Source organism: Ochlerotatus camptorhynchus, unplaced genomic scaffold (genome assembly GCF_037179485.1).
Source record: "Ochlerotatus camptorhynchus isolate MF236.1 unplaced genomic scaffold, CSIRO-AGI_Acam_v1.1 ptg000507l, whole genome shotgun sequence".
NCBI classification, from domain to species: Eukaryota; Metazoa; Arthropoda; class Insecta; order Diptera; family Culicidae; genus Ochlerotatus; species Ochlerotatus camptorhynchus.
In genome coordinates this window covers 57,742-346,099 of record NW_027040991.1, presented here as the reverse complement: position 1 = coordinate 346,099, position 288,358 = coordinate 57,742, and the positions used below count along the sequence as shown (strand labels likewise).

General features: G+C 38.5%; 2 protein-coding genes across 2 annotated transcripts; one reads left to right on the top strand and one right to left on the bottom strand.

Annotated features, from left to right (window-relative positions):
- Positions 1-38,021: 38,021 nt before the first annotated feature.
- Positions 38,022-40,973, top strand: Mad1 (Mitotic arrest-deficient 1). Its single transcript, XM_065235910.1, has 5 exons — positions 38,022-38,393; positions 38,475-38,650; positions 38,710-39,799; positions 39,865-40,005; positions 40,067-40,973. Exons 1-5 carry the CDS (start codon positions 38,276-38,278, stop codon positions 40,765-40,767), a joined length of 2,226 nt encoding a protein of 741 aa, XP_065091982.1. The 5' UTR covers positions 38,022-38,275; the 3' UTR covers positions 40,768-40,973.
- Positions 40,974-83,907: 42,934 nt separating this feature from the next.
- On the bottom strand, positions 83,908-277,876 carry Syn2 (Syntrophin-like 2). Its single transcript, XM_065235911.1, has 10 exons — positions 276,914-277,876; positions 144,284-144,354; positions 144,048-144,203; positions 129,809-129,967; positions 99,568-99,694; positions 98,882-99,022; positions 86,456-86,640; positions 85,951-86,334; positions 85,685-85,888; positions 83,908-85,379 (listed from the first exon to the last, which is right to left on the bottom strand). The coding sequence occupies exons 2-10, from the start codon at positions 144,347-144,349 to the stop codon at positions 85,269-85,271; spliced, it is 1,533 nt and encodes a 510-aa protein (XP_065091983.1). The 5' UTR covers positions 144,350-144,354; positions 276,914-277,876; the 3' UTR covers positions 83,908-85,268.
- Positions 277,877-288,358: the final 10,482 nt, after the last annotated feature.

Below are 288,358 nucleotides of genomic sequence, written 5' to 3'. Positions count from 1 at the left end.
AAGACCCAGCTTAAGGAAGAATTCCATTAGCTTGAGCTTCTGAAAAGTGCTATCCAATTTTCGTTCAGTACAATTTTTAACTACGCTTGCAAAGAAACGACCTACCAGCCAAACCTAGTTTCACAAACAGATCAATAGCACAAACCCCGTCCACCCGACCCATAGCACTTTTGAAGATTCACTTCCCAACGCCCACGCGCGCTACGTCATGGCTGCATTAGAAGGAGTAGCAGAGGTAGAAGCTTTGAATCGTGTCATGACCCGGTCAAACCACATCAAAAAGGATTCCCCTTTCGTCACCCACACGTAGACATAACAATCGAAGCTAACACGTGCTGCTTCCACTCTCTCTCTTTCTCTCTCCATCCGGCCTTGAGAGGTGGCTTTGAACTCGTTCGAAGAAATCGCCAGCTTTTGATCTGGATCGTCGTCGTCGTCGCAGTCAAACCAAACGCTGTCAGGCAACTACCTACCGGCTAAGCCGGAAACGTGACCAAATGGTGCGATGGCCCATGAACCACCAAGCCGCGTCTAAAAACAACCCACATTGCGCTCTGTCCGGGGTTGCAGTGTAGACATACCCAGCGGGAAAAAAATACATTCCACCTCGACGAGTTATCTGCAAAATAAACAACATCGATTCCTGCTAGAGTGATAAGGGAGCATTCACAAACGATGTAGCATTTTAGTAGGGAGGGGGTCTGCAGAAGTTGTTACCGGCCACGTATTAGATCTAGCAAAACACGCTACGAGTGGAAGGAGGGAGTCAAAAATTGGTCAAAAATAGGCTACGTCATTTATGCATGGGCCCAAAGGAAATCAAAAAGTTTCGTTTGGCATGTTCCCGGAAAAAAACGACAGTGGGAATTTAATCAGATTGTATGGTGAATGGTTGCGGCTTATTATTGTGATGGGTAAAAAAATCCTATAGAGGTTTTTATTTTGATTTTCACTGGATCCATTGCAGTGGCTGGATTGGGTTTCCGCTCAGCCTGAGAATCAAGTGGTGGTAAGTCCGAGAAATGGGAAAGTATAAGCATTCAATTTCAGGCGATATTGGTTTTGTGGAATGGCATCGGTTTGATATTCAATTTCCGAGAAGGGAATGCAAATCGTTTCTGTGAACTGTGAATTGACTATTTGAAATTTTTAAATTGATTACTTTAGATAAAATTGCGGGAAATTTTACACTTTGTTATTGCTACTTTCAGTATCTGAATTCGAGGATCTTCAATTATTTAAGGATCACTGAAGATTTTTCAGTAGCACATTTCCATTTTTTCCGCTTTATAGCGTGACGTACTTAATAGATGCTCCCTTACGAGCCAGGATTTAAAACACTTTGTTTTACTTACGGATCCAGCTTACGTTATTCAATAATAAAAATTGCTGGGATTTGGGAGGGTAATCATTTAGCGCTCTTTTCCCCACTCACGGGGATGTTATTCTTGGTAAATCGGTCAGAGTTTGGAAAGTGAGAAATTGTAAATTCTTCTTGAAATTTTGGGCTCGTACAAAAAATGAAATCCCTGGTTTTCAACAGTTGAACAACAATTGACTACTAAAAATATTGAGGATGTCGAACTATGAAATTTTCCAGAATTTCACACGAGGGACCTGCAAATTTGTCAAGGCTTTTGGACATTGATGAAATTAAAATTTTCAAAGCAATTTTAATGAGGATTGGAATAATTCTAAGGCATCCTGGATAGTATTCTAATAGAATCCCGAGGAAATATGCATGGTAATTTTTAAAAGAACTCCATGCGTTTTGTGAGAAGCATTTCAGATGAATTTTATTGAAAATTTCAAGGAATTGTATAAGTAGAATTACCCGGTAATTGATAGGAGAATTCCATGAAGATTGTGAAAAGAATTCCTCGAGGTTTGTGAGTAGGAGTTCAGGAGAAGCCAGACGCTGGTTCATCTCCGAGCACCAAAGAAATCTGAATGTGAACACAGTTTAAAAGAAATCTAGATAGAATTTATTTTTTTCAGCAACATTCCAATGGGATATTGCTTTGTAGTAGTTTTGAGTTGAATACCAAGGTTGCTCTGCGGAAATGTCTATGGAGAATATAAAGTGAAATGTAAGGAGAATGCCAAATTATTTTTTTGAAATTTCCAACGCAGATATCAAAGGAAATTCTATAATAACTCTGTATATAATTCCAAATAAATTAATGAGTATTTCAATCTCCGAAGTAAATATTGATAAGAATCTAAGTGAATTTGATTGCAGGATTGCTTCCAATCACTTCGATATAAACATTTTTTTTTAAATTATGAGATCCTTAGATGTTACCTATAATGATATTTGGCACTTGCAAGTTACAAGCAAAGGATGCAAAATATGTTGACTCATAAAACCGGTCAATTTTGCTTTCAGAGAGTCACAATTAACGATTTTATGATTCGATTATGAATCATAAAATCGGTGTTGCGTCGCTCTGAACGTGAAAATGGTAGGTTTTATGTGTTAATTACATACTTTACTATCCTTTCTTGTAATTTACAAGCACAATTGACAATAATAACATCTGATGATTTCATAATTCCGAAAAAAATAATTATTGCAAAGTGAGCGGAAGCAACGTTGATTCTTTGGACAGTTCCAAAGGAATTGTAAGAAGAATTTCTATTCTTAGAATAATTTCAAGACGATAACGGGTCATGAAATTCTAAGGAGAATATCTGATTTATTTATTTATTTATTATTTTATTGAAGAGGTTTTGAATTTTAACAAATTCATTCGCCTCTAGAATATCTGATACTTTCTTGGAGCATTCTAAGGAAATTTTGAAAAAATACTTACGGCATCCTGATGAGAATTCCTAAGAAATATAAATCATTAGAGTTTCAGATTTCTGATTTCAGATTATGACAAAAAATGATTCTGTGGATATTCTCTTAGCATATTACTCATAATTTAGCATTAGTTTCTACCATCAAATCCAACAGATGTCGTCCAGTGCTGGATAAACCAGTTTTACTGTATGTAGATTTTCAGAAAATGGATGATTTATCATCAAATATTAGTTCTATCGATGAGGATATTTCTACATTTTGTTGCTTGTTTAAATAGTGATATTATGCTGAAATAAATATATGTCCATCCAAGCGGACCAATACCGATATATTGTAACTCCACTGTCTGTTCCTGATTAAAGTTATGGAAACAATGCAACTGTGGATGATGGAAAGCTTTTATTTCTTTTCGACACCTTTCACACGCGAACGCCTGGATAGTTATGAGGAATGGCGGGTCATTCGTGGGCTATCTGACCTCTGTCCCTTCGCTTTTATATCCCTCCATCATATATCAAAATCTAAAAAATCCTTCCTCCAAATTTCCCGCCTGCATCTCCCTAGCAAGCATTTTTATAGCAGTTGATAAAACCAAATTATAAAACCTTCACGGACGGCCACATTGCTTTAACAAACTCCTGTCAACCGCTGTAAAGCCATGTCATGGCCAATTGTCCCAGTTTTAATGCAGTCATTAAAACTTGATATGCGAACTACCTTAGGAGAATAGGTTTTATGTCAGTTTTATCACACTCTTTACGTGGTTGTTACAGTGTTCACTCGGCTGTCGACAAAAGCAGGCCACTCTCGATGTGTGCCACACGATCGTCTGTTTTCTCGGCAGCAACCATTCTGTGGTCCTCCTCATTGTTCTTCATCTGCAGTTCTTTCGGTCGATGCGTCGTCGACTTTGGAAAGCAACCGTTTTGTGATGAGTGTGTGAGTGCTGACCACGTTTTGCGTCCATTGCTGCAACGGACGCGCTCTGACCCTCGTTGGCGTAACCGCCATACAATGAAACTACTGCAAGCGGTTCCAGTTCTGATGGAGGAGGCTTTTTGGATAGCGGAAGATAAAGTGTTTATTGTGTTGTACCTTTTGACAATAGTTTTAAGATGTTTTGTATAGTGACCAAGAATCCTCGGCTCTGTAAAGTTAATTCGTTTGAGCCTTATCAAATAAATTAATAAACGTGGTTGTTAAAAATTAAAGCATAAAACCGCCTCAGTCAGAAAGTTTTAACAACCTCTTGATGACTACCATATAATTACATTGCACCCGCATTAATCGCTCTTGAAAAAGTTGATAAAACATGATATGCAAAACATTTTGACATCGTTGAAGGTTTTAAGTTGGGTTTATTTGGACGATAGTTAATATTGAGAAATATCTCATTGTGGTTTTATTCTTTCGATGTTTGATATGAAATCATGGTCAATGTCAGTTGGTAATAATAGCTGATATTGTTTTATATTGAAAATAAGACGACTTTTTCTACAATTTTGAACCAATCTGTATATGCTTCAGAGAATGCCGTGCAATATTTATGGTGATTATTATACCAAATAGGAGCACAAATTCAGTACGCCATATGAATCCTAAAATATAGGGATATTTTCAATTTGTCTACATTAGTACCATACATTAAAGAATCATTTAAAGATTATCTATTTAGTACAATGCTGTTCCTACTGTTGAACAATAACCAGTCACATATGATTTAATTATACATAGTGCTGTTAATTTTCATATCATTCGATTGAAGATGAACCAATACAATCATTCAAACAATTCTGTGAAAACGAATTCTCACATAACCATAATTTGAAGAGCCTCATTCTCATTCGAAGCTCATCGTCAATCTCAATTGAGTCACTCACTATGATTTGATATACGACAGTGGAGTATGGAAGTAACCCAGCAAAATGGTCCCAAACGAGTCAACCCTATGTCGGATCAATGTACGGTAAATTTAAGGTCGATGTCAACCCAATGTCATGTTGTTATCGAATCAATTTTAGGTTCATGTCGGGTCAACATCGGGTTGGGGTTTGGTAGAAGTCAAGTTTTGTGTCGACTTGGCTTAGCTTTTTCGCCGGAATGTCGACCAGAGCTTCCCCAACAAACATTGAAAGCTGAATAAGAGCTTATTCAGGCAAAAATATGCTTCTTCAGCTAAAAAATAGCTTATTCGACTATTAATCAACTCAAATTGTTTGTTGGGTCGTTTATGTGTCACGCAAACCAAAAATCTATTACAATGAATGTTAGTTCCGTTTCCTATCATCCTCTGTTCATGAACATCGCAAAGAATGTTAGTAATTGACCATGCGGGCGATGTAATGGTTTTTTGTCTTTTTTATTTCGTGTTCTATCTACGCTTTCGACTATACCAGTAAGCTTGTAGAACGACGCACATTGTAGAACATTGTAGAACGACGCACACACTTGCCTCGAATCTCTCCAGCAGAAAAAGCATACGGAGTCGAGTATGCGAGAAAATGAGCGCTTCATGTTTGCTTTTAGGGTATCCATATTCAGAAGCATGGAGAGAGCAGTGGAGAAAGCACAGGTTTGAAAATCGCAACGTTCGTGGTTCGAGTCCAGTCGGTAATCTGTTTCCTATTTTTTCGACATAACTAATTTACCTCACTAATACACTCTACATTTTTCGATCTCCAATTTTCTTGCATTGGACCGCAGCTAGGTGTATCGCATCCTCGGTTCATGCGGTCTCCACTAACATCCTCTGATGATGAATCCCACATAATTGTAAGCGAAACTTACATCCCCCGGTTGGGTGTATATTTCGTTTAACGTGGTGTTTAGGCTTATATCTGGAAAGCTTTTTTTTTCTTGTAAGAGCAGCAGAGCAGCTGCAATTTACTTCTTTTGATAGCTTATGCTAATGCCTACAACATATGAAGAAGCTTTTGAATTCAGTGTTTGTAAATCAATGGAAAATATCCCCATGATCATAAACGACTGCTTCTGAATTCACCTTATGTCTTTCCGCGATATAATGAACTTTTTGAATTCTTAATCAACAATTTTGAACTTTTTCATGAACGGAACTGAGGGGGAGAGAGGGAATCAAAACATCGCTAACCATCACATAATTATATTTCTATAAATGAGTAAGCTTGCTAATGCTCATTTCGCATAAAATACTAATATTCGGAATTATGAAACTATGATATGTGATGTGGATTTTTTCTTAAGATACAATAAGCGGTTGCAAACTAGTTTATTTAGTACACTGCAAAAGTTGCCTCACTAATACAAACAACTTTGCTGAAGACAGCAGTTCGCTTCACTTAAGAGTTATTATTTTTCCCTGAAAATCAATAACTGGCTCACGGTGGCCAGGATCATCTCCTACACAGAAAAAATCTGAATTTTACTGGTGATGTAAGCATCCATGCATGCAAACATTCATGCATGTAAACTTCCTATTCACGTAAACCAGCAACTTGCTTACAAAAATGGACGGTTGCAAACAATGTATGGAATATCTCATGACAAGTCTTATAAATCTACGCGATTTGTAATGTAAACTTGAATGAAATATGACAGTCAATTTATGTACATCATAGTAACGTAAATTTACACTACTTTTTTGTACTGTGTACCTAAAATTATCGTTTCATTTCATAGGTTTTTTTTTTTCTTATCTGTGGAGCCTTTTTACAACTGCGTCCATTACTTAGGAATATTGATGTCTGACCCATTTTATTTTGGTGAAAGTGACTCTCACAATTAAGATGTGATAGACATTTGTTGACATTGCACGCTGTCCCAATCAGGCACAATTCGTCTTATAAAGACTTATCTAATATCCCTTTTCCAAATATTGACACTTTTTGATTGAACAATGCTCCACAGCTGCAGAATATATGTTCAGCAGTTTCATTTTCAAATTGACAAAACCGACATTCGCTAGACGGAATTTTTCCTATTTTATATAAGTGATATCTGTTAGGGTAGTGATCAGTCATCAGACCAGTTATTACCCGGAGATCTCTTGTACTGATATTAAGCAAAATCCGGGCTTTTGCTGCACTTGGTCTTATAAATCTTTTCGCCTGCCTGGATACATCTGTGGCGTTCCAGTTGGATTCTACTATTGTTCGTTTCCCAACTTTTTTAGTTCCATTCTTATAGTACACTCAGGGACTCCACAAAATGGTTCCGGATCGATGAAGTTTGATGCAGAAGCTCGTCTTGCTACACTGCCGGCATTTTCATTTCCTTGCCACAATAACCGGGCAGCCAGTAAAATATGACTTCGTTCCACATTAAGAGCAGCTTGGCTATCCAAGAATATAGAGATCTTGGCAAACCTTTTCTCGTAAATCAGATGTTTGCACATTCTATGATTGCTTGAATTTCTGCTTGAAATATTGTGGGACTATGTCCCATTGGTATAATTTTACTGACTCCAGGGCCAAAGACCCCACCTCCAGTATCTTCACCCATTTTCGAGCCGTCGTTGTAAAATAAATAGATCCTATACGAATGTTTGGCACACCAGACCAGGGCTAGCAAATGTCATTTTCAATGAAAGATTTCACGCGATATTTACAGAGATACTTCTTTCGCTATCATCGGATGAGAAAACAATGATAGAGATTTTTTTTTTCCAAATCTCATCGACTTTTTTTGTCATGACAGAACGCGACAGTGTTGGGATCATTGCACAGTTGTCCAGAATGCAGATTTAGGTGGAATGATATGTTTTGAGCCTGAAATTGAAACTTTAGACTAAAAGTTTCTTCAACAAAGTTGTTCCTTATAGTCATGCCCTCATTTTTATGACAATGGACTAGGGTGCTAATTTCAAGCAACTTTGTTGAAAACAACTTTTTTGTATCTCTTAAATTGGCCGATTTACAGCTATTTTCTTGAATTAAGTTAGGGTGGCTCTAAAAAAAAACAGTTGTTTTGCTCTAGTTTTCTTATTTCGAATTTCTCAGCAAAGTTGTCTTCAAATAACTTTTAGATCTTAAGAAGACGCAAATTGTTGCCGCACAAAGCTTGTCAATATCTTTCGCCGATCAAGAGTTATTGACGTTTTTATACTAAAAATATGCACTTTTCAAATGTTGAAATCTCTGGTTGGGGCAAACAAAAAAAAAAGTTTTTATACGGCATTTGAAAGGGCGTATGTTATTCTGAATAACATTTGAAACAAATGTACTAGCCCATTTTATTTAAATTTGTCATTAGAGTGGTCCTATGAAATCCATCTTTTGCCAATAACTTTTTTATTTGAAATTTCTCATGAAAGTCATCTTCTAGAGACTTTTAAAACTCTTTAAGACGAATGTTTTATAGCGAAATTTGTTGCCTGTATCTCTTCTAATAAAAAAGATATACATGAATATAGTAAAATAATATGAATAAATTCAACTTGATTTTATACGAGTTTAAAAAATAACATACCTCCAATTTTTTTCATATTATTGAAAATAACATGTGCCCTTTCAAATGCCGTAGAAAAACTTTTTTTTTTGTTTGCCCCAACCAGAGATATTAACATTTTAAAAGTGCATATTTTTAGTATAAAAACGTCAATAACTCTTGATCGGCGAAAGATATTGACAAGCTTTGTGCGGTAAAAGTTGCGATTTTTTAAGATCTAAAAGTCATTTGAAGACACTTTTGCTGAGAAATTCGAAATAAGAAAACTAGAGCAAAACAACTGTTTTTTTTTAGAGCCACCTTAACTTAATTCAAGAAAATAGCTCTAAATCGGCCAATTTAAGAGATACAAAAAAGTTGTTTTCAACAAAGTTGCTTTAAATTAGCTCAGCTATAACTTTGCTGAAAAATGTATACCTTAATTTATTCAAACAATTAAGTTAGATTTTTGATTTTAATGATAATTGGAACAACCCTAGAATTAATTGTCATAAAAATGAGGGCATAACTATAATGAACAACTTTGTACAAGAGACTTTTAGTCTAAAGTTTCATTTTCAGGCTTAAAACATATAATTTCACCTAAATCTGCATTCTGGACCACTGTGCATTGCATTGACTACACTCAAAAAATTCCACACGTTTGATTGAAGTGTTTAAACACTTGATTTTTTAAATGCACAATCACATTTACTTTAAGTGTATTTCACCTTGGTTCAATGTGTTATACACGTTAATTTCTAGTGTTTCAAACTTTGAAATATTGAAAATCTTTCACTATCTATTCAAGTGTTACTGTTCAAAACAGATGGATTTAAAGTGTTTTGCATTTCAATACGATGTGAATTGCTTGCTCAGAAAGGTAAACATCGAAAACAAGAGTTGTGACTTTATCCTATCAACCCGCCTCATATATCCAGAACAACATGTGAAAAGGGCATACAAGCTTTTTGTAAACAAACCTTCTTATGCCCTTTTCTCGCCACCCATATGACACCAACGCAAACCTTTAACATCACCGGGTAGGGGACACTTTCCCCTTCCCGATGATATTGCTGGTTTGCGTGGGCGACCCTCGGTTGGTGAAAAAAGGGCCTACAAAGGTTTGTTTACAAAAAGCTTGTATGCCCTTTTCACATGTTGTTCTGGATATGAGAAAAACCGTGGCACAGTGAGATTGAATGAAGACTCCAACAGCAGCACACCCCAACAGTCCATGATCGAATCCCAAATCAGACCCATGCATTACAAATATATGTGAAAGCTCTGGCCTCTGGAATCTTTGTTTATGTATTTTTCGATTCATTTTAGAGTCGGTAATGTAGAAGTCGATAAAGTAGAATATTGAATTATGATGTGCAAAGCTATTGATATCACCATATGAGGCACATAGAATCCAAATGTGTCACAATTCAAATCCATAGTGTTCAGGCATGATTCATAGCATAAGATTCACACATGAAATGGATGTGTTTCACAATATGCGCAAAATTAAGTGTGAGACACATGATGATGACGTGTGGAATTTTTTAAGTGTAGCTCATTTATAGATATTATTGTTATATGCACCGCGACAAGCTTAAGAATATAATCACTCAACAGATTACATACTGTTGCTTGCCAAAATTCGACCCATCAACTCATCAGCGCTGCCATTTATACAGATTTATCTGTATTATACAGATTGTTTAATCTTAATACAGACCCGATACAGAATACAGATTTATCACAGATTTTTAAATTACAATACAGATTTATACAGATTTTTATAAAATGCTTGAGAAAAAAAATCTATATCAAAATAAGTTATCAAGCAGTTCTCACTAATATCAATATATGTTATAATTTTGATATTCTTCGCATATCTTTTAGCTCTCAGTTTTGTTCTGTTAGTAATCAACTCCATCAAAATGAAATCAATTTGAGTTATCAGGAATAATGAAAACAACATAATTCTTGTTTTCATTTTGTTCTCACCCTCTGCTCGGGAACCTATCAATTTTCCATCGACAATTAATCATGTTATGGTGTTTTTGACAGCATTCACAACCAGAGGACCAACCGCTTTCGGATGCATATGGAGCTGGTAGTAAACGATTTGAGATTGTATGGGGATTTACAGTATTAATTGAATATTTCCAATATAAGCATGTATGTTAAATACAAGAAAAGTGCCCGAGCACATTAAAATGGTACAAATACAAGTACTCGTAAACATTTTACTTGCATTGAAAATGTATTTCGTAAGAAATTGCGGATTTTCTGATATTCTCCATACTGCAAAAATGATTTTACCAGCACTGGTGGGGCGACATCTCTCGACTTTTCGGTGTAACTACCACACAAATGATGTAATTAATTGTATTCATCTATATTAAAAATATCAAATAGTAATGAACTCGTGCACTTTTTTGCATTTAAAACTGCTTATCAGGAAGATAATGAATAGAAACTTAAATCTCCATACATTTTCAAACGGCTTCATATCACTCTTATAAATAAGTACGACCGATATCACAAATGGCGCAATTATATCCCGTATGGTTAGTACGATAGCCCGAATAGGTGGTTAAGCACTTTTTATGGTTATTTTGTATGCACTGTATTTGTAAAACAACAAAACATGATTAATTAAGAAAAAAATCGTCAATACAGAAAATACAGATTTTTTAATAGAGTGGATACAGATTTTTTATAAAACCACCTGGCAGCTCTGCAACTCATGAACCGGAGACCAACGGCTTTACTTCCCATCCGAAGGAAGGCGTGATCAGAGATGTTATGCCTCAGAACATCCCGGCGGCGCCGACTGGGATTGAACCCAGGCTTGCTGGGGTGAGAGGTAATCACGATTACCACTACACCACCGGCGCCGTTTCTCATTGTCACATGTCGGCCATGATATTAACCAGCTCTGCACCAGACTCCCGTGTAAGGCGGCTTGATTTAACCACTTTGAAGGGAACATCGTAGTTTGTCTTTGTTACCATCCAATCTTCTATTGTTTTTATAACTGAATTTAACTTGAAATCCTTAAGGATCTTTAGATGTCCTACCAAGTCACCATCTAAACGTTTATTTTGACGGTTAAACTGTAAAGCACTTTTTGCTGCCTGTAGTTTAACAAATTGGTGTAAGGGCAAAATATAGAGAACGGCATCCAAAGCATCCGATGATGGGCTTCTCATTGCTCCTGTCATTGATATACAAGCAAGTCTTTGTATTTTTCTTAACTTCTTTTGGGCGGTTATTTCATTTGTTTTGTGGCCACCATATCAGTGAAGCATAGATAGTTTTTGGTCGAACTATGGCCGAATATATCCAGTGTACCATATTCTGTCGTAGTTCCCACGTTTTCCCCCACAGCTTTACTACAGACCCACAGCACATTTGTAGCCTTAGTGATAACCTTGTCAAGTTGAGAGTTCCAGTTCAGTTTCCTATCCAAGGTAACTCCTAGGTATTTAACTTCATCCGCGAACTGAATTCGAAGTACATCTAGAGTAGGCTGTGTCAACCTTTTTTTTTCCTTTTGGTGAAAGGAACTATGACAATTTTTGAAGGGTTTACATTTTAGCCCTCTCTCATACACCAATGTCATGTTTAGGGCAGTTTGTAACCGATTTGAAATCGTGTTCTCAAACTTTCTCCGCACTATAATGGCCACCTCGAAACCCTGCTCCGCTCAACTTTTAAGGAGTTCGTCCACTACTAAATAAAGACCACAATAAGGGTGATAGTACCCCTCCTTGTGGACAACCCTTCATCGATCTTATAGTTAATCCACCTTCAAGATCAGCAGAAATTTAAAAAAAAATCCCCTTGCTTCCATAGCTGAGCGTATTGAGCTGTAGGATGCATTATCGAATGCTCCTTCAATATCAAGAAAAGCAACTGCGGCTATTTCCTTGGCTTCAAGCGATTTCTCGATTTTATTGATTTTGTTGATGTAATGAAGTCATCCACAATTTTTTCCATTGTCTTCAACAGAACAGAGGAAAGGCTTATGGGTCTGAAGGCTTTCGGAGTCGTTTTATCCCTTTTTCCAGCTTTTGGAATGAAGACAACTCGAACCTTTCTACATGTTTTTTTTAATGTGGCTCAAAGCAACACTGGCTTTAAATACTTCAGTTAAGAGAAGAATGAGTACTTCTTTTTCCTGTGGAAGTAATGCTGGGAATATTTCATCTTTCTCGGCAGAGTTGAAAAGTTGAAAAGAACTCAACGTCCATTCAACTCTAGATGGTGTGAAGATTTCACAAGCTTTCAGATAGGCATCTTCAGACCATGCATGGCTTGCCTTGTCAAAGTCCTGTTCTTCTTCAGCCATCAAAGGAGTCGACCCTGGGAAGTGAGTCCTTATCATTTCTTCCAATGTTTCAGAAGAGTCAGCAGTAAATGTCCCATCTTCTTTTTGAGGCTACCAGGACCATTTGAATGGTCTTTTGAAAGAACTTTATGCATCCTCGCAGCTGTTGGAGCGCTATTGATGTCTACACTAACCCGTCTCGAGTCCTTCCGTTTGGCTCGGTTTCATAGATTGTATAGCTGCTCAAGTTGAGAGCAGGCGCAACGTTCCAGTTGCAAGTAATAGCCTAGTGCCATGCTTGGTTTCTAGACTGAAACCAAGTCTTTCTCTCAATCCAAACCCGCTCCTAGGCAGCTAGAGCAGATGCCGCAAAATCTTCCCATTCCCGCAAGTCAACGGAACCATTGCTGGCTGCGCACACTACGAAAGAAGATTAAAAACTTTGTTGCGAACTGCAGTGAATTATTAATTGCAAAAGTTGTGCCGCCCTTCGTCTGTATCGTTACTATATTTCATGTAGTGCTGGAAAGTGTCTGCTACTCTGTCCTAGACAAAGTTATGCTGCGTAAAAACATTCTCTTCCGGCGGAGTTGGTAAGTATATGTGAAGCACCTATTTAGGCTCGAAGCGTCAACTACACAGATAGCAAAAGCAATTAGCATCCGAGAAAGATGCAAATTAGGGGCAAAGTTGGTTAGGTTTTTTTTACGTGTTATCAATTACAAGCCTAGCAACATGTTTATGGGAAACACGTGATTTCCTTATGTGGTTGAGGTGAAGGAAATAACTGTTGCTGCCTCGCACCAAAAACTGTGATTGACTGTGGTTCATTTTCTCCAGAAACGTAAAATAATCGATAACAGGTTTCAGGTCACAAATTTATATAATACTGCTGCCGGTCGGTGCTATTGACTACCAAAGCAAGGCTAAGATGAAATTGCGAAAATAGACATAAAAAGAAAATTGTGTCGTTAGAATGACGTAGTCTTCAACCGTTACGACACTTTTTCGTAATCATTTTCTGCCAGTGTGGAAACGGATCTTAGCTTTTCATTCGAAAGCGTTGCATTACGAAATAGGAGGTAACAGCTTTGCTAGCAGAACGTTAGGTAATAAACGGGAAGCAAAATGACGGAAGCTAAATTTAGAGTAATACAATTATGTAAAATGAAAACGCTTTAGGTTTTTCTCTGAGAAAATTTTCAAGCATTTGCTCATGTTTCCGATTAACATAAGCAAGGGCATGACATACCTGTGAAACATTACACGAAAACCTGTCACTGTTTACTGAACGTTCAGCTGTTGAGATTTCGGTAAAATTTCACAGAAATTTATGAAATAATCATAGAGTGTGGTGGGTGTGATACCTACACGAAAACAAAAAGCTACCTAAACATTGAGATTAAAAACATCAAAATTTGGGATAGTCCGTTTTGAGAAGATTTTAAATTAACATTTAAATCATTTTTACTCGACGAATTTCACGCTAACTCGACAAATGGTTGGCAGCACCCTCTCAAATGTCAATGAAACTTTGTAAGTGTATATATTTCGTCTACTTAAGCACCTTTGCATACTTATTTTCTTTAAAAAAAAATCTAGACCAACATTTGGAAAAGGCAGAACATTTTCGTCATCATTTTCTTCAAAAAAATATAATTCAATAATGTCAAGTCCTAAAAAAATGTTGCCAAAGGATGATTTGTAGAGAAATAAATGTGCTTTTGTAAGAAAATATAATAAAAAATAAATGTTTTTTTTTTCTACACTGAAAAAAAAAATAAAACTTTAAAATGAGAATTTTCAAAAACACATTTTTTTTTAAATCTGGTATTGTTTCTAAAGATAGACATACCATTTATCTACAGCTCGTTAATACATTCCAAGATGGGCATTTTTAAAGGAAAAAAACTATTCAACAAAAAGTTTTTCGTGTTCGCACTGTATAAAATCTATGATTTTTTTTTCAGGGTGGGAACGACAAATTTAAACATTTTGAAAGTCACGTCTACCACTAAATAAGATTGAGTTAAACTCCAAATGAAAAATAAAATGATCTTTTATAAAGCTTTTGAATATTAAAGAAGGGTCAACTAGTTTCGGAGATATGGACGGAACATGTTATGGTAAATATGGGTGTCGATATATCAAATCACATAAATCACAAACAAGATATTTTTAACGAGTGAGAAAACCAGTTTCAATGCACAGTGGTCCAGAATGCAGATTTAGGTGGAATGATATGTTTTGAGCCTGAAATTGAAACTTTAGACTGAAAGTCTCTTCTACAAAGTTGTTCCTTATAGTTAGGCTTTTATTTTTATGACAATGAATTATAAGGTGGTTCTTATTGTCATTAAAATCAAAAAAGTAACATTTTTCTTTGAATAAATTAAGGTATACATTTTTCGGCAAAGTTATAGCTGAGCTAATTTCAAACAACTTTGTTGGAAACAACTTTTTTTTGTATCCTCTAAATTGGCTGATTTAGAGCTATTTTCTTGAATAAAGTTAGGGTGGCGTCAAAAAAATAGTTATTTTGCTCTTGTTTTCTTATTTAAAATTTCTCAGCAAAAGTGTCTTCAAATGACTTTTAGATCTTTAGAAGGCGCAAATTTTTGCTGCAGAAAGCTTGTAAATATCTTTCGCCGATCAAGAGTTATTGACGTTTTTGTACTAAAAATATGCACTTTTCAAATGTTAATATCTCTGGTTGGGGATACAAAAAAGTTGTTTTCAACTAAGTTGCTTGAAATTGTATACCTTAATTTATTAAAACAAAAAAGTTAAATTTTTAATTTTAATGATAATAAGAACCACCCTAGATTTCATTGTCATAAAAATGAGGGCCTTACTATAAGGAACATCTTTGTACAAGAGACTTTTAGTCTAAAGTTTCAATTTCAGTCTCATAACATATCATTCCACCTAAATCTGCATTCTGGACCACTGTGCAATGTCACAAAATGTACCTAGAAAATATATATTATTTCTCGTTTAAGATGTAGGTACAAAAAAGGTACGATGTAGGTACGACCACAAGCCTGTCTGTCTGTAGGTATACATTATTTGCTATTTAAGTGAATATGACCCTATTCAATGTAGTGTAGAAACAGTGACAGTGAGAAAGTAAATTACTGTAACGTTTAATAACAATTATTCTCATGGATGCCTTAAGTGTTTTTAAATGCAGTGCTGGTATTTCGAATCCCAAGTGCAACTGAAACAAACTACATTACTTAAACACCAGCATTAATTAAAAAAATGTAATCTATGGGATATACTCACCAACTGAATGTACAGATGTGCATTTGTGAGTCATGCCGTGCAATGGATATAATCATTGATTTTATTCAGTGCGAACACGAAAAAGTTTTTGTTAAAAGTGCCCATCTTGAGATATATGAACGAGTTATAGATAAATGGTCTGCCTATCTGTAGAAAAAATTTCCGATTTTTAAAAAATGGTATTTTTGAGAATTTCCTAATTTTAAATTTTAAACATTTTTTCTTCAGCGTAGCAATAACATTTTTAATGTTTTGGCATTTTATCATGCAAGCTCATTTATTTATCTACAAACCATTTGCGGGCATCATTTTTGTAGGACTTGACATTATTGAGTTATAATTTTTTGAAGAAAGTATTAAAAAAAAAAGTTCCGCCCTTTTTAAATGTTGGTCTAGCGTTTAAAAAAAAATAAGTATGCAAAGTTGCTTAAGTAGACGAAATCTACACACCCACAAAGTTTCATTGAAATCTGAGAGGGTGTTGTCAATTCCTTTGTCGAGTTAGTGTGAAATTCGTCTCATCTTTTGAGTATACTATATTATACTCAATTTTGGATAAAAATAAACTTATACTTTTCAGCGACGGCACATCAACATGTTTCAATTGTCTAAGTTCAAAACTACTCATTATCGACTATTTCAGCATTTTTTCTCAAGTGCGCAATTTTCACTTTTTTTTGCGACGTTTTGCTGTGCAATAAGCGGGTTCGCTTCGTTTTTCTCCGTTTACGGTTGCTGTAAGTGTTAATTTTAAATTTTAAAACGATAATTTGTGTCGCGTCTTAGTAAGACAGGTAATGGAGTTAAATTGGTTCTTTTTAGTTTAAGGATGTTTGCATCTAACCAGCCAGATTTCTACTTAGTCGGAAGTTTTCACTAGAGTGATGCCCCATCGTGGAATCGGTCCCAGGAACCCCGCACCTTTCGAATTTTGCCGAGTGATGACAATTTCCCAGTGGCCAAATCACCACCCGATCGATAAATTTCATTTTGCTGTGATCCAACATTAAACGAAATAGGTTCCGGGAATCGAGCACTTTTTTAATTCAGCCGAGGGGTGTTAATATTCAAGTCGCCAGATTAAGGATTAACACTACATTATTCCTTGATTCTAACACTAAACCGATTCCGAGAATTGACTTTCAGACACCGAATTTGCCCGCTGAAAATTTAACATCCATTGGTGAATGCCAAAGTTACTGAGTTCTTGGATCCAATTTTGCAAAAGAGAAACCCCTTAGTGGAAACTTCTCACTGGGTGGGGATTTGGTTGGTTGAGTATTATCACTAAGTAGGACATGATCATCCCTCAGCTAAATTCCAGATGCGCTGGATTCCCGAAATTGATTTCGAGTCAGAGAAATGACGAAGTGATTGAGATTTGGCTGCTTCGAGATTGAATCGCATTTCGTTTCAGTTCTAGTTGGGAATATTGCACATGTTGCTTTTTTGTATAATTACAGCTGTTCCGACAATAACGGACCGTGACATACTGATCAGTTCGAAAAAAAAAACTTTCAGAACTTAAAGTTGGATAGCGGTTCCTATCGAAAGCTTACCTCTGCTCGAAAGAAATACTAACTTTGTTTTGGAACGATCAAATGTACCTATTTGCGATAAAAAATAAAAATGCATGCAAGTTTTTTTTCGTTAACACTTACAACAACAGGAACGTAATGCAACGTAAAAAAAAAACAGAAGAAAGAAGAAAGATAAGGACGTGGAAAATAAAAGCAAGTACCAACTAGCAAGTCGCCTCCCAGAAAAAAATTAACGCTCAATATGACCTTCAATTTTGTATTGTTATAAATTGGTATTACTCGGCTCGAGTTCAAACAAAAATTTGAACCTGCTCATAAAAAAAAGAATGAAAAATAAACCAAATTTGGTATTAGTCTTCATCTTCTTCGCATTTCAAGCTTATTGCTTATCGCATATTAGCTTATTGTATGCTATCAACTTAGTGTTTCAGATGCACTCCCACAGTTATTAATTGAGAGCTTTCGATGCCTGAACAATTTCTGCATTTGTTTAATTGTATGGCAAGTCCAATCATACTTCTATGCCCAGGGAAGTCAAGAAATTTTCCAACCCGATTTTTTTTAAATCGGACCGGAAATCGAACCAAGCCACCTCCAGCATGGTCTTGCTCTGTAGCTGCACCTTTACTTTACTGACTTTCTTTGTCTATGGTGAAGTTTGAAAAATTCTGTAGGTAGGGTAGAGCACTACTTCGTCGTAATCGCCCATTTCCGTTCTATCGACCAGAAAAGATCAAAAATATCAATGATTTTACCGTGCACAAATCCATAATAGGTTTGTTCCGATGCGTTAGTTCATTAGCTACAACATAAATCCTGTTAGAGCGCAGTGTATGAATATTTGCGCTCATTGTTCTCAAAACAAAAGAAGTACTCCTAGCGAATCCCCCTTTCTACATTTATCCGTAGGACGAAGGAAATCTAATGGCGTCAATGCGTTAGGACGGAATTGAAACTCGTAGAACGAATTTAGAATCAAGAAGCAATATGAGACTTTAAACAATATCTCAACAATTTGTGACTCTTTATCAAATTCAACGGTACGTATGGAAAGGTTAAAAAATTTAGAAGTCATCTTTGACAGAAATATTCCATTTTTTGAACAAACCCGTTCAAAAAAGAGAGGTAAACCGCGGGTTGTGCTTAGTAGGACGGAAATTAGATCAAAAACCTTACCATGTTTTTCTTTGATTGTTTTCTGATTTTTTGACACTAAGATAAACGCTCCTATAGTTGCAATTCGTTAGAAGTGTTAGGTGCTTGTATTTAGTTGTGTATTAAGTCACCATGCACAACTATAGGAACCTAACGCTTTTAACTATAGGAGCGTTTCCCCTATGATATATGACGCTCCATGTGTATGCATCACATTGAACAGAAATTTACTAATAGACTGAGTGAAACCTCTCTCGATTTTCTTCATATTCGAAAAGTTTTTCCTGGAAAATTGATGAAAATTTTACTTAGTCTATGAGTAACCTACGTTTTTGCGATTTCGGGTGAACGAAACTCTTATGATAAGTGGCTTTATCCAAGTGACTTGTCTTGACTAAAAATATACTGAGATAGCATGATTATGCCAACCGAGACACATTTATTACAATAATTTTAATTTACCCACTAGCAGTGTTGGCAAAATCATCATTCAAATGATATTTTTCCGCTCTCCTACGCTCTCAATATCACGCGTGATATTGGAAAAAATATCATGCTTGGTATTGATTTTACAAGCTCCTTTGACATTGTGAGACTAAATTCACAACATGCAAAAAATCAAGCTGAGCGTTGACTCGACACAAAAATGATTCCGTTGCACATCGTTTTCTTAAAAAGAGAAAGTATAGCTTGCTATCTCTCTTTATTCCTACCGATGGCAGACACGTAGCAGTAGCTACCAGCAGTGACGGTAGGTTTGAGTCGCGTTCGGCAGTAAAGCAAAAATCATGAAACTCAAATTCACCTCGGTTTGGATAGATTTTTTTTAATAATTACTTTATTTGTATAAGCTTAATCGAATAAACTTTACTGAGCCGAGTTATCATTTTTGATATACATTATTAATGTCTTATATTTAAAGTTAAAGGAACTGGACCGAATACTCGCGGTTGTCTCGAGGTTAGCGGTGTGGTTGTGGTGGATGCGCAAACCAATTGAAAAACAGTTTGATTAAGACGCAATCATTTCATTCATTGCACCGTCTGCGTGCGTTGTTGATCGTCTTGCGCTTGACCTAGTAAACATGTTTATTGCATTTGGGATTTCTTAGGAATGTTTATTTGAGACCCAGTGGAAATGCTTGGTATACAATAATGTCATTTTGATTTACAAGTTTGTTTTTCGTTTATGTTGCGCATCGACACTTTTAACGGAAATGATTGCGTCTTAATCAAACTGTTTTTCAATTGGTTTGCGCATCCACCACAGCGGAGATTTACAATATTTTGGATGGGAAAAGGGAGAAGGAGTTTTGAAATGTGATTACGATACAAATATTTGATTAATCCTAAAACATGAACTTATTTCTATTCATCTTGAAAACAAACATTTAAAAAAACCCACACGTATAAAATACAAACTAAACCCAAGGTTGATCAAACTTACAATCTAAGGTTAATATTCTTAAAGCAAACATAATATGAGTTTCATAAACTCCAGATCGCGTTTAGCCAAAAAAAATCCCGAACTGGAACTTCAGGTTCCAGGTTTGGTTAGAATAGTAGCTGGTGAGTTTTGTGAGCTTGATATTCGTAGCTACGATATGACAGGAAAACTTTCGAAAGTAAAGCTGAAGTGTTGCTGAAAACCCGAAGCGATTGCATTTATTCTAATGTTCTAAAAAATTAACAAAAAATACCCTCTTTTTAGAAATATCCACAAGCCCTCTTACAATATGAAACCACAATCTAGTTCAATCTCCAAGTGTCTTCACGTGTCTTCATAAGTCTTCATAAAACATGAAATTTCTTGAGAATTTCTGCTGAAAATAAAAGTTTTCACGGGTTTTTAAGATGTCTTCAAATCTGGCATCCCTGGCTCTGCCCAGGCTGAGTGTGAAAGCACTGCAGTATATTCAATCCATTGCGCTGTGCAGACCGTTTGTACCAAACGGTAAAGGACGAGACAATGAAAGAGCCAACAAAAACATTCAGTCACCCACGAGCAGGCGACGCACAGTTGCTCACACAGCATGTAATTGAGTCATTTTTCCATAGAAAATGTACGCTCAGTCATTCAAAACAAATATTGGATACCATCACGGCAGAATAAACGTGTTGACTGAGCTACTGACTGAGTGCTCGGCTGTCAGTGACTCGTTTACCTCTCAATCATTCAGACTCTCACGAGGCATTGAATGATGAGGCAGATGGCAGTTCATATTCATATCAAAATGACTCAATGAACCTGACTGTTTTGCGCACTGAGCACTTGAAACTTTTACGAATCAGTTTTTTTTTCAGTGTACAATGTGCAAGAGAATTTTAGCAGGGGCGGAATATGCTGTGAAATCTACTATTGATCATCCATCCACGATATGTAAATACACATATTGTGTTGGAGTGTTCGACTGTGAGGTTTTACAATAAACAGTTTCGGCTTGGCAGTCTGGCAATCACTCAATCAGAACAAATTAATTTTGTAATTTCTCCCTACGTCCCAAAACAAACTAGGTCAACGATTATCGGGACACCAATCACTAGTAAACAAACTACAAACAATACTATCATCCGGCGCTGATGAAACACAATTAGCTGATCTAACAAACAAAACAGCTATGATCGAACACTGTATACCCTAATAAAAAATTACCATAAACGAACGATTATCGAAATGATTGAACTATTCCACAAATGGTTTGGATGATACCCCGAACACGTCGTTAAGCAAATTAACCATAACATTTTTATTAGGGTAACCCACGAACACAGATTCAATTTGGAGAAAACAGCAATAGTTGATCGAAGCAACAATACAAATACACTTGCATTCCTTGAAATGTGCTATATATATAGTACACCCCATGCAGTCAATAGAAGAACAGACGTAGACAATTTGAACACAGCTTACGCAGCAATCTTACACTCACTAAAAGCTAAATCAATCAATGCCCAACAGCAATATAAATTATGCCCACCTGAATCCAACTAAAAAGCTCAAATATAATACCCGTTCCCACCATTTCACCATAGCCACCATAACCCTCGAAGAGTGCACAACCGCAAAAAAAAATTATACCCGGCACAAATTATATAAAAAAATTAAAAAAAAAACTTTGAATATTCAACTAAAAACCGCTATGTATAAAAACTTACCACCTGAAAAACAGACGTTAGACTTCAAACAGTATTTAGACAAAGAACAAATCCAACAATTGTGAGTGTAAAATATTTATTAAATGTGAAACAATTAATTCTAAAAATAAAATTCCCCTCAGTTTCCCCTGAAGAAGGCCCTAATCAGAGCCGAAACGTAGGGACAAATTACAAAATTAATTTGTTCTGATTGAGTGATTGCCAGACTGCCAAGTCGAAACTGTTTATTGTAAATACACACATAGAAAAATTCATGAAAATTTAGGTGACATACCCGAGCGTCATTTTTGACATAAAGTTTAGTCATAACAGACGCAAAATAATGCTCAATCAAACGTGCTTTTCGTCGATCAACGAACTTTTCAGTCTCGGGGCACTAAATATTACATGACATGTTTGTTTACGTCTCATATTTTATGTCAAAGATCGATTCCGTCACGTGTTAAATTAGTTATTTCTAAGAGTGTAGGTAAGGCGCAGTGAATTTTCCGTCTCTTTTATTCTCTTGCTTTTTAATGGTTGTGTGACGTCCAACTCCGTCATCCATTTATACAGCCGAAGAACGAAAAAGACGACAAATTCACTTGGCGTCACATGTTTGCCGAAGACAACATATCAAGAAGACTGGCATCTCTTTCATTTTCTCATACGACCGCTATGAAACCGACACAATCGCGTCATCTACCGCTCAAAGATAAATGCTTCGAACGATTTGACAGCAAAGATTACAACCTCAGACGAAAGGTTTATGTAGGGGAAATTGATGTAATGTCGGACTAAATGGCCCTAATTTGGGCGCATACATAAATTCAGCATTCGACTCAATTTTCAATAGTGACCAAAACTATCCCTTAGTACCGTCCCAATGACGCGTTCATCTAGATAAAATTGATAAATAGCAGATTTTTAGCGATGGGCCCAATCTTAGATCCATAGGCTGACATTAGAGCCATTTCCCCTACTTACTCACTTTTATATGCAGTACTTCCAAATTCGCTCGAGCGCAGCGCTACTGTATCTGTCGCTTTGATTCTGGCAGAGCTGCCAGTCTTCTTGATTTAATGTCTTCGTGTTTACGCTGATTGATTTTCCATATGTGAATTTGAATCGAAACATAAACAAACCATTGTTGAGCCAGTTATGCGAGGTAGGAGACGAGTGTTCGTATTTGACAGTCACCTCCCCATCTTGAGTTTTACAGGCAATCAACATACTAAACCGTTCTGAAGATACGTAGCATGCAAACATATTATTTGGTTAAAAAGTCACCATCAATTTAAAAAAAAAACCCTTTTTCTACTCTGAATAGCGGAAATTGGGAGAAGCCGGGGCGTTTAATCTGTAAGCTATTTTGAAGCTTGAAACTAGTAGGTATTACAAAAAAGTAAAAGAATTATTCGTCTGACTCACCACATCTTGAAGAACGAACATTAGTAACAATTTAGAATTCAGCATTAGGTGGGGCACCACTAAGTAGCGCAAGTTTTCTAATCTCATCTCATATTCGTCAGGTAGGTATCTGCGGAGCACTAGGACTAAATTAAATGACTAATGAATGGCTGCACAGAGTTCTACCATAGAGGTAACTCCAGACCAGAAGGTCCCGAAGAAGCGAGCTCAACTTTTTGGCTCAGCTCTGGTACTCTCTTCGGTCCCAAGCTAATCGATTCACCCCTCGAAACATAGGAAAATCCTTTAACCCCTCATTTTATCTGTCAAACTTTCATAGCGAATCAAAACAAACATAGTGTAGTAGTAGAATTTCGACTAGAATGGGGTACGTTAATCGATTTGCTTGGGACCAATAGGCTAGTCAAGTTGTGAGCCAATTTAAAATCTTTAGTTTCCACCGGTTGGTTCTACGGTACGATTCAAATAAGACGTCCACAACTTTTTCGAATGTTTTACCATAGTATGCCATGCTTTATATAGCATATTTCCTAAGAGGAAGAGAAGACAATAGGGGGCTTTTTTTAATCAATATTCTGTCAAACGAGAACCAGCGTCTGAGAAACGCGAGAATTTTTACAACAGGAAATCTATTTTCTTGTATTTTGACAGTCGACTGCGTCACCCATAATGAAATAGTTTTTGCACGGTCGTTTCTGCGAGTGAAGAATAACACGTCACCGACAAAAAGAAGCCAGTTGTTTCCTCTTCCTCTTACCATATTTCATTAATGTCGTGAACTTCAATGTGAACAATTCATCTGAGGACATTGGGACCATATAGTCAAGCACTAAGCCGATATTGAATTTAATTCATGGCATTGTACTGGCTTTGTATTTCTGATGAAATTGGATTGTAATGAAATTGTGTTGTTAGTGGAATGCTTAAATAAAACAGCAAAAAAAAGGTTATTTCCATTTAATTCCACTTAATTAATTTTGGTATCCATGACAGATACGTATTTCGACTACAATGTGCAGTCTTCATCAGTGTCATTCCCACTAAAGAACTTATTAAAATCTAACCCCCTTAAGTACTCATCCCCTAGCAAATAAGTTTTATGACTGATCGCTAACCTTTTACGGACCACTCAGGGTCTATTATAGGATTATTTGCATGCTATGATTGATCGTCTAGAAAAATTCATATTAAACATATAAAAATATGTGATGATAAGCTGTAGTAAATTCAAGCCAAGGTCAATACTCTCTTCAGCTAAAACAATGTTTTTCTGAATTATGAAATAATTAGATGCTATGATCATATTTTGTATTGGTACGGTACAAGAAGAGGTTGCAAAGAATGCGTTTGCCACATTAAACCTTTTTTCAATTCATGAGAGGCACAATCAGCGATTTTTCACTCACTCACTCACTCTGCGATCAACAACTCGCTGATTGTGACTCATACAAAGAAAAATTTACAGGTTTCAAGTGTCAAATACATACTTTGTTATCACTTCTTGTACCTTACTAGTAAAACATGTGATCATAGGGTAGAGCGCTACTTCGTCATAATCGCTCATTTCCGTTATATAGATCAGAAAAGATCAATAATATCAATGATTTAACCGTGCACAAATCAATACTAGGTTTGTTTCGATGCGTTAGGTCATTAGCTACAACATAAATCCTATTAGAGCGCATTGTATAAATATTTACGCTCATTGTTCTCAAAACAAAAGAAGCGCGCCTAGCGAATCCCCTTTTTCTACGTTTGTTCGTAGGACGAAGAAAATCTAATGGCATTTCAATGCATAAGGACGGAATTGTGACTCCTAAAGAGCCTAAATTTATAAAGAGACGACGTGTCAAAATTGGAACAATCGATTGTCTGTCAAAGTCATAGGAAAAGTCATTCCTATCGAGCAGAAGACCTGTCAAATGGATAAGATGTTGTCTCTTTATAAATTCAGGCTCTTTAGTGACTCCTAGGACGAATGTAGAATCAAGAAGCAGTAGGGTTAACTAAGCCATTTCCGGCCTATTAAACACTTAGTCTTCCTTAATCTAGCGTAGTTTAGCACCAAACGGAATGTTATTATTGCTGATGGCTTCCAAATTTATTTACCTTTCCGTACGTACCGTATGATTTGATAAAGAGAAACAAATTGTTGAGATATTGTTAAAAGTCTAACACTGCTGCTTGACGCCAAAATTGGTCTACGGATTCTAAACTCGGCCTGACACATTGAAACGCCATTGAAATGCCAACGAATTCACTTCGGCCTATCGGATGAAGATAAAGATTGATTCGGTGGGAGCGCTTCATTTGTATATGAGTATATTGGGTGCAAACATTCAGATCACGCGTTCTCATTGACTTCGTTCGGTAGCATTTGAACTAAAGTATCGTATAAAAAGCATAATTTACCTGTTAACACCGAAATCATGGATTTATTTGATGTTTTCTGCTTGATAGGCCCAAAATGGGTGCTTAGGCCGAAGCAGTTCTCTACCCTATTAGATTTTAAACAATATCTCAACAATTAGTGACTCTTTATCAAATCCAACGCTACGTTTGGAAAGAAAAATAAATTTAAAAGTCATCTGTGATAGAAATATTTCATTTTTTGTGCGAACCCGTTCAAAAAAGAGAGGTAAAGCGCGGTTTGTGCTTAACAGGACGGAAATTAGATCAAAAATCATTCCAGCTTTTAGTGTTATTATTCCGAAAAACATGTTTTAGCTTAAATGAGTATTTGCAACCTTGATTCATGCCAAATACAGGCAAAAATGTCTTATATTTTGTTTGAATATCATCTACTAGTGGACCATTTCACTAATGAAACATTGATGTTTCAAGCCCTAATTTGTACCTTTGACAGCTCCTTTATTTTGTTTTAGTATTTCACCAATATTTGCTGTGAATTAGATGCAGATGAGCTGGCGAATGTATTTCCTTGAGAAATCTTCCGATAAATTGCTTAAATGTTTGTATAAAGCTTGATTTATTCATAAATAGTCAACTAAAGGAAGGGCTCCATAAAAGGCTAATTTTCAATATTTAACAGCATTAGAACAACTAAAACCACAGTTAGAGCAATATTCACGAGCTTGTAAAATCTCCCACAGTAATTCACTAAAATCTCCAATCAAACTTTAAACTTTTGTGCGACTTCTAAACCATCATCAATCTCTACCATTTTTGCACAGGCCCTGATATTGTGGTTATGAAGTCAACTGGAGACTGGTTGCTTAGCTTGCACACAAAAAATCTAAAATGAACCACCCTACTACACGTACAGCAGAGATCCTAGGAGGATTGCTTCAAATTTCAACAAACCAACTCTGTTCCGAACGCCAAGGAATAGTTTGGAAGTTTTCATTTGATTATATTGGTTTGCTGTGAGGGATAGGACCACTTACCTTCTGCGTTGTATTCCTCGCTTTTCCAAACTGGCTGTGGTTTTTCAGGATCTCACTTTCCCCCTTTTTTTTTTGTTTGATGCTCGGTTTGCGAAAAAGTAATTCTCTTCAATGTTCACACCACCGTTTTTGCTGCTCCATTGGAATTTATGTGTGGCTAAATTTCGCGGTTTGCTATGCGTTCACAACTTGGTGCTGCTGGTACAAAAACTCAATCACTGATGCTGATGCTGATTTTCTCACTCTTAAACAGAACTTAAATTTTCTAACACTCTCACTCTATAGCAGTTAATTTTGGACTTTGGTTGCATTTTCCCAAAAGAAATAGATTTGTTAAACACTTGATACAACAAATAATCATTCAATCATCACCAAATTGACTGCGTTCGCCCAGGAATTCTGCAACAGCTATTTGTCGTGTACTGTATGTGCTATCGATTATATCCACTGAAGCGTAAAAAAGGATAAAACAGCGCAAAATAATGACGAGGAACCTTCGTTGAGAGCGGGCAGAGCGACCAGGACGAAATGTTTTGCCGTCGTTGCCATTTCACTGGCCTTCCTGCTGGGCCAAAATACTATACTATACACATTGAGCACTAGTAGTACCGCTTCTGTTGTCAAGACCCCGCAGGGCTTTAGGCAGAAACATAACACACAAATGATAACGATACGATGCTGATGGTGGCGTTGGAGGTGATAGTGATGATGATGATGATTATGGTGATGAACTAAACCGTACCATGTTTTGCAATGTAGAGAGAGTAAGAGAGCAAGTTCGACAAACACAAAGCTTCACGATGGAATGATGGTGGCACACTGACTGGTAGACAGTCGGCAGCTAGCAAGCAGAGTTCTGCCTTCCAGCTAGATTGGAGTTCTGCAGCAGTGTAGCGGAGCGATTCAATGCATATCTCTACACACATATACACCCGGGATGGAACGGCAAGCATACCGATCCTTCTCCGTAGTAAAGAGCTCCCAGATATGCAGGCCGCTCACTCTCAGCACAATCAGCACTATCCGAATCCGCCACTGATTAGATGATCCATGGAAGGCCCGGCTGGTTGTTAACAGCAAGTTGTTTTCAAACCGTCCTTGTCCTAGGTTTTAGTTCTAGAAGCTTTAACACACACAAAACACCACAAGAAAGCAACACACAACACCCAGAGCAACAGAAGAAAGCAGTTAAGAAAAACTTTATGTTCAACCACTGTATGCTGGTAGACACGGAGCACAAACAGCGTAGCACGTGGTGGTTACGTCTACGACAACCGCCTACGCACTGCAATAGAGACAATGTTACTCACTCGAAAGTACCCTGGCGTTGGCGAAAATGGCCCCCGACTAATGTACTCTCGTGTCTCGGAGTTTTCACTTTCGGTCGTACTCGTCGGTTGTCGTCGGCTAGATGAACACGACGAGCCCGACAGATCTCTCACAGCTGCCTGCGCTTCCGACGGCCGCTCGGTGATGGATCCTAGCCAGGTCTCCAAATAAGAGCGAGAGTGTTTCTCGTTCCCAAAAAATCCAGCCTTGTTTACCACCTACCGCCCACGCGCATCAGCAGACCATCATCGCATCAACCATGTGTTCGTCCTTACGCGACACTCCACTCCGACTCCACTCTCGCTCGCAGTCCAATTTTCTCCGAGAGAACAAGCTCACGATTACCGTGATAATATAGCTCCATCAGATGCTGCAAATCGAATAGAATTCCATCACGTAGTGATACTAGTACTAACAATAGGTATGTAGTAGTAGTAGTAGTAGAAGCATATAGCAGCAAGAACGAATCGAGCCTGGCTTCAGGTCCCTGAAATTTGCACAGAATGCGTCCAGCGCCTATCCGGCATTGATCTGCAGCAGCTGGTTTTTCCTAGAGAAGATACGTGCCCACACTTATACACCATCAACTCGGGGACAGTTTACGATTCTTATGACCGTGAATGTTTTTGATTTCTGCTATAACAATATAGGTAGGTGGTCTTTTCGGGAGGCTCGTGTGATGTTTCTTGGTGGAGAGACCTTGGCAGCCGGTTGTGGAGCTCAGCATTTGGAGTTGAGCTGTCGAGAGCTTCGATTGCATTGCAAAATTGAATACGTGCGGGCAATTGCAAGAAATGACATTGATCTTGAAATGTTGCTTTCCAGTGGTACTCAATGACAGAACGAACCTTAGTTCATTGCATAATCGATTCCCGTATCAGGTCTAATTGAAAGCATTTCTCCCACATGCGAGCCAACATGGCCTATGAGAACGACCCAATTTTGAGTTTAGTTCACCCATAAATCACATAAAGTGCAGGAACTCAACGATGAGTAGGTTTGCCTCATATTTTTCCAGGTTTGTTCAGGAAATAATTCCCGAATATGAGAAAAGTAAAGATTGCATTCACTTAGTCTATTGGTAGACTGAGTAAAATTTTCGTCAATTTTTGTCATTTTCCGGCAGATTTTTAAGGTTTTCCACAGAAAAACATGAAGCAAATTTATTCATCTTTTTGGCGATTATGAGTAAACTAAACTCAAATTTAGGTCGTTCTCATTGGCCGTGCAGAACCACTGTCTATTGGACGCATCAATTTTCCCGGGTATGCTGCTATGTATTCCAGGGGCCTCCCGATAGCTATGTCAGCAAGACGCATCATGCCACGCCAGATGTGGTGGATTCGATGGAAATGTTTTCAACTTGATTGGATGTGCTTCATAATAAAAAAATTCATGCAATGGTTTCCTTTTTTTAGATCTATTTTTTTACAAATTCAAATTAAATTACATTTCATTTTATTTATTTATTGCACACCGTCTTCGATTACGTTACGATTACAGACTGATTACTTAAAACTAAAACTTGTTTAATCTAAAACTCTTATTCTATTACTAAACACATATTACGACATAGTAAAATCAAATTCGTTACAAATATCATTTTATTCTAGGTGCTCCAGCTAGTACAGTAACTTACCAACCTTAATTGTTAAGATATATATCTAAGTGTGTTAGAATTTTTCCAGCTTTGGCAATTAAAAGATTTAAAGAAGTTTCTTTACTTACAATTCCGTATAACAATTTTCACTTCAAAACTAAAAACTAAAACTAAATCATATCCAAATATAATGGGAATTTATGGTTGCAATTGAGAATTGCTATGAATTATGCACTAATTTGGTTGAAAATTTATTCTAAAGTCTCAACATTCGAAATTCTATGAATCTCGGTAGTACTGTACCAGGGAGGCAACTTCAAAATCATCTTCAGAACTTTGTTCTGAACCCTTTGAAGAGTTTTTTTTCTTGGTAGTGCAAAAACTGGACCAGCGTTAAGGATAGCCGGTCTACTAACTTGTTTAAATATTAGAAATTTATTCTTCAGGCAAAGTTTGGATTTTCTGTTCATAAGAGGATACAAACATTTTATATATATGGTACATTTGGATTGAATGCCCTCAATGTGATATTTAAAAGTTAATTTTTGGTGAAGTACTAATCCAAGATATTTCACTCCATTTCTGTCCAAGAAATTGGAACTTCGTTCATAGTGACTATGTGACTACTAATAGGTTTCAAAAAGGAAGCTCTAGACTTATGTGGAAATATTATAAGTTGAGTTTTGGAAGCATTGGGAGAAATCATCCATTTTTGTAAATAAGAAGAGAAAATATTTAAACTTTTCTGTAGTCTGCTGCAAATAACTCGAAGACTTCTTACTTTAGCGGAAATACCTCTGTCATCAGTAAACAAATATTTGTGACAGCCCTGTGGCAAATCAGGGAAAACCGAAGTGAAAATGTTATACAATTTAGGCCCAAGAATGCTACTCTGAGAAACTCCTGCTCAAATAGACAGTCGTTCAGATTTGGAATCCTGATAATTTCTCTGCAGAGTTCTATGAGTTAAACAATGCTGAATTTATTTCATAATATAGAGTGGAAAATTTCATGCCAAACAGTGTCGAATGCTTTTCTAGTCTTTTTTTTTAGCTTTACATATGAGATTTTGTCTAGAAGAGTAACTCTAGTTGAGTAGCCTGCAGAATTGTTTGAACGAATTAAAGTGGTAACTCTTAAGAGTTGAAACCTCATGGCGAAATCCAAACAGATCATCTGCAAGAATTGAGTTCGTATTGATGTGAATCATCATTCTTATCAACATTATCTTTTCAAAAATTTTACTTATTGATGAAACTAAACTTATTGGACGATAGCTAGAAGCTTCAGCTGGATTTTTATCCGGCTTAAAAATTGGAACAACTTTTGCATTTGTCCAGTTATCCCTGGGAATTTTTTATGATAATGATATAGAAAATTCCTATCATATTTTGAAACTTTTTAAGTATAGATCTTACACAAACCGATGATAAGTTTAAGGACACCCCAAAAAACCATGCAAATATGTTTTGTTCAATTTTCGATATCCAAAGGTTATTTGAATGGTATGAATGGTATAGCATAAGGGAAGGTCCATTAATTATGTCACGCAAATTTGACCCATTTTCAACCCCCCCCCCCTTTGCCAGATTTTTTATATGGACCTTAATTGTTTTTGTAAGGCTCGTCACAGTTTCCAAAAACCCCCCTCTCCCTAAAAGTGTTACATAATTAATGGGCGGTCCCTAAGTGTTCTACTACTTGTTTTATTTCAAAATTTGGCCAACCCAATTCTGAGAAAATCAGTCGCGATTCTTCAGAGTAAATTTTGAAAAATATTGTAACTTTGGGTGAACTTTTAGCACACAAAATTTAAAAATTATATTGAACAATTTACCTACGAGAAAAGTTCTATTCAATACCTTTCAAATGATCGCAAGAGAACGAAAACTGACACTATGAGAACTCTCGAATTGCTTAGGAAGCTTCTTAAGTTATTCAGAATTTGTGATCAAAATTTTACCACCTTCTAATTCAGGCTATATAATTCTATAATTGTGACTATCTGAAAGAGAATTTGACAGGTTTTATGTGTCAAACACTTGCCTTTCAACCTCTTCTTGTATGTAACAAGTACAGAATTCAAAAATCAGATAATCATTTTTTTATAGCAAGCGAGGGGAAGCAGCCTGCTGGCGTGTAGCAATTTTTGGTTCCGTGACCAGATCCCTGGCACTTACGGCACTGGGTGAAGTTTTGTAAATTTCCTACAGTCTTCCTTAAGTGTTCCCACTTCACTTGGACATGGAGCATAAGGTTAACTTTTTCTAAGGCCTTAAGGTTGTTTACTTCACTAGACTTGAAGTGAACTATATAGAAGTCATTGGTAATCCCGTTGCTTGAATCACCAGGACGGGATTTCATTTTCACTTTGATTACTTGCATAGGCTCAACTCCAAGTAATTTAGTCAATTCATCTTTGCTCTGATCCACCACTGGACAACATTGAACAGACGTTGTGTTTTAGTGTCGTAAGTAAAAAATATGTGTTGCTTCTCAGTAAGGTACTTGAGAAGACGTTTAAGTCCGTCCATGGTTTCAGCCAATACACGGCATTCACCCGACGGCCAATTTGAAGTGAAAACTTAAATTGAACGAAGTTCAAAAGATCCTTGCGACGAGCATGGAAATCGGAAGTAGTTATAAAAATAGGAGGAACCTTTTACTTTTTGACACTAAGCCTGGAATGTTTAATGGATTTTGCCAGGATGATGCATCATTCTCATCATCCGTAAGCATATCAAATTGATCGCTCAATTGAATTTCATCAGAAGTCGGAACAAGCGATTGCCCTTTTCTTTTGCAATTAGGCGCCATGGTAGCAGTACAAAGTTTCTACAAATGGACTTCCAAGCAGATAACTATTAGAGTCCGAAGGATCGAAGAGGAGTTTTCCAAATAGATATCCAAGCAGGATTACCATGGGTAGGGTACAAACAAGGATCGAAGAGGAATAAGAGTCAAATAAGGTAGAAGATTTGCAGGTAATTTTGAACACTGAAAAGTGCTTTTAAAAAATTGTGTAACTTTAGGTAGCAGTAACACTTCTTTCAGCAAAAGGCAAGTACAGTAATGACCCGATTTTGTCAGCACCCTCATACCGATTTCTATCTATGTTCGGTGTCGGAGGAGGATCCGGAATGGATTCAGAATCCATTTCGGATTTTCGTTGTTCTTTCGAAGTCACCAAAGTAAATTAATTTTTATTTTATATCAACCATATCACATACACTACAGCGTGGAGGAGGATGATATAGGAATCAGCATTAGAAACGACGGAGTGAAGTTGATACTGTGTGGTCCGGCTTTGTCGAGCTGGTTTCCGGATCCGAATATAAAGAAAATAAAGCACGCTGAAACCCGTTTACCCAAATCCTATTAGGTTTTGCACCGTCGGGGTTAACCTCAATCTGATGACAGTTCAGTGGTACTGTTTACGTGGACTTAGTTGATTTTTTCTTGGGTAGATTTTCTCGATAATTTTTTAGACTGCAGTGAGATGTAAACCACATATCTGCAATGTCCACGAGCAACATCCTTTCACCGCGCTTTTCCTCGGCAATTTTCATGTTAAAATTCGGAAATTTTAGATTTTTTTTTAGAAAAAACGACTAAGTGCTTGTAAACAGTACCACTGAACTGTCAAAAAGGTTCAGCCGATTAACACTGAGTTCATTCGTGACGTCACGCTACAGAACCTAATTAGGTACTGTTACGATACCACAGGGCAGGCTCATTGGTAGCGAGGTGAGTTCCGTACCTCCCAAGATCTGGCAACCAGCAAACGTCAAACAGAGCATAGCCGGTGACGTGTCACTCAAACGTCACTTACAGCAAAAAACAACAATGTGATCATGAAAGTGGAGTAAATTCGAGAGTAAATTCTTTCAATAAAATTGAATATAATAATAAGTAAATCCTACCTAAAGCTTGTAAATCTAGATTTGGTGAGCTATTGTCAAGTGAATTTAATGAAATTATCAACCTAGGTAAAATAATATACATTTATTGCCTATTTACGCAAAGAAAATCCTAACCCTAAATTTATTATAGATAACTAGTTCTACCTTCTACTCTAAGACTAGAAGGTCCCGAAATAACGTGCTCAACTTTTTGGCTCAGCTCTGGTACTCTCTTTGGTCCCAAGCTAATCGATCACCCCTCGAAACATACGAAAAACCAATAACCCCTCATTTTATCTGTCAAACTTTCATAGCGAATCAAAACAAACATTGCGTAGTACTAGAATGTCGACTAGAATAGGGTACGTTAATCGTTTGCTTGGGACCAATAGGCTTCTAAAGTGGTGAGCCAATTTAAAATCGTTAGTTTCGTATTGATTGTTGGTTCTACCATTAGTACGGCTGGATTTATACCAATTGCTTAATATTACTAACCTAAGAGTAAGTACTTAATTAAACTTATCCTAACATGCGAAATTTGTAAAACCTAATCAATATTTATTAAACCTAGGGCAATTTGTTGCTAGCGATAATTCACGTTCATATAGAGTTTCGGGTTTGAACAGGAAAAACAACACGAAAATGTAAGTGAAAACCTTTATTTAAAATCCATTAAAACTAAAACAAATATACAATTACAGCTTTGAAGCTGCTTATGCTGCTATCAAAACGTGTTTACGTCTGCCCGAAAATCTATCCGAACAATCTTCAAAGATTTTCTGGAGGTTCTAGTCGAACCGAAAAATGAGCGAAAGTAATGCAAAACACTGTGCCAAATGCGATCGGCTGGACACAGCAAACCATCTCGTTGGATGCGATATGTGTAAGACGTGGGTGCACTTCGACTGCGTGGGTGTTACGGACTCCATCGCCGATCCGGATCGCACTTGGAAGTGTGATCGATGCCGATCGCTGGAAGATGATGTTGTTTCCCATTCGAGGACGTCCGTCAGTCGTTCGTCTATGAGTAAACGCTCGACCCGAGTAGAGCTAAGCCTGCAGATGATTGAAGAGCAGAAAGCGTTGTGGATGAGGAGAATCCTTGAGGAACAGGCGGCTCAAGCAGTAGCGCGAAACAAGCTAGCCGAAGAGGAGGAGCGGTTTTTGAGGCAGAAGTACGATCTGCTCATGACCGAAGCGGATGATGCGGAAGAAGGAGCCAGTAGGAAATCAAGACTGAGCAGTCGAACTAGTCGAGAGAAGGTTCGGTCGTGGCTTAGCAGACAGGAAGACAGCACAGCACAGCAAGTGACAGTAGTGCCCCCCAGTAGCATGAAGTCAACGGTCGTAGCCACAGAAGCAGTTCAACAGTCTACAATTCCAGCTCCCATCACATCAAGTCCGATCACGTCAAACGTTCCCGCCATAGTAACTTCGGATCCAGCGTCAACTTCCACGCCATATTCAGTGGATGGTTCCAGAAGCGTGAAGCGTTCATTGGCAACGATGGTACCTCAAATTCCGATTCGAGTGAGGTCAGACGGCAGCTTCGTATCACGCACCGAAATCACATTCGACGTTCCCCAACGGCCTCTGGTAAGTTCCTCCTTGCTTACGAGATGCAATTCTACTGTCGGGATCGACACTTCAGCTACGATGGATGGTCTGCGGAAAGTCAACAGTAGTGCTCCGCCTCCGAATATAGAAATTCACCCTATGTCCAGTAGTCATTACCCACGAATTAATAAAGTACCAATAAGTGGGAGTAGGGCATCAGGATGTGGTGATTATGCCGTCACATTTCCCTCAAGTAGTAGGCCAATATTGCAGGTTAGCATAGTAATTACAAGCGTACCACAAGTCTCTTCCATAAACTATGGGTGTACGCCAATTGTTAGCTACAATTCCGCATTTCCGACCGCAGTATCAGGACAGAGTCAACCGTGCGCTACAAGCATTCCGGCACGAAACTATAGTAGTAGCGTCGCCTTTCAAAACGTTGGTACTAATCCAAGAACGTCATTAGTCACCGGGGGTCAAGGGTCATCCCAGAATCCCGTCTCATCAGTACCACTGGTACACTCCCGACCAGTGTTAAGTTCCGGTTGTCAATCAACGTGGATCAATAACAATCTGGCCAATTCGGATGTCGGTGGGATACAATCGGGAAATGTAAGTCACCTTCCAGTTCCATCGCAGCGTGAAAGAACGTTTGTCAACAATGGGGGGCCCAGTAACTTCTAATGGAACGGTGCCACCTGCATACATCGTTGATCCACTTCAGTTCGAGATTCCGGTGACGCAATCAGCGGCGGGCTCAAGAGATTCCCGCATTCCCTGGTTTAGCCAACAACCACCATCTCAACCGCAACATCCACAACATCAGCATCTTGTCGATCCAGCTAGAAGTGGGCCATCTAGTGGACAACTGGCAGCGAGACAGGTGATGCCACGAGAGTTGCCGAACTTTTCAGGAGATCCTCAAGATTGGCCGCTGTTCTATAGCTCGTTTTGTAACTCTACGGAAACATGCGGGTACACTGACTCCGAAAACTTGGCGCGATTGCAGCGCTGTTTGAAGGGGAATGCATTGGAAGCAGTTAAAAGCCGATTGCTGATGCCACAGTCGGTACCCTCTGTAATTTATATATTACGGAGGTTGTATGGTCGACCGGAAATTCTGATACATTCTCTCCTCCAAAAATTGCGTTCAGTTCCCTCTCCGAAGACCGATAACTTGCAGTCACAGATAACCTTCGGTCTCGTGGTGCAAAACGTTGTGGACCATATGTCTATCGCCAATCTTCATGACCATCTGTGGAATCCGACACTGCTTCATGAGCTAATAGAGAAACTGCCATCTCAGCTCAAAATGCAGTGGTCCTATTACAAGAGCAGATGCGCTTATGTCAACCTAGCGACCTTCAGCGCTTTCATGTCCGAACTAGTGGTGATGGCTTCGGACGTTACGCTTCCAATAGATGCTCTCACCATGAACGCGAGATCCATCAAACCGGGGAAGGAAAAACCGAAGCTGTACGTACACTCCGAGGAAACGAAAACTGGACAAGCAGTGGACTACGACAAGAAGCCGTCAGTGGAGTCGATAAAGAAGACCTGCACGTACTGTGCCTGTGCGATTCATGAAATCGTGAACTGCGTACAGTTTAAGGGACTCGATCTGGATGGGAGATGGAAGGCGATCAAACAAAAGAATTTGTGCAGAAGCTGTCTCATACCACATCGGAAGTGGCCCTGCCGTTCCAACAAGGAGTGCGGCGTCGATGGATGCAGAGTTCATCATCACAAGCTACTGCATTCAACTAGGAATCCCTCGCAAAACAGAGTGGAAGCAGGAAGCTCGTCGCGGTCTACGAATAACGTTGTGCGCCAAAATCTCCACTCTTCGGTTGCATACTCTTTGTTTCGATATTTACCCGTGACTATCCATGGTAACGGTCAGCAAATCAACACCTATGCTTTTCTGGATGATGGTTCGTCGTCTACCCTCCTTGAATCCAGTATTGCATCGGCGCTGGGTATCACGGGGCCAACCGACAACTTTTGTTTGAGTTGGACCGGAAATATTTCGAGGGAGGAGAAAGGATCTCAACGTGTGACCGTGGTTATTTCTAGCGTTAGAGAGAAGTTCAAACTCAGCAACGTTCGGACAGTGCACGAGCTTCAACTTCCAAGTCAAACAATGCAGTATGAAGAGTTGCAGCAGACCTACCCGCACCTGAGGGGTCCGCCAGTTCGCAGTTATACCACCATGTAGAAATCCGTTGGGACGAAGCTCTTCACCAGCACGAAGCTCCGAAGAGAATCCAGATGTTGTTTTTCCTATCGTTTTAGTAAACACTGATCGAATTCCACTCCGTTATTCGGACTTAGTATAATTTTGACGAAAATTTTAATCGAACCAATGAATAAATTTTGAAAAACCTTAAAATGCATAAAATTTAATCTATATTCTAGAGTCGGTGTATAATGAGTCACGCCAAGAGTGAAGCCAAGTCTACCTATCGAACTGTCAAACCAGCTACTTATCGTGCAAAGTAAACAAACATTACGATGCTATGAAAGGTCCACGAAAGGTATTGCAATAAAATATAAAATATAATCGAAGAAATGATAATAAACACGCAGAGAGCATTCAATTGTCATGGGATACGTTTGGTAATGATCGGTAATGATAATTTCTAATATTTTTTGTTAAGATAATTTGACAAAATTACTGATATAATGGGCCGTATGAATAAAAAGAGTTTACTTTACTTTCCCGTGCTTTTCTTACGGGAAAAGTAAAGTAAACGCTTTTATTCATACGACCTAATGATTTACTACAGCCGTTATTATTTTTTCTCGCTAGAAGTCATTTGAAGTTGATGTAGAAGTCCTCTGTTGCCAAGTTAAATGAAAGGGAATCTTTCGAAAACCGTGATGCGAGTTCAACTGTTTTTCTCTTGGCGTGACTCATTATACACCGACTCAACTATATTCGTTTCGTTTTTGATTCGTTTTGTAATATTTTTGAGTGTGCAGTTTCGCATGAACTTTATAGCGAGTCAATCTGTGCTATAAAACTTGTACGCAAGATTGGTTTGCCATATCAGTGCACCCCTGCAAGTTATGGTGCCAAAACAAAAAAAAAGACAACGATTGTAGAAGTTGAAACGTCAAAACTTGCACCGATCCTGGCTTGGAACGCGAATTTTACTTGTTTCTTTCGGGACTTTAGCCCTAAAAATCGTATAAAACCGATCTATTGTGAATATTTCTCAGTGATCCACACTGCATCCATTGGGCATTGAGTGGAAATTCCCTGGCAGAATTGTGTTTAGTCGAATTCCGATCAGAAAAGTAGTGCGGCATTTGTCGGTTGATTCGGGAGTTAGCTTCATAACAGCTTTCAACGAAAGAGAGGATCCATCCACGGAAAAGCGATGGAGCACAATCGCAACGAAAACACCGGTCCCGGTGAAAATGCCGACAATAGTCTGACTTCTGGCACCATCCCAAAGCGGCTGAGTTTCGATTACATGAACGCATCTTTCGAGATAAGTAAGTAACGAATCTGAAGCTGCTTGGGAGAGTCTGGATGGGTGAGGTTAGAACCACCTAATGTTTATTTTTTGTGTTCAGGTCGGAAGAAGCGTAAACTGTACGAAATGAATGATATCTCAATGGATGTGAGTCATTCCACCGGGGAGGATAACGCAAGTCAGGAGTCGTTGACGGGGTCGCATTGCTCGATGGCAGTGCAGAGTCCCTGGGAGACGCGGCGGATGAAGGCGGATCTGATTGAAGCGCGGTCCAGGGTAACTTTTTGTTTTGATTATTTCGGGTGCGTTTCCATTAAACACAATCTTCTCCGTAGGTAACGATGCTGAAGAAAGAGATCGAACACCAGAACACGGAGATGGCGACGTCGCAGCTTAAGAATCAGCACAAAATTTCATCCTTGGAGAAGGAGCTGAGTCACAGCGTGAAGAAAGTGTCTGACCTTGAGAAGCATCTGTCGGCTGTTCGTAAACGTGAGCAGTCAGCGAAAGAAGAGCTGGTTAAGACGAAGAATCAGTTTAACATTCTCAAGCAGTCCAGTGACGACCAGTTGTATGAGCTTAGACGGGCTTTGAAGGATTTGGAACAGAAGTACAACTTTGAGACGGGAGAGCTCCATTCGGAGGTGCGGGATTTAAACCATCAAATGCTGGATCTTGAAGATCAACTATCGATGACCCAAGAAGAGTTAGATACTTATAAGGAGCTAACTGAAACGCTGCAGTCGAAGGCGAATTCGTTTGATGCTACCAGCAAAGAGCTGGATGAGGTTAAGGAAAGGCTTTGTGAAACCGAATCCAAAATCAAATCGTTGGAATATGAGATCGGCAGTTATGAAGATTGGAAAAACCTGTCGAAGGTGAGCACTTCTCGTTTGGCGAACTACGCTGAGTTGGAGAAGGAGAACGTTCGTTTGAAGGAGGAATCGAAAAATCTGCATGGCATAATTGGTAACAAAATGTTGCTGGAAGAGCAGGTGGCCAGTTTGAAAAGTCGGTTGGAGAATTTCGAGAAGAACGAAGTGGATGCCGCTGCTTTGACCGTTAAGGTAAAGGAAGTGGAGCAGGAACTGGCAGACTGGCGCAAGCTGGCGGTTGATTTTTGCCCCAAGAAGTCGGCATGTACTCCGATTGTGTTGCGATCTCACATCGAGCAAATTTTGCAGAAGGATGTAATTTTAACTAGCGAGAAATCCTCGGTCAAAAACGAAAAGAATCAGATTCAGGCTGCGATTGACGAGACGAAGGGGGAGAATGGACAGCTCCAAAAACAGCTGGAAGACCTTAAACGTTCGCTGAAGCATCATCAGACAATATTGCATCGAGTGCAGAAGAAGCTGCATCTGGTAGTTGGCGAGAGAGACTGCTGGAAGCAACTGTTGGACAGCTATGAGAAGGATTTGACAAGTAAGTTGAAGATTTGCGTTAATTCAATCGGTGAAATGATTAATTATTTACGTTTTTACACTCAGTCAACCCAACTAACGTGAGCAATCAGGAAGTTCAGATGCGCACTCGAATTGAAATGTTGGAAAAGCAGTTGGTCGGATATCGCGAGCTCAACTCCAAACTGGAAGGTGAACTGCAATCGTCCAAATGCATGCCCGATATGAGTGAGTATTCTGTCGTTTTCACATCAAACTGTTTGTACCTAAATATTTACGTTCCACCTAGGTATGGACTCGGCTCTAACCAGCGAACAGTACGAAAAGCTTCGTCGAGAGATCGATTCGCTCCGATTGGACAATGAAAGATTGAACAGGCGCAAGGACGAACTGGAACTTGAGTTGGAAAATGTCACCCTCCGAGCGGAAATCAACCGGGATCGCTACAAGGTGGTTCAGTATACCGACAGCCCCGCTAACGAGGCTTACGAAGCGCACAGGAATGAAATAGAAAAACTCCAAGCGGAAATCGAACGGCTCAAGATGCGCAATCGAAGGCTCGAGGAAGGAAACGAGGAGCTCACGATGCGTCTTAACGACACCAACATGACGATGAACGTGATGGAAGTGAACAATCTAAAAGCGCAAGTCCAGTCGCTTGAAGCGAAGAATCAGCACATCAAGGAAATCTACAAATCCGCCAGCAATGAGTTCCGTGAGGTATGCTACATGCTATTCGGCTATCGCGTCGATCGGGTCGGCAACACCAACTATCGGATTTCCAGCATGTACGCCGAAAGCGAGGAAGAGTACCTCAACTTCCGGTTGAACGAATCCGGCACGGTCCTCAACATGCTGGAGACGGCGTACAGCGAATCGATTTCCGACATGGTAACAACTCACCTGGGAACGCATGGCTCACTACCGGCCTTCCTAAGCACCCTCACCATGGACCTGTTCAATCGAACAACGGTCATGGTGCAAGGTTGAGCTCAATTACGACGTACGACTACTTTAGAGGTAGGGTCATTTGGTAAATACTTTCCACTCTTCGATGTAGATATTCCGTCGCATATGGAGTGAATTTGAAATACAGAAAAGTTGCACTGAGCATATATTAGCGCACTTTAAGAAAAATCGCCATCAACAGCGATTACATCAATAATAAACCTAACTTATCCAGAAGGATTTTCGGATTTGTTTCTATCAATCAGAGAAAGCCTTGGGTTCGGGTTTGATTTCGGGATTCAACCATTTATTCCATCGTCATCATCATTTTTAGTGCTTAATCGCTATTAATTTGAAGATTCCTTATATGAGCTTCCTTTTCTTAGTAGTAAACATTAGCTATAAGATTTATTCTAATATTCATAAACAATGAAGTTTGTTTTTAAAGTTTCTTGTGTTCACCTTATCACTTATTATATTCGAAGAAAGAATGAGTCTCTTAGATATTTTTCTCGGGGTTTCTCTACGGAAATAGATATCACGTGGCCGATTCTCGTTTGTTTTCTTTGTTTCGCTCGTTTCAGTTTGTTGTTTGTCGAATTGACAATGGATGTTTTTTTTTTCTTTTGGGTAGTGCGTGTTAATCGATGCGGATTGTTTTTACTCAAACGATACATGTTTTAAAGGGAGAAAAGAGTTCAGTCATTGTTTTTTTCGACGTACTTGAAAAAAAAAGCCTGGTTTCAAAGGGGCAAACATTTGATACTTATAACAAAAGAAACACTCAACAATAGCCAGGTAAAGCAGGTGCATAAGAACGCCTATCAATGGTTGTTGGGTTCTGCCCTGACCGGCGATTCGCGACCACTGTGCACCTGAACTCCGATTCTTACCTCCACGCGGTGCCCGGTGGGGTTGCTTACGGTGATATTTGCCGTCGGTAATGCGAACAAGAACGGGGGATCATCGTTGTCACTAATGTACTATTGTCAATAAATCGGTAGTGCCCGTGATGACGATGACAGAGCCAACTCTAAGTAGCCTGTGATTATCGCTACCTGGCGATGCTAACCGGCTGGGTGCTGGTTACGACTTGGCCGTCCTGAATGAACTTTTTCCACCTCTTCAAGGTGGTTCGTTTAAAAGGACGTTAATAAATGGAAGCACTAAACAATAATAATTTCAAGATAGAGCTGGAATTAGGGCCTAACAGCTTTTGTAAACAATGATTTATCTCGATGATTTCTATAAATTCAAGGCTCGTTCATCGGGTAAGAAGACTTCACCGCCGATGGTTGATTTGCTTGCATAGTTAGTAATGACCAATTGACATCAATTCCTAAAGTGTTCGGCACAGAAGTCCTATAGGTCTATAGACTGGAGAAAATTTCTAGGGAATGCCGTTCATAATCATTTTCTTCATAACAGCCTCGGAATTATGTACAAAACTCTTCAGAAATTCCTTGCAGAAAACTCTTGAAATTCACTGTTGATTTATCTTTGCATTCTTAATAACAATAATTTAATTAATTTGTCTTCATAATTTTCCTACACTCAAAATAATCGACACGTTATAGTTAGGTACGTGAAAAATCACGTAGAGTTTCTCTTTTTGGTTTGCCGTCAACTTTACATGACCCAAGTAGAATCTACATGATACCATTTTTATATGAGGGGAAATTCCATTGGAAACCGCTACATTTTTTAATGAAGTTTACGTGATTTGCCCATACATAGATTCTATGTGCGTTTCACGTAAAATAAATGAGTAACACTCAATATGACACTAGTTCAGTGGGCATATTTCATGCCAGTGTAAATTCAGATTATTTTAGATGTAACTTTTTTGTGGGACAATTTAATGTGGTAAGTTTAATAAATTAAACATTTACATAGACAATAATTAAGTCTGTTTCTTTTTTAGTGTGACAGCATCATTCATGGTGTAAGATCAAGTGCAGGATAGGCATTTGAATTACATGAATGTTTTCCCGTTCCTGATCCATGGCCCGATCGAATCTAATTTCAATATGTTTTTGTTACCGATGTATATATTTGATGACAAAATAAAGGCATATGCATAAAATAATACTACTTTTAGTATTTAGTAGATCTATGCCTTATGCTAAATCAAGAATACATTTTATTTAAATCGTAGCAGATTTAACATCATTAAAAACCACTATGAGCTGTACTGGAATAATCACGTAACTTCTATGTGATAATCCAGTGACGTTGAAGCTCACTGATATGAGTGCTTCTATGAGAATCACGTAACGTCTATATGTGAAAAGTGCTTCGGAAAAATCTATGTATATTTTAACGTAGAATTGACGTGAAGATTATTTTGAGTGTAGAATTCGCTTGGAATACTGGAGTCTTTTTTGATTGGGTCGTATGTAACATTTATGTCAACTAGAGAGACGGGGTGTTTTGTTTTGGTGAACAAAAAATTGTTTCTATTTTCAATGAGAAGGATAATTCTTTCAAAATTTCCATTCACTAACATCTCAAGAGTGTTGCTATCAACTGAGTAAGGTATTGATAGCGTATCTGTTGAAAATCAAACGTTTTTTAACCAATCAATATTATAAAACCTTTCGCATGCCGTGTTTTTACATTCGACCGTGCGCTTTTTAGCGGTTTAAAAATGTATTATTATGAGTAATTACTCACAAAAAACGTAGTTATCTTTTTATAGACCACCCACAACCGTTTAACCACAGACAAACAGACATAACAGTCGCAAGTTGTTCATCGAACAAGCATTTAACGGTCAATTTAAAAGTATCGTAGTTGGTAGTACTGCCACCTGTGGCGCACATAGTCAATTCCCTTGCGTTTGACGTTTACACACTACCGCCATCTGTTCAGCATACTACCCACCACACTATACTCAACAGATGGCGGTAATGTTTTAGCAACGATGTTTTACAGTGAGAAATTTTCAATGTGTTATGTCTGTTGGTCTGTGGTTTAACATTGAATATTTGCAAAATTTGCAATTTTATTAGGAAAAAACAACAGGTTTTATGTACAGTTTTTACGCTTCTGTGAGATTTGTTACATATGACGATTGACACCCCCATAGAAATTAGGTGTCGTATGTAAAATTGAGCTATGTTTTGATCAGTTGGCACATACGACGAATAGTTTTTTGACGATAAAATGAAACAGAAACGAGGTAGCGGGAGCAAATTTTACCTACACGGTGTTTCGCGAAAACCCATTAATGGGTATAAAAATACCCATTTCCGCTAAAAGTGCCCCTCCTCATTTAATGGGTAAACTATGGTTTACTCATAAATGGGTAAATGGGTGATCTGTCAATAAATGGGTGTTTTTACACCCATTTTATTAAATTGTGTTTATCGTAAAATGGGTGAAAATATACCCATTTTTACAAATGGAGGATGCAAGCGCTCATTGATGTAAAAAACTTTCTAATACATTGAGAACAAATGCAGGTGTTCCTCTCAAATTTTACACGAAATATTATAATACCATATTGGATTATTTGTATTGACTTATCCGTAAGCCTCTCCAACGTTTCGGATTCTAACATTTTCCGGAGATCGCCTATTTTTGCTAAATATGTTTGCATTCCCAATGAATCGGTGACGGAAAGGAGACGATGAAATTTCGAAGTGTTTTTTCACCCATTAGTGGGTTAAAAATATACCCATTATTCAACCGTGAAGTGATTCTTTAAATGGGTATTTACACCCATTTTATGATTTAAAAATTCCCCCATTTTTAGACAACTGTTAATGGGTTTACACGAAACACCGTGTATAGTAAGAGTAAGCAGCGTAGTGTCTGGTACACTCAAAAAATAAATCACATTTCCAATGGAAAATATCCATTAGAATTTCACTTAACTTTCATGTGATCTCATAATTGGGAATCGCATCACAAAATCACATGAACCTTATGTGTCCAATGAAGTTTATATGATTTGTCATATACAATTCATGTGATCGTATGAACGTTATTTGAATTTCAGATAAAAATCATTAATTTTGTTATTGGAAAAATATCATGCGCGTTAGAGTGATGCAAATTTTGAAATTTTCGCTCCACAATACTTAAACGATTCCAAATCGGATCCTGACCAACCTCTCAAAATTTGAACCCATTTGGTGAGAAACTGAGATGGCACAAACCATTTGAAGTTTGTATGGGAATTACTATGGTAAAACCAAGATTTTTGTTCATGTCTATCTAATAATTCACCATATCGGTCTGCCTCAAAAGCTTTCAACTTTACTTGTAGGAAATTTTCCCAGCTACAACTTGCTCAAGACCACTTTTTGATTAAATGCAAGGATCGAAAGTTATTAATGGTTCAATGCACTAATGTCTTATGATCATGCTCAATCAACTGCACAGCAGGCAACATTGGTGTTTCTGGGGCGTTGAATAGGACACAAAAATTATGGCTACTATGTCACACTGCAAAATACAGTGTTGCCTACAGAGCAGCTGCTTGATCATGTCATAAGTTTACCAATCTCTTAAATAATTAATAACTATTTTCTGTCTCGTTTTACATAGAAACGATCTTCAGCAAAGTTGTAGCTGAGAAAATTTTCTATAAGAATAGCTATCGAGCTGTTTTGCAGCTCAATATGGAAAAAGACTAGAAGGCAATGAACAAAAAGTTGAGATTTCCCATAGTAATTTACATGTAAACTTCAAATGGTTTGTGCGAAGTCTGTTTCTAACCAAATGAGTTGTAACTTTTGGAGGCTAATCACGACCCGATTTGAAACCATTTAAGCACTGTGGAGCGAAAAAGTCAAATTTTGCATCAGTCTAATGCGCGTTCCCAATGGAAACTATATGAAAACTTTTTTCAGTGTAGCATTAAAATGCCATTTACATTTGTTACATACGACCCAATCAAAAAGGACTCTACTTCTATTAGGAACGCACATAGTATTTGTCCAATAACAAAAATAATGATTTTTATCTGAATATCACATAGCATAAGAAATTCTATATGAGAAATCATATAGATTTTATTGGACACATAACGTTTATGTGATTTAGTGGGGCAATTTCCAATAATGCGACCACATGAAAGTTATGTGAGATTCACATGGATATTTTCCACTGGTTATGTGATTTATTTTATAAGTGTATGCACACAGAAAAAAAAACATTAAATTTAAGTTCTTTTGACGTAGGACTACGTCTTTAATTTGTATACTGGGGGTCACATTTAAAAAAAATCAAAATTCAGACATGTAACGAAAAATCCCAAACACGGACGCAACGAAAGAGTGCAAATCGAACACATTCCCCTTTCTCACTTGAGCGAGCTCAATACTCGGTTAACCGCTCACAATTTCACCAATGAAAGGAAGGGAGGAGAAAAGCAGCGGTTATAAAAACGCTTGCCATATCGTTTTTTTTTTGTCATTTGCTTTCGAGCAACGGACGGGTTAGCGTCGGACACGACGTCCGAGTGGAACAGCACGCATCGCACCAATACGAAGACGACGACGACGAAAACACCCGCATCGACCGGAGGAAATGCTTTCCGCAAAAGGAAGCATGGCTAGGCCGCAGTCATTCGGTCGGCATTGACTATTGCACTGGTGTGGCCACCATTTGAAAAACAACCGGCCATTTTCAGGGCCACCAATTTAAAAACAGAAATAGTTAAGAACTAAATGATCAACATATTTGTTCCGTCCACTAGCGGTCCTACGTCAAGCTTCCGTTTGTGCCTCTTCTGCTTCTTTACTTATTTTTGAGTTTTGCATCTCACTCTTGTTGTTGTCAAAAACGGAACGAGAAATTCGACTTTCTAATGACTATCGTTCAATAAGCTACTACCATAGAGGTAACTCTATAAGACCAGAAGGTCCCGAAGAAACGAGTTCAACTTTTTGGGTCAGCTCTGGTACTTTCTTCGGTCCCAAGCTAATCGATTCACCCCTCGAAACATAGGAAAATCCACTAACCCCTCATTTTATCTGTCAAACTTTCAAAGAGGATCAAAACAAACATAGTGTAGTACTGGAAGTTATACAAGAATGGAGTACGTTAGTCGATTTGCTTGGGACCAATAGGCTAGTCAAGTAGTGAGCCAATTTATAATCGTTAGTTTTGTATTGATTGTTGCTACTACTTAGCCTATTGGTCTCAAGCAAATCGGTTAACGTACCCTATTCTAGTCAGTATTCTAGTACTACACTATGTTTGTTCTGATTCGCTTTGAAAGTTTGACAGATAAAATGAGGGGTTCGTGGATTTTCCTATGTTTCGAGGGGTGCATCGATTAGCTTGGGAGCGAAGATAGTACCAGAGCTGAGCCAAAAAGTTGAGCACGTTTATTCGGGACCTTCTAGTCTTAGAGTTACCTCTTTGGTTATACGTAAGAAATCAATAAAACCGTTTTTTGTTTATCATTAAATGGGGTTAAACGAGCTAATTCTTTACGGAATAAATCATGTTTTTTTTTCACTGGTATTTAAACTTTTACCGATTTAATTTGTCATACACTGCCGCTCTTCGTATGTCGGTCCCATAGTCGTTTTACTGGATTAACTCAAAAACTTTGTTCTGAAAAAGGTTGGAAAGGCAGTCAAATTGGTTGTCCCATCACATAAGAACCTAGAACCAATGATACGAAGCAAACTTAAAACGCGATTTTTTCGGCTTGCTGATTTTAGCTATGGGACGGACATGTGAAGAGCGACAGTACAGTACCATGGAAAATAATTCATCATAAGTTAGAAATTTGCATTCTATACGGTTTAACATAAACATGCAATGTCATTCTTATATGCAATGTTTACTTAAACTGTAACAATTTACGATACTGTCTGCACATTGTTATATCACTTCTGGTTGTCTGGGTTCTGAATCTCCCTCAGTATTTATTTGAAATTGTCCTCAGAAAACCCATTAAATTCTGAAGCAATGAAATGGGGTTGTTAGTGGAATGCTTAAATAAAACAGCAAAAAAAAAGGTTATCTTCCATTTAATTCCACTTAATTAATTTTGGTATCCATAACAGATACGTATTTCGACTACAATGTGCCTATGGGATGAGTACTTAAGGGGATCAGATTTTGATAAGTTCTTTAGTGGGAATGACACTGATGAAGACTGTACATTGTAGTTGAAATACGTATCTGTCATGGATTCCAAAATTGATTAAGTGGAATTAAATGGAAGATAACCTTTTTTTACTATTTAATTTTTAACCATTAAATTCTGTTTATATGTATCTTGAAATTCTCTTTAAAATTCACCTGCTATTCTCCTCAAAGTTCCCATACAATTCTCCTCTGAATCACCTAGGAATTCTCCTCACAACTCCCTTGTAATTCTTTGAAGCATTCCTTACGACTTAATTCTCCGAGTTCTTCTTAGAATGTGGTAGAAATAATTCAATAACTCTTTGAAATTTAAAAATTCTATAAAAAATCTTCAAACCATTAGAACTTTGTACATTTTTCTAAGCCTTCAAAATTTTAAAGGAACTTTTTCCCTAAACTAGGATTTTGGAAGTGTTTCAAAATCTGGATTATAGGAAGTATTTTTAGTTTCTCAGACCCATATTGTTGGAAAAAAAAAACTACAAGGGACAGCCCTACAGGGTTGTACGCAATGGTGACGTAGGACTACGTGGACTTATATAATAAATCTTATTTGTTAACTGCAGCAGGATCTTGTGATTTGTGTAGAAATTGGAATTTGAGCAGGGTTCTCTTTGTTTATACTCTTTAGTATGACGCGCTTGACATAGATGGCCCACAATGACTCACGAAGAGCTACTTATTCCGATCAATAGCTGTGCGGCTTCTTCCTCCTTCTATGGATGCTCATGTCGGCTGCAGCTCGCTGCTTGCAGGCAGCCTTTCGTTGTGTACTGGAGAACACCACCACTCACCAATAAATACCGTTTGGTCAGACCGGATCGAATTCAACTTTGAAATCTGTGTTAGGGAAATTGCTTTTCGCAGGCAATCGACGATAATTTTCATTCGTGCAATTTTCAATAGTGAAATGTTTAAAAATGATAAAGTCTTAAATTTAACAGATGCGTAGAAATATTTCTGATCGATTGGTAATAACATTATTGAAATTGGTCCAGGGGTGAGTTATTAATGTTCAAAATCTTTCATAATTTTGTTACATGTTCCATTTTCGGTTTTCACAAAGTGCACCCCCATATAGAAATCACAGACGTAGTCCTACGTCTAAAAACCCAATCCTGTTTTTTTTTTCTAAATCTATGATAGATTTTTTTAAGTCTCAAAGACTCTAAACAATTGTCACAACGACAGAATCTTAGAAATTTCTTACACTTTTTGTTTTAGTAATTTAGTACCGATGCGTTAAAACATTGTCTTGCTCTGAGATCTTTGCACCAAGACCAAGATTTCTAAAACCATTTCTTAATTTAATATATCCCTCTAAAATTCGGTATAAGACACATTCATCCCGCTAAAAGGACTCGAATATAAAAAAAATATTCAAATTGATTTTAAGTACCTTGAAAATAACGTAATATTTCAACCACAGACAAACAGACATAACACATTGAATATTTCTCACTGTAAAACATCGTCGCTAAAACATTACCGCCATCTGTTGAGTACACTCTGGTGGGCACTACACTGAACAGATGGCGGCAGTGTGTAAACGTCAAACGCAAGGGAATTGACTATGCGCGCCACAGGTGGCGGTACTACCAACTACGATACTTTTAAATTGTCCGTTAAATGCTTGTTCGACGAACAACTTGCAAGTGTTATGTCTGTTTGTCTGTGTTTCAACCATTTCAACACATTACATTTTTATTGAACTTACCTAATTTATTGAACATTTTCGGAACATGGTTTATAAATCGAGATATCGAGACTTTGGAGGTAACAGGTGATAACAAAAAATGAGATAGTTTCAACTCTCTCATACACGGCAAGAAGAAAATACTCAAAATTAAGTTTAAAAAAACTCAACGTTGGGTTCTATCATTTGAGGTCCGCCGTTGAGTGAATCAGAAAAACGGCGTTGGTTTAAATTTACTCAACTATTGAGCAATAATAAATGAACTCAAATATAAGTTTATTTTCATTGAAGTTGCTCTTATGCGCCTTTAACCATTTCAGTTTTACAAGCGTTGATAGACGAGTGGTCAACACACGGGCCCCGTAATCTCAACGTCCATGGTTCGGTTCCAGTCTGCTCCGTTTTATTATTTTTTGTCAACTTGGTCAACGATCAGGATTACTCGAAATTGAGTTTTCTTCTTTAACTTAATTTTACCTAGCCCCACGGAAGCCACGTGAAGAGTGAAAGGAACTCAATTTTGGGTACTTTTTTCTTACCGTGTACCGAACCGCAAATCAAGCTGAACAATGCATTAGGTCCTAAGTAACATTGATCGATTCTCTTCATCGACTTTCTCTTTCGTTAATAACTTGTGTACTGAACCGTTTCTTGTCGTATTAGAAGCTTTTTTCGTCTATAGGCCTGTATAGAGATCAAAGCGAAGCGAAAATCTCATACAAAATACTACATTTTTCACCTGCGTGAAAAACGCAATGTGCAAATATTTCACTTCGCTTTGAACTGTAAACAGATACGATCCAGCGAAATCTAATTTTGTGGATCGCATCTTTTTCGCTTACGTTTATTTTTTTTCGCTCATGCAGCGCTCGCGAAAAGAGCAGCAGCTAAGCGAAAAGTTGACGTTTCGGGAGAGCGTATCTGTCAGATTTTCACTTCACCGGAGGTGTAAACTGATCGATTTCGTTTCACATGAACTATAAACTGCGAAAAAAGGAAACTGGAAAATGTTCCACAAACATTTTTTCACAACCTTTTTCGCTACCCGCATAAACGCGAACCATAAATTGACCTTACCTAAAATGGTTAAAAATTGTTTATAATCCCTGCTAAACTTTAACTGAAATGGTTATGGAACTTTACATGAACGTTTAATGATAAAGTTTCAACCTTATGTATTATGGTTTTTTGGAACTGGACCTTACAAATAATGGGTTGTTAAGAACCATTACCGTTCCAAATTCTTGTTTTCTCCATACATTTTCGGAAAGAGAACTATATTAGAACCTTTTAACTTATGGTTTGAGAACTTTAATGGTAATGGTTATGGTAGTCAGTAAGGTCCACGAATGGTTTTGTAACATCGATCAACTTTATGTGGAATATATCGCGAATTGGTTGCCAGTAATTTACTGATTACCAATTCACGATATATTCCACGTAAAGTTGAGCGATAATACAAAACCATTAATGGACCTTACTGACTACCATAACCATTACCATTAATGTTCTCAAATCATAAGTAAAAACGTTCTTATATAGTTCTCTTTCTGAAAATGTATGGAGAAAACAAGAATTTGGAATGGTAATGGTTCTTAACAACCCATTATTTGTAAGATCCAGTTCCAAAAAACCATAATACATAAGGTTGAAACTTTATCATTAAACGTTCATGTAAAGTTCCATAACCATTTCAGTTAAAGTTTAGCAGGGATTATAAACAATTTTTAACCATTTTAGGTAAGGTCAATTTATGGTTCGCGTTTATGCGGGTAGCGAAATTTCATGATTTTTCGCGTGCTTCAATTTTCGTTTCGCTTCGATCTGTATACTAGGCTTATCTGTGTGTTGAAAATAGCAGGGAATGTCTTAACGTGGCCGTGTGGATGCAAAGAGAAAGTCGACGAAGAGAATCTGTCAATGTTACTTAGGACCTAATGCAATATTCAGCATGAAATTTCCACAAACCTCACATCTATAAAACGTTGAAAAGGATAGGAATAGATTGTCGAAAGAAATACATACATAACATTTCAAGTGATATAGAAAGACATCGATATGTCATTGTAAGCTATCTTAACTGTTTACCGTGAGGTATGAAAGAAACTATCTCAAACGATTTCCACCGATCTCTAGCCTATCAAGCCTAGCGATCGCAATTTCGTGGTTCAGCTTATCGAAGGCTGCCGTAAGATCTGTGTAGATAACGTCCGTTTGGGTCCAAGCAATCAAACTGTCTGTGATGTAAGACGTTAGGCACAACAGATTCGTAGTTGTGGAACGCCCAGTTATGAATCCGTGTTGATCTATACTTAGATGTTGCTTGAAATGCGCATTTAGGGACTCTATGACAACCAATTCAAACAGTTTTTATACAGCACTCAGCGACGTGATTCCCCGGTAGTTGTTTACGTTGCGTTTGCTTCCCTTTTTATGAACAGGAAACATATCCGCAGTCTTCCAGCAAGACGGAAAGATGCTGCTGGAAAGAAATAGCAGGAATATGCAGCGCAGTGGATCTAAAAGACAAACGATGTTCTTTTTAAGAATAATCGACGGAACACCATCGGGTCCAGCCTTAGCTGAAGTCTTAAGTTTAGATTCTGATAAATCGTATCGGTATTTAGACCAAAGGAACATTACTGGCCGCGGAAGTAATGAGATTAGCGGAGAGTTGCCCGTCTTCAAACACACTAGCAAATTTAGCTGAGAACAGGTTGCAAATGTCTTGTTGATTGCCAGCAGTTTCAGCATTAAAAATCATGGAAGAAGGTAAGCCGACTTCCCTGCGTTGCTTATTTACGAAGTTCCAGAAGGATCTCGGGTGTGATTTTAGCCGCCGTTCAATTCTCCTTTGATAGCGATGAAAACAGAGACGACTTAACCGCTTATACTCGTGGTCGAGTCTGACATAGTAGCATTTCAGCGGCAGTGTGCTGAATTTAGTAAATCTTCTGAGAGCAGTCTTCTTAGTTTTTATATGGATAATCTTTTTGGAAATGTGCCTGTCAATGACATATGCCAAGACGTGAGAAAAGGTTTGTGCAGCAATGTTGACGTCTACAGGATCTATAATATACTCCCAATCTAGGTTAGACTGCACATGGACAATACTGAGATGGTCAGCTGGAATATACATAAAACACCTATCAAAGTTACCTCGTTTTACGGTACTTATTTATGCTTCTCCGTTGGATTATTGTTTTTGTCCGCATATATTCTTGAGGATTCTACTGAGCAACTAGTGAAAAACAATTAAAATACTTTTGATTTCAAACAACAACTGTTACACTGTACTTCCCAAAAACTCATTGCATTTCAAAACAACGAAAAACTTTTTGGGTAGGAAAAGGTTAGGTAGAAACAAAATTGAGACAACTACCTGAACATAATAAGTTAATGTTAATAATAATTAATGTTACAATTGTTAAGATGAGTTCCGAACAAACCAAACGTTTTCAATGACTGACTCTTATGCTCTCCCTTATTGCGTTGGTTGGAGAATTCATATGAAAGGTTTGAGAAATCAAGAATGCTAAATTCCACAGAATACTAAATTGACAATTTATCAGCACTAATCCTATCGGAATGCAGAATTTGATGCATCCCGTATCCACTATCAGAAGGTACATTGAATTCGTTCGCAACTGCGCCTACAGTATGAATCTATACTACTGTACATAGCTAATTGGTACGCAGTCGGTCATGCCTTATAATTGCATTCTTTCTCTGTACCGGTGCTTTCTTGTTTATGTGAGTTAAAGTTTAATTATCTTTTTGGTTATTTTGATTTCTTGCCGGTCGATTTAATTCGTTATCTTGTATTTGAGCTTTCATCCGATAGATTTCATAATGTTTCGATTGGTGTTTCCTCCATCGACGACATACAAAATTGTTTAGTCGTTTATTTGAACCAGCACACAATTGCAGGACATTGGAATTTTCGAATGAAAACTGGTGCAATGGGAATGCATGTGTTTGCTAAAATGTTTGTGGTTGTAAGGGTAAAGAAGGTCTTCTACGTGACGACGTGTGGTGCATGTAAATTTACTAAAATATAAACACTATTATGTGGTTCGACACTTAGTACATATCGCTGCGGTGCGTGCGAGTGTTTATGTGTAAATATAAATACTTTGTTTGCAATAAATATAAATACTATCTCTGTGAGTAATGACTTCTTCAACATGTGTTTTCTAAAGCTTACATTTAAATAAAGTTTTTCTTCCTCATTTAGAATACAGAACTTTGGCTTGATATTCAAACAATGGTAAAGCGAGAAAGCCTTTGCGAATACGAATAAACCTACTTGATTTAGATTCAAACTTGAACAATATGCAAATCAGTTGTTGATTCGTTAATGTGCTATACATTTTAGGGCCAAACTTTTCAATTGCCTGGAACACTGCGCTTGTTTGCTATAGATTTGTTTTTGTCGCGGTTAATTTGTCCAAAATGCGTCTTATGAAGACCATCGTAATTACTGATTTATCCGAACCGTGTTATGATATCCGTGTACGTGTGAAGTTGAGAGTGTGCATCAGGTGCATTTAGATCTAGAAAAGAAACCGTTGACGTTGGTTAGTGTTGAAGAAACTCGAATCGGAACCCATATAATGAAAGACTGTTTCATATTCGAACGCAATTCCAATGAAAAAAGTTTCGCGGAAGCAATTCACTAGCGTGTATAAGGTAATTGAATGTAGGGTAAGGCGGGGAAAAGTGTGTCAGCCGCGTTGGGGGTCTGTTAGGTGACGTGACTCGCCTCTTTTTACACAATTTTTTCGGCAATATTTGTATATCTATACTTCACAACTGCTGAATATCCGACTGACTAACCAACTGTCACAGTCAGGCTTGCTTCCACTCACTTGCTATAAAAACACGATTTTCTGTATTTTGAAATCATTCGATGTTATAATGATATTTTGTACTTGTGAGATACAAGAAGTGGTTGAAATGCAAGTGTTTGACATATGAAACCTGTCAAATTTGCTTTCAGATAGGCACAATCAGCGATTTTACGACTCGCGAGCGCTCACTCTGAGTGAACGCTCACGAATCATAAAATCGCTTACTGTAACACTGTGGTAGCGAAATTGACAGGTTTTATGAGTCAAACACTTGCCTTTGATCCTCTTCTTGTATCTAACAAGTACGAAATATCATTATAACATCGAATGATTTCAAAATTCAGAAAATCATTTTTTTATAGCAACTGAGTGGAAGCAACCCTGGTCACAGTACAGCAGTTCTATTTGTATTATTCCGAATTTAATCGGAACCAGTTGAATATTTAATAGTCATCCATTTGTAGTACTTGAAGAACGTTTTGTTTTGTTGAAAGAAAGGTTGGTAAACTCAATTTTTTGCACACATTGCACATTTGTTAGCACTTACTTGACGAAACATAGATTTTTTTGAAGCTACTGATAGAAAAGTTCCTATAGGTACGTAAATCACAGTAGATTTGTATTTGGACGAAAAGCTGTTCTCAAATTTGCGTCACAAAAACGAAAATAGCTGCTCATTTCAGATTTTCTATGAAAAAACTCATTGGTGTGAATTCAAATGTTGCGATTTAACTACTCTATGTGTATCTACTGTGAACTCTGATAATACTTTACCAATTGCTTAAAGTAAAATCAAGTGTCATCAAATGAGTGAAAAGTTATTAAAAAAAGAGCAATTTGTGATAAAAATGAGCATGCCAACCATGTTATCAAAGGTGTCTAAAAAAACAGAGTTTTAAATCATTCCAAAAGCTAGCAAAATTCAAACTTTCGTGACCAAATTTACTATTATATAGTATTTATCGTTCACTATTAGATCTGTAGTAAAAAGCTGTTGGACTGTTTTTGTAACAGTCGCTTCACAGGTGACACACTTGGCCCTGCCTTGCCTAATGTATGATGCTTTTTCGGTTTCGTTGAAGATTAGTGTTTGTTTCGTTCTTGGAAGTTTAGTCACATTACCTGCTACTCTACTACACTCTGTAAGATTAATCTGCTTGAGTAGTTATTGGTTTAGCTTTAAAATATATTTGTGCCCATTTAAATTTCCGTTCACGGTTTAGTTTTAGACGCCTTTACAGTTGATTTTTTTTAAACTTTTCGATTGCATTTTTATCATTGGTTATATACTCTAACTACACTCTTCTCTGGTTAAAACGTATCTTTTTCTGGTGGGACTATTCGATGAGCCAACGGTGTGACGGGCCATCTGGTTCAAGATTAAAAATTGGTCAAAACTAATAAAAAGGTAAATTGAATTCCTGCGTTGACACCGAATTGAAATGATTGATTGGAGTGCGATTGGGGCTGCTGCTGCCTGAATAGACCAGAAAAATTCAATCACCCAGTCCAACGCCTGGCTGTATGCTACCTGTTCGTCATCCATTCGACTGTCGGCACTGTGGCTCGAATTCATTCTGTCACGTTGCAGAAAAGTTAATTACCGGCGAAAATTCAATTCAATCTGTCTAACGACAACGGTATGGGAGCTGTTTGCTTACAGTTGGTCTCTGTCGTTGCGCTGTGGCGTCGGTTGATGATAGGCACGCTTTTTAACGAGGCTTTGCGAACGTGCTTTTTGGGTGATAATTTTCGCCTCTCGTGGTGCTGCAACAACCACCAACGGTGAGCAGCAGCTTTTGCGGGATTCAAAGAATATTGACATTTTAGAAAATAGCAGGATTGGATAGGCTGTGCAGATGGTCTCTTTGGGGAAGTCTGAAAAGAAGCGTTTTTCGTATGAACGCTTGTATGAACAAGTCGATTCGTCTTGGTTACATAATGTGGTTCCAGATATCTGACAATTATTTAACTTTTTATGTTTCAATCACTTCCTAACGTTGACGAATTCGGAGCCAGTAAACCTAAGTTCAGTGAAAAATGTAAATTAGAAGCTAATAATTTAAATCGCTACATTCTTTTGATCGTCTACTTGAGGCTCAAATTATAAACAGGTGAATAAATGTGAATATATTCAGGATTAGGTTCCAGATGCCCTGGAACTAGAAGCATCGTCATACAAACAATGAACACTCTCGGACTTATTTTCCCCCGCTATGGTATTCTACATTTAAATCTCAATTATAGGGCACTAATTTCATGCAACAGGAATGCTTCTAGTCAACATCAGACGATTTATTTGATTTGAAAATTGTGAAATCCTTTCCTCCTTACTGAATTAGTCTTTCCGGGAAACATAGTTCGTCAAAATTAAGTATTTAAAGAGTTAGATCGCGCTGCTGAAGAGTTTCATATTAATTCCCCATACCTGATTATAAAAACGAAAGAATGATGGGTGGCCTAGCACCCCAATAGTCTGCTCAAAAGTATTAGTATGTGCATATATTAAGGCGTTTCCTTTTAGAGTACTTTTTTTATCACAGTTCACAATTCTTTTTAGTGCGTAAAAAACCTCGTTATTTGGGATTTACTTCGTAAAAAGAGGTTATTGAAAATATTGTCAAATACCCCACAATATTGTTATTTTTGGAATCGAGGAGACGTGAAGGTACCGGAAATCAACGTCTGACGCCATTTTGAAATCCAAGCTGACGGCTTCCGGCTACAGAAATACTTGAAAATTTTGGCAAATACCCTATAATATGGATATTTTTGGAATCAGAGTGATGTTTAGGAACCGGAAATCGATGTCTGTCGCCATTTTTAAATCAAAGATGGCGACTTCAGGTTACATAAAAAACAGAACAATAATTTTAAATAACCCACAATATGGGTATCTTAAGTATCGTGGTGACCTGTTAGAACCGGAAATCCATGTCTGACGCCATTTGAAATCAAAAATGGTGACTTCCGGTTACAGAAAAACAGGCAAATAATGTTAAATACCCAACAATATGGGTGTTTTTGGAATCGGGGTGACGTGTGAGAACCGAAAATCAATGTCTGACCCCATTTTGAAATCCAAGATGGTGGCAACAGGTTAGAGAAAAGCTGGGAAATACTGTCAAATACCTCACAATATGGGTATTTCTTAATCTGGATGACATGCATCCACCATTTTTGATCTAAATGGCATCATACATCGATTTCCGGTTCCTATACGTCACCCCGATTCCAAAAATACCTATATTTGGCAGAATTTACAAGCTTTTCTCTAACCGGAAACGGTCATCTTGCATTTCAAAATGGCGTCAGACATCGATTTCTGGTCCCTACACACCACTTCGCTTCCAAAAATACCCATATTGTGGGATAGTTATCAGATTTTCTTAGTTTTCTGTTACCGGAAGCTGCCATCTTGGATTTCAAAATGGCGTCATACAGGGATTTGGGGCTTAGGTAGTGATGAAAACGTCGCTAGAACTATTCCACAGCCGCAGTCAGTTTATGAGCAAAAGAGGGACGCACATTTTTTGCCTGTAGACTTGGAGACATAGGGTAAATTATGGCTTCGGCACCCATTGACTGTTTTCGGCAACCGAAATTGAAACGTTTATTTCACTGTATTTTCCCATCAAAACTCTTCGCTGAATGTATTAAGCCGATTCCTTACCTTTTCAGCTTAAATCTGATTACATTTTTACGACTGTGAATTCCTGTTATACCATATTTTTCTTTAAATGAAATATACATACTACAAAATACGGCTGATTTCGAGTTGCCGATAATAGAACAGCTGGTTAACACGCAGTTCAAATGGAAAGGGTGCCGAAGAAAAAGAGACTGCCGACAATAGTCACTCTCACCTGAGAAGTTTGGAGCGTTGTAAAAACATGTTCAACCCGTTTTGATCAATTCTGTCGATTGGAATTGGTAGAACAGCAAGCAGCAGATTAATTTCAACAAACAAACCTGTCATGTATGTGTGTGACGCTGAGAAATCGCTAATAGAAGTTCGGACGCAGCTTGGATTGACGAGAATACGTAAATTCCCCTACTTCAAGTCTCCGCGTACATCGTACGGGTTAGGCAAAAGATGTGCGTCTATCTTCAAAAAACTGTCGCATTAATGGCCCTTCACTCATTTTCAACTTCTATTCCATTTTCATACTGCCGTACTCTAACGGAACTATCCACCTACCCTCTTCTAAAGATCATTCTCTAGCTAATAAATCATCACACTAAAGCTTCATGTTAGCATTTCCAACCAACTCTGAGGGATTTGAGGTTCCTTCACGTCACCCCGATTCCAACAATACCCGTATCGTGGGGTATTTCACAGTATATCCCAGTTTCCCATAATCGCAAAAAAAAAACTCGTTATTTGAAATTTACTTCGTAAAAAGAAAACACGTTATTTGGGATTTACTTCGTAAAAAGAGGATTGTAAAGTAAATTGAATACTGCGTAAAAAAGACTTCGTAAACGAAGGTTTCAGTGTAATAGTTCACAAAAATATTAATATTTTGACTTAAGAAATTGGAAAGTGACTTTAAAGGATCCAGTTTAATTGTGTTGTATAAGTTTGATGCAAAAAATAACAGTATTATACTCCCCCAGAGGGGCATGTAATACCTGGACCACACTATGGGCAGGTCTGAATTTGAGAAGGGTGCTGATTTATTTTTTAATTTATTATATTGAGTAATGTAGTTTTGTTTATTTTTTTGGGCATTTTTGACATCTCAAATTGGAAAATATTGGGTGACATTGATAAGCCCCTTAAATGGCCCTTAAGCGATTTTCTATGAGATATTCTTATTAAATTTTTGGTTCCCGACATCCTTGTACAAAATTTATTTTTCCTTGTACAATGGATTTTTTTAAATGCGATTGCACCTAAATGTAGGAATTTGTTTATACCACTGGTAATTCCACAGAAAATCAGGCAGACCATTATTAATTTCAAACATTGGAAATGTTTTACCATATTTTAGTTCAAAACTAAGCTGAGTTTTCATTGTAAGATTACTTAACCACTATCGCTACTAATCATGGATCTAAGTAAATATGTAGATACGTCACTTATGATATGATAAATAATGGATTCCAAACTGTGCTTATTAAATAAACTATGTTTGTTTAACTTGTATCATTTTTTATTCAACGCTAAGCCTAATTTAAGCATTGTTTACAGGTTTACAGGTTAAGCAGGTTTCTAGAGTTGCACAGCAGCAAGGTATTTTATGCCTAACGTCCATTATGCCTAACGTATATTATGCCTAACGTCATTATGCCTAATGACTTTATGCCTAACGTCCATTATGCCTAACGTCCGTATGCCAAACGTCCGTATGCCTAACGTCCGTATGCCTAACGTATTTATGCCTAATGGGGTACACTCGTATAATAACTACCTCATGTTAGTCGACAATCATTCATAACTTTCGTTTATGAAATGATACTGAGTGGTTGTGATACAAGCACATATCGTCGGTATCCCCATGGCTGAAAGTCTATATAATAAAGGAAAAAAAAATTATCTTCGATAATAGATGATTGTTGTATATTAGAGAACGCTTGTGCTAAAAAATATACTAGGATGGGAAACGGATTCGAAGCCACGTAACGTGGGTAGATCACCTATTCGTGGTACGTTACGGAATGTACACACTTAGAAATTATCGCCGACTTCGGAATTTTTACCAAAATTTGAACAGCTGAACCGTTCGGTTAAATTTATGCTATTCAATTCAATTGCTTTTCAGCTACTTTTATACTAAATCTTCACTAAAATGACAAGATTTGATCATTTAAGCAAGGTTAAACATGTTTTGAAATTATTTTCAAATTCAATAGCCTTTAAAATGAAGGTCAAAGTTTTACCGAACGTTCAGCTGTTCTGATTTCGGTAAAATTTACCGAACACGAAAACAAAATCTTAGTGTGTAAGATCTACCACCGATTCCTAGTCCTGACTACTTCAAACTAGGGGGAAAAGGATTTTTCAGTAATCAAAGGGACACATCTTAGTCCTTGTTACTTTTTATGCCTTGTTGATAGTGATAAGACTCGGCTTTGTCCACCGAGGATGATCTTGAAACAAGGAAAAATGAGCTAGTTAGTCGTCATCTATGTGATTCCTATTGGTTGTGCCCTAGTTGGAAGTGGTGAAGACTAGGGTTCCGATACATGGTCATTATCGGTGTCATTGTTTAATTTTGTTGCAAAGGAATCCAATTTTGACTGACAAAGGGCTTTTGGAAGGTGTTTCAACACTCCGAAGGGTATAAATAGCGGAACCTTTCAATTAGTGTCGGATCCTTGCGATAAATGCAAGAATGACAATTGTAAAAAAACGAATACTTCATCATTTCTCAATAGTGTTATCCGGTGGAAACTAACGATTTTAAATTGGCTCACTACTTGACTAGCCTATTGGTCCCAAGCAAACGATTAACGTACCCCATTCTAGTCACAATTCTAGTACTACACAATGTTTGTTTTGATTCGCTATGAAAGATTGACAGATAAAATGAGGGGTTATTGGATTTTCCTATGATTCGAGGGGTGAATCGATTAGCTTGGGACCGAAGAGAGTACCAGAGCTGAGCCAAAAAGTTGAGTTCGTTTCTTCGGGACCTTCTGGTCTTAGAGTTACCCCTATGGTAATACAACATGCACTAAACCTAGGACCAGTGATGCCACATTTTTTCAAAGTTCAATTTGTATTTTCCTCGCAAATTTTTTTTTAATCTGTATCTGGCTGACAAAAATCTGTAAAAAAATCTTTATAATTTCTATATTATGATCTCAGTGCGGATTCACGTAAATATCCATTGAGCAGATTCAGCTCCCTGTTTTTCAATGTTTAGAGTCACGAAAAATTACTAAAATTTGCTTTCTAAAGAATTTGTCTTTTTTAAAAATCTTGAAATCCTACAATCTTGGTTTTTTAAAGTGTTTTGTATCTCTTCTACTGTCTGAAAATGCAAAACTTTAAGTACCAGTTGTAAGAGACAAATCTGTTTCCGACTGAAAATTTCCTTAATGAAGTAACTATCACAATTCCCAAAAATTTGTTTGAATGTTTGAGAATTTGGAAACCTTTATCTGGACATTGCACATAACACAGAGCTTTTACAGGAAGTTTAGTCGAATTGCATGCAATATTCTTTATTTCTGTAATGACGCTTTTTAAATATAAAAATATCCAGTTGAATCTTCGACTCACAAACTGTAATCAACTACTCTGTGGGTTTTCTAAAATGGCTTGTTTACCGAGTTGACAAATAAATTTAATCAACCTTCGTATCTGTCACCATGTGACATGGTTGATTAAACAAATAGAAAGGAAAACTAATATTCCTTCCAACGAGAAATCAGAACATCTGATCATCAGAAGCCATTCGAAAGATTCCAACCCAACAAACAATTTGAGCTTATTAACAGCTGAACAATCCATTTCTTTTAGCGGAAGAAGCAAATTTTTACCTGAATAAGCTCTTATTCAGCTTTCAATGTTTGTTGAGAAGTCCATTCGAAGCTAAAACAATAATAATTTTTTAATTCAAAAAACGATTTGGGTTTGATGCTCAGATTTAATTCAAGCTGCTCAAACAAAAGGAAGAAACGATTAGTAATCGGAATTAATTAATATAAAAAGCAATACAAAATATATTCCCTTTATTTGAAAAATCTTAAAATTCTGTATATTTTTCAAAATTCTATAATCTGTATATACAGATATCTGTATCAAAATATTGAAAAAAATCTGTATAATTACAGATAAATCTGTATATGTGGCATCACTGGATATAACTACAATAGATCAAATTACTGATCGTAGTTGTGTTAGGTCCCGAACAGAGCAAAACAAAAAAAAAAACGGATTGGAAACTCAAATATCATTAGTCAAATACATCCATACACCATATAGGTCTACCATTGTACCGTTGTAATCCCACCGGTGCCCTTAGATTGTTTGGCTTATTTTCTCTCATACACGTCTTTTAGCGATGATATGTGCTTACCTGTCAGTATGTTCAAACTTTCACATAAACAATTAAATTGACTACAAAGTCGTTAAACAGTAAATCAATGAAATTCATATGTGTCGTTTATAAGTCGAGCCTTATGAATTTCTTATGGTTATTTGCCTCAGTGTGTCGTCGTTCTACAATGTTATAAATAAAAAGTTTGGTGATATAGTCGATTGCATAGGTAGAACACGAAATAATAAAAAAAAAAACCATTACATTGTCTGCGAGGTCAACTTATATCATTCTCTGTGGAGGATGATAGGAAAAGCAACTAACATTGAATGTAATAAATTTTTGGTTTGCGTGTACCTCTACTAATTTAACATAGCATTTGCAATGCAAAATTAGACGAGTTTATGTTCCCCCGTATACAATGTATATTCGTTATGAAAGCATGATCACTGTCGTGGACTGGGCATTTTTCCAGGTGTTGCCATCCAGGTTTATGACTCCAGAACAATTCTTATGTCCAGTGACGGCATGATCATTAGCAAATTTATATTTTACTGCTCTCATACGCTCTCAATATCACGCGTGATATTGGAGCAAAATATAATGCTTGATGTTGATTTTTACAACCTCCTTTGCTATTGCGAGACTATTCACAACGTGTTCTAGTTGAAGTCTCGACAGAAGCTGAGAGTTGAATCGACGCAATAATGATTCCGTTGCACCTCGTTTTCTTAGAAAGAGATAGTATAATAATGCTATCTCTTTTTTATCTTCACCAATGACTGTGACTGCTGCTAGCCGCTGTGGATGTTTCGGTTGCGTTCGGGTGTAAAGCAAAAGTCATGAAACTCATAGCGAATTCGTTTATTATCGGGATTGGAACTAGAGATGGGCGATCCGCTCCCGAGCTGTTCTATAGACCGATTCTCTAAAGTGAGCTGATGACCCGCAGTTCATTTTTTAGGAATCGCAGCTCATCAGCTCACTGATATCACAAGTCTAAACAATTCAATCCATCACTTATAGCGGAACGTTTAAAAAAACGACTCATTACCGCGTAAACCAAGACGCGCGCCTAATACAACATGTGCCTACTGCTCGATAGCACCAACGGTAAAAGCAAACTTCCAAGTGGCTGTTTGGGAGAGAGAGAGAGAAGTATGTACATGCGCTTATTGCTGATGTTATTCCTCTAGTATATGTGCTCTCACCTCTCCTCCCGTCATTCTCTGGGGGAGTGGAAGATCCGCACAAAAACAAATAACCGAAAAGCGAAATGCAGCTCTCCAGCTTATCAGCTCAGCTCCGGATCCGAATCATTGACTCGAATGATTATTCACTGGGAGCTGTTTAGGATAACAACTCTCGGATCCGTCTAGCTCTTCGTTTTTTTCCATTCTCGATTCTTCACGATTCAGCTTCGGATCCGGATCCAAGCTGATGATCTGGAGCTGATGCCGAGAATAGTGAGAGAAATTATGCTGGAGAATTAACATCAGAAATAAAATATGAATGTAGACTGGATTGCATAGCTTGAAAAAAGGCGTAACATCGTGTGTCACGATGTGAATCATATCATCGCGTGTGACATAGGTGTAGCTCTATCGCATACATTTTTTGTTTCACTGTTATGTTTTTGGCACATTTTGCGCGCTTTTTCGTTTACGCGATGGTTGATCAGTTGTTGCGTTAGTAGCGTTTTCCATTGAAAAGTAAAGCCATGTTGTAAGGTACGGATTTATTGGTTAAGACTACTTTTACGATTTGCATAAAATCGTAAACCACTAATTAATTTTCCGATTTTGAAGTTGTGTCATAATTTCTATTATTTCAATGTGAGCTGAAGAGCTGTTCAAAAGAATCGGCTCCCTTTAGTGAGCTGGATGGGTTTTTTTTCCACTCAGCCAGATGAGCTGTTTTGCCCACCTCTAGTTGGAACCAGTTCCAACCAAACCGAGCTTTTTGTCAGTGCGAATCTCAACCTGAGCTAGGTTTTAAAAACAAACGAGCAAACTGACGTTTGTCAGAAAACAAGCAGATCCAATCTTGATACCCGATCCAGGTTGGAACTGAATAATAAACGAATTCGCTATCAATCTCACCACAGTTTGGAGAGATTTGCAGCTGGTGAGTTTTGTTAGCTTGATATTCCGAGCTGCGACATCACAGCTTGCAATATCAACCGCAGTTGTGTGCTTGCCGATTTTTGTCAACGAAAATCATCCGTGATCTTGGGCTTTGGTGAGATTTGATTTTTTAATATTTTTCCAACACTGCTTATATCACAGCTCAATTTTACGGATGTTCAAGATCTTCCAGAGGACGGTCTCATGGCTATCTAGGTCCATGTTTATGCCACGACCCCACATTCATACTGCTGAAATCCCTCTAGTTGGAGCAGCTAGAGTGTGTTTCGTGGTTGATGGGGATTAACGCTACTGTGTGGGGAAGGAAAGGCAAGAGTGCTGTTTTTAACACCGGTTGAAGAATTAGCGGCAGCATATCTATAGGAGCTCTATGAAATCATCCTGATGTCATGGATTCCAACATATCGGGTGAGATCTTTCCTTTATTTTTCTCCTAAATTTCATTCCATTATTATATGAAACATTATATGCTGGGTAAGGGAGGGTCCAGGTGAAGCGAAATGGATGGAGAGGGTGGAAATGCCAACTCCCTGTCTTTAACATTTCGTGAACAGAGGGTGGGCTCTTCTCCCCACTCATTGGGGCATCCTTCTGTTGGATGGCCTGTTTTTTGTATGATCCTGTTGTTGGAAGGAGATTCTCATTTATCCCGTGGATGCACGTAGACGATGCTGCCCACGGATTCATCCAAAGCCGTTTTTGGCAGGTTGAGTACAATTAGAGGCTATTAAACTTGATAAAGTCGAACAGCGAGGATAGTCCACAGTCTACAGACAGTTGTCTTGCTACAGGGAGTGGTGGTTCCATATCCATATCCACATCATATTAAGCCACTGGTAAACCAACAAACATAACATAAAAGAACGTGTAACGACTCTTTCCGGTGACCCTATTTTCAACCTATTTACAATCAAAATAATCTACAGACCCTAGGAAACGTTACGGGTTTTTCGAAGGCATCGTTATGGAAACCTCATTTCCGATTGATCCTCATATCACCTCGACATTTTAAGATCACAAATATCAGGTCCCACTAAACAAACAACAATGAAACAGGAACTCCACGTTTTCTGCAATGTATCAAACAGAGAGGCCCAATAAATGTCAATCATACAAGGTCTGACCCAACTGGATTTTTGGTATTAGTGAAATGTGACAATGTTTAGTATATCATCACAACGTTTATCTTTTTTCGCGGAAAAGCTGTTTTCTTTGACGTCACGTCTGCATTTCGCAGTATGAAATTTTGTGCTGACATGACTTTGTCATTCGCTTGCTCAGTAATGTTTACAACATTTCTGCTTCTACCAACAGCAAGCTGTCAGTTGTTCCAGACCTTGTATGATTGACATCGAGTTCCAATCTCATGAGCGATGTCACAACAGGGTCCGAGATTTGTGCTGCAAAAAACTCGTAGTGATAGGAATCTGTCATTCACTGAAAAAAGATTATACATAGTTCTATTGATAACTCACATAATATTTTTCCAACAAAATCGATGAATTATATATGTATATCACATGACATATGTGTGAGTAATAGACTGATGCAAAATTTGAAATTTTCGCTCCACAGTGCTCAAACGGTTCCAAATTGGGTCCTGATTATCCTCCCAAAATTTGAACTCCATTAGTAAGAACCTGACTTGGCACAAACCATTTGAAGTTTATATATGGAAATTACTATGGGGAAACCTTAATTTCGGTTCATATCAATCTCATAATTCACCAGTTCACTCTACTTTAGAAAATGATAACTGAGCTTGTTGAAAATTTTCTCAGCTACAACTTTGTTGAAGATCACTTTTCGATATAGTGTAAGGAACAAAAATTATTAATGATTCCAGTTACTGATGTCTTATGATTATGCTCAAACAACTGTTTAGCAGGCAACATTGGTGTTTATGGCGCGTAGAATAGAGGACACAAATTATGGCTACTATGTCACACTAGAGAATACTGTGTAGCCCACAATACACTTGCTTAATCTTGCCATAAGATTATCAATCTCTTAAACAATTAATAACTATTTAATTTGACGTTTGCCTGAAAAACGATTTTCTGCAAAGCTGTAGCTGATAAAAATACCCATAATAATAGCAATAGAACTTGTTAACAGTACAATATGGAAAAAAGCTAGAAGACAATGAACAAAAAGTTTGGTTTTCTTATAGTAATTTCAATATAAACTTCAAATGGTTTGATCCAAGTCAGTTTCTTATCAAATCAGGTTAAACTTTCGGAGGCTAATCAGGACCCGATTTGAAACCGTTTGAACACTGTGGAGCGAAAAATTCAAATTTTGTATCAGTCTAGTGAGTAATCATGTAGATTTCATTGGACACAGAACGGTCTTAGTAGCCAAATTTAAAAAAAATAGATAATGGGCCTTGTCATTAACTACATAGACAGTTTTTTTTGGGATTCTTGACCCCCCCCCCCTCCCGCTGCGAAGACAATTGTCCTTCCTTTTTTTTATTTTAATGGGCTGTGGATAATTGCCAACCCCCCCCCCCCCCTCAAACTCTGTCTACGTAGTTTATGAACAGCCCCTCTTACAGGTGACACTACACAGTGATAAGTAAGTGAATAAGAGCCGTGATTGCCGTACAAATCAAATGGGTATCACTTCAAGCTTTCACCATGAAGTGACATCCGTAAGAAGTCCCAATGACTGCATTGTATCGGGAGTTTCCTCAGCTACATTTCAATATTGTCTGATTTAGTAAATGTTACAAACATTAAGGGGAAACAGCAAAACTGGTTGTCCCATTACAGCTGAATTTCGCTCGTTGGGCAATCTTTAAGTAGGCTACGGTCTAGTTAGGCTCCCGTTAGTTGGGCTGTAGCCCTTTTAAATCTAAGTCAATCGTCATTTCTGACAGTGTTGATTCCCTTTCGAGGCGCTCATGGATGAACTAGGGGAAATGACGGCTTCGGCATGACAGACTACTTTCGGCAACCCAAATTGAAACACTATTTTCAGAGGATTTTCTTACGAAAACACTTCGCTGAATGCATGCAAACGATTCTTTATGCCTTCAGCTTCAATTTGACTATATTTTTACCACTGAGAAAAAGCAATCTAGCAAGGTTTTCTTGAAATGCAACACACGCACTACAAATTGTAGCTGATTTCGAGTTGCCGATAATAGAACAGCAGATTTACATGCAGTTCAAATGGAACGTTTGCCGAAGAAAAACTGGTTGCCGACAATACTCGCTCTCACTAGAGAAGATTGGAGCTTTGTAAAAGCGTTTCAAAACAGTTTTTGACAGTTCTTTCGACTGAAATTGTTAGAGCAGCTGGCAGCAAAAGATTGTAAACAAACCAATACTGCATATGTGTGCGTTCCTTAGAGAAAAAGGCTATAGAAAGAAGTTCGCTGCTTAGGTTGCCGAGAATACGTAAATTCCCCTATTTGGATAGTTCCTAAACGATTGTGGTGATTATAAACAATCGGTGTATCCCTCGACAAATGTTTAGCTTTGACAGCTCAGTCCAACTAACGAAAGTCTTTCACTAAGTGGGCTATGGGTTTATCCCAACGAGCAAAAGTACATAAGAAGCCAACTTTAAATTTGTTTTTCTCGAAATCAAACAGATGACACTTAGTCCGGTCGTGTTTAATACCGAACACATGAAAGTTATGTGAAATTCGCGTGGATATTTTCCACTGGTTATGTGATTTATTTAATGAGTGAAGTGAATTTCTACACGCTATTTTAAAACTACCCAAATTTTGGTAGAATCCACCCAGATCGGTCAAAACTGAACCTACCCAAAAATGGGTAAACTATTTTGGGAGTGACAAGTTGATAAATTGACAACATCGACATGAATCCGATCGACTTTGTTCATTTGTCAACTTGTCACTTCGAACATAGTTTACCGATTTTTATGGTAGAGTAGATAGAAAGAAAATTGATGACGATTCTGATGATTTCCTGCAAAAATATGATGCACGATGCAATTAGATGCGAGAAATGAAAGAAGATTTTTCGTAGATTGATTCGGTATTGTGAGATTTTTCGAGCATCTAGAATTGAGATTTAGATGTGACGCCTCCTCGGCAAGCACCATAAGTTGAACAGTGCTTAATTGTGAACAGTTCGATATTCACCCGGTTTATTTTTAGAATCACCGAGTACGATTATCATTAGTTGCTGGATCAGGATAATTAAAATATACAGATATGCACAAACGTACAGTTTCATCTGAAAATATTTAATAAACATCAAACTGTCCAATATTAAGCACTGTTGTTCAACCTTGCACAGTAACTAAAAAAATATATATCAGGGTTAAATTTTCAAAGTGACGTATCTCCGTGTGTAAACATAGATTCAAACGTTAATTTATCGAAACTCTTAGCTCGCCCATGCAAACTAACACCACCATCAGGTAAAGTTTCCTCAACCTGATGGTCGTGTTAGTTTGCGTAGGCTACGATAAATTAACGCAATGTTTATTTTTTTTAATTCGTCATTGATATCTTAGTGGTCCACCAAAAATCTACAGTTGCTTACCTTTGTGGTTGCTTTAATTTCAAAATACACTCACATGTATGTTAGGAAGTTTAGTCGAATTGCATGCAATATTCTTTATTTCTGTAATGACGCTTTTTAAATATAAAAATATCCAGTTGAATCTTCGACTCACAAACTGTAATCAACTACTCTGTGGGTTTTCTAAAATGGCTTGTTTACCGAGTTGACAAATAAATTTAATCAACCTTCGTATCTGTCACCATGTGACATGGTTGATTAAACAAATAGAAAGGAAAACTAATATTCCTTCCAACGAGAAATCAGAACATCTGATCATCAGAAGCCATTCGAAAGATTCCAACCCAACAAACAATTTGAGCTTATTAACAGCTGAACAATCCATTTCTTTTAGCGGAAGAAGCAAATTTTTACCTGAATAAGCTCTTATTCAGCTTTCAATGTTTGTTGAGAAGTCCATTCGAAGCTAAAACAATAATAATTTTTTAATTCAAAAAACGATTTGGGTTTGATGCTCAGATTTAATTCAAGCTGCTCAAACAAAAGGAAGAAACGATTAGTAATCGGAATTAATTAATATAAAAAGCAATACAAAATATATTCCCTTTATTTGAAAAATCTTAAAATTCTGTATATTTTTCAAAATTCTATAATCTGTATATACAGATATCTGTATCAAAATATTGAAAAAAATCTGTATAATTACAGATAAATCTGTATATGTGGCATCACTGGATATAACTACAATAGATCAAATTACTGATCGTAGTTGTGTTAGGTCCCGAACAGAGCAAAACAAAAAAAAAAACGGATTGGAAACTCAAATATCATTAGTCAAATACATCCATACACCATATAGGTCTACCATTGTACCGTTGTAATCCCACCGGTGCCCTTAGATTGTTTGGCTTATTTTCTCTCATACACGTCTTTTAGCGATGATATGTGCTTACCTGTCAGTATGTTCAAACTTTCACATAAACAATTAAATTGACTACAAAGTCGTTAAACAGTAAATCAATGAAATTCATATGTGTCGTTTATAAGTCGAGCCTTATGAATTTCTTATGGTTATTTGCCTCAGTGTGTCGTCGTTCTACAATGTTATAAATAAAAAGTTTGGTGATATAGTCGATTGCATAGGTAGAACACGAAATAATAAAAAAAAAAACCATTACATTGTCTGCGAGGTCAACTTATATCATTCTCTGTGGAGGATGATAGGAAAAGCAACTAACATTGAATGTAATAAATTTTTGGTTTGCGTGTACCTCTACTAATTTAACATAGCATTTGCAATGCAAAATTAGACGAGTTTATGTTCCCCCGTATACAATGTATATTCGTTATGAAAGCATGATCACTGTCGTGGACTGGGCATTTTTCCAGGTGTTGCCATCCAGGTTTATGACTCCAGAACAATTCTTATGTCCAGTGACGGCATGATCATTAGCAAATTTATATTTTACTGCTCTCATACGCTCTCAATATCACGCGTGATATTGGAGCAAAATATAATGCTTGATGTTGATTTTTACAACCTCCTTTGCTATTGCGAGACTATTCACAACGTGTTCTAGTTGAAGTCTCGACAGAAGCTGAGAGTTGAATCGACGCAATAATGATTCCGTTGCACCTCGTTTTCTTAGAAAGAGATAGTATAATAATGCTATCTCTTTTTTATCTTCACCAATGACTGTGACTGCTGCTAGCCGCTGTGGATGTTTCGGTTGCGTTCGGGTGTAAAGCAAAAGTCATGAAACTCATAGCGAATTCGTTTATTATCGGGATTGGAACTAGAGATGGGCGATCCGCTCCCGAGCTGTTCTATAGACCGATTCTCTAAAGTGAGCTGATGACCCGCAGTTCATTTTTTAGGAATCGCAGCTCATCAGCTCACTGATATCACAAGTCTAAACAATTCAATCCATCACTTATAGCGGAACGTTTAAAAAAACGACTCATTACCGCGTAAACCAAGACGCGCGCCTAATACAACATGTGCCTACTGCTCGATAGCACCAACGGTAAAAGCAAACTTCCAAGTGGCTGTTTGGGAGAGAGAGAGAGAAGTATGTACATGCGCTTATTGCTGATGTTATTCCTCTAGTATATGTGCTCTCACCTCTCCTCCCGTCATTCTCTGGGGGAGTGGAAGATCCGCACAAAAACAAATAACCGAAAAGCGAAATGCAGCTCTCCAGCTTATCAGCTCAGCTCCGGATCCGAATCATTGACTCGAATGATTATTCACTGGGAGCTGTTTAGGATAACAACTCTCGGATCCGTCTAGCTCTTCGTTTTTTTCCATTCTCGATTCTTCACGATTCAGCTTCGGATCCGGATCCAAGCTGATGATCTGGAGCTGATGCCGAGAATAGTGAGAGAAATTATGCTGGAGAATTAACATCAGAAATAAAATATGAATGTAGACTGGATTGCATAGCTTGAAAAAAGGCGTAACATCGTGTGTCACGATGTGAATCATATCATCGCGTGTGACATAGGTGTAGCTCTATCGCATACATTTTTTGTTTCACTGTTATGTTTTTGGCACATTTTGCGCGCTTTTTCGTTTACGCGATGGTTGATCAGTTGTTGCGTTAGTAGCGTTTTCCATTGAAAAGTAAAGCCATGTTGTAAGGTACGGATTTATTGGTTAAGACTACTTTTACGATTTGCATAAAATCGTAAACCACTAATTAATTTTCCGATTTTGAAGTTGTGTCATAATTTCTATTATTTCAATGTGAGCTGAAGAGCTGTTCAAAAGAATCGGCTCCCTTTAGTGAGCTGGATGGGTTTTTTTTCCACTCAGCCAGATGAGCTGTTTTGCCCACCTCTAGTTGGAACCAGTTCCAACCAAACCGAGCTTTTTGTCAGTGCGAATCTCAACCTGAGCTAGGTTTTAAAAACAAACGAGCAAACTGACGTTTGTCAGAAAACAAGCAGATCCAATCTTGATACCCGATCCAGGTTGGAACTGAATAATAAACGAATTCGCTATCAATCTCACCACAGTTTGGAGAGATTTGCAGCTGGTGAGTTTTGTTAGCTTGATATTCCGAGCTGCGACATCACAGCTTGCAATATCAACCGCAGTTGTGTGCTTGCCGATTTTTGTCAACGAAAATCATCCGTGATCTTGGGCTTTGGTGAGATTTGATTTTTTAATATTTTTCCAACACTGCTTATATCACAGCTCAATTTTACGGATGTTCAAGATCTTCCAGAGGACGGTCTCATGGCTATCTAGGTCCATGTTTATGCCACGACCCCACATTCATACTGCTGAAATCCCTCTAGTTGGAGCAGCTAGAGTGTGTTTCGTGGTTGATGGGGATTAACGCTACTGTGTGGGGAAGGAAAGGCAAGAGTGCTGTTTTTAACACCGGTTGAAGAATTAGCGGCAGCATATCTATAGGAGCTCTATGAAATCATCCTGATGTCATGGATTCCAACATATCGGGTGAGATCTTTCCTTTATTTTTCTCCTAAATTTCATTCCATTATTATATGAAACATTATATGCTGGGTAAGGGAGGGTCCAGGTGAAGCGAAATGGATGGAGAGGGTGGAAATGCCAACTCCCTGTCTTTAACATTTCGTGAACAGAGGGTGGGCTCTTCTCCCCACTCATTGGGGCATCCTTCTGTTGGATGGCCTGTTTTTTGTATGATCCTGTTGTTGGAAGGAGATTCTCATTTATCCCGTGGATGCACGTAGACGATGCTGCCCACGGATTCATCCAAAGCCGTTTTTGGCAGGTTGAGTACAATTAGAGGCTATTAAACTTGATAAAGTCGAACAGCGAGGATAGTCCACAGTCTACAGACAGTTGTCTTGCTACAGGGAGTGGTGGTTCCATATCCATATCCACATCATATTAAGCCACTGGTAAACCAACAAACATAACATAAAAGAACGTGTAACGACTCTTTCCGGTGACCCTATTTTCAACCTATTTACAATCAAAATAATCTACAGACCCTAGGAAACGTTACGGGTTTTTCGAAGGCATCGTTATGGAAACCTCATTTCCGATTGATCCTCATATCACCTCGACATTTTAAGATCACAAATATCAGGTCCCACTAAACAAACAACAATGAAACAGGAACTCCACGTTTTCTGCAATGTATCAAACAGAGAGGCCCAATAAATGTCAATCATACAAGGTCTGACCCAACTGGATTTTTGGTATTAGTGAAATGTGACAATGTTTAGTATATCATCACAACGTTTATCTTTTTTCGCGGAAAAGCTGTTTTCTTTGACGTCACGTCTGCATTTCGCAGTATGAAATTTTGTGCTGACATGACTTTGTCATTCGCTTGCTCAGTAATGTTTACAACATTTCTGCTTCTACCAACAGCAAGCTGTCAGTTGTTCCAGACCTTGTATGATTGACATCGAGTTCCAATCTCATGAGCGATGTCACAACAGGGTCCGAGATTTGTGCTGCAAAAAACTCGTAGTGATAGGAATCTGTCATTCACTGAAAAAAGATTATACATAGTTCTATTGATAACTCACATAATATTTTTCCAACAAAATCGATGAATTATATATGTATATCACATGACATATGTGTGAGTAATAGACTGATGCAAAATTTGAAATTTTCGCTCCACAGTGCTCAAACGGTTCCAAATTGGGTCCTGATTATCCTCCCAAAATTTGAACTCCATTAGTAAGAACCTGACTTGGCACAAACCATTTGAAGTTTATATATGGAAATTACTATGGGGAAACCTTAATTTCGGTTCATATCAATCTCATAATTCACCAGTTCACTCTACTTTAGAAAATGATAACTGAGCTTGTTGAAAATTTTCTCAGCTACAACTTTGTTGAAGATCACTTTTCGATATAGTGTAAGGAACAAAAATTATTAATGATTCCAGTTACTGATGTCTTATGATTATGCTCAAACAACTGTTTAGCAGGCAACATTGGTGTTTATGGCGCGTAGAATAGAGGACACAAATTATGGCTACTATGTCACACTAGAGAATACTGTGTAGCCCACAATACACTTGCTTAATCTTGCCATAAGATTATCAATCTCTTAAACAATTAATAACTATTTAATTTGACGTTTGCCTGAAAAACGATTTTCTGCAAAGCTGTAGCTGATAAAAATACCCATAATAATAGCAATAGAACTTGTTAACAGTACAATATGGAAAAAAGCTAGAAGACAATGAACAAAAAGTTTGGTTTTCTTATAGTAATTTCAATATAAACTTCAAATGGTTTGATCCAAGTCAGTTTCTTATCAAATCAGGTTAAACTTTCGGAGGCTAATCAGGACCCGATTTGAAACCGTTTGAACACTGTGGAGCGAAAAATTCAAATTTTGTATCAGTCTAGTGAGTAATCATGTAGATTTCATTGGACACAGAACGGTCTTAGTAGCCAAATTTAAAAAAAATAGATAATGGGCCTTGTCATTAACTACATAGACAGTTTTTTTTGGGATTCTTGACCCCCCCCCCCTCCCGCTGCGAAGACAATTGTCCTTCCTTTTTTTTATTTTAATGGGCTGTGGATAATTGCCAACCCCCCCCCCCCCCCCTCAAACTCTGTCTACGTAGTTTATGAACAGCCCCTCTTACAGGTGACACTACACAGTGATAAGTAAGTGAATAAGAGCCGTGATTGCCGTACAAATCAAATGGGTATCACTTCAAGCTTTCACCATGAAGTGACATCCGTAAGAAGTCCCAATGACTGCATTGTATCGGGAGTTTCCTCAGCTACATTTCAATATTGTCTGATTTAGTAAATGTTACAAACATTAAGGGGAAACAGCAAAACTGGTTGTCCCATTACAGCTGAATTTCGCTCGTTGGGCAATCTTTAAGTAGGCTACGGTCTAGTTAGGCTCCCGTTAGTTGGGCTGTAGCCCTTTTAAATCTAAGTCAATCGTCATTTCTGACAGTGTTGATTCCCTTTCGAGGCGCTCATGGATGAACTAGGGGAAATGACGGCTTCGGCATGACAGACTACTTTCGGCAACCCAAATTGAAACACTATTTTCAGAGGATTTTCTTACGAAAACACTTCGCTGAATGCATGCAAACGATTCTTTATGCCTTCAGCTTCAATTTGACTATATTTTTACCACTGAGAAAAAGCAATCTAGCAAGGTTTTCTTGAAATGCAACACACGCACTACAAATTGTAGCTGATTTCGAGTTGCCGATAATAGAACAGCAGATTTACATGCAGTTCAAATGGAACGTTTGCCGAAGAAAAACTGGTTGCCGACAATACTCGCTCTCACTAGAGAAGATTGGAGCTTTGTAAAAGCGTTTCAAAACAGTTTTTGACAGTTCTTTCGACTGAAATTGTTAGAGCAGCTGGCAGCAAAAGATTGTAAACAAACCAATACTGCATATGTGTGCGTTCCTTAGAGAAAAAGGCTATAGAAAGAAGTTCGCTGCTTAGGTTGCCGAGAATACGTAAATTCCCCTATTTGGATAGTTCCTAAACGATTGTGGTGATTATAAACAATCGGTGTATCCCTCGACAAATGTTTAGCTTTGACAGCTCAGTCCAACTAACGAAAGTCTTTCACTAAGTGGGCTATGGGTTTATCCCAACGAGCAAAAGTACATAAGAAGCCAACTTTAAATTTGTTTTTCTCGAAATCAAACAGATGACACTTAGTCCGGTCGTGTTTAATACCGAACACATGAAAGTTATGTGAAATTCGCGTGGATATTTTCCACTGGTTATGTGATTTATTTAATGAGTGAAGTGAATTTCTACACGCTATTTTAAAACTACCCAAATTTTGGTAGAATCCACCCAGATCGGTCAAAACTGAACCTACCCAAAAATGGGTAAACTATTTTGGGAGTGACAAGTTGATAAATTGACAACATCGACATGAATCCGATCGACTTTGTTCATTTGTCAACTTGTCACTTCGAACATAGTTTACCGATTTTTATGGTAGAGTAGATAGAAAGAAAATTGATGACGATTCTGATGATTTCCTGCAAAAATATGATGCACGATGCAATTAGATGCGAGAAATGAAAGAAGATTTTTCGTAGATTGATTCGGTATTGTGAGATTTTTCGAGCATCTAGAATTGAGATTTAGATGTGACGCCTCCTCGGCAAGCACCATAAGTTGAACAGTGCTTAATTGTGAACAGTTCGATATTCACCCGGTTTATTTTTAGAATCACCGAGTACGATTATCATTAGTTGCTGGATCAGGATAATTAAAATATACAGATATGCACAAACGTACAGTTTCATCTGAAAATATTTAATAAACATCAAACTGTCCAATATTAAGCACTGTTGTTCAACCTTGCACAGTAACTAAAAAAATATATATCAGGGTTAAATTTTCAAAGTGACGTATCTCCGTGTGTAAACATAGATTCAAACGTTAATTTATCGAAACTCTTAGCTCGCCCATGCAAACTAACACCACCATCAGGTAAAGTTTCCTCAACCTGATGGTCGTGTTAGTTTGCGTAGGCTACGATAAATTAACGCAATGTTTATTTTTTTTAATTCGTCATTGATATCTTAGTGGTCCACCAAAAATCTACAGTTGCTTACCTTTGTGGTTGCTTTAATTTCAAAATACACTCACATGTATGTTAGGAAGTTTAGTCGAATTGCATGCAATATTCTTTATTTCTGTAATGACGCTTTTTAAATATAAAAATATCCAGTTGAATCTTCGACTCACAAACTGTAATCAACTACTCTGTGGGTTTTCTAAAATGGCTTGTTTACCGAGTTGACAAATAAATTTAATCAACCTTCGTATCTGTCACCATGTGACATGGTTGATTAAACAAATAGAAAGGAAAACTAATATTCCTTCCAACGAGAAATCAGAACATCTGATCATCAGAAGCCATTCGAAAGATTCCAACCCAACAAACAATTTGAGCTTATTAACAGCTGAACAATCCATTTCTTTTAGCGGAAGAAGCAAATTTTTACCTGAATAAGCTCTTATTCAGCTTTCAATGTTTGTTGAGAAGTCCATTCGAAGCTAAAACAATAATAATTTTTTAATTCAAAAAACGATTTGGGTTTGATGCTCAGATTTAATTCAAGCTGCTCAAACAAAAGGAAGAAACGATTAGTAATCGGAATTAATTAATATAAAAAGCAATACAAAATATATTCCCTTTATTTGAAAAATCTTAAAATTCTGTATATTTTTCAAAATTCTATAATCTGTATATACAGATATCTGTATCAAAATATTGAAAAAAATCTGTATAATTACAGATAAATCTGTATATGTGGCATCACTGGATATAACTACAATAGATCAAATTACTGATCGTAGTTGTGTTAGGTCCCGAACAGAGCAAAACAAAAAAAAAAACGGATTGGAAACTCAAATATCATTAGTCAAATACATCCATACACCATATAGGTCTACCATTGTACCGTTGTAATCCCACCGGTGCCCTTAGATTGTTTGGCTTATTTTCTCTCATACACGTCTTTTAGCGATGATATGTGCTTACCTGTCAGTATGTTCAAACTTTCACATAAACAATTAAATTGACTACAAAGTCGTTAAACAGTAAATCAATGAAATTCATATGTGTCGTTTATAAGTCGAGCCTTATGAATTTCTTATGGTTATTTGCCTCAGTGTGTCGTCGTTCTACAATGTTATAAATAAAAAGTTTGGTGATATAGTCGATTGCATAGGTAGAACACGAAATAATAAAAAAAAAAACCATTACATTGTCTGCGAGGTCAACTTATATCATTCTCTGTGGAGGATGATAGGAAAAGCAACTAACATTGAATGTAATAAATTTTTGGTTTGCGTGTACCTCTACTAATTTAACATAGCATTTGCAATGCAAAATTAGACGAGTTTATGTTCCCCCGTATACAATGTATATTCGTTATGAAAGCATGATCACTGTCGTGGACTGGGCATTTTTCCAGGTGTTGCCATCCAGGTTTATGACTCCAGAACAATTCTTATGTCCAGTGACGGCATGATCATTAGCAAATTTATATTTTACTGCTCTCATACGCTCTCAATATCACGCGTGATATTGGAGCAAAATATAATGCTTGATGTTGATTTTTACAACCTCCTTTGCTATTGCGAGACTATTCACAACGTGTTCTAGTTGAAGTCTCGACAGAAGCTGAGAGTTGAATCGACGCAATAATGATTCCGTTGCACCTCGTTTTCTTAGAAAGAGATAGTATAATAATGCTATCTCTTTTTTATCTTCACCAATGACTGTGACTGCTGCTAGCCGCTGTGGATGTTTCGGTTGCGTTCGGGTGTAAAGCAAAAGTCATGAAACTCATAGCGAATTCGTTTATTATCGGGATTGGAACTAGAGATGGGCGATCCGCTCCCGAGCTGTTCTATAGACCGATTCTCTAAAGTGAGCTGATGACCCGCAGTTCATTTTTTAGGAATCGCAGCTCATCAGCTCACTGATATCACAAGTCTAAACAATTCAATCCATCACTTATAGCGGAACGTTTAAAAAAACGACTCATTACCGCGTAAACCAAGACGCGCGCCTAATACAACATGTGCCTACTGCTCGATAGCACCAACGGTAAAAGCAAACTTCCAAGTGGCTGTTTGGGAGAGAGAGAGAGAAGTATGTACATGCGCTTATTGCTGATGTTATTCCTCTAGTATATGTGCTCTCACCTCTCCTCCCGTCATTCTCTGGGGGAGTGGAAGATCCGCACAAAAACAAATAACCGAAAAGCGAAATGCAGCTCTCCAGCTTATCAGCTCAGCTCCGGATCCGAATCATTGACTCGAATGATTATTCACTGGGAGCTGTTTAGGATAACAACTCTCGGATCCGTCTAGCTCTTCGTTTTTTTCCATTCTCGATTCTTCACGATTCAGCTTCGGATCCGGATCCAAGCTGATGATCTGGAGCTGATGCCGAGAATAGTGAGAGAAATTATGCTGGAGAATTAACATCAGAAATAAAATATGAATGTAGACTGGATTGCATAGCTTGAAAAAAGGCGTAACATCGTGTGTCACGATGTGAATCATATCATCGCGTGTGACATAGGTGTAGCTCTATCGCATACATTTTTTGTTTCACTGTTATGTTTTTGGCACATTTTGCGCGCTTTTTCGTTTACGCGATGGTTGATCAGTTGTTGCGTTAGTAGCGTTTTCCATTGAAAAGTAAAGCCATGTTGTAAGGTACGGATTTATTGGTTAAGACTACTTTTACGATTTGCATAAAATCGTAAACCACTAATTAATTTTCCGATTTTGAAGTTGTGTCATAATTTCTATTATTTCAATGTGAGCTGAAGAGCTGTTCAAAAGAATCGGCTCCCTTTAGTGAGCTGGATGGGTTTTTTTTCCACTCAGCCAGATGAGCTGTTTTGCCCACCTCTAGTTGGAACCAGTTCCAACCAAACCGAGCTTTTTGTCAGTGCGAATCTCAACCTGAGCTAGGTTTTAAAAACAAACGAGCAAACTGACGTTTGTCAGAAAACAAGCAGATCCAATCTTGATACCCGATCCAGGTTGGAACTGAATAATAAACGAATTCGCTATCAATCTCACCACAGTTTGGAGAGATTTGCAGCTGGTGAGTTTTGTTAGCTTGATATTCCGAGCTGCGACATCACAGCTTGCAATATCAACCGCAGTTGTGTGCTTGCCGATTTTTGTCAACGAAAATCATCCGTGATCTTGGGCTTTGGTGAGATTTGATTTTTTAATATTTTTCCAACACTGCTTATATCACAGCTCAATTTTACGGATGTTCAAGATCTTCCAGAGGACGGTCTCATGGCTATCTAGGTCCATGTTTATGCCACGACCCCACATTCATACTGCTGAAATCCCTCTAGTTGGAGCAGCTAGAGTGTGTTTCGTGGTTGATGGGGATTAACGCTACTGTGTGGGGAAGGAAAGGCAAGAGTGCTGTTTTTAACACCGGTTGAAGAATTAGCGGCAGCATATCTATAGGAGCTCTATGAAATCATCCTGATGTCATGGATTCCAACATATCGGGTGAGATCTTTCCTTTATTTTTCTCCTAAATTTCATTCCATTATTATATGAAACATTATATGCTGGGTAAGGGAGGGTCCAGGTGAAGCGAAATGGATGGAGAGGGTGGAAATGCCAACTCCCTGTCTTTAACATTTCGTGAACAGAGGGTGGGCTCTTCTCCCCACTCATTGGGGCATCCTTCTGTTGGATGGCCTGTTTTTTGTATGATCCTGTTGTTGGAAGGAGATTCTCATTTATCCCGTGGATGCACGTAGACGATGCTGCCCACGGATTCATCCAAAGCCGTTTTTGGCAGGTTGAGTACAATTAGAGGCTATTAAACTTGATAAAGTCGAACAGCGAGGATAGTCCACAGTCTACAGACAGTTGTCTTGCTACAGGGAGTGGTGGTTCCATATCCATATCCACATCATATTAAGCCACTGGTAAACCAACAAACATAACATAAAAGAACGTGTAACGACTCTTTCCGGTGACCCTATTTTCAACCTATTTACAATCAAAATAATCTACAGACCCTAGGAAACGTTACGGGTTTTTCGAAGGCATCGTTATGGAAACCTCATTTCCGATTGATCCTCATATCACCTCGACATTTTAAGATCACAAATATCAGGTCCCACTAAACAAACAACAATGAAACAGGAACTCCACGTTTTCTGCAATGTATCAAACAGAGAGGCCCAATAAATGTCAATCATACAAGGTCTGACCCAACTGGATTTTTGGTATTAGTGAAATGTGACAATGTTTAGTATATCATCACAACGTTTATCTTTTTTCGCGGAAAAGCTGTTTTCTTTGACGTCACGTCTGCATTTCGCAGTATGAAATTTTGTGCTGACATGACTTTGTCATTCGCTTGCTCAGTAATGTTTACAACATTTCTGCTTCTACCAACAGCAAGCTGTCAGTTGTTCCAGACCTTGTATGATTGACATCGAGTTCCAATCTCATGAGCGATGTCACAACAGGGTCCGAGATTTGTGCTGCAAAAAACTCGTAGTGATAGGAATCTGTCATTCACTGAAAAAAGATTATACATAGTTCTATTGATAACTCACATAATATTTTTCCAACAAAATCGATGAATTATATATGTATATCACATGACATATGTGTGAGTAATAGACTGATGCAAAATTTGAAATTTTCGCTCCACAGTGCTCAAACGGTTCCAAATTGGGTCCTGATTATCCTCCCAAAATTTGAACTCCATTAGTAAGAACCTGACTTGGCACAAACCATTTGAAGTTTATATATGGAAATTACTATGGGGAAACCTTAATTTCGGTTCATATCAATCTCATAATTCACCAGTTCACTCTACTTTAGAAAATGATAACTGAGCTTGTTGAAAATTTTCTCAGCTACAACTTTGTTGAAGATCACTTTTCGATATAGTGTAAGGAACAAAAATTATTAATGATTCCAGTTACTGATGTCTTATGATTATGCTCAAACAACTGTTTAGCAGGCAACATTGGTGTTTATGGCGCGTAGAATAGAGGACACAAATTATGGCTACTATGTCACACTAGAGAATACTGTGTAGCCCACAATACACTTGCTTAATCTTGCCATAAGATTATCAATCTCTTAAACAATTAATAACTATTTAATTTGACGTTTGCCTGAAAAACGATTTTCTGCAAAGCTGTAGCTGATAAAAATACCCATAATAATAGCAATAGAACTTGTTAACAGTACAATATGGAAAAAAGCTAGAAGACAATGAACAAAAAGTTTGGTTTTCTTATAGTAATTTCAATATAAACTTCAAATGGTTTGATCCAAGTCAGTTTCTTATCAAATCAGGTTAAACTTTCGGAGGCTAATCAGGACCCGATTTGAAACCGTTTGAACACTGTGGAGCGAAAAATTCAAATTTTGTATCAGTCTAGTGAGTAATCATGTAGATTTCATTGGACACAGAACGGTCTTAGTAGCCAAATTTAAAAAAAATAGATAATGGGCCTTGTCATTAACTACATAGACAGTTTTTTTTGGGATTCTTGACCCCCCCCCCTCCCGCTGCGAAGACAATTGTCCTTCCTTTTTTTTATTTTAATGGGCTGTGGATAATTGCCAACCCCCCCCCCCTCAAACTCTGTCTACGTAGTTTATGAACAGCCCCTCTTACAGGTGACACTACACAGTGATAAGTAAGTGAATAAGAGCCGTGATTGCCGTACAAATCAAATGGGTATCACTTCAAGTTTTCACCATGAAGTGACATCCGTAAGAAGTCCCAATGACTGCATTGTATCGGGAGTTTCCTCAGCTACATTTCAATATTGTCTGATTTAGTAAATGTTACAAACATTAAGGGGAAACAGCAAAACTGGTTGTCCCATTACAGCTGAATTTCGCTCGTTGGGCAATCTTTAAGTAGGCTACGGTCTAGTTAGGCTCCCGTTAGTTGGGCTGTAGCCCTTTTAAATCTAAGTCAATCGTCATTTCTGACAGTGTTGATTCCCTTTCGAGGCGCTCATGGATGAACTAGGGGAAATGACGGCTTCGGCATGACAGACTACTTTCGGCAACCCAAATTGAAACACTATTTTCAGAGGATTTTCTTACGAAAACACTTCGCTGAATGCATGCAAACGATTCTTTATGCCTTCAGCTTCAATTTGACTATATTTTTACCACTGAGAAAAAGCAATCTAGCAAGGTTTTCTTGAAATGCAACACACGCACTACAAATTGTAGCTGATTTCGAGTTGCCGATAATAGAACAGCAGATTTACATGCAGTTCAAATGGAACGTTTGCCGAAGAAAAACTGGTTGCCGACAATACTCGCTCTCACTAGAGAAGATTGGAGCTTTGTAAAAGCGTTTCAAAACAGTTTTTGACAGTTCTTTCGACTGAAATTGTTAGAGCAGCTGGCAGCAAAAGATTGTAAATAAACCAATACTGCATATGTGTGCGTTCCTTAGAGAAAAAGGCTATAGAAAGAAGTTCGCTGCTTAGGTTGCCGAGAATACGTAAATTCCCCTATTTGGATAGTTCCTAAACGATTGTGGTGATTATAAACAATCGGTGTATCCCTCGACAAATGTTTAGCTTTGACAGCTCAGTCCAACTAACGAAAGTCTTTCACTAAGTGGGCTATGGGTTTATCCCAACGAGCAAAAGTACATAAGAAGCCAACTTTAAATTTGTTTTTCTCGAAATCAAACAGATGACACTTAGTCCGGTCGTGTTTAATACCGAACACATGAAAGTTATGTGAAATTCGCGTGGATATTTTCCACTGGTTATGTGATTTATTTAATGAGTGAAGTGAATTTCTACACGCTATTTTAAAACTACCCAAATTTTGGTAGAATCCACCCAGATCGGTCAAAACTGAACCTACCCAAAAATGGGTAAACTATTTTGGGAGTGACAAGTTGATAAATTGACAACATCGACATGAATCCGATCGACTTTGTTCATTTGTCAACTTGTCACTTCGAACATAGTTTACCGATTTTTATGGTAGAGTAGATAGAAAGAAAATTGATGACGATTCTGATGATTTCCTGCAAAAATATGATGCACGATGCAATTAGATGCGAGAAATGAAAGAAGATTTTTCGTAGATTGATTCGGTATTGTGAGATTTTTCGAGCATCTAGAATTGAGATTTAGATGTGACGCCTCCTCGGCAAGCACCATAAGTTGAACAGTGCTTAATTGTGAACAGTTCGATATTCACCCGGTTTATTTTTAGAATCACCGAGTACGATTATCATTAGTTGCTGGATCAGGATAATTAAAATATACAGATATGCACAAACGTACAGTTTCATCTGAAAATATTTAATAAACATCAAACTGTCCAATATTAAGCACTGTTGTTCAACCTTGCACAGTAACTAAAAAAATATATATCAGGGTTAAATTTTCAAAGTGACGTATCTCCGTGTGTAAACATAGATTCAAACGTTAATTTATCGAAACTCTTAGCTCGCCCATGCAAACTAACACCACCATCAGGTAAAGTTTCCTCAACCTGATGGTCGTGTTAGTTTGCGTAGGCTACGATAAATTAACGCAATGTTTATTTTTTTTAATTCGTCATTGATATCTTAGTGGTCCACCAAAAATCTACAGTTGCTTACCTTTGTGGTTGCTTTAATTTCAAAATACACTCACATGTATGTTAGAAAACAAAACATAGATCAGCTTTCGTTTCTTTCGTGACGTGCGCTAGAACCAACAACGGCCAGTGCCCGTTTGAACTCAATCAATCATTCCAACCGATAACCACGGAACAATTTTCCATTCGGTATGCTTATCGTTCGCCTTCGCTGATTCATTTGCCTTAAATTCTCACTTTCTACGCCGTATATCATCACTTTATTATCATAAAAAAAACTGTATTTATTTCTTATGCAAACTACGCTGCGCTTAACGTCCTAACTGCTTTGGTTAGCACAATATTTCGTTCAATTACATTCTACATGACGGTTCGTGTTACACGTGGGTACTTTTACACGCATTCCGGTACCTTTCGTTACCGTACCTTTACTTGTTGGTTCTCGCGTGAGTCCATTTCTATTCAAATTTATTTGGTTTTCAATTACATTGCCCCCTGTCACGTTCGATTAATGTTGTTTTATTTTCAACAGCCTTCGACCTGATTAGGCTATTCCTTTTGGATTCCAAACGTCGATTGATGATCTTTGTTTTTTCGTAATTAGCACCTTTCTATACATGAAAAACATAAAAGATCCAACCGTCACCCACCAGTTGGCTGCAATCCGTTTCTTCGTCTGCTCTAGGATGAGCTAAATTCTAAATAAAAACTAGTTCTACTAAATACCTTGTTCCGTTTAGAAACTAAAGCAAATACTTGTGAAAATCAGTCAATTTTAGTTCTAGTCACTTACATATGTATCAATTCTGGAAAACTCGACTGAATATCATTCTTTTGTGTTGCTTTCTTTGTGACTGGGTAACCTATTCGAACACACCTATCATTTTTTTTGACTTTGCCATCAGTTCTCACTTGCTGAGACTAGTGTAATTTTGATTGTTTGATTCCGTGTAGGTTCAACCCTCCCCTAATTAGCGCTCTACTCTACTAATTGCTTACGATTCTACAATTGTAATCTGAAGTACGCTGCCTGCGTCATCATCGTCACAATCACCGGCACCTCGACCAACCGCAGCAGCTTCAGCGCAAATTCAAGCCTGCTGAATCGAACTCAAAAAGGCCGGATCAACCGAAGCAACTTTAGCCGTTAAAAACGCATGCATACAAAAGAGCAAACTTTGTAGAACTTGGCATTCGAGCTCCTAGAAATAAGGAAGAAGAAAAAAGAAAATGAAAAAAAATAAAACGATTGGAAAAGTTTTCGAAAAAAGAGAAGTGAGAACAAGAATTGAAAAACGAAGTTGAACGTATATAGAAAATCAATAGCATTTTATATGCGTAGGCATACGAACAGTAAGCAAAGAGCGGTCGCAAAACTTTCGGTAGAATTTTTCCTATCCGGCGCTGATTGATATCAGATATATGTTTCCTACATTCCAATCAAAATTCCAATCTTTCAAGCGAACGCAATGTGATAGCTATCTGTTCGAGCACTACGCTTACATACCTTTGTCTCGATGGAGCGCGTTTCGTGGTCCTGAAAGTGTAGTTTCAGTTTGGATTTACCATCGTCGCTCGAACCTCGCAGCTGTGAAAATTTGTACTGCCAAATAATGTTAGCATCGGCGCCCTCGGTCAGTGAGAATCCGGCCTGCCAGTCCAAGGTCAAACCACCAGTCTTACCGTGATGAGATACCGCAAATGTTTTACGCTAAAAACAAACAATTAAACAATTACCAAACCCCAACACTGGATACTTTCCCACACACTTACCCCTAATTTGATAACACTAGTAACGATGGCAGCATTCCAACTGTTTTCAATTCGCAGCAGCTCCTGGCGCGTTTCCACACTCAAATAGCGCGGTTCGTGGCCGGAACTCTGCAGCAGGAAGCAATGCTGCCGGGAGTCCACCGTCTCGGACTCCTTCACCACCCGGAACATCGTCTGGTAGACCTTGTACGCTACGGTTGCCTTCTGCAGGTTGGCCACGTTGAGCGGAGGCGCATCGAACAGCATCACCTCGGTGCCCTTCAGTACCAGGAAGCGTGGTTTATAGCTCTGCCACGAGATGTGATTGCTGATGACACCTTCGTTCACCCAACCCATGTACTCGATCCGTTCGCCGACGGGAAAGTTGCGATTGTACAGCTTCATCTGCCATTGACGTTGATACATAGATGAACAGAGAGAAGATACGTATTGAAGCGGTATGATTGAGCAGTGAAAAATCCCTTTTCCAACATTGGGATGGGGAATGCTGGTTGTATGTATGTACCTGCAGATTGGTCAGTCCCACAATGTTGTCGGTGATGTACTTGAGCCAGTGACTGAGGATTGCCAGCTCGTCACAGTGAATTATTCCGGTTGTGGTTCCATTGAGGCCGCGCACTTCGAATGCATTCGGTCGAAGCTTGTCCGTACCGTAGATGTAGCGGGTCACGTAGGCCATCATGAGGGGAACTGGTGGGTGGAAACGAATGATCAAAGGGTTGAATTCTCATATTTGTTTGTTTGTTTTTTTTTGTTATGCATGGTGCTTGTTATTCTTTATTTCAGCATACCTACTGCTAGTCCTCATCGTTCGAGTGAACTGTTTTTTTTTTATCAAGTAAAACAACCACGGCTTGTTCAGCCGGAAAATATTGCGTTAGCTTAAGTTGTTACCGTGAAGGCATGATATTGGACCAAACTTGACGCGTGGTTAGTGGACAGCCCCTATGCTAAATGAGTAAATTGTCTTCCAGATAAACATAAAGCTACCGACCGAACTCCAAGCATTCAAAACTTCCTCAAAGTACCAAGGCTGCAAAATGCTTGTCGATTCATGGTTGACATGGCTGGTTCCCGGCAATGCGATGATCAATCGTTGTGATTCAGTGATTCGAAAGGTTTGGCTATCTACTTTCATATGTATCAGGTAGGAACCCAATTGGACCTGTGGTTGGCCATCCGGAACGGGAAACCCGTGAGAGGTGGCTCTGCGGAAATTCGGATTCACCGGGAAAATGGTCAATTCCTGAAAGTAGACCTGGAGATCCGCGTTTTTTTCTAAATTGCATACAATCATGAGCATAGAAGAAATGTATCATCAATATATCGATTCTGCTACCAGATGGCCAGAAAACGGTCCTTTGTGTATCCGGAATCACCAGTAAAATGGTCAATTCCTGAAATTGGATGTAGAGATCTGCGGGTCTTCTGGGTATCCGGAATCACGCCCCGTAACGTGGGTAGATCACCTTTTCGTGGTACGTTACGGCATGTAAGATCTACCACCGATTCCTAGTCCTGCACCCAACCGAGGGATGTAAGATTCGCTTACAATTATGTGGGATTCATCATCAGAGGATGTTAGTGGAGACCGCATGAACCGAGGATGCGATATACCTAGCTGCGGTCCAATGCAAGAAAATTGGAGACCGAAAAATGTAGAGTGTATTAGTGAGGTCAATTAGTTATGTCGAAAAAAATATGAATCCGATTGCCGACTGGACTCGAACCAAGAACGCTTCGATTATCAGACCTGTGCTTTCTCCACTGCTCTCTCCATGCTCCTGAATATGGATAACCTAAAAGCAAACATGAAGCGCTCATTTTCTCGCATACTCGACTTCGTATGCTTTTTCTGCTGGAGAGATTCGAGGCAAGTGTGTGCGTCGTTCTACAATGTTCTACAATGTGCGTCGTTCTACAAGCTTACTGGTATAGTCGAAAGCGTAGATAGAACACGAAATGAAAAAGACGAAAAACCATTACATCGCCCGTAAGGTCAACTTCTAACATTCGCTGCGATGTTCATGAACAGAGGATGATAGGAAACGGAACTAACATTCATGTAATAGATTTTTGGTTTGCGTGTGACTACTTTAAACTAGGGGAACAGGATTTTTCAGTAACCCAAGGAACACATCTTAGTCCTTGCTACTTTTTATGCTTTGTTGATAGTGACAAGACTCGTCCACCGAGGATGATCTTGAAACAAGGAAAAATGAGTTAGTTAGTCTTGATCTATGTGATTCCTAATCTTCCATTCGTTGTTCCCTAGTTTGAAGTGGTTAAGACTAGGGTTCTGATGCATGGTCATAACCGGTTTCATTCCTTAATTTTGTTGCTAAGGAATCCAATTTTGACTGACAAAGGTATGAATAGCGGGACCTTTCAATTAGAGTCGGATCCTTGCGATAAATGCAATAATGACAACTGTAAAAAAATCGAATACTTCATCATTTCTCAATAGTGATGGAGTAATACGACATGCACTAAACTAAGGACACGGGATATACTACAATAGATCAAATTACTGGTCGCAGTGGTGTTAGTTCCCGAACAGAGGAAAAAAGTAGAAGGGTCTGTGCCTAGGGGCACGAACGGAAGCTTGACGTAGGATCGCTAGTGGACGGAATAAATGTGAAGAGCATTTAGTTATTTTAATTGATCAATCATTTATTATCTCAACTCTTTCCGTTTTTGAATTGTAGGCGTACCAAATTTGTAAAAATCTTTTTCAAAGAGAAAGTTGATTAAGAGAATCAATCAAAATCACTTGCATCCCTGCTTCCAAGTTGGGTTACAAGATTACAACTCTGGAGAGCATTTTGTGTGGTTGTTGAGGGCTTGTGGTTCTGAATATGGACAAACAAGCACAGATAAATTCTATTCCAACTCTTTACTAATGTAAGCTTGATGGCGCATCTTTGACCTCATTTTCCAGGAACACCTTCAGCACACCTCGTAGATCAGACCGGAAAAACGTTTGACACCACCACGGCGAGCCAGACGACCGATGGCGGTTATCTCGAAGAACTTTGCGATGACGCTTGGCGCCTCCTTTACCAGACCTTTTCCTCCTTTGCCACGACCAGTCAATTGTTGCTTGTTAGATGTGAAGGAGTGGACTAGCTACCACCTTCCTACTGCTGCTATTGCTGTTCACCAAGCCGTCCGAAGCGAAAATGAGCTAATGACATAAAGCAGCGCTCTTTATATCTTTTCAGGTTAAAGCAGAATGATGTACAACCAAGTGGTATAAAAGCTACAAAGACTCCTCCCATTATGAGTAGTTTGCTATCAAGTAGCGACACTGGCTCTTTTCCTATGTCCCCGCTCTTTGATTACCTGTGGATTAAATGTTAATCACTGTCTATACTTATTAAGTAGACATGGTAAACATTCACTTCCACATAAATTAACTAAACGCTACACAGTAGGCCTGGCCGCTTTATTGTTTGTTTCACATCCTTGATGTGCAGCAGGCATTAATAATGACAAGAAAAATGATAGATGTATCATTTTCCAGGATTATTTCAAGTACTGGCTGTGTATGTGTAGACTAGACTAGACTAGACTAGAAGTAGCGACACTGGCTCTTTTCCTTTTGCGTACACGGCGAATGAAAACGACCCATATTTGAGTTTAGTTCACTCATAATCGCCAAAAGTGCAGGAACTCAGCTATGAGTAAATTTGTAAATTTGGAAAATCCTGGAAAAACCTGGGAAACCATGAGGCAAATTTACTCATCGCTGAATTCCTGCACTTTATTTCTTATTTCTGAGATAACTAAACTCAAATTTGGGTCGATCTCATTCACCGTGATATCACCTTGAAAGATATCGGCGCCGGTGGTTAGAGTGATTACCTCTCACCCCAGCAGGCCTGGGTCCAATTCTAAGGCATAACATCTCTGATCACGCCTTCCTTCGGGAAGTAAAGCCGTTGGTCCCCGGTTGAGATGATGGGTCGATTGGTAGGGTCCAGGTGTGGGAGCTGCCTCCATGGCGTCGGTAGCATTGGAGCTCAGTATGGAAAACAAATCTCGCGACACTTTTCAATAGGTCCTATCTACATAGATCGATTCTCGTCATCGACACTCTATTTCGTAAATAACTCAGCTTCACAAATGTTTCCTGGCGTCCTGCTTCCAGTTTGATTACATGAGCATTTTGTGTGATCGTTGGTTCTGAATATAGACAAACAGGCAGATGAATTCTAATCCTACTCTTTACTGTAATAAGCTTGGTGGCCCTGAAAAGAACCATTTTGTTGCCCAAGTTGGTGATGATTTAACCTTCGAAACCAAACAGAATGCGTCTCTGTCACTTCAAAACGTAGATGACATCCATGGCCGCTTACGCTTGGCATGTTTAGTGTAGGTGACAGCATCACGGATCTCACTTTTTAGGAACACCTTCAGCACACCTCGTAAATCAGACCGAAGATACGTCAGACACCGCCGTCAGCACGAGCCAGACGACGGATGGTGGTTATCTCGAAGAATCTACGTTTGGTTCAGAATATGGCGATGAGTGTGCAAAATATTACGCAATTCCATCCTCCCTATTCGCACGCGCCCGAGGATCGGAGGCGAATGCCACTTCGACTTGTTTCGTCTACTAACTACTCTCTGACGACTGTGCTGGGGAAGCAGCATATGCATGTAGGTAATTGGTGGATTTGTTAGTTAATTCGACGCTTTTGGACAATGCTGGACATTTACCAGTTTTGCAATAGTTTCTTTTTGAAAATCAACATTCAAAAGCACTGTTATCGATGCGTAGCCATATTTCTGATCGATTGGTGATAAAATTATTGAAATTGGACCAGGGACAGCTGAGTTATTAACGTTCAAAATCTTTCTTAATTTGTTACATGTTCCATTTTCGGTTTTCACAAAGTGTACCCCCATATAGAAATCAAAAACGTAGTCCTACGTCAAAAATCCGGAATCACCGGAAAAATTGTCAATTCATAAAATAGACCTATAAATCCACGATTTTTTTTAATTGCATACAATCATGAGTGTAGAGGAAACATAAAACATCAACATATCAATTTTGCTACCTGGTGGTCAGGAAACGGTCCTGTGGATATCCGGAATCAATGAAAAAAAAAAATACCATATCTGAAACTAGACCTTGAGATGCTTGATTTTTTTTCAGAATTGCAAGCAATCATGAGCATAGAGGAAATATGTTATCACCATATCGATTCTGCTACCAGGAGGTCAGAAAACTGTCCTCTGGATATCTGAAATTACCAGAAAAATGATTAATTCATATAAGTTGACTAGGAGAACGCTATTTCTGCTAAATTGCAGACTATCTTGAGCATAGAGGAAATATGCCAAAACTTGATCGATTCTGCTACTAAAGGGTGTCCCACATCAATGTGCTCCCCTTTCCGACATTGTGAACATTATTGAAAATGCAATTCAATATGACCAACATGCCTACAAATCGGCACCCGAGCAAAGTTCAGCATCAAAATGACAGGAAATTGAAATCAAGTTTTGATATCAACATAAAACTGAAATCATAATTTGATTCCAGTTTATGCAATCAGCAAACAACGGTCAGTAAACAAAACCAAACAGAACGCCCCAAATTCGATACTTGGTGTACAATCCGGCTATTGAAACCCCGTGACGTGATATACTCTCGAGCGGATAAGGGAAACACCGTGGTGATCATGGACAGGGAGGACTATGACTCACGGCCCGTACGAAGAATGCAAATTCAAGAATGACAAGTCTAAAGATCCTCTCAATGCTCGAGGAAGCAAATTTTGCACGGCACAATGTAGCGCGTCTGATGGGAGAAGATAAGTTTGTCAGAAAGTTCAACGTCTTCAATCCGATGGTGGCATCGCCATACTGTCTACCGAAGATTCACAAATATCCGTCAAATATCCGCACACCCACCGAGAAAATGGTAGCTTGGCTAGTGGATGAAATGAAGAACTACCCCGTAAAGCATGGAAAAAGCGTTAAAAATTCGGTAGATCTGGTTGAGCAGCTAGAAGGGTTCAAGTTGAGACGAGGTGAGATATTGGTATCGTTTGATGTTGCAGCACTATTCCCAAGCGTACCAATCACCGATGCTTTAAGTAGCCTGCGTCGGCATCTGGGAGGTCGTCGAGCGCCACACAATCACATTGAGGCTTATCTGCTTGTGGCTGAGGTACACTCTCCCCCCGAAGAACACGAACTCTTTCTACACGTTGGTCCATTTACGTTGGTCTCGAATGATTCCGTTTACGCGAGGGAATCGCGTAAATGGAGTACCCGTAGCATATGGGATTTGACCTAATAGGGACCAACATGGAATATCTCGCAATCCATGACATTTATAAGGTTACTGTCTTGGGCAAAGTTGTTAAGTAGATCAAGACCTAATGGTTTGTGGACAGAAGTTTGGAATTTAATCACTACGCGGCACTAATGTGCTTGAATTTGTGATTTCCTTGTTTATGTGATATCTTGAAATCCTTACCATCTAGAAACTTGCTGTTTGGGGTGATGTTGTTCAGTGGATCAAGACATAATGGTTGGTGGACAGAAGTTCGGAATTTAATACTACGCGGCACTAATGTGCTTGAATTTGTGATTTCCTTGTTCATGTGATTTCTTGAAATCCTTGCCATATAGGGAGTCGCTGCCTTTGGCAAAGTTGTTTAGTGGATCAAGATTTTCATTTTTAAAAATAAATTAGTTGATAATTCGGCAACTTTGTCCTGCTGCTGTATATATTTATATTTATTTATCACCGTCTTCGACCAGTCATACAGACTGAATTATTTTACTTATAAACTAGAAATTACTACTATTTCTAAAAACGGTTTTAGTCAAGTTAAAATCGAATTCGCCACAGACAACATTGAACAAGCGAAGACACAAATCGAAAGGGTTGTTGTAGCCGTAGTTTGTTCTGTGGTATGGGACTGCTATTAAAGCTGAGCTCCGAAACCGTCGAGGAGGAATGTTGAGCGGGATCTGTGCGAGAAGTTTAGGGCAATATATAGATCCTCAAATGACATCGTTACTCGTCTGACAGATAGTGGTTCCAATCCTTTGAGCTTGCATCGGTCAGAATAAGGAGGAAGATTGGTCGGATCGTTCCAAGGAAGTTGCCTCAGTGCAAACCGTAAGAACCTTTTCTGCACCCGTTCAATCGTGAGAACATGAGCTACTCCAGAATGCTACGAACCAACGAGCAATATGGAGTTTTTAAAGCGTGGATGTCGGTGAACTCGGAAGCGTGGCGACGGATGAATCCCAGCACAGAAAAAGCTTTGGCAGTGGTAATGCTCACGTGTTCGTTGAATCTGAGCCTCGAATCGATGGTAACGCCAAGGTCACAGATGGACGACACACGTTCCAATGATGCAGTTTCCATTCTGTATTGATGAAGAATGGGGTTATTGCAGCAACCGAAGGTAATAACTTTGCACTTCATGTTATTGACGCGCATGCCATTATCGCCACACCATACCAGTATAGTATCAATATCTTCTTGTAGGGCAATACAATCCGGAAGAGAAGCTATGACACGATACATTTTTAGGTCATCAGCGAATGAAAGCTTAAACGAGGAAAGCAGCAGACACAGGTCATTTATAAAAATGTTGAATATTAATGGTCCCAGAACGCTTCCTTGGGGTACACCAGACGTGATTTTGAAAGGGCGGGATCAAGTCGAGTTGACCGCAACATATGCAGTACGATCGCACAAGTACGAATGTATCCACTCTGTAATCCAATCTGGAAAACCTATGTGCTTCAGTTTTTCCACGGCTAGAATGTGCGGTACAGTGTCGAAGGCTTTCGCAAAGTCAACATACACCGCGTCAACTTGCCGCCTCTTTTCTACTTCGCGAGACAGTGCTGTGACGTAACACATGAGGTTCGTTGTTGTAGAACGATGCTTCATAAAGCCATGCTGACCATCAAAGATGATGGGAGACGCTACGTTGTATAGAACGTTGTGCACCAGTCTTTCAAACACTTTGCTGAGACAGCAAAGTATAGATACGCCGCGATAATTTGTCACCTGATTACAGTTGCCAGATTTGTGAATAGGAAGGATGCAAGCAGCTTTCCATGCTGTCGGAAAGGTTCTTTCGTGAAGTGATCGGTTGAATAAGCGAGCAATTGGGTTTGCTAGTTCTCTTGAACAAATGTAGTGAGATGTTCTTCGTGCTATATATATATAAAGGGTGATACGGTCAAAATTTGGTCAATATCAACTTGACGTATTTCTTTCAATTTGACATTTAAAAAACCTGAACACCCCTCATTTTGAAGGTGTGTGTGTGTAGAATGTTGCTCCTATTTTGATTTTGGAATTCACTCTTCAGTTGTCAAAATGCCGTCCAAGCAAGAAGAGTAGCGTATCAAAATTTTGCTCGCGCATCGCGAAAATCCGAGCTACTCGCACGCAAAGTTGGCAAAATCGCTAAAAGTTGCCAAATCAACCGTTACATATGTAATTAAAGTGTTTGGGGAACGTTTGTCGACAGCCAGGAAGTCTGGATCGGGGGGAAATCGAAAACCGGAAGCCGCTGAGACGACAAAGAGAGTTGCCGGTAGTTTCAAGCGAAACCCTAACCTCTCTCTCCGAGATGCCGCAAATAAGCTGGGTGTATCGTCTACAACCGTGCATCGAGCCAAAAAACGAGCCGGACTATCGACTTACAAGAAGGTAGTGACTCCAAATCGCGATGATAAACAAAATACGACGGCCAAAGCGCGATCCCGGGGGCTGTACACGACGATGCTGACGAAGTTTGACTGCGTGGTAATGGACGACGAAACCTACGTCAAAGCCGACTACAAGCAGCTTCCGGGACAGGAGTTTTATACGGCAAAAGGAAGGGGAAAGGTAGCAGATGTTTTCAAGCACATGAAACTGTCAAAGTTCGCAAAGAAATATCTGGTTTGGCAAGCCATCTGTACCTGTGGCTTGAAAAGCAGCATTTTCATAGCTTCCGGGACTGTCAACCAAGAAATTTACGTGAAAGAGTGTTTGAATAAACGTCTGCTGCCTTTCCTGAAGAAACACGGTTGTTCCGTACTGTTTTGGCCGGATTTGGCATCTTGCCATTACGGTAAAAAGGCCATGGAGTGGTACGCCGCCAACAACGTGCAGGTGGTTCCCAAGGACAAGAACCCTCCCAACACGCCAGAGCTCCGCCCAATTGAGAAATACTGGGCTATTGTCAAGCGGAACCTAAAGAAGACCAAAAAAACTGCTAAGGGCGAGCAGCAATTCAAGGCAAACTGGCTTTTTGCGGCGAAGAAGGCTGTACAAAATCTGATGGCAGGGGTCAAGCGTAAGGCCCGGAAATTCGGATTTGGAAAAGCGGAAGCCTAACTGAATATTTTTCCTGAATTTTATACTAATTGAACTTGAAAAAGAAATTTAATTTGATTTTTTAAATAAACGATTTCACCGATTTACACGCGTTTTCCCTTGACCAAATTTTGACCGTATCACCCTTTAATATAACATTATCAAATTTCCCCTTAAACATTGTTTGCTGCAAGAGATGACTTCGAGCAGCACAATAGTCTAACATGGAAAGTAGTCAAGGAGAGTCGACTTCGTCATTCAGCAATATCACTTCTATCATTCCTTCGTAATTTTCACCCAGCTGCTATTTTTAGTTTGCGTGTAGATAGTTGATATTTAAATAACAATCATATTTGGTATGGTTGTAAAAAACAATCAATTGAATTGTAATGATCCTATGAACAACTTTACCGAAGACAGCAACTTCCTAGATGGCAAAGATTTCATGATTTCACGTAAAATAGGAAATCATCGATACATTTACACTAGCGCCACGTTGTGAAAAAATACCGAAATTATGTCCACCAACCATTAGGTCATGATCCACTGAACAACTTTGCCGAAGGCAGCGATCTCCTAAATGCGAAGGATTTTAAGATATCGAAAGCCAGTAAGAATCGAGTTCAAATTCATCCCGGCAAGATCACCAAATTTCGGAGGTTTATGGGAAGCTGCCGTAAAATGCTTCAAGAACGCCTTCAAGAAAACCATCGGAACAAGAACTCTGCTTTAACGACGAGATGCAGACAGTACTCGTACAGATCGAAGCGGTTTTGAACTCCAGACTGCAGTTAGCAACGATCCTGGAGACTTTGAAGCGCTCACACCAGGTCATTTTTTAGTTCAACGATCGCTGAGCCGAACCTGGAGCATCTTTTTGCTAATCGGTTCTCAGTTTGGCAAAGATCGCAGAACTACGTCCAGATGCTGTGGAAAAAATTGACTACTCTGTATCTCTCGGACCTGCATAATCGCACGAAATGGACAATATCACAGTAGGAACTATGGTCTTGCTAATGGATGAGCGTTTACCGCCGCTGAAGTGGAATCTTGGTCGAGTCATCGAAGTATTCCGAGGCTCTGACGACAACATCCGGGTAGTAGCAGTGCGCACAAGCAATGGGGTCTTCCGAAGAGCCATCTCGAAGTTTTGCGTGCTTCCATTTCGGGATAACGCAACATCTATCAACGACGAGCACTAATGCTTCTCAATCGGTGGTGCTAAAGCACCCGCGGAGGTCCGTGCGGCCTCCACGAACCAGTTAATTTTTGTATTATATCACTATTTCAAAAAGTTAATAGAAGTTTCATACCTCATAGCCACGGGCCCCCGGGACGTTCAACAGCACGGAGCCAACTTTCGAATTGGAGTCCAAGCCTTTGTCCACTTGAGTTCTATTTCCGAGGTACAAGCATGCGTTGGTGAAGGTAGATGTGTGATCGTCCAGACAAGAAGCTCTGTGAAGCCCCTAGTCAAGAAACCAATGGAGTAGCCAGTTTGTTTCTGGGTCCATCTCCATGCAAGTATGAAAATAACCACTTCCATTTCGTCGAGGTCAATCCTGACAGCATCCCGTGGTCTAGTAACCTGCAGTGTCTAGAATGGAGTTTGGCCTGTCAATACAGCCCTTAAAGCGGTAAGAGCTCAACGCTACCGTCAGGATTCAACCTCGTGAGTCATTAAGAGCGATCAGTACCATACTGAATTCTGTTGGGGCATCGTCATCGCCACTGGAAGCGGTCGGCAAGTTGATTTATGATTCACAAATTCAAGTCAAAAAGCACCCTATTTTTTCTAGCGACGGATGATGCCCGTGTACACTGTCATTGAGGGCAACCGCAGGACAACCAGAAGGATCTCCTACCGTAGATTGATGTCCAAGGAATCGATCGAACCCCGAAGGCACATTACTAACGCACCGACATGCAAGTCGACGTACCGAAGGATAGCAGGAAGAATCACAGAAGTGAAACGAAGAAGAATTCCACCGGCCGTGATGAAACGGTATCCCATGGCACACGGCATCTCGACGCAGGCGTTCGTCGCACGTCGTCGAGAAAGCAGTCATCGATGAACAGTATCAGCAGCAAGAAGAAGAAAACAAGTGGACTAATAGAATAATTAGCTAAGACCATAACATTGACTGGAAAGGGGTAAAAATCATCAAAACCGTCAGAAAAACTTCACATCTAAACGCATGGGAATCATCATTTATCACCAATACTGCTGAACCATTGATGAATGAAGACGACCCCCCATTATATCCTGCCTTTTCAAGCTGACAAATCTGAGAATCCAGTAGCGTCTCTTTTCTTCTTATTGGACGTGTACGGAACAACGTATGAACATCCTAAGTGATCAGTCGGACATTGTCCCGTAGATGGGGCCGAAACCGAGCGACAGAGAGGTAAATTTTAATTTATTTTAATTTTGTATGAACTATAAGTGTTGTGTCTTGTCTCGCGTCGTGTCTTGTGAGTGAAACTATTATTGTACACTGAAAACATATTTTCGTTAATACTATTACGCTCATTTCGTAAATATGGGTTTCGTAGATAAAACAAATATTTCCTTAGCAAGTTTAAGGAAACTTGGAAGACACATTCTGGGCAAGTCAGTAGGATTCATGGGGGAAGTCAAAAGGAGCTTTCAAATTGCATAGTCAACTTTCCCGTACTTGATATTGAAGGAATCATCGAGCTACGGAGATAAATTCAGGAAATTTGTATGGGAAAAGTGGTCGACTTAGACTGCACGGCAAATTAATCCGACTCATATTTGAGTCCCGTTGACTCAAATTCGCTCAAATGTAGGTCATTCATATAATAAGTAAATTTTTATGAGTGAATTTCGCTCATATTTGAGTGAAATTTACTCATAAATGAGTGATATTTACTCATATTTGAGTAAATATTTACTACGTTTTAACGGGACTCAAATATTAGTCTGATTAATTTGCCGTGTGGATTTCCATCGAGTTAGGGAAAGATCGTGTTAATTTTAAAAGAAATGTTTAGATTTTTTTTTCAAGCCTCAGGGAGATCTCCCAATTTACTACGCCAGAACGGTTTGATACCCCTACTTGCTACGCCACTGCAAAGTGATACATGAGCTTATAAGTCGACTATAATGATCGATAATCAGCATATTGTTTTGGACCAATGCAATCGAATAACGGAGCTAGCAACCATTTATTAGACATCTAATAAGAAAAGTAGTTAACTGATTTTGGTGCCAAGTTGCACATATAGTATCTATTCAGTTTATAATTTAGATCAAACTTCAGATATCGAGCCAGATAGATAGACAACATAATAACATTTAATAAGCAAATTATTCAGATCAGAGCAATGAACGTAAGCTTTCTTTAGCACTATGTGGCTTATTTTCTGCTCTGAATTGTTTGTTGGGCATTATACAATTTAGAAACACGATATTACAGCTTGAACCCTGCACTTTTCCCAGCCGAGATAGATTATGCTTTTGGACCAGTTCCGGTGAACCGAGGGCTTGCAGCAGGAATCCCGATAGAGAACAGCAAAACCTCAAAAATGAAACATTTCTCCACTCACCCGACACTAAATCAATCCATCGATTTTCCGGCTCGGAGCTGATTGAAACTGGTCTGCTGTTGTTTGCCGATTTCCAAACCTCGTCCGCCTTCAGCTCGGCGCATGTTGCATCGTTGTCCGACTCGGGAGTCTCTCTACTCACTGTGGTCCGCGAGTTTCCACGTCGATCGTTGTCACCGGTGACGATGATGATGATGATGATAGACCCCCAAGTCCGGGTAGGGGATACAATGCAAACAACAATGATGAAATTATCCGGAACCGAACCGCGTTGATGTTGATGAAGTTGAAAACCAGAACAGGTCGCAGGAAACCATACACAATGGTCACAACAGGCAGGTGGTGGTGCACGATGTCAAAAGAATTGCGGAAAATGAAACAAGAAAAATGGAAACGTGTCATAAAATAAATCCTGTGGAATGGAAATACGGCATCTGGTTCAGGCCTGTGGTTGGCAGAATGGTTGTCATCTGTAGGATGACAAGATGGATTGGGGAATTTGGGGATTTGCTGGAATGTTGTTGCTCGGCTCAGATGTGGTCGATATGGGATGACAGTTTTTGTTAATCCCTTTTTTGTACTGCTTTCTTGAGGATTAAACTCAAGCTTTCTTCGAGGAATTTTGCTAATAAGCAAAAAAGCTTGATTCGTCGACATTTTTCACGTTTGGAATTGGGTATACTCACGTTGCTTCTGCAGGAATGGCGTTGCCGCTCGGTAATGTTTGACTGTTAGTACTACGATGTCACCAGCGTTCCGGAGGATGTTCACCGCATCATCGTGTGGGCATGCTGTGATGTATTCACCGTTGACCTGTAAAATAAATAAAAAAAAAGATGATGATTCACCATGGACAGAGAAAAAACGCCGCTAAAATGAGTATCCTTTGTTGTGTACACTGTAACGTTATAATTACTGCTTCTGTTTATGGCGCCCTAGCGAAAGGATGTTTAATATTTTAAAATTCTTCAAATATTCATAACAGAGAAATATTCCTCTTCTACTAGCATCCTTCCTCCGGATGTTCCATTCATGCAGATCTGTTTTTCTAGGTGACCTATTTTGAGAGGATGATTTTCCCAACCCGGACCAACAACTTAAGCTGGAAAATCGTTTTGAATGTTCCCTCAAGGGCCTTTCATTTGTGTAGGGATTTTTTGACCCCGCAATAACGAAGCTAAGTTAGCTAACTAAAAAGTTTATCTCATACACGAATTCCCTCTTTCGAATGGCAACTGAATCCTTTATGTCTTCCATGGCTGTAGCAGAAATCCTTTGCATAAACCCCAAGGGTAAGGATACTAATTTAAATTGTGCAGGAGAGAACATTTTCAATTCATCCGACCTTTCCTGCTTTTTATTTTCGTAATTTTGTTGTGTTTTGTTTTTGCCACATGGAAGCCTAAAAATCGACTGTTGAAATGCCAGATCCGGAGATTAGTATTTTTTGTAGATAATTGGGGCTCGCTTCAGGCTCGCTATCAAATTGTGCCCGTTCATTACGCATAATATCAGTTTTCCGAATATTGTTCATAATTTTGCAGCATAAGATGCACATCCACCAAATCTGGGTATTACTGTTGCAGAAAATCAGCTCCCCTGCAGTCATTACAATACTTGTCATATCATACAGACTTAAAGAGAATCGCAGGAAATTATTTTTTATGTAGGGGAAATGAAGGCTTCGGCATGACAGACTATTTTCGGCAACCCAAATTGAAACACTATTTTCACTGGATTTTCTTACGAAAACACTTCGCTGAATGCAGACAAACGATTCTTTATGCTTTCAGCTTCAATTTGAATATATTTTTACCACTGAGAAAAAGCAATCTAGCAAGGTTTTCTTGAAATGCAACACACGCACTACAAATTGTAGCTGATTTCGAGTTGCCGATAATAGAACAGCAGATTTACATGCAGTTTAAATGGAACGGTTGCCGAAGAAAAACTGGTTGCCGACAATACTCGCTCTCACTAGAGAAGATTGGGGCTTTGTAAAAGCGTTTCAAAACAGTTTTTGACAATTCTTTCGACTGAAATTGTTAGAGCAGCTGGCAGCAAAAGATTGTAAACAAACCAATACTGCATATGTGTGCGTTCCTTAGAGAAAAAGGCTATAGAAAGAACGTCGCTGCTTAGGTTGCCGAGAATACGTAAATTCCCCTATCACAAATTAGTTGAGAACAATGCTGAAGTATCATTTCACTGGGTGAGCGTTCAGAGTAATTGTTTACAGGCTTTGACCAAAGGTGATCGAAGAATTGTATTCAGCAAGTGCGATACCAAAACATGTATACTGTTGCTTAGAATTTACAGTACATACGAACAAAAACACACAGCAGGAGAAAATAACTTATGAATACCAAATTCAGGGATGATATTAGCATAACTGGCAACCTAAATATGGTATTCAAGTGAGTTTCTATTTGATTTCATTTCACAGCATAATGTTGATATATGTAACAAGGGGAATTCCCCGACATTTGGGAATGTGATAAGCGAATTTGTTTTGGAGCTTATTCTTTGTAGTTCAATACTTTCTAATCGATTAATAAATTGGCATGTATCAAACGAAAGTTATTTATCTGATCACAAACAAATTTTGTTTGAATGCAAGACTAATGATATAGGGCTTAGATCTAATGTTGGGTCCACGAAGCACAACCCTCTATTTTTTCCTCTATTTTTCGAACGGATTTTTTGACAAAATGGAATTTTCTCACTGCAGATGCCTTCCAAATTTATTTAACTCTCCGTACGTATCGTGAGATTTGATAAAGAGTAGCACATTGTTGAGATATTGTTAAAAATCTAACACTGCTTCTTGACCCCAAACTCGGCCTACGGATTCTTACCTCGGCCTAACGCATTGAAACGCCATTAAAAGGAATTTAATTCACTTCGGTCTATTGGATGAAGATAAAAATTGATTCGGTCAGAGCGCCTCGTATGTTTATGAGAATAATGGGTGCTTCACAAGTTCTTATTGACTTCGTTCGGTAGATTTTGAACAGAAGTATCATGGTTCATGGAAATCATGGTTTTATTTCAGTCCGCATCGTACTTCCTTGCCGTGCGGATCTATTTGCTTTTTGCTGAAGGAAGTGTTACTACTACCTAAAGCTACAACAAATGTAAACAGCACTTTTCAGTGCTCAACCTGTAAAATTCCTACCTCGTTCAACTCTTATTCCTCTTCGATCCTTGTTTGGACCCTACCCGAGGTAATCCTTTTTGGATATCGATTTGGAAAATTCCTCTTCGATCCTTCAGATTTATATAGTAATCTGCTTGGAAGTCGATTTGGATAAAAAATTACTGCCGCCATGGCGCCTAAGCGCAAAAGAAATGGGCAAACTTTTGATCCCCCTTTTGATGAAATTAATTTGAGCAATCAATTTGATTTGCTCACGCATGATGAGAATGATCCATCATCCTGGAAAAAATCTAGTAAACTTTCCCGGCTTAATGCCAAGAAGGAAAAGATTCCCCCTATTGTGATAACCACTTCCGATTTCCATCCTTTTCACATGGAACTTTTGAACTTCGTGAAAGTTGAGTTTTCACTACAAATTGGACGTCGGGGTGAATGCCGTGTATTGGCTGAAACCTTGGACGGATTTAAATGTCTTCTCAAGTATCTTACTGAGAAGCAGCACATTTTTTTACTTACGACACCAAAACTGAACGTGTGTTCAAGGTTGTCATGAAAGGGCTGCCCAGGGGTGAATCCCTGGATCAGATCAAAGATGAACTGGCAAAATTACTTGGAGTTGTGTCACTCCAAGTAATCAAAATGAAAATGAAATCCCGTCCTGGCGATTCGCGCAACGGGATTTCTAAAGATTTTTATTTAGTTCACTTCAAGTCTAGTGAACTAAACAACCGTAAGGCTTTAGAAAAAGCTAGCCTTATGTTTCATGTTCGAGTGAAGTGGGAACACTTCAGGAAGACTGGAGGAAATTTCCAAAACCTCACCCAGTGCCGTAAGTGCCAGGGATGGGGTCACGGAACTAGAAATTGCTACATGCCAGCTAAATGCATGAATTGTGGTGATTTCTCTCACGCAAACGATGACTGTTCTGTGAAAGAAGATCCTAAGAAATTTAAATGTTCAAATTGTGGTGAAAACCACAAATCCAATTTTTGGGAATGTAAGACTCGCAAAGCGATCCTACAATCTCGTTCGAAGGGCCGGGTAGGTAACGCTCCAAGTTTCCGACCAGGTACAAATTCCTCTGCTGTTACTAAACGGTCAGCGAGGAACAAATTCTACATTTGGACCCATAGGTACAAATATCACCCCTGCTTCAAATTATTCATCTATACCTGCTTCCCTCGCTGCTCAAAATGTTCAGCGAGTTAATGGAGCTACCTATGCTGTTATTGCAGAGAGAAGAAATCAAAATACTAGCCAACGTTATTCTAACGGAAATTTTGACTTAAGAAGCATTATTGCTCCTAAAATAGATTTTTTGCAGAAATCATTAATTGACATGATTTCTGATATGCTTAAATCTAACTCCACTTTTGATGCTTTTCAAACTGGAGTAAAATTTGCGAACAATATTGGCATGACTTTGAAATTCAGTAATGAATTTTAAATCATTAAATATTTTAAATTGGAGATAATGAAGAAGAGCTATTTAACTTTTTAAGAGTTCATAACGTGCATATTGCCGTTATAACTGAAACGTTCCTCAAACCTGACCATAAGGTTAAAAGGGACGCAAATTATTTCATTTATAGAAATGGTCGCCTTGATAGAGCCTGTTGTGGGGTTGCCATCATTGTTCATAGACGAATCAAACATAAAATTCTTTCTTCATTTGAAACCAAAGATTTTGAAACTTTGGAAGTTTCCGTTGAAATAAAATGTGGAGAACTTATTTTTATAGCTGACTTTTTGCCATTCCAATGCGTAGGCCAGCAAAAGAATTTTCTCAAGGGCGACCTTCAGAAAATTACCCGTCATAGGTATAAATTCTTCATTATTGGTGATTTTAATGCAAAACACCGCTCATGGAATAATGCTCAAAGCAATTCTAATGGTAATATTCTGTTTGATGATTGTTCTGCAGGTTATTACACTATTCAATATCCAAACAGCCCAACATGCTTTTCTTCAGCAAGAAATCCCTCAACTATTGATTTGGTCGTAACTGATTCATGTCAACTTTGTAGCCAATTGGTTGCTCATGCTGACTTCGATTCTGATCACATTCCAGTGACTTATGAAATATCTCAAAAAATAATTTGTAATCCCAACAGCTCTACTTTCAATTACCATAGAGCTGATTGAGAGCAATATCGAACATTTATGGAATATAACTTCGATCCAAACATTCCTTTGCAAACCAAAGATGAAACTAATTATGCTCTTGAATCTCTGACTACTTCTATAGTTGAAGCAAGAGCTGCCTCAGTACCAAAATGCGAGGTTAAATTCGATTCAATGATAATAGACGATGATCTTCAGCTTTTGATCCGTCTTAAAAATGTCCGTAGGAGACAATATCAAAGAACGCGCGATCCTGCCATTAAAGTTATCTGGCGGGATTTGCAAAACAAATTAAAAAGCTATTCTCGGCCCTGAGGAACAAAACTTTTGAAAATAATGTTTCTAAATTAGACCCGAGTTCCAAACTTAGAAAAAGCTAGCCAGAAACTTGCTAAGCAATTCGAGAGTTCCCATAATTTCAGTTTGGGTCTTACTAGCCATATTGAGAATCAGATTGCTCGTGATTATGTGAATGTTTTCTCTAGGGAAAATATTTTTGAAGATACCTGGGGGACTGATTTGGACGAAGTAAGATCTATAACTAAAAAGTTTCATAATATGAAAGCTCCAGGTGATGATGGAATTTTCTTTATCCTCATAAAAAAACTCGCAGAGAGTACCTCGTCTTTCTTGGTAAAATTATTTAACAGATTTGTCCATTTGGCATAGTTTCCTGATAAATGGAAAAATGCAAAAGTTGTTCCAATTTTGAAGCCGCATAAAAATCCATGTGAAGCTTCTAGCTACCGTCCAATAAGGTTGCTTTCTTTAATAAGTAAACTTTCTGAAAAGATAATTTTAAATAGAATGATGCTTCACATCAATACAAACTCAATTTTTGCAGATGAGCAGTTTGGATTTCGCCATGGGTTTTCAACTACTCATCAACTCTTAAGAGTTACAAATTTAATTCCAAATCTGATCGACAACCTGTTAGAGCACGAGTTCCTCTGGGTTGCATTCTTGGGCCTATATTGTATAACATTTTCACTTAGGACCTCCCTGATTTACCTCAGGGCTGCCACAAATATTTGTTCGCTGATGACACAGGCATTCCCGCTAAAGGAAGAAGTCTTCGTGTTATTTGCAGCAGACTGCAGAGAAGTTTAGATATCTTCTCTTCTTATTTACAAAAATGGAAAATTTTCTCCCAACGCTTCCAAAACTCAACTAATAATATTTCCACATAAGCCTAGAGCTTCCTTTTTGAAACCTAGTAGTAGTCACATAGTCACTTTGAACGGAGTTCTAATTTCCTGGTCAAACCAAGTGAAATATCGTGGATTAGTACTTGACCAAAAATTAAATTGTAAAGATCACATTGAGGGCATTCAAGCCAAATGTATCCTCTTATAAACAGGAAATCCAAACTTTGCCTGACGAATAAACTTCTAATTTTTAAACAAGTTTTTAGCCCGGCCATGCTTTACACTGTGTCAATATGGTCTAAATGTTGCACTACCAGGAAAAAAGCACTTCAAAGGATTCAGAACAAAGTTATAAAGATGATTTTGAAGCTGCCTCCCTGATACAGTACTACCGAGGTACATAGAATTTCAAATGTTGAGACTTTAAAACAAATGTCCAACAAAATAATTAATAATTTCAGGCAGAAATCGTTGCAATCCCTTGCGATGAAGGGAATGACAAATCAAAACCGAATACTCCATCATTTCTCAATAGTGATGGAGTAATACGACATGCACTAAACTAAGGAAACTACAGTAGCAAGTCGCAGTGGACAGAGGAAAAAAAATTGACAGATTCTCTCCGTCAACTTTCACTTGAATCCTCACGGCCCAGCTATTTTCAGCACATAGATCGATGAAAGTAGCTATTATCTAGCTTCTAATATGACAAACATGCCAAGAAACGGCTCTATACCCAAGTTATTAACGAAAGAGAAGGTCGATGAAGATAATCGATCAATGGATCATGGTTCAACTTGAAATGAGAGAGTGAGGTAAATTTAGAACATCGCCAGTCGGGTCGACGATATCGGGTAGGTGCGGATGGAGCTTAATACAAAAAAAGCTTGTTGAAGATGTGAGTCCCTTTCCACCCCATCGCTGGTTGTCAAGGTGATCCACACACTGCACAATAGTAGAGAGAAAAAATCCACCTTTTACCTATGACTCGCTCCTGCTGGCACAACTCACCACGCCGTCCGTAGCAAAAATGAGCAGAGGCACGACAACAGCGCTCTTTTATAACTTTTCAGGCTCAAGAATAATGATGTGCAACCTAATGGTAAATTACAGGAATACTGTGAAAAATCACGCGTTTTTTTCACATATGTCACGTAAAGATCACGCGTTTATTTCACGAAGACAGTGATAACATTTCCACTTTTAATTTGCGCATTTTTAATTTTTTTTTTATTGAAAACTGGAAAAATATTTATTTAGACATATTCGTAGAGTAATTTCCCACCGACATGTGTATTAGGATTTTAATTTCATCTATAAATAATAAAAATATAGGCATTCAAAACCTAACACCTTTCCGTAACGGTTGACATTTTAGATTTTAGATTCTTTACAACCAAGTCCAGTCACACAAAGGTTATATAAACTGTTATAGAACATGTGTGTTGCCTGGCTACCTTCCCATAGGACGTAGTCTACGTCAAAATTCAAATCAACATTGCGTACATATTCTAGTGTAAATATTCAAAATCTGCTACATATTCTACTAATGAATCACATGCGTTAGTGGGTGTAACTCACAAATTACGCACTGGAACAATATATCGTCTAGCGATTTGACGTCACGTGTACGCAATATGTGGTCTGATATAATGTAAAACTATGCTGCATTTTCAAGTAACGACAACGAGCGCAGCCATTAAACTAAAGGACACTTGTGTTCTAAACGAGAGCGCACACATCCCTACCGATGTGCATTAATTTAAAAGCATCCTTAGGGATGTAACCTAGTCTGGGTCCTTTCTGCCCACCCGCAGAATGACGGGCACATAACCTACATCCATTCCATATAAGTAGGGTAAGTGTGCCAGCTTTGGCATTAGTGCTGCAGTTTTTGACCCTAGGGTCTAAATCAAATTAGAAATGAAATTACCATGGCTTTATTTACGTATGTAAAGTTAATGTCCCTAATGTCGATTTAAGTGTCCCTAATGTTAAGCTCATACATAAATTTCGAAAGAAAGCATTTGTTAACTGGCAACCATTGTATTGTCCAGAAGACGCATTGTTCTAAGAAAAATTGAAGAACATGAGAACTTTATCGATGGGCCTAAATGTCACTAAAAATAATGAAGATCACATGCGACGTAATCTGTTTCAAACGGTAAAAAATGGAGCATGTAATGAAATTTTACATCTTTTAGTATCCCGAGTAGCACATGTCCGTCACAATAAGTTGCAGTAACTTGTTTATGACTTATATAAGTTGTATAGAAGTTGCCACAACCGATTTGTGACAAGCGTGCTACTAGGGATGTAACTGGTTCAATCATTTAAATGTACAAGCTTGGCATGTAAGTTTACATGCAAGTCATGTAAACTTACATGATGCTCATGTGAACTTCCATGTTAAATTATGTACATTTACACGTTTTTACTTTGACAAAAAGTTGACATGAAAAACATGGATTTCTCAATACTTTTTTTGTTGTGAACATAAGAACTATTTCCCCTTTATAGCAAAAAAAAAAATGTGTTCTAACCTTGTATTGAAATAAATTTGGCAAAGCATGGAAAAATGATAAATTTAAGATAGGGCCAATTAGAGGATCACTAGGGCCGAAAAACTGGGACACTTACCATAGCCTCAACAAGAGTCGTAGTTGTTCAACATTTTACCACGGGATGTGTGCGATTTTGGATGGTTTCTTCTTGATGTTTGTATGTATTTGAAAATGTGGCTTTCCCAGAATAAGAGCTGAGCTCTCAATGATACCTTTTTGTGTTTGATTTCATTTAGCCCTACAGCCAGGTTCCTTGGGATTGATGGAATGTGTTGGGTTTTTTGTATGTGTGGATTTAATTAAGTTAACAAGGTGCAGCATACTCAATCCCTTCATATCACAACCCCCATCACCACCATCTCCACCCATCCTTAGCAGAAGCCGAAGCAGAGGAGCAAATGAAGCATCTTCTTCTTCTTTTGGCTTTATTACGTAAACACTGAGACTTAACACCACCTCTCAATGTTGTGTTCTTCGAGCACAGTTGTTAATTGAGAGCTTTCTAAGCCTGTACAATTTTTGCATTAGTATAATTGTGTGGCATGTACAATTATATTATTCTATGCTCAGGGAAGACAAGAAATTTATCAATACAAAAATTTCTAGGACTGGACCAAGAATCGAACCCAACCACTTTCAGCATTGATTTGCTTAATAGCTGCGGATTTACTGACTGAGCTAAGGGAGTCCCCAAGTAGTATGTATACCTTAAAACACTTCCGGCTGAGTTTGAAGTGGGATGGAGGGAGGAAAATCCAGATTTTTCCGTTTTTGCATGATGTTGGTTCTAGTTTGTCGTACAAGGAAAGTGAATGTAAGCGAAAAAGACGAGTGTGCACAGCAGGAACAGTGTAGGGCTGACAGTGGAAGATAATTTTCGAGCACATCGTCAGACGGACTGGAGTCGGTCAAGTGAAAAAACCTGTCAGTCAGCATGACTCTTGTTCACTGTAGATGCTGAGCTCGAAAAGGGAGGATGATGCGAAATACGGGGTTTGATTAATTGAAATTGAGGCAGGTCAGATGAAGCAATTTAGATTACTTGCCCGGGTGGGTAATTGGAAATGAATGCAACCTAGATTGTAGTTTTATTAGAATCTAGTTGTGGGTGTTCTTTATTTCTATCATGGCGATGTTTAGCAAACAGTGTTGAGCCAAGTGTACCAGTATTTAGTTTTTATTCATACAAATAGGATAGACACATTCATTAATGTTTTTTTTAATAATGGATGTTTAAAAAGATAAATCTTACGTAGGAATGGCCTCTCGACATTTGGAAACTTCATGATATTCTAATCCAAAGACATATGAACGCATTCAAATCGGAGAGTGCTGTTTGTTTGTTCCTTTGAAATAGTTGCTCATATTTTTTGGAACAATATTTAAGCTACCTAGAAATCAATTAACTAAAATAGATACACAGCAAAAAAATAATTTTGATATCACATCAAAGTGGATGCACTACAATCATGTCGAAAATTTCATGTAATTTTTATGACCACATAAATAAACAAATGCAGTAAAATCAGTGTAATGTCAGTTCATGCATTGTATTAATGATAATTTTGTCCTTTTTAGCAAGTAATATTACACCATATTTTCGACATGATTTTAGTGCATCCACTTTGACGTGATATCAAAATTATTTTTTTGCTGTGTACAGTACTGGTCAAAATAAAGTACGCACCTCTGATAATGACATGTTTTTTTTCCGATTTTCTCCATAAAAACAGTTTTTTAAAGTGTTCGAACGAAGTTACCATTATAGATTTACTTTCGGAATATGCTCATGAGAGTGGTTACCTATTTGATAACAACATTAATTATTTTCTGAGTGGTCAAAATAAAGTACGGCTGACAATAAATTCAACATTGTTAATGCTTATTCTTAAAAGTAATACTTAGTAAGACCACCTTAAGCTTCAATGACGGCTTGCAAGTGTCTTGGCATACTTTCAACAAAAGGTTTTTGATGTGTTGAGGGTTAACTTCCATCCAGGCCTTTTCCAGGTCTTCATACAGTTTTTCACGGTTTGTTACATCTCCTTTGCCAACATTCTGATCCAAAATAGACCATAAGTTTTCAATGCGATTCAAGTCAGGGCTTTGGGCCGGCCATTCCAATAGTTGAACATGTGAGGCACGGAAGTAAATAAGCACAGGTTTTGTGAGCGGTATGCTTGGGGTCGTTGTCTTGCTGAATACTCTAGTAGCACGCTTGTCACAAATCAATTGTAGAAACTTATATACGACTTATTGCAGTTATAAACGAGTTGCTGTAACTAATTGTGATGAAAGTGTGCTACTCGGGTATAAACTTTTTACCTAAGCCAACTTTACGGGATTACTCCTTTAAATTTCAATTCAAAATGCTGATGTAGGAGTCTGCCTTCATTATTCCATCTATTTTAACTAGATTTTCCACACCAGACCCCGCAAAGCATCTGGGCAAAGTTAAGACGATTTTGGTCCAACAAAAATCATAATCATTCTTAAATGAATATTGAAAAGGATGTAAACAAACCTGTTCACTTTTCGAATCAATGGTGATTGTTGGGTCAAACCACCTTTAAACTTTATTTTTTTATTTTTGATGATGATATGACAGTGATTTACCACCCATTGTAGCACCAAAACTAAGTCCAACAGCAGTGGGCTCTCTTCTCTGTTTGTCTTGATCAAGCTTTATAACCTCTAAATAGATCGATAGGCAAAGGCGCCTTACGCATCTACGAAACAATAAAGAATCTCCTTCTAGCTACTTGATCTGCCAATTGGTCAAATAGACAAGCCCCAATGAGTGGGGAGAAGAGCCCGCTCTTTATCCACGAAATGTTATTAACAGGGAGTTGGCATTCCCACTCTCCCCGTCCAAATCGCTTCAATCGGGTGCCCTGTTGGATCGTCCTTTACCTTTTATATATGTATTTCAATGTATATACGAGTTGATTGTTATGATTATTGTCAATAATACTTACATTTCGATGAATATCGTGATAATTATCATTACAGATACCAATCTTGAATCGTAGACCAGGTCCATCAATAATACACTCGTTCCGAGACGGGGCTCTGCGATAAAACCATCTTCTTTTTGCATGCAAACGAAAATGAGATACAGCCAGGATTATTTTTTTTTTTAATTATAAGTAATAGTTTTATCTAAATACCCAAGTTACCATATTGTGTCTCAGTGACATTGTCTCATTCTGAACCCACATTCAAAGCTACTTTGTGACTATTTGGTTACTTGGATACTAATATAAGATGTTGTGCAAGTACCACAAGTTCAACAACGCCCAACTTTGGACAGCTCAATGTTTATCCCATCCATTCTTTGAATCAGCGAGCACCAACTTGATTATCCGCTAGGAAACACCAAAGAATATATAGAGATAAATCTCAAAAACACAGTTTTAACTGATAGTACTTTATAATCCTCCGCGCTCTGCCTCTGTTAACCCAAAACCCTCAAACTGATTCAAAGATTATAATATAGAGCATACAATAAAATGTCCACCTGCACTGTATTGTCCATTCAGAAATCATAAGACCCTAACCCACTTACTTGGCCAGACTTCAGCATCAACCGGTGGGCAGTGCACTCTACACTCCAAGTTCCCTTTGTTTCAAATTCATCCCTAATTTTATACTTTACCCATTGAGTGTTGATGAATCACACTACAAATTGTGACCGAGCGCGGACTTAAAGTTGCTAGACTATTAAATAATTGTGGTCCTTTCTAGGATTACATTTATATAAAAAATCCATTTTTTGCCAATGTCCACCGAAAATAAATAAAACTACTTTATGACTTAAAGTGCATTAGTTTCGGGAGCATTTTAGTGTTAGAGTTTTTAGTTTTTTAGTTAGTTTTGATCCGTAATCAGCAATGTCAAATTAAAAAAAATTTCAAAAATTTCGTTCTCGAGTTTTCTTTATTTATTCAAAGGAGGAATGTTTCTCAGAGTCTTATACTATGTTAATCATCGATCGAGTTTCCACTTGCTGCAATTATGGCCTCCACACGCTTCTGGAATGCACGGCAGGTTGTCTGGATCCATTTCTCTCCAGGTACGGGTCAATGTTTGTCTGAGGCTTGCTGTACTCGGGTGGCGTTTAGAACAGGCCTTGGTCTTCATGACGCGCCATATTGAGTAATCCAGCGGATTAAGATCGGGGCTGGATGGCGGCCACATATCCTTCGCTCAGAACGGAAGATGTTCCAGCAACCACTTCTGAGTGCGGTTCGAGGTGTGGCACGGAGCCCCATCTTGTTGAAATACAACATTTGGCTTCGGACCGTACTGTTCTTTGATCGAGGGAAGAACATACTTACTTAAAATCCCGATGTAGACCTCCGTGTTGACCTTGCCGCCTTCTGGAATGAACACCGGGTCCATTTTTTTTTGCCATCGGGAGCCACCAATCCAAACACCATAACGCTAGCAGAATGCTTGGTCAGATACGTGTTCTTGTGCTCGTCGGCCACGTCTTTTACCGGAAGAGAACTAATATACCGGTCGGTTCTGGAATTTGATACGGGATCGACGGTAAACATGCTCTCGTCGGTGAACAGGATTACCGGATTTTTTCGCTTAAGGAAGTTCAAGATTTTCTTGCATCGTTCGACTCGTAGCTTCCGGATGCGGTTGGTAATCATGTGAGTTTTTTTTTCCGTGCCCACGACTTCACCCCGCAATCTTCCTTTACGATCATCCATGCCGTAAATTCACTGATCCCGTGTTCCTTTGTCATTTTCCTTATTGAACGCACTAGATTCACCCTAATCTTCCTTTTAATAGCAGCGATAACCCTCGGAACCCGAGCTGACCTCGGACGACCTGTGGCCACCTTCGCGGATAGTTGTCCTTTCTTTTCTCGGTCTAAAACCGTTTTGACGGTCCATCGGGACACTCCCACGGCGATTGAAATGTCTTTTTGCGACATTCACGCGTGGAACAAATCACGAATACGCTGCCACTTCGTCATGGTGAAACTGTCAAACTAAGTAAATTTTTTTTTTTTTTTTTTTTTTTTAACTCTTTATTTGTTTCAAATTCAAAATAAATTACATTTCATTTTAACCTAGGTGCTCCAGTTACTGCAGTAACGTACCAGCCTTAATTGTTATGATATATATCTAAGTGTTTTTACATTGTTCATGTCTTGGCAATTCAGTATTTTAAACAGGTTTTTTAACCTGCATGTCAGTATAACAATTGATATCTTAAAACTAAAAACTAAAACTAAATCTTATCTAAGTATAAAGGGAATTAATCGTTGCAATTGAGGATTGCAACGATTTTTGCCTGAAATTATTAATTATTTTGTTGGACATTTGTTCTAGAGTCTCAACATTCGAAATTCTATGTACTTCGGTAGTACTGTACCAGGGAGGTAACTTCAAAATCATCTTCAGAACTTTGTTCTGAATCCTTTGAAGTGCTTTTTTCCTGGTAGTGCAACAACAAGACCATATTGGCACAGCGTAAAGCATGGCCGGTCTAAAAACTTGTTTAAATATTAGAAGTTTATTCGTCAGGCAAAGTTTGGATTTCCTGTTTATAAGAGGATACAAACATTTTATGTATTTGTTACATTTGGCTTGAATGCCCTCAATGTGATCTTTAAAAGTTAATTTTTGGTCAAGTATTAATCCAAGATATTTCGCTTGGTTTGACCAGGAAATTGGAACTCCGTTCATAGTGACTATGTGACTACTACTAGGTTTCAAAAACGAAGCTCTAGGCTTATGTGGAAATATTATAAGTTGAGTTTTGGAAGCGTTGGGAGAAATCTTCCATTTTTGTAAATAAGAAGAGAAAATATCTAAACTTTTCTGCAGTCTGCTGCAAATAACACGAAGACTTCTTCCTTTAGCGGAAATGCCTGTGTCATCAGCGAACAAAGATTTGTGGCAACCCTGAGGCAAATCAGGGAGGTCCGAAGTGAAAATGTTATACAATATAGGCCCAAGAATGCTACCCTGAGGAACTCCTGCCCTAACAGGTAGTCGATTAGATTTGGAATTTTGATAATTTACTTGAAGAGTTCTGTCAGTTAAATAGTTTTGAACTAATTTCATAATATAAAGTGGAAAATTAAACTTTTTCAATTTAGCAATCAAACCTTCATGCCAAACACTGTCGAATGCTTTTTCTATGTCTAGAAGAGCAACTCCAGTTGAGTGGCCTTCAGATTTGTTTGAACGAATTAAATTGTTAACTCTTAAGAGTTGATGAGTAGTTGAATGCCCATGGCGAAATCCAAACTGCTCATCTGCAAAAATTGAGTTCGTATTGATGTGAAGCATCATTCTATTCAAAATTATCTTTTCAAAAAGTTTACTTATTGAAGAAAGCAAACTTATTGGACGGTAGCTAGAAGCTTCAGCTGGATTTTTATCCGGCTTCAAAATTGGAACAACTTTTGCATTTTTCCATTTATCAGGAAAGTATGCCAAATGGAAACATCTGTTTAATAATTTTACCAAGAAAGACTCTCTGGGAGTTTTTTGATGAGGATATAGAAAATTCCATCATCACCTGGAGCTTTCATATTTTGAAATTTTTTAGTTATAGACCTTACTTCGTCCAAATCAGTCCCCCAGGAATCATCAAAAATATTTTCCCGAGAGAAAATATTCCGAAAATCCCGAGCAACCTGATTCTCAATAGGACTAGTAAGACCCAAACTGAAATTATGGGAACTCTCGAATTGCTTAGCAAGTTTCTGAGCTTTTTCCAAATTTGTGATCAAAATTTTATCACCTTCTTTAAGCGCTGGAATAGGCTTTTGAGGTTTTTTCAAAATTTTTGTGAGTTTCCAAAAGGGTTTGGAACTCGGGTCTAATTTAGAAAATCGCTTTTTAATTTGTTTTTGCAAATCCCGCCAGATAACTTTCATGGCAGGATCGCGTGTTCTTTGATATTGTCTCCTACGGACATTTTTAAGACGGATCAAGAGCTGAAGATCATCGTCTATTATAATTGAATCGAATTTAACCTCGCATTTTGGTACTGAGGCAGCTCTTGCTTCAACTATAGAAGTAGTCAGAGATTCAAGAGCATAATTAATTTCATCTTTGGTTTGCAAAGGAATGTTTGGATCGAAGTTATATTCCATAAATATTCGATACTGCTCCCAATCAGCTCTATGGTAATTGAAAGTAGAGCTGTTGGGATTACAAATTATTTCTTGGGATATTTCAAAAGTTACTGGAAGGTGATCAGAACCGAAGTCAGCATGGGTAACCAATTGGCTACAAAGTTGACATGAATCAGTTAAGACCAAATCAATAGTGGAGGGATTTCTTGCAGAAGAAAAGCATGTTGGGCTGTTTGGATATTGAATAGTGTAATAACCTGCAGAACAATCATCAAACAGAATATTACCATTGGAATTGCTTTGAGCATTATTCCATGAGCGGTGTTTTGCATTAAAATCACCAATAATGAAGAATTTAGACCTATGACGGGTAATTTTCTGAAGGTCGCCCTTGAGAAAATTCTTTTGCTGGCCTACGCATTGGAATGGCAAATAGGCAGCTATAAACGTAAGTTGTCCAAATTTTGTTTCAACAGAAACCCCCAACGTTTCAAAAACTTTGGTTTCAAATGAAGAAAGAATTTTATGTTTGATTCGTCTATGAATAATGATGGCAACGCCACCACAGGGTCCATCAAGACGATCATTTCTATAAATCAAGTAATTTGCGTCCTTCTTAACCTTATGGGCAGGTTTAAGGAACGTTTCAGTTATAACGGCAATATGCACGTTATGAACTCTCAAAAAGTTAAATAGCTCGTCTTCATTATCTTTAAGAGATCGAGCATTCCAATTTACAATATTTAATGCTTTAAAATCCATTACTGAATTTTAAAGTCATGACAATATTATTTGCAAATTTTACTCCAGTTTGAATAGCATCAAACATGGAGTTAGATTTAAGCATATCAGAAATCATGTCAATTAATGAATTCTGTAAAAATTCCATTTTGGGGGCAGTAATGCTTCCTAAGTCAAAATTTCCGTTAGAACGTTGGTTAGTATTTTGATTTCTACCCGCTGCAATAGCAGCATAGGTAGCTCCATTAACTCGCTGAACATTGTTAGCAGCGAGGGGAGTAGGTACAGATGAAACATTTGAAGCAGGGGAGATATTTGTACCTACGGGTACGAATGTAGAATTTGTTCCTCGCTGACCGTTGTTAACAGCAGAGGAATTTGTACCTGGTCGGAAACGTGGAGCGTTTCCTACCTGACGGTTAGAACGAGATTGTAGGATCGCTTTGCGAGTCTTACATTCCCAAAAATTGGATTTGTGGTTTTCACCACAATTTGAACATTTAAATTTCTTAGGATCTTCCTTCACAGGACAGTCGTCCTTTGCGTGAGAGGAATCACCACAATTCATGCATTTAGCTGGCATGTAGCAATTTTTAGTTCCGTGACCCCATCCCTGGCACTTACGGCACTGGGTGAGGTTTTGGAAATTTCCTCCAGTCTTCCTGAAGTGTTCCCACTTCACTCGGACATGGAGCATAAGGCTAGCTTTTTCTAAGGCCTTAAGGTTGTTTAGTTCACTAGACTTGAAGTGAACTAAATAAAAATCATTAGAAATCCCGTTGCGCGAATCGCCAGAACGGGATTTCATTTTCATTTTGATTACTTGGAGTGGCACAACTCCAAGTAATTTTGCCAGTTCATCTTTGATCTGATCCAGGGATTCACCACTGGGCAGTCCTTTCATGACAACCTTGAACACACGTTCAGTTTTGGTGTCGTAAGTAAAAAATTTGTGCTTCTTCTCAGTAAGATACTTGAGAAGACATTTAAATCCGTCCAAGGTTTCAGCCAATACACGGCATTCACCCCGACGTCCAATTTGTAGTGAAAACTTAACTTTCACGAAATTCAAAAGTTCCATGCGAAGAGCATGGAAATCGGTAGTGGTTATCACAATAGGGGGAATCTTTTCCTTCTTGGCATTAAGCCGGGAAAGTTTACTAGAATTTTTCTTGGATGATGGATCATTCTCATCATCCGTGAGCAAATCAAATTGATTACTCAAATTAATTTCATCAGAAGGGGGGTCAAGAGTTTGCCCCTTTCTTTTGCGTTTAGGCGCCATGGCGGCAGTAAATTTTTATCCAAATCGACTTCCAAGCAGATTACTATAAGAATCTGAAGGATCGAAGAGGAATTTTCCAAATCGATATCCAAGAAGGATTACCTCGGGTAGGGTCCAAACAAGGATCGAAGAGGAATAAGTGTTGAACAAGGTAGAAAATTTTTACAGGTTGAGCACTGAAAAGTGCTGTTTAAATTTGTTGTAGCTTTAGGTAGTAGTAACACTTCCTTCAGCAAAAAGCAAATAGATCCGCACGGCAAGAGAGCACGATGCGGACTGAAACTAAGTAAATCATTTTCTTTTATACACAGCCTACTACGGTATGAGCTATAGGTTACGTTCATGCAAAGAAAACCAAGGCATTGTATGCGCAGGTAAAACGGGAACCTTATTTGTATGATGGTGCAAACATTATCACGAATACACGCTTATTCTGGTCAATTCAAAATTGAGTCGAATGTACTCATCTCAGCGGCAAGTATGGCTACTTAAATTTGAGTAGCTTTATGTTGACTCACTTTTGAGTAAACGACGTTCTCACGTAGACTGAGTCAAATCCACTCGGCGGTATTTTCAGTTGCGGGGAGGGATTTTGTTTTGATTTTTATTCAAGGAAATGGAAATTGCCTGCTCCGGATTCATTCTACCGGAGCAGAAAATGGTTCAACACCATTTCCCTAAGCAATTCGTACTTACCTAAGTAACATTTCCAATGAGGTTTCCTCCGACATGACTAGCATTTTTTCGAAGTCCAGAATTTTGCTGACTGAGTGGCTTTTACTCAGTTTGACATTTCTCGTTTACTCAATTTTTGACAACTCGATACATCGGACGAAAGTGAGTACGATCGACTCACCTGGTGAGTAAGCAGAATTTAGCGTGTACGGTAGATCATGCGACACTGTATTATTAATATAGACCTTTTTGACGTTTAATAATCTTTCTCTATCTAGCACACATGGATGAATGGACGGTTTGTTATCCCACTAATCTGTTTCCCTCTTGCTCGCACTCGTTCGCTTTAAATGGTACAGTAGTGTGCGCGATTAAACGTCAATAAGCTCTATGTTAGATGTATGATTCGTCAACTCAATGTTTCAAATGAGGTAAACTATTTATCTTATAATTACAAAAACAAACTTTAATTACAATTATGTTCAAATGCAAAATAAAACTTGAAAAATCATCGTCAATCCTTTGGGCAGGGCCAGACAATGTGAATCTGATTTTGATCAGTGAACGGCCACCATATGGTAGATTCTCTCACTATAAACCTGTCATTTCTAGCCTATCTGAACTATTTAATAAATGGAAACCATAACATGGGTTACGTTCCCCCTAAGCGGGCCCTCCGCATCCTATCTCTGTCTTACCTCAAATACCAAATGCCAATGGTTTGAATGTATCAATATATAAATTGGAAATGACGTTCAATCAAATAAACCCATACTCCACTCACTTGGCCAGGCTTCAGAATCGTCCAGTGGGCAGTGCGCTCTACACTCTACGTTCCCTTTCGTTAAAATTCACCCCAAATTTGAAATTTTACCCCTTTGAGTGTTGATTAATCACAATGAAACATTGTGACAGAGCACAGACTTGAGGTTACTAGAGTATTAAATAATCTAGGTCCTATTTAGGATTATATCTGAAAAATCCAAATAAGGCCAACGCCCACCCTTTAAACCTTTTTTTATTTTTAAACCTTAACTCTCGCTGTACTTCCGAGCAGTTTCTCGTTTTGAGAGACCTAAGTGATGGTATTTAACGATAAGTTTTCGGTTTTGGATGGAAATTTGTTTATTTTCCATTTTATCTGATTGAATCGCGCACAGGTTATGTCAAATCAATAACAGATAAAATGTTTTGACGATTCCATACAATTGGAGGGGTAGGATACCAACCAAGTCTATACAGGGTGTGGAATGAGAGGCCTAAATGTATTGGTGCACTTCGTTTTTCATTCACTCGGCTTTAATTCCGCTTCGCACGATTCGTTTCTTTCGTTCACGCAATCACCCTTGTAGTGACATCATAACGTTTGTTTCGATCGGCTCTTGCATAGGAAATTTAAAATGGATTATATAATTTATATATGATTCCAAAATTTATGAATGGTCTGCCACTAAATGTTGAGATAATTTATTGATTATTTAATTATCACACTGTATGCAATGAAAAAGCAACCGGTTTGTAAGTTTTTGCCTTTTTTCAGGTAAGGAGTTAGCGTAAAAAACAAATCGCCAGCTAATATTTCCCGGCAACTTTACAAAAGAATACAATCAAGCAAAATCATCATGCAAAACTAGCTAGGGTTTGTTTTACTTCTTATTTCGCAAATTTGCTTTCGAGTGTTATGACGTCGTCACCACGTCTCCCGCAAAGTTTACATTCTACCAACACATGCATACATAGACCAGGTTGGTACACGGAGATGAAAAACTACCCAAAATTAAGTACTTTTCCTTCAATTCCCGGCTTCAGCCCTATAAACCAAATTTGAGTAAATCACAGACAGTAGTTTTCATTTAACACCAGCAAAACAAAATACATACTCTTAAGTATATTCTATCCTAATATACCGTTCCGATTCAAATTTCGGACGATTCAAATTTTGGACACTTTCATTTTTAATTAAATATTACATCCAGTTAGAAACAAAGTAATAATGTTAGATTTTTTTTTTTCTTTAGTTCTTTATTAAGGAGATTTTTAGCCTATGGCTAGTTCATCTCCGAATAAAATAATGTTAGATGATCGTGGAGGGCACTAGTCAAAAAAATTTAAAATTTACAAGACATGTGGATCATATTCGACCGAGATAATCAACTTTTAAAAGTGTCCGAAATTCGAGTTTAAGTGTCCGAAATTTTGAATCGGCACGGTAAGTTCAATGTACGTAAATTTGAGAATATGCAGTTTACTCAAAAGTAACTCATTGTGCTGAACTATATCGTTGGGTCACTTCTCTTGTTCCTTCTTTTTAACAACAATAACAAGTGCAAGTGAGAGAATTAAGTAAAAAGAACTCACATTTTAGGTAGTATTTTTTCTCTGTGTAGGAAACAATTCAAACGCAATGCACTGAGCTAAATAGTCGTATTATTGTTAGCGCGTACTTTATTTTGTCCAGGCAAAAAAGGCGAATAGCGTGTAGTATCTGTTAAATATACTAAAAATAGCACAATTTTCTCACAAATTTCAAATGCAAATACTTTGTGTTGAAAAATATACTGCAATTTGAACATTATGACAATGGGTGCGTACTTTATTCTATCCAGTACTGTATATCTTGATCCAGTTAACAGGTAGCTTCTTGCTTTTTCCTTCAGAAAAGAATAATCTGAATAAAATTTCCACGACTGCACTGTAGGAAATGACGAAATGAGAACAATTTTGCCAAAAGTCTGACCTTTTGATTTTAACCTTAAAATGTTATCAGAAGATTTTCGTTTATGAACATCCTCCACAATTTGAACGTAACAAAATTAATCATGTCTTCCCTAATACAATTTTGATGGAAATTTTGCTTTACGACGCGTTCGGGGTATCATCCAAACTATTTTTGGAATAGTTCTATTATTTGGGTTATCGTTCGTTTATGGTAATTTTTGTTAGGGTTATTATCATAAAAATAAAAAAAAATCCCTTATTAACCTTTTTCAGTTATTCTACTAAAACGCTCATCAATCAATTTAGATTACTTTTTTTGTTGAGATAGAGGAATTATATCTTCAGCAAAGTTGTAGAAAATGTCTAAAAAAGCAAGTTGGCTGAAAAAGCAAAATTCTTTGTTCAGTATTTTCAGAGTTGTGGAGTATTTTTTATGGTTACTCCCTTAAATTTATTTTTTCGGTCATATCTTTTTAGCGATTTATTTTTTAGCACATAATGTTCTAGACGATTATAACAACTGCAAAAAGTGAAGTAAGTCGCTATAATGTTTCAATGATAAGTTATAGCACATTTTTCATATATTTTTTTTTAACATCATGCACTTATAGGAGAGAATGGCCTCGTGAAGACAGAAAAACTACCCATCAGCTTGAAGCTTAGGTCATAAACTGTAAAGTTATTTAGGTTTGATCTGTCGTCTTCCAACCATATTTCGAAGGAAAGCCTTTTTTGCCAGCTTTTCACTAGCAAAAAAAAATATCCATTTGCGTTGTCTAGATGCCGTATTGTTTTTATCAATTTCATTTAATTGGAAAGCTCAAACGCGTTAGCTTTACCGATCCGATAATTCATTGTTCATTGTGTGTAACAAAATTCACTTATTTCTATGTTTAGTAGGAGTTGAACCGAATATTCGCGGCTAACCTGAGGTTAGAGGGGTACACAGTCGAAGTATAGATTCAGAGGAAGAGCTTGGGAGTGGGGTTTTGTTGTATCATTAGAGCGTTGTCGTCAATGACGCATTCAAGCTGATATGTAGTATTACCAACTGGTGGAAACTAACGATTTTAAATTGGCTCACTACTTGAATAGCCTATTGGACCCAAGTACATCTGTAGTTCTAAAACTACACTATGTTTGTTTTGTTTCGCTATGAAAGTTTGACCGATAAAATAAGGGGTTCGTGGAATTTCCTTTGTTTCGAGGGGTGCATCAATTAGCTTGGGACCGAAAATAAGTACGCCTCTAAATGAGCTCAAGTTTTGGAAGAATTACCAGGACCTTTGATTTGAAGTCAATTAATATTGGTGGAGCGAAATTGATTGTTTGAACCACACTGATAGGTATACGGACATAATTATTCAGTCCTCATCATGCTCTCTTGCCGTGCCGACCAATTTGCTCTTTGATGAAGGAAGTGTTACTACTATCTAAAGCTACAACGAATTTAAACAGCAATCCTCTGTGCTACATATTACCTGTAATTTTTCTACTTTTTTCGATTCGTATTCCTCTTCGATCCTTGTTTGGACCTTACCCGAGATAATCCTGCTTGGACATCGATTTAGAAAATTCTTTTTCGTTCCTTCGGGTTCTGCCGATTCACAGAAATCTTAGCATTCATCGACATTTCTCAAATAAGAAGAAGCAACATTCGCAGCTTTCAAACATAAACACAACACGAAACAAATCACACAATCGATTAATAGCTATCATTCCTCCAAGCCTCGGTAGAAGACGGATCGAACTGCTTGATGCATTCGACCCGATCCGTCGGATTATCAATTGTATCACTCAAGCTATTCTGGAAATTATTGTGGAGACGGCTCTTCTTCTTCTTCTTCTTCGCTTTTTAAGCTTATTGCATATGGCATATTAGCTTATTACGTGCTCTCAACTTAGTGTTCTAGATGCACTTCCACAGTTATTATTTGAGAGCTTTCGATGCCTGTACCATTTTTGCATTGGTACGGGTATCCTCATGAAATGAAGTAGTGTAGTAGTCCATACCCAAGTATCAATTTTGGTTTTATAAGGTTTCTGGAGACCATGATTTAGACTTGTAGCATGTTTTAAAACCTTGATAAAACTTCCAATGTTACTTGGGTATGTTGGTTGGAGGATCTTCTTGTGCCAATGCGCTGAAATGCAGTTTTCATTTACTTTTCTATTTAAATAGCTTCAGATTTCTTCAATTTCTCTTGCAAACTTCCATCTGACTTGTTGTTTTAAATGTTGTCTTGAATGTTTTATGTGTCGTCATGCGAACAAGGTCTCCAACTCGGGCTTCAAGGAACGATTTTGGTTCAGTGTTCGAAAATCCCAAAAGCAGCTGTCAGTCACGATTGTCAATTTCGGTTGTCAACTCTGACGCGAAATGCTAATTTTTCTCTGAACTGGCAATAGTAATCTGCTTGGAAGTCGATTTTAAGAAAAAATTTCTACCGCCATGGTGCCTAAACGCAAAAGAAAACGAAATCTCTTGATTCCCCTTCTGTTTAAATCATTCAGGCAAAACTTCATTGAACAATCTCAGTTTAATTCCAAGAAGGAACAGGTTATTGTTATAACCGCTTCCGATTTTCATTCTCTTCGCACGGAACTTTTGAACTTCGTTAAATTCAAGTAGGGTTAATGCCGTGTATTGGCTGAAACCTTAGACGGATTCAAACGTCTTCTCAAGTATGTACTGAGAAGCGACACAATTTTCTTTACATACGACATCAAAACTGAACTTGTGTTCAAGGTTGTCTTGAAAGGTTTGCCCAGTGGTGAATCCCTGGATCAGATTAAACATGAATTGAAAAAAAAAAAAATACTTGGAGTTAAACCAGTCAAAATAATCAAAATGAAAATGAAATTCCGTTCTGGTGATTTTCGCATTGGGATTTAAATCATTTGTATTTAGTTCACTGCAATTCTAGTGTACTAAATAACCTTAAGGCCTTCGAAAAAGCTAACCTTATGCTGCATGTCCGAGTGAAGTGGGAACACTTCAGGAAGACTGCAGGAAATTTTCAAAACCTCACCCAGTCCCACAATAAAAATGCTACATGCCAGCTAAATGCATGAAATACGTGTTGTCATTCATGATGAATTGACGTTTAAAGTCATTGTTTACGTTTCGAGATAGACCCTTCTGACTTTTTTAAACTAATTTATTGTTTCAAGTTTTTAAAGCTTCAGTGTTCCATGCACGGAAAAACAAAACCATTAATCGATTAATTTCTTGAAACTTATTATTTAGTATGTGTTTGATGTCTGTGAGCCGGGCTTCCCTCCATATTGAGGACCCTGGCTTAAGCCCATCTAAGCATACTTTCTCATGTGCATGTATCCTGTGTAGGGTACGGATGAATCCAATAATAAAATAAATAAGTCTAAAACTATTGAATTACAAATTCATCATTCGATTAATAAAAGAAAAAGGGAAAGAAGCTTTTCTATATCACTGAGAATATTCTCACCTCTGATAGATTGCCAGTACGGTTCTATAACACTGGGAAGCTGCTCTCCTCTGATTGGTTGGAAGTACAGATCGTTTAGGTATTTAAGCTATATTCGTTGCTCGAGTCAATCATGATCACAAGTTTGAATCCAACCGAGCATCCGTTCGCGCATCATCATTCGCTGCCAGACTGTTGAGCAGTTCAGTCGATTTGAATTCTCTCTAGTTTCGTTCGTTCGTTCGCAAGTCGAATTAGCTCCGCGTTGTATAGTGACGCTCTCGCTGACCCAGCCATGGGTAAGAAATCGCGTGGTAACGCGAGTGCCGGCTTACCGGGAAAACAGACTCTCCCAGGAGACGGCGCGACCACCGAGCCAGCTCAGAAGAAGCAGAAGAAAACCCCATTGCCCGTCCCGACAGGCGTTGCGGACCCGCAGCCGGGGCCTCCCGGAACTAAACGACCCAGACCTGAAGACATCAGCGCCACCGCATCGGCAGCAAAAAAGCTGCTGAGCAACAATCCGTTCTCCGCCCTGCAGAACGGAGCCCAGCCGCAGTCGGACCCTGAGACGGTGCCTAAAAAAGTTAAGTTGCCACCCTTCTATGTGAAGGGCTTCCCTCCCGGGCTATGGGAGCAGCTGGATTTCTACATTAAGCAGGGCCTTCGCTGCACCATTCAACGGTGCACGGAAGGCTACAAACTGATGGTCTCGGCCGAAAATCACTACAACGCAGTCCAGGCCCTCTTGGACAGGATGAAGCTGGAGTACTTCTCCCACGACGTCGAGGCCACCAAGCCGCTGAAAGTGGTGCTGCGCGGGCTCCACGACATGGACACCACCACCTTAATGGACGAGATTAAGGCGAACGGCCTCAAGCCGGTCGAAATCCACAAGATGACCCGCAGCAAGGCCATCAAGTATCGTGACCAGCTCTACTTGGTCCATCTGCAGAAGAACTCCACAACCGTGAAGGATCTCCATACGACACGCACACTGTTCCACATCGTAGTGAAGTGGGAGCGGTATAAGCCAACCCACCGTGGCGTCACTCAGTGCTCGAACTGCCTATTGTTCGGGCACGGCACCAGGAACTGCCGCATGGCCAGCCGCTGTATCAAATGCGGCAAAAACCACAAGATCGACGACTGCGACAGCATCGAGGAAGCCGCTCCCACATGCGCCAACTGCGGTGCTGCCCACAAGGCCACGAGTAAGGCCTGTCCGAAGCGGGCCGAATACGCCGAGATCCGGAAGAAGGCCTCGTCCAACAACCAGCCCGGTCGCAAGAAGGTCCCGGAAAACAACGCGCAGAACTTTCCTCCGTTATCACCGGTCCAACCACGGCCAATTCCAGTGTTGGCGCCGCTCCCGCTCAACCAACAGTTGGCTGCTGCCCAGTCGGCTGCCGCTGCAGTACCCAGTCAAGCCTCCGGCCCATCGACGGATCCCCCTGCTCCGGGATTGGCCGGTACAACCGGTGAAGCTACAGACGATTCTCCGCTGTCAACGGATGAGATCGTCACACTGTTGGCCCAGGCCATCATCATCAAGCGCACCTGCGCAACAAGAACACAACAGCTCCAAGCTATCATCTCCTTCGTCGCTAATTATGGACCGTGAACCCATAAAGATCGCCAACTGGAACGCTCGCTCCGTAGGGGCGAAAAACATTGAGCTTGCAGACTTCCTCCGCAAGCACGACATCGACGTGGGCCTCCTCACCGAGACCCACCTCAAGACCGGTGACAGCTTCTGGCTGCCCGACCACAGCACTGTCCGGCTTGATCGCACCAGCTCCAGGGGGGGCGGTGTCGCGGTCATCATCAAGAAAGGCATCAAGTACTGCACCCTATCCCACTACCGCACTTCCATCATCGAGGCCGTCGGCGTAGAGGTGGAAACATCGACCGGAAACATCCGGTTCATCGCCGCCTACTGTCCCCGGCAATGTACCGTTAGCAATGGTACAGCACAGCAGTTCAAGAACGACCTTGCCATCATAACCCGCACCAATGCCCGCTTCGTAATCGGAGGGGACCTGAACGCCCGGCACGAGGCCTGGCGGAACTACCAGCAGAACCAGAACGGCCGCCTGCTATTCGACCATTCCCAGCATGGTCTCTATTCCGTCTGGTTTCCGGACGAACCAACCTTCACATCACCGACGGGCAACCCATCGACGCTGGACCTGTTCTTGGCAAACACCAGATTAGCCAAGCCGGTTGCCGTCAACGACCTGAGTTCGGACCACCAACCGGTGCTGACCGAGCTGGGCTACAACGTGGCCCCTGCACCGTGCCAGCGGAAGGACTACCATCGAGTCAACTGGGTCCAGTTTCGACGCGTGGTCGACCGCCACATCGACGACAACCCACCGCTCGACACAGTGGAGGACATCGACCGGGCCCTGGAGGGTCTCCATCAAGCCATATCCGTGGCTGACGAAGAGTGCGTTCGACGAGTTCCTGTGAGGGGTAAGTTTCAAGCAATTGATTCCCACACCAAACTCTTGATTCGGCTCAGAAATGTTCGTAGACGCCAGTTTCAGCGGACTGGGGATCTGCAGCGTAAATACGAAATGGTCGATCTGAATCGGCAGATCGCTTCCAGAATGGTCTCAATCCGGAACGAGAGTTTCGGGCGGCTCGTTCAGAACCTGGACGACCGTTCCAGACCATTCTGGAAGGTTGCCAAGGTGCTGAAGTCTCACCCCAAGCCCATTCCACCACTTAGAGTCAATGACGAACGGCTTATCACCAACGAAGAGAAGGCCAATGCGATTGGGGAGCACATTGCCCAGTCGCATTTGCTTGGCTCTAAAATCCCAAGTCCACTCGAGAACCAGGTTGCGCAGTGCGTCCTGACGTTAGATGCCTCCCCTTGTGCCGTCCCTCCAGAAGAACGGATTACAGAGGAACAAATTTGCTCAGCGCTGAAATACAGTAAGAACATGAAGGCTCCCGGGTTTGACGGAATATTCAACCTAGCGTTGAAAAATCTCAGCCCGAGGGTGCACTCGCTGCTAGCTGCCACCTTCAACAGATGCTTGGAGCTGCACTACTTTCCAAGCATCTGGAAGGTGGCAAAAATCATCCCGATCCGCAAACCTGGGAAAGACCCTTCACTACCGTCAAGCTACAGACCGATTAGCCTGCTCTCAGCGCTGAGCAAGCTGTTCGAAAAATTGATCCTCAGCCGACTAAACAAGTTTGTGGAGGAACATGACATTCTTCTTCCGGAACAGTTCGGGTTCCGTAAGGGGCATTCCACCAATCATCAGCTAGTGCGGGTGATGAATAACATCCGGAGTAACAAAGCTGTATCCAAGTCCACAGCCATGGCCTTGTTAGACGTCGAAAAGGCGTTTGACAATGTCTGGCACGACGGACTTATATACAAGCTTTGTAACTCCAACTTTCCACCATACCTTGTGAAAATCACCCGTAACTATCTCCAGCAAAGGTCGTTCAGGGTGTCGTTGAATAGTTCCCTTTCGGGACAATTTCCGATCCCAGCAGGTGTTCCGCAAGGGAGTCTGCTGGGACCACTGCTTTACAGCATCTACACGTCGGACATCCCTCCTCTAGGAGACGGTTGCGTGTTCTTTCTGTTTGCAGATGACACCGCGATAGCCGTCAAAGGTAGGATGCCTCGTGAAATTACGAACAAGCTCCAACGATGCCTTGACACCTTTACTGATTATGCCACCACGTGGAAAATCAAAATCAACGCCTCGAAAACCCAAGCGATCATGTTCCTTCACAGACAATCATTAAAACTTAAACCGTCTCCCTCCTGTACCGTAATAATGGATGGTACAAGGGTCGAGTGGTCCACTGATGTTACTTATCTCGGGATGTTGTTCGATGAGAAGCTCCTGTTCCGCTCGCACATAGAGAAAACCCTAGTTAAGTGCTCCGCCTTGGTTAGGTGTTTGTATCCGCTCATTTGCCGCAGATCCCGCCTCTCAAGGCAAAACAAACTGGCTGTTTACAAACAGATCATAGCCCCCGCGATCTTCTATGCCGCCCCGGTGTGGGAATCGTGCGCTCAGACCCACAGGAACAAAATCCAGGTTGCACAGAATAGAGTGTTGAGGATGATCCTAGATCGTCCATTCGACACAAGAATAGCAGACCTCCATCAAGAGGCAGAAATTCCCAAAGTAGATTCCAAAATTGATGATATGACAACTAAATTTATTCAAAAATGCAATCTTTCTGAACATGCTTTAATAAGCAATTTGTACATAGTAGGTTAAGTGTATATAGTAGAGTAGGTTTTAAGCTGTAAATAGTAGTATTAAGTAGTTTCTCTTCAAATTCTAAAAACAAAACAAACCAATCCCACCAAGGTGGTCGACCGTGTACTAAGTCTAGGACTAATTCTGTAAAAAAAAAAAAAAAAAAAAAAAAAGATGAAGAAAGCAATTGAATCACTTAGTAAAAAATTTATATGGTAATCGTCCAAGTTAAACTAAAATAAAGATCATTTAAACTAAAAAATCGAGTCAATCATTCTATTCTCGGACGCCGAACAGTGCGCACCTAGCACAGCTAACCATAGCAGAGCGCACCCCGCAGAGCTAACCCTAGCAGAGCGCCATAGACCAGTCGTCAAGTCGGAGTCCATCTATATAAGACGGGCTGCCGGTCTCATTCCGTCATTCTATTATCCGACGCCGAACAGAGCGTACCTCGCAGAGCTAACCATAGCAGAGCGCACCCCGCAGAGCTAACCGTAGCAGAGCGCACTCCGCAGAGCTAACCCTAGCAGAGCTAACCCTAGCAGAGCGCCACAGACCAGTCGTCAAGTCGGAGTCCATCTATATAAGAAGGGGTTCCGGTCGCATTCCGTCATTCTATTATCCGACGCCGAACAGAGCGCACCTCGCAGAGCTAACCATAGCAGAGCGCACCCCGCAGAGCTAACCGTAGCAGAGCGCACCCCGCAGAGCTAACCGTAGCAGAGCGCACCCCGCAGAGCGCCACAGACCAGTCGTCAAGTCGGAGTCCATCTATATAAGACGGGCTGCCGGTCGCATTCCGTCATTCTATTATCCGACGCCGAACAGAGCGCACCTCGCAGAGCTAACCGTAGCAGAGCGCACCCCGCAGAGCTAACCGTAGCAGAGCGCACCCCGCAGAGCTAACCCTAGCAGAGAACCACAAACCAGCCGATACCAGTCATGGAATCTGGAAGATCGATGCGAAATCACGACATCCTGCTCATCACATTGTTTCTTAGGCTGTGTTTCATTTGGTGAATTTTCTCTTGAATTTGATACTTCAAAAATAAATTTAAATGTTCGAAAATCCCATTGTTTTTGATCGGCAGATTTTAGAGAACGTGTCTCTCAAAACCGGTTCCTTGTCTGTCAGAAATAATTTTGCCATTCTCGCAGGTTTATTTGAACATTTCCATGTGTCCAATATAAGTGTATATTCACTAAATGGAGTCTTTTAGTGAGTCAGTATCTTCTAAAACTAATATTTTTTCAATGTAATGAACAAACTACCATAATCCGTGTTTTTTAACAGTGCAAAGGAGTCTGGTACATAAAAGAGAATCCTGCAGAGAAACAAGGATGCTGTCGAATGCTTCAACTTGTGTGGCACCAACGTTACGAAAATCACATCGTTCTTTCATTTAAATGTAGTACTCATGGCACCGTATGTAGTAGAGGCAACCGAGCTTGTGCTGGAACTAACACCCTCATGCTGTGAGTCCTTATCGGTGTGCTGTCTTTAATGAAGTGTTGAAACCACCGTACCCATTCCCTTCAAGACTTTAACTACTGTTATGTTGCCGTGACGTAAGTTTTTCGTTTAAACTCATGAACGTTGCACGGTAAAAGCATGTTTCCACAAGAGCTACTATAACGTCTGCTCTTATGTGTCGCTGGCTCTAGATACATGCAATGGAAGCTTTGTGGAAAATCTTCTTACCTTGATGATAGCATCGCCAACAAACAGCTGACCTGTTGCATCGGCAGCTTGGTCCTTGTAGATCCTGGATATCAGTATCGGAAGTTTGTGCTCGGCACCGCCCTTTATGCTTAAACCTAGACCGCCGACCTTTTGCCGGGTGATTTGTACCATGCGTTCCTGTAAAATAAAGAAAATTGAAAATTTAGCTTATCCACCTGTTTGACTACTTGACATAAAGAACCACTGCAGCATTCCACCGTGACATGCCTCGGCTAATTAGCACATTGTCGGCGAAGGTCTGTGGGCTGCCCTCCGGTGACAGCTTTACCAGTTTTCCCACATAGAAGCACGCGCTCTCATAATCAGCAAACAAATTCGCACGCATAAATTATTACCCATATGTTAATGGTTCCACATCCATACATTTCCTTCGCCACCCTTCGTCCGTCTGCAAAACCAGGTGCGAAGGGGGACACCCGGCCCAAGACAACTAATTTGCATACCACTCTGTGTTCACGTGTGGGATGCCATCGAGTTACCTAGTTAATGCGCTCGGATAAAAATGAGTGTGAAAACTGTTGCAACCAACTCGCTTGTCAAAGTACATTTTTTCCATCCCAAAGCATGCATGTATCCATTTCAAAAATAAGTTGCTCAAAGGTTCGCAGCCTGATGTCAACTGCATGAATTGATTTATTAGACCCTCTGCAAATATGCCAACAACGGCAATAGATCATGAATGCGTTAACGCCAACGACGACGATGTGTGATCAAACCCGTTTCGAACGCGGTTTGAGGTGGGTTTATTCTGCGATTAAAATAACCACTCCCGTCCGGTACCCAAGAGATTAAGCTGAAGCTACTCCCATAATCAGGCAAATTATTTGCGACGACCTCTGCGGATGCGTTCCACCACAATCGCATGCCCTTCTTCTTGTTGGGTTGACACGTTCCAGCTAAAGCTGATGTCCGGTCTCAACTTCGTGTTCTTTGAGGCACTTCCACATTTTTTAATTGATAGTTGCCATTTTCTGATGTTGTAAATGGACTGGACCGGAATTCGAACTCATCACCACCGGAATGGTCTGCATTATTTCCACCCTCTTAACACATTCGACTAGTTTGAGGCCCCAATCTCAAGCCTAGGCATGGCTTTATGGCAAACGGCCGGTTGTTTGTCGATGGTTAATGACACTTTGAGGTACTGTTTGCTTTTGGGATTGGTTGTGGTGTGAATGGAGATTACCGTATGTAATTAACAAATGTTGTGTTTATTTCACATCAACACAGGCAATTACAAAGGAACATTAAATTGGGTCTGGTGCGGTACTGTTCATATTCAAATTTCGAGCAGCTAAATTTTATTGCATGCAACTGTTCATATTATGATAATTACTTAAACAAATTTGTTTGCTTTGCTGGAATAGGTTTTGAGGTCTTTTCAATTTTTGTGTTAGCTTCCAAAAAAGGTTTGGAACTCGGCTCTTATTTTTAAAATTTCGTGTTCTTCAGGTCAGAGAATGGCGTTTTAATTGGTTTTGCAAATCCCACCAAATAAATTTCATGCCAGGATCACGAGTTCTTTGATATTGCCACCTACGGACATTTTTCAGATGGATCAAGAGGCAGTTTTTGTTTCAACTATAGAAGTAGTAGAGATTCTAGAGCATCATTGACATCATCTGGTTTGTAAAGGAATATTTGGATCAAAGTTATATTCCATAAATGTTCGATATTGCTTCCAATCAGCTCTATGGTAATTGAAAGTAGAGCTGTTGAGATTAGACATTATTTCATGGGTTATTTCAAATGTTACTGGAAGATGATTAGAACCAAAACCAGTATGAGTAACTAATTGGCTACAAAGTTGACATGTATCAGTTAAGACCAAATCAATAGTTGAGGGATTTCTTACTGAAGAAAAGCATGTTGGGCGTTTGGATATTGAATAGTGTAATGTCACTCTAATAAAAAAAAAGAAAAAATGAATAGTGTAATAACCTGCAGAACAATCATCAAACAGAATATAAACATTGGAATTGCTTTGAGCATTATTCCATGAGCGGTGTTTTGCGCATTGAAATCAACAATAATGAAGAATTTAGACCTATGACGGGTAAGTTTCTGAAGGTCTCCCTAAAGACAATTCCTCTGCTGGCGTACGCATTGAAAAGGCGAATAACCAGCTATAAAGGTAAGTTGTCCTAATTTTGTTTCGACAGATACACCCAAAGTTTCAAAAACTTTGGTTTCAAATGAACAAATAATTGATCTTTGATACATTTATGAACAATGATGGAAATATCACCGGAGCTGGCGATCATTTTTATAAATTAAATATTTTTCGTCCCTGTTAACCTTATGGCCAGCTTTAAGGAACGTTTCAGTTATAGCGAGGATATGCACGTTATGAACTCTCAGAAAAAAGTTCATCTTCATGATCTCTAAGAGATCGTGTATTGCAATTCAAAATATTTAATGATTTAAAATCTATTACTGAATTGAAAAATCATGACTACATTATTAGCAAATTTAACTACAGTTTGAAAAGTATCAAACATGTAGTTAGTTTTCAGCATATCAGTAATCATGTCATGTAAACATTCCATTTAACAAGTGTTTATAACAAAACAAAAACGTTCGCAGAGAAATGCTACCTTAGAATGCTTACAACCTGCAGAAATTGACACACACTTTATTTCACACCAACATATTCTATAGTCGCTATATTCATAGTCTGGTGGATAGAATCTCGGGAACCAATTGAGCTGTCAAATAGCGGAACTAATCGAGCAAATCACGACCAATAACAGAAAAGAGCACATCAGATATTGCAAACAAAATTTCGGAAACTGTTTTCTTGTAACTCAAGGCTCGCCTACACAAACCGACGACATCTTTAGGTTGTGGAAAGTTTCCCCTAACCGATGATGCTGGTAATTTATTTTCGATTGTCGATTAAAGAATAATCAACGTTTTATTTATAAAAGTTGATAGTACCTTTTCAATTGTTGGTCTATAATATATTGAAATGGTTCCGTTTTATCGAAATTCTATCCGCCAGACTATGAATATAGTTCAGTCGTGTTTAGTATGCCGTCTAAACAGGAAGAACTGTGCGCGCACATTGTGGAATTCAAGAGCAAATTTTCATAACGTCGAAAGTAACAAAGGTAAACAAAGTCGAGCTATCAGTGTCAATCGATGCTTCTGCTATAACTTACTAACTTAAAGATCCTGCGCACCTCCAGGGGTGCAAAGGACCTTTGTGAAAGATTCCCATTCTGGGCTATACTATAATGTTTTGAGCCAAATGAACTGTCAAAATCTGAGGCAATCGGACATACCGAACACTCGGATTTATCCGAGGATTTCTTATTCTTACTATAGTCACCCCTCACCATCCCTCTCCAAAGGGGGAGTTTGGTAAAGAGAGATGAAAAAACCGATTTGTACCTTCCTTAAAAGTTGTCCTAGCTCGCTATCTACTTTCTATATGCAATTTTCACACTGCCGTACTCTAACGGAACTATCAACTCTAGACTTTCATCTCCTCCATCTATCGTATAAAAATTACCACTTTAGTCTGTTATTTGAAATTAGCATCTTCAACTATGTAAATCGTTGACTTCACGCAGAAGTAATACTAAACATATAGTCAAAGTAATTTGAAATGCTAGCTTCTTGCAAGGATTGTAATGTGGAAATGGAACTAACATTCATTGTAATAAATTTTTGGTTTGCGTGTAGCTTTAGATTGGCCCCGCCTTTAGAAAATGGGCACCAATCATGTTAGGCAGTCCGAATTTCCGAAGTAATAATCATGTACCCATCATTTCAAACTGTACATTGGACTATTTTTGACCTTTGATTATCTTAAATAAATTAAAGTAAATTAGGATGGGTGGTTTTGTATCACATACAATGATAGAAGAGCAATTGTATCGTAGTTGGTCGCTTAACTCGATTTGTTTACATTTGATTCTTAGGACCTTTTGAAAAGTCACGCGAGAAATGTTCCGCTATTCACCGTATACCGTATCTTTGCATCCATGGCAGTAACCCAGAAGAGATGTAGCCGGCGTCCAACGAAGATAATGAATAATAAGACGCTCCGCTCGCTGCACAACATGTTCAACAAAAAACAGAAAGTTCCGTTGTTTGAAGTCACACACTCACACATCTGCAAGACTCTAGGGAAGGAGGATGTTGGTGTTTTTTGCTTGACCCATTCTTTACATTATTGTATTTAGTGGACACCCGTTAGGAGCAGTAAAGTCAAAATCATCAAAATTTCCGTTAGAATTATGTTGGCTAGTATTTTGATTTCGAAACCATTACCAGCTGCAATAACAGCATGGTTAGCTCCATTGATTTGCTTAACATTGTTAGCAACAGGTATAGATGCAGAATTTTAGCTGACCATTGTTAACAGCAGAGAAATTAGAACCTGACATAGATCGTTAAGCGTTTCATACCTGTCGCTTGGAACAATATTGTAGGATCGCTTTGCGAGTCTAACATAAAAAAAAAATTATGTGTGTTTTCACCACAATTTGATCATTTAAATTTCTTAGGATGTTCCTTCACAGCATAGGTGGCTTTCCGTGAGGAATCACCACAATTAATGCATTTAGATGGCATGTAGCAATTATTTTGTGCCTTGGCACTCACGCATTGGGAAAAGTTTGGGAAAGTTCCTCCAGTCTTCCTGAAGTGTTCTCACTCCACTCGGAAATGGAGCATAAGGCTAGGTTTTTCCAAGGCCTAAAGGTTGTTTAGTTCATTAGTCTTGAAGTGAACTAAATATATATCATTAGAAATCCCGATGCGTGATTCGCCAGGACGAGATTTTATTTTCATTTTGATTACTTGGACTGGCTACACTCCAAGTAATTTTATCAATTTATCTTTGATCTGATCCAGGGATTCACCACTGGGCAGACCTTTCAAGATAACCTTGAGCAGACGTTCAGTTTTGGTGTCGTAAGTTAAGAAAGTTGTGTTGCTTCTCAGTAAGATATTTGAGAAGTCGTTTGCATCCGTCCAAGGCTTTCACCTCGACACACAGTGACACGATATCAAAAATAGTGGGACATGGCTATTTGCGACGAAACTATTGAGTGTAGCATTTTGATGTCTTCTAAAATGTTTCTTCATTTTTTGAGTAGTGAACATTATTGATTAAGGGAGGTATACACTAAGACCAAAAATAACATGTCTTATTGAAATTTATGAACATCTATGGAAACATTGAAGATGAAGTCATTTTCAGAAACTTTGTCGAAGACGTCAATTTGCTATCTCTCAAGTGGACGAAGGTATAGGGTGAAAATGGAACTCAAATGGTAGTACCATAGAGGTAACTCTAAGACCAGAAGGTCCCGAAGATACGTGCTCAACTTTTTGGCTCAGCTCTGGTACTATCTTCGGTCCCAAGCTAATCGATGCACCCCTCGAAACATAAGAAAATCCATGAACCCCTCATTTTATCTGTCAAACTTCCATAGCAAATCAAAACAAACATTGTGTAGTACTAGAATTTCGACTAGAATGGGGTACGTTAATCGTTTGCTTGGGACCAATAGGCTAGTCAAGCAGTGAGCCAATTTAAAATCGTTAGTTTCGAATTGATTGTTGGTAGTACCCCCTTAAAAACCGTTGTTTTACCATAACTTTTAGATTTTTTTAAATTTTTTCAATGATCGACAAATTTGTAAGTGCTCTAAAAATGCACATTTTTGTTGAATAAATCAAATCGCTATCTCTTCATGTAAAGGATTTACATCCGTTTTTATAACTTTTCAACACTAACTTTAAAGGGGTGTATCTTGCAGGTTAGCAGGTATTAGCAGCTAAACTCATAACTTATATCCTACTGTTACATATACAATTCATAGGGGGATCCAAGGGGATGCCTAATAAATTTTCTAATAAAGTACCCCGAAGTTTTGTTACGTTTTGCTGTTTTCATGACCATTTTTCCAAGTATGTACATTAGAGTGGGTTGCAGCTTCGACAAAGTTGTTTGGAATAGTATTATCAATCTAAGCTCGAGTTTTGGTGAAATTTGAGCAATATTTGGATTTTGATAAGCAAATGAATAGGATCGTTCCATTTCCCACACAAAATTTGAAATTCTCCCGCAAATCGAGATTAAAACCAAATTCGTTCAAATTTTGCCCAGGAGTTGGGGACTAGAATAAGTATTGAAAGAACAGTGAGAAACCCACTCAAATGTAAACACTTGGAAAAATGTTAATGAAAACAGCAAAACGTAACAAAACATTGAGGTACTTTTTAGAAAATTCATTAAGGATCCCCTTGGATCCCCCTATGAATTGTAGATGTAACAGTAGACTAGAAGATGCTGAACAAAATAACGTTGAGATTAGCTGCTAATACCTGCTAATCTTGGAGATGCACCCCTTACAGATAGCGTTAAAAAATTATAGAAAGGGACTTAAATCCTTAAAACAAAGAGATAGCAATTTATTTTTTGCAGCAGTGTGCAGGTTTAGACCACTTACAACTTTGTAGAACTTTGAAAAAAAAAATGGAAATTCAAACTAAAAAGTTATGGTAACAAAACGGTTTTTAAGCTGGTACTACCGTTTGTACTTCATTTTCACCCTATAGCTTCGTCCTCTTGAGAGATGAAAAATTAACGACTTCTACAAAGTTTCTTAAAATGACTTCATCTACAATGTTTCCATAGATTCATTAATCTTAACAAGACATAAAAAAGTTAGTTTTTTTTTTCTCTTGGTGTGCCACCCTTAAGCAAAAAATTTCACCATTGCAATAAATTATTTTAAAATTTAAGAAACATTTTAGAAGACATCAAAATGCTACACTCAAAAGTTTTGTCGTAAATGGCCATGTCCCTCTTTTTTTATTTCGTCCCACTGTGCGACAGTCAATTTGAAGTGAAAACTTAAATTCAACCAAATTCAAAGAGCATAGAAATCGGAAATGGCTACCGCAATAGGGGGAACCTTTTCCTTCTTGGCATTAATCTTTAATGTTTAATAAAATTTTGCCAGGATGATGGATCATTCTCATAATCCGTGAGCATATTAAATTGATTGCTCAAATAAATTTAATCAGAAGGGAGATTATGGCCTTTTTCTTTTGCATTTAGGCACCATGGTGGCAGAAGAAAGTTTCTAAAAATTTACTTCAAAGCTGATTATTAAAAGTATCCGAAGGATTGAAGAGGACTTTTCCAAATCTCTGTCCAAACAGGATTACCTCGGGTATGGTTCAAACAAGGTTTATCTTTATCTCCAAATCAATTTCCAAACAGATTAATATAAGAATATAATAATGTTGAGCACAGAGAAGTGCTGTTTAAATTCGTTGTAGCTTTAGGTAGCAGTAATACTTCCTTTAACAAAAATCGGCTAGATTTTTTTTCTTATCATCAGCGTTAGGCTTCATTATTAACACTGCCTTCCTTTGTGGGGCTTAAAAACGGGATCAACAGTTTAAAATGTGATTAAATCATTCGTAGACTTTGGTAACTCTCCTTTATTCCAAACAAGGACACATTTTTTTATAAATATAGTACTGGAAGAATAATTTTCAATTTCTAATTTGTAGTAATTTATAAAAATCTGGGACAAGAGGAATATGAAAGAAACTAAACTAAACATGCCTTAAGGTCTTAATCCTGGATTAGAAAAAAGGTAAATCACTAGTTTACAAATAAAAGTAAAAAACTTAACTTCAATGGATTCCTATGTAAAATCATGCGCTGAATCCAAAAATGCAGTCAGAAAAAAATCAGTAGATTAGTTTTCTAGACACAGCACAAAAAAATTACATTAAAAAAGTTTGTTTACTAAAACATAAATATCTCCAGCTGTAATGAAGCTTTATCAATTATTTGAACGCCAAATCAAAGGTGATTTGTTTTTTATTTCGATCAACAGAACATCATTTGCAAGTGAGGTTAGTGGCATTGTTGATAATTAATTGTTTTTTAATGTTTTTTGGTGTTTTGAATATTTCCAAGATGGATTTCAGCAAAGTTTTTAAGCAAGGTAACTACAAATGTTTGCCATGTAAATAATTGATATTGTTTCATTACAATCGGAGATATTTGTATTTAGTGAACTAAATTTTATTAGGAGAAATTTTATTTTTTTGGCTGTTTCTAGAAAACTATCCTACTGACTTTAACTATTTTTTTTGTAGTAGGGTTAACTACTCCATTTTTGACCTATTATTCACAACCCGCACTTAGTCTTTCTTAATCTAGCACAGCTTAGCACCAAACGGAATTTTATTATTACTGATGGCTTCCAAAATTATTTACCTTTCTGTACGTACCGTAAGGCTTGATAAAGAGTAACCAATCGTTGAGATATTGTCAAAAGTCTAACACTGCTTCTTGACGCCAAACTCGGCCTACGGATTCTAAACTTGGCCTAACGCATTGAAACGCCATTCAAAGGCCAATGAATTCACTTCGGCCTATCGGATGAAGATAAAAATTGATTCGGTCGGAGCGCTTCTTTTGTTTTTTGTGAATTATGGGTGCAAACCTTCATATCACGCGTTCTCATTGATTTCGTTCGGTAGCTTATTAACTAAAGTATCGTACCAAACTCATAATTGACTTGTTAACTCTGAAATCATGGAATTATTTTGTGTTTTCTGCACGATAGGCCCAAAATGGGTGATTAGGCCGAAGTAGTTCTCTACCCTACTTCTGCGTGAATTTAACTATTTGCATAGTTGAAGATGCTAATTTCAAATAACAGACTAAAGTGAGTTGGTTAGAAATGCTATCTAACATGAAGCTTAAGTGTGATAATTTATTAGCTAGAGAATGATCTTAGAAGAGGGTAGGTAGATAGTCCTGTTAGAGTACGGCAGTATGAAAATTGAATAGAAGTTGATCATGAGCGAAGGGCCATTAATGCGACAGTTCAGAGTCAAACGCACACCTTTTGCCTAACCCGTACGATGGACGCGGAGATAGCATTTCCAACCAAATTTGAAAATTGCAAACTTCGCGTATGAAGAAACATAAAAACACTTTGAATGTATCATCTCAAGGCGAAAGTAGCCGTCAACAATGGCACAGTACGCAACAACCACCCTGCTGCTTTCTCTCTGAAATGACCACGTTGGTCATGACGAGAGGAACAACACAATAGTTGGGTAAAGAAGAATTGCATTATAACACACCATCGACTGGAAATGCTTTCGGCAACGTGGGGCTTTAGGTATTGATGAAACGTCGCTAGAACTATTCCACAGCCGAAGACAGTAATCAGAAAAGGTGGGTGCACACTTTTTGCCTGTAGATTTGAAGACATACTTCAAATCTCCGCGTCCATCGTACGGGTTAGGCAAAAGGTGTGCGTTAGACTTTGAACTGTCGCTTTAATGGCCCTTCGCTCATTTTCAACTTCTATTCAATTTTCATACTGCCGTACTCTAACAGGACTATCTACCTACCCTCTTCTAAAGATCATTCTCTAGCTAATAAATTATCACACTAAAGATTCATGTTAGATAGCATTTCCAACCAACTCTGAAAATTGCAAACATTGCGTATGAAGTTACATAAAAACACTTTGAATGAGACTAAAGTGGTATTTTTATACGATAGATGAGGAGATGAAAGTATAGAGTTGATAGTTCCGTTAGAGTACGGCAGTGTGAAAATTGTATATAGAGAGTAGAAAGCGAGCAAGGACAACTTTTTAGGAAGGTACAAATCGGTTTGATCATCTCTCTTTACCGAACTCCCCCGTTGGAGAGGGATGGTGAGGGGTATCCCCCCGCCACCACTGGCAAAAATTGTCGGTACATGAGCGAGTTGGTGATCATCTCTTTTTGCCAGTGGTGGCGAGGGGGGGAGGGGGGGCTATACATCTCACCATCCCTCTCTAATGGGGGAGTTCGGTAAAGAGAGATGATCAAACCGATTTGTACCTTCCTAAAAAGTTGTTCTTGCTCGCTTTCTACTCTCTATATACAATTTTCGCACTGCCGTACTCTAACGAAAGTAAAAAAGCATAAAGAAAAAACAGTTGCTATTTTTCAATACCTGGAAAGACTTATTAAAATGCAAACTTAGAATGGCTAAGAAAGACGTCGAAAAAAGGAACACATTTCATGGATCATTGCGGAGTTTGTTTGATATCGGGAAGAATTTTAAGGCAAAAACCCGTGAAGAAAACCAGGCGATGCAATATTTGCAAAAATAGCGGGAACAAGCTCATCTTGAAGAAGAAACTGAGGTTCTCCCTACCAATGAAACCATTTCGTGCAGCGATTTTGAGGAAGAAGGGTCAAGCCAAAGACCGGATCAAATTTGTAGTGCAACCTCAATTGAAACATCATCACAAAACGACAGCCAGGCTGGGTCAGTGTACTCGCCTAGTACATCCGAAAGAGCTTCTCCAAAAACAGGTACGTTGTGATGTTTTACTAATGTTTTTTTTTCTTTTAGATTATACACCTATTACCATCCATATTAATATATTTTGAACGTTCTAGGTTCTCCAAAACCAGCTTTGACACGTAAATCGAAACTGATACGAGTTGTTACAGTTGAGGTAGCTGCTGCATTGGACCGCTGTAAAGTGAGTGATCGAAATGCTGTGTTTCTAATATCATCGATCGCTAAAGCTTTAGGGCACGATGTTTCATCATTACTGTTGAACAAGGAATCTGTCAGAATCGCCAGAGCAGGAACTCGCTTACAAATGCAACATGATTTAAAAGCGTCGTTTAAGCCAGATATAAATTTAACAGTACATTGGGATTCTAAGCTGCTACCTAACATATTACCATGCAAAGCTCTACCAAAAACCGAGCGCTTGGCCATAGTTGTATCAGGCGAAGGCATTAGCAAATTATTGGCTGTTCCACCCATCGAAAACTCTACGGGGGCACAACAAGCAGAAGCGGTGTACAATGCAGTCGTCGAATGGGGGCTTGCGGACAGGTATGATCTTAAATCTTGTATGTTCACCTCAGAATTCTGACTATTTTATCGTTTTTTTTCAGAATTATGTTTACATCTTTTGATACTACTGCATCAAACACCGGTAGAAAAAAAGGAGCGTGTCAGTACCTGGACAAATTGTTTAAGAGGCAGCTTATAGGCCTCCCTTGTAGACACCACATACATGAACTGCTACTTGGCAAAGTTTTAAAATTCTGAAATTTGAAACGTTAAAGTCTCCAAATGTTGAGATTTTTAAGGAATTCCAATCAACATGGCACATTTTGGAAAAGACTTCATACCACTCAGGTATGGATGATGATTTTTTTTTTAAATAGCTATTTCGGAAATAGAAAGATTGGCGTTATTGGAGTTTTATGAAAAACAAATTAGAGAGCAACACCACCATGGTGATTACCGAAAGGTTCTACAACTTGCCATTTTAACGGCGCTGGTGGTGTAGTGGTAAGCGTGATTACCTCTCACCCCAGCAAGGCCTGCTGGGTTCAATCCCAGTCGGTGCCGCCGGGATGTTCTGAGGCATAACATCTCTGATCACGCCTTCCTTTGGATGGGAAGTAAAGCCGTTGGTCCCCGGTTCATGAGTTGATGGGTCGATAAGTAGGGTCCAGGTGTGGGAGCTGCCTTCCTGGCACGTCGGTAGCATTGGTGCTCAGCACGTAAAACAAGGTCGACGGAAAAAAACAAACCAAAAAAAAAAAAAAAAAAAAACTGGCCGTTTTATATTTGGGTGGAAAAATCGATGAAAAATTACAAATAAAAGCTCCTGGTGCGTTCCACAATGCAAGGTGGATGGCCAAAACCATTTATTCTTTGAAAATGTTTATTCTTCGGCATGAATTTGCTTTACCAGATAAAACTAAAAATCAACTAGCTCGATTTTGTGTGTTCATTGTAAAAATTTATTTGAAAAGTTGGTTTCTTTCTCCGTGTGCTGCGATGACACCCAACAACGATCTGAACCTGTTAAAAATATTGAAGGAATATGAAACTGTTGATGAAGACGTTGCGAAAGCAGTACATAAAAGAATTTTAACTAACTTGCAATATTTGGACAACAGCCTTATCGGACTATGTCTGTTCGACGAAAATGTAGACCTCCCGGTTAAGAAAAAGGTCATCATAAAAACATTACAGCCAGATCCATTGTTGAATCCAACGATATTTCAACGATTGAACTACACTCGTTTGTACAAGGCAGCAGTGATATTGAAAACTTATTCAAAGCTCTCCAAATTCCGAAGTCGTGGCTGAATGTCGATATGGAGCAGTGGAGTAATTCCATCGAGTTTAAAAATGCCAAAAGACGGGTTCAATGTTTGGAAGTAGTTAATGATAATGCAGAGCGTGGTATAGCATTGATTTTTTTTCCTTTGGTTTGTTTTTTTCCGTCGATCTTGTTTTCCGTGCTGAGCACCAATGCTACCGACGTGCCAGGAAGGCAGCTCCCACACCTGGACCCTACTTATCGACCCATCAACTCATGAACCGGGGACCAACGGCTTTACTTCCCATCCGAAGGAAGGCGTGATCAGAGATGTTATGCCTCAGAACATCCCGGCGGCGCCGACTGGGATTGAACCCAGGCCAGCTGGGGTGAGAGGTAATCACGTTTACCACTACACCACCGGCGCCGTTACATAGCATTGATTAAAACATACAATTCAAAACTATCAACGGATGAAGATCAAAAGCAGTGCATTTTAAAATTAGTTGAAGATCATCGAAAAAATTATAAGAGTACAAGGAAATCTGATTTGGTGTAGCTAATAAGGAAATATATGACAAAGTATAAAACAAGTATTTTTTCTCTCTTGTGTAAAACTCATGATTCCAAAAAAAACAGATTAACGCAATTCAAGATATTTTTACAATTGATTTTAAGGAATTTCTGATGAAAAGTTGTGGTTTTTCAAAAAATTTTGAATTTTTGGCCACCCTAATGAAGAATAATTGGACCACCCTAGTGAATTATTTCGTATTAGATCCTAAATGGTGGTTTAATTCAATATATAAGCAGGTTGGAGAAAATTGTGAACAGTTTTAGAAGCCGACTCATCAATCTTCTATATTCCATATAGAACTCATGAAAAAAAAAAATTCCCAGAAAGTCGATTTTTGAAAAAAAAAAAATTTCGTGATAACACCAAATCTCGACGTTTCATGCATTTTTATGACATTTGGCATCAACAAAAATTGTTTGATTTCCGAAATTTCATGTACCCCCCCCCCCCTTGGGAGATTTTCGAGAGTGAAAAAAGTCACACTTTGACGCGTTTGCGCCACCCCTAAATCATGTCCGATTGAGCTCAAATTTTGCATAGGGTAATTTTTCGAGGCAATAAACATTTTGTATATGGTTTGTTAGCGAAATTAAAAATTACCATTTTCGCTGGCAGTCTACTAAGCAGTCCTAACACACTGCCATGAGCTACTCCTGATGTAACATCAAAATCAGAAGAATCTGCTATTTCGATTTGGATAAATGCTATCCGGTTTGTTATATAAGATCTAAGCCACTCAAAGATTCCAACCGCCTTAACCAGGCAATCAAATCTATCAGCTCCGGCCTGGAATCCCGTGCGTCTGCTAACTATTTAGAATGTAGGCCATCGGGGGAAGTTACTTTACTACGGCAAACTTTTCCCTCCAATCTAGAAACCCCCCATGTGTGTGTGTGTGTGTGTACAATCTAACCCCCACTGTCCGGCAGTGTTATTATGGAAGAAAACTGCTTTTTATTACCCTTAAATTAAAGCAGGTTTAGTCCGGGAGTTAGAAGGTGTTAGCTCTATTGCAGCTCCAGTGACCCATTTCAGAATGCCTGGTAATTCACGACCACTCCGAGGTCACTTTTACTTACAATAAGCCCCGCATGTTCATTCTACCTTTATCAAATGGATAATGGTATCATAAACACACTTCCAGATTCAAAAATATTATTTCCAAATCTGGCACGTATATAGTTTTCAAATTTGTTCAACTGCATTAAATCGATTTGAATGGACATTTCTTATCAATTTTGTTTCGAATACCTCTTGATTCATCTGCTGGCAGCACTTACTGGCCCTTACCGGCGACCAACTCATCTGCCCGCAAATGCAACAACGCCTAAATCTCAAATCTCTCCGAACGTCCCCTCGAAAATGCAATCGAGATATGTATAATCTAGAAACCCCCCATGTTGATCCTAACTGTCACCCCATGTTTTACTTACTCTAAACCCTCGTCATCCAACATATGGAACCATCAAGGAAAACCTACCTTAGACTCTATCGGTGGATGACTGGTGCTGGTAGGCGTCGGTGCCGGTGTGGATGTGTCCTGCTTTTGAATTGTGATCATCTCCATAGACAGATGTAGCCGGGCCAGTTCTGGTTTGCTTTTGCCATCGCTTATCATCACCATTCCGGAGCGGGTCTATAAATTCATGAAAATATAAACAGAAGCAATGGGTAACTGCCCGAAAAAATAATAACCAATATTGCTTTCATGATTACCTTAAGATTCTGATCGAATTTCTCTTCTATTGGGGTTGCCATTTTGGTCGTTGCGTTAATCTTCATATTTTCTGCGAATGAAAGAGAAACGGGAAAAGAAAATTTTATTATTTTATTCCACACTTTTCTCTGGTCGTTTTATTTTTCAAAGGGGCAGTTCAATTTTAACTTCCAGGTCTTCCGGAAAACTTACGCAGAAGCCTTTTCCCCCATTCATTGGCGAATAGGTGCAGGTGCTTGCGAATATGCTACATAGTGTGAGCCTCCGTTCGATCGGGATGGAAAACTAATTAAAGTTCGAAAATAAATTGCCCCTGATTGGGCAGATCCTCCCACACCACTAGCCGGTGTAGGTTGTTGAGGTTGAGAGAAGGGATTTCCGTTTCCTCGAAGGAAAGTGTTTGAACCGAAACTTTTCTGGTCAGATCAGCCACGGCGAAGGAGAAATTTGTCAGTACGGAAATGATTTATGTTTCAAGGAGAGTTGGAAAAACCTTCAGAAGGGTGATTTTTGTGTTCACTACAAAAATGCAATTCATCCGAATCCGAAAAAAAAACTGCTCTATTCGGGAGTTGATCGTTAAGGTAATAAAAACGATAATACTGGAATGAACTGCGCTCATAACTAGTGGGGGTGGGGGATCTAGATTTATGAGTATGCTTTTCGTATGAAACAAGTGAGCAAGCACCCGATTGCATTGGAAGGCGTCTGCTTGCGTTCGCATTATTTGTGTTTGTACGGTATGTTTACTGTTTGGCTTAGACTGGATGATGTGAGGCCGGTCGTTATGAACGTTTGAAGAATGCTGTTACGCAATGCTACATTGAGGTCATTCAAACATAAATTGATATGAATGTCCGTTCGATTGGCGTTTGTGGTGATGTATTATTTTCGATTTTTCAAAACAAAGTCATTATTACCGGATAAACACAAAATTATACTGATTAAAACGACATTGAAACGGAAAACTATCATCCAATTTACATAATATAATCAGAACGATGCAACTAATCGTATGTCTAGTTCAGCATTCGCCTTAGCAGAACTGCAAGGTAAACAACTTCGAGCAGTGGAAAATATGGAAAAACATGTCCCATTGTTCTAAGCTGTCCATCTCGCCCTTCCAATTAGTTTTTCTCCGGTTTCTGCATGGAATGTGGCGGGTAATTTTCTCCTCGCCTCGAGATAGGTGCAAATTAAAAGAATGTAAAAGTAAACTTCACCGCAGCCGCCGTCGTGGATGGCTAGTCGAGCATGGTTTGGTCATCACCGCTACAGTCAGTGTGAGAATAAGCCTGGTCGGTTGGTAGATTGACAAAGACAGATGAGAAAAGGTAGGAAAAACTAAATACAGATCAACAAAACCCCTTTGGCATGAGTCATTATTCAAATATTGTTGTCACAGTTGGGGCAGTTCCAGGACGATGGAAAGACAAACGCAATGCATTGTCAGCCAGTGCCTCCAGGTATGGTGACTTGTGACCTGGATGAAATGTTTTCGGTTCTTGAAGTAACGGTGTTGTTTTCTCAAAAGTTGCAACCATTGGACCATTTACAGGCCAAATGGTATAACACATAAAAATGTAAGATCCGATTTGCATGAAACATTGCGTAATTATGTGTTATGGGTAATCATTCAGATTTTGGTCAAAATTTGGTCATTTTGGATTTTTTTAAATGGCGTTTTTGACATTTTTCAATAAATGTGTAGTACTAAAACGTCACTTCTGATCGAAATTACGTCTGACACAAAGTTGGTTAGAAAAGTAAAGCAATTCTCGGAAAAAATATTAAATATAAACTGAAATTTCTGAAAAAAAACTTTAAATTCAATATTTATAATATTTATAATTTAAGCTGCTTTCCATAGTGCTATTTAAAATTAATTTTAATTCTCTTTAGAAATCTCTAGTAATTCACCTAATAATTGTCGGAAATCTCATTTAGAATTATTTTGCTCTAAATACTTCTGAATTTTTGCTTGGAAATTTCCTTAAAATTCTCTAGATTTTTTTTTCATGATGCCCTTGGAATTATCCTATGCTCTTGGTGTATTTTCCGGATTCTGGAATCCTCTTCACAATCATCATGGCTATTTAAAAATTCTACTCTGAACTCACACAATTGACTGGATGTTAAAGTCTTAACTAGCTTAGGGTTCCTTCTGAGGCTCCCTTTAATTTTATCTGAAATACCTTGGTCAGAGCTTAAAACTATTGACTGCCTAGGCTGAGTGTGAAAGCACTGCACTATTCAATCCATTGCTCTGTGCAGACCGTTTGTACCAAACGGTAAAGGACGAGGCAATGAAAGAGCCAACAAAAACATTCAGTCACGCACGAACTGGCGACGCACACCGCTTGCCTTCGCTCACATAGCATGTAATTAAGTCATTTTTCCATAGAAAATGTACGCTCAGTCATTCAAAACAAATATTGGGTACCATCACGGCAGAATAAATGTGTTGACTGAGCTACTGACTGAGTGCTAGACTGTCAGTGACTCGTTTACCTCTGAATCATTCAGACTCTCACGAGGCAGTTAATGATGAGGCAGATGGCAGTTCATATTCATATCAAAATTACTCAATGAACCTGACTGTTGGTGTTAGGATTGAACACCCCTCGAACAGAAGTAGGGCATTTCGATGATAAGTGCAGCTTTGAATGCGGTACTTACGCATGCCGAGGAATTGAACTTAAACTTACTTAAATGTTAAACTTATATCCATCTACTTTAAATCAAGATCTTAGCCTAATTGTTGATAATTGTAATTTGTTGTCTAGAATCATACTATTTAGGAGACTAAATGTAAGTACATGTTAAATTCGTGATATGTCAGGCCATCTAAAAATAAATTACAATTTCAGCTTTGAGCTTACTTGCACCACCCCCGAGTTTTCTTCGGGGATTCACAACACCTTGGTGTTATCCCTAAAAAAAATCTTTGCCAAATTCTTTTGAAAAAAAAAACACTACAGTTCTCTTAATACAAGAGTGAATTTTAAAATATTCGTATCTGCTTTTGTAAATTTAATGTTTAGGATACTCTACCCTACCCTATGGGGGTGTTATTTTGCGTAGCCAAGCAAAGAGTTCCGACAAATTGACGTTTGAATCTTTGATTGACAAATCCATCGCAGTTGAAGACTGGAACGAAATCGCTCAATGCTACGTAGAGATCTGCGGCTTGACTCGCAGTGGAACCCGCCATTTTGCAAAAGTTTAGTGAACAGGAATCACGTTGATTATATTGCGTTTATTATTTGCCTTTTATTATTATTTACGTTTGGAAATAAAAGTGCCACCACACGTTATGTTATAGTTCTCTATGACATAGCCGATTTTGTTTTCTATATCATAGTTCTATGAGATTTGGGAAACAATTTTCAAAAACTTTGAACTATGACGTAATAGTAGCTATGTAGTAGAAAACTATGACTTAGTGCTATAAAATAGAGTTTTCGAGTGAACACACGTTGATTTTTTTCTGTGCATTTTTGTTCGCTTAATGAACCTGTGCACATGGCCTGGAGAAAGTTTTACCGGTTACTACCAAGCAGGATACCAATATGCGCAAGATCCATAACATCCGACCATTTTCAATTCATGAAATCCTAGAACTACGTTTTTTTTCACCATTTATTGACATCTTATTAATATGAGTTCGAAGTTGTGATCAGAAAATTGACTCTTGGGTCCATGAAATGGCCTTCCAGAGGATCAAAATCATCCCTTAAAGAGGTAAACTCATGAAACTGATCGTTCGAAATCACTTATAGATGTCTTATCAGAATAAAATGGGAGTTGTGACCGGAAAATGGACCCTTGGGACCACGAAATGGTCCGTTTTTTTTAAAACCACTCATTGGAATCTTATCAGAATCAATTTGAAGTTATGACCAGAAATTTTACCCTTGGGACCAGTGCACAAAGGTCCCCAAGCCGTATTTAGGAAGACAAACATATTTGCACCCAAACCATCACTTTTAGGTACATGGAATATTGTGGAAAGTTTCTTCGTAGTTTTTGGCCATTGGCAAGTGAAATTAGGGTGGTCCATAAAATTTGTGAATTGAAAATACCAACTTTTTCAATATTTGAGATAGACCAATGCAGTGTTCTAAAATGTTGTATAATAATCAATTTTAATCAATTTTGCTTAAGATATCAAATTTTTATCTCTTATGGTTCATTACTTACGATTATTTTAAACAAGCAAGTTAGGGTGGCCCCTTGAAAATCGGATTTCTTTTTTTTAATAATTCGTTTATTTTTCCAGGCTCATTTGCTGTAGCTTTGCGGAGCCGATATTCATTGTTTAGATAACAAAATTACTTAAAACTAACGTTAGTAAAGCGGAGGCCGATTACTCACGGCTATCTCGAGGTTAGGGGTAACAAATTGTAACAAATGGATGGCAGGGTAGGGATTGTGAACACAAGGTTTGGATAGCAATGTGCTCTTGATCTCGAACTAGGCGACACTCTGATGAAAAAGACAAACATGGGGGTACACCGATGGGCAGCCGGATTTCTTTAAATACCATTTTATAAGTTCATTTCTTTTAGAAACTTTGTTTTAAATACTTTCAAATGAAATCCAAAGTTTGAAAACCGGTTTGCTCCTTTTAGAGATATTAACAATTAAAAAAAAATCGAAGAATATTTCCATTAATTTTCTAATAAAAAAAAATAGCAACATGGTTGCGTCATCATAAGTTCTAAATGTGTCCAAAACAACGTTTTTAAGAGAAATGAACGTATGAAAAGTTATTCAACTAAATTTGTTTTTTAGGGGCCACCCTAACCTGCTTGTTTTAAAAAAATCATAATTCATGAACCATAAGAGATATAAATTTGGTGTCTGAAACACAAATGCTTCGATTTGACCGTTCTACAACTATCTAGAACATTGCATTGCACAGTGGTCCAGAATGCAGATTTAGGTGGAATGATATGTTTTGAGTCTGAAATTGAAACTTTAGACTAAACGTCTCTTCTACAAAGTTGTTCCTTATAGTTAGGGCCTAATTTTTATGATAATGAACTCTAGGGTGGTTATTATTATTATTAAAATCAAAAATCTAACTTTTTTGTTTGATTAAATTAAGGTGTACATTCTTGGGTAAAGTTATAGCTGAACTTATTTCAAGCAACTTTGTAGAGAACAACTTTTTTGTATCTCTTAAATTGGCCGATTTAGAGCTATTCTCTTGAATTGAGTTAGGGTGGCTCTAAAAAAACAGTTGTTTTGCTCTAGTTTTCTTATTTCGAGTTTCTCAGCAAAGGTGTCTGGAAATAACTTTTAGATCTAAAAAAGATATGCCCAAATATAGAAAAAAATATGAATAAATTCAAATTGATTTTATACGAGTTTAAAAATTACATACCTCCAACTTTTTCATATTATTGAGAATAACATACGTCCTTTCAAATGCCGTGAATTTTTTTTTGCTCCAACCAGAGATATTAACATTTGAAAAGTGCATATTTTTAGTATAAAAACGTCAATAACTCTTGATCCGTGAAAGATATTGACAAGCTTTTTGCAGCAAAAATTTGCGCCTCCTTAAGACCTAAAAGTTATTTCAATACTTCTTTGCTGAGAAATTCGAAATAAGAAAACTAGAGCAAAACAACTTTTTTTTAGAGCCACCCTAACTCAGTTAAAGAAAATAGCTCTAAATCGGCCAATTTAAGAGATAAAAAAAGTTGTTTTGTACAAAGTTGCTTGAAATTAGCTCAGGTATAACTTTGCCGAGAAATGTACACCTTAACTTAATCAAACAAAAAAGTTAGATTTTTGATTTTAATGATAACACTAGTTTACAGCATTTTTGAACTCGGTAAGGTGATGATCATTTCCAATGCAGAATCCTACGCTGAATTCAATGCCGTGGTAAGAAAAAATTAAAGTAGAGCCAGTTTTGAGATATACAAAAAATTTGATTTTTTGAATTTTGGACAAAAGTACGATTACTAAAATGTTAATATCTTTGGAACTAGTGCACCAATTTTAAATCTTTTTTTATGAAAATGAAGCTATCGTTCACTTGAATAATATTTCTTAATTAAAAATTTTATTTTGAAGTCATTTAAAAATTTACAGCATTTTTTTTTTATTTTTCCTGCGAATTTTCCATAAAAATCTTGTTTTAATCAACATTTTTAATGGGATAAAAAGATTCAAAAAATCATTCCATAATTTATTCTTAAAGTCCATTCAAAACCGGAGAAAATGAGCCTTTAATGGATGAAATCGGTTGGAAATTGTCGAAGTTATGAGCATTTTTGTAAAACACTTAAAAATGTTGCTGAAATACAACAGCTTTAGAGTTCCTTTTCTAGGTGTCGTTGTAAGCATCCACATAGCATGTAAAGTTTTCATGGGAGATTCTTTTCTCTACATATCAATTTGATTAAGGCATATCAGGATTTAAAACCGAGTTGATACAAAAGAAATTTATTTAGGTTTTATTAAAAATGATTGAGAATCGAATGACTTTGTCTTCGATGTTTTGAACTTGTTTCTCGAATCAGAAACCAACAATAGTCACCCATCATTGCTTCATCCCAAAACCCTTGGTAACGACGTTCCATCATCTTCATTTGTTGGTGAAAACGTTCGCCGTGCTCATCACTCTCGTCACCAAGATTTTCCGGGAAAAAATCCATGTGAGAATGTAGGAAATGTATCTTCAAAGACATATTCACACCTGTTTTCAGTGAAATAAAAGGATTTGAAATTAATTATATGTAACAAACACAATATTTTTGATTTATACCTATTTTCTCATAATTTTTGAGCAATTCATCGACGGCTTCCTCATAATCTGGGCTTCTGAAATTTCCTAAAAAAGGTTGTGACAACACGCTGGAACGATTTCCACGCTTCTTCCTCATCTGGTGTCAAAACTGTATTGAATACGGAATCATTGAGCAGTTTTTTTGATCTGTGGGCCAACAAATACACCTTCCTTTATCTTTGCGTCAGATAAATTTGGAAATACTGATTTCAAGTACTGGAATGCCGGCCCTTCTTTTTGCAACGCTTTGACGAAATTTTTGAATAGCCCAAGTTTTATATGTAGTGGTGGAAGTATTATGCGTTCTTTTACCACAAGAGGATCATTGGATCATTTTTAACGTTGTCTTTACCAATTGTGAAATTATCCCGTTTTGGCCAATCTTTTCGGACGTAGTGTTCCTTACGAGCTCGACTGTCCCATTTACACAAAAAACACATATATTTTGTGTATCCCTGTTGCAATCCAGTCAACATGGCAACCACTTTAAGATCGGAACAAATTTTCCAATTGTGTTGATTGTAATTTATCAAATTGAGCAATAGAGCCATTGATTCATACGTTTCCTTCATATTAACGGCATGAGCTAATGGAATAGAAGGTTTCTCATTCCCTTGTTGCAATAAAACGGCTTTCAAGCTCAACTTGCTGCTATCGATGAATAAACGCCATTCAGCTGGATCATATGGCTCACCAAACTCTTCAAACAAGCCGTTTACGTCATGGCAAAACACATGCCTTGTCCTTTGTAGAATAATATTTGTCAAATTTCTTGTGACGATTCATGTGACAAGAAATTTTGACCTCCTTGCTCAGCATGTTGTGTTCTTTCAAGCGTGATGCCAGCAATTCGGATTTCTCCTTCGATAAGTCGAGATCTCGCACCAAATCATTAAATTCGGATTGTGTAAACAGTTTTGGGTTTCTTTCCAATTCCACCTCGAAGTCTTCCTCGCATTCCGCCTTGAATTCCTCCTCACTTTTTGTAACGGTCGATTCAACAGAGGGCGCTCGTTTCCGCTTTGGATAAACAGGATACGGGACCGAACTTGAATGTGGAACAGGTTTTGTCATAGAAGCCACTTGTGGATACTCAACTGTTTTGTGACGTCCTTGTTGCTTAACTTTTGTCAAGCAGAAATAACAATCCGTTGCATGACAAAACGGTCGACGCCATATGGTGGGCATGTCAAAGGACAAATAGCGACTGACAGATAACAAATAAGTGAGTTAGTAAGTAAGACATTAACACTTATCAAAAATAGATGAAGTAAGATAATGTCGATCAGGAAAGAACAAAGCACTACCATGCTGTACTTAAATTGTTTATATGAAAGTTATTCAAAAAATCAATTTACCTTGCGCCTGACATCCACCTAGCCAAGCACGTTTTGCACGAACTACAGAATACTTTTGGAATCCACGGTTTGTCAAAGTCTCCATGATCAATTTTAAAATAAAGCCTGTCTGCAGTTTGCAACGAAGCAGTGAAATTGACCGATTTTGTAAATATATAGTTGCCACACGCGTAACAAAACTTTTGAGGATCATTTTTACACTTGAATTCACGTTTTGTCGTATACATCGTTAAGCAATGTTAAAGAAAGAAAGCTGTCAAATTGAGTTGGTTGTGTTAGGTTCTCGCCGAGCGGTCTCACAAACACTAGCGTAAATTATATTGTTGAAAATATCCCATTTAATTTTGCGTGACAGCTGGTAGTGTTAGTGAAATGCACCGTATGCATACACGTCCGCAGAAAGGCTTACTGGAAGTGGTGCATGAACCTAGGAGCGGGACAACGGCCAATCTTGGAACATTCAATTTCCATGATTTTACAAAAAAATTCATAACTTCGACAATTTCCAACCGATTTCATCCATTAAAGGCTCATTTTCTCCAGTTTTTAATGGAATTTAAGAATAAATTATGGAATGATTTTTTGAATCTTTTTATCCCATTAAAAATGTTGATTAAAACAAGATTTTTATGGAAAATTCACAGGAAAAATAAAAAAAAATGCTGTAAAATTTTTAAATGACTTCAAATTTAAATTTTTAATCAAGACATGATATTGTAGTGAACAATAGCAAATTTATTTAGCTTCATTTTCGTAAAAAAAGATTTAAAATTGGTGATCTAGTTCCAAAGATATTAACATTTTAGTAATCGTACTTTTGTCCAAAATTCAAAAAATCAAATTTTTTGTATATCTCAAAAATGGCTCTACTTTAATTTTTTCTGACCACGGCATTGAATTCAGCGTATGATTTTGCATTAGAAACGTTGGTCAACCACTAAAGTTCACACTTTGTATGTTGTTTTATAAACTAGTGTAATAGGAACCACCCTTGAATTCATTTTCATTAAAATAAGGGCCTTACTATAAGGAACAACTTTGTAGAAGAGAATTTTAGTCTAAAGTTTCAATTTCAGGCTAAAAACATATCATTCCACCTAAATCTGCATTCTGGACCACTGTGCATTGGTCTATCTCAAATAATAAAAAACTTTGTAAATTCAATTCACTAATTTTGTCGACCACCCTAATTTCACTAACATATAAAGATCGGCCAAAAAATATGAAGCAACTTTCCTCAAGACTCTATGTAACTAAAACTGACGGTTTGGGCGCAAGCATTTTTGTTTTTCTAAATACGGCTTTGGGACTCGTGCAGTGGATGGTCTTCCGGAAGATCAGAAACATCCGTAAAAGTGGTCAATTCATGAAACTGATCCAACAACTCCGTATTATTCGAAAACTCTCATAGACGTCTTATAATTATGAATTCGGAGTTATGATCGGAAAATAAACCCTGGAGACCATGAATGCTCCTCTGGAACAGCATAGACGCTCCCCTGGAAGATAATAAACGTCTTTTCAGAATGAACTCAGAGTTGTGACTGAAAAATGGACCCCAGGGTCCGTAGGATGGTGCTGTGGAATATCAGGATATTATTATTATTATACGGATAAAAATTGTGGATCGTTTAAGAAAACTGATCTCAGCACTCAATGGTTTTTAAACGCTCTATAACTATAACTTGCAAGTAATAACTATGCCACGCCATAGTATAGGTGTTCCTATGGGCTATAATGTGGGTTTTCTATCACATAGCTCGCTATATACTAGAAATAGCCTGTGGTGGCACCTTAAAGAGAAACTAAAATGTAAGATCGATGTTACAACACAGAACTCATGTAGCAAAATTTTTATTTTCTTAAATATAGCTTTGAAGCAACTCCAACCAAAACTATGCGAGTTTGGCTAAAAGCACTCCAGAATTTCCAACAATCTTCAAAGATTTTAAATAAGGACCAGTGGATACTACACGGAAATGCCATCACGAAGGAAGCAGCCAATGGAGACATCCTTTGCAAAAGAGTATATCTCTGCCGGATGTGACAGACCGGACAGTATGGAAGACATGGTTGCATGTGATCGTTGTGAAAAACGGTTTTATTATTCATGTGCATCAGTCAACGTTGCTACGGTGCAAACCGATGACTTTTTTTTTGCGATGATTGTAAATCAACCGTGGCCACTCGGAATAGTCAGCGAGGTAACCATACGGGACCTGTTAGCAGCGTAAAAAGTATGACTTCGTCCACACGGTCTGAAAAGCTTCTTCTAAAGCTTCATCAACAGGAAAATGAAGCACAAGCATTACGGCTAAAACATGAACAGCAACAACGTTCATTTCGTGAAGCTCGTTTGAAATTATTGAAGGGGGAGGAACAAGAGCAGCTGCTAAGCATCCAGGAAGAAACGGAGTATCTTGCGCAGAAACACCAGCTTGAGCTTGCGCAAATTGATGAGCAAGAGACGGATGGGAGGAGCGGAAGAAGCCGGAGCTATGTCAGTGTACGGAATAGCCGTAGCAGAGTCGAGGAATGGGTAGTAGAACAAAGTCAGGATAGCAGTGAAAGGACTGATTTGGAGCACCAGGTAGCTGCAAAGTCTGGAGGATTTGTTGAACAGATGCCTTCCTTGGATTCTGCTCACCCGGTCAATTCAAGTTCCCCGAAACAATTGCAATCACAGTTGGACAATCAACAGAGTACTGCGATCTTGGAATCACGTTATCAGCAAGCTAGTAAACAGATGCAAAGTTGAGAGCAGCAGCAGCAGTTGCATCTGGGAATTCATTCGTCGAAAAATGTGCCTCAAGTATCCATAGGATTGGACCACACATCAACAATGAGTACCGTTAGTGGTAGTACGAAGTACTCGTATTTGCCTCCTGCAGGCGAACAGCTTGTGCAACAGCTTTTCCACTCAAATATTGATCGAGGGCCGAAACTGAGCCTAGCAGATCAAAATAAGGTATCAAGGAACCAGCAGGCCGCCACCTATGTGCAGCTACGGCAGAATGTACTTCGAATAACAATTGGCTTGCATTTCCATTCGAATATTGATCGAATGTCGATATTCAGCCTAGCAGATAGGAATCTGGAATACACACAAGCAGTCGGAAGAAACCACTATTTATCAGGCCCTACCGTTGCTAACCCGATGCCATTGGAGCGCATAGACCAGCAGCGAGTTGAGTTGACCCGGGATAAAATTGCTGCTCGCCAAGTTATGCCCAGGGAGTTGCCTGTATTTGATGGCAATCCAGAAGAGTGGCTAATGTTTCTGAGCTGTTACAAGATGACTACCGAAGCATGTGGATATTCTGACGTGGAAAATCTTAGGCGATTGCAACGAAGTCTTAAGGGCATCGCTATGGAAGCAGTACGTAGTCGGTTACTGATACCATCGGCGGTACCATCCGTATTGAACACCCTTCAGATGCTGTTTGGCAAACGGTAAATACGCTACTGAAGAAGGTACGAGAGGTGCCAGCACCGAAACCAGAACGCTTGGATATGCTAATTACGTTCGAAATGGCAGTACAAAATCTATGTGACCATTTGGAAGCAGCGGAGATGTCCTCGCATCTGTGTAATCTGTGTATTACAGGAGTTGATTGAAAAATTGCCAGCTGGGTACAGATTGGGCCCGGTATAGGAAACAGTATTCACCAGTGAATCTTCGGATGTTCGGCGATTTTATGGAAATCCTCGTCCTGGAGGCAAATTCGGTGACGCTGCAAGTATTTTCAGAACTGAAGGGAACGAGAGTAGATAACCTGAAACAAAAAGGTAAAGCATACGTCAACGTACATGAAGCCAGGAATGATTCATCAAATCAGTCACACATCGAGTCTGTTAATTTCTGCGCTGGGTGCAAAAACGAGGAACACGGTGTAGCAACTTGTGAAACATTCCAGAAGTTGTCTGTACAGGATCGCTGGAGAATAGTATACAAGCTGAAACTTTGTAGGCAGTGTTTGGGACGTCATGGCAAAATTGAAGGAAAATGGACTTGTCTCAGCGGAGAGGACTTTGGTGTTGATGGTTGTTCAAGAACACATTATAAGCTACTGCATTCTAAGCCATTTTCATGACCGTCGGAGCACGAAACAACTGCGGTAGTTAATCTTCACCGGATGTTATATGCAGCGTTATTCCGGATTATACCAATCACATTGCATGGAAAAAAGTTCAGTCGTGCACACCTATGTCATGTTGGATGATGGATCGTCGGTTACCTTATTGGAAGAGAATGTAGTCAAACTGTTGGGTAAAGAAGGTGACGCGGACCCATTGTGTTTAGTCTGGACAGCAAATAGGACCAGGACTGAGCCCAGCTCTAGAAGGATGAATCTGGAAGTGTCTGCATATGACGCCAAAGATAAGTACCCTCTCATCAATACCAGAACAGTCTCGGAATTGGTGCTTCCTAAGCAGACAATGCAGACCGGAAGCCTGGTTGAGGCGTTCCCACACCTGGATGGAATTCCGATTAAAGGTTACAAGGATGCTATTCCACAAGTTTTAATTGGATTTGACAACGCGCATCTTCTGGTTCCGATGAGATCTAGAGAAGGTCAGATTGGTGAACCGATAGCAGTAAAAACCCGTTTGGGATGGTCCGTATTTGGGGGTTCTTCGAGCAAGCAGAATCTCGTGAGCTATGGGGTGAGGTTGTGCGACTGCTGTTCTGACGAGCATCTACATGAGCTAGTGAAATCGTATTTTGCAGTAGATGCCATAGGCGTAGAAAGTATTCGCCCTGAATCGGATGATGAGAAGCGTGCATGGATGATTCTACAAGACACGACGATTCGAGTAACAAACCGGTTTGAAACTGGACTACTTTGTCGCTATGACGTGTTTAGGTTTCCGGCTAGCTACGACATGGCAATCCGCCGACTGCAGTGTCTGGAACGAAGATTGAACAAGGATGAAAATCTCTCTGAAAACGTCAGAAAGCAGGTCGAAGGATATCAGCTGAAAGGATATGCTCAAAATGCTGCAAAAGTTGAAGGAAATGGATCCAAAACGAACTTGGTTTTTCCTCTTGGAGTCGTCGTAAGTCCAAAGAAGCCAGGCAAGGTCAGACTAATTTGGGATGCGTCGGCCACTATTAAAGGTGTCAGTTTGAATTCAATGCTGTTGAAGGGACCGGACTTCTTGACTCCCTTGCCAGCTGTCGTAGGCCGCTTCCGTCAAAGGCGTATAGCTGTTGTAGGTGATATTCAGGAAATGTATCATCAATTCCTCATAAGGCACCAGGACAAGTCAGCATAGTGTTTTGTATTCCAAAATTCATTGGACGAGGAGCCCGACACGTACATCATGGATGTCGCAACCATCGGTTCATGTTGTTCACCAAGTTCAGTACAGTACATCAAAAACAAAAATGCTGAGGACCACACCGAGAAGTTTCCGAGAGCGGCTGAAGCAATAATTAAAAACCATTATGTCGACGATCTTCTTGATAGTTGCGATACCGTCAATGAGGCTGTGCAATTGATGCTGCAAGTGAAGGAGATTATTGATGCTGCTGGAGGATTTCACATTAGAAACTGGATGTCGAATAGTGTAGAAGTTCTCAAACGGGTCGGGGAAACTTGTGCTGAACAGGAAATGGCTGTTGTTTTTGATAAAGCTAAAACGACAAGCGAAGGGGTATTGGGAATGATTTGGACCCCGAAGGATGACGTGTATAATAAATTTTGCACCTAGATACCAAACAATTTTTGTTTTGTTCAACACCGATATGAATAATAATTTAAATGTATGTCTCTACATAACTAAATGATGTCTGAGATAAAGTAATTGTGGTTCAAGTGTCCACGAGTCATACTAACTAAAAAAATGTATGGATGATTGTTCATCTAGGGGTAGGGGAGTACCCAAGTAACAACCATGATATAGACTTTAAGAAAGTTTTAAATCCTAGATAACCTTGCTATGTTACTTGGGGAAAAAAAAGCCCATACACAAACTAACAAGCCATGGTTAAATTTGATTACATTTAATAATCACAAAATACTGCCTCATTCAATTAGCTCAATAATGCTTCAATGAACCATCCTCCATCTTTCGATTTGTTACAAATGATTGAACACGTCGAGCTCATCCATCCAGTCGACAAGAACCATATTTTATTGCAGCACTTAGACGACATGAGGTAACACCCAATGCTGACAAATAATGATGAAACGATGTGTTGTTCTATGCGATATTATTGTTTTTCGCACTCAAACTTTCCCAACCCGGAACTGTTATTATTTTCGTTTGCTATTCTTTCTCGACTGAACAAAGTCGGATAGGAATTACGTCGCAAGTGCAAATTTCCCTATCGGACACGTTCCGATCTATGAAAGCTATATGGCACAGCTTGAATGTTTCCCACCCACGACCTGTGGACCCACGATAAACAATGGCACCACCTGTTCACGATCCATCTTAATTACACCCATCGAGCCTCATAAAGTTCCGAGCATGAAAATCCATCTCTCATACATTCCGTGTACATTCGTTTGATAATGAAATCATGGTAAATCACGCTAATGAGAACATAATCACGAAACCGTAATCGAAACCCGGCAGGTACGTGACTGACTGTTTGGAATGGGTTGTTCTAACTTCTTATTTCGCCGCATGCCCAGCCGTGATTTTTCCACATTTTCCCTTCCAAGGGGTGGCGCTCCATCTTTTAAAATATGCAAGCGAATTTCAATTGATGGGTGCCACCATGGTGTGTTTCATATTCAAATTCCATTCTTGCATACCGAAAGCACTCGATTCGTTTGTAGCCAACGTTACGTAGGGTAGAACAGGGGACAAATGCACCCCGATTTGGTATTTCATGACTATGACATGAGCACGTAGCTATTTCACTCTGAATTCTGGAATTTTTTGTGCCGATATGGTAGTACTAAAATCTCATCGGTCGTTTTGACCCGGGGTGCATTTTGGGCTGTTTTCCCCTACCTACTAACCTATACATATGTATAATAGGTGGAATAATGTTAAAATAGAGCCCGATTGAATTCGTTACTATTCTGACAGTTTTCAAATTAAATTATGGTTTTCCTCAGCGTGATTGGAAGTGCTATGGATGTGGATACTCGATCAATTGAGTGGAAGGGTTGGAATGGCCAAATTGACGCCCAGTTTGTGGTATTTTACTAGTTGCTTTGGTCTGAGCAGAGGAATAATGTATTCTTTTATGTTTTTTTTATTCTTAGAAATTTTTAACATGTTACTGTTTGTGCAATTTTTCACGTTGTTCACGAAATAGCGTGGTACGATACTCAAATACTTTTCACTTACGATAAAAATTTTTTTTTTCTAATTTCATTTACAGTATCAGTTGTGCAGTACCTGGCAAAATAGCGAAAAAAATTGAATGCTTGAATAGACCTTCTCCGATCTATATGAAACTTTGCGTTATTGATTGATATGGGCAATGATTTTAATTTTTGCTAAAATTCGGCCGTTTTGGATCTTGTATAATGTTCAAAATGACATCCTAAACTGTCAAAAAAATGTAGCATAGAAACGGAAATTTTTGATCGAAATGTCGTCCGAGACAAAGTTGTAGAGAAAAACAATGTCTTTCTGGGAAAAATAAACAAAAAAGTGTTTTATTACATATATTTTAGGTATAGATTATAAACATTTTAAAAACCCAAATATCTCAAAATGTTTTTGTCTGAAATTAAATTTGTCTAAAACTGCTTACGATAAATGTAAAATGTTGATATATTTAAAACTACGGACACAGTGTTCATGACAAAAATAGTATCGTGTTTTTCTTTTAGTAAAATTTTATATTTTTTTGGTAGTAGGGTTTTTGTTCTAATTTCCGTCCCACTAAGCACAACCCGCGCTTTACCTCTCTTTTCTGAACGAGTTTAAACAAAAAATGGAACATTTCTGTCAAAGATAACTTCTAAATTTATTCACCTTTCCATACGTACCATAGGATTTGAAAAAGAGTCACAGTTGATTCTAAAGTCGTTCTATGAGTTTCAATTCCGTCCTAATGCATTGAAACGCAATTAGATTTTCTTCGTCATACGGATAAACGTAGAAAAAGGGGATTAGCTAGGAGAGCTTCTTTTGTTTTGAGAACAATGAGCGTAAATATTCATACAATGCGCTCTAACAGGATTTATGTTCTAGCTAATGAACTAACGCATCGGAACAAACTTATTATGGATTTGTGCACGGTGAAACCATTGATATGATTGATGTTTTCTGATCGATAGAACGGAAATAGGCGATTACGACGAAGTAGCGCTCTACCCTACTTGTGTTTTTAGCATTGCATATCATAGCATAGCATAAACCAGGTTGCATAATACCGTAGGTGGTACGAGCTCCAAACTGTTTTTAAGGAGGAGACCCACCTTCATCCGTTAACCACTACCTCTTAGATACAAGATGAGTCTCCCTCCAACAGACTAGAGCTGTCCTGGCCACGTCCTTGCATCTGGTGGGGATGGGAGAGGAATGTTAGCCTGAGACTAACTTAAGAGAAATGCAGAGAATTCTATGACCCCTCATAAGTGTCACGGGAAAGGTGGAATTTTGTTAATACAGAAGGTAAAGACTGGAACGCGCAAAAATTGGTCGACAAAAAAATCATTTCTTTCAGTCAAAATTCATATCACAAAAATCTTCTTATTTTTATTTTGGTAGTTCAATTCATATATTTAAAAGATAAAAATGTTCGTCTATTCTTTTGGTTTGCCAAATCCGAACTGCCGTGCTTTCCACTTAACCCCTTCTATTAAAGTTTGCACAGTGGTCTCATCGTCCTTATTTGCCGCCGAACGCCAGTTAGATTTAAACGGCTGCTCGTTTTTCATGGATTTATTAGTTATTTTTAGATTCCGTTTGACCAAGGCCCAATACCGTTCGATAGGGCGGAGTTCTGGGCTGTTGGGAGGGTTGTATTCTTTGGGTACCACAACCACGTTGTTCGAATCGTGCCACTCGATTGCCTTTTTTCCCATAGTGGCAGCTCGCCAAGTCCGGCCAGAACAGCACAGGTCTATTATGTTGCTTTAGGAATGGTAGCAGCCGCTTTTCCAGGCACTCCTGGACGTAGATCTCTTGATTGATGGTTCCCGTAGTAATGAAAAAGCCGCTTTTTAGAACACACGTGGATATGGCCTGCCAGACGAGATATTTTTTTCGGGAACTTCGATAGTTTGATGGTTTTGAAAATTTCAGCCACCTTCCCTTTTCCTGATGCGGTAGAAAACTCCTGTCCCGGAAGCTGCTTGAAATCCGCCTTCACATAAAATTTGTCTTTCATGAGCAGATTCGTATACAGCTTTTGGGACCGCTGCTTTGCCGACGTGTTTTGTTTGTAATCTCGGTTCGCCACCTTCACCTTCTTAAACGTCGACAACCCGGCTCGTTTTTGGCCCGCTGCACAGTAGTATTGGAGACATTGGGCTTGCCAGCGACGTCCCGGATGGAGAGGTTAGGATTCCGCTTATATTTCACCGCCACCTTCTTCGTCGTCGCTGCCACGTCCGGATTACGATTGCCGCCGCTTCCAGGATTCCTGTTGGTCGACAGACGCTCCCCGAACACTTTTAACACGTTTGTCATGGTCGATTTGGCTACATCCTGCAATTTTGCCAACTTGACGTGTAAGAACGTCGGATTCTCTTGCTGCGCGAGCAAAATTTTGACACGCTGCTCCTCTTGCTTGGACGTCATTTTGAAAACAAACTGGAGAGCAAATGGTGAAAACTCATCATAGCAACCATTGTATATGGGGTAGGTGTTCCAGTAATAGTGGTGTACCTATAGTTGCGGTATGGAAGTTGTTAAAATAAAGCATATTTGCATATTTCAAACATAAAATATGCCCAAAAGTGGCGGAAAATAATTAATTTTCTTTAAGATTTTCACTCCTTTGCACCTATAGTTGCGGTAGTGTTCCTATAATAGGGGAACCCATACGAAACCAACGCATTCCAATAATATAGGAACCAAAGTAAGCAACTACCACGACTACTACTGCAATTTTATTACAATGTAATATTTTTCTATCAAAAAAGAGGTTGAAAGCGTTGACGTATAACAATTGTGTGTACAGCGTATATTAATTTTTTAATTGATAAATTGGCTTAGTACCTCCACTACTGGCTCACCCACCCTACATTCAACTTCCCAATGCATCATTTCAGGTTTTTTTATGCATTTTTAATAGAAATTCACCAATTTAAAGTTGACCAATTTTTGCGCGATCCAGACGTTAAGCCATAGGATACGCCCAACTGGCGTTACTGGCAAGCGTTATACAAGTATTTAATAAATAAAACCTGCAAATCATTTATCCGTTTACCGTTGTTGATGTCCATTACCTAAGTCCATTATTCAAAACAAGTGCGCTTATTTGTGCTTTTATCACATAAAATGGTTTAAAGTGCATCAAACATTGTTTTCTGAGAATAAATTATCCAAAAGTTCTTGTTCTACGATTGTTGTCAATTTATTGCAAAAGTTTGCGTTTTACGAGAGGTTTATTTTTTTATGAATTGATTTATTTGTACAGGCTCAATCGAATAAACTTTATAGAGCCAAGTTATCATTTTCGTTATACATACTTAATCCTTATCTTAAATCTAGAGTTACAGGGATTGAACCGAATACTCGCGGTCGTCTCGAGGTTAGTGGAGATTTACAATTTTATGGATGGGGAGAGGGAGGAGGAGATTTCACTTTTTCTAAAACATGAACTTATTTCTATTCAACTTGTTATCAACTGTATAATTTTACAATTATTACAAAAAAAAAAAAATCGAAGGGAATCGTACAGCTCAGATCTGACTCCACGACGCTCAGCACATAACCAATGTGATGATGTGAACCTTGCCCACATTCACAGAGATTGCTGTCCGCCAGCCCAACACGGAACAAGTGAGAGTTTAGCGAATAGTGATTGGACATGAGGCGAGACATCACACGAATGAAGTCTCGACCCTCATGCAACCCTTTGAACCAAGGACTCTTCGACACCTTAGGGATGATCGAATATAGCCCCGTGTTAAACTCCCTTCACTCCATTTATTCTCCCAGCTGGCGAGCGACTGTTGACGATAAATGAAGAAAAATTCATTGAAGGCGATTTGTCGATCGTAAATATCGGCTTGCATAGCGCCCACCTTAGCAAGTGAGTCCGCCTTCTCATTGCCCGGAATCGAGCAATGAGATGGGACTCATGCAAAGGTGATGACAAAAGATTTTAAAGATAAAGCACCTTTACCGGCCTCATGGAGCGAATAGCCTCGACAGAACTGAGACTATCCGTAAAAATAACGTAGTGATCTGGAGAAAGTGAGGCGATGGTTTCTAGCGTATAATGTATTGCCGCCAGCTCAGAAACATATACGGAACAAGGAGCTTGAAGCATTCGAGAGGCGCTATGAAATTCGTTATAAATACCAAAACCAGCGGACGCCTCTATTAGTGATCCATTTGTGAAGAACGATCTTGCGGAATCAACTTGGCCAAACTTTGCAGTGTATAATGACGGAACAATCATGGGACGATGATGTTCTGGGATTCCGCGAATCTCTTGCGTCATAGATAAATCAAAACTAACTGAATTGCCGAAGTCGAAGAAGCATACACGATGAGGATTATGCTGTGAAGGGCTGACATCCTGTGTTATGTAGTCATAGACACTACGCCGTCATCTGCTAGTTGTCTCAACGTGCAGTAGTCACTAAGACAATTATTAATTTCTCTGACATAGAAATTATACAAAAGGGGGCTTAAACATGAGTCCTGGGCGAGTATGTTTCTATGACAGCAAATTGTAAAAAAGTTATTAATCAATGGGGAAAGGCCACAAGCGTGGAGTTTGTCTGAGAGTACTTCAACCGATACTGAATTAAAAGCCTCCTTAATATCCAAGAATACAGAAGCCATTTGCTCTTTTTTAACAAAAGCCAACTGAATTTCTGTGGAAAGCAACGCGAGACACTCGTTCGTTCCCTTGCCCATACGGAATCCAAATTGAGTATCTGAGAGTAGGTGGTTCGTCTCAACCCAGGCGAAAAAAGATGATTTTCTCAAACAATTTTCGAATGCACGATAACATCGTGATGGGACGATACGAGTTATGATCTGACACGGGTTTCCCAGGTTTCTGGAACAATATTGAGCTCCAGGAACTGACAAAACAAGCTCAACATGCGACTCTTAGCGACATCTGGGAGGTTCTTCAACAAGTCGAACTTGATCCTATCAGCCCCCGGAGCCGAATTGCGACACGAAAGGAGCGCGAGTGAGAGCTCCAGCATTGTAAAAGGCTGGTTGATCTCGTCTACTACACGTTTCACGAGGAATCATCTGTGATAGTACGGAATCAGGACATACTTTTCGCGCGAACTTGAGAATCCAACGATCCGAGTACTCCTCGCTCTCGTTGTTTGAATACCGGTTACTCATCCTTCGCGCCATGTTCCAAAGCGTATTCATCGACGTTTCGCGCGATAAACCGTCCACGAATTGCCGCCAGTAACCGCGTTTCTTGGTTTTGATGAGGCTCTTGAGTTCGCGTTCAAGGGTCGAGTACGCTTCAAAAAGCTCGGGTGTTCCGCGTTTCCGGAAAAGCTTAAACGCGTCGGACTTTTTACGATAAACCTCAGTGCCACCAAGGGGAAGAAGATTTCCTACGGAAAGACGTTCCTGGAACCGGCCGAGTTTGAGCTCGAAGCGCGCTGTCCAAGACCGGATTGGAGAGGAAGTTATATTCCTCCAACGGTGGCAGCTTCATCTATCGTGGTCTTGAACGTTGTCCAATCGATATTACGAGTGAGGTCGTACGCGATTTTAACGGATTCCGACGGATTGAACCCACTGCCAATCGAAATCTTGATCGGCAAGTGATCACTACCGTGGGGATCCTGGATCACATTCCACGTGCAATCCAACGATAATGAGTTAGAGCAAAGTGTGAGGTCTAATTTACTTCCATAGGAGGGTGGATCAGCCAAACGTGTTACTTCTCCATTATTAAGAATTGACATATTGAAATTGTCACAGAGGTCATATATCAAAGTAGAACGGTTGTCATCATACAGTTCTCCCCAGCCTGTACCGAGGGAATTAAAATCTCCCATAATCAACCGCGGAGTCGGAAGAACTGAACAGATATCTGAAAGTTGTTTTTGATTTATTGAAAGTCGGGGAGGAATATACACAGAAACAATACAAAGACTCTTGCCTTTAACAATAGCCTGACATGCGACAACTTCCACACCTGGAAATTGTGGAAGATTCACTCTATAGAAGGAATGGCACTTTTTGATCCTCAAAAGTACCCCTCCTCCACGCGAATCCTCACGATCCAGTCGAATAATGTTAAAATCATAAAAAGGAAGATCGATATCACAAACAGCAAATGCATCACAATCATTATTGTGAATTAAAAACTTAAAAGAATCTAATTTAGGAATAAGACTTCGACAATTCCACTGTAGAACAGTGATCAAATCCCCGACCTCGTTTGGAAAATTATCCATCGAAGGAAATGATTGCTGCAATGAGGGGCCACTTCAATGTCAATTGCTTCAAGAGGGTCTTCACAGAAGGAAGCATTGCCAGAACAATGCTTTTGAGAGGATCAGAAATATTGAGGTACTTGAGAATATCGTCCACAATTTTATCAAATGAGAACAACCCGGATGAAGAAGGGGCTTCTGTTCTTAAAAATGGGCCATCAGGGGTTTTTGATGTCCCCGGGAGAGGTGGAAAATCCTAAGTGTAATCAGTTCTGCGGAATCCAGGAGGAGTAGAAGTCTCCTTTTTTCCACCACTCCTTGATTTGGGCAAGCTGATTTGGGGTTCTTTATTTGCAACTTTCCGCGAACGGATGCGCTTTCGTTTCCGTGCAGAACCTTCCGGAAAACTGAATGAAGTTCCCTCCTCAGCCAAGTCAGAGTCAGTCTCGTCATCTGACAAGAGAGAAAAGGGATTTTTTTTCGTTGGTCGATGGCGTGGCTGACTGCCGGAACGTTCCTTAAGTGAGCGTTGTAGTTTCTCCCGCGTTGTTTGTACACCGGGCACGACGAGAGACCATGAGGAGGAGATTCTTTGCAGTACACGCATTTTGGTGCGGTAGCTGCACAGGTGCTATTCCCATGCTTCTCTCCGCATTTGGAACAGCGTGCCTTGCTGCCACAGTGGGAGGCCGTATGTCCCAACTGCTTACAGTTTTGGCAGTTCATGACCCGGGGAACGAACAAACGCACAGGTAGTCGAAGTTTTCCCAGCTCGATGTAGTGAGGAAGGGCTGAACCAGAAAAGATCACACGGAACGAGTCGGTGGGGGTAAAACTCTTTTTACCCTCGCTGACAGATACTGAGCCCAGTTTTTGGACATCCAGTATCTTCACCGGGGGAAGCAAACGGTTCTTGAAACGGCCAACCGCCTGCTTCTCCAAGATCTCGGGGGTTTAACAATATTTTTTTTTTTATATTTATTGAAATAACTAAAAAAAGTTGTATGTTTTTCCCAGAAAAAAAAAACATTATTTCTATCTACAACTTTGTCTTAGACGTCAATCAAAAGTGCCTTTTCCGTGACAGGATTTTTTGAAAAATTTCAAAGGCGCCATTTTGAATATTTAAAAAGGTCCAAAATAGCCGAATTTTAGCAATGTGAATCATTGCTGATCACAAAAAAAAAAATGCAAAGTTTTATGCAAATCGGAGAAGTTCAAATTTTTGTATTCGTCATTCGTCGTGGAACTGCTCAGTTTTGGTTTTTGGGTAGTCAAATGGCATATTCAAAAATCCAATTTGTTAACAATGTTTGTATTGAACTGTAAAACACACTTTTAAGTATCTATCCAGAGACGAAACAGCCAACGGCTGAAAGTCTCTATAATAAAGAAATCAAAAAAATCTATCCAAATTTATTGTAAGACTTCTGATACTTTTTTTTTTTATACATCTCTATTAAGGAGGCCTTCAGCCCTGGGCTGGTTCGTCTCCGGCCAGTGATACTTAATAATACTTGTAGGAGAAATGGGTCTAGTGTTGGCCTATGGATCTAAGAATGGGCCCATCACTAAAAATCTGCTATTTATCAATTGTATCTAGATGAACACGTCATTGGGACGTTACTAATGGATATTTTTAATCGCTATTGAAAATTTAGTCGATTGCTGAATTTATGTATGGGCCCAAATAAGGGTCATATATGCCGACATTATATCCATTTCCCCTATATACATTATGGGAGACCAAAGTGATTTTTGAAGGTTTTGCTAACCCGATTTTTTTTTCGAGATTCCATGCTTACATAAATTTTCCAGATCTTGATAATATCTAGTTTTTGAAAACTAGGTACCAAGAACTATCTTCAGAATAAATACACTCAAAAAATAAATCACATAACCAGAGGAAAATATTCTTGATAATTTCACATTACTTTCATGTTATCTTATAATTGGAAATTTCACAATAAAATTACATGAAATCTGCATGATGACTCACATGTTACGTGATATTGTAATAAAATTCATAAATTTTTATGTTGGGAAAATGATATGTGCGTTCCCAACAGAGAACACTTTTTTTCAGTGTAGAGCTTAAACTGATAGCAGTGGTTTTCAAACATTCTTCTAGCGGTGTGAAAATCTCCACATTTTGTTCTTTTTATGAATAGTCCATTCAGTGCTCGCCTTCTGGTGGTCAGTACTGTCAGAAACAGCATGAGACACCTAATTGACACAACTTTTTACTCCTTGAACGATTGCTTTACTGTTATGATCAAACATATGAGCCAACACAATCATAAGTTCATATCTATGTAAGGGAAGAGCATGAGGCAATTAAATTACCCCTGTGACAAGGTCTAATGCAAGTTGGTGCTTTCAGTAGAAGGTTATTTTTCGTCTGCCACTACGATTGCTCCATCTAATGGCTAAGTTCACATTCAGCAGGCATACACTAATAAAAACACACTCCCGAGCACTTACCGTCATCGTTCCTGACACTCTAATGTGGCAGTGATTAAAACATGATGACCCATCTCTCTTTCGGAGTCCATTTGGGTGCGAAAAGTCTGAAGGTTCGTAACCCAGATTACCCATACGATTTAGCCGTAGCTTTGGGCAGCAATCCGATAAATGTGAACGTGATTATCATTTTAGGAAAAGGTGCTGGACTCCCTGGGGGTGGAGGCTTTTAGCACAAATTGAATAAATGACAATGAAGACATAAGTCTGAGCTTCCTTGGAACATTTAGTGAGATTTGATGGCTTCGTATTAACTTACATCTATTTCACTGTGATAAAAGAAACCACTTGAAAAGAATGAATATGACACCGTGTAGATCAAATTCGCCCCTTTTATCAAACATCTATTTGAAGCGGCATACCTTCGTTGCTTTAATGAACAAGAGCTCGTTGGAATACCACAGAATGTGAACGATTACGTTTCATACACTTCAGAAGTATAATGTAGCAACAGCAGCAGGGGAGATCATATCAGATTCTCTCGCACATCCAGTCGATTGAGTTATGAAATAACAATAATAATCATGTCGTCATAGAACTCTCCATGCATGGCACCATTTTCACAGCATGTGGCAATTCTGTTCGACAGACAACAATAATAATTCACATTCGAGGCGTACATTGTCAAACGCTCACTCCTTTCCTCCCATCTTTTCTGTCCGGAGTAGAATTGCAAACAACAAACTCGTCTGAAAAACGTGGATAAAATTTCATTCTGCTATCTCTATGTCTGGTTGGTGCTGCATCTCGGCAATCCTAAAAATGGGACAAAACAGGGTGGGGCGCTCTCTGTGATTGTGGGGTACCACTCTGGTCCCAGGGTAAGAAATTTCAAATCTCAGAAGACAACAATGAAACGATTTTTGCAGCAGATTGCACGATTCCATTTTCTTGTCATTAAACCTATGATTTGCACACGAAAGTAATTTAGTTGTTTTCCTGGTTGTGAAGCCTCTCTCCCACATGCATACCACCCACAGCCAGCCGAGCCTGTGTGATGCATTGTGCATGATGAGCAGCAGTAAGTTGATTGTCGTCATCAAGTGAGTGAGCGTCGTCGTCGTCGTTGTCGTCAGCTGGAGCTTGGAGCATCACTATCGATTTACTTGTATGTTGTTACTGTGGCTGGATGGTGCTGTATGTAGCGTGTGGACTGGTTATGGGTGCTCCGGAACGTTACGAAGCGCGCCAATCCAGTCTCCAGATAGGGAGAGAAAAACAGCACTATAACCGTCAAAAAATAAGTATTGGAATGAGGTTCGAGGCGAATGATATGGGAACCTTCTGTGTACTGGTTGCGAATGGAAAAAACAAAATACAATTTTGGGTTGCTTGTTCTACACAGGTTTACTTGTGATGTATTGAAGTGTTTTTCAGCATTATTTAGAACAGACATTTTTGTTTTGTTTTGCACGGATAACTTTATACAAGTATTTTTGTTTGATTGAATTTTTCATCCACCTGTGGTTTTACACGGCTCACGGCAAAATCTGTATTTTATAACTATAGGAACTAAAATGCAAACTTGTATGGAAGTACAACTTGGTCTATTACTCAGTGTCCGAAGACAAACTTTTACTCGTACCTGGAAATTTATATCTTTGAATAATAAATGACTCACAGTTCCATTTTAATTAAATATATAAATTTAAATTGTATGCAGCATGACGTATCCACACTGGACCTTCGATATTGAACCCATAATCACATGGGCTGGGACCATCAGCTTAACTTTATTTCAGAAGGAAGCTGTGACACGCCTCAGAAAATCCCACCGACCTCGATTGGGACTGAACTCAAACCCACTGGGGTTAGGTAGTCCTTAATTTTTTCTTGAAATTCTACTGGTGATGTAGACATCCATGCATGCAAACAGTCATGTATGTAAAATTCCTTTTCACCTAAACTAGCAACTTGCAATAAATGTTGCTTGCAAAGATGGACGGTTGCATACAGTATATCATAAATTTACATGATCTATAACGCGAACTTATATGATACATGACACTCCATTTATGTGCATCATAGTAACAAAGATTTACAATAATTTTTCGAGGCAAATTTACTCATGGCTGAGTTCCTGCACTTTTTGCGATTTATGATTAAACTGAACTCAAATTTGAGATGATCTCATTGTTGATAGTAGTGAAGGAAGAGAGAGAAAATAAGATGCGACAAGCTAAGACCTCCGTATTAAAGTGGGTTATACTGTACTAATGAATCATATGGCTTCCTGGAATAAGTGCGTTGAACAAATAAAGGATCGCGTATATTACAGTAAAGAACAAAGAACCCGAAAAAGTTTACTAACAAAACGATGCGCATCTAAATTAAGCGCTAACTGCTCGTTTGAAGGGGAGCAGGTTATAGATTCCTATGTCCGCGCATACTGTTTGATCGGACCTAAATCTTCCAGATTATGGTGAGGAGGGAAGCAACCTTCCAGATTGAAAGATTTCACCATCGGATAATTTACACTGGAGTAGGATCTATCGTCTATCATTTTCGATAAAAAAAAGGACATCCATAGCATTAAATACCTTGTCGATACGTCCCATCTCAACTGGACTAGCCATAATCGCATAACAGTCCCATATGGATAGGGAATCAAGATAAAATGGGACTGATTTGGCTGTGACTATGGGCATTGTAGTATATTGTAATGTGAATCAACAAGACGCGCTCTTAAAAAATAATAATCACAAGAGTTTGAATTGTTAAAAGTTAAAATTTTATTGTCATGTATTGCAATGATCGTCTCATTTTTTTATGCAAACAGTAGCATTGGACAATATTGAGAAAAGAATCGATCCTAGTGATTCAATTATTTGTTTTGAATATAATCGATTCACCGATTTAATCAATCATTTTGAATCGATTGAATACAACGGATTATAGGAAAGTTGGTGCTCATTTACGCCAAGTTCTGTCTAAAGTTGATATTACGTTACATAAGCTATCTTGTTATGACATTTCACTTATAATAGTCATTTAGTGTGATGATTGATATCATTTCGAAATAAATTGTGTAGTACGCACGCAGTAAAAGTTGTGAGTGTAAATCACATACATGATGAGATTATAGTAAATTACTATTTTCATTTCATTTGACATGTGGAAGTTTTTACTCAGGATACTTGATTAGCTGAGTGATTTAACAGTCGTTTGTTCGCGTACCGTTCGATGGTTTATTTTTCTTGACAGAGCAAGACGTGGGACTTTCTCGTGTGAAATACAGAAGTGGAAGAGATTGTTAAGTACTATTGGTGAATTAAAGCAAAGCCAAAACTGGTTTAAAATCCACAATTACTAAAATGATGATGCACTAAACGAAATGTCATGCAATTTAACGGTTTCGGGTCGTTTAGCCGAATACCGAACAACAAAACTCCAAAGAACTGCTCATGTTTGAAAGATGGAAAAATTTCCAATATTTATTAAATTCTGATTTGTCTTAATTTAATGACAAGCTGCGTTTACTGTGAAAAAATAATAAGATCATCCACAGAACTGCTCATGTTAAAAAAGGTAGCTAAAAATACTTATATCATAAATAATAGCTCATCTTTATTAGAATAATGAATTCATCGACAGTATAAAATTTCAGTTTTATACAATATACAATTCAACCAACAATCCCATATTTATAATGTCAAAAAACCATGATTGTGGATAGTAAAAAAAAAGTTCACAGGGCTGCCATTTAGGTTCAAGTAGTGTTCAAAAATTGGAAATCTCTTTTCAAGTATTCGGCCAAATGTCCGGACAGCAATTAGGCAGATATCAAAACGTCATTAGCATTTTCACCCACTCGCCATCTGTGAGTCAATGGTCACTTTGATTCTCCAATACGAGAGCCGCAGCTAGAGACGATTATAGAGCTTTTTGATGTTTAATCGGCGCACACTACTGCACCCTAGGGGTAAAACAGGCAAATCAAAATGTCATTACCTTGATTGCTGATACATCAAAACTCAGAATGCACAATGAAAGTTAATCAAAAGGAAAAACTGGCAATGCTTTTTGTTTGGCTACCGAGGATGTTCAATACTTCAATACTTGTGTTAACTTTAATATTTTTTATTAAAATAAAGGCATTGGTAGATTGCCTTGTGCTGATATTTTATTACATCAAAAATCTATTAGGTGCAAATAGAACGTCTTGTTAATACTGAATACTCAAATTGAGCGTGAAACTCTTTCCTTTTTAAATTTGGTAAACCCATGTGATTCATTCCATCATCCCAATTCCCAAATTTGATCGAACCGGATTTTCTGGTAGGAAAACAATGATAACGGCATATAATAAAATAGGATCCTATTATGAAAGCCGAGTCGAGCTTCACTTCTGGTCACTGGTCTATTTTGGTACCACAGAATTAATACCAAACTAGACTTGTAACCACAATGATTGCCACGAACCGGCTTATGTAATAGGAGCGATAATTGAAATTGTCCGTTAAGATTAGAACATTTGTTTCACCTCGTTAATTTGATTTGGAATATCGTATCATCTGCAATCACTAAAGGGTGATATGGTCAAAATTTGGTCAATATCAACTTGACGTATTTCTTTCAATTTTGCATTTAAAAAACCTGAACACCCCTCATTTTGAAGGTGTGTGTGTGTGTAGAATGTTGCTCCTATTTTGATTTTGGAATTCACTCTTCAGTTGTCAAAATGCCGTCCAAGCAAGAAGAGCAGCGTATCAAAATTTTGCTCGCGCATCGCGAAAATCCGAGCTACTCGCACGCAAAGTTGGCAAAATCGCTAAAAGTTGCCAAATCAACCGTTACAAATGTAATTAAAGTGTTTGGGGAACGTTTGTCGACAGCCAGGAAGTCTGGATCGGGGGGAAATCGAAAACCGGAAGCCACTGAGACGACAAAGAGAGTTGCCGGTAGTTTCAAGCGAAACCCTAACCTCTCTCTCCGAGATGCCGCAAATAAGCTGGGTGTATCGTCTACAACCGTGCATCGAGCCAAAAAACGAGCCGGACTATCGACTTACAAGAAGGTAGTGACTCCAAATCGCGATGATAAACAAAATACGACGGCCAAAGCGCGATCCCGGAGGCTGTACACGACGATGCTGACGAAGTTTGACTGCGTGGTAATGGACGACGAAACCTACGTCAAAGCCGACTACAAGCAGCTTCCGGGACAGGAGTTTTATACGGCAAAAGGAAGGGGAAAGGTAGCAGATGTTTTCAAGCACATGAAACTGTCAAAGTTGGCAAAGAAATATCTGGTTTGGCAAGCCATCTGTACCTGTGGCTTGAAAAGCAGCATTTTCATAGCTTCCGGGACTATCAACCAAGAAATTTACGTGAAAGAGTGTTTGAATAAACGTCTGCTGCCTTTCCTGAAGAAACACGGTTGTTCCGTACTGTTTTGGCCGGATTTGGCATCTTGCCATTACGGTAAAAAGGCCATGGAGTGGTACGCCGCCAACAACGTGCAGGTGGTTCCCAAGGACAAGAACCCTCCCAACACGCCAGAGCTCCGCCCAATTGAGAAATACTGGGCTATTGTCAAGCGGAACCTAAAGAAGACCAAAAAAAACTGCTAAGGGCGAGCAGCAGTTCAAGGCAAACTGGCTTTCTGCGGCGAAGAAGGTGGACAAGGTGGCTGTACAAAATCTGATGGCAGGGGTCAAGCGTAAGGCCCGGCAATTCGGATTTGGAAAAGCGGAAGCCTAACTGAATATTTTTCTTGAATTTTATACTAATTGAACTAGAAAAAGAAATTTAATTTGATTTTTTAAATAAACGATTTCACCGATTTACACGCGTTTTCCCTTGACCAAATTTTGACCGTATCACCCTTTAATTACACAGCGGAAGATTATAACGAGTTGAGGCTACAATTTGCAGGGTAGAGAACAACTTCGGCCTAATCGATCATTTTGGGCCTATAGAGCAGAAAACTTGAAATAAATCCAAGATTTCAGAGTTAACAAGTCAATTATGTATTTGGTACGATACTTTAGTTAAAAAGCTACCGAACGAAGTCAATAAGAACGAGTGATATAAATGTTTACATCCATTATTCTCAAAAAGAAAAGAAGCGGTCCGCCAGAATAAATTTTTATCTTCATCCCATAGGCCGAAGTGTATTCAAAGGCGTTTGAATGGCATTTCAATGTGTTAGGCCGAATTTAGAATCCCTAGACCGAGTCAAGAAGCAGTGTTAGATATTTCAACAATCTGATTCTCTTTATCAAATCTAACGGTACGTACGGAAATGTTAATAAATATAGAAGTTATCTGCAGTGAAAACATTCCATTTTGTGCAAAAAAAAATCCACTCGAAAAATAGAGGCAAAAGGCGGGTCTAAGCCCTGCTGCATATCGTGTAGGTATTTAAGTAATGGTTCACCCAGTTAATAATTTTATTTTCAGAACTGCTTGGACGGAGAAAAATGGGTCTGTGCAGCTTTTTTTTCCCTGAATAAGCTGTAGCTAAAAAAATTCGTTGTATAGTAATAAAATTTATTATTTGTATAGTAATCAAGAACCCGTTAATTTATCGCTAACAGATCACAACTTGTTGCTACTTTCCACTATTTTTTTAAAGATCCTGGTGATCATTTTTAGACTGCTTAGATCAGCTTTGAGTAATATTGAGTAACTATATTTTACTCGGTTTAAATATATTTATCCTGAGCACATCTGGCTGCCCCTCCTTGGTTTGTTTTTTCCGTCGATCTTGTTTTCCGTGCTGAGCACCAATGCTACCGACGTGCCAGGAAGGCAGCTCCCACACCTGGACCCTACCTATCGACCCATCAACTCATGAACCGGGGACCAACGGCTTTACTTCCCATCCGAAGGAAGGCGTGATCAGAGATGTTATGCCTCAGAACATCCCGGCGGCGCCGGCTGGGATTGAACCCAGGCCTGCTGGGGTGAGAGGTAATCACGCTTACCACTACACCACCGGCGCCGTTATCTGACTGCCCCTAGACTGTACCGTTTAAATCGAATGAGTGCAAGCAAGAGGGAAACAGATTAGTGGGAAAACAAACCGTCCGTTCATCTATGCGTGCTAGATAGAGAAAGGCAATTAAACGTCTAAAAGGTCTATAGAGATTAGTGACGTTTAACGCACGCACACTAGCGGGGGCAACGCCGTGTAAAGTTGTTTATTATTTTCCTCTGGCTAACCTAAAAAATGTATGAAAGTAGATCTGTCAAAATGAGTTTGACATTGATTTGTTATGTATTTTCCTCGGATATTCACTAACACGCTCTCACAAATCGCACCAATACAACCAGACGTGAAAATCTCTATAATCGTCTCTGGAGCCCTACACGGTAAGAAAAAAGTACCCAACGGAAAGTTCACTTTTACCTACTTTTGACTAGTTTGTCTCCTTTTCTCCTTCTAATGTTGTCAAAAATGGAGGAGCAAAACCACCCAACAGGGGTAGTAAAGTGTGGGAACCCAACGTTGAGTATAATCATATTTACCTACTGTTGGGTACAACTAACTTACTTTTGGTTAAAGAGCCAGTGGAAAATTCCATTCGAATTGCACACAAGTAAATGAAAATTACTTTGACCCGCTTTACCTACTTTTGGGCTCCTGCACTATAGTGCCGAGATGAGTGAAAAGAACTTAATTTTGGGTACTTTTTTCTAACCGTGTACACTCTCTATTTCTCGTTCTTGTCTACACGGCAAGAAAAAAATACTCAAAATTAAGTTTAAAAAAACTCAACGTTGGGTTCTATCATTTGAGGTCCGCCGTTGAGTGAATCAGAAAAGCGGCGTTGGTTAAAATTTACTCAACTGTTGAGTAATAATAAATGAACTCAAATATAAGTTTATTTTCATTGAGGTTGCTCTTATGCGCCTTTAACCTTTTCAGTTTTACAAGCGTTGATAGACGACTGGTCAACACACGGGCCCCGTAATCTCAACGTCCATGGTTCGGTTCCAGTCTGCTCCGTTTTATTATTTTTTTGTCAAATTGGTCAACGATCAGGATTACTCAAAATTGAGTTTTCTTCTTTAACTTAATTTTACCTAGCCCCACGGAAGCCACGTGATGAGTGAAAGGAACTCAATTTTAGGTACTTTTTTCTAACCGTGTACTGAACTGTCACACTGCTTGTTTGCAGAATCTATGTTCAAGGTTAGTGGTATGTAAAGGTGAAGACAAACAAAAAATCAATTTCAAATTGTAAATGCAAATGCACTGATTTTTTTTAAATCGAAACAAAAATTGAATGCAAAGGATCGATCCAGTCGTGTTTGAGATCGGTTAATCGAAGCAAAATAATCGATCTTTTGGGTGATGCATATTAGAAGAATAATTTTTAACGCTTTGACTATATGTTTTAGTATTACTTCTACGTGAAGTCAACGATTTACATAGTTGAAGATGCTAATTTCAAATAACAGACTGTAGTGGTAATTTTTAAACGATATCGTATAAAAATTACCACTACAGTCTGTTATTTGAAATTAGCATCTTCAACTATGTTTTAACGCTTAATAATAAATACAACTATATGTGAAATAGCGTATTGTGATTCAATATCACATATTCAGGAAAATATGTCATATTTTTTTTAGGTGTAAAAAAACTTCAAATTACATGACCGGAAACTGAAAAGCTACTGCATGACGGATTTGTAAGTTCAAAAAGATATAACATTATAACGCATGTCCCACTTAGTAATGGAACATATTTTATGAAAAAAATACGAAACGAATTATTTATCGGACAGCTTCCAGGAGCTTAAGGAGTCGTCCCTTACTTACCTTACCAATCAGACTAAGGCCTAGTTGTCCTCTGCTGTCCGAAGAAGTCGTCTCCACACTACTCGATCCATGGCCACAGTTCGCCAGCCTCGTAGTCTGCGAAGGGTCCGCAGGCCACCTTCTACTTCATAGATTAACTTATCGCAGCCCGGGAAGCCGATAGATTTGCAGTTCCATGTTCCGAGTTTCCAATCGTAGTCTTTATTTCGTCGCGTAGGTCTGTGCGGATTGTTCCGATCCGTATTTCTTTCTTCAGTATTTGCAACTTTATGTTTTTTTTTTCAGGGCGGCTTGTTGGGCCTGCCCCAACCCCCTGTCTCGCCGGGGGACCATCGTGCACAGCTTTGTTTAGAGTCCAACGCTGGCACTAGGACGATGATCAGCCGCTCCTAACATGGAGAACAGACGCCGTTTTGAGCCGCACCTCCAACCACAGACGCTCGGGTTTGGTGAAGCATTTCCTCTATCACCGTACTATGGTTACCGCGCCAGTGTTCGCGTCAGGAGGTGTCCCTGGCAGATTCAAATTGTTTTGCGGATAAATTCGCTCGCAAATGTATGTTCTGGCAGGGACTTTGCAGCTACGGCCAGAAGACAAAGTTGTCACTACAGCTAGGAAGTACAACAATGGTACAATGACAAGGGAGTTCAGTTTGCTTCAAAAACCCACAATCCGCCCAACTGTCCCGAGTTAAGGCCCATTGAAAACTACTGGGCAATTATCAAGAGGAAAGTGAAGGTAAAAGGTACTGTCATCAAAACGGCAGCTTAGATAGAAAATTGTGGGATAAAATTAAATATTATAAATTAACAACATGGTTCACTCGTGTATTATCCCCAAGACATGATTTTTCCCGACACTAGTGGCTCTAGTGACGCGAAAGGTGACTTGTACACTGTAAATTGAGTGTAACAAGGCTATCAAAAACAACTCACAGGTGAGTAAAATTTTATTCACAGTGTAAGAAAAAAATATCCAAGATTTAGCTTATATCGCAAGCACCACCGGAATTTTCTGAGGTATAAAATCTCTGATCACGTAGGGTGGGTGTGGGAGCTGCTTCCCTGGCGTCAGTAGCATTGGTACTCAGTATGTAAAACAAATCAAGGAAAAAAAAGTTTATTTCATCCAACGTGTGGGAAGCCAAAAGCAAGTAAAGTCCCATGTACTCAATTAATCATGTTTTGTTGTTTTTGACATCATCCACATCCAGAGGGCCAGTCACTTTCGAATGTATGCGAATGGTAGGAAACTTAATGGTAGGAAAATTTTTAGTTTTTATTAATTATCGTCTTTATGAACAATTTTAGATATACAAAAATTGCACGAGTACATTACTATGGTGATAAGGTAAAAACTCGTTAATTTGTTTAGTCACAAGTCGTGGATTTTCTGGTATTCTCCATACTGCAAAAAATATTTTCCTACCAATTAAGGGGCGACATCTCTCGGATCTTCAGTATAGCTGCTACACAAATCATTTAATTAATTTTAAGTACTCGCAACAAAGCGCTTGGATGGGTAGAAATTACCTGATGGTTGGAAGGAATGAATGATGTTTACAATATAAGGCATATAAGAAGCGTTTTTTCACGATATGTTTAAAATTTTACACATGAATGTGTTTACGCTGGTTACCATGTAAGCTCAATCAAGGTCATTAATCATGGATTTGCGAAATGGAGTTCAACATTGCAATATTGGGATATCGTATCGAATGCTTAACCATAGATGTGCTTTTGAATGATTTTTGTATATTGGTTCACGACCAACAATAAACATTGGCCGGAAATGCACTACTGTTAAGAATTAAAAAGATGTTCAGAGTTCAGCAGCTTATAACCTTTTTTACCAACTTCCAGCTGGTAGCTTCGCCTTCGGTAGATCTTTAGCTGTTGAATTTTCAGCAGTACCGTGGATCCCCGGTAATCTGACCGTTCTTAATTTGTACCCTTTTTAGTTCTAGCCTCGCTGTCATCTAGCGCATGGAATAGAATAAAGCAAGTTTGACAGTTGTAACAAATGACATCAATATGCCTAACCGGAGTCGATTTGGTTCTAAATAGTTTTCAATCCGACAAGTAGGTTTACTCAGATTGGGCTTTTCCGCTTCTGCTGTAATTGCGCTTGTGCCTTAAAGCGGAATAAAACGATGCTAAATGGAACGCAGAATCAAAACAAAACCGCATATAAGGCTACCACCACCACCAGAGATATAATTTGTTTTATTATATGATATAGTTAGTTTGAGTTGCAATTCGGAAACAGCTGGCGTTTAAATGCATTGCTTACATTTGGCTTGTATGCCTTCCCGCATAAACGCGAACCATAAATTGACCTTACCTAAAATGGTTAAAAATTGTTTATATTCCCTGCTAAACTTTAACTGAAATGGTTATGCAACTTTACATGAACGTTTAATGATAAAGTTTCAACCTTATGTATTATGGTTTTTTGGAACTGGACCTTACAAATAATGGGTTGTTAAGAACCATTACCATTCCAAATTCTTGTTTTCTCCATACATTTTCAGAAAGAGAACTATATAAGAACGTTTTTATTTATGATTTGAGAACATTAATGGTAATGGTTATGGTAGTCAGTAAGGTCCATTAATGGTTTTGTACTATCGCTCAACTTTACGTGGAATATATCGTGAATTGGTAATCAGTAAATTACAGGCAACCAATTCACGATATATTCCACATAAAGCTGATCGATGTTACAAAACCATTCGTGGACCTTACTGACTACCATAACCATTACCATTAAAGTTCTCAAACCATAAGTTAAAAGGTTTTAATATAGTTCTCTTTCCGAAAATGTATGGAGAAAACAAGAATTTGGAACGGTAATGGTTCTTAACAACCCATTATTTGTAAGGTCCAGTTCCAAAAAACCATAATACATAAGGTTCAAACTTTATCATTAAACGTTCATGTAAAGTTCCATAACCATTTCAGTTAAAGTTTAGCAGGGAATATAAACAATTTTTAACCATTTTAGGTAAGGTCAATTTATGGTTCGCGTTTATGCGGGTTTGCACATGTTGCTGGGGAACGAGGTACCCAACACGCTAACTTGAAAGTACCCATTAATAACTAGTATTAGTAATTTTTTAACCCTTTTATGAGTATCTGTTACCCATTAATGAGTAACTGTTACCCATTAATTGTTAACAGATTTACTCATTAATGGGTAACAGGTACTCATTAATGGTTAAAAAAAATGGTAATTTAATTAGTTAAGCCACTTTTCTTTAAATTATGTATTTTTTTCCCCAATAACGGGTACTTTAAAGTTAGTTGCCAATGTGGTATGTAAAAAGTGATAGCAGATATAATCTGCATTTTGTTGTTGTTTGGTTCACCTCTAAGCTAATAGTACAGTCAAACTATAGCAGATATCACGTTATTTAGGCACTTTTGAGATCACATTATATTACGTTATTACGTTATTAATATCAACTATAGTCTAAACGTAGTACGATGTTATGACGTCAGGGTAGGCGTGTAACATGCATGAGAAAGCTAATACTGTTTGCCATACCTTTAATTTGACTAAACTTTTGGATTGATTACACGCTTAAATAATAAGGCCACGAATGTTTTAGGTCACCTTTCTCACCGAGAGAGGGTATTACTTATGCATCTTTTCAGAAACATATGGGAATTCTGGAAGTGAACCATATTGTTAATATATAATATTTGATAAAATCGTCAAAATAGTGTTTTTTGTTACTTCATACGTCTAGTACATACCTTATATTATTATACATACGTTGGTGATCTAGCCATGACAGTCATGTGTGAAACTAACGAGTCCACGTGTAAGAGTTGCGAAATAAAATAAATCCAATTGAATAGAGGAGCTGAATTTCTCAAGTTCAATTTTAAAACGATACTAACGTTACGATAACTCATTATCGCAAGAGGGCTTCTTATGGATCAAACAGTAACTCACTGTCTAGCGCTTTTGAGAGGCGTTCGCTAAAACTCTTAATTCCTGGTTTATTTATTTCCACAGGAATAGTGCAACTAACCACGGAACTTCATTTATGAATTAGCTTAATTGGACATTGTTTGTCGTAAACAAATTACAATTTATCAACGCAATTACCTTTCTCATTAATCATCGATCATTATTCAGCAATATTTTTTTTTCTTTCGAAACAACGCTTTTGCTGTTACTCCCTAGACCCAACCTTCATTTCAATGAAAATAAACCGAATCATGCCGAATTGTACTTCACAGGGCAGTGTGGAGAGCAGCGCACATCATCGTAATGAATCAACCCATTATGATGTGCCACAATCTGTGCTCCACGGCGGCGGCGGCAGCGGCGAAGGCCTTTCACTAGATTCACTAAATTGTGCTAATTTGGCGCTCTAGCATCATAAATTGGACAAAACTTTCACGCTCCGAATGGTCTTCATCAACGTAGACGCATCGGACGTGGCGATAACGCACCGATCAAAGCCCAATAGCAATTTTCCATGCTTTTCAACGTTCAAGTAATATCGTTAATTAAGATGAAAAATGGAATGCATCAGCCAGCCATAACAGCTTCCGGTGCTGATGGTGGTGGTTTGAGCTGCATGCACACAAAAACCACACCAACCACGAGCCGAATACCACGCGCTTATCTCGTTCGTTAGCGTCGTTGTTGGCGGTTTATACACTAGATGGCTAGACTATGCAACCCAACTCCAAGTCCATGCTGGTGTCGGTGCGTGAATGCGTTCAGTAATTACTCGGAATCTTCATTATCATTATCATTATCATCACCGAAATAGCTGATAACACTGCAATCATGAAACAATATCAATGTGGACTCTTGGGTGTAAATAATTTGACGGATCTGTTTTGGCTTACTCTTCGCATTCCGTGCACCACAGCGTATAAATCATAAGTTGCAGTAAGTGCTATAGAGCTGGCGGTAAAGCGAACCGATCGGATTTACACCATAGTATGATGGAATCGTGGCCCAGGACACTTAGGACACAGGATATTTAATTAAAAGCCCACCCGAGCAAAGCTGTAGATCAAATTGAAATCAAAATTTGCTGTTATGATGTAACTTATTTTGAATACTCCAGTTGATCTCATTTTGGTTGACTTAACGGTTAACACAGCAAAAATGAGAGCAAAATTTTGCACTGTTGAAATAAACGGAAAAGTAATCCTGCTTTCAATGAAATCAATTTGATTACTGATTTTGCATTCATAATGTTTAACTGAATACGGGCCTGGAGTAAATGGTTACCATTCATGTTTCTCAAGCTGAAAGACTTGGGTTCCAATCTCACCCCGGGAAAGTCACCAATGACCTAAAATGTGTCAAACAAATCAAATAAACAATAATCATTAGTTCAACGACAGATGAATTTCAATTAAATTTTAAACAAGACGTAAACAGCAATTAAGTTGCTTTCATTTAAAAAGCCTTGACTGCATAATGAAAGCACAACATGATATCAGACTTATGTCGCGACAATTGAAATCAAAATGAGTTTTCATTATGATAGGAACTGCATACTTTAATATCGATTTGCTTTCATTTTGTTAACCGACTTTGCTCGGGCATCCAACCAAGCTCCCTAATATTAAGAAACCAAATTCTACCTAGCTGGTCGGTATTAGCTGGAACTCATCTAAAATTTAATTTGAACTCGAAATGGCCCACAGTGGCAAACCAGCACATTAAATGACACCTCTAACTTTACAACTGGACAAATATCTCGTTCTCAGAAAACTGAATCAGACATATGTGTGTTCGAATGCGGCAGTTACATATTTCCTTGCGCCGTCCGCCCGTCCTCTCCACACAAGAGATGAGTTATGTTTGTCCAAGTGATGAAATATGCAACCCAAATGGCCTACTCCATATGGATGCCGGTTGCCCTAGTGCCTGTTGTACGATGGTGCTGATTGCCGTATGGCACAGAAGAGGCGCAACGAAAGGGTCAATCCCCCGTATCTCTAGCATCAGCACAATGCACCGTTTCACTTTCTCACTCTCATTCAACCGATGTTGTTGTTGGTTCGTTGGTGGCAAACACATATTGTTTTTCTTACGTTGTTTTCCTTCCCATCTGATGGCAAACATATGATATGCAACTTGGTCTTGTGCGACCTCTCTGCACACGTTGGCATCGACAGCACCCAGCAGCATGCATTTCGGGTCTCGATTTTGATGATCCTACTCTCGCCTGCTGCTACACCCTGACCGACGACGACGACGGCTGCAACATCGCATCGAGGAACGGATGTTGTAGGCTCTCTTAATGGTTGAAATTTGAATTTGAAAACACTCGGGGAAAAGAAAAGACTAACAACAACAAACTCCGCATAAGGGTGTGGATGCTGCGCGTTGTTTGATGCATTTCACTGCAGTTTCTTTTACACGGTTAGTTGAGGCAACATACCGCACCAGCATGAGAACGTTTATGTGTAGATCAGTTTGGAGAAGTGAACAGACGGAGATATCATCAAAGTGAATTATTTTACCATGTTTCAAGTATGGTTTAGCTGGAACAGGAAGCGAAAATGGGTACAAACGATAGGGCGTGGGAAGAAAGTCGTCTCGTCGGTTGCAAGTTTCTGGAATAATACTTTCGGGTGAAATGCTGGGTGCTCTTACTCGATTGATTGGCAGCCTGTTTCTCTCCCATCATAGACGACAAATGTTCTGCCATTAATAATAAACCACAAGCAGTAATATAATCTGCACGAATTAGTCATTGTGAAGAAGCTAACATATAATCCAAAACACACAGCAAGGACCACGAATGAATGGGAAAAAACACTACCGGGAGCCACGTGAGATGAGTATGAATAGGATATCCAGCTGAATGCCAACCCACTATAAAAATGAGGATAACGATGTCAAAGAAAACGGTCTGCTGGCCACTACAGAAGCAGAAAGCACCAGAGAGACCATCTCATTTGGGCCCAAATAGAAATATACGACGCACTAGGGGTAAAACGGTGCCATTAATTATTTTAGCTTTTCGCACACTATACTGGATTATGCCATTTTTTTTTCATTTTTATTATTAATGCTGCAAAGACGATGACGATCAACCAACCCTGTCCACATCTGTTTTACAAGCGAATGAGGTAGCACGGTAGCACGTGGCATACAACAACACAGTACAGGAGCAGCATTCGAGGTATTTATTCAGATGGAGCAAATTTGATAGTACATCGGAGCAAGAAGGACTTCTTTTGGTAGCGCTGAGATTTACTTCGGCCTAACTAAGTTGCATGGTTGCACCGTTAACGAATCAATTATACGTTGGTATGATATTTTAGTTCAAAAGCAATAATACAAAGGCCATTACAAAGATTTATTTTTCAAAAGGAATTCCGGACTGTTTTGAGATATGGGTCTAACTGTAATCAGTTCAAACACTGGCTAATCATGAAAAATTCTAGGTTTTATGAATGATTAATAATATATATTTTTATCGCAAACGTGTCGACAAAGCACTATAAACATAACATAAAACTGTAGGTTACAGTGCTGACACGACCATTGCAATTCATTGGTGGCGGTTTCAACAACCCTCCTCCTTGGCAAAGGATTGGCGAAGACTACCTTTGCTTTTCAAGTGCATCCAAATTGATCAACATACATCGAGACTCATATGATGGGAAGGGTAAACTCGTGCAGCCTATCGTTCTTGGAGCAAATTATTTTTGAGCTGATTCAATGCGACTTATATGAGTATCTTGATATGGAGCCCAGACTATACTCAGTACTCAAGGAGGGGCTTCATATATGCTACGTATAATTATAATGCTCAACAACCCAATCAGGAACGAATATTTCGATACCTTAAATTGGTTTGGATGAGTGTGACATAAGAGGTAAAATATCAAAAATAATACGAACAAAATGTTCCCACAATACCATTCCAATACCAAATTATGCAATTGCAGTACCAAAACAATACCACATAGGTATTCTTTTAGTATCCAAATATCACTTTTGTTATTTTCAAAGTTTTTTGCATGTAATAATAATACAGAATAATACCAATTTCTTTGGTATTTTACCATGACATAAGAGGTCAATTTGAAATGTTGATATCAGATCAGAATTAGGTATTCATTAGTTATTTTCTCCTGCTTGGGAAAGCTTAATTGAGAATCTTGTACCGTGCCGATTCAAATTTTGGACACTTAAACTCGAATTGCGGACACTTTTAAAAGTTGATTATCTCGGTTGAATATGATCCACATGTCTTGTAAATTTTAAATTTTTTGACTAGTGCCCTCCACGATCATCTAACATTATTACTTTGTTTCTAACTGGATGTAATATTTAATTAAAAATGAAAGTGTCCGAAATTTGAATCGGAACGGTATAACACTTAAATCTCTAACGTGATTGCACCTTTCAACTATTTTTTGTCCTAGTGTTATTTGTTCGAGCCTAATAATGTGCTTTCTTGTAAATGAAATGGAATTGCATTTCTTCACATTAAGCTTTAATAAACTTTCCGAGCACCAGAGCAGGAAAAAATAACTTATTAATACAAAATTCAGGTATGAAAATAGCATATCTGGCAACCTAAAAATGGTATAAGTGAGGCTGACATAAGAGGTAAAATACCAAAAATAACACCTCAAAAATATACAACGAATAACTAACTAATAAATAATTTAGTTATTGCAATAACAAACGGATTACAGGCTCTTTTTTAGATGCCAGAATACCATAGTTTATTATTTTGCAGGTCTTCTAATACCAGTTCAATAACTCTTTTAGGTGTTATTGTCTAAAAACTGAAAAATCACAGGCCCGATGTCAAGGGTGGTCTACTAGAGTGATGCAAAATTTGAAATTTTCGCTCCACAATACTTAAACGATTCCAAATCGGATCCTGACTAACCTCTCAAAATTTGAACCCATTTGGTGAGAAACTGAGATGGCACAAACCATTTGAAGCTTGTATGGGAATTACTATGGTAAAACCAAGATTTTTGTTCATGTCTATCTAATAATTCACCATATCGGTCTGCTTCCAAAGCGTTTCACTGTACTTGCAGGAAATTTTCCCAGCAACAACTTTGCTCATGACCACTTTTTGATTAAATGCAAGGATCGAAAGTAGTTATCATCAATTCAATGCACTGATGTCTTATGATCATGCTCAATCAACTGCTCAGCAGGCAACATTGGTATTTCTGGGGCGTTGAATAGAACACAAAAATCATGGCTACTATGTTGCACTGCAAAATACAGTGTTACCTACAGAGCAGCTGCTTGATCATGTCATAAGTTTACCAATCTCTTAAATAATTAATAACCTTTTCCTGTCTCGTTTTACATAGAAACGATTTTCAGCAAATTTGTAGCTAAGAAAATTTTCTATAAGAATGGCTATAGAACTGTTTCGCAGATCAATATGGAAAAAGACCAGAAGGCAATGAACAAAAAGTTGAGATTTCCCATAGTAATTTACATGTAAACTTCATATGGCTTGTGCGAAGCCTGTTTCTAACTAAATGAGTTGTAACTTTGGGAGGCTAATCAGGACCCGATTTGAAACCATTTAAGCACTGTGGAGCGAAAAAGTCAAATTTTGCATCAGTCTAGTGGTCTACCGTTCAGTTCTTTTAAGGCCAGTGCTCAATCTCCAAAATTCTATTCGTTCAACAACAATCACAGGGTTCTGCCTGCAGTAGAATTGCAGATGCGAACCTTATCTGGATCACAAACCATTTCCGAAGTATGACTGATTTAGAGTGGGCCAATATTTGATGGGTTTCATCGGTGATACATTGTTCATTGGAAGTACATTGTGGAAGGCACAACTACATAAGATCGTGAACTTGGTTGGCTTAAACTTGTGTAATTGGGCGGTGGTCACATCATAATCAGTGACAATTGAGCCTTACAAATAAACGAACAAGATAAAACAAATCAGTGAAGCGATAGGCTTGGGTGTTGTTTTCGGTCACGTACCATAAGATGAATTGAATTTAAATTAATTGGGATTGAACGTTCGCCTGTTCGAGTTCTGGTTCTGATTTTTTCGGGCAGCATTTAACAGATAGGTGGAGGAAATTTCGTCTAACATCCATCAGGTTACACATTCGTATCTGCGCACGTTCCTTTCGGACGCGTCGAAATTGCTTGAATATCGTGTTAGATGGTTTCCAGTTCCTCTTCCACTGCCCGTAAACACGATTACAAAAGTCATTACAACTTCAGCGCTGCCAAACTCATAGGATATTGACATCTTGATTGTTACACTTCCGCCTACTTCGGCACGTTCGGCAAAGCGCTTGGTACAGCTATCGGCACAACTAAATCTCGCGGCACAGATTAGGGTATGCAGAGTTGAATACCCCTTGGAACACTAAGATACCTATTTTTACTGATGTTTCTCGACAAATCGGCTTGATATTCAACGCTTCGATTCACGTGAACAGAGTGCTGGAATTCGACCATTTCATCTAGCATGGTGCAATCTGTTCCAAATGATTTGGAGCGGTTACATCAGTGTGTACGGAGATCAGTCTACGAATGTAGGATTGTTCTTTGAAGACCATCAACAAACTATGCATAAGTGGAGCCGGTGGTGTAGTGGTAAGCGTGATTACCTCTCACCCCAGCAGGCCTGGGTTCAATGCCAGCCAGCGCCACCGGGATGTTCTGCGGCATAACATCTCTGATCACGCCTTCCTTCCAAAGGGAAGTAAAGCCGTTGGTCCCTGGTTCATCAATTCATGGGTCGATAAGTAGGGTCCAGGTTTGGGAGTTGCCTCCCTGGCGTTGGTAGCATTGGTGTTCAGCACGGAAAACAAGATCGATGGAAAACAAATCAAGGAAAAAAATATCAAAATATGCACGCAGTGAATGCTTTGCTTCTAAATCCTTAAAAAAAACTGAGCAACCTATGATTTTTGGTCATCATTAAAATCAACTGCTGAAACCTAAATAAAGTTTATTTTCGATAATCGCGCCTTTTACACCAAAATAAACTCCTGCGCTAAACTAATCCCTCAGTGTTTTTTTCACCAGTCCATTAAAAATTATTATTTGCCATTTCAATGTTAAAATGTGCTACAAATCGACATACTAGGAGCAATAGAACTTTGATAATTATTAATTTTGATTTTTTTTTAGTATGAGCGAATTAATTTTTGATGGATTATTTTTAGAACAACTGTCTACTTTGGTGAGAAATGCGTAATAATTATTCTTATTACATTTACAGGAATTGCATACATTAAATGTTTAACAACATGTGATACCAGCGACTTGCACTGGAGATTTTCTTACAAATGGTAATGACTAAGGATCCTTGTTACTGAAATCGGTTTTAAGCCAATTGGACATCTTGGACGTTAAGTTATGAATTCTTATACTGTAACAACCAGTGCGCGGCATTTTTTGAAGTAGACCCTTTAAATGAAGCTTAAATTTCGCTGTTTCACTACAGAACCTGGTTCAGTTATGTTGACGTGACGAGTCTTAAAAACAATTAAGGTCCATATAAAAAATGTGTCAAAGGGGGAAGGGGGGTTGAAAATGGGCCAAATTTGCGTGACATAATTATTGGACCTTCCCTTATGCTATACCATTCATACCATTCAAATAACCTTTGGAAATCGAAAATTGAACAAAACAATTTTGCATGGTTTTTTGGGGGTGTCCTTAAACTTATGATCGGTAGTGTAGAAAATCTAAAAAATAAGTTCTATCAGGGACGTGTTGGGTACCCGCGATCTCTACTATATGCAGTCGATTTATGTGTTTCTGTAAATGTCTAGTATAAGAATTTAATTCGTTTGTCTTTTGTACCTCTTTATAAGTTTTTGTTTGTCTTGTCCCCCGTCTCGATGAGTCTCATCGTCACCCACTGGTCACCATAGCCGGTCGAACTCCAGACGAATCTAGAACCACTTTACCGTTCATACTGACGACATTGCTCTGATGAGACAACGAAACCCTACCCCCCCCCCCCAAGCTCCCTTTTCCTATCCTTCGACAATATACCCCTCTAACCTCGAGTAAGCCAAGAGTATCCGGCCCAACTCCTACTAGACATGGAATTAAGCGAATTTTGTTACAAACAATGAATTGTCGGTTCCGTAAAGCTAACGTGATTGAACATAAGTTTTTTTTTTAAGAAAATATACACGTAAAACATTTTTTAAGTCATTATGGCACAAAGTTGTACTGAAAAACCGCAAATATCAAACTTTTTGATTTTGTTAAGAGTTCGTGATATTTTTTTTTTAAATCAACTAAAAAAATTTTTTTTCTTGGATATTTTAATTTTTTATTTCTTGACAATGATTTAAGAAGAAAAAAAAATAATAAGAAAAAAAAAACGTGCAAGAAAAAAATTACTGTAAGATTTAAGGATTAAAATTGGATATTTCAGCCTAGAGAAAAGGTCAAATGGTAATATTGAAGTTTGAAAGACAAAAGTTATAACGAACAAAATATGGAAGGGACCGATCTTCTGTCCCTCCTGATCAAAAGGTAAAATGGGCAACAGATTAAAATGTACAAAAGGTAGCATGGAAAAATCGTCGAATAGACAAAAGGTCGAATGAAGTTTAAAGGGACAAATGGTCGAATGGATACAGCTTTAATGGACAAAAGGTTGAATGAAATTTAAAGGTTAAAAAGGTCGAAATAGGCTAAAATGAAAAAAAGGTCCAATGAACAAATATCGAATGGGATGATCAATAGCTTTAAACTTTTAAATGATCATGATACAGAGCAGAAGTCAACTCCAATAATGAGAAATAACATTCGAAAATGTTCAGATGGAGTGTTCAATAGCATTGATTTCCTGGAAGAAGCTGAGTTCCACGCATTGCATCATTATAATATACATAACTTGCATTTCAAAATGGATGAAATTTAAATATTCTTGAAAAGGGTGTTTGTGAATGTGATTATCAAATGTAATAACAAATAAACAGTGGATGTGATTAATATTGTCACTGGATAGGAAACCAGCAATCGTAAATCCTATCTATCATCAATCAATGGTCCACCAACTTACCTGACCCTTAATTTCTTCGCAATCTGATTTGGTCTCAGGAAAAAGAACCCAACGGAATAATAAATTAATGAAACGTCCCATTTCACGCGGAAACGTCTCCATTCCGCGAATCAGGCCAATCTTTTGATCGTCGTTCCTTCCTCTCTAGAACCGTGTTTCTTACCTGTAAAGAAGATAACGTAAAAAGAAACCGATCATTTTAGGATATTCACCTTCATTGGAAATTTAGAGCACGTTCGCATAACCTTGCGTCGGGTTTACGGTGTCTATTCAGATGAAATGTAAGAAGATATCTTGTCGTTCACACAAGTGGCATGATATTTGTTGGCACAGCAGCTCCGTAATCGCTGCTGGCGAATGGAACGTAAAAGTTTTTCTCAAAAATTGGTATTGTACACTGAGCAGAGAACGCAGCAGCAAAGTTATCTATCCTCGCTGTCCTCGGCCCAGCACCAGTTTGAATGTGAATTCACAGCAGATAAATGGAGTCTGTCGCAGTGTTTAATAATTGATGGGGTCGTTTTCGGGTGGTTTTGCCCAGTAACCGAATTTTGCGGGTATACGAAGAAAGTTGACGCGTTTCGTCCAGAATGCTGAATAATCGATATTGCGGAAGGGTAGAGTATCTACCCTGTTTGTGGTGATGGATATGATTATTTGGAAGTGGGATGGTATTGTTTTATTTTGACCTGAGGAAAGGTTATTTGAGATTGAATGGTTTTTGCAAAGAACCATCACAAAGAATCGATAGAATTGTGTGGAAATTCATGTTCTAGGCTTCGGTTGCAAATGGATTTTTCTCTGACAGATACTTTTGGGTATAATACATTTCAAACAAGCTATTAGTTTCAAACTTAGCTGACTATCTAAACTTAATTTTGAAAATTGTAGAACAAATGACTTGAAATCTTTGAAAATCTTTGCACCAAATATAATTTTCGGTCTGACAAATTATTATCCAGCATAACTCAATGCTCGCCTTTGTTAAATAGGCTAACAAAATGATATCAAGGCTTAGCGGAGTGACAAAGTTAAATATTTATAATCACGTAAAACTTTTGCTACCGGCCCAACACTGCACCGTCGTCGCACCCTTTCCTGGGGAATTACCATCATTCACCAGGATGGATGGAATATTAATATGCAAACTTAGTTCACGGGTGGTGTGCGTTTTCGTCCTGGAATGTTTTCTTCCACCTGTAGTAAGTATACAATAACAACAAGTACAAAAGCGTAACACTAGAAACACAAAGTTAAATTTTCATCCCGATTTCTCTCGGTTTTGGAGCGCAGAGTGCCGAGTATGACCTGCGTAAGATATATGTAACGACAAGAGAAGCTCAAAACGAGGAGAAGGTACGTGATACTGTCAGAAACAGGACGTGGGGCTTGAGAAAAAGTTTTTTGTTCAGGTCTTTGGAGATTTTAGGTTACGTAGGATTGGATACTTTGAAACATTTAGGGGTATTTGATTTGCTGCGATGACTGTTGCTTCGTTTACCCGAGCAGGAGAGAATAACTTAATAATCACAGATTCAGGAATGAAAACAGCATAGCTGGCAACCCAAATATGGTATTGATGAGCCTGAAATAAAAGGTAAAATACTAAAACTTATACCTCAAAAATGTTGAATTAATACATAATTTAGTTAACGGATAACAAACGCTTTTTTAGATGCCAGAATACCATCGATTATTTTTTAAACGGTCCATTCCAATATCTCTTTTAGGTGTTCTTGTCTAAAAACTGAAAGATCAGGTTTTGTTATTTTGGTATTTATTAGATATTTTTAAAAATATTTCAATACCTGAATAATATCAAAACAAGGTTAAATACCACAAGCTTACCAAAATAAGTTATCATACAATATTAAGATATTCATATGTTATCGGTTAGTTATTGGTTCTTGCTCGGTACAGGAATAGACATCAATATTCGTCTCAAAAGCAGATCTTTTAGGAGTTTATTGGAACGGAAAGCAATTTCGCTTTATTTCAATGAATGTATGGAGGTAGAGTAAAATAACAAAACCACAGCAAAATAGTATCAAATTTTACTTTCAATATCTTAGTTGGTAAGTTCACTATAATAAGTTAAAAGCTTATTCTGCTATCGAACCATAATTTGCTAATTATGTGATGATTTGGTGTCATTCAAGGGCTAATTTTGATCCAATATCAGAATATGCTTTTAACATGTCATTAAATTGATAAGTTTAAATAACATACCAATAGCTTGATAAGATATAATAGCAAAACGTGATATTAATTTGATATGATTTTTGCAATTCTTTAGATAACAACTGACTTTGTTATTACTCAGTTATGGTCCCATAGATTTTTAGATATTCATTTTTATATTTTACCACTTATATCAATCAAACGAATAGCAATTTTCGATGTTTAATAATAAAACTATTAAGTTGATATTCTCGGGATACTCGGGTAATAATATCAAATGGTTTTGGGTTACATCTTCCAAATCAATTGGAAGTTTGTGAATAAAATCTCCGAACTAATCGAATATCGTAAATCGGGGAAACTTTGAGAGATTGTTTTAAAATTACACAAAATACCTATTCTTTATAACAAAAAATGATTTTCAAATATTATTTTTTCATAACAAGTACTAAGGATTCTAGAGTCAATTCGTTACTAATAAGTTTAACGGAAATTATTGTATTTACACTATATTTTTTTTGTCTTACAACCAAACACATTTTTTTTTTGTTTTGGGGTTACTTTGATAATACTCGATTAACGTTGTTAAACATGAGGGAATCTTAAACAAATTAATTCAAAAAATTTGAAACTTTGATAACTTTATAAGCAATAAGAAGACAAAGGGAATTTGTGATGGCTGTAATGGAAAAACATTTTTTTCTTTCTTGATTTGTTTTCCGTCGATCTTGTTTTCCGTGCTGAGCACCAATGCTACCGACGCCAGTGAGACAGCTCCCACACCTGGACCCTACCTATCGACCCATCAACTCATGAACCGGGGACCAACGGCTTTACTCTCCTTCCGAAGGGAGGCGTGATCAGAGATGTTATGCCTCAGAACATCCCGGCGGCGCCAAGTGGGATTGAACCCAGGTCTGCTTGGGTGAGAGGTAATCACGCTTACCACTACACCGCCGGCGCCGCTAGCTTTCGCTTTGTTAATTACCTGCAACTCAGTTGGTGTAGAATTGCAGTTTGCATCATTACAAGCAGCCGGCGCCGGTGGTGTAGTGGTAAGCGTGACTGCTTTCTAAGACCCCAATGAGTCTGGGTTCAATCCCAGCCGAGGTCGGTGGGATTTTTCTGAGGCAAAAAAAATCCTAGGTCACGTCTTCCTTCGGAAGGGAAGTAAAGCCGGTGGTCCCGGCCCATGTGTTTTGAATGGGTGCGATATACTACGCAGGTGTGGAAGCTGCATTCCTGCACATTCGATTGCCGTCAATGGATGGCAATCGATGTCCGTCGGTGATTGGCACTAGATTGCAGAACAGAGACCGACGTTAAATAAAAAGGAATCATTACAAGCAGAAGATCGTGGATTCAAACTCAAGCCTCTTTACATTTAATGATTTGAGAGGGACGGGTTACTTGTGTATCAGGCTTTAAAAGATCACATAACTTAACATACAAAAACGTCCTTCCCGTAACAGCCGTGGAGATGCAGAGGTATGCTCGGAATCTAGTAACAACGAATGACGAGCTAGCAATATTATTTCCCTCCCCGATGACCATAAGGAAGGGGCCGAAGCCGATACTGATTCACGGGATATCTGATTCTTTGAGCAAATTTCACTCTCACTCTCTAATACTCTTGCAATCGCACATAGTGCCAACGTGAAATTTCTATCCGTATCGGCTTCTTGTTTTTTTCCATAGCCTGGGTCCTAAAAGTCGTTGTCGTGTCAGTTAGTAGTCTTTCATTGTTGGTTTCTGTAACGGTTATAATTTTCGGAGACAGTATGTTGTCGTTGAAAGGTCTTCTATCTCCGTGATGGGCTGTCATCTAAAGTGGACCCCGCTCGCATTAATGTTTTGATAGGAAGGGGAATTATTGACAATTGTATTGATGGTGTAAGGAATTGACTCTCAACCAACGGTGTAAATGAAATCTAAAGAACGTTTCAATGTCTCAGAACTTAAAAAAGTTTTACCAAATCCAGAGTCTTTGTAGATTTCTAGCAGATAATTCTTCTTAGGATATATAAGGATTTTTCTCAAGAGTTTCCTTAGAATCATCACAAACCGAGCAGGAACGAATATCTCGATAACTTAAATTGGTGTGAATGAGCCTGACATACTTGGTAAAATACCAAAAAATAATATCAAAAAAATGTTCCCCCAATACCATTCCAATAACAAATTATGAAAATGCAAACCAAAAAAAAAAAAAAAAAATGCCCCACAGGTATTCTTTTGGTATCCAAATATCAATGTTTGTTGTTTACAAAGTATTTTGTAGGCAATTTTTTGGTATTATTCTTTGGTTTTTTATCTCTTATGTCATGCTGGTCAACACCAATTTTTGGTATCAGGCTGGATTTAGGTATTTATTAGTTATTTTGTCGGGAAGGTGTCTTCTTAAGGATTTTCCTGAATAATATTATCATTATCTTTTACATTCCCTTGAAGATTTTGTGCAAAACAGCCTTCTGTTTTTGCTGGAAACCACTTTAGGGAACCCGTTCAGAAAACTCTTAATATTTACTCTGCATTGTTTTTTACTTTTCACAATAATTCTTGAGATAATGCGCTAGAATTTTTCTCCTTAATTATCTTGAAAAGTTATCTATGATAATTTAAGTCAATTCAAGTCATGTCATACATAGGAATTCTTTTGAAGTTTATCTTGAATGTCCAACATGATCATCATGGAATTATTGCCTGAATTATTTTCTGGAATTTCCCTTGAAATTCATATTTACATTCCCATAGCATCCCCTCAGAATTCATCGAATTTCTTTTTAAAATCTCGTTGAGATTCTTTCAAGATTTTTAAGAATTCTACTATCATTTTAACAGTAAGTCTCTTATAAATTCCCCAAGAAACAACGTATTTAGATCTCAGAACTCCAGACCGCTTTCCCAAGGGTCAAAAGTTATCCGAAATTATAATCTATGTCCCAAGCAACAGTTTTTTTTATTTCCAGTGGCTACCCTGTCATTTGCATTTGAAATTTTATTTTTGATCGCCTGAATAATATTATTTTTCAGTGTAATTTTTTTGAACTACGATCAGTTAATTCTTTAAAATTTATTCTCAGACACAATTTCGTAGCAATCAATGGTTTTCGAGTTATATTTTTATGAAAAATACAAATATGAAATCATATCCGCCATTATGAAAAAATAGTCTAGAGAGTCGACACGGTCACTTGATCTGTGAAAAAAAAAGCATTATCTCCTATACCGGAGCAATGTTGAAAGTTTCATTCAAATAGGAGATGGTCGTACTAGATTTTTACTTTTCTGGCAGGTTTCAACTCGAACTACTAGCGCATTTGGCCAAAAGTAAATGGTTAATAACTTTTTTTTCATTTATTAATTTATTTGATAAGGCTCAATCAAATTAACTTTACAGAGCCGAGGATTATTGTTCACTATTCAATACATCTTAAAACTATAGTCAAAAGGTACAACACAACAAACACTTTATCTTCCGTTATCCAATAAGCCTCCTCCATCAGAACGGGAGCTGCTTCCAGTGATTTCATTGTATGACAGTATCGCCAACGGGGAGCAGAGCGCTTCCATTGCAGCAATGGACGCAAAACGTGGTCAGCACTCACACACTCATCACGAAACGGTTGCTTTGCAAAGTTGACGACGCATCGACCGAAATAACTGCTGATGAAGAACAATGAGAAAGACCACACAATAGTTGCTGCCGAGTAAACAGACGATTGCGTAACACACATCGAGAGTGACCTGCTTCTGTCGACAGCCGAGTAAACACTGTTAATAATTTTCTGTATAGAAAGTTATTATACATAGTTTACTCAATTTACTCTCAGTAATGTGTGAATTGTTGACAAGCAAATAAAAAGTTTCATGTCATTTCCCACAAGGTATCCCGCAAATTCAAGTAGCTACTAAATTTGGTCAAATTTGGCACACTTGTTTTGGACCTCAATAAACATCGAAAGAGCAGGGAGTTTCAAAGTTGACGCACCCCAATGCTCATGTCTTTTTTTAAATATCATTATTTCATATGGTTTCATAGAACTTTTCCTTCAAATTGCACATCTTCAATAAACTCAACTCAGACTCTACCCATCATTCGAAATGTACACCGTTGAACGGAAGAGCAGTGACGTGGAAAACATTTCCACCTCATTTCCCATAATTCTTACCACACACAACATATCGATTGGAACGGGGAATGGCTGTCGAGGTGCCTTGAACGGAGTCGCAATATTGTTTCAAATCGACAACAGACAATCATCCGCTTAGCCGTTCCTCTCTTTCTCTTCTTTGGCTTTGTTACGTCCCTACTGGGACTTTATGCCGGCTCTCAACTTAGTGTTCTTTGAGCATTTCCACAGTTCTCGATAACTTTTTCGAAGGGGCGTATCAGTTTTTGTAAACAAACCCATTTGATCGTTGATTTGGCGTAACCGGTAGCTCACCCACGCATACTAACACTACAATCAGATAGGGAACATTTTCTCCTATCTGATGGTAGCATTAGTCCCTTCGAAAAAGTAATCGAGAGTTGTTTATTAAGAGCTTTCCAAGCATGTGTAGCAAGTACAATCATATTCTATGCCCCCAGGGACGTCAAGGAATTGTCCAACTCGAAAAAATCCTAGACCGAACCGGGAATCGAACCCAGTCGCCTTCACCAGCATAGTCCTGATTTATTGCTGCGTCTTCACCGACTGAGCTAAGGAAGGCCACAGCCGTTAGACGTTCCTAATCCCAGGAAATTGAACTTTATTGCTGAAGTCGTCGATGTTTGGTTTGCCCCTTTAATACAAGTGCTTACAAATGAAAAGCTAACCTAAATTGCGATGGTTGGAAAAGTAGGTTATTCTTATTCCCTGCTGTGTTGGTGCAGATCACATGCTCACTAGTAGCATGGGAATGGGAAATTCTCCATCACATGAATGTTCTCGCAAGCAGCATGCTTTCACATGGGAAAACACATCATACATTTCTGCGGAAGGGTATTTTCTTTTGGCTAGGCAAAAAGCATCTAGCTTGCTCTAGTAGGGTTAACTACCACATTTCCGGCCTATTAAGCACAACCCACACTTAATCTTCCTTAATCTAGCGCAGTTTAGCACCAAACGGAATGATATTATCACTGATGGCTTCCAAATTTATTTACCTTTCCGTACGTACCATAAAATTTGATAAATAGGAACCAATCGTTGAGATATTGTCAAAAGCCTAACACTGCTAACACTGCTTGACACCAAACTTGGCCTACGGATTCTAAACTCAGCCTAACGCATTGCAACGCCATTGAAACGCCAATGAATTCACTTCGGCCTATCGGATGAAGATAAAAATTGATTCGGTCGGAGCGCTTCTTTTGTTTTTGGGAATAATGGTTGCAAATCTTCATATCACGCGTTCTCATTGACTTCGTTCTGTAGCTTATTAACTAAAGTATCGTACCAAACGCATAATTGACTTGTTAACTCTGAAATCATGGATTTATTTGAAGTTTTCTGCTCGATAGGCCCAAAATGGGCGATTAGGCCGAAGTAGTTCTCTACTCTACCTGCCATGCTTATAGCCGGAGAGAAAGTTTCTCCGCCGCCGGAAGCGGCAATATGGAGAAAAGCAGCTTTCCATCGCTGTGAGGCACTCCACCAGTAGCCTAAAGAATGATCACCCACATGGAAAGTGATTCTGCAATGCGAAAGAGGGAACCACGCGTGCGATGACTTCCGAATGTTCACATATTTCACCGCTTCTCCCCCATCTCAAAGTGTGTGAACAATTTAAGAGAAAGCAAACTTTTCTGCCCAACATCTTACATATATCTAAGGACCTAAAGCAATAGCTGTCGCAGACTCTCATCGTTGATGGAGATGTCCCATTAGCACGTGAATGTATTTCCATATGTCAGAATTTTCCTGCCTGGAGGAATCAAAGTCAAAAAGTTGGTCGGGTTGCGTGTTTCCAGGGATTATATTAGGATGAGCTTGTGGAAGGGTAACCGGTATCTAACTGTCAGATACTACGGTGCTTGACGGATGTGATTGGATCTGTGAATGGGATTGATTTGCTTGTGATGATGCATGTAGATTTGGACAGCTTTATGATTTATAAACTATTTTATTCATTATTCATAATATTTAATAAAAAAAAAAACTAGGTCTCCATTAGCACAGTCGATAAAGGCGTAGCTACATAGCAAGACCATGCTGGAGGCGGCTGGGTTTGATTCCCGATTCGGTCTAGAAGTTTTTCGGGTTGGAAAAAGTCTTGAATTCCCATGGAGTATGATTGTACTTGCCACCAGGTTTGGAAATGCTCATTACAGCTAAAATGCTACTTTTATAAATAATGAAACTATTAGATACTTTAATAATAAAAGTTATTGTGCATCAAACCTGGAAATTTTTATGAAGAGCTTTGAGTGGGTTGGTTTATTTCCTTTAAATTCCGTTATAATTGCTTATCTTTTGACAGATACGCATATTTCGTCTACTACTTGCAGACTTCATCAGTGCCAAGTACTCAACACCAGTAGTAGACGAAAAACGCGTATCTGTCAAAAGATAAGCAATTTTCACGGAATTTAAAGGAAATAAACTAACCCACTCAAAGCTCTTCATGAAGGGATTCCGTTAAGAGATTCGACAAATTTAAAGGACTGGAAATTTTGTCTTCAGAGGGTCACAATTATCTATTTAAGCTGAAATGAGTAATCGTGATGAGTGAGTACTCATCATTATAGCTAATTGCTAATTTTGAAACTCTGAAAGTGAAATTGACAGGTTTCATGCGTCATTAACAAACTTCACCTCCTTTTCTTCCATCTTACATATAAAAATTATTAATATAATATCTCATGGTTTCTTAATTTCGAAAAGTAGCATTTTAGCTGTAATGAGCATTTTCAAGCCAGCTTGTCACTCACAGCAAAAAAATAATTTTTATATCACATCAAAGTGGATGCACTTCAATCATGTCAAAAATCTGATGAAATATTACTTGCCAAAAAGGACAAAATTATCATTAATACAGTGCATGAACTGACATTACGCTGCGTTTACTGCATTTGCTTAATTTTCTGGCCCTTAAAATTACATGAGATTTACGGTATGATTGAAGTGCATCCTCTTGGATGTAATGTTAAAATTTATTTTTTATTGTGCACCATTATACTGATGCAAAAATGGTACAGGCTTAGAAAACCCTCAGTTATTAACAGTGAATTTTAAAGTAATCATTTTTGAAAGTCGATTTGGAGAAACTTTCTACGGCGGCGCCTAAACGCAAAAGAAAAGGGCAATCTCTTGATCCCCCTTATAATGACATTTATGTGAGCAATCAATTTGATATGCTCACGGATGATGAGATTATCCATCATCCACAACAAATCTATTAAACATTCCTGGCTCAATGCCAAGAAAGAAAGGTTCCCCCTATTGTGATAACCACTTCCGATTTCCATGCTTTTTGCACGGAACTCTTAAGTTTTGTCAAACGTTCCCATGTTACATAGGAGTATTGAGAAAAAACCTAAAACTTGATAATTTAAAAAAGATTACTCAAAATCGAAAAAAAAAACACATCGCTGATTTTTTAACATGTGTAAAAAAAGTCATAATTTTCAAGGAAAAATATTTAAAAAAAAAACACATGACGCCCTTTGTCTAAAACCAAGGAAAGCTATATAAACCTAATACAATCAAAGTTTTGCAATACCAAATCCCAACTTTCTTACATTATTTTATTTTCCCAGGTGGATATCAAACTGAAGATTATTTCAAATCAGTTATTTTCGGGAATATTAATATGGGAAAATTATCGGCTGAAAATCTCCTAAATAAAGAAAAAAATGAGAAAAGTATTGCCTACTTTGCGCTAGAACTTGTAATCCATCCAACTGATTTATTTCACAATATGTTCTTCCTACTTATTGATACCAAAGTTTTGCTGCTATACGAACTTATAATGGAATAAACCGAGTACGCCAGGAACCGGTTATTTTTTGCGATCGAAATCAACTTTGATGATACCATAAAACAATCAAAAGGAAATTCTTAGTAGCTGCGCGAAAGCACACAATAAAACATCAAAATTACATTCTAACGAAAATTTGCCGCTCATAAAACGCCGTTATATCCCGGTTTCCTTCGTGCTTTAGGGGCTCTTCCAAAAGTGGTGAATACAAATAATGAGCCACAAACCCACGACACCGATCTCCAGTTCGTTGGTGAATGCAATATCCAGCCAGTGAACCCGCAGAATGACTGCTTTAACTGTTCTTTTGCGTTCCAGGGAGGTAACTTTTACAACAATGGTGTTTGTTACCGGCGTCTTACACACTCCGTCCTCCCTCCCCCCTTTACAGTTCTACAGAACACCAAACGCGAATGATTCAATTAAACTGTGCACAATGCTTGTAATGACTTACCCGAAAAAAAACACCACAACAAATATTACCGGCGCAGCGTAGACCTCCGCTTCGAACAGCGGCTGGTGGTTTTTGCAGAATCATTTCCTCCAGCACAGCGTACAGGGGGATTTGAATGTTTTGACCGTGGATCATTATCCTATGCAAATCAGTGCCTTTACCTCCACGAAACTGGGGCCTCCCTTAGCTCAGTTGGCAAAGGCGCAGCTATAAAGCAAGACCATGCTGGAGTGGAGGCGGCTTGGTTCGATTCCCGGTCCGGTCTAGGAATTTTGCCCATCAACAGTGCATCTAAAACACTATGTTGAGAGCCGGCGTAAAGTCCCAGTAGGAACGTAATAAAGCCAAGAGAGACCACCACCGACTGTTGAATAAATCATTCGCCAATCGATAGCTTTAAATTCTCACACAAAAGCTCAAATAAATCCATCATCGTATAGAGATAGTTGGTACACCTCGCATATTCATGACCGACGAGCAACGGACGGACAGACGGATGACAACATGGGTGAAAATAACCCATACATTAGCCGAGTATTGTTGTGTTGTTATCTGTTGCATTCGATGCATTGCATACCAAATCAGGTACAATTTGATTTTGGACTGGATGCGCTCTGGAAGGAATCGACTGAATATTGATACTTGGTGTGAACTTCTGCGGCGAAAGGTGCACACAAACAGTTAGCATTGTCCACCTGGTAAGCCTTTTGTTGGACAAATAGCTACACATCACTCGACCGTTGTCCTCGGATATGGCATAATCATGTAAAGTGAGAGCAAATTTACTTAATTTATAACTCAGTTAGGATTTTCATGGCATATGATTTCGCGCTAGTTAAGTCATTGGATACAAATGTTTCAGCATCTTCTTCTTTTTTTCAATTTCATGTATGGTAAAGTGGACGAATTCAATATGATATTTAGAAGCGAAATTGCGCGGTTCCATATCTGTTTCGAATACAACTACCAGTCGTGATATAAAGATTTTTTTTTAATTCTTTATTAAAGAGATTTTTAGCCTTAGGCTAGTTCATCTCTAAAAGTGATATAAAGATTGTACTCGAAGAAATATTACATGCGTAAAAATTTATGAAATTTTGAGTAAAATTATTTAAGAGTGTAATGTTTACATGGGCAATTGATCAATGCACATAATGAACTGCACGAAGAAATTTGACGTTTGAGCGGTGCCGTTTATACTAAAAATGAACACATTGATAATGCTCGCGTAACATTTAAATGGCCCATCAATTTCTGTACACAAAGCTTGTTGAGCCCTTTTCGCGCGAACCGAAGTACGCTCACGCAAACCAACAACACCATCGGGGAGGGTAAATTCTCCCCTTCCCTATAAAGCTCTTGGTTTGCGTGGCTGTTCTTTGGTTCACGTGAAAAGGGCATACGAAGTTGTTAATAAAAGTTGATTGGCCCTTTTCTAAAGTTACGTGAGCATTACATCACGTGTTAATTTTTAGTAAACACAGCATCGCTCAAACGTCAATTTTTTCGTGTGTTCATTCCGTGCATTGGTCAATATCTCGTCAAGTGGTTATCGAGATGGCTTCCAAGCAAGAAGTGCTTAGACAAAAAATTATGGACGCGTTCGTGGAAAATTCAGGCAAGTCCCACAGGTGGATCGCGAAACAGTTTGGAATCGACAATTCGACCGTGTTCCGTGTGGTAAAATCGTTCAAGGGGACCCAGACGACTCAGCGGCGAGCTGGCACTGGAAGAAAAGCGAAAACGACCGACCCCGTGAACGCAAGTAACGTGAGGGATTACTTCAGGCGTAATCCGAAGCTTTCGATTCAGGACGTGGCCAAGAAGTTCAATTCTTCCATCTGGTTCGTCCAGCAGACAATGAAGCGGGCTAGACTTCATGTCTTCAAGGTAAGGAAGGCGCCTAACCGAACCGACAAACCGAATTCGGTGGCCAAATCCCGCGCTTGGAAGCTGTACCGCAAGTGGTAGATGCAGCCGAAATGCATCGTATTAGACAACGAGACGTACATTAAAGCGGACGCCAAGCAGATCCTTGGCCTGGAGTTTTTCGTCAGCATTTCCCGTCTGGATGTTCCGGAGAAGTTCCAGAAAAAGATCGTCAAATTAGCAAGTACTTAGTGTGGCAGGCGATCTGTGCGTGCGGCAAATCCAGTAAACCACACATTATGACCGGCACCATCAACGGCCGAATATATAAAGAAGAATGTCTCCAAAAGCGCCTGCTGTACTTCCTCCGGTCCCGCGAAGGTGACACTCTGTTTTGACCGGATCTTGCATCGTGCAATTACGCGAAACCAGTGATGGAGTGGTACGAAGCCAACGATGTTGTTTTTGTGCCGAAGGAGGCAAATCCGCCGAACTCGCTAGAACTTCGCCCAATAGAAAAGTTCTGGGCGATTATGAAGGGCAAGCTCCGGAAAACAGGGAAGGTCTTCAAAAACGACAAGGATTTGAAGAAATAGCGGATGAAAGAGTATAAGAAAGATGGCGCAAGTATTGTACAGGATTTTATGGGCTACGTTAAGTCCAAGGTTCGGGCATTCAGCCCAGGAGAGAAGGTTGAAAAAACCAATTTTACAAAATATAGCAAATATGTGTTTATTTATTCTCTGAAAGTTTCAAAAATATCCCACTTAAAATGAATTTTTGGCATTCATTTTTGTCTGTTGCATTTTTTTCGAGTACAGTCTTTACGTTTCTAGGTATTATTGTGTGTTCTAAATATGGAATATGAAAAATCCATATGCCTGAAAGAAACACGTATTATAGCCATGAATGGTGCTTCAATTCAACTCAAACTTCAGTGCATAATCGATAGAGGTGGTGTAAGTCCAAAAGTTGCAATTATGTTTGTAAAGCTCGGAAAATTAAAGATTTTTCTTGGGCTAAGCTCTTAACAAAGTTTAAAGTTTCAAAATCGTGAATATTTTTCAAGTGCGAGATCGCGATGGTTTTCTCAAGACTCAGAAACTTTATAATCTTTTCAAGACATGTTCCAAATGCACCCTGGGAAGTGGCTAGTTTTGAACTCTCATTTGGCTTCCCAAGCAGTGCTGCAAAATCGCGCCATAACACGGTGATATTCTTAATTCTGCATTGGTCACTCAGTTGAGCTAACAGTCATCGTCAAGGCATACCATGTCAATTGTCATTGACGAACATGTGCAGAATTTTTATGAGCTAAATTTGTAATGAAATTAAATGATTTGAGCAAATCAATTATAAACATGGAGCCGTTGAAGTGAACAAGCATCTACGTACTGAACTGCTTGGATAAAAATAATGTGACACAGTATGCACGAAGTAACACTTTTTTTTTATCTTTGTCATTGACGAAAAAATTAATTAAATTTTGACGAAGGTTTTTTTTAAGGATCAAGTCTATTAGTGACTATGTGAAAAACAATTTTGTCCATATCGCGCAAAAGTCTGTCAATGACAATAACAAATCTCAGCACTGTTCCCAATCTACAATTTCGGTTTTATGAGGGTTATGTTGACCATGGTTTAGACTTGTAGAATGCTTCAAAAACCTCGATAAAACATGTCATGTTACTTGGGATACTGACTAAAATAAAATAAGAACGAAGCATTAAGATCATTAGGGGTGAAATTTAATTCTCTGGTCCATTTTGGTTGCACCCGGAAATGATCCGAGTACCCTTCGGGAAGTTTTTTTTTTTAATCTGACCTGGTCTCATCTGACACATCAAATGACATGGTAGTTTCTGGTGGTTATATTTATTACCAGAGGTCAATTTGGCTTTACACAACCATGTTATGCGAGCCGCCTAGGAAGAATCTATTACAAAATGTCGAAAGACAAACCGTCGAAAGCGAAAAGGTCAAAGGACAAAAGTTCGAATGGACAAAAGGTCGAATGGGCAAAAGGACGAAGGAACAAAAGATCGAATGGACTAAAAGTCGAATGGACTAAAAGTCGAATGGACTAAAAGTCGAATGGACTAAAGGTCGAATGTACTAAAAGTCAGGTGGACTAAAAGTCGAATAAACTAAAAGTCGAATGGACTAAAAGTCGAATGGACTAAAAGTCGAATGGACTAAAATTCGAATGTACTAAAAATCGAATGGACTAAAATTCGAATGGACTAAAAGTCAAATGGACTAAAAGTCGAATGGACTAAAAGTCGAATGGACTAAAAGTCGAATGGACTAAAAGTCGAATGGACTAAAAGTCGAATGGACTAAAAGCAGAATGGACTAAAAGTCGAATGGACTAAAAGTCGAATGGACTAAAAGCAGAATGGACTAAAAGTCGAATGGACTAAAAGTCGAATGGACTAAAAATCGAATGGACTAAAAGTCGAATGAACTAAAAGTCGAATGGACTAAAAGTCGAATGGACTAAAAGTCGAATGGACTAAAAGTCGAATGGACTAAATGTCGAATGGACTAAAAGTCGAATGGACTAAAAGTCGAATGGACTAAAAGTCGAATGGACTAAAAGTCGAATGGACTAAAAGTCGAATGGACTAAAAGTCGAATGGATAAAAGGCCGATTGGACAAAAGGTAGAAATGAACAAATAGGCGATGTGGACAAAGGATCAAAAATACAACATCAAAATTTAAAAAATATTATTTAGAAATTCTCGCTCAGAATTTAAAACATAAACAATAATACTATGCAAACACTCCCAAAACTACTCATGATTTAAAGAAGGAATATTTTTAAGAGAAAGGTAGTTATTTGTCTCTTAAATTTCCGTGACACGCTTAGTATATATTTTTCATCCTAATTTTCCAAAGAACTGTTCATAAGTTCAACCCATTTTATCGTTCAACAATTTGATCAGTTCGACCTTTTATCCATACGAATTTTTTGCCCACTCGACTATTCGTCTATTAAGACCTTTTGTCCATTTTGAACTTCCGTTAATTCGACCTTTTGTCCATTCGACATTTTGTCCATTCGACCTTTTATCTATTCGACCTTTTGTCCATTCGACCTTTTGTCCATTCGACCTTTTGTCCATTCGACCTTTTGTCCATTCGACCTTTTGTCCATTCGACTTTTTGACCATTCGACCTTTTGTCCATTCGAACTTTTTCCCATTCAACCTTTTGTCCATTTGACCTTTTGTCCATTTGACCTTTTGTCCATTTGACCTTTTGTCCATTCGACCTTTTTTCTATTTAACCCTTTGTCCATTCGACCTTTTGTCCATTCAACTTTTTGTTCATTTGAAATTTTGTGCATTCGAACTTTTGTACATTTTACCTTTTGTCCATTCAACCTTTGGTCCATTCAACCCTTTGTTTATTCAACCTTTTTTCCATTCGATCTTCTGTCAATCTATGTTAAATTCACCCTTTTGACCACCTAGACCTCTTATCCATTCAACCTTTTGTTCATTCAACCTTTTGTTTATTCAACCTTTTGTCCATTCCACCTTTTGTCCCTTGGACCTTTTGTCCCTTGAAACTTTTGTCCCTTGGACCTTTTGTCCATTCGACCTTGTGTCCCTTGGACCTTTTTTCCCTTGGAACTTTTGTCCCTTGGAACTTTTATTCTTTTCATCCTTTTGTCTTTTCGACCTTTTGTTCTTCAACCTTCTGCCCTTCGACCTTTTGCCCTTTGACCTTTTGTCCTTCGACCTTTTGTCGTACAACCGGTAAATTTTGGTTGCTGTTTGGCACTATAGATACTATAGATTCCATAGATAAGCGGAGGCACAAAAAGTTAAATTAAATGCTCTTACTGGCATCCGTTTTTAATGCCATCAATGAGCTCATCGTTGTGCAGTCTTGTTTTGTGTGCAAAAGTTAAAAATGAACTGCCAATCAAATCTTTGCGACAATAAATGGAGGAGTGGTGTGCGTAATATTTCCTTCTTCCGTTTTCAGCGAAATAAATCAAGAGATTGGTCATTAAAACTGTGACCTCAATTAATTTACAGGGTGAAAGGTAATTCCTGTCAGTGTTTTTTAAGCAATTGTAGTATCAAATGGGTTAATCACATACATGTCTGCATATTTTTCTTTTAGAGTGTGTTCAAATGTCAACATGGCATGCCAGTTTGTTTTGAATTTTCATTCGTTTGATACTCGTGATAATCATGGACGTGAAAAGGGAACTCGTGATAAGCCTGTTTTTGAAGCATCAGAGACCGTGTTCTATTTTGAAGACGCTGAAATCACTCGGAATAAACGAAAGATTCATCTTTCGCACCATTAACCGGTACAAGTAAACCGGTTCGTGGAAAATCCCTCCCAGATCAGGCCGAAAACGCAGTGTCAGGACTCCGGAAGTTATCAAACGAGTGAGAGAGCGAATTCGGTGGAATCCTTGTAAGTCTGGGCGTAAGATGGCCAAAGAACTCGGAATGTCACAGCCAAGGATCAGGAGTATTTTGAAAGATGATCTCGGATTGAATGCTTACAAAAAACAGCGGGTGCATGGTTTGACCGGAAACCAAAGATAGCTAGAGTCGAAAGATGTCGGAAACTGCTCAAACGGCACGGTGATTGCGAAATTCTGTTTTCGGATGAGAAAATGTTCTTGCTACAGGATCACCACAATCAGCAAAATGATTGGGTATATGCTGCATATCTTGCGGATATTCCTTGTGACAAATTGGTTGTTCAAAGGTTCCAGAATGTTTCCAGGGTGATGGTTTGGGGATATTTCTCCAAAACATTGAAAGTTCCATTGCTGTTCATTGAACCTAGTGTTAAAATCAACAGTAAATATTACAGCGATGATGTTTTGAAGAACCACTTAGTCCCTTAGTCCAAAAACTTTATAAGAATGCACCATTCTGGTTCCAAAAAGACTCTGCACCGTCCCATCAGGCAAAAGTTACACAAGCTTGGTGTGAGGCCAATTTCTCGGATTTGATTTCGTCGAAAGAGTGACCTGCCTCCTCACCCGATTTGTATCCTTTCGACTTCTTTGCATGGTATCTATAGTAATTACAAGTGGGCTGGTACTCGCGGTACGCTAGTGTTGGGGAATTATTTGTTTGCCATGAGTGCTCATGAAAAGTTTACTGTTTTGCCATAAAGAATGCCAAAAAAAAACGAACGGATTTGAATAGGATTGGACCTGTTTCATACGATCGGAAGGTGTAAGCTGCACAAGCGGACCGTAAATGCTGGGCAACCTATGCATCTATCCACCTTGGACTTGCTACACGTAGATTGATATTCTTCATGAAGCTTGAATATCAATCTAGGTATATTCGTTATTGAGTGGCATTCCTTGCGAAGAATTCGACAGCGATAAATGCAAGAGTGGCAACTGTAAAAAAAATCGAATGCTTCATCATTTCTCAATAGTTATGGAGTAATACGACATGCACTAAACTAAGGACACGGGATGTACTACAATAGATCAATTTACTGGTCGCAGTAGTGTTAGGTCCCGAACAGAGGAAGAGAAGAGTAGTTCAGCCCAACAAGCTACTTTTGAGTAAATTGCATGTTCCCAAATTTACTTGAATTAAACTTTATTTAGGGTAGAATATACTTAAGAGTAAGCGATTTTTTTTTTCTAGTTTTAAATAGAAACAACTATACACCGTTTGAAAAATTCACGTAAATTTCTGCGATATATAGCGCACGTAAAATTAACGCTAGATTTGGCGTAAATTTACACGATATTTCGTGTAAATTTAAGCGCAATATCGCAAAAATTAGCAATATTGTAAGCAAACTTGTAAACAATTACGCTGGTTATGTCAAGTATAGCTCAAAATTAAACGAATGGAGATTTTAAGCGATTGTTAAAATTCAGAATTTTTTTTTCTTTGTGCTGAACCCGGGAATTGAGGGAAAAGTACCTAATTTTGGGTAGTTTTTCATCTCCGTGTAGGAGAGGCGATATACCACGAATCGCTTCGTCAGTGAGAGCGTTCAGACGAACAATAAATCTTATAAGACGCATTGCTGCAACTCTTCTACACAGAAAAAAAAATCTGAATTTTATGTATCGCGTAAAATCTCCCTTCGTTTAATTTTGAGCTATACTTGGCATAAACAGCGAAATCGTTTACAAGCTTACATACAATATTGCGAATTTATGTGATATTGCGCTTAAATTTACACGAAATATCGCGTAAATTTATGCCAAATCAGTGTTAATTTTATGTGCGCTGTATCTCGAAGAAATTTACATGAATTTTTCCAACGGTGTATGGCGATGGAGAAATATAGTGAGTGACGATTCATTGCGATAATCAGCAACCTTGGAGATACCTAGTTGTTTACATAACAAATCGGAGATATCGTTCGAAAGATTACTAAGTTTTGGCCTCCAAGCTTTATTTTGGAGCCACAAACCACACCTTAAGAATACGAAGCTCCTTTGAAGTCAAACGAACGGCCTTTATATTTATTCTGTAACATTTGATTGCATGAATTATGTATTTCTTCAACTCAAAGTGATGTCACTTAATTTATGGGGTATCAATTTCACATCTCGTTGTACGTTTCATCGTCATGATCTCACTGATTTTTATAACTCGACACATTTTTGTGGCACAGCTCTGCTTGAGCCAGATGGTATAGCATTTTGGTCTGTGTCTCAAATCTAGAGAAATTCAATAAGTTCGAGAAAATACATTTGATGCTAACGAATACATTTTCAGCTGTTTTTTTCCAAAGAAAACGAAGCTAAGAACTCTTGGAATGAAATGAAAATAACATGGCTTCAAGCCTGCTTAATGATGGTAAAAATATTTCCCAACAGCCACATAATAATCCGGTTACCCACAATTAGGTCCGCCTAATCAGGCCTCCCAGGTACGAGCCAAGCATTCTCGTTTATTGATAAAAAAAATCAATTATTTTCCATAGTCGTGTTCGCGCTCGCTTTTTTAATTAGCGCGATAAATAAGCATTGCCATGGGACATGCCCCGGTGCGAGGCACGACTGGCGGTGTGATAACAAGCCATCTACAAGTGGTACCCAGAAGCGCACACCTTGGTAAAATCGATTTTTATGCTCCATGGAGAAGATGTAGCCTTGAGATGTATGCCAGTCATCCAGTCCCGTTCATACAAATTGAAATGTTATTTCCTGCGACACGTGCGGAACCCCCTACGGAACAACACGTCGATTGCGAAGTTCTTTGACATTTCCGTCGATATGTCAACAAGTTTTTCCTTTGTCAGTCGTCGCTCCTGTCGAATCGTAGGCGTATGGCTCCGGGCAAAAAAAAGCCCTACAAACAATCTCTGCAGCATATTTGCTTCATCGCGTACGTAATGTTATTTGAAGGTAACTTGGCTTAGCGGATTGGTACCACCGGTTGCCGCAAAACTAAAGCACAAACAACACGATCAACAGCCCGGGGGCAAAAGCCAGAAGCACTATCTACGACAACAGATATGGAAATATATGTTTACCTGCCCTTGGAATACCAATGACGTTTCGAGTGTGTTCCCTGGTGTGGCTGGTTGGTTCGTTGTTGAGGCTGTCAATAATATGACACTTGGTTAGTTGTTTAGTGCTGCTATGCAGATGATTGAAACGTGTTTTGTTTTGGCGTTGACAAGCGGCGAAGCTTGAATAATAATGTCGAGGCATTTGACTTGAAACTGTTTATCGTGGGCGGTTCGGATGGCTGATTGGCTAATGGAATGCGATTTGAAGCAATCGATTAGGCCGCGCAACTCGAGCGTTTGCTTGGAAAGTTGAGGTAGGCTGTATTGGCCTTCACATAGCGGTTCATATTGGGTGAGCTGCAAATGGATTTTGCTATGACTGCGACAGTCATAGTAAAATTGCATAACCGTCCAGTCCGACGATGTCATAAACTGGCATCGGGTAAACAACGATAAAAAAATGTTTTCCACTTGACGCACATGCCCCATTCATTCGAAAACAACCCATAAATCCCTCATTGTGATAGGTCATAACTCTGTTAAAACCAGCCAACAATGCAATGAATCAGCTTATAGGAATAATCGTTTCAATTCACATAATTTCCCGGTCCACACGCATGCATTCATTTTTCCATCGCACTCAACTCGCTACCATTTAGAGCCAATGTGTCGTCAAAAAAAAAAATGAGGCCATCACCGAAGGGGTAGCGATTTAACGATCAAGTGTCCATGTAGCACTGGTCTCGTTTGTGGTTTCATTATGACTTTGAAATGAAAATGAAAAACATGCCACTGCACTGTCATCATCCAATAATCAGCCAAGGCAACGCATTAACTCAATAGGACCGCAAGTCCCTAGCCCTAGCCAGTCAGCGCGGAGCAGAGTCAGCATAATTTCCTTATGCATGCCCGCCGTAGTAATGATGGGACTTATTCACAAGTATCACAACGAAGCTCTCAATTTCGAGCATCATCGACGAGCTTAATCCGTTCAATACCGAGGGGCCCCCGGTGCATCGGTTTGGCCAGACAGCATGTCTCTGGCTGCGCTCCATCGTGGCACTCTTCCCCCACCTATTTTCGTCAGCAGCCGCTCGAGCGCGGTCAGCGAGGTTAATAATATGAGAAGCGCACGCTTTTCGAGATATGCAAAACACGCGATCGCTGGCACTGTGTTCAGTTGGTATGTTGTTAGGGTAGGGCCAGGGTGAACGAGCGGAGAGCAAGGGGCTTAGACATAACACAACAATCATATCGCACTCGGTGCTCCGTGCGATACGTTTTGCACTTAGCATAATAACTGGATAATGTTTCCGTCGAGTAGTGTGCGCTGCCTTTGGAATGGAATTAAAAAAAGAGTTCTGGATCAACAATAGAAAAGGGCCCATCAGCATTTGCAAACAAACCGTTCCAAAGCCTTTTACTTACAAAGCGAAGGCCACCCACACAAACCAACACCATCATCGAATAGGGGAAACTTCTACCTACACGATGATGGTGTTGGTTTGTGTGGGCGGCCTTCGATTTGTGAGGAATGGGCTTTGAAACGGTTTGTTTACAAATGCTGATGGGCCCTTTTCTATTGTTGATCCAGAGTTGACCCTAGTGGAGCACAGAAGATGGAATGATTGTGGACGGTGTTTTGGGAAAATGTATTTGTTTAACATTCTCTGGCTGATTTGACCCCCGATTAACCGTATGCTTAAATCCACTGGCCACCATGCTGGGGCAGCAGATTCGGGTCTCTGTCTGGTTGGGGAGTTTTCCGAGTTGAAAAATTGACATATTCTCTTGCTTAAATGTTGTGTGAAAAAAGTAGCTGAAATTTTTTAGCAGATTTTAAGTATTTACGAAAAGTTCTGTTATTCTTTTTCAGTGTGTTTTTTATTCTGAAATGGAAAATTGATAGGATTTATTGAAGAACATCTAATTCGTTATTTTAAAAAATTATGTGCTATTCAATCTCAAACTTGGTTGCCTCCAGGGAATAATTTGGCAATGTTTCATGGAATTCGAAGAAGGTAAACTTTGATCGATTGGGTGTGGATTTGCTCTATATAAGAAAACGTGCAAAACTAAAATAATAAATAGGGCTATGCTGTATTTCACAAAGTTTTTCCTCATACAATTTCGCACCTTTTTGTCGGATTCGATTGAAAATAAAATTATATTTGATACCAACTTTTTATAATGTACCTTAAGGGTTAAGTTTCACTCAATTTTAAACCTTTAGAAATATATTTTCGATATAAGCTATGAAAAATTACCATTATCAAAAATCTAATCCCCTCAAAACAGCATTCCCCAGAGTTCCCGTAGTAAAAAAAAAATTTGTTGCACCCTGAGCTATCATTTGGAGGGTCAACCCCCAGGTTTCATGACAAAGTGCTATTTTGGGCCACCTTATTGGTCATGTAAGACAGTACTGACTTGATATGATTTAGTTGGTTAGGGTCCTCCAATATTTACCTGAAAAGAAACAAATGCCAGATTATTAGAACGAATTATACTGCTCTTGTTGTTTGGATTGGCTAAGGCTTAGCTGAGTGGTGCTCAGATGAAGGCAATGGGGGGGTGAGGGGGGGGGGTGCGTTAATATTTTGAAGTTCAATATCGCGAAATTTTTCCATCATTAAGATTTAAGAAGTTTTCCGATCTGCCGAATCCTAAAAATTATCGTAATTCTGCTATGCTGAACGCTATTGAGCTGAATGGGTCAAATTTTGGAAAGTAAATGATAGTAGTAAAAAAATGTTTATAATCCAAAAAAGTAAAGATCTCAGCTTTAAAAAAAAACTTAAATCTGTCTTGAACTTGAATTATTTTTCAAGACAAAAATATAATTCCAACGTTATTCCAACGAGGACTCCTATGGAATTCAGGAAAGTATGCTTAAGGAATTCCATGAAAGTCGTTCTGAATAGGCATTTAAAGGCTTTGTGAGGGAAGCTATAGGAAAATTCCTTGGATAATGTATAGGAAGTGTATTACCTGATGATTCTGAAGAAAATTCCAAGAAGATTGAAATGTCCATTTAAAAAAATTGAGAAGAACTCAAAGAGGATTCAGAGGATTATTCCAAGTCCAAAACTCCATAACTAGTAAGTAAATTCTGACAAGAATCCCAAAGCAATGCTGACAAAACTTTTATGAAGCGGCGCCGGTGGTATAATGGTAAGCGTGATGGTCTCTCACCCCAAAAGGCCTGGGTTCAATTCCAATTGGCGCCGCCAGGATTTTTTAACACATAAAATCTCTGATCACGTCTTCCTTCCGAAGGGAAGTAAAGCCATTGGTCCCCGTTCTATGAGTTGATGGGTCAATAGGTAAGGTCCGGGTGTGGCAGCTATCTTCCTGCCATCTGAAGATGTGTTATGGGAATATTGAGGAGAATTCAACAAAAATAGAAAAGTAGAAGGGTCTGTGCCTAGGGACACGAACGGAAGCTTGACGTAGGACCGCTCGTGGACGGAATAAATGTGAAGAGCATTTAGTTCTTTTCATTGATCGATCATCTATTATCTTAACTCTTTCCGGTTTTGAATTGTAGGCGTATCAAATTTGTAGTATTTTTTTTTTTTTCAAAGAGAAAGTTGATGAAGAGAATCGATCAAAATCACGTGCACCCCTGCTTCCAAGTTTGGTTACAAGATTACAACTCTGGAGAGCATTTTGTGTGGTCGTTGGGGGCGTGTGGTTCTGAATATGGACAAACAGGCACAGAAAAATTCTATTACAACTCTTTACTGTAATAAGCTTGTTGGCCCTGAAAAGGGCCGTTTTGTTGCAGACAGCAGTGCTCTTTTATATCTTTTCAGGATAAAGCAGAATTATGTTCAATCAAGTGGTACTTGATTATGATGACTGGGTTTGGGAAGAACGTTTATTTCAAAACAAAATAAAAAAAAATATCACTTTTTATTTCTACATTGGACAATGCTTGACATTACCACTTTTTCTATAATTTCTTGTTGAAAATCATTCGTCGGAAGCACTGTTATTGAGGCGAAGAAATATTTTTGATCGATATGTGATAAAATTATTGAAATTGGTCCAGGGGCAGCTGAGTTATTAATATTGAAAATCTTTCATAATTTTTTTACATGTTCCATTTTCGGTTTTCACAAAGTGTACCCCCATATAGAAATCACAGACGTAGTCCTACGTCAAAATATTTATAACGGAGAGAATTTGAACGAAATTTTGATACAAATTATAATGACATTTTATGGGAAATTCGAGTGGAATTTTGAACATAACTCTGCGAATAAAAAAGAAAAAAAAACTCTGATGAGAACTGCGAGGAAATTTTGACAAAAAACCCAAGGGCATCATGTAGAGAGTTCCAACAGAATTCTTTTCAGCACAATCTGGAAATAGTCGCATTGGAATTCTAAGGTGAATTCTTATACGGAGGATAGTTTCTTGCGAATCACGAAGAAGATTCCAAGAGACATCTGAGGAGAATATGAAAATGAAAAGAAGCTGATTGAGAGAATTATAAAATTCAAAAAAAAAATTAAAACATATTTCAACCGAATTTATAAATAATACTTAAGGAACAGTGAGGTGTGTTTCCAGGCAATAAATATGGACATCTTGTGCAATATTGGGCTTATTGGCTATTATGAAATTACAAATACAAATCGAATTAGTGTTTAAAAAAACTCGTTATTTGCGATTTACTTCGCAAAAAGAGGGTTTTGGAAATATTGGCAAATACCCCACAGTGGTATTTTGGGAACCGGAGTGACATGTAGGAACCAGAAATCCATGTATGACACCATTTTGAATTTTAATATCTAGCCACCATCTTGGATCAAGATGGCGTCAGACAAATATTTCTGGTCCCTGGTCCCTGGTCCCTGACCGAATTTATAAGCTTTTATCTAACCGGAATCGGCCATCTTGGATTTCAAAATGGCGTCAGGCATCGATTTCTAGTACCAACACGTCTCGCCGATTCCAAAAATACCCATATTGTGGGGTATTTGACAGAATTTCCAAGCTTTTCTGTGACCGGAAGCCACCCTCTTGGATTTCAGAATGGCGTCAGACATCGATTTCCGGTCCCTGCAAGTCATTTCGATTCCAAAAATACTCATATTGTGGAGTAAGGTAAGATGGGGTAAGATGCAACCCCGGGGCAAGATGACTTGTTGGCGTTTAAAATACCTTCTTTACCTCTTTTCCGAGGATCTTTTACGGACCATTGCTAGTTCAATATCTAGCAACGCTGCATGATAAATCCATAAATATTGATTGAAGATGTATTCAAATTAGCAAAAAGTCATCTTGCCCGGGGGTGCATCTTACCCCATCTTACCCTATAGCTGCTTGTGGGTTTAAAATCGTGCGACAAACAATAACACCAACTTCATATTTTAGCTGATTCTCTGTATTTATCGCTGTTTATTCTGAAGTAAGGGGCCATTCAATAATTAAGTTAGCATTTAGGAGGAGGGAGGGTTTTCAAATGTATTACGATCTATTATGGTGGTGCGAGGGGGGTTCATAAAAATCTTACGTAAGAAACATATTGTTAGTTCAGCTCTCCAAATAACTAAATATTTTAGTATTTCCTAGAATTGCGTTTAATGTTCAATTTGCTGGTCCGTACTTCTGACAGTACTCACCATTAGAGAACTGCCGTATCGTATGGATCGTATGGGCTGGTGGATAATTAACTTTAGATTGTGGGAATAGCAAAATTTACTATTAATTAAAATAAAACAATAGTAATGTTAAATACATCAATTATATTAACGGGTGTTCAATAAAAAATGAGAATGATTTCAGTGCCGTCCAGCGCTCTTGTGAGAGCATCGCAACTATCTTGCGTCGTACGGCTGAGCAGGGCCCCTTCTCCAATATTCATTGACGTTTTTTTGAAGAATAAACATTATGTTTTAAATAAAATATACTTTTTTATTACTAGCTATATGACTGAAATATTTCTCTTTTTTTATTGAATACCCGTTATTTCGACAAAACGTCGATGTCACTACAAAAACAAAATATATTAATTTTCTCACCACTAGAAGAAATAGGGGAAATGACGGCTTCGGCAGGACAGACTATTTTCAGCAACCCAAATTGAAACACTATTTTCATAGTTGAAGATGCTAATTTCGAATAACAGACTGTAGTGGTAATTTTTATACGATAGATGGAGTAGATGAAAGCATAGAGTTGATAGTTCCGTTAGAGTACGGCAGTGTGAAGATTGTATATAGATATTAGACAAGCGAGCTAGGACAACTTTTAAGGAAGGTACAAATGGGTTTTTTCATCTCTCTTTACACTCTCAACTATGTAAATCGTTGACTTCACGTAGAAGCACCTCCAAGTACGATTCAAATTTGCAAAGGAACATTTGGATTGGTCTGGCCCCGAAAATAGTGAAAGGTGGCGAAATATTCTGTGGTTGGATGAATTGAAGGTAAATTTGATCGGATCGGATCGAAAACTTTGTGTTCGCCGTTCCTTCGATGTTTGCCTTTAAGGCCCAGTACACAAAAAAAAACCTTCAAACACGGAGGAGGATGTATCATGGTGTGTGAATGTTTCTCCTGGTACGGTGTTGGCCTAATCTTCTGCATAAAGACCACATGCCGAGTGGGAAATGCCATTGAAGTTGCCGTTCATGCAGGATAACGATTCTAAACATACTGCACGAACTGTTAACAAATGGTTTAAGGATCATAACATCGATGTTATGCAGTGGCCAGCGCAGTCTCCCGATCTTAATCCGATCGAAAAACCAGATCATTAAGAACGCAGTCAATCCTGTGAAATCTAAAAATAATGAGGAATTGTGGACCGCATCCAGGAAGCGTGGTATGCTATTCCCGTCACAACTTGCCAAAGCCTGGTTGAGTAAATACTACGCAGAGTCCGAGAAGTGATCGCCAACAATGGTTATACAAACAAAAAAATTATGAATTAAAGCTAACGGATACGAATTTTTCAATGAAATGACGGGTGGTCTTATTCTATTGTCGCTGAATTTTCGGAGTTGAAAATGCTTGAAGGACTGATTTTATTTTAAAATGTTTTAATGTGTTCATTCATGTAGAATTTCTTCGAATAAATAAATAAACTAAGTTCTAGAAGTAAAAGGAACACATTTCGATGGATTTTATTATTCATTTTGAAACCAAACATGATTAATAATAATCACTGTATGACGGAATTTCCAAGTTTTCTGGAACCGGAAGCTACCATCTTATATTTCAAAAAGCCCAAATAACAAATTTGGTTTTATGAGGGTTCTGTAGACCATGATTTAGACTTGAAGAATGCTATAAAACCGCAATAAAACCTGCAATGTTACTTGGGAGTAGTTCCAAGTTTCCCACAATCGCAAAAAAAAAACTCGTTATTTAGAATTTACTTCGTAAAAAGAGGTACGTACATAAATTGAATACTGCGTATAAAAGGTTTCGTAAACGGAGGTTTCAGTGTTTAAGGCTTGACTAAATTTAGTTAGAACCTGACTTGACACAAACCATTTGAAGTGTTTATGGAAATAACTTTGAGAATACATTTTTTTTTTCATATCTATCTAACAATTCACCATGTTGCTTTGAGAATTACTAACTGTGCCTGTAGGAAATTTTCTCAGCTACAATAAGACCACTTTTCGATCAAATGTAAGGAACAAAAGCTATTAATGAATCATGTCACTGGTGTCTCATAATTATGCTCAATCAATAGTTCAGCAGGCAACATTGGTGTTTCAGGCGCATAGAATAGAGCACAAAAATCATGGCTACTATGTCACAATCAAAGATTTTGACTTTTCACTTTTTAAAATATAAAAAAAAGTTGATTTTGATGCCATTCGTAATTATAGCATTCCATGGGTCATTCCAGCTCAAGTGGGTAAAGAATTTAAAAAAGTTTTGGCCGATGTCACCGATTTGAGCCAAAATTGGCCAAAACACTTATTTTGGCATTCTGAGCAAACGCCTTTTTTGATTTTGCTCTTAAGTGCCCAGATCCTTCTGGGCTACAACCCTGTATTTTTGAGATTTAAAAAAAATTTAACTTTCAGAAGAGGAGTTGGTTGGAAATGCTAACATGAAGCATTAGTGTGATAATTTATTAGCTAGAGAATGATCTTTAGAAGAGGGTAGGTGGATAGTTCCGTTAGAGTACGGCAGTATGAAAATTGAACAGAAGTTGAAAATGAGCGAAGGGCCATTAATGCGACAGTTTTTTTGAAGTCAGACGCACATCTTTAGCCTAACCCGTACGATGGACGCGGAGATTTGATGTATGTCTCCAAATCTACAGGCAAAAAGTGTGCACCCACCTTTGCTGATTATTGTCTTCGGCTGTGGAATAGTTCTAGCGACGTTTCATCACTACCTAAAGCCCCACGTTTGCGAGAGCATTTCCAGTCGATGGTGTGTTACAATGCAATTCTTCTTTACCCAACTATTGTGTTGTTCCTCTCAACATGACCAACGTGGTCATCTCAGAGAGAAAGCAGTAGGGTGGTTGTTGCGTGCTGTACCATCATCAGCATTGTTGACGGCTACTCCCGCCTTGAGTTGTTACGTTGGTTTGTTTTTTCCGTCGATCTTGTTTTCCGTGCTGAGCACCAATGCTACCGACGTGCCAGGAAGGCAGCTCCTACACCTGGACCCTACCTATCGACCCATCAACTCATGAACCGGGGACCAACGGCTTTACTTCCCATCCGAAGGAAGGCGTGATCAGATATGTTATGCCTCAGAACATCCCGGCGGCGCCGACTGGGATTGAACCCAGGCCTGCTGGGGTGAGAGGTAATCATGCTTACCACTACACCATCGGCGCCGTTTTGAGTTGTTACATTCAAAGTGTTTTTATGTTACTCCATACGCGAAGTTAGCGTTTTCAGAGTTGGTTGGAAATGCTAACATGAAGCTTTAGTGTGATAATTTATTAGCTAGAGAATGATCTTTAGAAGAGGGTAGGTGGATAGTTCCGTTAGAGTACGGCAGTATGAAAATTGAATAGAAGTTGAAAATGAGCGAAGGGCCATTAATGAGACATGCGACGTCGCTAGAACTATTCCACAGCCGCAGTCAGTTATGAGCAGAATGAGGACACATCTTTTGCCTGTAGACTTGAAGACATACTTCAAGTCTCCGCGTACATCGTACGGGTTAGGCAAAAGATTTGCGTCTGACTTCAAAAAAACTGTCGCATTAATGTCCGTTCGCTCATTTTCAACTTCTATTCAATTTTCATACAGCCGTACTCTAACGGAACTACCCACCTACCCTCTTCTAAAGATCATTCTCTATCTAATAAATTATCACACTACAGCTTCATGTTAGCATTTCCAACCAACTCTGAAAACGCTAACTTCGCGTATGAAGTAACATAAAACCACTTTGAATGTTTCAGAAGAGATTACTCCACAACCAAATAAGCTATTTGTGATCTTAGAATGTTAATTTGAAGGTTTTTTTTAAATGTAGATTCTTATAGGTGTACCCACATTTTGTTTTTTTTTATAGTAGCTACAGTAAACAGGCTGATTACCGGGAGGTATCTAAATTGTCAAAAAATGGCCTATTTTCACCATGGACGGGATTTTTTATTTCTTAATATTTTGGGCTCATAATTTTACCACACTTTGAAAAACTTTTTTACTTGGTGAGTTTCCAAGGGCAAATGATTTGGACAAATAGTTTTTGATATATGACCAGATGACTGAGTGGTAGTTTTGAGCTTTTCTGGTAGAAAATCAATGCTATTTAATTTTTTTTTCTTGAATTCGTTTACGGCGATGGCACAATAATATTGTTATGGTATTTTCACATGTTCTGGGCATGATTTTTATTATATGAAATCATTACTAGATCATTTATTTACTTCTGTCCATAATTTAATTGTGGTCTTAAAAGTGAAAAATATGTTCCTATGGGATACAGCCAAACCGTTGTGCTTTAAAAGTACGATGAAATCAGATAGATTAGCAGGTATATAAAATTTCAGTTTTTGATGACAGCTGCTACTTGAATAATACCCTTATTTTACTAATTAGTTTATTTTTTAGATACCATCTCACGAGCAAGAATGCTTTTTTTTTATTATAGTTATAGAGAAAAATAAACGTTGAACCATTATTTTTCATTTTTGAAAACACACTTTCCATTCATGAACGTAACTGTCATGTTCTTCTTCTATATATACTCTATGAAATGGCGCTGGAAAGCATGAAATGTTGTTGTGCTGTGCTCTAGAGTATCGGACACTAAGACACAGTTCAATGGTACAACTTTATTGTGGTGTACAGTGTAGGCAGCAAAAGTGTGAACGGTTGCCAGCAAATTATTATAATGAATTCCCTGTACACCTTAAAAAAAACAAAGAATAGTTTTCAGATAAATCTGCCACTACAACGACTTCACCTTCACGTAAGCTATGACGAGTGAATTTGAAAAACTCGGATTGTTTCGCTACAATATAGACGTGCTTTCGTACCGCTGGGATTGAAATGAATAATTCAATATGAATTTTACCTGCAGATAGCTGGTCATTATCCATGTTTTTTTTTTAACCGCCAGATGACATTGCATACATACTTTCCGACCTTCGATAATTTTTGGCAAAGTTCTTATTGTACTCGTCATGAAACCGTGCAGAAATTGGTTTCAAACTCTTGCGACGAATAACTGTATGCAGATTCAATGGGTTGCAGCACTGTCGTTACATTGTCGCATACAGGTCTCCATATTGCTTATCATGGCCATCACAAACACTTTTCAGTTCCGTAACACCAGAACGAAGCTTGTAATTGTGTTCCACTGTTCGGGACCTAACCCAACTGCGACCAGTAATTTGATCTATTGTAGTATTTTCCGTGTCCTTAGTTTAGTGCATGTCGCATTACTCCATCACTATTGAGAAATGATGAATTCGATTTTTTTTTACAGTAGTCATTCTTGCATTTATCTCAAGGATCCGACTCTAATTGAAAGGTCCCGCTATTTATACCCTTCGGAGTGTTGAAACACCCTCCAAAGGCACGCCTCTTTGTCAGTCAGTCAAAATTGGATTCCTTAGCAACAAAATTATGGAATGACACCGATATTGACCATGCATCAGAACCCTATAGTCTTAAGCACTTCAAATTAGGGAACAACGAATAGAAGATTAGGAATCACATAGATGAAAACTAACTAACTAATTTTTTCCTTGTTTCAAGATAATCCTCGATGGACAAAGCCAAGTCTTGTCACTATCAACAAGGCATAAAAAGTAACAAGGACTAAGATGTGTTCCTTTGATTACTGAAAAATCCTGTTCCCCTAGTTTGAAGTAGTCAGGACTAGGAATCGGTGGTAGATATTACATCCCTTAACGTACCACGAAAAGGTTATCTACCCACGTTACGGGGGGTAATTGTGTTTCTTGTGTGTTTTAGGGTGTCGGAAGGTGTTTATGGGTGTTTCTGCATGTCGACCTAGCTGTCAAAACATTTATTGAAAATTAATGCTTACTGGCTAGCATTACATCCATTTTTGTTTATAATCAGAATTCATTTTATTTTTGCTCTCCAAAAATTTACCACTTTAATCATGCACAGTGAAAGCACGGAATTCCATAAATAATGCACACGTCTATGTAAACAACTTACAGGAATTCAAATTCGCATCCCTGATCGTCATCCGCAACACCTATGTAAAAGAATGTGCTGTGTGTGTATGTCTGGAGTTCCACTTCGATCTAAAAAAGTACTCCCTCAGCCGTCGCATTCTCATGTCATGATGCTTGACATCCTGGCTCAAACCAGTAAAGTCCTCTCGAATCCATCCCAACCGAATTCCAGTCGCAATCAAGCCCAGATAACCAAACCGAGCACGCCCCTTTCTAAGCAATCTCTGGATCTAAATTTCGCAAAAAAAACGAACCTATTTGTAAGCGGCAGTTAATAGGATGGATCTCTCTAATTTGGTATTGTGTATATGAAATCCACGACAAAAGGGCATCAAACACATTAGAAAGAAATATATGTCTTCAGCTAACGATCAATAATTGATATGATAAATATTATCCGCTTCATTCATATACAGTTACAGATATTCTAGCTTGTTAGAGGTTGAAATTGTCTGTTTTTTCAATGTTGAGCTTGATTTTGAATCTTCTTTCCTAATTGCGGGGGTGAGGGCTACTTCGGTGTCCCGATCAGTTTTTTTGTGGAATCCTACCGATTTTTGGAGGTCCCTCCTTCAGAAAAAAAAATCAACAAAAACAAAAAAGGGCATCAAATGAATGGCAGTGCTGCCAGAAAAGATTGAAAAGGTTCTCATGGTGGTTGAAGGGTGTTTGGGTGTGTCGAAGAGTGTCGAAGAGTGATTTTGATGTGTTTAACAAAAGGTGGCTTACCCCCTGAATAGAACACACCATTTTCCACTCGGTATCTGCAAACTTCTAGATGCACCAGAGATGCTTAAAACATAGACGCCTAATATATGAAAAAAAAAAATCAAAAATGGCATATTTTATACGTTAATAGATGACATCTTCAAAGACATCTATTTGATCTCGAAATTCTGGATCGTATGCAAAACTGTTTCAATATATTTTTGTTTTGTTTTTCACAATTTACAAAAAGCTGTATATTTTGGACAGTTGCCTAGAACATATTTACACGCTTGTTTTAACCATTTGCATAAACAATATCAAATTGATTGTCAAGTGAGCGGAATAGCCCACGGTAGACATATTTAAAAATTTATTTAGACACACCAAAAATTGTGTTTTTTTTTTAAGTATGCCTTTCGATGACATATAGCTTGAAACGGATAAGTCGATAAGTTGTATCGTTACCGAGAAATCGTTATAAACGTATCGTGAAAATTGCGACTCAGCGTTGCCATCCGTGTAAAAACCATGTAAAAAACGCGTAAAACAGCGTGTATTTTTTAATTTTTTTTTTAGTTTTATGGAAATCTCGGTAGTGGCTTGCCAGGAAATGTCATAGAGTCGATCTCATAGCATAGCATTCATTGTCACAATTGTTTTGGTACTGTTGTCCTCTTCAGCTGTTTTCTAGTTGGTAAGAATCCTGAAGTCAATCAACGGTATGAATGTAGGAAGACTTTCACTGAGCTTTATATAAAAATAATGGCAGCAATTTTCATGAATTCAGTTGATTTTCACCAAAAGATGGATTTGGAAAATAAGCTTGTGAAGATTTTGTGCCAATAATCGAAAATTCAGAGAATAATTGCATGTTCTACAGTATCGTGTAAGTGCTATCAATATTACCATTACATTATTCAAAAGCTTAATGATAAGTAAAATAGTAATTTGATGTATTTATCGTTTAGGGCATGCTATCTAACCTCGTATATTTAATATCTACAGCTTGAAAAAATGTCACTTCCATAATAAGTTCCAATATTTTGTCATCCAAATAAAATTCCAAATAATTCAATATTCAAATATTCTCACACCGCACTTTAACACAGCTGGTGCCCACCATCCCCAATGCCTGGACGTTTCGTGAGTCACCCCTATAGTTGGCCAGAGTATTGTTTTCCCACATACATATTACCCCCTCCATACCCGCTGTCCTCAGCTTTCCATGCCAAGAAAGACAGTGATGCAACCTTCCGGTTGCTTCTGCTGCGATTATGTATAATGCTATATTGCTATGGAGGTCCCGGCCGACTCTGCCAGAAATAACGTGTGATTCGTGTTTTCTCATGGAAAAAGAAGAAGAATGTTTGCTCTGTCACCCGAAACGAGATGTGTGTTTAAATGACAAACCTTGTTCATGACCGTGTCAAGACCAGCAGTGCAGGATTGGAATATTAAAGTGGAATTCGAGGGAGGTCTGTTCAGTACATATCTAAAATTAGTATCAGTGTTCGCCGGGAAATTATTGCTCCATGCATTGTGTTCGCTCAAGACATACTAATTTATTTCAATGACAAATTCTGGTACCCTGAACGTCCTTGAGCGATATTAGAAAATCTTTGCTTCACATAGACTTGCAAGAGCGCAGCGATTTATGAGCGCAATTGTGCTGCTTTATGACTTCGGTAATTCATTGATATGATCTTGTAAGAGGGGAACTGGAATTGCATCGGTTAAACGAAAGGAAGAGGACAGAAACTGGCTCATAAATATTTTATTAGCATGAAATTTCCAACCGTCGAACGCATTTATTCACTCCGCGATTTGTGGATCATTTTCTGGATGGAGCGAAAGGGATATCATTTCGGAAAATGCAACACTACGGTTCTGTTGAATTAGAGCTAAATTCATACAACTTGAATGCATACGCTGGGTACCTTTAATTGTGCTCTGTTTTTGCTCTAACCTCTGCTCCCCATCCAATGACTACAACACCGTCTGACACCAAACTGGCGAATCTATTTCGTGACAATCGTCCATAAACCGCAATGTGTGCAATGTCTGTGACTTGAATAGGATGTTTTTTTCTTTCTTCGCCTTGGCTGAGTTCACCTGTCGTTTATTATATTTTTTGTTCCCTCGAAAACAACAACCTGTAAACAAACTAAAGCAGCTATTTATAGCACACACGAGCCCACCTTTCAGCACACGGCTAGAGCAGCGAGCCCCACCGTATGTTTGGTTTATGCAAATTTGAAGGTTCTCCCGTGTCTAGTCGTGCTCGATTCGCATGAAGTACAGCGGTCTCAATCAAGTCGATGTGTGGAGCAAGCGAAAATATCAACGTTCGAATAACCTGAGCAATGAAAAATATCAATCTAATATCATCTAAATAACAAGTCTTGTTAACTTGTTATTTTGATATCAGTTGTTATCGCTTTACTAATTTGGTTATCTGTTGTTATCATGAAATAAAGTACTTTTTATCGATTACTTTTTCGAAGGGACGTATCAGCTTTTGTAAACAATGCTGGTAGGGGAAATTTCTCCCTATCTGATGGTAGTGTTAGCATGCGTGGGCGAGCTACCAGCTACGCCAAATCAACGATCGAATGCATTGTTTACCAAATCTGATACGTCCCATCGAAAATGTAATCGAGATTTGTTTACAAACGATGCAAGGTTAGTTCAAAACTCTGAATATTATCCGCATGGTAAAACAAAATTGTGCTGTACACCACTAATCATATTTTAATTTTCAGCGTAAGGCTTTAATATCGAATCGATAACATAATTGGTTCATAAAAATAGTATCACAGGATTTGTTATCAAGATGTTTTCAACGACGGTAAAATTACGGAACGAACTTCTTAATACCTTCAATTGATATGGATGAGCCCGACATATGAGGTGAAATACCAAAAACTAATACAAAAAAACGAATTCGCACAATACCAACACCACACAGGTATTCTTTTGGTATCCAAATTTAAATTTTTGTTATGTACAATGTATTTTGCATGCAATTTTTTTGGTATTAGTTTTGTGTATTTTACCTCTTATGTCATGCTGATCAACACCAAAGTTTGGTATCAGATCAGAATTTGGTATTCATTCGTTATTTCCTCCTGCTTGGGTATTCAACCAGTCTGATAACAAATTCAGTTATCAAACCATGATAGCCGGATATCAGAACTTGTTATCAATTTGGTATAAAACTTTACTCGGGAAGGCTGACTAGGAGAAGACGGCAAAACGTAAGGTCCGGATCATGGCACAACACTTCCCGGAAGTTTTTCCCGTTCCGTTTTCCACATAAAGCAAATCATCCGTCTGCAAAATTATTCCACTGTAATGGAATGGATCAGACAGAGAAAAAAAAAACTTGTGGAAAGGGATGTTCGTACGCTTTGCTTTCCTTATGGTTCATGAATATTGTCGGAAAACAAGAAATTTAATTTGCGTAAATTTCGTCTTTCTCTGGAAATTCAAGTAATTGTTTCCTGTGAATTGAATCCTGTATCAGAGAGCTCAGTCTGTCAGTATGTTGGTTGTAATCGGAATCAGGATAGGGAAATCTCAGCCTACCCCAAACAAGCATGACTTTGATTTGACACAGGCAATATTTGTGTTTGAGGTTGGAGGTAAGTAAGATCTGTGCCCGAAAATCATCCCAGGATCGATACTCGACCCAACTTGAGTCGAAATACACACGTTCTGTGAGACCTTTTTATGTTTTTTTTTTTCTTATTTCGAACATTGAACGCAGCCAGCTTGGGATGATGGGTCGTTTTGGTTGAGCTACTCGTAGACAGGCAACAGCCACTGCTCTTTTGTGATTCGTATTTGTGAAAGCTAGCAAATGCTTGTCCTTCTTCAATGAAGTGTTGCGAACAAAGAGGATGGCACATTGATTTGGAAGTTTGGGGTGCGGATTGAATCTATATTGTTCTGTTTAAGTTGATGCTTGTTTTTTTAGAGATATGAATAACTTTGTTAACTAGAAATGGCAAATAAATGTACGGCTCCAATAAGTTTCAATAAACTTTATCCAATGTGTAAATTATGTGGATGCTATTCCTGTGTTGATTCCATGTTAGTCCACAACTTTCAACATCCAATGCTCAGAAAAAAAAACTTCTGAATTTTAACTGTCGCGTAACATCTCCTCTTGTTTAATTTTGAGCAGTTGGCATAAACACCGAAATTGCTTACAATATTTCAGATTTATGCGATATTGTGCTTAAATTTTCCTTCATCAATCAATGGTTCTTAAACTTGTGTCGATTGTGACTCACTTTAAAAAATTCCATAAGCTTTAAACCAACCAATTTTACATACTTAAATCAAAGGGGAAAACTACCCTTACAATTCCAGAGTGGTTTTAAAACACCAAAACCAAAATCTTGCAAACAATTCAAAAATGCCAAAATAGCAAAAAAAAAATTAAACCAAAATACTCTAAATAACTTAATCACTTAATCAATAAAACAATACAGTTCGAAAAAGTAGTGTAATTTTTTTATTACTACGATGCACATAAATGGAGCGTTATATATCATTCAAGTTTACATTATATATCGTGTAAATTTATGAAACATTTCATAAAATATCCCAAATATTGTATGCAACCGTTCATCTTTGTAGGCAACATTTCTAACATTTCTGTTACTTTACGTGAAAAGGGAGTTTGAATGCATGGATGTAAAATTTAGTATTTTTTTCTGTGAACCTATAATTACCAAATTCTCATTAAAACACTGAAACTGTGTAGCATGGCTTTATAAATGCAAAAATTACTTAAAACTCTCTCTAACTACTCTTATAATTATCATGAAAACGAAAAGTCTTATGATAATTTTGAAACGTCAAAATGGTCTAAAAATGTCAAAAATAGCCCAAGAAAGACAAAATGGACTAGAATTATCAGAATGGTTTTAATTGCCAAACAATCCATGAAATAACCTAAATGACTTGCAATCCCCAAAACTGTTTCGAAATCAAATAATAAAACAGTCCTGAAAACATCAAAACAACCTAAAAATTACCTAAATTTCTCAAATAATCATTGAAATGGCATTGAAATTAAGATATTTGCCCCGAGTAAAGTAAAATAACAACCTGATATCACGAGCTGGTTAGCGTTTGACAGAAAAGTGGTTCGTTTTCGCCCCCGTATTGTCTCCTCTTCTCTTGGAGAACAATGAGTGTAAATATTCACGCAATACGCTCTAAAGCTGGGTTTAGACTAGGCAAGGTCAAGTCAGTTGAATGGCATGGTTTGTTGGACCTCATGTACCTAACAAAATCATAAAATTATAATATATTGGCGTACAATAACCTAATGCGTTCCCTTCGGCACTGAAACTAGTACAGCAGTTCTGCTATGAACTCGAATTTCACAAAATTGTCCTCGGATCAAAAGCTCCGACCTAAAATTTATTACATTGGTTTTTGTTCAATATTTTTAAAATGATAATAGAAAAAGTTTTAAGATTTTTTGAATTACTTTACCGAATTAAAAAAAAACTATTACCTACTTTCCATGATAAAAAAAAAAACATGGGAAAGTGTAAAATCCATTTTTTTTCTATTAATTTAAACCAATCAAATCAATACCTTGAGAACCAACGCAGCTGCGATTTTGACATATTCGTAAGAGTTTAGAAGACATCAACTCTCCAGAATGAATTACTAAAAAGTTACATTTTGAATAGCAGTTTAGTACAAGCTTAGTAATTTTTTTACCAAAAGATGGCGCCTTTCATTTTTTAGAATGTCCACTACAAAGAATCACTGAAAGTACTCGTTTTGGAGCTATTAATTTCCTTCTGCTAGTTTGCATTCGTGGACCACTGTGCAATGTTGCATGCTAAGCAGTTTGCGGAGCATGCCAGGAGAATATCATCTCCTAGTTAGGCCGGAACAAATCACAAGTTTTTCTTTTGTCACTCGATGCTCGCACCAGTCGAGGGTGGAGGGAGATAAAAAAAACATTTAAAGATCGTTTTACTTTATGTACACAAGCCGTATATTTCAAACGCTCACATTTTTTTCTTGGCGTTCGCTTTAGCCTTACACTTCATTTAAACCGCGATTTTTAACACTAATCCAAAAAATGTTGACTTTATTATGTGTAACACTCGGGTTATCAACAAGACATTTCACGCATAAGTTTGTGTATCCTTTCAAGGAAGAACATTGGTAATAAAGCTTGCTTCATTTAGAATTGGAACAAACTTTTGCTCATATTGTGGTGCTCCTGGTGGACGGATTTGGAAGCTCTTGGCGACCACGTGTCGGGAATTTGTCAGCTTCACGTATGCATTTTTGGCATTCCGCAAATCGACTGTACTTTGTAAACAATCAACATGGAAGCCGAAAGAAGGGAAAAAATTGTGCACAGTTATTTGGAAAATCCATTGTGGTCTGCATCTAGGCTAGCTAAACAGCTGAAATGCCCAGAAATACCGTATGGCGCGTTATCAAACGGTATAAGGAAACATTGACGACGATTCGGAAACCTCAAGCCAATCGTCGGAGTGGAACTGTCGACCGGAAACTGCGTGGTAAGATTTTGAAGACGATTAAGAGGAATCCCAATCTGTCGGACCGTGAATTGGCCAGAAATTTCGGTGCTGCCCATAGTACCGTGAGGAGAACTCGACTCCGGGAAGGAATCAAGTCGTATTGAGCTAGCAAACAGCCAAATCGGACCATAAAACAGAATAGTGTGGCCAAAATCCGTGCGCGGAAGCTATACGACCAGGTGCTGACCAAGTTCGACGGGTGTCTTCTGATGGACGATGAAACCTATGTCAAGGCTGACTTCGGGCAAATCCCAGGTCAAAAATTTTACTTGGCAACGGCTCGGGGGGATGTTCCAGCCAAATTTAAATTTGTTTTTGCCGACAAATTTGCACGAAAATTTATGATTTGGCAGGGCATTTGCAGCTGTGGTAAAAAAACAAAAGTTTTCGTTACAAATAAGACAATGACGTCGGAACTATACCAAAAAGAGTGTCTCCAAAAACGAATTTTGCCGTTCATTCGATCCCACGACCATTCCATAATGGTTTGGCCAGATTTGGCAAGCTGTCATTACAGCAAAGTCGTTCAAGAATGGTATGCAGAGAAAGGGGTCTAGTTTGTTCCGAAAAACCTTAATCCACCCAACTGCCCCCAGTTCCGCCCTATTGAGAAAAACTGGACAATCATGAAGAGGAGACTTAAGGCAAAGGGAAAGGTTGTCAAAGACATCAATCAGATGAAGACCTGGTGGAATAAGATAGCTTAAACGATGGACGAAGAAGGTGTGCGCCGCCTAATGAGCCGTGTTACAGGAAAAATTCGAGAATTCCTTCAAAACCGTGACGAATAATTTTATCCGTATTTTTTCTTAAAAGTATGAAGAAAACGCTACATTTGTATAAAAAAAGATCTTGAATTCAATAATAAATAACTGAAATACAGGCAATTGTTTTTGTTCCAATTCTATCTGAAGCAAGCTTTAGTAAAGATGAATAAGATCAAAGCAATTGATTTTTGGGTATCGTTAAATTCCGGATAAAATAAAAAATAAACATTACATATGAATTCAACATGGTCAATTCTTAAAAATCTAAGCATAACCTTCAAAGGACAGTATCAAAATCCAACTTAGCAGAAAAGGAAAACCAAATTTCGAAAAAAAAAACTTTCCGAATTACAAACTCGGTTCAACCTTCACGAATGGATTCAGCAAGGTCCATTCTATAAAATACAAGCCTATTTTTCAAAGATATGAGCCAAAGTGCAATTTGGCAGAACCGAAAAACCAAATTTCTATGAAAATACGTATGGATTCATTAATTCTGTAAAATCCACGCTTTTTTTTTCAAAGGAAGCAGCCGAAATTCAACTTGGCTGAATAAGAAAATTTCTATAAATATGCGTGCTTTTGAGAATTCAAACCCAGTTTTCTAAAAAATGTGCATGCTTAAAAAAAATGTACCATCACGTATAGATTCAGCAAGGTCCATTAATTAAAACCAACCCTTTTTTTTCAAAGATCGAAGCCGAAATTCAACTTGACAGAACAGAAAATCAAAGTTTCTATGAAAATACGTACTTTTGTGAATTTAAACTCGGTATTCTCAAAAACTGAAGAAATTTAACCCTCACGTATGGTTTCAGCAACTTCTATTTTATAAAATACAAGTCTATTTTTCAAAGATAGGAGCCAAAATTCAGTTCAGCAAAACCTTCTTTTGTGAATATGAACCAGGTTTGTTCTTCCGGTTTTCAGCAAGTTCCATTCTATAAAATCCAAGCACAAATTTCAAAAGATTGAACCGAAATCCAACCTGGCTTCAAACAAATCTACCATCACGTATGAAGTCACAAAGGTCTATTCTATTACAGTCAAGCCTGTTTTTCAAAGGACGGAGCCAAAATCCAACTTGGCTGATCAAGAAACCTACATTTCTATAAAAAATACGTACTCTTTTGGATGTAAACCCTGTTTACTCAACAATTGTGCTTGCTTAAAAAAAAACTTCCATCAGGTATGAACACACGATCTTATTTTCAAAGGATGTGAATCTCACAAGAACGAAGAAGGGTTCTAAAGGAGCGGAATCTACGTTAAAAGTTAGTTAAATCACTTCAGGAAAGTTCAAACTAGCATAAAATATAACTCAATCACTCAACAGAAAAGTTTGGACTCCCTAAGGAAGGTATTGAACCACTTCAGAAAAGGTTGGACTCCATTTGGAAAATTTAAGCTAAAAAAGTGTCAGTTTACTTCGGAAAACTTTCTACACTTTTCGCATCTGTTATGACTCAATTTTATGTCAAAATTGACGCTCGTATATGTCAGTCTCAGAGCACCTAAATTTGCATGATTTTTCTAAGAGTGTAGAATTGCAGCAGGTTTGTAAGTTGCATTTTTTTTAAATCGAATGCGAAAATCGGGCGACTACGGTGGGCTGGGCACATTGTAACAATGTCGGATAGTGACCCAATGAAAATGGTTCTGGAACAAGACGAAGATTTGCTCAGCAAACAAGGGGGATCAATCAGATTGAAGGCAGCTTACCTAGTGAGTTGCCAAACAAGATTAGGAATGATTTCGATAAAATCCGTTCACCAACTGAAACCGGCTGATCCGATTTCAAGGACCTGGTATGTCGTACTGGTCTAGTATCAATTTATGTACATATTCTGTAAAAGAACAAGGTTATATTCTGCAGCATAATAAAATCTAGCAATGCGAGTATCCATGCCCAAATGAATTTGCGATACTCGAAAAATAAATATACACTGAAAGTTTGTTTTCCCCTTTGTGATATTCCAACGTTTTGAAGGGGGGTGACAAAAGAAGAACTTGAGATTTGTTCCGGCCTTAATTAGTAATTACCTATCTTGACGGTCAATTCAAATGCGGTCTTCACCAACATTGCAACTGAGAAAATGTCACATTAATATCGATAGCAAACTTTTCTGCAAATCATTATAGTTCACTTTTCCTTTTGTAACTTCCACACCAATTTTAAAGGGGTAGTACAGTATGAGTTCTCAACGAAATGAGCTGAAATTTTGGGAAAATAACCAGGACCTGATTTAAAATCGATTTAGCTTGATGGTGTTTAGAGTCACTGTAATAAAGAAAAAAATCCCTATTTCACTGCTTTGTAAGTTGATACATATTTCTTTATCGTTAAGGGAAAATTTAGTCAATAATTATAATTATTTTATGGCTTCGAAGAGTTTATATAAGTAAAAGTCATAAGGAATCCTTATTTAGGATAACAATTTCATTATTCTGTAATAATTTCGATCGAAAAAAAAATGGAAAATGTTTTCTCGTTTTTGTCAGCCTAAAATTTAAAAAGGGGCTGGCAAAATCGGGAAGGCACGGAATCTCAAAATGTCCTTGATTAATTGATTTATTAAAAATAAAACCTCATGCAAAACGCAAATTGACAAAAATCGTGGAACATCAACTATTGATCAAAATTGTGAGCATTTTGTTGTATTGTTTTCTGTGTAGAATTTACATAAAAAGCGTTTTAACAAAAAGTTCGAAAAAATTACCAAAAGTTGTTCTACGATTTTTATAAATCATATAAAGTGTACAATGGTTTAAATATTTCATTTTTATTTTTCATATTTCACTCACATTTTTCATGTTTTTTATATGAATTATAAAAAATAAACAAGTTCGTTTTGATATAGGGGAAATGGATGCAATGTCGGCCTAAATGCCCATAATTTGGGCCCATACATAACTTCAGCAATCGATTAAATTTTCAATTGCGACCAAAAATATCCATTAGTACCGTCCCAATAACGTGTTCATCTAGATAAAATTTATAAATAGTATATTTTTAGTGATGGGCCGAATCTTTGATCTATATTCCAACATTAGAGCCATTTCCCCTATTTAAGTTTTTACACTTTCTAGGAATTTATACCCAAAATTACTAAACAAAATTGTGCGTGAAAGTATATCCCACTTTATTTTTTGTTTCATTTGTTTTCCGTCGATCTTGTTTTCCGTACTGAGTACCAATGCTACCGACGCCAGGGAGGCAGCACCCACACCTGGACCCTACCTATCGACCCATCAACTCATAGACCGGGGACCAACGGCTTACTTCCCTTCCGAAGGCGTAATCAGAGATTTTATGCCTCAGAAAATCCTAACGGCGCCTACTGGGATTGAACCCAGGCCCTTTGGAGCAGGCAGCATTCACGCTTACTACTGAACCATCGGAGCCGCTGATGTTGTTCCTAAAAATAATTTATGTTTCCCTACAAATTTGTCTCAGACCTGTTTTCAATCAGAAGTGACGTTGTTGTGCGACAATTTATTGAATATATTGAAAAATACAAGATCAAAATTGGCCAAATTCAAACACAAATGAATGATTTCCCATAACAAACAATTCGACAGTGAGCATGTCTAACTGGGAGGGATTCTCTTAATCGATTTTTTTCTTTAAATTGCTACAACAAAGGGGATCAATTGTCTGAAATTTGTCCAATACAGTGCTGTAACAGGTTGTATTGGCTATCAAAGGTAACAACAAACGCACCGAGAAATGTTAATCCAAGCGAGTTAGAAAAAAAGAGAAAATCGATCATCACGGTTACGCCCTTATGCATGCTCACTGTCGTATTATGCGACGTTTCATGCAAATCGGAGAAGGTCGATTCGTCATTTGGCGGGGAACTGCTCAACTGATAAGTGTTAATTGTATCAGCAATGACTGCATTTGATTTGAAAGCCAATTTCTGATCATTTTGTCCCAATTACTTTCGAACTTTTATCATACACAATAATCCTTCGGATAGTGAAAAGTTAGAGAGACACAAGTCGATTTAGTTGTTTTTGCCTTGGGATTTTTCATACTTGCTGCGGGCGTTTGTTGGCGCCCTTTCGTATGCGAGTGAGTGAAGCAAACAACCGGTAAGGAATCCCACTCAACTCCCAGCCCAGCCCAGGAGCCAAAGATCAAACAGAGTGAGGGTCGAATGAACGAGAAACGAAAGATTGAGTCAAGCAAAGAATTTTAAAGATTTAATTATAAGGCCAGCTTGTCTCATGTTCTGGCTCCTTGTCCTTCTCGTTTCAGCTTTCAAGGAAAATGAGGGACTAAGCAAGGCTGACAGTGAAACCCTTCGCCATGAAGATTTAGGTGGATGATGTGCGCACACATCTGGCGATGGGATCTCTGTCAGTAAGATAAATCGAGGTGATGTCCCTTTGGAATTGAGAATGAGCAAGGAATTATAATGAAAACATGATTCCGAAAGCAGTGTGATCATGATGGTTCTGTTTCTAAACATTTTAGCGAAGAAGTTCTGTTGACTTTGCAGGCAACACTGTTATAATGAAATTTACACTTGGTATGTCTCCGTGGACGGAGCCAGCACAAGCCAGAGAACGTTTGCCGTTCATTGGATTGCTGCTTCTGTCGACGATCTCACTGGAAAGGCATTTCGGTCGCAATCGTCGTCATCCTTGTTGGAGCACTATCGGATGAGCAAGGTTGGTGTCATTTTTTATTTCAAACGTGCTTCGTCAGCCTTCACGGAAGAGAACGTGTTAAGGTGATACGGCACGTCATGTAACAATGGCTGTCCCCACAATCATTAAATAAACGTGTTTTGGTATGCGTACGAAAGACATCTTCCTACAAAATAGTAAATTACTAATTACATGCCTTAAAAAATGGGTCAAAATTGTATGAATAAGATCTGGATACATATTTGTACACTTTCTCACCAAAATATTACCAGTTCATTCACGCATTCACAATATTTGCATGAAAAAGTACGATCAATCGATTTTGTTCTACTCTGGGCATGTAATTTAACTAACTGTTTTCACTAGCTTCCACTTTTCAGAACCACACTAAAAACAATTACGACACGTGCTTCTACAAGCACTTTCAATTTAATTTACTTTTAAAGATGATATTTACTTCAATGATATCATTTGCATCGTTAAAAACGCGAGCCGCGAATAATATTGTCAGCTGAAATAGTTTTGTTTACCTTATTTCTACACACAACACTACGAAGGTGTGTGTACAAATCATCTATCATCGTATCCAGTGTTGTCAATTAAATTGAAACAAAGTGTTTAAAAACAATGTTTTTATTGCTTTTGAAGGTTCTTCAACTGTGTTCAATTTATAAACCATCACTAATATATGTTAAAACAATATATTATTTCGTTTTTTCCAGAAAAGAAATGGAAGTAAATAAACCTACAAATCTTCTAAAGAGAACCTATTTGTCATTCTGGTTGCACTGGTCGAAGCCATCAGCTGATATTAAAAAGGCGGGAAAAGAATGATGCAAAAACATAAACATACACGATTAGAAAAAACGTACCTAGCGGCCAGTTCACATTTACCTACTTTTTACTTTGAGTATAATCACGATCATATTCACCTACTATTGGATATAACTGACTTACTTTTGGGTAGAAAGCAAATTTTCAATTCTATAAGATTTGAACACACGTGAATGAAAACTACTTTGATTCACTTTACCCACTTTTGGCTTCCTGTAATAAAGTGGCGAGATGTGTGAAAATAACTTACTTTTGGGTACTTTTTTCTTATCATGTACCTGGAGGTTTGAGTGCTGGAATCATTTTTGGACCGGTCGTGTGTAACCAAAGTGTACAAAGTGTGGCTACTATGATTACTTGATTTGGTTAGCCTTGGTGGCTAGGCGTATGATATTTTTCTGTTTAGAAAGGGATGTCCTTGGGAGGTGGTAGATCGTTAATTTTGGCAGATTGAATAGAAATGTAGTAATGGTGTCAATAATGGATGATAAATAGACATTCGACCTATTAATAACGAACTCTAGCAGCTATGTTTACGGTAGTTACGACAGTGCATCATGTACACCCACACCCCTACAGGATCAATGATAATCATTTCACTGACACATAGAAACGAGAGAAAAAAAAACAAAAAAAGCGTGATGTATCGTATCACCTTAAGGGTTGTCCCCGCATTTTAAACAGGGAAAAAAAAACACGACGACTGCCATGACCAAGACGACAACTGCGGTGATGAGTCGTATCGACATTGACAGTTTCATTCATGCTGTTGTGACGGAAAACATGGAACTCGACAAGAAACTTTCAAGAGCGGAAAAGTACACTCCATTGCCTCAGAACCGTAACTGCAAACTTCTGTTGCTGAGTGCGAAGATTTACGAAATTAGGGATGCGATGTTTTATGTTCGATTATGTGTTCACATCACAACTTTTGCGACAGGGTTATCAGAAGGCTCAGTTGTTTTATTTGGACGTCCATATTAAGAGACAAACATGGATTTAAAACTTTGTTTTACTAAATAATTGTTGTTTTACAAGTGACCTATATTGTTGAGGAATCCTGGTAACACTCCTGAACAATTGGCTATGTAAGAAGAAAGACGACCAATTCTGCCACGTTGGTTGGAATTAGGTCAACATCGTTCGAGTGAAATAGAAATACATACAATCAAAATTTGAATTTTGATTCAGGTTTGTGAATATCTGACAAAAGCGTGCAAAACGCTGGTGTGAGAGAGATAACAAGTACTTTTGTCCCTCTCATACCATCGCAAATCCCGCTCCACTCATGCATACTAATGTTTGCATTCACTATAAGTCACCCGTCCTAAAGTCGTTGTGATCTTGGCATGTTGGATCCGTTTAAAATCCAGATTTTCACTCCTGGTTTTGTGCTGCGCTGAAACCACTAATCCTGAAATACGTGCATCACAATACACCATGGTGCCAAGGACAAACTTTTCTCAAATCGCTCCCGGTTAGGTTGTTGTTTATATTATGGTTGCGCTGCTACGATTAATACGGTCCATAGATTTGCACATGCCGTTCTATAGTCGAGTAGGTTGTCGTTTGCACACATTTTTGCGAAGCATAGTGATGATGGTGTGTTGTAGGTAGGGGAATACAGTCCAAAATATTACCAGGGCAAAACACGCACTGCGATTTTTCGTAGCATTTCCGTTTTTAATTCATAAATTTGACAAGCCACAATGTAAGTTTAGTACTTAAACTAGCATCCCAGAATTAAGAGGAATAGCTATGTAAAACCACCGTATTTATATGTGTCCCCAGTTCTACCCTACGGATTCTGGAGCACTATAAGGATCGTTATTTCTTTTTTAAACATTTTTAGTCTACTTGAGAATGCAAACGCTTGCATCTGAGGGCTTTCTGTTGGCTTCATCTGAATCCTGATGAATGTGGGCGTCTTAGTGGAATACCTGTATAATGAGAGAGAGAAGGATTAGTATTTTCCATTTAATTCCACTACTTTATTTGCTTATCCTTGACAGATACGCGTATTTCGTCTACAATGTGCAGACTTCTTCAGTGTCTTGTACTAATACTCGACTATTTGAGTCGAGTATTAGTACAAGACACTGAAGAAGTCTGCACATTGTAGACGAAATACGCGTATCTGTCAAGGATAAGCAAATAAAGTAGTGGAATTAAATGGAAAATACTAATCCTTCTCTCTCTCATTATTCATCTGAATGCTTTCTGTTTATTCTTTGATGCAAACCGTGAGTGTGTGTTATTACTAAACGGAGGCTTAAATGACAATAATGGAACTTGATAGACGTGCATAATTGTTACATTTACACGATGGATTATTTATATTTAAATGAAAATGAATGCCGTAAATGCATTGTAAAATAAAGTGAATTGAAAAAAGATATTATTGATCCGGTAACATATAATCCGAAGTAATTCAGTAACATTTTTGTGTGAAATCAGAATGTATGTATGTTAGATCGAAGAATTAATTGGATTACAGTGAAGTTTTGGTTTCACATTTTGGCTTTTTTCACATTTAAATTATATCACTCTCGGTTTTATCATGCCAAAGGTTTCGCAAATATTTCGATTTACAAAATAGAATCAATAATCTGAAAACTTATACAGTGTACTCTCCATATCTCGATATTCTATATTGCGATATGTGACCACTTTTTTCTTTATGTCGCTTCAAATGGTCTAGTAGGCTTTTCTTGTTCTATATCTCGATCTCCGTATCTTGATGGTCTTTTCAATATCGAGATAAGAAGAGTTGACTGTATTTATTCCTGATTTATTGAACCAAACAACAATGTATTGTAAAACACCGTTTGCGAATTTTTAAGATTGTTAATTGTCATTGTGCACTGTAAAACGTTTTGAAATTTTGGTTTCAACATAGAAGGGTTTGAGAAGTATTTGTGAGGCAGAACTCAATGTACTGTTTTAAATAATTCTGCTTTTCGATTCATTAAAACCCCAATGATGATTTGCTATAGTATTGAGCCTATTGATGTGGACAATAAAAAAAAATCATGTAGATGACCCATCTTGCCCCGTCACCTACCTTGCCACACCTAACCCTTCTTTTTTGTTGATAGCGTACAAGGGACATCTGGATGGTACCCGAGTACACGAGAATATCAAATCAATAGCAAGTATTACTATTAAAATTGGGGGACAGGACATAAAAAATGCTATTAGGGTAGAGAACTACTTCTTGTTTCGATGACATCTCAATAACCACTGAACCGATTGATATGAAATTTTGCACATGTGAATAATAACGCTGAAAATTCAGTAGAAACGGTCAAATCTTAATTTTACTTTGAATTTCATGCTACAATATAGAAAGAAAAAAACACATAGGACGTTTTGACTAGTCAAGGCATGTTACATTGGACGACTTTTCTCAATGACATAATCAATGAGTGTTACATTGGACTTTTTGTTCTACATGATACTAGATTCCCTTTCACAGTTTTCAGAGTAAAGTACCCAACTTTCAATTGACCCCGCCTTTAGAAAATGAGCACCAATCATATTAGGCAGTACAAATGACCGAAATATCAATAATGTAACCATCATTTCAAACTGTACATTGGACAATTTTTGACCCATGATTATCTTAAATAGATGAAAGTAACTTTGGATGGGTGTTTTTGTATTACATACAATGATAGAAGAGCAATAGTTTGTATCGCTTAACCCGATTTGTTTACATTTGTTACTTAGAACCTTTGGAGAAGTGACGCGAGAATTGCTTCATCCGAAACCGATACATTCTGCTCGTCACAACTCTGATCTGACAGACAATTACTACACTTGAATAGAACATTTGTATTATCTGTGATAAGCACACGAGCACACTTACCGACACAGAAAACCGGAAAAACACTTATCAAAATCCCCAAACTACATATTGCACACTCTGCCATATCTATCCACCTATACACATAAACTTTACATGCAACACTACAGAAACACAAGTAAAAATAGTCAATAGCATGCCGGGCGAAGGAAAAAAAAAATGCAAATTGAGCGAGAACCAGCTGCAGCAGCAACCGTTCTCCTACTTATCCACGTGTAAGATCAATTCTGCCGCGCTACCAAGCACAATTTCATACTTAATTATCAAATATTTATCACAGCACTGCGAAATAAACTATAACGATCTCCATAACAAATACGAAATGTATAATTTTGTTAATGGTAGCCCTAAAAAGGGCCGTTTGTTGCTTTATCTGGTATCACTCAAATAGATTGTTGCAGTGTTAAAATGGTTCCCGAATGATTAGGCACTACCCAAGCAACAATTTTTGTTTTATTTAAGTTTTATAGCAGTTGATATAACCAAATTATAAAACCTTCACTGACGACCACATTGCTTTAACAATCTCCTGAGAACCGCAATACAGCCATGTCATGGCCAATTGGCCCAGTTTTAATGCAGTCATTAAAACTTGATATGCGAACTACTTTAGGAGCATAGGATTTATGTCAGTTTTATCACACTCTAGACGTGATTGTTAAAAATGAAAACATAAAACCTCCTCCAGGTCAGAAAGTTTTAACAGCCTTCTAATGACTACCATAAAACTATATTACAACCGCATAAATCGCTCCTGAAGAAGTTGATAAAACATGATACGCAAAACATTTTGACAACTTTGAAGGTTTTAAGTTGGGGTTTTTGGATGATATAGTTTAATATTGAGAAATATTTTATTGTGGTTTTATTCTTTCGATGTTTGATGTGAAATCATGATCCTTGTCAGTTGGTAATAATGGCTGATATTATTGTACATTGAAAATAAGACGACTTTATTATAATTTTAAACCAATCTGTATATGCTTCACAGCATGCCGTGCAATATTTATGGTGATTATTATACCAAATAGGAGCATAAATTTAGTGCGCCATATGAATACTAAAATATAGGGATATTTTTAATTTGTCTGCATTAGCACCATGTATTAAAGAGTCATTCAAAGATTATCTATTTAGTACAAAACTGTTACTACTGTTGAGCAATAACCAGTCACATATTATTTAATTATACATAGATGTATGAAAGTGTTTTATTGCCTATCAATTAAAGCGTAATTATTCATACTGTGTGAAATTTGTTCATACGGCGACATTTTTTTTCGTTATAACTTGCTACTCCTTAAAAATTCCTCAATATAACATATTCTCCTAGATTGGAATTCTATAGCATAACATAAACCTAATGGTTGTATCTTAGCATTTCGTAGTCCAAATTGAGAGCGTTAAGTTATATTTAAGCTATATAACTAGCTTGCTGGTTTTATTCGGTACAGCGAATCAAAACAAAACAAAAACCATGACCACCTGTCAAAAAGTCAACATTCCAAGCGATCCTCCTATTTTCGCTTGTAATCAAGATGTAAGAAATGCTTAGTGGATCCACTAAAAGCTTTTTCAATACAAGGTGTAAAGCCGTGATGTCAATACTGGCCATCTCCAAACGGATTTAGTGAAACTGTCGGCGTTGCTTTAAGAAGGGTTCGTGGATCTTTCGGAAGTGTATCGGAAAGCCGCTTGTTCATTATTTTTAAGAGCTCCTTCACCGCACTGTGCCTTATGTAGGGATCATATAACTGTAGTTCCTCCAGGAGTTTCATATTGTCGATCGTCTCATCTTCATCGCGTTCAGAAGCACTGAAGGGGTTTTCATTTCATATATCTGAATAGATTTGTTTTTTATAATGACAAAAAATTTCAGAGTATTTTTTGTTGTAGCAGTATATTTCTTATCTGTGAATCTTAGGCCTCTGATAAAGATGATAGTTGTAATGAAGCTTTAATGAAGGTCTAAGACTGCTTCAAGTTTTATATCGGTCATAAAAAGTGTACCATAAAACATAATTGTATGTTTTGTTTTGGTTTTATTCTTCAGTTATAAGTAGTGATGCAGAACCACCTTACAGCTACCGTTAAAACTATGAAGTCTGAGTTTTAATTTAGTAGTCATAAAACAGTTTTATAGACGACTTGACGGCCTGATTTTATGACAAGCACACAAAACCGTAATACAACCACAGGCTGGAAGGGATGCTATGATAAAACAATGATAAAATAAGAATAAATCTTCCAAGCATTTAGATTGTTACTTGGGTAATGCTGTCGACAGGGCATTCTCGTTGTTGCTAGGATCGGTAATCAAGGTAAGTTTGTTACTTTTATTTCTATTCAGATAATTGTTTCAACAAGCTACATACAAAATGGAATAAATATCAACAGTAAGACCTGTAAATTATGCTCAGGTAGGGCTTTTTTCAGAACGCGAAAAAGGGAAACATAAAACATAAAGCTTAATTTTGCACCAATTTTTTGCGAAATTTCGTAATTGATCGCGGACATTTTAGCTTGAAATTCCTCCACTCATTTTTCGGTAGGGGAAATTAGTTCAAAATGCAATGTTGTTTACAGTTCCAAGCTACACAGAAAAAAATTCTGAATTTTAACTATCGCGTAAAATCTCCCTTCGTTTAATTTTGAGCTACACTTGGCATAAACAGTGAAATCGTTTACAAGCTTGCATACAATATTGCTAATTTATGCGATATTGCGCTTAAATTTACATGAAATATTGCATAAATTTATACCAAATCTAGCGTTAATTTTATGTGCGCTATATCTCGCAGAAATTTACATGAATTTTTCGAACGGTGTATCAGTTCCAAATGAATAATATTGAAATACATACACAATTTAATATCAAGTTCGTAAAGGTTGAGCGATAAACACAGCAACTACAGTGGATTGTATCGCTACTAAAGACATACAATTGCGTCCGTTAGTATTTTTACATGACGTAAAATAAAGCAAAATTGTAATTTTACTCGTTCAAGTTTGTTGACATGTAAAATTATAATGAGACGTATTTTTCAGCTGCCTACTGAATGTTCCTTCTAACAGCTATAGGAAAAGGGATTTGCATTACAGAATTAATCAAATCCGCAATTTCGTGTAGGCAAATTCTGGCACAGCATGTGAAAAGGTCCAAGTGTGAACAATGGCGTCGATCATTCGTGGATTAAAACTCATTAAGGCAGAACGACAGTAGAATCTGGTGAAGTAAATTTCGTTTACCGGATGCTGATGCCGATTTACCTGAATGAGTTTTAGTGCATGAAAAATCGACGTTCAGTGTCACTGTTTACATATGACTGATTGATGAATTCAGTAGCCCTAAAATAAACGAAATACAAAAAGTAGTTTTGAAACTTCTGATTTCATATTCAAATACGCATACACAGAATAAGAATGGTATCAAAAGTGTCAAGGATTTATTTAAAAAAAATTATAAAGCTTTAGAACGTTGAAGTTTGTATTAGTCGATAAACGAATTAAAAAAATATCGAACCACTCACGACCGACAACGTTGACGTTTTGCTTGCGTTGGACCATAATTCGTTCGTGTAATTTTAAGTCCTCCCACACCGAAAAAAAGTGTACTCACATACTTTTGATTACACGCATGTAAACTTATTTTACAAGAAGTAATATTGTGGGGTTTATAATGGAAAGTTGCAATAATATGACCGCTTCTTTGGGGTGCGTCTTGTGAAACGTAAAATTAAGTTATTTTTCGAATTTCGCAATATGCAATCATGCAATATTAATCCCGTTGTTCAATTGCGTCTCATTTAAAAATCATAATTTTTGGTGTGTAGAGCCTTGTACCGATGGTGCTTCTAGTCCCCAGGAGACAGCTATTGCATTTTCAGTGATTTTAAAGTATGTAACATAATTTGAACCATCGCATGCTTAACAACCCCTTATGCGAAACGTCCTGATGCAAAACGTCTTTATGCGAAATGGGCTATCCCCGCTTGTAGATCATACAACTTGTTAATAGCAGAGTGGAAGGAGCGGAGAGACTATACCAGTAAGTAAAGGGTGATACGGTCAAAATTTGGCCAAGGGAAAACGCGTGTAAATCGGTGAAATCGTTTATTTAAAAAATCAAATTAAATTTCTTTTTCAAGTTCAATTAGTATAAAATTCAGGAAAAATATTCAGTTAGGCTTCCGCTTTTCCAAATCCGAATTGTCGGGCCTTACGCTTGACCCCTGCCATCAGATTTTGTACAGCCACCTTGTCCACCTTCTTCGCCGCAGAAAGCCAGTTTGCCTTGAACTGCTGCTCGCCCTTAGCAGTTTTTTGGTCTTCTTTAGGTTCCGCTTGACAATAGCCCAGTATTTCTCAATTGGGAGGAGCTCTGGCGTGTTGGGAGGGTCCTTGTCCTTGGGAACCACCTGCACGTTGTTGGCGGCGTACCACTCCATGGCCTTTTTACCGTAATGGCAAGATGCCAAATCCGGCCAAAACAGTACGGAACAACCGTGTTTCTTCAGGAAAGGCAGCAGACGTTTATTCAAACACTCTTTCACGTAAATTTCTTGGTTGACAGTCCCGGAAGCTATGAAAATGCTGCTTTTCAAGCCACAGGTACAGATGGCTTGCCAAACCAGATATTTCTTTGCGAACTTTGACAGTTTCATGTGCTTGAAAACATCTGCTACCTTTCCCCTTCCTTTTGCCGTATAAAACTCCTGTCCCGGAAGCTGCTTGTAGTCGGCTTTGACGTAGGTTTCGTCGTCCATTACCACGCAGTCAAACTTCGTCAGCATCGTCGTGTACAGCCTCCGGGATCGCGCTTTGGCCGTCGTATTTTGTTTATCATCGCGATTTGGAATCACTACCTTCTTGTAAGTCGATAGTCCGGCTCGTTTTTTGGCTCGATGCACGGTTGTAGACGATACACCCAGCTTATTTGCGGCATCTCGGAGAGAGAGGTTAGGGTTTTGCTTGAAACTACCGGCAACTCTCTTTGTCGTCTCAGCGGCTTCGGGTTTTCGATTTCCCCCCGATCCAGACTTCCTGGCTGTCGACAAACGTTCCCCAAACACTTTAATTACATTTGTAACGGTTGATTTGGCAACTTTTAGCGATTTTGCCAACTTTGCGTGCGAGTAGCTCGGATTTTCGCGATGCGCGAGCAAAATTTTGATACGCTGCTCTTCTTGCTTGGACGGCATTTTGACAACTGAAGAGTGAATTCCAAAATCAAAATAGGAGCAACATTCTACACACACACACCTTTAAAATGAGGGGTGTTCAGGTTTTTTAAATGCAAAATTGAAAAAAATACGTCAAGTTGATATTGACCAAATTTTGACCGTATCACCCTTTACTCTTCCTATTCAGGTTCTGGATTCGCAGGACACAGGCACTTACCACAACACTACTGGTGTGTATTTAAACTTAACTGTTTCACTGTATTTCACTCTACTTTAATCCTCATCAACTTTCAAACTATAATTTCAACTGTATTTCACTCTAATTTACCAAACTAATCTACATTACAATAATTTCTCATATGACGTTCCGACCGTAAGCCTTCCAGATGTCAACAAAGAGAGCAACGTGGCGTCTTTCAGGCACTTTATAGCATAGGTAGACGGAAGCTAGGTGGTCTCCATATTGCTCAATATAGCGATTCTTCAAACGCATCGTTGGCTATTACGTAGATCTCGTCTAACAAGGGATTCCTATTCGATGTGCGATGAAAACTGAAGTGCAGATAGCGCAGATACTCCTTTGTAGATCAAACACAACTCTACTTCGATGATTTAGATCTTCATATATTCCGCAACTCTACATAGAAAGACTACACCATCTAATTTATTTATCTGATGTGATATTTTTGCTTAAAACAAGACACACATGTAGGTTATCTCAATGAGAAATAAAAAAAACTTGTTTGGAAGGAACTAAAAAAAAAATTTTTTTTACTTATCCATGGCATCAACCACAGTCGCCTTGCAGCGGCAGCAGTGGTGTAGTGGTAAGCGTAAAAATGAGAAATATATATTTTTATGATTCTTAGACAAAGGAAAACATTTGCAATTATCAACATTTTTCGATGTCTGGCATTTTAAAAAAATAATATAGTTAACCTATAAAAAAAATCCACTTTTTGAGACATTGTAATTTTAAGGCTGTTTTTCTTTTACCCTTTGGATCTAGGTAAAATAAATTTTATCGGGCAATAATTTTTTTTCAAAACATTTGCTATTAATTTTATTTTGATAAATCAGAATAAAAATAAAATAAATGTCTTGAGATCGGCTTACATCTAGTATTCAAGATGTGAAGATGGGGGCGTCTCCGGCGTACAGGTTAGCATCCATATCTCTCACGCCAAAGTCACGAATTCAAATCTCAACCGGACAAGTCACGAATGACTCAAGAGCGTTAAAGTGACAATAATTAAAATAAAAGATATGAAGATATTAGGTATAGAAATAGGACAATTGATTTTTTTTTTTTCATTAAGAATGCGTCGTCATTTCCAAATATTACCCAAGGCATAAGAAACCCTCACTACGGCGTTGATAAGCAGTACAACATTTCGTGACGATATTTCGTCTCCATCATCAAGCTTTTATAATCGTCATGAATGTCTTTCCTACTTAATTTTAACGCAATCATCTTACGCATTGTAAATTTATTGTCACTATACACACCAAGAAGAACTGAATCAAAACACGGAACAAAATTTCGAACAACCTATTAATTATGCAAACATGGGAAAATTTTCTCAACGTCAAACACCAGCTGTGCCACAGCAAATAAACGAACAAATTCGTCTTCTCAATTGGCTTACACTTTTGTGCTCATTACCAATTCCAACAACAGCTTGTTCCATTTTAGCTTGAAGCCTTCTGAAATCGTCATTTAAATTCTCCTGCAAAGTGTGAGTTGATATTTTACTTCATCCTATCGATCGTTTGAATTTTATTGCGAATGATTTGGTAGATAATGGAGCAGGAAATGACACGGTCTGAATTATGATTACAGTTAGAATTACATTTGCCTTGTTGTGCTACGCTTTAATTATGTTTTAATTATAACATATTTCCGAAACCTGATCATTCTGAAAATGCCTAATTTTTGGGCTTATAATTTATTAACAAACAAACTTCAACAACTGCTATCCGCTTTCTGTATTTTGCTTGCTTTTACTGAGTGGTTGGCTTATCTCGCAGGAGCTGGTTGCGCTCGGCTGCCTTCGAAGATTAGTGTACCCTGTCGGAATACTTTCCATAATTTAACGCCTCCCATCCGAGAACCCAGCTTCCAGAGAGGAAGGCAAAAACAAAAACAAAAATAAAAGCTTCTGGCGAGCGAAGAAATTGGAAGAAAACAGGAAAATTATGCAAACTTATGTTTGCGATGGAAATGTACCTACCGTCAAATGAGGAGGAATTTGCATCGTTCAGGTATTCTCGATAAATTATTGAAATTATTTATTCTTCTACAAATTTGCAATCATGTCTACGTTCTTTGCACACACCTACATAATAAAAATATAAAATTTCTAGAAACGAAGAAAAGTGTAAGGGGCTATCTGTAGACTACCCTAGTATACGAGAATATCAAATCAATAGTAAGTTTTACTATTATGATTGGGGAACAGAACATCAACAACTGATATTTGTTGGATTGATACAAGAGGTAAAATATAAAAAAATAATATCTATAAATATATATATTTTTTTGAGGAATGTGGTAAACGACTTTTTATTGCTCGTTTTTTTTTTTAATCTCACATGCTGGATTGGAATTGTCCAGTACAGTTCCGACCACCGGACCATAGTGCTGATTATCATCAAATGTATTAATTTGAATATGGTCAACGACTTTTCAGTCAATATTAATTGTTATATAAGAAAGTTAGAAGATGCTGAAAGGTGACACAGGTTTACCTCTCAGTATCTTCTAACTTTCATATACAACAACTAATATTGTATGAAAAGTCGTTAACCATATTCAAAGTACCTAATTTTTTTCCTTTAGTTTTTTTTTCCGTCGATCTTGTTTTCCGTGCTGAGCACCAATGCTACCGACGTGCCAGGAAGGCAGCTCCCACACCTGGACCCTACCTATCGACCCATCAACTCATGAACCGGGGACCAACGGCTTTACTTCCCATCCGAAGGAAGGCGTTATCAGAGATGTTATGCCTCAGAACATCCCGGCGGCGCCGACTGGGATTGAACCCAGGCCTGCTGGAGTAAGAGGTAATCACGCTTACCACTACACCACCGGCCAAAGTACCTAATACATTTGATGATAATCATCAAACTTGCGCAAAAAGACTAGGGAGATTCGTGATAAGCAAAGCACATCCGTAGACTATATATTTTTTTAATCTAGTTCGTTTATTTGTTACGCGATTGATTGCTTTACGGAGCCGATAATTCATTGTTTTTTGTTTGTAACAAAATTCATTTAATTCTATGTCTAGTAGGAGTTGGGCCGAATACTTGCGGCTTACCCGAGGTTAGAGTAGTACATTTTCGAAGGATAAGAAAAGAGGAGGAGCTTGGGGTAGGGTTTTGTTGTCTGATCAGAGCGATGTAGCCAGTATGAACGGTAGTGTGCAGTGTTGGCAAAATCAGCTATCAATTGATATTTTTTTCGCTCTCATGCGCTCGCAATATCACGCGTGATATTGGAACAAAATATCATGCTTGATATAGATTTTACAAGCTCCTTTGATATTGCGAGGCTATTCACAACGTTCAACAATCAACCTGAGAGTTGACTCGACACAAAAATGATTCCGTTGCACATCGTTTACGTAGAAAGAGAAAGTATAGTTTGCTATCTCTTTTTACTCTTCACCGATGGCAGACACGAAGTGACTGCTGCCAGCCGTTATGGAAGTTTCGGTTGCATTCGGGTGTAAAGCAAAAATCATGAAACTCAATCCCACCCACTTTGCAGCTGGTGAGTTTTGTTAGCTTGATATTCCGAGCTGCGATATCACAGCTTGTGAAATCAACCGCAGTTGTTTGCTTGTTGATTTTTGTCTACGAAAATCAAGCGTGATCTTGGGCGATGGTGAGATTTGATTTTTTGATAGTTTTCCAATACTGGTAGTGTGACTCTAGATTCGTCTGGAGTACAATCGGCTGACCAGTGGGCGACGATAAGACTCCTCGAGACGGTGGACAAGACAAACAAAGACTAATAAAGAGATACAAAAGACAAACGAATTAAATTCTTATACTAGACATTTGCAGAAACACATAAATCGACTGCATATAGCAGAGATTGCAGGTACCCAACACGTCTCTGAAAGGGATATAGGGTTGACTTCCTTGGGCCTCGAGGGTATTCAAAAGTCGCTCTCTGGCGGTGTCATTATCAATACATTGCCAAACTGCGTGATTGATGTCGTCGTAATCGACAGATGTTGATGTCCACGAGGTTTTTTTTTCTATTGAGATGCGCATGTAGCGAGTAGTGGTTGGACATAAGTCTACGCATCACGCGAATGAATTCGCGACTTAAGCCCAAGCATTTAAACCACGCTCTCTAAGAAACATTAGGAATAATTTAATGTAACCACCGTCCCAATCGGTTTGCCAACTCGAAAGGGTACTCTGACGCACTAAATGGTAAAATCATCGTGTGAAATTTGCCTGTCATAATATTCACCTTCCTGCGCGCCCACCGTTGCGAGAGAGTTTGCCTTCTGATTTATCTTTCGACCAGCACACTCATCTACTCCCTTACCTTTGAAAGGAAATAAGATGAGTGCCTACCTGGTTTCATCGACCGAAGTCCGTAGACCATATGTCCACCGTTGTATAATTGACAATGCACCCGTGCACACTAAAAATCATTAGGACAATCTCTGAGTAATCGCACAATCATTTGTTGAGATTTCTTAAAAAAAGCAAAAATCTTAGCAAATACAAATCAAATTTTCCTATTATATCTCGTCAAGTTATTGGTGTGTTGTTCAAATTAATTGTTAATGGCATAATAACAGCTTATTCCGCTATCAGAACAAAATTAGCTTTTCATTTTTAGATAGCAAAATAAACTGGCGCAGCGAGGACGGGATTAGCCTTGAAGTAAAAATAAAATTGTTGTTTTATACAAAATGTGGGTCAAACTTTACACTTTTTCATATGTATAGAATGGGAAACGATTTTAGTGATGTTGGCTATGGATCACTTTTCGTTCATTCCTATTGTTCGATATATCGATGACATGTTTTTATGTTCAACATCCCTGATGCAAATTTTGTGCAGAAGTATCAAAATGCAGGGATAAGTGTTTTCTTTTAAATCGTGAAGATTTTGGTATTAAATGTTTTAGTATTTAGTTCATTATAGGGGAATTTACGTATTCTCGGCAACCTAAGCAGCGAACTTCTTTCTATAGCCTTTTTCTCTAAGGAACGTACACATATGCAGTATTCGTTTGTTTACAATCTTTTGCTGCCAGCTGCTCTAACAATTTCAGTCGAAAGAATTGTCAAAAACTGTTTTGAAACGCTTTTACAAAGCTCCAATCTTCTCTAGTGAGAGCGAGTATTGTCGGCAACCAGTTTTTCTTCGGCAACCGTTCCATTTGAACTGCATGTAAATCTGCTGTTCTATTATCGGCCATTCGAAATCAGCTACAATTTGTAGTGCGTGTGTTTCATTTCAAGAAAACCTAGCTAGATTGCTTTTTCTCAGTGGTAAAAATATAGTCAAATTGAAACTGAAAGCATAAAGAATCGTTTGCATGCATTCAGCGAAGTGTTTTCGTAAGAAAATCCAGTGAAAATAGTGTTTAAATTTGGGTTGCCTAAAATAGTCTGGCATGCCGAAGCCGTCATTTCCCTACCAAATTTATCAGTTTTATTTTAATATTTTGATTAACCCTATAAGACCTATTGAATTCCCCCCATAAGTTTCGTCTGCCTTTTCTGGAAGTCAATTTGTTCCAGATGTTAAATACAACTACTCCAGGAAGTGTCATCCTACTTCTTCAGACTTGTTTTCCAAATTTCCCCGATTTCTTCAAAAGTTTCTTGGTAGTACTTCTGGAAGTTTCTTATGATTTCCTTTGAAAAATTCTTCAGACATCCCTCGGAAGTTTTTTTAACTTTCTTCGAAAGTTTCCTCCAACTCATCCGGATAGTCTTGTTTTCTATTTTACCCTAAAAAAAACCTTAACCCAAGTAACATAAATTCAAAGCATTATGTTGAGTAAACTGCTTAACAACCAAAACCAGTAATAAAATGGTTATAGCAACTGTTTTTAGTGTTGCTCAAAGGCCACTCTTAGAAATAAATAATAGTTTTTTTTTGTTTGAATGTTAATATCAACTTGCTTACATCTTTTTGCGTAAGCTTGTTCCAGTTTTATTGAGATGTTTTTTATGACTTCCACCGGAAGAGCCCTGCAACTTCTCCTGGAAGTTATTTCCGGTTTTTCTAGACTTGATCTGGACGTTTATTCTGACAGAAATTGGCCAATTCTATCGATTTATGATTAAAGATCCTGCCGAGATCTGACATGCCCCGAAGATGTCTGCAGACTTATTCTGAAATATCTTGTAAATCGGGAGTCTGTCAGCTTCTTCTGACTTTCTTTGGAAGGTTTTTTTTCTGAATGCTTTTTTCTCTTTCTCTTTATAGTTCTTTCCAACCTATCAAAAAATTCCATCAGCATCCATGCTAAATTTCTTTAAATTTATTGATCGTTCTTCACAGAGTTTTCCCGGGAATATTATAGGGGAAATAACTCTAATGTTGGCCTATGGATCTAAGATTGGGCCCATCGCTAAAAATTTGCTATTTATCAATTTTATCAAGATGAACGCGTCATTGAGATGGTACTAATGGATAGTTTTGGTCACTATTGAAAATTTAGTCGATTGCAGAATTTATGTATGAGCTCAAGGGGCATTCAGGCCAACATTACATCCATTTCCCCTGCGTGTATTTTTTCCGGAAAGAATGTATATTCAGCATGCCTTTTTTGTCTCTAAGTTTAAATAGCTTACATAGAATTTGGTGAAATTGGTTCCCGGATGTCATTGGTACTTCAATAATCTGTAGTTTTTTTTTTAAATAACGTTTTTAATTAAATACTGGAACGCGCAAAAATTGGTCGACAAAAAAATCGTTTTTTTTAGTAAAAATTCATATCACAAAAATCTTCTTATTTTTCTTTTGGTAGTTCAATTCATCTATTTAAAAGAAAAAAATGTTCGTTTATTCTTTTGGTTTGCCAAATCCGAACTGCCATGCCTTCCGCTTAATCCCTTCCATTAAATTTTGCACAGTGGTCTCATCGACCTTATTCGCCGCCGAACGCCAGTTAGATTTAAACTGCTGCTCGTTTTTCATGGATTTATTAGTTTTTTTTTTTGAAGATTCCGTTTGACCAAGGCCCAATACCGTTCGATAGGGCGGAGTTCTGGGCTGGTGCGAGGGTTGTGGTATTTGGGTACCACAACCACGTTGTTCGAATCGTGCCACTCGATTGCCTTTTTTCCCATAGTGGCAGCTTGTCAAGTCCGGCCAGAACAGCACAGGTCTGTTATGTTGCTTTAGGAATGGTAGCAGCCGCTTTTCCAGGCACTCCTGGACGTAGATCTCTTGATTGATGGTTCCCGTAGTAATGAAAATTCCGCTTTTTAGACCACACGTGCATATGGCTTGCCAGACGAGATATTTTTTTCGGGAACTTCGATAGTTTGATGGTTTTGAAAATTTCAGCCACCTTCCCTTTTCCTGATGCGGTATAAAACTCCTGTCCCGGAAGCTGCTTGAAATTCTCCTTCACATAAGTTTCGTCGTCGATGACGACACAGTCGAACTTTGTGAGCAGATTCGTATACAGCTTTCGGGACCGCTGGTTTGTCGACGTGTTTTGTTTGTAATCTCGGTTCGCCACCTTCACGTCGACAACCCGGCTCGTTTTATCGCCCGCTGCACAGTAGTATGGGAGACATTGAGCTTTGCCAGCGACGTCCCGGATGGAGAGGTTAGGATTCCACTTATATTTCACCGCCACCTTCTTCATCGTCGCTGCCACGTCCGGATTACCATTGTCGCCGCTTCCAGGCTTCCTGGTGGTCGATAGACGCTCCCCGAACACTTTTAAAATGTTTGTCACGGTCGATTTGGCCACATCCAGCAATTTTGCCAACTTGGCGTGCGAGAACGTCGGATTCTCTTGCTGCGCGAGCAAAATTTTGACACGCTGCTCCTCTTGCTAGGACGTCATTTTAAAAACTGGAGAGCAAACGGTGAAAACTCATCATAGCAACTATTGTATATACATTCAACTTCCAAATGCAGCATTTCAGGTTTTTATGCATTTTTACCAGAAATACACCAATTTGGAGTTGACCAATTTTTGCGCGTTCCAGACTTTAATCCCTCCGTATACAGTAATCCTAGCTGCGCCACTGCCTAAATATCATAACAATAGTAGATTTAGCTTTGATAGCAGAATAAACTTTTTATTTGTTATTGCGTACAACTTAACAATAACATAATAAGTCCTGATGAATGTGGGCGTATTAGTGGAATACCTGTATTAAGACAGAGAGAAGGATTAGTAACTTCCATTTATCCACAACCATTTGCTTATTCTTGACAGATACGCATATTTCGTCTACAATTTGTAGACTTCTTCAATGTCTTGTACTAATCCTCGACTTTAAGTGCAAGATACTGAAGAAGTCGCACCCATCCATCAACACACATGGGCCGGGACAAACGGCTTTACTTCCCTTCCGAAGGAAGACGTGACCAGAGATTTTTATGCCTCAGAAAAATCCCACTGAGCTCGGCTGGGATTGAACCCAGACCCATTGGGGTGAGAAAGCAGTCACGCTTACCACTACACCACCGGCGCCGGTTAAAAACAAATTGAAATTATCAAAAAAGCAACAAACGTTTGAAGTATTGATTGCGAGTAATGAACAACAATTAGGATTAACCTACACTTATTTCAAATGTTTTTTGAATATTTCACGATATATAATGATTATTATAATCGAACTTTATTAAGCACAACAATAAAAATTAAATAGGATTAAAATCTAAATAAGTTTATGTTTATTTCTGGGTTCAAGATTCAATATGGTGGAACAAATTGAACATATTGCAAATTTAGCTGAAAATAGTAATGCTCATTGCGCACCAACGCGTATAAATCTTCGGTTTAAAGTTCAATCTTGTTGGCGTCTTCGGTGCTGGATTCCATATGAGCAAAGGAATCCAGCGCAACAAGATTGAACTTAAAACCGAAGATTTATAAGCGTTGGCGCGCAATGAGCATTACTATTTTCGGAGTAATGTGCAATATAACAAATTGAAGTGACACTATAGGTCGCTCATAAATTACGCTTGCAAGGAAGTGGGAGGGTTTAAGAAAGCTTGACGATGCGAACGATAAAATTACAGGTTCACACAAACGTAGGGGAGAACAATACATAACGCACCCCCGGGGTAAGACGCACTTTTTCATTTTATTTTGAGTTTTTCTTGGAATTTTAAATCCAATTCTAGGATTTATCATGCAGGATTTTGAGTTCCGATACTATGCTAGAAGTGCTGCTTGATAAGACAACAAAAAAGTTACTTAAAAGCTATGAAAAACACAAATGAAAGTCAGCTGGTGCGTTCTGCCCAGGGGGTGCGTTCTATACCATTCTCCCCTACGTGGAAAAGAGGGTAAATTAGGCTTTTTAAGCGTGACGTAATAAATTAAAGGTCATTAAAGATATCTCCTTGGGTTTCAACTTGCATGTTCAATACTTTGAAATCAATAAATAACAGCATACTCTAAATACATAAACGTTTCTGCCTAAATTCTCCACTTCAGGGCTTACATTTTTTTCTGTGGATCCGGGTAAATTAAACGTAGGATGAAGGTGTCTATTATAGGGAAATTGAATTACATTTTTGAACCAGTTGTATTAACCCTATTTACGTAGGAAAATGTCTATTTTTCAAACAGATGTCATACACAAGTGTTGAAAATGATTAACAATCAAAATCTTTTCAAATTTGTGTCATTTAAATGAGAAAATGGCACATAAATAGTTTTTGTTCATACTAGGGGGTTTACTATTGGTCACCCTCCCCTTGGACATGGAGGTTGATGGTACTGAAGCAAAGGGTTATGTTTAATTTCTTTATATTTGCAACGATGATGATTTCCTATAGTGACACATATCACCTTCTTAATGCTTCAGTATACCTCAAACGATTAATTTTTGGTTGTTAATAGAACTTCCTTGATGCAATCGGCTGCATTATGCAGACTGAGCAATTCTGATTATAGTATCAGATTTGTTCTGTATACAGAGGAACTGGGAGGGCTTATTAAAAACTTCTCACCAATAAAGTAATGATCTTCTTGTAAATTTTGCATATAATTTTATTAATATTTTATTTTATTTAAGCATATTATTTTTGTTGCAGTCAATTTGCATTAGCATATGATACAAGAGATTTAATATTACTTGCTCGTTTTCGCGTAAAATAATCAATATTTATCTTACTTGTAATTACCTTTGAAAGTTTTTTTTTCAAGTTTTTTTTTGTGATCTGAAAATTTACCCAGTTTGGTTAGAAGTTTCGAAGCTAACGCATGTCCACAGGCCTAATAGAAAGATAGGCAGAACAAGTGTATCATTAAGAATGGTTTCATGCAGGGTTGCTTCCACTCACTTGCTATAGATGAGTGATTTTCGGAGTTTTGAATTCGTTAGATGTTGTAATGGAGATTTGTGCTGTTAGATGCGGGTGGAGATTGGAGGGCGGGTGTTTGACGCATAGAGCCTGTCAATTTCGCTTTCAGAGTGTCGCAGTCAGCGGTTTTATGATTCGTGAGCGCTCGCGATTCGTAGAATCGTTGATTGTGACTGCAAGTGGATTTGACGGGTTTTGTGTGTCGGACGCTTGCTTTTTGGCCTCTTCTTGTGTCTAATATGTGCAGAGTATCATTATAACGTCTAATGGTTTTGAGATTCCTGGTGGCGTGAAATATATTTGTGAGAATATCTTTTTGAGATTTTAGCAGTCACGTTTTGTTTGTAGTTTATATTTTATTTATTTCATGTAATTATCGTAAATAATAGTTATTCAAAGCGCTGTGGATTATAAGATGCTCGATGACCCTCGAGGGATCGATTTTGCTTACTGAGCAGAAAATCATAGATTTAACCCCAAGCTCTTCCACAGCACAATAAATCGCCACCATCATTTGTATATTTGATATTGAACATTAACCTCGGAAACTATTTGCATATCAAGCGAAAACGTAGTCCTGTATTGTAGCGAAGCTTTATTGTTCTGAGATGCTCGATGACCCTGGAGGGATCGTTTTTGTTTACTGAGCAGAAAATCATGGGTTTAATCCCAAGCTCTCCATCATGACTCTTAAAATTCATTATCACTAAACAAAATTAATATGTTCTTTCGATAGCCGGCTATCGAGAGATTAAATAAACAACAAATAAACAATACATACTTTTGGTTGCATCGCCAACTTGAGGTGAATCCTAACCGAATACCCTACCCAACCCTCCAACTCCGTAGCACTTATGAGGGTGTCGCTAAGTCGGTGGCCTCTCGTTAAGTAAGTACTACATCAACATTTCCTTCCCTATCCCTAGTTATGGTAAAGATGGGCGTGGCCGGGAATAGCGACAGTCATGCTTCTGTTACTCTTGTTAAGATTGGAACCAATGTTTACTCCTCAGCATTATTCCTGAAAGTAGTCTAACTGAGAATTTCAGAAGAGACGTGAGTGTCGCTAGTATCCAATCTACGAAGTATATCATAACAACGCTAACGCTAGGGGGTTTACTATTGGTAAATTTACCCTATATCCTTCATTCCTGCTACTACTGTCAGTTTCGAGTCTACTTGCAGAGTCACATGGTATTTTGTTTCTGTGGTGAATGATTTTTTCCATGCTTGATCAAGATATATGTATAATTTCATAGGTCCCAGATTTAAACTTTATACAGTTCCCGTTTTTGACAACCCGAATTCAGCAGCTGCAGTACAGTTTTGTAGTACAGATGCCTGATTATATCTTCACACATTACCGGTCTTTTAAGATGCTTAAGAAATGGCCTAGTGAAGGCAGAAGCTGAATTTATCGCTCGTTTGATTTTACAGAAAACAGAGAATTCAAGAATCACCAAATTCAGAAAGGCACTGTTCAACATATTCAAACGCAATGTATTGCAAACTTACACATAGTGTAAGCGTACAACAAGGCACCCCGTTTGACGGTACCACGCCTAATGTACACACCCACACATGCAGACACTTTTTGTAATTCAGGGTAGTGGCCCGAGCAATCACAAGAAACGAGCTTTGGAGATAATTAACATCTCCTTTCGCGTGCACAGTACAGTCGATAGCGAAATCCCTGCTGCAAAAGTTGAACAATGCTAATCACTGGGATTGTGGATTTTCGTTTCGCATTTTTGCCCTCGTTTGATGAAGCTTCTTCGTTTTAGAACTGATGCAGGTGTCGTTTTTTTTTTTTTTATCGTTATTAGCAGAGTGAGTGAGTGGGTCAACCCTGTTTGATTAACGAGTTGGCGCCGACATGGTTGCTAAGCTGCTGGGTACGCGTTTTAGATTGAGTGTTCACATTTATGGACCACTCTGCCTCCGGGAGTCCACCTCGGTTAGATGTAACGAGAGGGATAATCATGACGGTACCCAACGCTGTTGAACATTTTCGGTGTTGATGGATTACGCTGCCAGAAAGGTGGACATGGACGGATGGTTCTGGTGAGATTATTTTAGCAGGAATGCCAACGTAATTATTCCGGGTTTGAGATGAATTATGACCGTGGAGGTTTGGAAAATGACAGGATGACTAAAATGTATACCATAAGAATCAGCTACACTCAACGTTCGTTAACTTCTTTCGACCTAACAAATGGTATTCGTTATTTGAAATGCATTTCATGTGTCAACCCAGTTGTCAAATGCATTCAAAATGCTTCAGTGTTCATTTGGTTCATCTAGATTATTGGGCAGACAAATTTCCATTAGCTGGGAATTCGTTAAAATACATTTCAGGTCACAAAGGTCTTCCACTTTGCGAACTTCTAATGTATTTTGTCAAGAGAACGACGAGTTGAATACTCACTTGTACGACATCTGCGATTCAAGAAATAAGTTTTCACAAATTAAATAACTAAACTTTGGATACGCAGTACCCACGCACAAACATAAAGTTCCGCATTATTAGCATTGAACAAAAAGCATTTTGCGTCATGCTTTCAACTTGCTTCAATGCTAGAATACCTTTCCTTTTTATGGCAATGAAAATGTCATAAATTGACCTGTGTTTTTTCCCCTTGATTTGTGTTCCGCACTGAGTACCAATGCTATTAGGCTTTACTTCTCTTTCGAATCAGAGATTTTATTCCTCCGAAAAATCCAGTGGTGCTACAACAGCTGGGATTGAAACCAGGCCTTTTGGGGTGAGAGGCTATCACGCTTACCACTACACCACTGGCACCCCATAATTGAGCAGTGTTAATACTCTGTTAATAGTTGCATCCAAAAACAAGTGATATAATTACATTTATGAAAAGCTCTAAAAGATTTTTGAAACGACTCGTAAATAGTAAATGCCATTTGAACAATTCAAAGCTTCTTCAAGGCTAGTGAGTACATGCCAAAAAGTAATTACTACACGATTTTGTAGGATGAAGATCTAACTAGTAGTTGTTTATTAGCAGTACGGTCTATTCTAAGCCAGACCAATCGATGGTAACAGTGCCTCATCAAATATACATATCGTAATTAAACACAAAACCTAATGAATCATAAACCCAAGCATCTACAGAATTCGGTTCGGTTGCTACAGCATGCTTCATTGCTTGTCGGTGCTTTCCGTTCAGTTCACTGACTGTGTCATATGTCGGTGTGAAGTACATCAGCTAATGAATTTTTTAGATAATTCCCCACATGGTCTGAGAATGATTCATACGGTATTTTTACAAGATATATTCCTGATTAGGTAAATGGAAGCATGTTTTCCGTAGACTTCCATCTTTGGCTAAGAGGAATTTCTAACCAAAACCACTTTCATCAACATGAAACTACCCACCGGCCTATAATGAATCCATCACCACTCCTGCCCGAGGGCAACCAAAAGGCAACTTCATTATCTGACTTTTAAATCTGCCGTTGGCTGTCATCACCCAGATTTCATAGAATCACGCCTAATCACGAACATACGACGACGACGACGATAGACGGATGAACTCATCAAACCAGTGCAGTGACGATGCTGTGTAGCTGTCGATACGTTTATCTTGCATAGACCAGTAGGTAGGGTGAGTGACTCAATAATGGAGGTATGAACTTGATCTATTTATATTAATCAGCAATGTAACTTGTTGCTTTTCTGCTCTTTTTTACAGGAAAAATTTTCATTTTCGGAATGAACTTAAAATTTTATTGAATAAATACGCATATCTATCAAGGATATTAAATTAATGTAGTGGAATTAAATGGAAGTTATAAGTCCTTCTCTCTTCATTTATACAGCCACTCCATAGTACATATAAAGAATATAGTGGTTCTCATAATTTCATAAAATTGGTAGTTTTGTTCCTTTTTCCAAAATATTAGACCCGTATTTTTTGTCATTAGGTTGACCATTTGCATGTTAGGGTGGTTAAAAACATTGATTTCTTAACTTTTGATCCACTAGGCCGATTTCAAAGATCAAAGTTTCAAATGCAAGGTAATTAAAAATGTTTTTTAGGAAAAATATAATGATATAAAAAAATTGGGATTTCATATTTTTTTTTCTTTCATTGATTTGTTTTTCGTACTGAGTACCAATGCTACCGGTGCCAGGGAGACCGGGGACCAACGGTTTTACTTCCCTTCCGAAGGAAGACGTGATCAGAGATTGCATGCCTCAGAAAATTTCGGCGGCGCCGATTGGGATTGAACCCAAGCCTTTTGGGATGAGAAGCAATCACGACAATCACCACTACACCACCGGCACCTCTGGGATTTTATATTGAAAAGTATTGATTGTAGGGTTTTTGATCTATTTTCCGTCCTACTAAGTACAACCCGCGCTTTACCTCTCTTTTCTGAAAGAGTTTAAACAAAAAATTGAATATTTCTGGCAAAAATGACTTCGAAATTTATTCACCTTTCCATACGTACCGTTAGATTTGATAAAGAGTCACAAATTGTTGAGATATTGTTAAAATCTAACACTGCTTCTTGATTCTAAATTCGTTCTATGAGTTTTAATTCCGTCCTAACGCATTGAAACGCCATTAGATTTTCTTCGTCCTACGGATAAACGTAGAAAAAAGGGATTCGCAAGGAGCGCTTCTTTTGTTTTGACAACAATGAGCGTAAATATTTATACAATGTGCTCTAACAGGATTTATGTTGTAGCTAATGAACTAACGCATCGGAACAAATCTATTATTGATTTGTGCACAGTGAAATCATTGATATTATTGATCGTTTCTGATCGATAGAACGGAAATGGGCGATTACGACGGACTAGTGCTCTACCCTATTTGGTTTTGGGTTTTCGCTCAAATTTAGATCAAATCAAATAAGTATAGATGATGTGACTATGTAAGCTATGAATCAATGGTAGTCTAGTCGCATGGTAGTTAAGTTGCATAGGAGTATTGAGCGAAAACCCAAAACTTGATAACTTATAAAAAATTTTAAAATATTGTGCCCTCTGACTACAAACCATGAAATTCATAAAAACAAATTCAATCAATATTTTTTAATATCCTTGTATAAAATTATTTATATTTACCTTTCATTTAATATTTTGATCTTTAAATTCGGCAACGGGGTTCAAAAGTTATTAATTTTTGAAAAAAAAATGATTTTTTGGACCACTCTACCATTGAAATGGTCACCCTATTGATACAATGAAATTCTGAGAACCACTTCCAAGTAACAGTTTGGGTTTTATGAGGGTTCTGTAGACTATGATTTAGACTTGTAGAATGTTTTAAAACCTCGATAAAACTTGCAATGCTACGTGGAACTATACCGTTTTGCTATAGAATGGCTGTATGCAGGTATTCCACTAAAGGCGCCCACAATCATCAGGATTCGGATAAATTCTCCTCTTTCTATAGATGTGGTGTTCGTGTTGTTGCGATACCGACAGTTTAATGTCACACTGACACCTTTTCAGACCTTACCTAATGAGCCAAACACTTTTCAACAATGCACTAAAGATGGGAGCACAACCCAAGTAACATTTTAAGTTTTATGGAATTCTACAAAGCTATAGTTGCTACATTCATAAAACTCTGGTCAAGGCTATTTTGTCATTAATGTATCCACCAAAACCTCTTTAAGACTAGAATATGTCTAATTGGCCCACTCTGGAGAAGGTTCTGAGGGTATATTTTCGAAGCTCTTCAAGACTGATTTACTGCAAGACATTTGAAAGCTACAATAAAAGCTATTTAGCAACAATAAAAACCCTTTCTGTGCCATTTCCCCTAGCTACTTGCTAAAACCACTAGGAAAGCATCAATAAAGATAGAAAAGGATCTATGAATCCGATCATATCAAAATAATTAAAATAGAAACGGGTGATAGAAAAATCCAAATAGTTCTTATTAAGTGGCCTAGTTTTAAGTGCCTTATTAAATGTTATGTGAAATGTACGTGAAAACATAAAAAATAATCCGCTCTCGTAAAACGTTTTGCAACATTTCGCTTTTCGAACAGCTGGAAGCGCAATCGTTCCCGAAAAAGATCCCCTTCTTTCGGATGGTTACAGAAGTGCGCCATCCAACGATGCAGGGATATACGCTTGAATGAAAATTTCGAAGAGTTGATTCTTTCGCCGAATAAAATCGCAGATATGGATCAGAAACCAGCTAATCTCCGCTAACTTACAGTTTCAGTGGTTTGATGTCAGTTGTTATTTCGATTGTCATAATCTGGAGAAGGCTGGTATGTTTTTCAATTTGGATGCCAAATGGTTACTGAATTGTTACTGGGGATGTGTTAATTTCATCAAATGCGCTCTAGATTTTAGACACACTACAGTACTTTTTGAACCTGTAACTATACACAGAAAAATTATGAATTTTACCTATCGCGTAAAACCTCCCTTTGTTCAATTTTGAGCTATAGTTTGCATAAACAACGAAATGGAGATCGCAGTAGGCTGCGCTTGAAAGATGACGTGTTTTTCTTTTGCTGCGTATTTTTCGTCAGCGAATTAAGCTTTTTTTTGCCTTGAATTTGTTAATTTGTGGGCTGAAATTTAGTTGCAAGTGTTCATAAAGTTATCATTTAGTGACATATCGTGTTTTTCTTGTGGTGAGGCGTCCAGTTTTGAAGCCAAATTAGCTTAAACATGAGAGAATATAGCAAGTGAAAATAGAAACATGCAGTGACAAAAGAAAGAAGCAAGAAAAAAAAGGTCCGACTTGAGTGCTTCGGTTGACCTTGAATTTAACATCCAAAATCTACGTCGCAGCTTCAGTTCAATTGTTTGGTGTCGGTTTATTGCCTCCCGGGAGCCCGGTTCTCCGAGTTCGGATGCCACACTTTCGGCGCGTTGTTCTATTGAGAGATTCGTCACCGTGGACGAGTTTTAATCCGGTCCGATTGATGAATTAACCCGGGAAGGTGCTGATAATGTGTCCATCGCGAGTTTTAGTGGTGATTCGGTGGCAGACGTTGCTGTGAGTCAGCAAATTTTCTGTAACTGATACGGTTCCTAGGGAAAGCACTGGACGCGAACATCTTCCCAGGAATGGCAGTGAAAGACAATTTGTGTTCGAAACTACGTAACCCATGGATTGGAGGATCAAATTAACATGGTGAGACCAGTCCAAATACAATAACAAACATAAACTAAATACGTGCCAGGAACATTTTGAAGCTGGAAGTGTGTGTGTAATACTAATATCCAATTGATAGAGGTAATACATACATGCGGGGCTTATTGTAAGTGAAAGTAACCTCGGAATGGGCGTGACTCTCCAGACATTCTGAAATGGGTTGCTGGATCTGCAGTAGAGCTATCACCTTCTAACTCCCGGACTAAAACTGTCTACAATCACCATAAATACGACATTGTAGAGAGAGTTCAGGGAGGGAAATACACACACACACACACACACACACACACACACACACACACACACACACACACACACACACACACACACACACACACACACACACACACACACACACACACACACACACACACACACACACACACACACACACACACACACACACACACACACACACACGCACACACACACACACACACACACACACACACACACACACACACACACACACCGTTTTAAGGAAATCTATTTAGAGAAGATGCATAAATAACGTAAAATTTTAGGGTTTCCAGCCACGTAGAAAAATACGTTAAGCGTTTGGTACCGTTTGATGAAGCACCAATCTTGGACCCCCTTTCCTTTGAAGCGTATTTTTATACTTGGCCGGTCACCCTAAAATGCTACGTCATTTATGCATATTCCTTTATTATAAAATTTTGACCAACTTAACGATGTTTAATTGTGTTATAAGAGAATAATTGAACGATTAAAAATGCATGTTAGGGAAGATGCATAATTGACGTACACACTTAGAAATAACTGCTTTTATACGAGACGTAATCCATATTGGACGTAAATTATGAAACGTAAACAAACATTTCATGTAAAACAAAGTCTTCTCAAACCGAAACATAAGCAACTCAACGAAGAGAACGTTTGATTGAATTGATTTTCTCGTTTCTTTCAACTGATTCTTATGTCAAAAGGGCCGCTTACATGTGTCGGTCTAAGAGAACCGAAATTGACATGACTTTTTCCTAGTGTGTAGTATCTTAGGATGACCAGCCATGTAGACAAATACGCTACAAGGGGGAGGGGGTCCGAAGATTATCTTCATCAAACATCATTTTCTACATGGCGGGTCACCCTAAAATGCTACGTCATTTATGCACCTTTATTTACACCACTTATATCGAACAGCATCATTAATTCCAGTACCGTAGCTATAGGAGCACCCACAACTATAGGAGCGTTTACCCTGGCTACCTACCTAGCCTAGCAGCAGTTGATCAGCATCCCTCTTTTCACCTTCTCGCTCGTTCGATGTTGTTGGTACGAAGCAAGCGGTGGCTGATGGCTGAAAGTGAGAATAAAAAATCAGCTGCTTTTTTATCGCTCGTCCATCCCATTCAATGTTTCTTCACTCTCACTAATTCTTTATCAGCGCCGACCGTCAATGTCGTTGATATGGCAAGTAGGGGATAACAGTCCATAATGCACCCCTGGGGGTTAAAATGGCCCCGTGCGGATTTTCGTTGCTTTTCTATTACAAATTGTGAGGTTTTCAGTGCCCGAATGCTAGTTCAAGTACTGAACTAGCAATTCTGCTTGTTAAATTCCCGGATTAACAATTGGAACGCTATGACAAAGCATGTGCCATTTTAGCGGTGCGGTGCGTTTTATTCCATCCTGCCCTACCTACCTTCCTATCAACCTATGTGTGCTTCTTGTGCACGGAACACCGTTCGTCCGAAATGCCCCATCCAGGTTGAGAGGTGTACTTGACATAGCTGAATTGCTGCAGCTCCGCGACTGATGGCACGCATCATCGTCGCTCAAAAGAGAAGTACACATAGTGATTGAGTTTCTCGAAAAAACGTCAATATTGCACTTCACGTGCCACAGGGGCTAGCGATTTAGTCATGAGAAAGAGCACTTCTGGGATGATAATTGTTTACGACATTCAGATGCACATGCTATTTCATAATATCGTAAATACGAAACACATTCACAAAAAAAAAAAACTGCACTTGAAAACTATGGCAAAGCTAGTTGTCAGACCGGCATTCCGAAGAAACATACAGCAAACCTGTATCAAGACAAGGATGTTTACATCCTGATCCCTGAAGAATAACAAAAATCGGAATGAGAGAATTAATGTTCGTTTGAAGCTTCAATAAATCTGCTAAGCCAGGATTCAAATTCTAAAATCTACTAATTTTTAGTCGAATGAGTTCATTCACAAATCATTGAAGGATCGTTTTTGCAATCCATATGAAAATCACTTAGCAAAAGTTAAAAATCTTACTTTTATCTCAATAAATCAAATTTTGTGTGCAATCGTTGCACTGTTTAGCTGGCGTATATAAGACAAATTTGCGGCAGAACTTTGAATATGAGTGGTCCCTTTAGGATGTCAATGTACTTTGCGCACTGACATATAAGCGAATGATATTGATATTTTTTTTTCTTTATATTCTAACAATGTGAAGTGACATTGATATTCTAACAATGTGAAGTGACACTGATACATGTAGTGATATTTTTCAGCACTGCCTAGAACACATCAGAAATAACATGGGATACTTTCGGGAGACTAGTAGCGACTAGCAGTGATGCGGAGAAGGACAACGAGTTCACACATAGGCACGAAAATTGGACAGAAGGGTGAAGAAACAGCGAAAGTTGGTGAGATCGTTTTAAAGTTTTAATTTTTATTATTGCTCATATATGTATGTAAGGTAGCCACCATCCCTTCAAAGATCTTGTCTTGTATGCAGCTCCACTTAATAGCAAGATCAATTTGAGCTACCGATCTGAATTCACAATATCGCTGTATGAAGGGCCAAAAACGGAGGTGCGGACCCGTAAGCAGAGACACTTACACGAAATCCACGGGAATTTAAGAATCTCCTTCCAACGATACTAAGCTTCCTACAGGATGGTTTGTAAAGAAGGGCGTGTCAATCTCACTGAAACTGTTGAAGTAGAATTCACACCACCACAATCGAATCGGTAGGATAAAGAAAATGATAGCGTTGTTTATTCCCTCCTAGACTCCGGTTGTCATACCACTCCATCGTCCAGTCCCAGTTGAAATGATACCCTGATGCTCCCTCCCAACCCAGTATTTATTAATATAATGAAAATATATGTAGTGGAGAAATGAAATATATCAAAACATCAAATATGAAATAATGAATATAAATTACAAAAGTTGATATTCTTCAATGAAAATAATAATTATTTTACATATAATAAGATGCAGCTCTATGTTTCCTCAGCTCACAATATCAAGTGGATGTAACACTGAAATTTCAAGGTTATATTAAGCAAATATATATTTTTATAAACAATGCTGGGATTGGGAGGGACCATCATGGCACCCGACTATAGGGATTTTGACGGGGAGAGTGAGAATGTCAACTCTCTATTGATAACTTTTCGTGGATAAAAGGCGGGCTCTTCTCCCCACTCATTGGAATATCTTCCTGTTTGGTGGCTCGTCTTTTTGATCAATTGTGCAATCATGTTACTGGAAGAGAAGATTCTTTACTGTCCCGTAGATGCGTATAGGCAACTTGGCAAACCCAATCCGTTTTTGGCCCTTCACACAGCGACATATTGAGGACAATCAGAGGTTATTAAGCTTGATCAAGACAAACAGAGCTGTGCTACAATGGGTGATAGACCACTGTCATCATCATCATGACCATCATTGAAAATATGCATCTCAGTAACATATTTTGCTATACCTCTACATTGAATTATTACTGTCAACCGCGGAATGTAAAATTCAATAACAGTTTTGTGCAACAACAAAAATAACCGAGGCTTTTCAAAAAGGGTAGGTTTTCCCGTTTCGGCCTTAGCTAGTTCAATTCACACATTTTTAAAATAGAAACCACCATGTTTTGACGCAAGTTATATTATTGAATTGAAGTTTAAAGCTTTCTGAATAATAAAATGTTATAAAATGTTGTATTTGCATCACATTAATCTTGTTATAGGGTGTCCCAGAATGTCTAAGCGTGAAAAAAACTATAACGTAACTCTGTTTTCAGTATTTTCTTACGGTTTAACGTAGAAAATCCGAGATCCGATCAGGTATGGGGCGGATTTTTGAAACTTCAACAAGATTTTCACGTCCGGATTTTGGCGTGTTCAACCTTTGATGTTGAGGTGAGGTTATACTTGCTTTCCTTCTTACTTATCTAGATTGTTGAGGTTATTCTTCGTACACAATTTTTTTCAATGATGATTTTTCCTCATCTACATTTGACTGTATGTTTTAGTATTACTTCTACGTGAAGTCAACGATTTACATTTGTACCTTCCTTAAAAAGTTGTCCTAAGCTCTCTATTCTAATATCTATATGCAATCTTCACACTGCCGTACTCTAACGGAACTATCAACTCTATGCTTTCATCTACTCCATCTATCGTATAAAAATTACCACTACAGTCTGTTATTTGAAATTAGCATCTTCAACTCATCTACATGTTCGGGAGGAGACGAGTGTATACATTAGAGAACACTAGCGATTAACATGGGGTAGTGGTGAGTTGGTTTATTTTCTTTTAATTCCGTTATAATTACTTTCTACTTGCAGACTTCATCAGTGCCAAGTCAACACCACTGAAGAATCCATTTCTTATCTACGAGTTATAAAGGGTGATACGGTCAAAATTTGGTCAAGGGAAAACGCGTGTAAATCGGTGAAATCGTTTATTTAAAAAATCAAATTAAATTTCTTTTTCAAGTTCAATTAGTATAAAATTCAGGAAAAATATTCAGTTAGGCTTCAGCTTTTCCAAATCCGAATTGCCGGGCCTTACGCTTGACCCCTGCCATCAGATTTTGTACAGCCACCTTGTCCACCTTCTTCGCCGCAGAAAGCCAGTTTGCCTTGAACTGCTGCTCGCCCTTAGCAGTTTTTTTGGTCTTCTTTAGGTTCCGCTTGACAATAGCCCAGTATTTCTCAATTGGGCGGAGCTCTGGCGTGTTGGGAGGGTTCTTGTCCTTGGGAACCACCTGCACGTTGTTGGCGGCGTACCACTCCATGGCCTTTTTACCGTAATGGCAAGATGCCAAATCCGGCCAAAACAGTACGGAACAACCGTGTTTCTTCAGGAAAGGCAGCAGACGTTTATTCAAACACTCTTTCACGTAAATTTCTTGGTTGACAGTCCCGGAAGCTATGAAAATGCTGCTTTTCAAGCCACAGGTACAGATGGCTTGCCAAACCAGATATGTCTTTTTGACAGTTTCATGTGCTTGAAAACATTTGCTACCTTTCCCCTTCCTTTTGCCGTATAAAACTCCTGTCCCGGAAGCTGCTTGTAGTCGGCTTTGACGTAGGTTTCGTCGTCCATTACCACGCAGTCAAACTTCGTCAGCATCGTCGTGTACAGCCTCCGGGATCGCGCTTTGGCCGTCGTATTTTGTTTATCATCGCGATTTGGAGTCACTACCTTCTTGTAAGTCGATAGTCCGGCTCGTTTTTTGGCTCGATGCACGGTTGTAGACGATACACCCAGCTTATTTGCGGCATCTCGGAGAGAGAGGTTAGGGTTTCGCTTGAAACTACCGGCAACTCTCTTTGTCGTCTCAGCGGCTTCCGGTTTTCGATTTCCCCCCGATCCAGACTTCCTGGCTGTCGACAAACGTTCCCCAAACACTTTAATTACATTTGTAACGGTTGATTTGGCAACTTTTAGCGATTTTGCCAACTTTGCGTGCGTGTAGCTCGGATTTTCGCGATGCGCGAGCAAAATTTTGATACGCTGCTCTTCTTGCTCGGACGGCATTTTGACAACTGAAGAGTGAATTCCAAAATCAAAATAGGAGCAACATTCTACACACACACACCTTCAAAATGAGGGGTGTTCAGGTTTTTTAAATGCAAAATTGAAAGAAATACGTCAAGTTGATATTGACCAAATTTTGACCGTATCACCCTTTATACTAATCAATAGGTACTATAAATCAGCAGGTATCGACTGCCATGTTACAATTTACCTAACCAGGTACCTAAGTTTACTTGTAACGTTGATTAACTTTAGTTTATTTTCAGCAATGAATATTGCTTTACAGACTACCTTTATGGGATAAACATTTTTAAGCGGTGATAAAATTATAATTAATCATAAGAAATATTTTTAACGAAAACACGTATCAGAAAAAAATATGCAGCTTCATATTTACGGTGAAGTTGGGAGTTTCATATTTATATAATAAATGCGCCATCAAATACTTTAATTGAGTTATTATCAAATTTCTGGTCATATATGATTCGAAAAATCTTCTGTGTACACTCGGTTTAAGAGTTACATTTCTAACAAAAAGTTTCATGAGCTTGAGCTTGAGCTTGAGCTTGATTGACCGCCCACGGTTGCTACTCTGTTATTGCCAGATCAGCTGTAATTACACAGAGAACCAATAGACGATGCTTGGGACTAGCAATCATCCTCAATGTGTAAAAACTGGTGATCTTAAATTAGGCAATACCAGCGCCGGCCGCGCCCGAACACAGGTCAAGAAAGGAATGGGAAGGATTGTGTTGACATGACACTCGCTTTGATGGAAGCCGAGAACACCTCTGCACTTCCACGAGGAATCACTGGGATGTTGGATAAGAAGGTTGGGTTTGCAGCAGGGTTCGTTTTGGTAAACAATAAGCTGAATTGATGTCCTAACGATCATATAACGCGAAGGAGCTTGGGACTAAACCCACGGTCTTCTGCTCAGTAAGCAAAAACGTTTGCCACTAGACAGACGAGCACCTTTTTAATCACCGAGTTGCTGTTATTACCATGTAGTCATATTAACGATTGACGAATCTTGAATGTGGATGGGCCTGAGATTAGACTCATGATGTTCTGCTCAGTAAGCAAAAACGGTTGCTCTAAGGCCACCGAGCCCCTCATATCACATAATACCGTTGCTCAAATTTTTGTATTCATTCAAACCCGGAACCAACGACAACAACGAGTTTCACAAAATACACGATACACAAGCGATTTTACCATAAATCTCTTTGATATGTTAGGACCTGGGACCGCGTTTTTTTGCTCAGTAAGCAGGCCACTGTAACCGACGATCTTTCAAATCCGAAAACTAAAAACTACGAAAAAGTACTTAGGCCTTCATTAAGTTCCACTTTCACGCGACGTTCAATGTTTCAATTTGCTCTTTACGTATTGTTCAGGCTATAAATAGGCTCTTTTCAAAAGTTACGCGAGAAATACGCACAATCGTCGCCTACCTTGCAAAACTGGTTCCAAACGACAACAAAGGCATAAGCAACGATGGATTGAACTTTGCTGGCTGGTGTAGTGCTGCTGAAAAAAGATAAGTCTATTATTTTGGTTAGTGATCGTTTGGATTTGGGTCACCTCACGTTGTGTTTAGGCTAGTATAAATAAATAATACTATTTAGTCATATAAATCACCAAAGCTCATTATCTTCAGCGTTATCGGTTTTCGTTTCTGGATCTTTAGTTGCCTCTGTGATATACTTACTTGCGGCATACTATTTTGGGAGTGTACACTGAAGTCTTTTTTTACACGGTTTTTTTTTTTACGCGGTTTTTTTTTTACACGGTTTTTTTACACGGTTTTTCACGATTTACACGGTACGTTTTTAACGATTTCTCGACAACGATACAACCTATCGACTTGATTCCAATCACGTTATCCGTTTCAAGCTATTTGTAATTGAATGGCATACTTAAAAAAAATCACAATTTTTGGTGTAAATACAGAAATTTTTAAAATATGTCTATATGGACCATATCATGCTTTAATTACAAATGTCATCAAAATCCGATTTTTTTAAAACATTTAAGCATGCGAAAAATCAAAATCTCGTAGGTTTTTTTTTACACGGTTTTTTTTTACACGGACCGTATCCCCCGTGTAAAAAAAGACCTAAGTGTATATGAGCGTGTACCATGTACGGTAGCTCATCTCTCATCGTGATGGTGGGACATAGTAGACAAATTAGAGAGAAAACAAGGAGGTATTAGTATTAGTTATATGTAAACAAACAAAACAAAAGAAGAGAAGAGGAAAGAAGAGCAGACAAATAAAAAAGGGATGAAGTAGATAACAAATAAAAGAAACGTAGGCAGATTATTAGAAAAGGCATTATCCGAGACTCGGCAATCAAATGTCACTCCCGCCGAGATCTCAGCGAAACCCCCTTCCCGCCGAGACCCGCACAGCCGAGCTCGGTAGAAAAAACTAAGTGTGTAGATAGATTAGTAGGAAAATAAATAAAACTACTTTATGACTCAAAGTGCAATGGATGAGCGTTAGTTTCGGGATCATTTCAGTGTTAGAGTTATGTTAGTTTTGATCCGTAATCAGCCCTGCCGACCCCTCCAACATTAGTTGCAGGCAGTGGTTGTTAGATAATGCGGCACTGTAACTACTACTATTTTAGAGGTATGATTCGTCAAGTTTATACAACTCAATGTTACAATTGAGGCAAACTATCTATCTTACAATTACAAAAGCAAACCTAAACTTACAATTATATGCAAATGCAAAATGAAACTTGACAAATCATCCTCAATCCCCTTATTCCAGGGCCTGACGATTTGAATCTAATTTTGATCAGTGAACGGGCACCATGTGGTACATTTTCTCACCATGAACCTATCATTTCCAGCCTATCTGAACTATTTAATAAATGGAAGCCATAACATGGGTTACGCTCCCCCTAAGCGGGCCCTCCGCATCCTGTCTCTGTCTTATCTCAAATACAAAATGCCAATGGTATGAATGTATCTATATATATTGGTCAGGCTTCAGAATCGTCCAGTGGGCAGTGCGCTCTACACTCCAAGTTACCTTTTTTTTCAAATTTACCGCAAATTTGATATTTTACCCATTGAGTGTTGATTAGACACAATGAAACATTGTGACAGAAGTTGAGGTTACTAGTGTATTAAATAATCTAGGTCCTATTTAGGATTATATCAGGCATAACATTTGATAACGGCACAAAAGCATCTGTAAACAAACCTTCTAAGACCCTTTACACGCGAACCAAAGTACACCCATGCAAACCAACAACATCATCGGATAGGGGCAAATATAACCTTTCCGAAAGTGGTATTGGTTTGCGTGGGCGTACCTTGGCTCGCGTGTAAAGGGCCTTAGAAAGTTTGTTTACAAATGCCTTTGTGCCGTTATCAAATGTTATGCCTGATATCTGAAAAATCCAAATCTGGCCAACGCCCACCCTAAACCTAAACCTGTTCTATTGACAATTCAATGCAGACGTCTTTCCAAATTTGGCAGATCGACAGGTAATCGGTGAGTTACCACGATAGTTGCTATTCAACAACTCGACAACGTCCCATCGTCAACGCCTGCTATGAGAATTTCCCATTGCAGACGCCAACGAAATGACGTCATCGAGCTATCGATCAACTACCCTGGTTATCGCCTGGTACCTTATAGCACGATGCTAGGAGGCGAACCGGAAGAATCGATGAGCTGCCTCCCCCCATTTCTAACAAAAAGTTTCATGATATGAAAAATTACTTGTGATAAGAACAAAAACTCGATTCTATTAATTTGTCCTTAAGGCTCAGGATTCACAATAGCATCACCATTAATGATAGTAAAATTTTTCCACCAAAAATTAAAATCACCATTTGGATAGTAAAAAAGGAACAAACAATTAAATTGCGATTGATGAAACATTTAAGAGCTGAAGCGTAGCTTTCATTTTTCCAGATCATAGAGATAGTATATGTGTAAGCATCAGGACACATGCGACTATTAGGGTCACGCTGAAACGAAAATGTAACTGTAATGCGGCATGCAATAGATGCCAAGTTACATATTCATCATAAAAATAATGTTTCAGCGTAACATCTTTTCTGCACTAATCAAGATATTCGTAACCTTTCGGTCACTATTGTGTGGCAACGCAGTTACAGTTCAACCAATTGATAACATTAGATCGACACAGAAAGGTTACACTGTGTCATCATTGAGGCCAGATAAGTCGCATTTTATCTCGTGACAACCTGACTATGAAGCTCCCAATGACCATTGTGTGACATTAATGAGTCCTGTTACTTAGAAGGTCATGACGTAACTTCTTGTTGACTTGATATGTAACTGGATATGTTTCATGGTTACCTTCATGTAATAATTGTGTAACATGTTACTTTTTCACTATTATAAAAAGATGTTACAGGTGCTACTTGGGATGCTAAAGAGTCTCGAGTATCCGTTTCCTTGATCTCTATTAAGCAATGTTGATGGTTTATGTTTAAATATTTCTAAACTTTTTGCTACGTCTAGTTTCCAAGGCGAAGATAAACTCCGCAGGATATTAATTTTATCCTTTGTCAAATTGTGCCCCTTTGTACAGATATGTTCTGCAACCTTGGATTTAAATTCATAATGAAGTCCTTTATCCATCTCTTTGTAAGTCTTTTTTATCTCTGCGATGTGTTCCTTAAACCTTGTTTCCAAAGTAGTCTGACCAATGTAGATTTTATTGCAATCTGTACAAGAGATTTTGTAGACTCCGGCTTTCCCTAAGACATTTATCGAATCTTTTGTTGATCCTAACAGTGACTCCAGCTGATTTGTCCTGCTGCTGAATACTAAATCTGGGCCAAAACTTCTAAACATCAAAATCAAAGGTTTGGTAATGTTTTTGTCGAAATTCACCGCTTCCCGTTTTAAACCCTCAGTTACTGGTGTAAGAGTTTTACGAAGTACGCCTTAAATGATCCCTTGATCTTTTATCGATTACTGCTTGAATTGTTTTTTTCTTGATACCCATTAAGTCTAGCGATTTCAAAAATGTGAGCTATCTTCTTTGATTTGCCTGTATCGCTAAGAGGAAAAGTTTGCATCCTGTGAACCATGTGGTGAAAAACGGCCATTTTGTGTTGATGGGAATGGTTTGAAGTGCTTTGTATTTGTTGGTTTCCTATAGATTTCTAAATATAACGAAGACGTTTCCCTGATGATGAGAAGATCTAAGAAGGGGAGTTTGCTGTCTCTCTCTCTTCTTCGTGAGTAAATTTGATGTCCTTGTGAACGTTGCTCAAGGCCTCTAAAATTTTTGATAAATCTTCCTTTAGTTTGTTTATATAAATTTCTTCTGAAAATGAAATAATTTTCCACCAAGAACTCAAGTATCGTCAACCCGAGCAGGAGCAAATATCTTATTAATACTAAATTTATGTATGAAATAGCATAACTGGAAAAATATGAAAATGGCATAACTGGCTAAATATGGTTTTGATGTGCCTGACATAAGATGACATAAAAGAATTGAGACATGAGGTGTATGCGTGATAATGTTTGCACCATTAAGAAATGTCAAAATTAAAAAAAAAATCTCAAAAATTTCGTTTTCGAGTTTTTTTTTATTTATTCAAAGGGGAGATGTTTCTCAGAGTCTTAAACTATGTTAATCATCGATCGAGATTCCACTTGCTGCAATTACGGCCTCCACACGCTTCCGGAATGCACGGCAGGTTCTAATAATGTAGTGTGGATCCATTTATCTCCAGGTACGGGTCAATGTTTGTCTGAGGCTTGCTGTACTCGGGTGGCGTTTAGAACAGGCTTTGGCCTTCATGACGCACCATATTGAGTAATCCAGCGGATTATGATCGGGGCTGGATGGCGGCCACATATCTTTCGCCCAGAACGGACGATGTTCCTGCAACCACTTCTGAGTGCGGTTCGAGGTGTGGCACGGAGCCCCATCTTGTTGAAATACAACATTTGGCTTCGGACCGTACTGTTCTTTGATCCACGGAAGAACATACTTACTTAAAATCCCGATGTAGACCTCCGTGTTGACCTTCTGGCTTCTGGAATGAACACCGGGTCAATTTTTTTGCCATCGGAAGCCACCAATCCAAACACCATAACGCTAGCAGGATGCTTGGTCAGATACACGTTCTTGTGCTCGTCAGCCACGTCTTTTACCGGAAGAGAACTAATATACCGGTCGGTTCTGGAATTTGATACGGGATCGAAGGTAAACATGCTCTCGTCGGTGAACAGGATTACCGGATTTTTTCGCTTAAGAAAGTTCAAGATTTTCTTGCATCGTTCGACTCGTAGCTACCGGATGCGGTTGGTACTCATGTGAGTTTTTTTCAGTGCCCTCGACTTCGCCCCGCAATCTTCCTTTACGATCTTCCGCCATTTTCCTTATTGAACGCACTGGATTCACCCAAATCTTCCTTTTGATAGCAGCGATAAACCTCGGACGACCTGTGGCCACCTTCGCGGATAGTGGTCCTTTCTTTTCTCGGTCTTAAACCCTTTTGACGGTCCACCGGGACACTCCCACGGCGATTGTAATGTCTTTTTACGACATTTGCGCATGGTGCAACTGTCAAACTAAGTAAATCATTTTCTTTTATACACAGCCTACTACGGTATGAGCTATAGGTTACGTGCATGCAAAGAAAACCAAGGCATTGTTTGCACAGGTGAAACGGGAACCTTATTTGTACGATGGTGCAAACATTATCACGCATACGGTATTTTCTACGAATAACGAACTACTAAATAAAAAAATAAAAATCGTGTTCATTTACAGTAAATCAAACGTTAACAACGTGTGTACTAGGTATCGCAGAATTTGACACGAATTTGTCAAATGGTGCAGGGCGTGAGAAGGAGACGAGTGAGAAGTAAGTGAGTGCTAAGTGACTGAACGAGTGGTGAGAAGTGATTTAGCGTATTAACGCAACACATTTTTCCAAACTAGGTATTCAACTAGTTAATCATATTTTTACTCTTTTGGAGAGGTGACCTACAAACTACTCGTAAAGGGTGTCATCAATTCACTCTACACTACTGCAGTTATGCCTATCGCATTCCAGGAGGTATCAGAGTCAACCAATTGTTTAATTGCATAATTTTTTTTCCTAAATGGCCTTCCTTGTCACAAGCTCACTGTTCGTGATGGTGGATGTCAGCTACCTACACATAGCTCAAGTTTTCCTCCATACAATGTATATGTATATATAATTGATATATGTTGGACTTTTGGAGTGTTAAAAAACTGTTCATTTTGGTAGTTTTATTAAAAAAATAAATTATTGGAACGTGACGAAATTATAATAATATAATAAAATTTTATAATTTCGCAAAGAGGATTATAATTGACTTATAATTTTTCATCTTAAACAATTTCATCTAATTTGGAATTGCATCTTATGCAACTTCAACTTCATTTGGATATTTATACGATTTAAAACGAACATTCTTATACGATTTGTGGTGTGCTGGGATTGATGTCCTAACGATACATTGACGTACAGGAGCTTGGAATGGAACCAACGGTTTTCTGCTCAGTTAACAAAAACGTTTACCACTAGGCGAACGAGCTCCTTATATTACAACACACCACTTGTGATCCAGTTGTTGCTATTACCATGTATTCATATTAATCTAATCTATTCTAACACCAACACAGCCAGTTCTTGAAAGCATCCTGGAAAATTATGGATATACCTTCATAATTTCCCTTGTCTATTTGATATATGTTTCACATCAAAGATGCGTCACACATATCAAAACGGCCAGGCCTACTGTGCAGCATTTAAGGGGCAAGATGATTCAGAAAACATCGGGCCTGTTTAAATCGCAGATTTAAACACGATACTTCAGGATCCAATAAATGGATGAAACGTGGACATCTCGTACCGTACGTTCCGATTTTGATAATTATATTGGTTGTTGGAAGCATCAAAGCTAGAAAGGTTAAATGATGCTCCATTTTCTTCTGACGGTTGGGACATAAGCACTAACTCTTGTTCTAGCCTTTTATGGCTTATTGCTATTACCATGTATTCATATTAACAAATAAAGTGATGTATTGAGAATAAACTCATAAAGTTCTGCTTAGAAAGCAAAAGCTGCCGCTCTAAGGCCATCGAGCCTCTCATATCACATCAACATCTATAATTGAGTTGTCGTACCCGGTAGCGACGACGACGACGACGGCTATTTTTTTTTTGTTATGAGAAACTCGTCAAAGCAATCATTGGAGTGTCATGATGAAATGCTATCAAGATTTCTCGCGGAAATGAACCAGCGTCTGGCTGAAAATCTCCTTAATAAAGAAAACCAACCAACCAACCAAGATTTCTCTTGATATCAATCACCGAAAAGTTTCTACGTGACAACAAAGATCGCAACCCCTAATGACCCATTTCACCCCGGTTAGCAATAAGCCCCCGGACAGCTTATTGAAGTTTAATTCAATTTCAACATTTAGAATAAAGCACTGATTATTTAATTTGAAACACTATTAAACCCGTGCATCTGATCAGCACCACAGGTGATTAATCCAAAATGCACATCTCCCATACCATCATCATCATTGTCGTTTCAAAACACCGCTCCCACAGTGCAAAGAGTTGACCCAGTTCTTCCCAAAAAGGAAGCTTGCTTCCTTCTGCACATTCTTTAAGCAAGCAAAGGTGATGCCAAACGACGACGCAGTGTCGCGTGTACTTGTAGCTATTTTCAAGGGAGGTGTCAACATATGATATGCGCCCGCAGGCAGAAGTTAAAAGTTGAGGGGAGCTTGAAGACTAAACAACGCAATCACGTTGCACGTCGTCGTCGTCGTCGTCGTCGTCGTCGTCGGTCGTCGTGAGGGGATAGAATGAAGAAGCATGACCTACCTTGAAAGGGCACAGCTGCTGAGAATCTGCCTTCCGTCTTCGCCAGGTCAATGCTTGTACGTACTGTGGTCGTTCGTTTTGCTGCAGACTAGTTTTAAATGCAGCTACAGCCTTCCGTTTTCGATTGGTTCACTTTGTGTTTATTTATTTTTTTTCTTATTACTATTGAGAACAGCACTGCGTGCTACGATCCAAACTATCAGCGAATAAACGATGACTGGTTAGTTTTACCGCAGCATTCAGCATCCCTCTCCGCTCGCGCGTTCGTCGGGCTCGAACCTAAGTAACCAGTGAACTTCCAAGGCGAGCCACTTTGATTACCCCACGAAAAAAACTGCAGCCATTTAATGCCAATTGATCAATTGCACAGCGCCTACTTTGAATTGGGTTCTCACCAGGGCTCACACTTGCTTCATAACAATTTCTCTTTCTGATTTTAGCGCACACATGCATGCACCGCACCGCACCCCAAGGAGGTGTGTTGTTTTTACGATCACGATTATTTTTCACTATTGAGAATAATCACCCTTTCTTCACGATTCCAGTAAGAATGCGACACTATACACAATGTTCCTCACAATGTAACGGGAACGGATCCCAATTAAACTCCCACCGCTGCCCCGAAAGCCATACACTCACCAGCTGCAAATCACCAGAATACGCCTCACTGCTAATCGATTTTTCCCAGTAAACCACTTTTGTGATGTTGCCCAATTGCGACCTGCTTATCGCAACCGATTCTCTCTACACTGAAAATTAGACCCACCGCCACTTGACGTACGCCTATAAATCTTCTTTTCTGCTACCGGACGCCAGTTGGAAGATACGTCTTTCCTTGCAATTCGTCTTACATCAGTAACCTCGAAAAATTGTTCTAAAGTCCCATTCAGAATCAAACGATCCCTACAATGAAAAAACTGTATACACAACACAGCTAATAGCTACTCTATAATGGAAGAGAACACTATGGGTTGCCCAGTAATTTCCCGAAGCGTTCCAGCGACCGTTCAGCGAAACGCACGCAAAACCAATGAGCAGAGAGAGCACTGTGCAGTCACCACGAACCGCCTGCTTGCCTGCCGTGTGCTACGAAAAGTCACGCCGATATCGGTCTCGTCCCGTTCGTTCCTATGCAGCCCAGCTGAAACCAGCGAGCTGCTAGCTGCCGTGAGCACAATCCGAGCCACGACCAGCTCTCCCACCGACCCAGTCGCAACCTCTCCGAGCACGCGGCCAGCAGAGCAACAGCACAGATCCAGTGTAGTGCTTTTGAAGTGTTTACGTTTTGCGAGCCGTTCTGACAGCTGGTTGACTCCCATCCACTCAACGTGAGCTATGCTCGCGTGACTCATTCGCTCCGCAAACGACGACGGCGTCGTGGAGCATTGTCAACATCAGCACCACATTAGCAGGCGGTGGTGGTGCTTGCCTTGGCATTTGTATCAAAACAGAGAGCATAGATTGTGCGAGCGCGGGAGAAACGGAGCAACCCACCCTGGAAGCATGACAGCTGAGCTGTCTGCTGCATAGACTTTATGGAACTGAGGCATAGCTTGACATATTCTATGAGGGTAGGAAAGACGACGACGGTTCTATCATAAGATCGTGAGAGGTGGTATAGTAGTTATCCAGACAGATGCGGAGGAAGTGGTATAGCATGGTAAATGCAATTGTTCGATTGAGCCGTTACTGCGGTGGACTGTCGAATCCAAGATGGCAGTTTATGGTTAACCCTAATCACATACAACAAAGAAGATGGAAGAACATCCCAGAAATTGCGGTGGGTGGACGGTGCCTCCCTCCGCGCTATTCGGGGGACTCCTGTATTTGGTAATTTCATATATTGGATTTACTACTTCATGTTTAATGTGTATTATCTGCAAACAATGGACATAGCATAACTTGTGTTGAGCTAGTCTTTTACATTGCTGTATGCTACCATTAAGGGGGTATTCCCGATCTTTTTTTTTCAAAAAATCAAATTTTTTTTTTCACGTTTTTTTGTACTTTAGACTATATACTTTCATCCCCCCAAGCCGTTTTCCGATCAGCGAATTCGGTGTCCAGGCATAGCTGACTAATGGTAAGAACCGCCAAATGGTTTTAACTAAAGTCAAAACTTTAAACGCGTTTTTCTCGAAACCACATTTTTTTTATCGGGCGAAGATTTTTCTCAGAAACTATAAGAGATATTGACTTGAATCTTAGCGCATTTTGTTCCTTATTAAATTCTTTGGAGCTTCTCCCACTTTCAGCCAAAAATATTAACATTTAACATTGTTTGAAGCACCTTAAAGTTGCAAAAAAGCGGGCTAAAAATCGCCTGTTTTTTCATATGGCCGCCATTTTGTTAATTTGCAAGATTTTTTGCTGCCAACGGGAGAAGCTCCAGAGAATCTTATGCAGATTATTATTTCATCACGAAATCTGTTTCAGATGAAGCCGTTCCAGAGAAAAGTCTTCGCCCGTCCAGGCGTTTGCGGCGAACAGGGGTCTGTTTGTCGCCATTTTGTGACGTCAATAATGTCTTTTTTTATGTCGAAAAAAATTATTTGTAAACTTTAATGTTCAATAAACAAGAATCCCAAAGAGTTAGGCGCATTACTATTCATTTTCCTTGAAAAAAAAAATTAATTGAAAAACAGGCCGAAAAAAGGCAAAAGATTGGGAATACCCCCTTAAGTTGAATATCACTAACAGCATTTTGATACTATCAATAAACAATAAATACACGTGTAAAGTAGCTGATCTCAATGGCAGTACACGGTCGATCAGACCAACTTTGACTCGAGTCGTCTCAATTTCGTCAAAAGTGGATTTACTCAAAAGTAAGTTGAATTTTCCGAGCAAAAGTGGTGGAAAACCAAAAAAAAAAACTTCTTAGATATGAGAAAAATCCATGAACATTTTACTTAGTCGAGGAGTATAATGAGTATGACTGAGTGAAACCTCTATAGCAAATTCAAGTCACTACAATCATGCTCATGCTCAAAGCTCGGAAAATTCAAGTCACTTTTGAGTAGACTTGACTCACTTTTTGAGTTATTCTGATCGACCATTCTGATGGTAGGGGAATATGTGTTCCACAGACAAACAGACGTAACTCTTTTAAAAAATTCCCTTAAATATATCGTCACGGAACGCACTACCGACATGTCGCGAGTTACTCGCGGAAAAAATCCTACTTGCCATGTCTCAAACAATGTTGCATACAAGTTCGAAAGAATGTTTAGAAACGTTACATTCGCGCAAGCAATAATATATAAAGTGAGCTTTAAACTCTTGTACGACGATTAAGAACAAAGAGTTACGTTTGTTTGTCTGTTTGTATACATTAGGTCTGTTCCCGTACTTGCTTTTCTGTAAGATTATGTACAGTAAAAAACAAAAGTATGTTCGCGTAGGTACTCCACCTTATTATTTTCTTACAGCAACTTACAGAAAGCTGCAGCAACCTACAACAAAAGCATAAAAGCAAATACAAGCACAGACCTATTATTGCGCCTTGTTTTCATCCGAGTGCTTCTAGATGTCAGCACTGATTAAATATATGGAGCTTTTTGTGAGAAGCTTTGGTATGGGTAAACACGGACAATCAAACCTCCTCAAAATTGGATCGAATCGACTCAATTTCTTCAACAGTGGATTTACTCAAAAGTGAGTTGAATTTTCCGGGCAAAAGCCGTGGAAAACCAAGAAAAGCTTTTCGAATATGTACATTTTACTCAGTATAGGAGTATACTAATATACTGAGTGAAACCACTATCGATTTTTCTCATATTCGAGGAAATGTTCGGAAAATTCAATTGACTGTTTAGTAAATCCGTTTTTGACGAAATTGAGTTGAGTGGAATAAATTTTGAGTCGATGTGCTTACTGTATTCTTACTAACTATTTTTTTATAGCACTAGTGAGCTTGTATGTTCATACTCAGACTTAGAGGTGCTCTTCGTTATGATCCAGTAATGCCACGGGCAGTATGTGAATTTTTAAACCATAAGGGACTAACTTCGATTATCGTTTAGCTTATTTTTGACGTAGGACTACGTCTTTCGAGAAGATGGGGGTACGCTTTATGAAAACCGACAAATGAAATTATGCAAGATTTTGAACGTTAATAACTTAGCTGCCCCTCGACCAATTTCTAAAAAAATTATCACCAATGGATCAGAAACATTTACACGCATCGATACAAATGGTTTTGACTGTTGATTTTTAAATTGAAACTATTGAAAAAGTGGTAAATTTCAAGCATTGTCCAAAAGCTTCGAAATAACTATCACATCCACCAATTACGTACATGCATATGCTGCTTCCCCAACACAGTCATCAGAGAATGGTTCCTAGATGAAACAAGTCGAAGTGACATTCGCCTTCGATCTTCGGGTGTGTACGAATACAGTGTTACGGTTCCCTGGTAGCGGTAGAGCAGAACTACCATAGGGCGGACCAATCAAAACACTTAGGGCAATGTGCACCAACCAATAAAACAAAACTTGAGAACATATGCCATCAACAAATGTGTATTCTCACTTCCCACATACTACCCCTTTCTATCCACTGTTCCTTTTCTCTCTCTCTCTCTTTCTCCTGTTCTTAATCCTCTTTCTGGTCCTAACTAGGGCTCGCTAAACTACATGGCTTTTCCTTATTTTCTTCGGCGTCGCAAAGCTTCCGCCCACTACGTACATTGGAACGTACTCACATTTTCTCCTGCTCGCCGTCGTTGCTGCCACTAAGGGACTTGCTTCATGGCCTCACTGCACCCATGCGCCTCTTCAACGTACCGGCTTATCGGCTTCCCTCCGTCATCAGACCGTCGACTTGCCGAACGTTCGCGCCAACTCGTCCCAGAGATCTTCGGAGCCAGCTGTCGACGCGCACCTCCGCCTACGACCGTCGAGACAATCGTCGCTCTATCGCCCTTTCCGTGTGGTAGTAGAATTGCTGTTCGTCACAGAGTTCACTGTTGCGGGTCGACGTCGTGCACTTCCGGCTTCGAGCACCACCCAGTCCGTCGTTCGCCGTAGTGGCGCAAGGAGTGCCACTCGCCGTGCGGTCCAACCAGCGGCCGTCACCCGGGTATCCGTTGCTTGCCGTCACCTAGTCCGTCGCTCGCCGAACGATCGCAACTGTCACTCGCACAGAGAGTTTGAAGATCGAACTAAAGAGAAAAGCGCCCTGGAAGTCGATCCATTAGTTTTAGCGGAGATTCAGGATTCACATTCGGTGCAACTCACCCTCGTATGGGACGCTTCTTTCTCCTTCCACTTCGGTTGCCTTCCGTGTCCGAGCGATGTCCACGCTGTGACGACAACGTGCTTCCTTCGCTGGATCTCTCGACCGAACAAGTTTGGCCTATGATCAGTCCGTGTGCGATTCCGTTGGTTCACGAGCTGTTGGTGTGGCGATCGGTAGTTCCTCACGGTCAGACCGAACCGGATCCGAAACGTGCTGCCTTTTCCCGCTGTTTCACTGGATTGAACCAGTACGTGCTGCGACCAAATCGTGTGGTTGGTGTCAGCCAAAATCGAACGGAAAGCCCAATGCTTTACCGGGTGTGGAACACACTGTTTTTCGGCAACTTCCTAACACTGCTGAATCGCGTGATGCCACAATTGACGAGTGCACGGATGGATTTGAGTTCACTCACTCGACAAAAAGTGACACAACAGCGGGGCCCTGTTTACTAAAAAAGAACACATATATGTTCATTTTTAGTAAACAGGGCCCCGCTGTTGTGTCACTTTTTGTCGAGTGAGTGAACTCAAATCCATCCGTGCACTCGTCAATGGCAGTTATACGTGCAATGAACTTTGCTGTGAAACGGCAGCGCCGGTGTCTTGTGCGTGTATGTGTTTTTTTCCGTCGCGCTGCTGCGCTGCGATCGGGAAGCACCGTTTTCATCTCGCTGCTTTGCGAAGAGGCCTTTTATCGATGATCGATTATTTGGTTCGACAGTAGAGAGGTGCAATTTGAATTGCCCGTTGGTGGAGCTAGTGCAGTTGCTTTTCTTGCTTCTATACTAGTATGTACATATTTCGGTCAACTTCAAACGACACAATACCAAGTAAACAAACTACATCGTAACAACAGAGGATGCAATTGCGGAACATTTTGCTGCCAATTCAGAACCACACGCCCCCAACGACCATACAAAATGCTCTCCGTTTTTTTTCCTTGGATTTGCGCAAAACCGTCACGGCCATGGATGTCGTCTACACTCTGAAGCAACAGGGACGCACTCTGTACGGTTTCGGACGTTAAAAATTATCACCAACGTAACAAAACGGCCACCAAGTTCATTTCAGAAAACACTTAGAATAGAATTTATATAGAGTAACCCATGATTCACCCATGATTCACCCATTTGTCACTAAATACATCAAAAAGATACAAAAATCAAATAATTTTTTAGGGAAATAAATTATGTTCTATTTGTAGTCTTATCGGCGGGTTGAATTTATTCCGTTTCACTTTCATAAGCTGAGAAACCCCCATCGTATGCATTCTCCTGCTGCGCGACATCATTGAAATCGTCCGAATCGTTAAATAATACAGAGTACAGAGAGTACAAAAGGAGAGGAGCCAGTGTCGCTTGCCATAAAGAAACCATCACAGTTCAGTGCCACCACAACTTTCTACAAAAGAGTTGAGTTATGAAATTCACTTAATTCCAAAATAATATCCGACACAACGAACTAAAAAATCAAACAAAAATTTCGTAGTCCTACGTCAACAATGCGGTCGTGTCTTGCACACCACCCTTCGACTTTTTTCTTACAATTACTACACTAACGTGAACCAATTAACCGACATTTTTTTTCCAATACAGTGCTTTAAAAAGTGGTTTTGTATGTTGCAATTTGATTTCAGTTTACAATTGACATATATTAAATAATGTTGAGCTTTATATGTTTATATTATTTGGTGTTTCCTAGTAGATAATCATGTTGGTGTTGACTGATTCAAAGAATAAATGGGCTGTCATTGACATTGAGCTGTCCATAGTTGGGCGTTGTTGAACTTGTGGTACTTTAACAACATTTTATGTGAGTATCCAAGTAACTATATAATCACAAAATAATTTTAAATGTAGGTGCAGAGTGAGACAATGTCACTGAGATACGATATGGTTAGTTGGGTATTCAGATGATACTATTACTCACAAGCGAGGGGGACGACTCTATCTACGATGCAGAAAAGATTGTGTTTTGCTGTGGTTAGCTGCGTGCACGCTGAGTAGATAGAAAGAAGATTGATGACGATTCTGAAGATTTCCTGCAAAAAGATGATGCTCGATGCAAATAGATGCGACAAATGAAAGAAGATTTTTCGAAGATTGATTCGCTAGTGTGAGATTTGTTGAGTATCTTAACTTGAGATTTACAGGGTGATTCAGAATAACTGTCACCGATTTCAAAAATATGCAATGCTCAATGGGTAAAATGGGTATATGTTCAAGTATTTTTATTTTAAAGTGTGTATAAATATCAGCTTGTATTGACTGTAGGATTTGAAATTTAATTCGTTTACGATTTCAAGCAGCCATGGCCTTGACAATGGAGCATGTCATAAATCTGTATAAAATCGTGTGTTATCTTTTAGAAACTGAAATCTCTTCTAAAGATTGAAACATTTTTTTTTCGCATCATTCGACAGGTAAAAAGGAACCATGATTGGAAAATCCGTTCAATTTCAGAGCTGAGACGCATCGCCAGGACTCAAAAAGTGCTGGAACTAAAGCCTGCATGCCAGCTGTAGTTAATTTTCGTCACAAATGTGGCTGGTAATTTAGGTAAAGGAAGAGAGATTTGAATTAAAGTATGCTAAGTTAAAGGTTTTTTTTTCCTTTGGTTTGTTTTTTCCGTCGATCTTGTTTTCCGTGCTGAGCACCAATGCTACCGACGTGCCAGGAAGGCAGCTCCCACACCTGGACCCTACCTATCGACCCATCAACCCATGAACCGGGGACCAACGGCTTTACTTCCCATCCGAAGGAAGGCGTGATCAGCGATGTTATGCCTCAGAACATCCCGGCGGCGCCGACTGGTATTGAACCCAGGCCTGCTGGGGTGAGAGGTAATCACGCTTACCACTACACCACCGGCGCCGTTAAGTTAAAGGTTATACCACAGACAAACAGACGTAACTCTTCAATATGTATCTTCGTTCACGCATTTAACGGTTGATTTGATCAGTTGATTATCAGTTCCGCAAACTACTCGCCGCAGCGCTGGCATCGGATCACTTTGACGTTTCTATACATTCTATAGAACTTTAATGCAATATTGTTTGCGAGTTAGCGAGCAAGCATGTTTTCCGTGAGAAGCCCGAGAGATGTCGTTACTAAGGTCCTATGTTTGGAGATACTATGTTTTCAAGAAAAACTTTTTCAAAGAGTTACGTCTGTTTGTCTGTGGTTATACATAACGTATATCTGGAATATACTAATATCAAAAATTCATGCAAGCGTTCAATCGTTATGACCATTTTTAAAAGTGACAGTTATTCCGAATCACCCTGTAGATGTGTCGCCCCCCTCGCACACAAGGAACAAATCAAGAAAAAAAAGAACAAAGCAAACAAACATATGGTTCGAGATGTCCACGTTTCATCCTGAGTCTGGTGGAGACGTCATGATTTTTCATCAATTCGAACTGTCAAAATCGAATAAGTGTTTTTCCCTTTTGGAAGAAGTAAGTAAATGAAAACTTTTGAATTTTGAGTGAAAAGCCAACCGTTATATTTTTCGCAAATCGCTTCAAAATAGTACCCATGATCTAGTTCTATTTTACCGATATGATTTATATATGGGGTACATTTTGGAAAACCGAAAATAGAGCATATATAGAAATTATGAAAGTTTTTGAACGGCAATAACTCAGCTGTCCCTGGACGAATTTTAATTATTTTATCACCAATCGATCAGAAATATTTCTACGCATCAATAACAATGCTTCCGACTGTTTATGTTCAATAATCCTATTGAAAAGGTGGTTAATGTCAAGCATTGTCCAAAAGTATCAATTGAACAAACAAATCCAACAAATTACGTACATGCATATGCTGCTTCCCCAACACAGTCATCAGAGAATCGTTTCTATGCGAAACATGTCGAAGTGGCATTCGCCTCTGATCTTCGGGCGTGTGCGAGTAGGGAGGATGCAATTCCGTAACATTTTGCACACTAATTGCCATATTCAGTACCACACGCCACCAACGACCACACGAAAAGCTCTCCAGAGTTGTAATCTTGTAACCCAACTTGGAAGCAGGGGTGCTAGTGATTTTGATCGATTCTCTTCATCGACTTTATGTTTCGTTAATAACTCGACGGCAAACACATTCATTGATCCGTTTGTTGTTCTGGATGATAGAAGAGCATAGCAGAAATAGTACGAAATAGGTTAGTGAACCCATGGTTGATGAGGTAATCGATGGTAATTTGCTTTCACCCTCTGCTTCTAAGCCCCTTGATTCAGTCGTCGCCATAGCAATGAAAACTAGCCTCTTTTGGTTCTTGGGTTAAACTTGCTGGTTGTAATTCTGCTGTTCGAAATTTTCGATGGACCACCAAAAAACAGGAAAATACACTATTTTTTAGGGATGCCTTAAAGTCGAATTATTCGATTAACAATAAATCGTGAAGATTTTTCTAGCTATTCGATTAAATAATTATCAATTTTTCAATTATTCGAACTCGTAACAGACATCCCTTTCTTATTTCTACTCGTTTGATTTAGCGCAGTAGAGAAAATAAATAAAAGTACTAATTCATCTGAACAGGACTAGAGAAGAATCATTACGTGAAACGGGATCATAAATTCGCCGAAAAAAGTGTTAAGCGTCTTTCTGCTAAAGGCTAAGATTGACCAACTTGTTGAGAGAAGGAGTTTACGGAAAAAAAAACTTAAAAGGGGAGGAGCTTTAGCTGGGTAGTAACTGATATTCTGCGGCCTCCCAACCTGTCACAGACACCAGTTCAACTCCTGTCCAGCAGTAGACGGGCCGAGACTCTTGCGAGTGCCCAATTATTGAACCGAAGAATATGCGATTGTCCTGTCCGATTTGCTGATACTGGTTGCCTACACGTCATCATCATCTTCCAAAGGCTTGAAGCCTGTACTGTACCATTGGCCTTTTTCAGGGCCACCAAGATTTTCCAAAAGAGTTAAATTTCTGAACATGTCTTAACTAAAATTCATATCAGAAGGTTCTTTTCAGGGCAATCATAGTCATTCTAAAGAGTATAAACAGAGAGAACCCCGCTCAAATTGCTTTTTCTACACAAAACACAAGCTCCTGCTGCAGTTAACAAATAACATTTATTATATAAGACCACGTAGTCCTACGTCACCATTGCGTACAAGGGCTGTCCCTTGTAGTTTTTGCATTGGCTACACACTTAGAAAAATTTATGTAAATTTAGGTGCTCTGAGACTGACATATACGTGCGTCAATTTTGACATAAAATTGAGTCATAATAAACGCGAAATCCAGCTCAATCAAACGTATTTTTGAACTTTTCAGTCTAATAGCACTTAATTTTACATGACATGTTTGTTTACGTCTCATCCTTTATGTCAACGATGGATTCCGTCACGTGTAAGATTACGTATTTCTAAGTGTGTACGAGAGAGTCACGCATTGATTTGTTTTGCTTATTTGTCTTCGCCAGACCCAGGTTTCATGCATTCATTGGATTCTGAAGCATCGTGTTTAAAAACCGCAAAGTAGGCCAGCGCGTTTTGAGGTGTGCTGCTCGTTTCTGATGTGTGACATATAATAATCAAACTTACAAGAAAAATAATGGAGGTACATCTAAGCTGTCTTGTCCCGTGGTTCTACCATAGAGGTAACTCTAAGACCACTGGGTCCCGAAGAAAATCATTATTATTTTTGGCTCACTCAGTACCAGAACAACGGTCCCAAGCAGTCCCAAGCTATTTCACTCATCCCTGCATGTTCTGCATGAATCCACACACCCCTGATGTTATCTGTCAAACTTTCATAGCGAATCAAAACAAACATAGTGTAGTAATAGAATTTCAACTAGAATAGGGTACGTTAATCGTTTGCTTGGGACCAATAGGCTACTAAAGTGGTGAGCCAATTTAAAATAGTTAGTTTCGTATTGATTGTTGGTTCTACCGCTTGCATTGAGTGCAGAGGTGGTTACGAGACATTTTTTACAATATTTTTTCGTAGACTAGTTTTCGGTTAGAAGGTCAACTAAAACCTTCACCACGAAGCATTCATGTAGATATTTCTGTAAGCTTTCAGGATAAACTATGATAGGAGAAATCAATCAATCGGTAACCGATTCTGCAAATATCAATCCAGAATTTATGGAAAGATCCAGTAAACCCGTCGCCATGTGAGATGATCAATAAAAAGATGAAAACATCACAAATCCGTTTAAAACGACGAAAATTTTGCAAA

Coding starts and splice junctions, on each gene's coding strand:
- Mad1 (XM_065235910.1), top strand. CDS start 38,276: ATGGAGCACAATCGCAACGAAAACACCGGTCCCGGTGAAAATGCCGAC. Junction 38,394..38,474: donor GAACGCATCTTTCGAGATAA/GTAAGTAACGAA, acceptor TTTTGTGTTCAG/GTCGGAAGAAGCGTAAACTG. Junction 40,006..40,066: donor CAAATGCATGCCCGATATGA/GTGAGTATTCTG, acceptor CGTTCCACCTAG/GTATGGACTCGGCTCTAACC.
- Syn2 (XM_065235911.1), bottom strand. CDS start 144,349: ATGAAGATTAACGCAACGACCAAAATGGCAACCCCAATAGAAGAGAAA. Junction 144,204..144,283: donor AATTCGATCAGAATCTTAAG/GTAATCATGAAA, acceptor ATGAATTTATAG/ACCCGCTCCGGAATGGTGAT. Junction 86,335..86,455: donor TGGGACTGACCAATCTGCAG/GTACATACATAC, acceptor CGTCAATGGCAG/ATGAAGCTGTACAATCGCAA.